This window comes from Podarcis erhardii (assembly GCF_964252035.2).
Source record: "Podarcis erhardii genome assembly, chromosome: 8".
NCBI classification, from domain to species: domain Eukaryota; kingdom Metazoa; phylum Chordata; class Lepidosauria; order Squamata; family Lacertidae; genus Podarcis; species Podarcis erhardii.
The window spans coordinates 92,081,429-92,369,786 of record NC_138499.1 but is presented as its reverse complement, the minus strand read 5'-3'; the positions used below and the strand labels follow the sequence as shown (position 1 = coordinate 92,369,786).

General features: G+C 44.5%; 4 protein-coding genes across 9 annotated transcripts; 3 read left to right on the top strand and 1 right to left on the bottom strand.

Annotated features, from left to right (window-relative positions):
- Positions 1-89,089: 89,089 nt before the first annotated feature.
- ADCY2 (adenylate cyclase 2) lies at positions 89,090-238,511 on the top strand (the record flags this gene model as incomplete). Of its 2 annotated transcripts, XM_081872615.1 has the most annotated exons (25): positions 89,090-89,332; positions 114,458-114,655; positions 150,926-151,087; positions 161,866-162,015; positions 171,093-171,241; positions 173,106-173,217; positions 175,978-176,105; positions 178,115-178,273; positions 179,429-179,561; positions 180,906-181,082; positions 181,767-181,810; positions 185,136-185,216; positions 187,789-187,858; positions 189,844-189,941; positions 197,462-197,546; positions 202,502-202,639; positions 203,559-203,681; positions 204,496-204,680; positions 209,345-209,429; positions 223,696-223,854; positions 225,904-226,050; positions 227,734-227,841; positions 229,705-229,819; positions 236,805-236,929; positions 237,734-238,511. In XM_081872615.1, 25 exons carry the CDS (start codon positions 89,090-89,092, stop codon positions 237,884-237,886), a joined length of 3,327 nt encoding a protein of 1,108 aa, XP_081728741.1. In that variant the 3' UTR covers positions 237,887-238,511. The 2 variants fall into 2 exon arrangements, with proteins under 2 accessions (XP_081728741.1, XP_081728742.1); XM_081872616.1 differs by lacking the exons at positions 89,090-89,332; positions 171,093-171,241; positions 173,106-173,217 and having other exon boundaries at positions 114,471-114,655.
- Positions 238,512-244,604: 6,093 nt separating this feature from the next.
- On the top strand, positions 244,605-247,749 carry CFAP90 (cilia and flagella associated protein 90). Its single transcript, XM_081872919.1, has 3 exons — positions 244,605-244,886; positions 246,176-246,292; positions 247,119-247,749. The coding sequence occupies exons 1-3, from the start codon at positions 244,701-244,703 to the stop codon at positions 247,296-247,298; spliced, it is 483 nt and encodes a 160-aa protein (XP_081729045.1). The 5' UTR covers positions 244,605-244,700; the 3' UTR covers positions 247,299-247,749.
- A 1,771-nt stretch (positions 247,750-249,520) lies between these two features.
- FASTKD3 (FAST kinase domains 3) lies at positions 249,521-257,238 on the bottom strand. Its single transcript, XM_081872740.1, has 7 exons — positions 257,233-257,238; positions 253,839-255,302; positions 253,348-253,433; positions 252,818-252,992; positions 251,850-251,919; positions 251,294-251,408; positions 249,521-250,061 (listed from the first exon to the last, which is right to left on the bottom strand). Exons 2-7 carry the CDS (start codon positions 255,274-255,276, stop codon positions 249,963-249,965), a joined length of 1,983 nt encoding a protein of 660 aa, XP_081728866.1. The 5' UTR covers positions 255,277-255,302; positions 257,233-257,238; the 3' UTR covers positions 249,521-249,962.
- A 115-nt stretch (positions 257,239-257,353) lies between these two features.
- Positions 257,354-285,825, top strand: MTRR (5-methyltetrahydrofolate-homocysteine methyltransferase reductase). 5 transcript variants are annotated; one of them, XM_081872727.1, is made up of 15 exons: positions 257,354-257,424; positions 258,872-259,029; positions 261,626-261,779; positions 263,438-263,555; positions 265,072-265,417; positions 265,860-265,979; positions 266,947-267,100; positions 268,652-268,740; positions 272,042-272,222; positions 273,748-273,790; positions 274,500-274,665; positions 276,091-276,209; positions 281,407-281,499; positions 281,610-281,792; positions 283,621-285,825. In XM_081872727.1, exons 2-15 carry the CDS (start codon positions 258,886-258,888, stop codon positions 283,763-283,765), a joined length of 2,055 nt encoding a protein of 684 aa, XP_081728853.1. In that variant the 5' UTR covers positions 257,354-257,424; positions 258,872-258,885; the 3' UTR covers positions 283,766-285,825. The 5 variants fall into 5 exon arrangements, with proteins under 5 accessions (XP_081728853.1, XP_081728855.1, XP_081728852.1 ...); XM_081872729.1 differs by lacking the exon at positions 257,354-257,424 and adding an exon at positions 257,643-257,663; XM_081872726.1 differs by lacking the exon at positions 257,354-257,424 and adding an exon at positions 257,645-257,779.
- Positions 285,826-288,358: the final 2,533 nt, after the last annotated feature.

Here is a 288,358-nt window from a genome sequence, read left to right as displayed (position 1 = left end):
CTGAGTGACCCCACTGTTTCTTTGTTCTTCCTTTTGCTACGAACATACCCATAAAAGCCTTTTTTGTTGCTTTTAACCTCTCTAGCAAGCCTGAGTTCATTCTGTGCTTTAGCTTTTCTGACTTTGTGTCTACACGTGCTGGCTATTAAGAGCCTCGGACATAAGATCTCCGGGTTGATGGACTGTATGGAGTGGACGGAAGTGTCTGGCAGAGTCCGAGACCGGGGAGAGGAGACGGTGGAAGAAGATTGGAAGATTTAAAGTCTATATATAGAAATATTGTAAAATTAATGAGTGACAGGAAAATGTTGGAATTAAATTTTATGGCCTTAGTAGAAATGCTATAAGGAGTTAGGCTTAAATAAGTATACTAATTTTAATGGAAATAAGATTAAAAATATGTTAAGACATTTATATGATAGAAAATGGAGAAAGGTGGAAAGGAATTGCTGAAACAATTAATGGAAGTGGAATACTAAGAGGGAGGTGAGAGGAGGTCGATGATATAAGGGAATGAAAGTTAGAATATGGAAAAGGTATGATGTATGTTTTTAAATTGTTTTTGTTTTGTCTTGTTTAGTTCATTGTGTTAGATAATGTGTTAAGGTTGTGTTTTGTATGGTTTACATATTGTATTGTATTGTTTTATTTTTTCTTGTTCTTCTTGTTCTTTTTTTCCCTCTCTTGTCTCTTTTTCCTTTTTAAAAAGTAATAAATATTATTTTTTAAAAAAAATGAATTAAAAAAAGGAAAGACACCGGGACCAGATGGATTTATGGCAAGGTATTACAAAGAGATGAAACACATCCTACTAGTACCATTGAAAGAAGTTATGAATAACATCTTAAAGAAAAAAGAAATTCCTGAAACCTGGAAAGAAGCTTTTATCACGTTTATTCCAAAACAAGACTCTGAAGCTCTGGAACCAAGTGAGGATTCCCAGGTAAGATCCTCCCTCTATTGTGTGGGCAGGTAATCCCTCCCCTACCTGGCCTGATCTCCTTGGCAACGCTTCCCCCAGGTGGGATTGGACAACTGACTGGGGTAGGTGGAGACCTCCCGGTATCCCACCTGAGGGAAGGCAAAGCCAAGCCTATGCTGATGGAGCCGCTCCAGATCCAGGGGCTGCGCACGTCCACGCAAAAGTTGCCCCCCGTTTTATGCGGGGAGCGGTCATTATCACGTTTATTCCAAAACAAGACTCTGATCTAACACAAGTTAAAAACTACAGGCCTATTTCGTTGCTAAACAATGATTACAAATTATTTGCAAGTATTTTAGCTAAGAGGATGAAAAAGTTACTATAAGAAGTTATTCATAAAGATCAAGCTGGTTTTCTACCTGGCAGACAGATGAAAGATAATATAAGAAATATAATTAATATTTTGGAATATCTGACAGCCAGAAATGAAAAACAAACTATGTTGATATTTGTGGATGCAGAAAAGGCCTTTGACAGTATATCTTGGGACTTTATGTTGAAAAAATTAGAAGCTATGGATGTAGGTCAAGAGTTCTTTAATGGTCTAAAAGCTATATATATATGGAACAAAGAGCAAAATTGTAAATAATGTGACGACAGAAGATATAAAAATAACTAAAGGTACAAGACAGGGATGTCCTCTTTCACCATTATTATTCATCTTGGTGTTGGAAATCTTTCTGAGATCTATAAGGAAAAATAAATTAATAAGAAGGGTAACAGTCGCTCATAATGAGTATAAGGTTAAAGCCTTTGCCGATGATCTGGTATTAACTGTGGAAGAACCGTCAAGAAGTGTTAAAGAGGTATTAGAGGAGATAGAACAGTTTGGTCAATTAGCAGGATTTATACTAAATAAGAAAAAAACTAAAATAATTGCCAAAAACATGGAACAAGGTTTGATAGAAACAATGCAACAACAAATAGGAATAGAAGTGGTTAAGAAGGTTAAATATTTGGGAATTTGGTTAACCCCCCAAAATATTGATCTGTTTCAAAATAATTATATGCCAATGTGGAATGGAATTAAAAGGGACCTGGAGGTGTGGGGGAGGATGAAGTTATCATTTTGGGGAAGAATCTCAACGATAAAGATGAGCGTGTTACCAAAGATGCTATTTTTATTTCAGACAATCCCGATAATCAAAGGGGCAGTAATATTTAAAGAATGGCAAAGAACTATTTCAAGGTATACCTGGCAGGGTAAGAAGGCAAGAATACAGTTTAAGTTGCTAACAGATGCGAAAGAAAGAGAAGGCTTCGCCCTGCCAGACCTGAAATTCTATTATGAAGCATCATGCCTCTGTTGGTTGAAGGAGTGGATGAGATTAGAAAATGGAGAATTGTTAGACTTGGAAGGATTTGATAACAGATTTGGTTGGCACGCATATTTATGGTGTGGTAATAAAAAAATTCATAAAGGTTTTGAAAACCACATCTTCAGAAGATCTCTTATAGAAGTTTGGGATAGGTATAAAAACCTACTAGAACCAAGGATACCACACTGGTTGTCTCCATTAGAGGTGATGAGTGTAAAGAAGATCAATATGAGGGGGAATTGGGTAACATATGGGAATCTGATTGTTAAAGAAGGAGGTAAATGGAAATTGAAACCCTATGAGAAAGTTAAAAATATGTTAATGATTGGTTGTATTATTATCAGGTTAACGAAATGTTTAAAAAAGAACTAAAAGAAAAAGGTTATGTTGAAAAAGAATCAAAATTTCAAATAGAGATATTGAATAATGACTTTAAAATTCTATCTAAGATGTATAAATTGCTGCTGGAATGGTATACCAACGATGAAGAAATTAAATCGGTTATGATACATTGGGCTAGAGATTTTGGATATAATATACAGTTATGTGAATGGATAAAACTATGGAATGAAAGGTTAAAATTCATGTCCTGTACTGCGTTAAAAGAAAATGTTATGAAAATGGTATATAGATGGTATATAACACCAGTGAAGCTAGCAAGAATATACAAAATGTGTAATAAATGTTGGAAATGTAAAGAAAAAGAAGGGACTTTTTATCATATGTGGTGGGAATGTAAGAAGGTGAAAGGTTTCTGGGAAATGATATATAATGAATTGAAAAAAATGTTGAAATATACATTTGTTAAGAAACCAGAGGCATTTTTGTTTGGAATGGTAGGAAATGAAATAAACAGAAAAGATTATAAGCTTTTTTTATACACAGTAACAGCGGCAAGAATACTTCTAGCCCAAAAATGGAAACAAGAAGAACTACCATCGATGGAAGAATGGAGAATGAAGTTAATGGAATACGCAGAACTTGATAAATTAACAGGAAGGATCCGAGGCCTACGAGACCATAGATTCACTGAAGACTGGAGTAAATTTGTAGACTATTTGAAAAGTATATGCTATGAACAAATAACGTTTGTAGGTTTGCAAGAGGCTCTGTGAAAAAAAATATATTAGAAATATTGTAAAAAAGGGAATAAGAGGGAGGAGGTTTTTAATAAAAGGCAATATTAAATTAAGAAATGTGGAAGAAGGATTAAAACGGAGGATTTGCAGAAGAGCTGAGGGAAGTCCAAAGCATGTACAGTGGTACCTTTCAAGACGAATGCCTCGCAAGACGAAAAACGCGCAAGACGAAAGAGTTTTCCATTTTTTGAGTCGTTCCGCAAGACGAATTTCCCTATGGGCTTGCTTCGCAAGACGAAACGTCTTGCGAGTTCTTGCGAGTTTGTTTCCTTTTTCTTATTTTTTTTTAATAATAATATTTATTCAAAGTTTTCAAGATTACAGAGGGAAAAAAAGAAAGAGTACATAATACGACACAAAAAGCAAGAAAAGAAAAATAAAAAAACAGAAAAAAAGAAAAATACAATCATTAAAAAAAACACCAAATTAAATCCTTTACATAGTCAATTTCCCTTTACTTATTTTCTTGACCTCCTCACACCTCCCATTTCTGTATTCAAGTTCAAATTTTTATTTCAGCAAGTCCTTTCACCTTATTTTTTTTAACTTAATAATTTATTTTAATATGTTATTATTTTACGTTCTCTCTTTCATCCATTTCCTCAGTTCATTTTTGTTTAATCTTCCCATTTAGGTAATTTAGTTTATTTTAAAAACCACTTTTACTTTATCCAATCTTAACTCTCATCCAATCTTATATATCAATATCCATACTTATTCTTAAAACATTTCCCTAAGGTCGACCAGAATTCCCTTCCACGAATTTCCCAACTCTCATGCAAACAAAAAAGAGACAAAAACAAAACAAGTTATAAATATGTACCCTTTAAATTCCCAATTTCTATTCCACCCATACCCCCTTCCCAGTTTCAGTCCCCAACATGTCCATCAGTCTCAAAAAGCAATCAGCCTGGAGATCTTACATCCGAGGCTCTTAATTCTCTCTCACATCCTCTCTGCCGGTCTTTTTGATAGTCCTTAATATTAAAAACCAAATCTCGGGGAAGCTCCAACCCAACAGGATCCACATTTCTTCCGGCCAGACCTCCATACTTAAAAGTAAGGCCTATGGGGTATTCCAGATCTTGTTTCATACTCCTTTCAAATCCAAATGTCTCCAAAGCTCCAACTTCCACTTAGATCAAATTTGTAATCCTAAGGTCTTCAAATCTCCACATAAAGAGCTCTCTCCATCTTTCACTTTCCAGTTCAGGCCAAACTTTCAACATCAACTTTTTATTTTCCCTTGTTACCATCATGAAAGGCCTTGAATTGCAGCTCTCCTTTAACATCTGTGGGGTTGCGGCTCCCCCTTCCTTTTCTTCAGGGACAACATAAGTCTCCTTCTCCAAATTCTCAAAGCTCTCAAGTTTCTCTGTTTGTCCAGTTAAATAGACTTCCTGTGTCGGATCCTTATCCTTATCCAATTCAATGATGGTGTTTACTGTTGTATCCAAAGTTGTAACACTTGTAGCCAAAACATCAATCTGACCTTGCAGCTTTCCCAAAAGAACAAATGCTCTATTCAGTTCAGCCTGGATTTTTCCTCCTCCACCCATTCTTGTAATGTCCCAAAGCTCCCTCTAGGGGAATTTTAGTTCCTTTATGTTCCTTTCAACACAATCCAAAAGTCCAGTTAATTGTAACAACCCTTCTTCTTTTTTTTTCAAGAGCAAATTGTAACAAATGTAACCGGCAGAAGCAACTGAAATAAAGTCCTCTTTTTACGTCTCGACATCTAGCTTAACAGCTGTCAAGATATTCTATACTTCACCACCAGGCTCTCGCGGACCACTCCTGGGTCCGGGGGGTGGTGGAATTTCAGCTCCCAGATTTAATTCTTTTCCTGCAGGTTCCCCTGCTTCTGAATAAAGTTTCTTATGGTGCCAAACCATGGAATTAAAGTCTTTGACAAAAAGAAAGAAAGAAAAAACTCTCCTTGACCTTAGTTGACAGGTCCTTTGCTTTAAGTTATTTACAGAGAGGGAAGGCGGACTTCCTGTTTAGACCTTCCCCGATCTTGCCGAATTAAAAAATTTTCCTTTAAAATTCCAATTTCCGTACTACTCACGGGTTGTTGTTTAAAAGTCCGAATGTTCACAAGAAGTCAGCACTCTCCGTTAACGGCTGTGCGGCTTCACTCCACGGGAGAAGCAGTCGACTCTCAGCACCGCACCGCACCGCACCGCTCACCCCGTCCCACTCCGGAGCCTTTAAAAAGGCTCCTTCGCAACTTGGGGGGCGCAAATGGTGCCCGCCGAGTCCCCACGTTCACAGGCTTCACCCGCCTGTGATTTTTAAAGGGTCCCCGCTTTGCCGTAGCGGTAGGACCCGATCCCGCGGAGCTGATACCTCTGAGATTCAGAGGGAGTCCGCCATTAATGCTGGCGCTAACCCGGAAGTCTCTGTTTCCTTTTTCTTAAAGCCACTAAGCTGCTAAGCCGTTAATAGCCACTAAGCCGTTAAGCCGCTAAGCCGTTAATAGCCGCTAAGCCGCTAAGCCGCCAATAGCCGCTAAGCCGCTAATAGCCGCTAAGCCGCTAATAGCCGTGCTTCGCAAGACAAAAAACCACAAGACGAAGAGACTCGCAGAACGGCTTAATTTCGTCTTGCGAGGCACCACTGTATTTGTGAAAAACTTTGTTATGTGTTTTTATATTTTTGTATTGTAAAATGAATAAAATATTGAGAAGGAAAACACAATAGTAAATTTGATGCACCGCAGCACAAACGTGTTTAACAAGGCAGAGACTCTGCTGGAGCGGGATGACTGCTTTGCCAAAATGCTTGCCACAGCCTGGTTATCGGACCAGAAACAGACCCGCTGGTCCTTGAACTCCTTGGTCCAGATGGACACTGCTACTACAATGGGGAAAAACTCAAGAAAGGTTAAATCGTGGGTGCTCAGGCCACCTCTGAGCGCACCAACGGCCACGGAAATAGAGCCCAAAGCCCAATTAGCCAGAAGCATCAGAATGGACCGGAAAATCAAATTGCAGATTCAAAGTATTCTGCCGCAAGGATATGCCATTGAACTCCCTCAGGAATTCCAACCACATCTGGAGGTCTGCCTTGACCTCACTGGGCAAACGCACCCGATGATGGGGTGAACGCAAGCCTGCGGAAAGCCTGGCCAAACGTGCACAAAAGGGGCTACCACTCTACAGGCGAAATTCAAGTGACCTAGGAGGGACTGAGTCTGCCTCAAAGTAACCTTTTCTCGTGGCAAAAACTGCATAATAAATTCATGCAAAGCCACCAATTTTAATTCAGGCAAAGCAGAATTCTGCGCCACAGTATCCAGCTGAATTCCGAGGTAAGACAACCTCAAGACTGGGCCTTCAGTTTTATCAGCCGCCAACGGAACACCTAACTCTACCGTTAGGTCATAAAAAGCTTGCAATAAAAGCAAGCATTCATCCAAATTGGCTGCAGAATTTAATAAAAAATCATCAAGGTAATGGGTCACACCCCTAAAACCTGTTTTAGTGTGTAAGGCCCAGTCCAAAAATGTACTGAAGGCTTCAAATGCTGCACAAGATATAGAGCAGCCCATAGGCATAGCCTTATCCACATAGTAGGCTCAATCAAACTGGAACCTAAGCAACTTAAAGTCATGTGGATGCACAGGAAGTAGGCGGAAGGCAACTTCCACATTGCACTTCGCCAAAAGAGCACCTTTCCCAAAGCTCCTAATTACTGGTAGCTTGACCGCCTGGTCAAAAGTTGCATATTTAACAGAAGACAGCTCAGCAGGGATAGCATCATTTACCGATGAACCCCAAGGGTAAGATAAATTATGAATCAGGCAAAATTCACCGGGGGCCTTTTTAGGCACCACACTCAAAGGGGAAAGGTGCAAATCAGGGTAAGGGAGGCTGTCAAATGGACCAGGATTCCTTTCTGATCTTAGGCAATTTTCAGGCAATTTTCTGACAGATTTCTGATTTTCTACTTTTGACACCCTTGGCGGGAATGCCACTAGGATACAAAAGCCCTCAGAAAATCCAAGCCACAAATATGAGGCAGCCACCGAGTCAGGGTACCTATTAAGTCACACCTTCAAGGCGGGCAACTTAATGGGAGTACGTGCCAGGGTCAATAAGACCTCACTTAACATCTCGGGCTGATTGAGGAGAGGCTTCCTTCTGTTCTTGCTGAGAGCCCCTCCTCGTCCCTCAAAAGGGCCGCTCCATACCACAAGATGTAGCAGGGTGACTTCCGGAACATTTATTGCAGGTGTGGGAATACCTACAACCCTGCCGCTGGCAAGAACCCTATTATATTCCCAGAAAATAAGACGCCTTGCTGGCTTCTTAATCTCTTGCTTGGATTTCTGATGCTCAGTGGACTTGCTCTTGAAATTAGGGGAAACGTAAGTAGTCCACACATCAAGATCCTTATGATCCCATCAAGGTGAAGGGATCTTGGCGGCACGACAATAAAAACTCTCATTGTAGCCTATGGCTGCCACCTCACTGGCCAACGTAAAGGCCTTACATACCAGAGATAGATAAATCCACAGGTGCAAGCTTCTCTTGGGATAACCTGCAGAAATAACCCCAGCAAATACTAGAAAGGCATCCAGCCACCTCTCGAAGGTCTTCTCTACTTTACTAGAGCTGGCCTTTCCCTTGCCTGAAGCAGCCTGCTTATCCTTATCTGGGCATTCGTTAGGGGGAAGGAGTTTGAAAATGTACAGATAGCATCTGTTGAGTATCCTATTCCATAGTCTAGAAGGCAGATGTACACCAGGGATAATATCCCTCACAGTATTGGTTGAAACTTTAACATCTTTGACTGGTGCGCCATCAATGCATTCCAAAGGTAGGCCATACCTAGCCCTGTGGTATTGGCTCTGCGCTGCCACCCCCACCTAGGAAGGCCCAAAGCCCCCTCACTGTGACTTCAATACAATCCAAGGGCCACATCAGATTCATCCTCAGAGGCTCAGAAGACGTACCAGTAGAAGAAGAGGAAAGATCATCTTGGTGCCTCTTAGCCCTGCGTTTGGAGCGACAACTCTTCTGCCGCTTGCCACCTGAGGAAGGGACTCTAGGCACCGGGAGATCCTTTTCTGAAGACTGGATGCTGACCACCTCCCTTGAAGGAGCCGATCGAACCTGCACAGAAACATAAGCATGCAAGGAGCTAGGCTGGGAAGAAGATCTCCCCCCCAACATGCTCCCCCCCCCAACATGAGCAAGCTGAGCCCCTGAACTCCCATGCCCTGGGGGTGCAGACTGCAGATGGGGCAGACCGGACTGGAATGCCCGCTGAATCATGGCATCCATACTCCTAGGCTGACCCCTGGGACTGGCTGGGACTGGGATCCTAGAAGGTTGGAATTGGGAGAACAAGGCGCCAGAGGAATCAAAAGCCTCACTCCCTTCACTAGTATCAGAAGGACCATGAGCCTCGAAAACCGTAGAGGAGGTGGAAGGGCCAGGCTGAGAAACAGGCTGCCTTCCAAACTGCTGAACCAATGACTCCAGTTCTGTGTTAAATCTAGCCAGCGCCACAGGATCTGATCCAATTGTACCCAATTGTACCCATAATTGTACCCAAACGATCCAGTGTCTGCTGGGGAACCACTGGAGAAGGAAAGCCTGAGACGGGCCTCTGATCACCCATTTAGAAGGGAGAGCAGGACTAGGATTCCTTTTAACAGGCATCCTGACCTTTTAATAATCCGATAGAATTGGCAGAACTACAGATAAATAAAATTGCACTGGGCAATTAAGATGGCGCTCCCGCCAAACCAAGATGGCGCTCCCGCCAAAATTCTGTTGTAGATGTCCCCCACGAAAAGAAGGTACAAAATGGCGGCCACGCTGACACGGGGGGGGGGCTCCCAGCCTGGCAAATACCCCACAGAAATATTTCCCCTGAAATAATGTGAGAAAGGGAGCCGCTCAGAGAGGGAACTCTTAGGATTTAATAAATCGGCTCCATTTCACAAGCCCCGATGCTGCAGCCACAGCCGGGGGACAGAGCGAGCTGCTGCACAGAGGTCCAGCCACTTAAAGGCAGCAGCAAGCTCAGAAAGCCCATGGGGCCAAAGCCCCATGGGGCCAAAGCCCCTTAAGGGGAAAAGGGGGAAAGGCAAGGTAAGGAGGGAATTATTGTGAGGGGTAAGCAGCTAAAGGAAAAATTGGGAAAGGATGGGAAATAACGAAAACAGATCACCAAGTGGAATCGTCAAAGGTAGATCTCTTTCTCTCTCTCTCTCTCTCTGCTCGCAGTAGACATGTTGCTGGTGTTCCGATGCACGCACCGAAAGAGGAAGCTCTGGGTCACGTGCATAGGTATATATAGGTCCCTTGATTCGTTTAGCCTGTGTCCCATTGGCCTGATTAAACCCTGCATCAAGGGACCTACCAATTGGGTGTTGTGGCTATCCAAACGTACCCACCCACAAGACAGGGTTTGGTTGCCAGGTCTCACCGCAACACGTGCCCTCTTTAAGGGAGGACCCAATAATGTACAATTTTTCTCATTGCACCTGTCACTGTGGCTTTGAGATCAGCAGTTGGGGAAAGAAACTAGGTCACTTGGCTTGTTGATGTGCTGGCCTCCTCTGCTTGCTCTGAAGCTTTTTTTCTTATCTGCTGCTGCTCCCTCTTTTGCCACTTCAGATCCTCCCCTCCCCAAAGTTCTCTACAGAGCTTCCCCTTCACTCACGGAGAAAATACCAATGTGTTAGCAAAGAGAAAAGCCCAAAGAAAGCCATAGGATAAAACAGGAGTTGCCAATGGAGGGTGGGAAAATGGTCGAACAACAGGTGAAGCAGCCCTGGATTCCATACTGCTTGAGGCAGTGCCAATAGGGGTGAGCAGATGAAGGCAATAATGGGTGAATATGAAATCTTGCTGTAGCATTCAAAATGTCATTCCTAGAAGAGGGAGTTCCATTTGTGCTCTGTGTCAGGACAGAAAATGTTTTGGTCAGTGACTGAGTGAACTGCACAACATATTTGAATACATGCACAGATCCCACAGATGCTTGAATATGGACGCTCACTCCAGCTGCAGGAACAGTCAATCTGACTCAGACGGGGAAGGGCGAACCAACAAGGCTCATATTGTTAGGATATAGTTCCGTTCCACCTTAAAAGGGACAGGCATGACTGTTGTGTGTCACATGCCTGTTTACTTCCAGCACAGTCTGCTGGGAACTTCTGTGTATATATTGTTTTTGTGTTGCTGCTGTTTTGCTGGACACGAAGGGAAGCAGACATGTTTTTTCCTTTGTTCCTGAACTATGCTGAATAAATGCTGTAAATATGCTTACACATGACTCTGTCCGCCACTTCTGTTGCGAGAAGATTTATTCATTCTGCTGATAGAGCATGCACAGCTTCTAAACATATCTGAGGCTTGTGTCGCTGTTTGATGCTGTTCCAAGTGAGACTGGTGATCACCCGGCTGCCGGCCGGTGGCTGGAGCCGGCTGGGAGCCTGCCTGATGTCTCCCAGCAGTATCCCAACAACAATGGTTTTTGGGCCCAGAATCACGGTGCCTACAGGAGAGCAAGGCTGTTGACGGCTACTACCCAGCAGAGACAGAAGCATGTGAAGCAAGGCTTTTCTGTGCTGCAGCAGAGAGTCTTTGAAGTCCGAGCCAAGCAATTAGGCTGGAAAGAAGCAAGCTATGTCTGATTTATGACGTGCTGAAGATAAGGTTGATTGTGAAGAGTCTTACATCTCACGGCTGTAGTAAAGAGCTGAAATGGAGCTTTTACAAGCCTCAGATGGGGGTCTGTGTCCAAAGTTTAATGGCCACAATTATCTGACCTGGGCAAGGTATTGCAAGGGCCAGATGAGAAAGCTTGGTGTGTGGCACATTGTTTCTTAGGATCCCCCCGCCCCTGTAACAGATGCATGGGTTGCACAAGATTCAAGAGCCATGGGAATAATTTTGCTCTCAGTAGCTCCAGAAGAGTTAATTACCCTGGCTGGCAAATCCAGCTCGTGTGAGATGTGGCAGGGGCTTCAGGCCTCTCATCTCCGACAAGACGCTGGGTTTGTGTTGCTTTACTTCAGAAAGCTGCACAAGAAGCGTTTGGGGCCAGGGGGAGACCTTAGAGCCCACATCTTGCATTTGCAGCATCTGAGACAGGAATTGATTCAGAGAGGTTTCACGATGCCAGAATCTCTGTTTGCTATATTAATACAGTGGTACCTCGGGTTACATACACTTCAGGTTACATACACTTCAGGTTACACACTCCGCTAACCCAGAAATAGTGCTTCAGGTTAAGAACTTTGCTTCAGGATGAGAACAGAAATCGGGCTCCGGCGGCGCAGCAGCAGCGGTAGGCCCCATTAGCTAAAGTGGTGCTTCAGGTTAAGAACAGTTTCAGGTTAAGAATGGACCTCCGGAACGAATTAAGTACTTAACCTGAGGTACCACTGTATTGGATTCCTTGGATGAGAGCTACCACGCTGTGGCAAGCCAGCTGGCAATTCTTCCTGTGCAGGAGCTCACTGCTTCAAAAGTTTTGGCGACCCTGCAAAACGAATATGATAGGAGGAATGCAGCTGAAGCAGCTTGTGTGCTTCAGGGGGATCAGTGTGAGACAGCATTCCAGCCTCCAGGGGGAGCCAAGGCATTGGCAGCTGGAAGTGCTGGAACTGTGGAATTCAAGCCATGTACAGCGTCTTTGTTCAAAGGCTGGAGAGAAACAAAAGAAAAAGCCTGCAGATGGCTGGAAGAAGGGGGGCAAGAAACCCAGGCCAGTGAAAAACAAGGCTTTGTTTGCTGGCACTGCTTCTCCAAAGGCCAAAGGCCGGTTTGTCATCGATTCAGGAGCTTTGAAGCAAATAGCAAAGGATCGGCACCTGTTTATTTCCTTCACGCCTCAGGATGGAGAAATCCAACAGGCTGATGGTAAGACTTTGAGAGTTGCAGGAGTCAGGACAGTGAAACTGGCAAGTCTGCACACAACCATCAGCAAAGTACTTTTTGTTCCAGATTCTGCAGACAATTTGCTCAGCATCCCACAGCTGACTGAGCAAGACTTTGAGATTTCCTTCAAGAAGGGCTTCTGCGTCATCAAGAAGAACAGAGAGGACATTTTGCATGTGAAGTTTGTAGATGTCTTGTTCTTGATGACTTATGATGACAAAGCTGTTGATGTGTCTAATGTTGAATCTTGTTGTGTTGCACAGACTAACAAAGTTCTTCATGCAGGATGTACCGTATTTTTTGCTCCATAAGGCGCACCTGACAAAAAAATGCACCTAGTTTTTAGAGGAGGAAAACAAGAAAAAAAAATTCTGAACAAAACAGGGCTGTATGATTTTTGTGGTTCATGCTGTGGCCACAGACATGTGATCTGATGGTGAGTTTGGGGTAGCCCAATGCAAAAATCCTGAGAATCCATGTGGATCCGTGCTTTGTAAGCACGTTTTTGTGCCATTGCGGCCCCAGGCAACAGTGGGTGCATGATTCTTTTGATGCAGGCTGTAGACATGGACATGCTATGTGATCTGATGGGTGAACATGGGGTGACCCAATGCAAAAATCCTGAGAATCCATGTGGATCCGTGCTTTGTAGCCACGTTTTTGTACCACTGCGGCCGCAGGCAATAGTGGGTGCATGATTTTTCTGGTGCAGGCTGTAGCCATGGACATGCTATGTGAACTGATGGTGAACCTGGGGTGACCCAATGCAAAAATCCTGACGATCCATGTGGATCCGTGCTTTGTAACCACGTTTTAAGTGGGGAGGGAAAACACTGAAGGGACAAGGAGCACGCGTGGGGGAGTGGAGAAGGAGGCAGCTAACAATGGAGAGGGGTTTATGGGGAGGGAAGGAAAAACACTGAAGGGTCAAGGAGCATGTGTGGGCTGTGTGGAGAAGGAGCTTTTCAGCTCGCTGAGCTGGGGAGGGAGAGAGGGAAAGAAAGCACGGTTGCTTTAAAGGAGCCAACCGGACAGGAGCGGCTTACACCCATGTAAGTGGCTCCTCTTCTCTCCTACTTTGCCCTTTAAAGCAAGCGGGCTCTCCTTCTCTCCCTCCTCAGGCACAAAGCCAGGTTGGTCACCAGAGGTTTTTCACAGGTGCCAGGACGGGATTACCACAAGACCTACTCACCCACCGTCAAGTATGAGAGCATCAGGCTTATGCTCAAGATTGCTCCAGAAGAGAAACTTCACGTTTCTCATCACGATGTGAACACGGCTTTTTTGTAAGGGATTTTGGGGGAGGAGCTGTACATACTTCCACCTGATGGAGTGCAGGTACAGAAGGGAATGGTCTGTAAACTACGGAAATCCCTATATGGTCTCAAGCAGAGTGCCAGGTGTTGGAACACAAAACTCACTGAGACATTGCTTTCTCTATGTTTTCACCAAGGCAAAGCTGATCCATGTGTGTTTGTCAAAGAGGAGGGGCAAAACAAACTGTATTGTTTCTGTTTTGTTGATGATCTTTTGTTTTGGAAGAATCAGGCTTTGTACCAAAGCACCCTAGCTCAGCTGAAGGAGCACTTTGACATGAAGGATCTTGGTGAGGTATCCAACTATCTTTCTCTGCAGGTGGAGAAGGACCAAGCAGGTAATTTTCTGGTACACCAAACACAGAAAATTGCTGATGTATTAACCAGGCTGAATTTGGTTGATGCAAACCCAGCAGACACACCGATGGTGACAGGTTACCAGGTAGAGAGTACTGCTGAAGCATTTTCTGACACCACACTGTACAGATGCATTCTAGGCAAGCTGAATTTCATTGCTAGATGTTTAAGACCTGACATAGCTGCAAGCACTAAACTGCTTAGCAGACATGCCAACAATTCTACTGTTTAGGGCTGGAAAGCTCTGAAGTGCATAGTTTGCTATTTAAAGGGCACTTACAGGCTGAAGTTCACAAGTCAGAAGACTGGAGGTCTTGAAATCTTTGCAGATGCTAGTTTCAGAAGTGACGCCACAGATGGTGCCAGCACTTCTGGAGTGTGCTACATGTACAACCATTGTCTGTTTGACTGGTTGTGCAAAAAGCAGACGACAGTAAGCCTAAGTTCCTGTGAAGCAGAACTCAATGCCCTGTCATTTTCACTCATGGATTGTGAATGGTTGATGCAACTGTTTCAGGACATCAAGATTTCTGTGAAATGTCCTATACAGGTGTATCAAGACAATAGATCCTGTTTGGCTTTGCTGAACTCAGAGAGTTGCAAGCAAAGAACCAAATACTTGCAGATTAAGTTACATCGTGCAAGAGAATGTATTCAGAAAGGACTCATTCAGGTGTCCTACATGCCAGGAAATGAAATTCCTGCAGATCTGTTGTCTAAGGTTGTTAACAGAGAACAACTTAAGGTTTATGTACAGAGGCTGCAATTGGGTTGAACCACAGGTACTACAGGTTACACAGAAAGGGGGAGGATGTTAGGATATAGTTCCGTTCCACCTTAAAAGGGACAGGCATGACTGTTGTATGTCACATGCCTGTTTACTTCTAGCACAGTCTCCTGGGAACTTCTGTCTATATATTGTTTTTGTGTTACTGCTGTTTTGCTGGACACGAAGGGAAGCAGACATGTTTTTTCCTTTGTTCCTGAACTATGCTGAATAAATGCTGTAAATATGCTTACACATGACTCTGTCCGCTACTTCTGTTGCAAGAAGATTTATTCACTCTGCTAATAGAGCGTGCACAGCTTCTAAACGTATCTGAGGCTTGTGTCGCTGTTTGATGCTGTTCCAAAGGAGACCGGTGATTGCCCAGCTGCCGGCCTGCCTGATGCCCCCGTCTCCCGGCAGTATCCCAACACATATTGTATTTTGTTTAGGATAAGAAATAACAGGGGAAACAGAGAGGAAGAGATTGCTTCTTGATGAGTGGTGCCTGGAATAACACTATAGAAAATTAACAGTGGGTCCACTTCCTTTTCCTGCCCAGTGAGAAGTCCAAAGACAACCCTGAACGGGTTTAGAGTGTGTGTGCATTTTATATATATATATATAGAGAGAGAGAGAGAGAGAGAGAGAGAACTAAAGAATTATGTTGTATCTTTGTAGTATCCGTTTTCTTTGCATAGAGCCAAGTAGCACATAATGTAAGCAAGCAGACTCTCCTTCAACAATCAGCAAAACGTGTCCACACGTGTCCATTTCCAGAGCCTGCCTCCCGGAAGGTTCTTTTTTTTTTTTTAATAATTTTTTATTAATTTTCTAATTTTTAACACTAAACAACAACAACACACAAACATCAACAAATACGAACACACACACAAAAATCATTTCTTAACCTCATTTTCATACGCCTCGTTTCTCGGACTTCCCCATACCTCACCCTTTTTGCATCCTTATTTTACAGTTTTTCAACAACCCTTTTTGCCAATTAAATTTAAACTCATTGTCATTCTCAATTTCACCTTAAATCATCAAACAGTTTTAGCTGCAATTCTGCATCTTCCTTCCCCTTGACATTTTATCACTCCTCTATTTTACAACAGTTCTTAAGATATAGTTTAAACTTTTTCCAATCTTCCTCCACTGTCTCTTTCTCTTGGTCGCGGATTCTGCCGGTCATTTCTGCCAGTCCCATAAAGTCAATCACTTTCGTCTGCCATTCTTCCAGTGTGGGTAATTCTTGTGTCTTCCAATACTTTGCTAGAAGAATCCTTGCTGCTGTAGTGGCGTACATAAAGAAAATCTTATCCCTCTTTGAAACCAATTGGCCAACCATGCCCAGGAGAAATGCCTCCGGTTTCTTTTGAAAAGTACATTTAAGTACCTTCTTAATTTCATTATAAATCATTTCCCAGAAGGCCTTAATCCTTGGGCAGGTCCACCAAAGGTGAAAGAAGGTACCTTCGGCTTCATTACATTTCCAACATTTATTATTGGGCAAATGGTAAATCTTCGCGAGCTTGACTGGGGTCATGTACCACCTGTAAATCATTTTCATAATATTTTCTTTTAAGGCATTACATGCCGTAAATTTAGTACCAGCAAAACGTGTTCACATGTGTCCATTTCCAGAGCCTGCCTCCCGGAAGGTTCTTCCCCTTCAGACCTTGACTCCAAACTTCCTTTCAGTTTCTCAATCGCCAAACACAAAGTGTTTTTCCTCTGCTGCCACCACCGTGCTAGCCAGAGTTAACTTCCCAAGTTCTTACAACTATTACCTCAAGATTAGAGACTGATTTTCAGCCCTGAGGATGACATCTTGCACTAATACTTACTATTGGAAATATCAGTTAGTGAATGTTAATTCTAACAAGGTAAATTAACCACATGGTGATATTTTTACTCAGTGGCGTAGCGTGGGTTATCAGCACCCGGGGCAAGGCAAGTAATTTGCGCCCCCTAACCCATGGATTTGTGCCCCCTAACCCGTGGATTTGCGCCCCCTAACCCGTGGATTTCCCTAACCCCCAGATGTTGCGCCCAGTGCGGCCGGCCCCCCCTGCACCCCCCACGCTACGCCACTGTTTTTACTACATCAATTTCATGTGGCAAAGACGTTGTTTCAGTTCTCACTTGGTAGAAGCTGACTAATGGTTAGGTTCCTCCACCCACATATGTATTCAAACAACATATTTATTATATGAAAATGATAATGGTCAAATGCACATTTTGATAATTTAATTTTGATAACCTTGTGGTGTTTTACATATAGTATCTCAGTAATCCTTGCAACAACCCTTTTAAGGTGGCAGCATGGTTATGATTGCTAGTGAATCCATGAGGTAAGTGCATTTTTAAATGAGTATTTCTGGCCCATAGCTTCAAGTCACTAAATTTGTGCTGGAAAGTAGTTTGCATATCGTACCTGCTAATTTTGGCAGCCCTGTAGATTCTAGATTTGCTTAGAATTTGCACCCCTCTTGGACCTGAATTCAGTGGCCACAAATACTAGTTTCTACAAAGGCTAACTAGAGACCCTCTGTTTCCATGCTGCAATTTGTACCAAAAATTAATGATGGGGCATCTAGCACAGGGGTCAGCAACCTTTTTCAGCTGTGGGCCGGTCCACCGTCCCTCAGACCATGGGGGGCCGGACTATATTTTTTTTGGGGGGGGATGAACAAATTCCTATGCCCCACAAATAACCCAGAGATGCATTTTAAATAAAAGGACACATTCTACTCATGTAAAAACATGCTGATTCCCGGACCGTCCACAGGTTGGATTGAGAAGGCGATTGGGCCAGCTCCAGCTCCTGGGCCTTAGGTTGCCTACCCCTGATCTAGCACATGACAGCTGGTTTCTGGGAAGCAATATAAATTTGGTTTGAGGTGTTTTAGAAATAATGAAGAACATTTAGTTTGAAATTTTTTGGTGACACACCATGCTGTATTTGCCATTCATAACCAGACCTAAAATGGTTTTATTGTATGATTGCCATCTTTGTGATGAACCAAAACAAATAATGCTAAGAGCTGAGTTAATTAAGCTGGCTTGCCAAGTGCCCAGAGTGGAATCTCTTAGCATAAAATAAATATAGCATTCTGAGTTGTCTTGGGTTTCTAAACATTTATTCTTGTTTGAAAAGCATGTGCCATTCTGTTTATAGTCAGGGTTTCTGGTCATAGGAAACAGTGTTTCTGAATGCTGGGCTGCAGGCATGCAAGACATTGCCAGACTAGAGTATTTGGTGAATTAGGGGGCAATATTGACAGAGATTTTAAGGAGCTGCTGATCTGAGATCCAAACGTTGCCTATTGTCCACCACAGCAGAGCTGTTCACTGGAAGGCAAAGTTGAGGAATTTGTCCAGACAAAGCAAGAAGTGAGAGCAAGAGTTATCATGGATGCATGCAGAGGATGGGGTAGTACCAGGAGGAGGAGCTTGAGAAAGTTTTTGCCCAGGCAGAGGATGGGCCGTCGACTGTGAGAAAGGGGGCTTGTAGGGGATGGGTCTGTAACAGTGGGATGGAGAGCGAGAGGGAGGCTTTGCAGGGGCCTGGTCTGGTGCGGGAGAGAGAGGTTTCGTGCAGGCAGAGGCAGGTGGTTGGAGAAGGAGACTTGGAGTCAGAGAGCGTGAGAGAGTAATGGATTGCTTTGAAGTAATTTCTGCACCAGGTAATTTTTAGCACCTCAATCCGCTGCCTCTGACTGTCCCGTATTTTGCCCAACCTGTCCTTTATTTGCCCAACCAAACGTGGCAGCCCTAACTATGCCTACTGTCATCCCTGACCATTGTCCAAGCTGGCTGGGACTGATGCAACCCAGTGACATTTGGAGGGCCCCCAGTTGCCTACTCCTAGGCAGGCCCAAGCCAGGCGAGGGAGAACCAGGGATCTGTCTTGGGACGGGTGGGAAGATGGAACCTGAAGTCGGCAGTACTGTACTTACGCTCTCCTCTGAGCCCTTTTGCTTTCCACTCTGCAGCTTTGAGTAATTCATGATACACAGCACTAGTGAGGTTACCAGAGGTTAAGAATGTACCAACCTGAGGTGAGCGGGAGAAATACCCTGACTTCCTCACTTTACAACCCAGCCACTTGACTTCTTTTTTTTTTTTATAAATTTTTATTGGGTTTTCAAATTTTTTAACAACAAACAACACATATGACTTCCCCCCACCCCCCCACATACATCCCACTTCCCCCATTTAATTCAGCAAGTTCTTATTCCTCTCTCTAAACTTAATCTCATTATTCTCCAACTTAGTTCATCTTATTAAACCCCATATTATTACCCTATCTTCTTATATGCAATAAATCCTTTTTTCTAAGATCAATCAAAATTTATATACCAATCTCCCCTTTTTTATATTAAAGTATAAATCAAATTTACAATATCCAAAAATCATAAAGTTTTTCAAAAATCTGTTTTCCCCCCTCCCTCCCTGCCCGGGTATCTGTCCCTTCCCAGGTAGTTATCCTCCCATAAAATTCCTAGCCAGGATTCCTCACATCTCCAGCCCTCAAGTCTATTTCAGTCTCTCTCCGGTTTTTCTGTTGATATTCCTTTTTGCTGGTTTCCAGGTCTCGAAGGGTGTCTGTTACAGTTACTTCCTCTTCTCCCAGTTCAAACCTAATTGAGAAAACTTGTTGCCAGGGTTCTACCAAAAGTCCTCCAGGTTGCAGATAATAAAGGCCAGAAAAGAGGAGGAAGTCCCAGTTATATTTCTTTACTCCTTTAATTTTCATAATTCCACAGTTTCCAAGGGCTTCCTCCTTCACTTTTCTCCTCAGTCTCATGTCTTCATACTTTGTAATCCAAAAGGTTTCTTTGTTCTCTGGCAACATAGGTTTCCACACTTTCTCTTCTCCAACTTCCTCCTTCACCCCCTCCAAAGATGTCATATTTGGTTGAGCTACAGAGTCTCTCAAGAACAAGTCTCTAGTTCCATCAGCAAGGTTGTTTGTTTTAAAAATCAAGGTCATGTATTGTTCTTGTAAGATTCCCACGAGAAAAGAGGCTCTCTCAATTTGTGCTAGTAATTTTCCTTCTGCAGCCATTGTAGTGTCACTGGTTTCCCCTAGGGGGATTGCCATTGTTCAAAGTTCTACGCCAGCAATCCTTTACCCTATTGTTTATTACTTTGTTTCAAATCACGTCTGTTTATATGTAACACCTTTAAACCAAAGAGATATATAGTAATACAGTTTTGTCCTTTGTTCAGCTGTTTGACAGCTCAGTTGACAGCTGTCAAACTCCGATTCCTTAAGGCTAGATTGGTGCAGGACGCTCCCAGGTCCAAGGGGGGGGGGGTCACAAAAGTTTCCAAAGTTCGTCTCTTCCCTCCAGCACAACTTGACAAAATAAAACTTGTTCTTAAAAGTTATTAAAGTCTCTTACCAGTTTCCATAGACATAAAATCTTTTTTCCGATCTTAGATTTTCGCTCCTTGCTTCCAATTGTCTGTATGAAAGGGGGGTGCGGACTTCCCTTTAGCACATCCCCCCGTTTGCCCGATTTACAAATAACGATTTTTTTTAAAGTCCAAGTTTTTTTAGATTTTTTTTAAAGTCCAAGTTTTCTTCTACTCACGGGGTGTTTGTATCCAATCGAATTTTCAGGTAGAAAGTTGACGCTCTCCGGTGAATGGCTTGCGGCTTCACTCCACTGAGGTAGCGGTTTTACTCTCAGCACCACGCCACCCCCCGTACCTTCTCCGCAGCCTTTAAAAAGGCTCTTCGACTGTCAGGGGGGGCGCTTAAGGTGCCCACCGAGTCACCAGGTCCACAGGTATCCGCACCTGTGGTTTCTAAGGGTCCCCGCGTCGCCGGCGCGGCAAGACCCGTCCTCAGAGGAGCCGATTCCCTCCGGAGCTCGGAGGGAATCCGCCATTACACCGATCGCGTCAACCCGGAAGTCCCCCAGCCACTTGACTTCACCCCAAAATGGATGAAATTCACCTGGTAATTTCAGAACAAACAGTGTTGTGAAATCATCCCATCCCCAACTTTCTTCCAGTGTATCAATTCACTTACAGTATTCCTCAGCGTGCTTACTTGGAGTAAGTTTTATTGAATTCATAAGGTGAGTCTTATGCAGGCCAATGACCCATCTAGATGCGCAAAGCATTTGATTAATAATAAGCAAAATTTCTTGCTCTCTGCTCTGCTCTCCCTGTCCTCCCACCCAGAGCAGCTCTGTCCTCAGCCTGCCCCTCAGAGCCTGTGCTTCATGTGGGGCTGGGCCTTAGCTGTGACAGTCTCTCCCCCATGGAGAAGCTATGGAATGGTGCCTTGCAGCCGCCAGGCTGATCAGGTCAAGTGCCAGCTCCTCCCCCCCCCCTCCAAGCTCAGGAAAATAGGGACATTTGGGGATCTAATCAGAAGCCAGGATGTTGCTTGGACTGGAAAAGGAGCTCAGTCAGATGCACGACTCGTGAGAAGTAAGACATACTGAATTCAGTGGCGCTTACTCCCAGGTAAGTGTGCAAAGGATTGCAGCCTACAAAACAGATGGCTCTTATAGATCTGTCATGGTAAACTACAATAAGTTCTTCAGCAAGTTTAATGTTGTTCTACTTACGTTTTCTAAAACATCTTATGAATATGCATATTCAGTTTCACAAGAACATCTGAATAACATTTGTGCATAGCTTTCTTTAGTAATGCTGATTGTATAGCAACAGTGTTTGCCATTTATATACAAGCACTTTGAAATCTGCATGCTAACAGGAAATTTCTGAAGGCAATTAAATGTATTTGAATGTATTAACAGGCAGAAGGTTTAAAATAAAATATGGGCTTCCCACCCCCACCCCCACAGTGCATAAATAACTTGAAAAATCATTCCTGTGGGTTGTTGGGAAGGTGAATAATTTTAACTGGGGTTTTGTTTAAGATAAATTCATGAGTGATTCTTTGTATTTCTCTTTGCTATTAAGGAAGCAAAAATCTCCAAGGACAGTTTGGGGATTTTTTGTTGGCATCTGTGTGTCTCAAGAAGCAATGGAGTGCACGTCTGGGGGTGAAGCCAAACCACTCCAGGGCGCAAGTCTAGGCAGTGTGTATGAAGCTTCTAGGAGCCACAAGTGAGAGCTCAGTACAGGGTAGGGACCAATTATTTTATTTATTTAACTAATTTATAAAGTACAGTGGTACCTCAGGTTAAGTACTTAATTTGTTCCGGAGGTCCGTACTTAACCTGAAACTGTTCTTAACCTGAAGCACCACTTCAGCTAATGGGGCCTCCCGCTGCTGCCGCACCACTGGAGCCCGATTTCTGTTCTTATCCTGAAGCAAAGTTCTTAACCTGAAGCACTATTTCTGGGTTAGCGGAGTGTGTGACCTGAAGCGTATGTAACCTGAAGCGTATGTAACCTGAAGCGTATGTAACCTGAGGTACCACTGTACTTTATAGCCTAAAGTCATCAAAATGGTGTGCCACAAGTTTTTTAAAATAAATAAATAAATACAAAATCCACAAATTCTAAATGCAATAAAACCATTCCTACAGAGAGCAATATTATAATATTTTACTAGTGTCTGCAGAATGAGCAAGAGGGAAATGATCACATTCTGTTCCATTTCCTGTAACCTGGAAAACTCATTTTAATCATTCTGCAAGTTTAGCTTGTTCAGCTCCTGCTGAAACTTAGCCCTGTAGGCAGAAATCATAATCAGAGGTCAAATGGCAGGTGAGCTGAAAGCTGGAGCTATGTGATCTTTACCATTCTATTTATAAAACAAGCCTTTAGCTCAGCTCCCTTTTTAAAGTATAAGTTACAATTATAATTTCATGATTTTGACACTGGCATCCTCAGTGTCACGCTGAGATAATCAAGTTTTCTGGAGCATTCCTATTGAGAGAATCGGTTGATTGTGCATTACAGAAACATTACAGAATGTTATTTCCATTATTTGCTGGTTTGATGGGGTGGGCCAGATGTTTAGTATAACATACAGAAGTTAGTCATGCTGCTTTGAATAGCATTGGTGGGGAGTCATATGGCTCTATTCTGACATGCTGCATTGAAAGCATATCTCCCCCGTAATTAAATCCAAGCAACTAACTGAACAGTCTACCTCTTTTGAAATTAGTACCCACATTTTAGCTGTGCATGGTTGTGGGCTAGTAAGTTTATACTTCTTGGTTTGGAAGTTAGCACAATGTGAGAGGCGGCTGAGCGTATTTACTGCTTACATGGTGCTAGTGCTGTGAAGAAAATGTCTCCTGAATTTTTCTTTTTCTTTTACCACTCTCCATCAATTAAAGGAGAAAATTATCAAAGGAGAGAGAAACATGCCAGTGAAATGCTCCTGGATGGAGTTCTGTCAGGGACTGGCTGGACACTGAGGAGGGGCCACGGGGAGAAGAGAAGGGCTTGGAAGAAGGGAGCAGAGATCTGGGAGAACCCGCACCATCCAGGAGACGAAGAGGCAGAGGCAGGAGAAGCTGCAGGATTGGCGAGTGGGAAAAGGTGCTGGAGGAGGGAGAGAGAGGTCAGGCTGGGGCAGAGCCAAGGGCTCCCATCACCCTGGAGATGCATGCCATTGTCTCTCAAGACAGACAGATGCCAACAACAGCAGAGAATGGGGCATTGAGGGAAGAGATAGCCACTCTGTTGCTTACTTCAGTGGCCACATTGATGATGGTGGCAGCCAGTGCTTTTTCTCCAGGGGGTACTCAAGGGTACGCAGTACTGGCACACCTTTTTGGTGTTGTTTAAAAGTGTGGCATTTACTGTAACAACTTCATGGTGAGTACCAGCACCTATTTTTCAGGGTGGGGGAGCACTGGCTACAGGGATTTGTGTTTTGTCCACACAAACCCTGTTTGGGTGCAGAGAAGAAAGAAGTTGTTTGAGAGCTGAGATGGTGACGGCCCTTGCACCATCAGCAATTCCTGGTCGTGTATAATAGACCTGTGTGGTGCAGCAAATTCTGGGCAAATTCTGGGCAGTGTAGACCCCCTCACCACCCCCACCCCCAGCTTACGTGAGGAAAGAACAAATGGAAGGGGCTTCTGAATACCTCAAACTGGCAGAAGAAACATTCTTTCGTCTCTGAGCATCCTTGAGGGGGTTATGAAAGAACTGGGGATTTAGGGAAGGAGAACATTTTAACCAAGCTTTGATCTTTTAGGTGCTGGATATTTTCCAAAGGGCAGCATTTTCTGTGATGATAGGGAAGTCAGCAGAGATGCCGTTTACTTCTGCCTTCTTGGGCTTGCTTTTATCTTAAGTATTATAGATTCATAGAGCTTCAAAGCACTTTGCAAATGCTCCAGTAGCTGCCAGATGTGAATGTTGGCCCTGTCTCCAGCATTTGGGGCAGAAGCAGAGGGCACTTTAATAGGCTCCTGCATCTGAGCACAGTTGCAAAGCCTCGCCTAAATGCAAGCGTGTTCAGAAGCCAGTGCAGAGGAAATTCAGTACAGAGTGTGAAAGTCATTCAGTGGCAATGCCAGCTGGCAAACACAAAGCTACTTTATAAAAAGCTCCTATTAAGGCTAAAACTCTGTAATTTCCCATGGTGTCTGTACTTACATCTGCTGGGTGACAGCAGCCATAACACACATTTCATGCTCAATTTGCTCTCACTTTCCTCTTTGAGTTATAAATATTGTTAGAAATCATCCTTGTTCTAATAAAAAATACCTCATTTCACAAGACTTTCACATTGGATGAGAGTTATTCCCACAAATGTTATCTGCACCTTTTAATATATAAGGTAAAGGTAAAGGGACCCCTGACCATTAGGTCCAGTCGTGACTGACTCTGGGGTTGCGGTGCTCATCTCGCTTTATTGGCCGAGGGAGCTGGCGTACAGCTTCTGGGTCGTGTGGCCAGCATGACTAAGCCACTTCTGATGAACCAGAGCAGCGCACGGAAACGCCGTTTACCTTCCTGCCGGAGCGGTACCTGTTTATCTACTTGCACTTTGACGTGCTTTCGAACTGCTAGGTTGGCAGGAGCAGGGACTGAGCAACGGGAGCTCACCCCACCGTGGGGATTTGAACCGCCAACCTTCTGATCAGCAAGTCCTAGGCTCTGTGGTTTAACCCACAGCACCACCCATTTTAAATATATACCTTACCAGAAATCTGAACCAAGAATAAGAGCCAAAGATAGAATAGACAATACCAATATAAATGTTGGGTCCAGCAGGGCTAACGATGTCATGCCTTTTAAAAAAATGGAATGAAATTTTGTAAATTTTCTGTGTGTTGGTTGGTGACAGCTGCAGCAGGACAGAGAAGTGCTGAGCAAATTGGCCACAGCTGCTGCCATCTTTACTACCCCAGGAGGCCTCTGAGTCCCAATGGATGCTCTCTTGGAGCTCAGGAGCATTCTCAGGTCATGTCAGGAATGGTGGGAGGAACCAGCCAGGGCAGATGGCTGGGGGTGGGATGAAGGGCCAGAGGGAGAAGATGGGGAAGAGGTTGGGTCAGAAGCTGAAGAGGGAACAAGGCTTAGTGGGCGAGGAGAGTCAGAATCCAGGGCAGACGCTGAAGCAGGAGAGTGCGAGGAAGGGGGCCAAGAGGCAGAGAGGGGCCAGGCTGGGGAAGAGTCACAGATGTCTCCCTCTCCCCTCTTCTCCCAGAACCAGAAGAGCCATGAAAAGGGCAGAGGAGAGGTTGGCTGCACATAGGTGCAATCTCTGATTGCTTGGAAAAATCCCTGGAGAGGAAGGGACTGTGGGGAGGAGGGGGCTTTTGGCAGCTGACTTTCACGGAGTAAGACCACCGAGAATGAGCTGCTGTGCTCATTTGGCCGGACTCTCAGCCAAGTCTGTGGAGATAATGCTTTAGCTAATCATGAGTTAACTCCAACTTTGAATTGTGTGATTCCTGAATGGACCCCTCCTGTGAGAGGCCAGAGAAATGGGTGCTTTGGATACTTCCCTCAGTGCTTGGTCTGACATATCTGCTTCTGCTAACCACAGCCCCGCAGGCTTAGGGTGGGGGGCAGAGGGGCTGTGGGAAGCAGCAGCGGGCATTGGCTGTCAAACAGCTCTTACTGTCAGGAAGTTCTTCCTAATGTTTAGGTGGAATCTTCTTTCTTGTAGTTTGGAGCCATTGCTCCGTGTCCGCTTAGTTCTAGATCTGCTGTGATCATGTAGAAAGTGAGATGTGTGTGTGTGTGGGGGGGTAACCTGAGAAGCAAAGCCCTGATGGAGGTGAGGTGTGCAGAACCCTCCCCTGCCCACAGCTCATTTTCCTCTCCCAAGGACTTTCTTCTCAGCCATAATAGTAATAATAATATTCTTTTACTTATACCCCGTCCATCTGGCTGGATTTCCCCAGCCACTCTGGGCGGCTTTCAACAAACTTAATAATAAAGCATCAAACATTAATAGTAACAATCTAATCCAATATAAAAAGTCACAATAACTTTAAAATAAACAACTTATATTCAATAATTTGTTGAATAATTAAACATCAGCAAATAATAATTAAACAGTTTACACTTAACAGTTACAATAAAGAATTACTAATCTATAATCAATAAAAATTATGGCACTGGAGGAGACTCTTGAGAGTCCCATGGACTGCAAGAAGATCAAACCTCTCCATTCTGAAGGAAATCAACCCTGAGTGCTCACTGGAAGGACAGATCATGAAGCTGAGGCTCCAATACTTTGGCCCTGAAAAAGACCCTGATGTTGGGAAAGATGGAGGGCACAAGGAGAGCACAAGGAGAAGGGGACGACAGAGGACGAGATGGTTGGACAGTGTTCTCGAAGCTACAAACATGAGTCTGACCAAACTGCGGGAGGCAGTGGAAGACAGGAGTGCCTGGCGTGCTCTGGTCCAGGGGGTCATGAAGAGTCGGACACAACTAAACGACTAAACAACAACAAATCAATACAAATAATGACAAATCAAAAGGCATAAAATACCACAAAATATACAAAACCATGCAATAGGATCAAACTGAGAAACAACTTATACAATTTTTTAAAAAAATATATCCCTGAACTCTTCCCAGCTGCTTTTGCTGTTCTCAAAGTCATGGTCTGAGAAAGGATGTGAGGGCTGGAGGGGGGCATGGCAGGTGGAAGAAGCCATTGCCTGCAGAAAGTCTCTCTCCCCTCGGTTCATCGGCACTCCAGCTGGATTTTTTTAGCTGGCTTGACAGTGTGTGTTGTTGGGGGGTACGCTCTGGGGGGGGGTATTCTGTGCACCACTTCTGTACCACGTTTACTTCTTAACTCAGACCCAGGCCTCTTATCTCCTGTGTAGCTTGTTCCAGATCCAGCATCTGCTGCTTTCAAATTAATTTTTCAAATCAATTTTTAGTTTTAAAACAACACACAAATCTGCAAAACCTGTTGATCGGTGGCAAAAGCGGGGTGAGTGTAAGTTCACTTTGCTTTTAAAAAAATAAGTTTATTGATGTCGTTCTTTGTGTGCATGTTCTTATTTTAATTTTATTAATATTACATTGTAACAATATGTGGCAAAACCCATTATACCTCAAAACTCTTGCTTCTCATGCAAAAGGGGGGAGGGAATAAGTGAAACAAAAAAAAAAAGAGAAAGCAAGGAAATGACATGTGAAGAGGGAAATAATGTTGAATGTTGTACTTCGTTAGCTGCCTTAAGGCTACGGGCAAAAGATGAATTTACATAGGATGTCCAAATTTCACTGCATCATTGAGGCCACCCTCAATAAAAGATACTCTGTAAGTTGTTGTTCTTTAAGTTTTGCTTCCAAATGTCCATTTGACTCCCTCCACTGAGTGGATATTCAGCATAAATTTGCCAGGCAGGCATGCAAATAGCCCTCAATGCTGATTTCATGGCTTCATTAGAATTCTTTGTTGTCATAACGGTGTTGTGTATGGCAGTACAAGCTCAGCCCATGTGCAGGAGTATTCGAATACACAAATTGGAGACCAACAAGAGAGCTTAATTACGGTAGCCCTGGAACTACAGGGAAATCACCTGGCTGGAACTCTGCCTGGGCCTCAGTCCCACCTTCAGCAGCCAGAGCAGTCTCAGACACACCACCGCGAAGCCGCTCCCCCGGGCTCCTCTTTCTTCCTTTTCCATGGTTCTCTGCAAAGGCTGATGACCCCAAACCATCAAAATGTGATTGTCTTGGAATGTGCGGCAGCCTTTTTTGTTTCCAGTTCACTCAATTCTCTGGCTTCGTTTAAAAACAAAGCAAAACAAACACAAATAAAGCACACCATTATTGGAAATGGTTTTTTTTTGGTGGGGGGATATAAAATTTGTTAAAAGGTTAAAATTGGAGTTTTAATATCACAACTGATTAATCATTTAGTTTTACAATTATTTTCCAATGAAAGCAATGGAACTTACATTAGTTATGACTACATTTTCACAGTGAGTTCACGCAACCTATGGAGTAATTTGGTCCAGATCCAACCCAAAGGATTCTTTTTCAGATATAAAGTGCTTTTTATATATGAGTAGTTTGTTTCCCCAAGTACCTATTATTGGCTACTTTGGTAGCATTCAAATTTTAGAAACGAACTCATTGTCACGTGGTTTGGTTTTTTAATTCTACTTATAGTGACTGGAATCCATAGAAGCTTATATATAAATTAAGCATGTTTAGAGCAAGCGTTGATCTGTACTGCAGAAACTATGCTTGGCATGGTCTAAGGAACACCCAAACCCAAGGCTATGTGCAGAGAGCTACACTGATGAACAGTCAGTTCTTGCAATTTGACAGAAGGTTGTTACATAAGGAACACTAGATTACTGGAATATGTGTGTACACACACACACACACACATACACATATACATGCACACACAAATGGGTATGGGATATGTTCGCATGGTATGTTAAGTTATAAATCATGACTTACCCTACATAAGTGAATCACACACACTTTGCTCCTCCTGCCACACTTCCTGGCTTAATGTATGGTCAAATCAGGAACTGTGATTTGTTTCACCCCAAACAAACCATGATCTCTAACCAAGCTTTGCTCTTCCCTTACTGATTTTGGTCTGTTTTAATGAAATCAACTATGGTCCCGGCTTCAAGGATTATAGTTTGTTTTCCTCCAGTGCAGTGCAGGGTCTCAAGAATACTTTACCTATATGGATGTGAGATGATGAGCTGAAGTTCTATTAAGAAAACTTTATTGTTGCATATATTGGGCATCTTTTCAGTTTACAGACAACTCCCCACTTACATGGAGGTTACGTTCTGGTGCCCCCCCCCCATAAATGAAAATCAAGGAAGTGGGGAGCACCCTCTAAGCACACTCTCTGCTGCTCTCTCTCCAATCCATACCAAAAATACTGTAGCCAAAAATATCCACAACTGGAATTGAAGTTCTGGGGTCAGCTGGAGACTGGAGGATGCGTAGAAAAGCTCTGGTTGCGCTACCACATGCATCAGCTGATAGGCGGGAAGGCTGAGCAGCATAACAAAGCCCTGCTGCGCCCCCACTCTCTTCCCTGCCCTCACTGATGTCCTCTTTGGGAACCGGGGAAGGTACTCTTCTCGAGCCACAAGCTGTCTCCCTCCATTTTCTGGTGTGTATTAAATTATTTAATTATTCCCTGGCACCACATGTATACACAGTCACATGCAAGCAGAGGGATGGCCGTATAATACTACTGAGATGCTTTTCTGCTGCTAGAACAGGGGTCAGCAAACTTACCACACCTCGGGCCGGTGTCTCCAGCGCCGATCACGTGGCGGGCCGGAGGGCAGGGGAGCGCATGCCCATACGCATGCACACACCCTATTTCCTGCACACTTCTGGGTCGGGGGAGCACCGGAAATAGCTTGTGCGCATGTGCACGGGCCTCCTCCGACCCGGATGTGCACTGGAAATAACGCTTGCGCAAAAGCTATTTCCGGTGCTCCTCTGACCAAGAAGTGGGCAGCCACACAGCGCAGCGCCGGTAAGAGCGCCTTATCTGGCCCACGGGCCTTAGTTTGGGGACCCCAGTGCTAGAATGTGGTCATATTTCCTGGTTAAAGGTAAAGGTAAAGGTACCCCTGCCCGTATGGGCCAGTCGTGACCGACTCTGGGGTTGCGCGCCCATCTCGCTTAAGAGGCCGGGGGCCAGCGCTGTCCAAGGACACTTCCGGGTCACGTGGCCAGCGTGACAAAGCTGCTCTGGCGAGCCTGCACCAGTGCAGCACATGGAAACGCCGTTTACCTTCCCGCTATAAAGCGGTACCTATTTATCTATTTGCACTTAAGGGTGCTTTCGAACTGCTAGGTGGGCAGGAGCTGGGACCGAACGACGGGAGCTCACCCCGCCGCGGGGATTCGAACCGCCAACCATGCGATCGGCAAGTCCTAGGCGCTGAGGTTTTACCCACAGCGCCACCCGCGTCCCACTATTTCCTGGTTACTTAATCCTATGTTGGATTAACAAGTGAAAATGCAGGTTTATTATCTCAATATGCCTCTCAATTTAGCAGACATCTTAGGCTCTGCAGTGTCCAACATTCATGGCTGGGATAAAACAGTTACTGAAAAATCCTGCCAATGAACTCCAAACAGAAGCCATTTGTCTGTTATGACTATTTTGTGCCTCAGTAGCTTCCTCTATGACCTTTTGTGTTGCAGTTAATTAAAAACTGGATTCATTCATGCCTTACCCTTCTTTGCACACAAAGAATATATTGTAATCAATTACAACAATCAATTTATCTATTTCTTTCAGCACCACACAATTTATTTTAAATCAATTAACAAATCCATTTCCCCCTGACAACAAAAAGGGTTTATTTAAAATAATCAAAAACAACAAATCAGTACAGTGGTACTTCAGGTTAAGAACAGGAAGAGATGCCAGCTGGCTTGCCACAGCGTGGCGTGGTAGCTCTCATCCAATGAATCCAATACAGTGGTACCTCAGGTTAAGTACTTAATTCGTTCTGGAGGTCCGTTCTTAACCTGAAACTGTTCTTAACCTGAAGCACCACTTTAGCTAATGGGGCCTTCCGCTGCTGCCACATAATTTCTGTTCTCATCCTGAAGCAAAGTTCTTAACCCGAGATAATATTTCTGGGCTAGTGGAGTCTGTAGTGTCTGTAACCTGAAGCGTCTGTAACCCGAGGTAACACTGTACTCCCATTTCCACAACACACACAAAAAGCGTATTAACTCTGCATTCTGTAGTGGGAGTTAGAATCATAGAATCATAGAGTTGGAAGAGACCACAAGGGCCATCGAGTCCAACCCCCTGCCAAGCAGGAAACACCATCAGAGCACTCCTGACATATGGTTGTCAAGCCTCTGCTTAAAGACCTCCAAAGAAGGAGACTCCACCACACTCCTTGGCAGCAAATTCCACTGTCAAACAGCTCTTACTGTCAGGAAGTTCTTCCTAATGTTTAGGTGGAATCTTCTTTCTTGTAGTTTGGAACCATTGCTCCGTGTCTGCTTCTCTGGAGCAGCAGAAAACAACCTTTCTCCCTCCTCTATGTGACATCCTTTTATATATTTGAACATGGCTATCATATCACCCCTTAACCTCCTCTTCTCCAGGCTAAACATGCCCAGCTCCCTCAGCCATTCCTCATAAGGCATCATTTCCAGGCCTTTGACCATTTTGGTTGCCCTGCTCTGGACACGTTCCAGGTTGTCAGTGTCCTTCTTGAACTGTGGTGCCCAGAACTGGACACAGTACTCCAGGTGAGGTCTGACCAGAGCAGAATACAGTGGCACTATTACTTCCCTTGATCTAGATGCAATACTCCTATTGATGCAGCCCAGAATTGTATTGGCTTTTTTAGCTGCCGCGTCACACTGTTGGCTCATGTCAAGTTTGTGGTCAACCAAGACTCCTAGATCCTTTTCACATGTACTGCTCTCAAGCCAGGTGTCACCCATCTTGTATTTGTGCCTCTCATTTTTTTTGCCCAAGTGCAATACTTTACATTTCTCCCTATTAAAATTCATCTTGTTTGTTTTGGCCCAGTTCTCTAATCTGTCAAGGTCGTTTTGAAGTGTGATCCTGTCCTCTGGGGTGTTAGCCACCCCTCCCAGTTTGGTGTCATCTGCAAATTTGATCAGGATGCCATTGAGTCCATCATCCAAGTCGTTGATAAAGATGTTGAATAAGACCGGGCCCAAGACAGAACCCTGTGGAACCCCACTAGTCACTCTTCTCCAGGATGAAGAGGAACCATTGATGAGCACCCTTTGGGTTCGGTCAGTCAGCCAGTTACAAATCCACTGAGTGGTAGCATAGTCAAGACCGCATTTTACCAGCTTCTTTACAAGAATATCATGGGGCACCTTGTCAAATGCCTTGCTGAAATCAAGGTAGGCTACATCCACTGCGTTCCCTTCATCTACCAGGCTTGTAATTCTGTCAAAAAACGAGATCAGGTTAGTCTGACATGACTTATTTTTCAGAAATCCATGCTGACTATTGGTGATCACAGTATTCCTTTCTAGGTGCTCACAGACTGTTTGCTTAATGATCTGCTCCAGAATCTTCCCTGGTATTAGTTAGTTGGTATCTGTCTGCCTTGGGAGACAATGGATGAGTACGCCTTTGGGAGTGAAGGTTGCAGCGCCTGCTGTGGCTGTAGAGATCAATGTAGGAGAGATGTGTATTGTTGCATATGGGAGTGGGGGCTGAGACCATATAACACTGGTCCGCACGTTTCTGAGCACAACTCAAAGTGTTGGTGCTGACCTTTAAAGCCCGAAACGTCCTTGGCCCAGCATACTTGAAGGAGCATCTCCACCCCCATGGTTCAGCCTGGACCTAGCGCCAAGGGGCTTCTGGCAGTTCCTTCCCTGTGAAAAGTAAGGTTACAAGGAACCAGGCAGAGGGCCTTCTCAGTAGTGGCGCCTGCCCTGTGGAACGCCCTCCCACCAGATGTCAAGGAAATAAACAACTATCTGACTTTTAGACGACCTCTGAAGGCAGCCTTGTTCAGGGAAGTTTTTAACGTTTGATGTTTTCTTGTGTTTTTAATATTCTGTTGGGAGCCGCCCAGAGTGGCTGGAGAAATCCAGCCAGATTGTCGGGGTATAAATAAATTATTATTATTATTATTATTATTATTATTATTATTATTATTCCTGACACAGTGCCCGTGACAATTGTAAGTTGCCCACATGCAAGCCTGGTAGACTTCCATCTTGGTATTGGAATAAGTCCTCTTGAATACAATGGAGATGTGTTGCAAATCTCTCCACTTGTAAACGGATCCAGCGCCTCAGCGAGTTCAGGCACCGGAGTCTTTATTCCTCGACTGGAGCCCACTGTGACTTTAAAATATCAGTAATATTTTATTTCTGGTAATAATAATAAAATACAAAGTCCTGGTTTGAACATGATTCTAAGTAATACAGTGGTACCTTGGTTCTCAAACGCCAAAAACCCAGAAGTAAGTGTTCCGGTTTTTGAACGCTTTTCGGAAGCCGAGTGTCTGATGTGGCTCTCAGCTATTGTTTCCGAGGCACCTGCACCAATCTTCTGCAACTTGGTTTTCATAGAATCATAGAATCATAGAGTTGGAAGAGACCACAAGGGCCATCGAGTCCAACCCCCTGCCAAGCAGGAAACACCATCAGAGCACTCCTGACATATGGTTGTCAAGCCTCTGCTTAAAGACCTCCAAAGAAGGAGACTCCACCACACTCCTTGGCAGCAAATTCCACTGTTGAACAGCTCTTACTGTCAGGAAGTTCTTCCTAATGTTTAGGTGGAATCTTCTTTCTTGTAGTTTGGAACCATTGCTCCGTGTCTGCTTCTCTGGAGCAGCAGAAAACAACCTTTCTCCCTCCTCTATGTGACAGCCTTTTATATATTTGAACATGGCTATCATATCACCCCTTAACCTCCTCTTCTCCAGGCTAAACATGCCCAGCTCCCTTAGCCGTTCCTCATAAGGCATCGTTTCCAGGCCTTTGACCATTTTGGTTGCCCTCCTCTGGACACGTTTGTCAGTGTCCTTCTTGAACTGTGGTGCCCAGAACTGGACACAGTACTCCAGGTGAGGTCTGACCAGAGCAGAATACAGTGGCACTATTACTTCCCTTGATCTAGATGCTATACTCCTATTGATGCAGCCCAGAATTGCATTGGCTTTTTTAGCTGCCGCGTCACACTGTTGGCTCATGTCAAGTTTGTGGTCAACCAAGACTCCTAGATCCTTTTCACATGTACTGCTCTCAAGCCAGCTGTCACCCATCTTGTATTTGTGCCTCTCATTTTTTTTGCCCAAGTGCAATACTTTACATTTCTGCCTGTTAAAATTCCTCTTGTTTGTTTTGGCCCAGTTCTCTAATCTGTCAAGGTCGTTTTGAAGTGTGATCCTGTCCTCTGGGGTGTTAGCCACCCCTCCCAGTTTGGTGTCATCGGCAAATTTGATCAGGATGCCCTTGAGTCCATCATCCAAGTCGTTGATAAAGATGTTGAATAAGACCGGGCCCAAGACAGAACCCTGTGGCACCCCACTAGTCACTCTTCTCCAGGATGAAGAGGAACCATTGATGAGCACCCTTTGGGTTCGGTCAGCCAGCCAGTTACAAATCCACTGAGTGGTAGCATAGTCAAGACCGCATTTTACCAGCTTCTTTACAAGAATATCATGGGGCACCTTGTCAAATGCCTTGCTGAAATCAAGGTAGGCTACATCCACTGCGTTCCCTTCATCTACCAGGCTTGTAATTCTGTCAAAAAACGAGATCAGGTTAGTCTGACATGACTTATTTTTCAGAAATCCATGCTGACTATTGGTGATCACAGCATTCCTTTCTAGGTGCTCACAGACTGTTTGCTTAATGATCTGCTCCAGAATCTTCCCTGGTATTGATGTCAGACTGACTGGGCGGTAATTATTTGGGTCCTCTCTTTTCCCCTTTTTGAAAATAGGGACAACATTTGCCCTCCTCCAGTCTGCCGGGACTTCGCCTGTTCTCCAGGAATTCTCAAAGATGAGTGCCAGTGGTTCTGAGATCACATCTGCCAGTTCTTTTAATACTCTTGGATGCAGTTCATCTGGCCCTGGAGACTTGAATACATCTAAACTAGCCAAGTATTCTTGTACTATCTCCTTAGTTATTCTGGGCTGTGTTTCCTCTGCTGAATCATTTGCTCCAAATTCTTCAGGTCGGGCATTGTTTTCTTTATCGGAGAAGACTGAGGCAAAGAAGGCATTGAGGAGTTCAGCCCTTTCTGTATCCCCTGTTTGCATTTCACCATCTTCTCCTCTGAGTGACCCCACTGTTTCTTTGTTCTTCCTTTTGCTACGAACATACCCATAAAAGCCTTTTTTGTTGCTTTTAACCTCTCTAGCAAGCCTGAGTTCATTCTGTGCTTTAGCTTTTCTGACTTTGTGTCTACACGTGCTGGCTATTTGTTTGAATTCCTCTTTGGTGGTTTCCCCCCTTTTCCATTTGTTGTACACATCCTTTTTTAATGTTAACTCAGTTAAAAGTTCTTTAGATAGCCACCCTGGCTTCTTTAGGCACCTTCCATGTTTCCGTCTCATTGGTATTGCCTGAAGTTGTGCTTTTACTATCTCCCTCTTAACAAACTCCCAGCCATCATGAACTCCCTTTCCTTTTAATTTTACTGTCCATGGGATCTCACCCAGCACTTCCCTAAGTTTTATGAAGTCGGCTTTCTTAAAGTCAAGAAATTGAGTCCTAGTATGCTTGGCTGCTCCTTTCCGCTGTATAGTAAACTTCAGAAGAGCATGATCACTCGCGCCTAATGATCCTTCCACTTCTACCCCACTAACCAGGTCATCAACATTGGTTAGGACCAGATCTAAAATGGCTGTTCCTCTTGTTGCTTCTCCCACTTTCTGGACAATGAAGTTGTCTGCAAGGCCAGTGAGGAATCTGTTTGACCTTATGCTCTTGGCTGAGTTTGACATCCTGCAAATATCCGGGTAATTGAAGTCCCCCATTACTACTATCTCCCTTCCTTTTGCATGCTTGGCTATCTGTTCCAGGAAGGCATCATCTATGTCCTCCGTTTGGCTTGGGGATCTATAGCAAACTCCCACAATGAGGTCCCTGTTATTCTTCTCTCCCTTAATTTTGACCCAAATGCTCTCACTTTGGCTTTGAGGTTCTAAATCTTGGATCTCTTCACAGGTATACACATCCCTGACATATAACGCCACTCCTCCTCCTTTCTTGTCTGGTCTGTTTCTCTGAAATAGATTGTATCCCTCCATTATTACATTCCAATCGTGGGACTTATCCCACCAGGTTTCAGTGATGCCCATTATGTCATATTTAGTTTGCTGTACCAAGAGCTCAAGCTCATCTTGTTTATTTCCCATGCTTGCGCATTAGTGTACAGACATTGAAGTCCACTAATCATTCCCCCGTGTGTCTTATTTAAGGATTTTTTCCTCCCACCACTAGGTCTGCGTGCTGTTTGCTCCATTTGGTCTATGACATTTGGATGATCATCTTCATCAATTGATAGACTCCTACCTTCAGGAGCACTGTCTCCCTCCCCCACATTAGTCTGTTTAAAGCCCTTCTGATGAGGTTTCTGAGTTTTTTTGCAAAACATTCCTCCCAACCATTGTGAGGTGCGGCCCATCGCTTGCCAGAAGTCCATCTTCAAGAAACTGCAGTCCGTGATCTAAGAATCCAAACGGTTCCTGTTTACACCATTTGCGAAGCCAGCTGTTCACTTCCACTATTTTTCCCTCTCTCCCTGGGCCACATCGTTCAACTGGGAGGACAGATGAGATTACAATTTATGCATTTAATTGCTTCAATTTCCTGCCCAGAGCCTCATAGTCTCTTCTGATCTTCTGGAGGCTATTGCTTGCAGTGTCATTGGTTCCCACATGAACCAAGAGGAAGGGGTATTTGTCAGTGGGTTTTATGATTCCTTGCAGTCGTTCAGTTACATCTTGGATCTTAGCCCCGGGGAGACAGCACACTTCCCGAGACATCTTGTCAGGCCACAGATCACTCCTTCTGTTCCCCTCAGTAGGGAATCCCCTATCACCACTACACGCCTCCTCTTAGGTTTGGTCGGAGTTGTTCCGTGAGCTGTCCGTTCCAAGGTCGCCTGCACATTCCCTGAGGACTGACTTTGCTGCTCGTCTTCATATACGACTGTAACGAGGGAGAGATCCTCAAATGGAGTCTGCTCTTCGTCTTCCATGCTAGGGGAGAGGACCTCAAAGCGATTGTGTATTTCTAAACAATCAGAGCGAACCCTGGGCCTCCTACTTCTCTGAGTCACGTTTCTCCATATATCTGGCTCCTGTGTTGGTGAACTAGCCTCCTTCTCAGGGGAGTCCCCTGTCTCCTCCTTGGTGGAGACGGTGTGCTCTGTTGCTTCCAAGAAGAGCTCCAGCTCTCTAATTCTTTGGAGCATAGCTACACGTTCCTCCAGTTGCTGGACTTTGTCTTCTAAGAGGGCAATCAACATGTAATTGCTGCAGGTAAAGCTGCCTGCAACCTTTGGCAAGATGGCAAACATTGTGCAGGAACCGCAGGCGACTGCAGCTGTTCCCTCACTCTCCATCTTGAGAACGTGTCGTTGGGGGTGGCTACAGTGATCCTCCATCATAAGAAGCGTGCAGACAGGACAAATAACTCCCCCCCAAAAAACCCCTAGGTCTCCCCCAACAAACGTTTGAGACTAGCTCCCCTAAATCTAAAGATGGATCAAACACAAAGAAACACACACACGAGAAAACCCTTTTTGCTCCTTCTTCAGCTGCTGCCCTGCAAGCTCATTTTTGTACATTTCTGAAGTCAAACTTTCAGAACAGATTAAGTTTGGCGCTTTTGTTTTTGCTATTTATTTTGCATTTTTGTTTTTGAGGCTTTTTTGGTTAATTTGTTTTTGTGACTGTGTGGAACCCAGTTCAGCTACTGATTGATTGATTGATTGATTGATTGTGTTACTGCGAAAATGGATAAAAAAAACCCCATCCAAACAATGACTATTATCAGTGCAGGGAAGAAAAAATAATTAATTTTTATTTTTATCATCCACAATATTGTCTTATTTATTTTATAGTACATTGATTATTGCTTTCATTTTATGGATCAATGGTCTTGTTAGATGGTAAAATTCATATTAAATTGCTGTTTTTGGGGTTGTTTTTAAAAGTCTGGAACGAATTAATCCACTTTGCATTACTTTCTATGGGATAGCGCCTTAGTTTTGGAACGTTTTGGTTCTGGAACGGACTTCTGGAACTGATTAAACTTTGGTACCACTGCAATATGTTTAACAAACCATAAGTTTGGGCCGGTGGGCAGGGACAAGGAGGTGCAGAGCAACGCTGCACACACTGAAAGCACTTGTCCCTGTAAGAGATCACAGTTGCATTCAGATGAATAAATTCAAATAAAGACCAGCAGAATGTGTCACAGCAGCCTCAGGGCAGGTCAGATTGCTTCTGTTCATCATTCCATTGATTTGTTGCATTTGATGTAGCTGCTCCCGAGAGAGCATTTGTTATCCTGCCATCTGTGATTTGACTGGTTCTGTATTAGAATTTCATTCAGATGCAATGGGGCTATTTGGGCCATACCTGCATGCAATTCTGCCTCCCCATCAGCCTGACAAAGACACCCTGGGTCAGGACATGACCAGCACTGCACACATCAGCGTGGGTGGCCACACACTTGAGGTGGTAGACGACATTGTCTGCCTGGGCAAGCGTATTGGTGAGGCAGCAATGGCAATGGCTCACCTCCCCAAAAGGGTCTGGGAGAATGTGATGCTCCTGGAGGTGGGGGTGCCTGGCTCACACTATACAAGCAGTAAACAGAAGAAATGTGAAACATGTTGCAACAACAACAACAACAATTTATTATTTATACCCCGCCCATCTGGCTGGGCTTCCCCAGCCACTCTGGGCGGCTTCCAAAAAAATATTAAAAAACTGTAATACATCAAACATTAAAAGCTTCCCTAAACAGGGCTGCCTTCAGATATCTTCTAAAAGTTGTTATTCTCTTTGACATCTGGTGGGAGGGCGTTCCACAGGGAGGGCGCCACTACCGAGAAGGCCTCTGCCTGGTTCCCTGTGACCTGGCTTCTCGCAGTGAGGGAACCGCCAGAAGGCCCTCGGCGCTGGACCTCAGTGTCCGGGCAGAATGATGGGGGTGGAGACGCTCCTTCAGGTATACTGGACTGAGGCCGTTTAGGGCTTTAAAGGTCAGCACCAACACTTTGAATTGTGCTCGGAAACGTACTGGGAGCCAATGTAGGTCTTTCAAGACCGGTGTTATATGGTCTCAGTGGCCGCTCCCAGTCACCAGTCTGGCTGCCATGTTCTGGATTAGTTGTAGTTTCCGGGTCACCTTCAAAGGTAGCCCCACGTAGAGCCCATTGCAGTAGTCCAAGCGGGAGATAACCAGAGCATGCACCACTCTGGTGAAGCAGTCCGCAGGCAGATAGGGTCTCAGCCTGCATACCAGATGGAGCTGGTAAACAGCTGCCCTGGACACGGATTTGACCTGTGCCTCCATGGACAGCTGTGAGTCCAAAATGACTCCCAGGCTGCGCACCTGGTCCTTCAGGGACACAGTTACCCCATTCAGGACCAGGGAATCCTCCACACCTGCCCACCTCCTGTCCCCCAAAAACAGTACTTCTGTCTTGTCAGGATTCAACCTCAATCTGTTAGCTGCCATCCATCCTCCAACCACCTCCAGACAGTCACACAGGACCTTCACTGCCTTCACTGGTTCTGATCTGAAAGAGAGGTAGAACTGGGTATCATCCGCATACTGATGAACACCCAGCCCAAACCCCCTGATGATCTCTCCCAGCGGCTGCATGTAGATGTTGAAAAGCATGGGGGAGAGGACAGAACCCTGAGGCACCCCACAAGTGAGAGCCCAAGGGTCTGAACACTCATCCCCCCACCACTTTCTGAACACAGCCCAGGAGGAAGGAGCGAAACCACCGTATAACAGTGCCCCCAGCTCCCAGCCCCTCTAGACGGTTGAAAAGGATGTTATGGTCGATGGTATCAAACGCCGCTGAGAGATCCAGCAGAACTAGGAAACAGCTCTCACCTTTGTCCCTAGCCCGCCGGAGATCATCAACCAGTGCGACCAAGCCAGTTTCAGTCCCATGATGAGGCCTGAATCCCGACTGGAAGGGATCCAAATGCTTAAGCAATCACTGCTTAGGGTAGAGATTCCCAGACTGTGGTCTGTGGATCACCAGTGGTCCATGAGTTTTAGTCAGGTGCTCTGTGGCATGCCTATGGACTTTTGTTTGACAGGAGACGGCACCTCCACCATATTAGCTATTCATATTGGTTTTTAACTGCATTTTTATTGCTTGTTTTATTTCTTATACTGCAGGTTACAGTATTTCAATTCTATGGAGCTCAGATTGTAGCACAATAAAGTGTGACTCAAAATAGATGAAATAAAAGATGCAAATAATATATAGTTAAAAATCATGCAGCATCTAGCACAGCACATTACAATTGCTACAACAGGCAGGAAAATCATTAAGCAGTACACCAAGACCCTCAACTGTTTTCAAGTGGTCCATGCAAAAAACAGTTCAAGAACCACTAGCTTAAGGGATAATAAAAAGTAATAAATATATCACGCCTCTAATATTTTCCCTCCAGTCCAGAGTTAAAGCAAACAATAGTGTTTCACTATATTATAAACGCACACTAAAACAATATAGAAAAAGTTACGTACTTAAGATTTAAAATACAGTAGAGGAGATGCTGGATATTTATTTCATTAGGACTGGGATAGACTTAGGAGCTTTGGGGAATAATGAGTAAAAAAGATTAGTATTTTCCCAACTAACAATCAAAAGAGCTACAGTATATATGTGCCTATCATTTTTGTCCATGGTCTGAGGCTCAACATCAAAAAAACGAAGATCATGGCCACTGGTCCCATCACCTCCTGGCAAATAGAAGGGGAAGAAATGGAGACAATGAGAGATTTTACTTTCTTGGGTTCCATGATCACTGCAGATGGTGACAGCAGTCACGAAATTAAAAGACGCCTGCTTCTTGGGAGAAAAGCAATGACAAACCTAGACAGTATCTTAAAAAGCAGAGACATCACCTTGCCAACAAAGGTTCGTATAGTTAAAGCTATGGTTTTCCCAGTAGTGATGTATGGAAGTGAGAGCTGGACCATAAAGAAGGCTGATCGCTTAAGAATGGATGCTTTTGAATTATGGTGCTGGAGGAGACTCTTGAGAGTCCCATGGACTGCAAGAAGATCAAACCTATTCTTCATTCTGAAGGAAATGAGCCCTGAGTGCTCACTGGAAGGACAGATCGTGAAGCTGAGGCTCCAATACTTTGGCTACCTCATGAGAAGAGAAGACTCCCTGGAAAAGACCCTGATGTTGGGAAAGATTGGGGGCACAAGGAGAAGGGGACGGCAGAGGATGAGATGGTTGGACAGTGTTCTTGAAGCTACTAGCATGAGCTTGACCAAACTGCGGGAGGCAGTGGAAGACAGGAGTGCCTGGCGTGCTCTGGTCCATGGGGTCACGAAGAGTCGGACACAACTAAATGACTATACAACAACAATGCAGTATATATACCAAGCATGTTATGGTGAGGTCTACTAGTTCCCATTGGAGGAATCTGAAGGAAAAATAATCCATGAGGAAAAGGAAGAAAACAAAAAAATAGAATGAAAAAGGAAACCCTAAGAAAGAGCTGACCTGTGTGATGCCTATCCCAAAAGGAGTGTAGGTCTCCTCTTGGCAAACAGATAAGCTTGCCCAACAAAAACACAAAAAACAGACCAATTCTCCATCTCACAACAACACTAGCATGCCTTCAGGGAAGATGGTGTTGGAGGGGAGGAATAGATCCAGGAAGGCAAGCCAACGCAAGCTAAAAATTGTAAGAGAAAGATCAGAAGAGGAAAATTCAATTCCAAAATGTTCTACCCTTTTGTGTGTTTGCCTAACATAAAACTCTTTCCTTTTCAGATCTCCAGCTACACACTGATTTGTTCTCTCTCACTACACCCCCTGGATACTTGATTTTACTCATTAACAATTAGTCCTCTGTTGATTTATGGCTTGCTCAAGCTTTCGAGTCTTCTTTAGTCCTCTTCCTATAGTTGCATCCCCTGATCTTACCAAAACTTTGCTATAGCTATTGCCCAAGCCAGGAAGACGAACCTTGAAACCATTTGGTTTCTAGCTGAGAGAGTCTGTGCTTCCTTTCTCAAATAATTGCCAAAATCAAATATGTTGTTTGAAATAAAAATGGTTGTCATGAATACCACAGCCCCTTGTGTGAATAACTGGAAAGGAGGTTCAGCACCTTCTGCCTGTCCAACAGAGCAGGAGCTTTATGGGGCGGGGGGGAGGGGCAAAGAGATCATTGACTGCTGGCTGGGGATGACTAAGCGGAGGTATCAGAGGCTTACAGAAGCAAAGCACACAGCCTTGTCACTGAGGACCAGGCACTGCCTCTGTAGATGGAAACAGAGCCACCCAGATGGGGTGCACGTATACAAGTTTGGCATTCTCGCATGATGAGAAAGTATCACAAGTAAGCACCCTTCCCACCAGACAAAATAATCTGGACTTATATTAGTTAACTTTTGACAATGTATTAATTAAAAGTGATCTGCTCTGTCTCATGACCAAAGCCATTTCCGAGCCTCGGGGAGGAGAGGGGGTTGCGGGCTGGCCCCTCCCCACATTCGCGGGGGCTGGATTTCAGCCCCCGCGAGATCTAGGGAATCCCCGGGCGTGCCTTCCCCCTGCCCGCCAATCGGCGGGCCGGGGAGGCGTGGCCTAATGGTATTTAAGGCCAGGCACGCCCCGGGTCCGCCCTCTTCATTCCTCGGCAGCCGAGAGGTTTGTATACATTTTATTGCAGGTCCCGTGCTTGGTTCGCTTACTCGGCTCTCCAGTTCTTTTGCAGGTCGGACTGCGGCTGCCGTTTTTCCTGATTGCTTCGCTCCCGCTGCCGCTCCCGCTACAGGGAACTCCAACCCGCTGTTTCCGCTTTGAGGGGACGCTACCTCGTGCCGCTTCACATCTCGGCACCAGAATCTGTTCAAGGAAGCAGGGTCACTGGGTATACGCAGCGGTTTGAGCGCATTTGTATCCTTGCTACCACCACCACCCCACTCTCCAGCTGAGGCCACTGAGGAGACACCTTTCCCGGCGCGTTGCTACATCACGCAGGGGCAGCAGCAGTTTCCCCCTCGGATTAAGGGATTTTCCTTGCCTTACAACGCTCACCCACGTGGCTTTCCTGGGATTCCCCGGAGGAGGAGCCTTCATCGCGGCAATCAGGTCGTAGTGGGGTTTTCTCTTTACGCAATATCAAGCTTCGATCGCAAGGGCTCGTGGGTCACTGTTTGGGGGGCTGCGGTTCTCTCCCTTCTGTTGCATCTCCCTGCTCACGTGTCTCCCTGTTTTGTGCATATACTACTGGCGATTGCTTCCATATTTGTGGCACGGGCTTTGGTGGTTTCTGTAGGTTTCCACGCTAGGCTAGCAAGGGGAGTTTGTGCAGCGTCGCTTAGCAATGGGATAGCTTTCGGCCGCCATTTTTATTTACCACGTGACCGTGTGGCGGCAGCCATTTTAGCTGAGGCAAGCCGCGTGGGAACTAGATCTGCCTTGTTTCCTTAATAGTCTCTGGGCAAAAAATTAAACATAGCAGCGGGGGACTGGAAGGGGCTGCCTGATACCCACGTTCAACCCACAGGCTGCAGCCTTTCATCTGGGGGCCCACCATCAGCTGCGGTAGTCCCCCTGCAGCCGCCAGTAAATACCTCACAGTGCCTGGTGCAGACGCCATTTTAGGGCAGGCAGCGCCGCGTGGGAAAACCCCCTTTCACACAGCAGCTGGTTCACAGGCATTATAGTATTAATTAAAGTGCTTTGTGCTGATTTAAGGGCTTGCCTAGGACAGAACATAGTTAGTTAAGTGCGTCTTTCTGCAGATAATTAATAGTGAACCTCTACTCATTTAAACAGTTTTCCAAATTAATTCGGAGCCAATTTAGGGGCTATCTAAAGTGAGTAATTTTGCATTAGCTAAACGGCATTGGTATTAATTGCATAAGCACAGCAAAGGCAACTCAGCCTCACCACTTCTATTCCTCACTACATTTGATAGTAAATAGAATTAAGTGTAAATCCTCTTGGCATAGCGTACTCACCTCTTATTGTTCTTTCATTGTGCTTTTAATAGTGAACCACTCTCATTTAAATAGCTTAGAATTTAATTCAGAGATAAGTTAGGGGTTATTCGGAGGCTGATTAATTGGAAGGAGATTTAATTGGCATTTGTATTGTTTGGATAGGCACTGCGAGGTCTGCCAAGTCTTACCTGTAATTCCTGGTTATAATTCATAGGAAACTGATTTAGGTAAATCCTCTTCAAATAGCTTACTCACCTCCTACTGTCCTTTCATTGGTACTCCATCACTGCGGGCCAATAATTTTGAAGTTATTCAAGTATATCGTTTGAAGGATAAATATATAAATAAATAATTTGGTTATCTTGAGAAAACATAGCTATACAATTAAATTATTCCGATAAAAGTTTATTTCAGCCATATATATAAATAAAATAAAATAAAATAAAATAAAATAAAATAATAAATAAAATAAAATAAAATAAAATAAAATAATATAATATAATATAATATAATATAATATAATATAATATAATATAATATAATATAATATAATATAATATAATATAATATAATATAATATAATATAATTAAATATAAATATAAATATAAATATAAATATAAATATAAATATAAATATAAATATAAATATAAATATATTAAAAAAAATTAGTGGAAATCACTGCAGCTGAGTGGCAATGGCTTCTGGAGGTGACCAACAGCCTTCCACCTCCGGCAATCAGTTCGCACCCGCCGCAAGTAATGGAGGCGCACACATGCCGGCCATGCCCTGTGACCCCCAAGCCTTTGCTCAGTTTTTCAGGGCATTCGAAACATTTTATAGGCAGTGCAGACCGGGGCCTTTGGCACTCCCGGCTCCAGAGCCATCACAAGACGTTATACCCGACACGCCACCGGGCAATCAAGGGCAGCCGGACATCCCGCTTGCAGCAGCAGCCAGTGCCCCGCCTGAGACTGCATCCGTTAGCCGCCCCAATACACGCGCCCAGTCCGCACTATCTAAAAAGGCTGCACAAGGTGGTAGTAAAGGTAAGGTGCCCGCAAAAGGTAGTAGCAAGGGGAAGGCGCCTGCAAAGGGTACCAGTAACATCCCCTCTTCACAAGCTCCAGGTATTCCGAGTGTTTTTCAGGATCAACAGCCTCAGCATAGCTCCACCGATGACAGCGCAGGTTCTGGGTCCGATGAGGAGCGTGGGGAACCCCAACCGCCTCAGCCAGCGGCCAATTCCAACCCAGATACTGGAGACAAGCACGGGGGTAAGAGGAAGTCCAAGAGGAAGCACACCTCAGCAAAGAAGAAAAGGAGCAAACAATCAGAGACAGAAGAGGATTCAGGTACGTCATCCTCAGATTCGGATAGTGAGGGCCCCTTGGAGGGGTACTGGGGTCTGGGGGGAAATAATCATGGGATCCCTTTGTGGGCACACGAGCGTAGGGCCAATTCCCACTGCAAGACATTCAATGGAGTGCTGGAATGGAAAGACGGGGTGCTGGTGGATGATGTAAAGGTCGCCACAAACCAGCCCACGGATTTTATATTGGGAAACCATTTATCCCAGAGGAAGAGGAATAAGATCCTCAATGGGGATTATGTAGATATCTTTACGCTCCTCCCCCCGGCAAAATTAACTGGAAAAGGCGAAAAAAGGCGCTCTTATGGTAAGAGGAGGTATAGAACGCCCAGGGCGGAGCGCACTTTTGAGAATTGGCTAGATGGCTACCAGATCTTCATGGGAGTCGTGTGCGCTGCTTATCCTCATCGCTCCATGAAATTGGTGGCGTACCTGGCTCACGTGAGGAGGGCTCGCGCGCTTGCTGGCGAAAACGCTGCACTGACCTACGATGAGAATTTTCGTAGAAATGCGTCTCTACTTCCTACCACCCGATGGGACCTTATGGATCCAAACTACTGGGGAGAGGATGTAAATCCTTACATTGAAAAGAAAACTCAGGACCTCGCAAAAGTGGGTAAGACAGAGACAAAACGGCGTCGCCACTGCTGGGAGTTCAACAGGGGCGTATGCTCACGCCCCTTTTGTAAGTACCTCCATGAATGCGAGTGTTGCTGGGGAAACCACCCTGCCTCCACGTGCTACAAGAGTAAGCAGCAGCCCTTTCGGGGGGCAGGGGGTACTTCCACAACAATGCCAGAGGTGCCCCCGGAGCCTCCCAACAGGGACCAGGTAACCGTCAATAATTTTGATCTCGGTCTGGCCTTTTCCCCAATCCGCCTTCAGCCTTTAAAAAACCTGCTGGACAAATACCCAGATCGAAAAGCTGCGCAGTATATTTGGGAGGGTTTCTCCAAAGGATTCAGAATCCCAGTATCGGTTTCCCCTAACTCTGGGGTCCCTCAGAATCAGAAATCAGTCAGGGAAAGGCCAGATGTAGCTAGGAAAAAGATAGAAAAAGAAATCAAGGCTGGGAGAGTGGCAGGTCCCTTTGTAAAGCCCCCCTTGGAGGGACTTCACCTCTCTCCATTGGGCATTGGGCCAAAAAAGGCACCTGGGGAATTTTGGATGATTCATGACCTCTCTTACCCAAGGGGAGGCTCAGTTAATGACGCAATTCCTCAGGAACTTTGCACAGCAAAATACACCTCTTTTGATCAAGCAGTTAAAATGATTCGCAGATTTGGCCATGGTGCATTTTTAGCAAAATGCGACATTGAGTCGGCTTTCCGCCTTCTTCCCGTGCATCCAGCTGACTTCCGATGGCTGGGCTTTAAATTTGAGGGTGCGTATTTCATTGACAAAGCAATGCCCATGGGCTGTTCCGTAGCTTGTGCTGCCTTCGAATCCTTTAGCACATTTTTGGATTGGGCCCTATGACTCAGAACAGGGTCGGCGGGCGTGTCACATTACCTCGATGATTTTATTTTGGCGGCAGGGTTCTTCCAGAGGCGGCGCGAAACGGTAATGGCTGCCCTCTTCTAACCGGGAGAGAGTAGCTCCGCTGAAAAGGGTCGTCCGCTATGGCGAAGCGGAGACCCACATCGGAAAACCGCAGGCGGCAGAAGCCTGCGGTCTTGGGACCCGGCGGGCGCCAGGAGCTGCCCCTAAAACGTTGAAGGAACCCTGTAAGGGGCTCTGGATCGCGGAGGGGGTAGCGGCGCTGAGGGTCGTTCCGCAATCAACGGAGCGAAGCCGCGTAGCTGTTGCCGGTGAGCGCCGACCTTTCTTCCTGAAATTTTTGTTCTGGAAACAACAACCCGTGAGTAAATAATAGACTTTGTATAACTTGGGACTTTAAAGCATTGAATTTGGCTGAAAGCAGAGTGACGAAAAACAGGAAGTCCGTCTTCCGCTGTCGTTGAACTTGAACGCAAAGAGCTGGAGGAGTGGAGGCAAAGAGAGAACTTTTAAACTAACTGATCTGAGCACCCATTGAACTTTATCTTAAGTGGAATAATAATTTCAAGTGCTGAACTTTATGAGTTTTAGCTGCATGGGGATATCTTTCTTCTCTTGGAGCTACATTTTAAGTAAAAAACCCAGGTGCTGGAGCTGCCTGAGAAATTGAGCTGTCAGTTTGCAGTTTGCAGCTTGGATACTTTGAATCTGAACTTTGAAACAATCTGAGAGAGTCTGAACTTGTTACTTTGAAGCATTTGGATTACCAGTATGCACCACTAGAAACACTGTTGCTGTTAAATACTAAATCCTAACTCTGCTGGAAAATTTTTTATTGAAGGTTCTTGGACTTTGAAATCTGACTTTATTAACTTTATTGGAATTGATCTCTTCCTCAGAAACATTTTAAACTCCCCCTAGAGGATTTGGGACTTACAGCAGTGACTTTTATTTTACTTTCCTTTTCCCGGCCCTCTGTTTGACTGTTACCATCTGGGCCGCTGCTTTCTCATGGGAACAACTCAGCTTGACCTTGACTTTTAGATAACTCTGGAATGAGTGGTGCAAGAAGGAGAGGAAGAGCTAGACAAACAACTTTGACAACTTTAACCGCAGCCTCACAGACACGTAGATCATCTGTGCCTACTTTGCCTTCTGAGGAAGAAGCTGCTTCTCTGCCATGGGCAGGGGAGGGAGAAACTGAGGAATTACAATTGGAAGATATGGCCTCAGGGGCAAGCACTGCTATTTTAGAGAAAATCTTTGAAAAATTGGAATCTCTGGACAAGAAAGTAGAATCTTTGGACAAGAAGGCCGATGAGCAAACATATAAAATCGACCAAAACACAGAATGTTTAAATAAATTAACTGGACAAGTAGCACAGAATACACAAGCAATTGGAGAATTGAAGGAGGCTGCAGGGGAAAATCGGAAATTGGCTGAAGATACCAGCCAAAAACTTGAAAATTTAGAACAAGAGGTAAGACCACTCTGCAAACAAGTAGGTGAACACCAGACCTATCTTTCTATGATCGAACTGCGGAACCGGGAGAGTAATTTAAGGATAAGGGCGATACCAGAAGTGGAAGAAGGCAACCTAGCTGAGTTTTTGACTAAAGAATTCTCCAAATTTTGGAACTTAGAGGAAAAGGATTTTAAAATTGTTTCAGCTTTCAGGCTTGGAAGACTTATAAAGAAAGAGAAGCCCAGAGACTGTTTGATAATACTGAGGTCAAAGGAGGAAAGGGACAAGATTCTGGGCCTACACTACGGAAAGTCACTGGACATTTCGGACAAAAGAATTGAGATTTACAAGGATATTCCTAAACAACTGTTGGATCTTAGATCTAACTATTTGGAGCTGACAAGATTGCTAAGGAACAACTCAATCATCTTTAGGTGGGAATTCCCCCAAGGATTATCTTTCACCTTTAGAGGGAAGAAGATTAAAATCAGAACATTGGAAGATAGAGATAAATTTCTGAACGCATACAGAGAGGACCTTCACAAAGGAACTGAGCTACCTCCAGGGCCTGAAACACCAGAGGTACCTGCACCCTTGGATCTTGAAGACCCAGTGAATAAGGTACCACCCCCCGAAAAATAACCAGATTTATTCAGGATGTCTCTGCAACTTTTGAACTGGAATATTAATGGTTGTAACATCCCGGAAAAAAGGAGAAAATTTTTTCATATATTAAAAAAAGAACAATTGGACATTATTTGCTTACAAGAAACACATGTGACTAGGCTCCATAGAAAGGTGTTAATAAACAAAAGACTTGGCCAAGAATTTATATCTTCGGACAGAGTAAAGAAGCGAGGGGTGGTGATATATGCAAAAGAGAGCCTGTCACCTACATTTTTATTCAAAGATGAACATGGAAGAATTCTAGCAATTGAGATACAACATCAAGGAGAAAAGATTCTGATACTAGGAATTTATGCACCAAATGACGGGAAATCGGAATTTTTTAAGAAGTTGCATGAGATTATGCTGGACTATCTGGACTACAACAACATCATTATGATGGGAGATATGAATGGGGTCGTATCGACTAACATGGATAAGTCACAAAACCAAAATGTTAAAAAAGACGGCAGACTACCAAAGACTTTTTTTGAAATGACAGACAATATGGACTGGATTGACATTTGAAGAACCAAGAACCCCCTGGGAAGAGAGGGAACATTCTTCTCTGAAGCCCAGCTGACTTGGACAAGAATCGACCAAATATGGATAACTAGAGGTCTGGCACCCAAGGTTAGAAAAGTGGAAATCTGCCCAAAGACCTGCTCCGACCATAATGCACTGAAGATGGACATGACACTACTGCCAACCGGTTCCTTTAGATGGAAGATGAATGACAACTTGTTTAGAGATCAGGAGATTATTAAGAAGGCCCAAAAAGCTTTGAAGGATTACTTTGAGATAAACATGAGCACTACGGTGGAAAAAAGAACTATCTGGGACGCAAGCAAAGCTGTGATGAGGGGGTTCTTGATACAACAGAACGCTGTAAAGAAAAGGATACAAAATGAAAGGAAAGACAAGACCCTGCAGAAAATCAAAGAACTGGAGAAGAAATTAAGATCAAATCCGAAGTCACAGCCGATTCTGAGAGAAATTAAACTCTACCAAGCACAATATTCTAAACTGATAAACCAGGAAATAGAGTGGAAAATTAAATTAATGAAACAAAAAACTTTTGAATCGGCGAATAAATGTGGGAAACTGCTTGCGTGGCAGCTGAAGAAGAGACAAAAATTAAATACAGTTACAAATCTAGAAATCGAAGGAAGAAATATTCAGAACCCCATGGAAATCAGAAAGTGCTTCCAGAGATATTTCAAAAAATTATATACCCAAGGGCCGCAAGACGAGGTTGAGATTAAACAATTTTTGGAAAGAAATGGACTAACAAAATTGTCACAAAAAAACAGATCAATCCTGAACAATAAAATAACACGAGAAGAGATTGAACGAGCCATTCAGAACATGCAATTGGGCAAATCTCCAGGACCAGACGGCCTGACCTCCAAGTATTATAAGACATTAAAAGACTACCTGATCCAACCAATGATGGAGGTCTGCAACGAAATTATGGAGGGGAAGAGGGCGCCGGAATCGTGGAAGGAAGCTTTTATCACATTGATACCAAAATTGGAAACTGAAAAGACACAACTTAAGAACTAGCGTCCCATCTCCCTTTTAAATGTGGATTACAAAATATTTGCAGATGTTTTGGCAAGCAGATTTAAAAGAGTTTTAAATGAGGTAATCCATAAAGACCAAGCAGGCTTTCTTCCAGGTAGACACATGTCTGCTAATACAAGGAACATTATTGACATTTTGGAACTTTTGCAAACAGATATAAACACAAAAGCAGTGCTAATTTTTATAGATGCGGAGAAGGCCTTTGATAATATTTCTTGGAAATTTATGAAGGGAAATTTAAAAGAAATGGGAGTGGGACGAGGGTTTGAGAATGGGATTGATGCTATATATTCAGAACAAAAGGCCAAATTGATAGTTAACAATGTGGTTACAGAAGAGTTCAAAATTGAAAAAGGAACACGACAAGGCTGCCCGATTTCCCCTCTGTTGTTTATTTCTGTTCTGGAGGTGCTCTTGAACATGATCAGAGGGGACCGGTTGGTGGAAGGGATTCAGGTCGGAGTGAAACAATACAAACTTAAAGCTTTTGCAGATGACCTAGTTTTGACCCTGCAGGAGCCAGAATCTAGTACGAAAAGAGTATTACAATTGATTCAGGACTTTGGTCGGGTGGCGGGATTTAAATTAAACAAACAGAAAACTAAAGTGTTGGGAAAAAATTTGACAGATACAGAGTCGGAAAGGTTTCAGAGAGAAACAGAACTAACTATGGTTAAAAAAGTAAAATACCTAGGGGTAAACATAACAGCAAAAAACCTGAGTCTATTTAAGGATAATTATGAAAAATGTTGGTCTGAAATTAAGAGAGACTTGGATAGTTGGACAAAATTGAAGCTTTCTTTGTTAGGCCGAATTGCTGCTATCAAGATGAATGTATTGCCAAAAATGTTGTTTTTGTTTCAAACATTACAGATCGTGGACAAAACGGAGTGCTTCCGGAAGTGGCAGAAAGATATATCCAGATTTGTCTGGCAGGGCAAAAAGCCCAGAATTAAGTTTAAGATATTAACAGATGCGAAAGAAAGAGGGGGCTTTGCCCTGCCAGACTTAAAGTTGTACTATGAAGCCGCAGCTTTTTGCTGGCTAAAAGACTGGCTACTTCTCGAAGACACTGACGTGTTGGACTTGGAAGGTTTTAACAATGCTTTTGGTTGGCATGCATACCTATGGTATGACAAAGTTAAGATCAATAAGGCCTTTAAGAACCATATTGTCAGGAAAGCAGTGTTTAATGTCTGGACAAAATACAAAGACTTACTGGAAAATAAAACTCCAAGGTGGCTCTCACCTCTGGAGGCTAAGGCCCTAAAAAGACCCAATATGGAGGCTAAATGGCCAAAATATTGGGAAATATTAGAAAAAGATGGAGACAATTGGAAATTGCAGAGTTTAGAGAAAATGAAGGATAAGGTGCGAGACTGGTTACATTATGCTCAGATTAAAGAAGTTTTTAAAAATGATAAAAAGTTAGGGTTCCAGGTGGAGAAATCGAAGTTAGAAACTGAATTGTTAGAACCAAAGACTAAGGTATTATCTAGAATGTATAACTTGCTGTTAAAATGGAATACACAAGACGAAATGGTTAAATCGGTTATGATAAAATGGGCACAGGACATTGGGCATAACATTATGTTTGAGGACTGGGAAAGGTTGTGGACCACTGGGCTGAACTTCACCGCATGTAATGCTCTGAAGGAAAATGTAATGAAAATGATATATAGATGGTACATGACCCCAGTTAAACTTGCCAAAATATACCATTCGTCTGATAATAAATGTTGGAAATGTAAAGAAAACGAAGGAACATTCTTTCACCTCTGGTGGACATGCCCTAAGGTGAAGGTCTTCTGGGAAATGATATATAATGAGCTGAAAAAGGTATTTAAGTATACCTTCACTAAGAAACCAGAGGCCTTCCTTCTGGGTATTGTCGGCCAGAAGGTGTTAAAGAAGGACCGAACATTCTTTATGTATGCAACAACGGCAGCAAGGATACTCATCGCAAAAAACTGGAAAACTCAAGATCTACCCACACTGGAAGAGTGGCAGATGCAACTGATGGACTATATGCAACTGGCCGAGATGACAGGCAGAATCCGTAACCTGGGAGAAGAGAAGATGGAGGAAGACTGGGAGAAATTCAAGAAGTATCTACAAAAACATTGTAATTTGGTTGAATGCTAAGAAGGATGCTAGATTATAAAAAACTGGCCACCACTAAATTAGATTTGAAATTTGATGATAAGTGAGACTAAAGAAAATATAAAATTTTTTGGAAGAAGTGCTAGATTATATTTGAATGAGTGGACATGAGATTGTAAACAAGTTGATAATTTGTTTGGAAAAAACTTTTAACGATGTAAATGGGAGCGGGAGACGTGAGGAAGTCCAAAGAAGTGATGAAATTATGTCTGTGATAGAAGTAAGACTGTTTATTATTTGTGCATTTATATTTAAAAACTTTAATAAATAATTATAAAAAAAAAAAAAATAAATTAAACAAACAGAAAACCAAGGTGTTGGGGAAAAAATTGACAGATACAGAGTCAGAACGGTTTCAGAGAGAAACAGAACTAACTGTCGTTAAAAAAGTAAAGTACCTAGGGGTAAACATAACAGCAAAAAATCTGAGTCTATTTAAGGATAATTATGAAAAATGTTGGTCTGAAATTAAGAGAGACTTGGACAGTTGGACAAAACTGAAGCTTTCTTTGTTAGGCCGAATTGCTGCTATTAAGATGAATGTATTGCCAAAAATGTTGTTTTTGTTTCAAACACTACAGATTGTGGACAAGACGGAGTGCTTCCGGAAGTGGCAGAAAGATATATCTAGATTTGTCTGGCAGGGCAAAAAGCCCAGAATTAAGTTTAAGATATTAACAGACGCGAAAGAAAGAGGGGGCTTTGCCCTGCCAGACTTAAAGTTGTACTATGAAGCCGCAGCTTTCTGCTGGCTAAAAGACTGGCTACTTCTCGAAGACACCAACGTACTGGACCTGGAAGGTTTTAACAATGCTTTTGGTTGGCATGCATACTTATGGTATGACAAGGTTAAGATCAATAAGGCCTTTAAGAACCATATTGTCAGGAAAGCAGTATTTAATGTCTGGTCAAAATACAAAGACTTATTGGAAAATAAAACTCCAAGGTGGCTTTCACCTCTGGAAGCTAAGGCCCGAAAAAGACCCAATATGGAGGCCAAATGGCCAAAATATTGGGAAATATTAGAAAAAGATGGAGACAATTGGAAATTGCAGAGTTTGGAGAAAATGAAGGACAAAGTGCGAGACTGGTTACATTATGCTCAGATTAAAGAAGTTTTTAAAAATGATAAAAAGTTAGGGTTCCAGGTGGAGAAATTGAAGTTAGAAACAGAATTGTTAGAACCAAAGACCAAGGTACTATCTAGAATGTATAACTTGCTGTTAAAATGGAACACACAAGACGAAATGGTTAAATCGGCTATGATAAAGTGGGCACAGGACATTGGGCATAACATTATGTTCGAGGACTGGGAAAGGTTATGGACCACTGGGCTGAACTTCACTGCATGTAATGCTCTGAAGGAAAATGTAATGAAAATGATATATAGATGGTACATGACCCCAGTTAAACTTGCCAAAATATACCATTCGTCTGATAATAAATGTTGGAAATGTAAAGAAAATGAAGGAACATTCTTTCACCTCTGGTGGACATGCCCTAAGGTGAAGGCCTTCTGGGAAATGATATATAATGAGCTGAAAAAGGTATTTAAGTATACCTTCACTAAGAAACCAGAGGCCTTCCTTTTGGGTATTGTCGGCCAGAAGGTGCTAAAGAAGGACCGAACATTTTTTATGTATGCAACAACGGCAGCAAGGATACTCATCGCAAAAAACTGGAAAACTCAAGATCTACCCACACTGGAAGAGTGGCAGATGCAGCTGATGGACTATATGCAACTGGCCGAGATGACTGGCAGAATCCGAGACCTGGGAGAAGAGAGGATTGAGGAAGACTGGAAGAAATTTAAGATGTATTTACAAAAACATTGTAATTTGGTTGAATGTTAAGAAGGATGCTAGATTATAAAAAATTGGCCACCACTAAATTAGATTTTGAATTTGATGATAAGTGAGATTAAAGAAAACATAAATTTTATGGAGAATTGCTAGATTATATTTAAATGAGTGGATATAAGATCGTAAACAAGTTGATAATTTGCTTGGAAAAACCTTTTAACGATGTAAATGGGAGCGGGAGACGTGAGGGAGTCCAAAGAAGTGATGAAACTATGTTGTGATAGAAGTAAGATTGTTTATTATTGGTGCATTTGTATTTAAAAACTCTAATAAATATTTATATAAAAAAAAAGATTTTATTTTGGCGGCAGATAGCAGACTGCGGTGCTCCGCCCTTCTGGAGGCTTTCACGGCCCTAGCGGGGGAATTGGGGGTACCACTGGCCGCTGACAAAACGGAGGGCCCAGCCACGTCCATTGTTTATTTGGGTATTGAGCTAGACACTGTGGCCCAGACTTCTAGGCTGCCAGCTGAAAAACTCAAGGCGCTCAAGGCTATGATTCAGCAACTGTTGCCCCTAAAGAAGATCACCCTGAGGCAAATTCAATCCCTTTTAGGCCACTTAAATTTTGCTTGTAGGGTCGTGGCACCGGGTCGTCCGTTTTGTAACCGCCTGGCCAGGTTGTCTGCAGGTCTTAAGGCACCACAGCATAGAGTGCGTCTCTCAAAAGAAGTCAAAGCTGATCTGGGGGTTTGGTTGCAATTCCTAGATAAATACAACGGGATATCCTTATGGCAGGATTCCATGGCTTTGAACACTGACTTCCAAGTTCAGTCAGATGCTGCCGGGTCGTTGGGTTTCGGGGTTTACTTTAGGGGTCAATGGTGTGCCAGAAAATGGCTGCCTGACTGGCAGGGACAGCCCATTACCTGGGACCTTACATTCTTGCAATTTTTCCCAATAGTGGTGGCGGTACATCTCTGGGCAGAACATTTCCGTAACCACAGGGTTTGTTTCAATACCGACAACCAAGCAGTGGTTGCGGTCCTCGCTAGACAGTCTGTGCGCTCCGCCAGGGTGGGAAACCTGTTACGGTCCTTCGTGCTCCTGTGCCTTGAAAATAATATATACCGTATTTTTCCCTCTATAACACGCAGATTTTTTCTCCTAAAAAGGAAGGGGAAATGTCTGTGCGTGTTATAGAGCGAATGTGTGGTCCCTGGAGCCGAAAAATCAGGCAAAAATCAAATCGCGGCGCTTCACGGAGAAGGGAAACCTGAAAAGAGGAAGTGGCTGCTTTCCTGCATTCTGCCTCAGGGTCTTACTGCCCACCCTCCTCTGTTTCGTTGCTGTGTTTGCTGAAACGGAACAAAGAGCAGGGAAAGCCCTTCCCCTCCAGGCAAGCAGAGGGGAATTCCTCTCTGTGCTCCGGTGCTGCTGGGTGAGAAGGAGAGAGAGGGGGGAAGGGAGAGAGAGAGGGGGGAGGGGGAGGGGGAGAGAGGGGGAGGGAGAGAGAGAGGGGGAGAGGGAGAGAGGGAGAGGGAGAGAGAGAGAGAGAGAGAGAGAGAGAGAGAGAGAGAGAGAGATGGCTGGCTTGGGTGGGGGAAAACATTTGCCTTTCTTTCCTCCCTCCCGTTAAATCCCTCTCCTGCATTCTTAGCCAGCTGCTTCTCTGCACACCCCTCTCATGTCCCTTCTTTGTTTTTCCTTCGCTCCCCACTTAAAATGTGATTACAAAGCATAGAGCCACATGGATCCTCAGGATCTTTGCATTGGGTCACCCCAAATTCACCATCAGATCACATAGCATGTCCATGGCTACAGCCTGCACCAAAAAAATCACGCACCCACTGTTGCCTGGGGCTGCAATGGTGCAAAAATGTGGTTACAAAGCATGGATCCACAGGGATTCTCAGGATCTTTGCATTGGGTCACCCCAAATTCACCATCAGATCACATAGCATGTCCATGGCTACAGCCTGCACCAAAAAAATCATGCACCCACTGTTGCCTGGGGCTGCAATGGTGCAAAAACGTGGTTACAAAGCATGGATCCACAGGAATTCTCAGGATTTTTGCATTGGGTCACCCCAAATTCACCATCAGATCACATGTCTGTGGCCACAGCATGAAGCCCAAAAATGATACACCCACTGTTTCATTCAGAATGTTTTTCCCCTTGCTTTCCTCCTCTAAAAACGATGTGCGTGTTATGGTCAGGTGCGTGTTATAGAGCAAAAAATACGGTACTTCTCGGCCAAATTCGTACCTGGCACTAATAATGACATCGCGGATGCTCTGTCTCGTTTTCAGATGGAGCGCTTCCGCTCATTAGCGCCGGATGCGGCGCAATCATCAATGCCTTTCCCGGAGCATCTCTGGAACTATGGGAATGTGAAGTAATCAAGGGAGTATTCGGAGCTGTGGCCCCCTCCATGATGCGATCATACAAGAAGGCTTGGGCTGATTTTCTTAAGTTTCGCGGTAGCATACCTGGCTCGAGGCCCTTTGCCACTCCTTCGACCAGGGAGGTGCTCTGCTACTTGGCTCACCTGAAGGGGTTAGGCAGGGCCCCTAAGACACTCAACATCCAGTCGGCAGGGATTTCATATTTTTGTAAAGCCTTCTTCGCAACTGACCCGTGCGCGGCTTTTATTGTACGTAAATGCCTAGAGGGATGGCGCAGACAGCACCCCCCCAGTTCGGATAGGAGGCGTCCTATAACTTATGACATTTTGTCCCAGATTCACAAAGCCTTACGATCAATATGCTGGTCAAAGTACGAAGCGCGCCTATTCTCAGCCGCTTTCTCCATAGCCTTTTTTGGCGCATTACGCATAGGGGAGGTGGTCTGTGAAGGAGTGGCCACCCAAGCCCAGAGGGGAATTTTATTAAGTGATCTCACCCTCTCCGAGACTGACCTAATCGTTCATGTTCGTAACTCTAAGACAGACCAGCGGGGAAAGGGGGCCCTTCTCCGGCTTCCAGCAGCGCAGGGCAAGGGGCCTTGTCCAGTGAGGGATACGAGGTGCTTTCTATATCTAAGACCCAAAAACCCTGGCCCCTTCCTGATCCATGCGGATGGATCCTTTTTGGCCAGGCACCAATTCACCCGGGTGTTGCGCATGGCTTTGGCGGCATGCGGTCTACCCGCAGCCGAGTTCGCAGCACACTCTTTTCGTATTGGAGCAGCCACCACCGCAGTACAGTTAGGGCTTACCACGGAGAGGATAAAGGAATTGGGGAGATGGAAATCTAATGCTTACAAAACCTATGTCAGAAATAATCTATGACTAGAATTGGTAACCCTGACCTTGGTTTCCCTGTTTGTTTGCCTTCCAGGATCTAAGAGGGTGTACATTTGGTTGGTGGGCCACAGCATAGTGCACTGGGCCAAGAACCGTGCCATGAGTACAGGGCTGGGGCACAACTTAAAATTGCCTTCAAACGTGGAGCTGGCGTGGTTAGCGCGAAGAGGGATGCGCTGGAGTGAATTTAAGCCAGCTGTGATGGCGAGAGCTGCTGCTGAGGGGCCTCCCGATGCTATTGTGATTCAGTTAGGGGAGAACGACCTCCCTTATCGGAAGGGCATTGATCTGAGATGGAACATTTTTGACGACCTGTCCGATCTGGTGACAGCATACCCAAACGTCACAATATTATGGTCCTCGTTGCTTGAAAGGAGGACATGGAGAGAGATTGTGTGAGCCCAGTTGGAGTTAATAAGGCGAGAAAAGTTTTGGAGCGAGCAGTGGAACGTAGAGTGGCGGCTCTGGGCGGGTGCATTATTGGACACCCAAGCATACAGTTCTGCAACAAGGCCCTCTACAGGCGAGATGGCGTGCATCTTTCCAATGCCGGAAATGATATATGGTTGGGAGACATCATAGCAGGGATTAGGGGATGGTTACAGGCCTGAAGGTATTGGCGGCGAGCTCCGCTCGAGTGGCGGTTAGGCATTGGCAGGGGTCTATTGTTATGCAAATGGACGGGGGGAAGGAAATGCCATCACCTTCCCCCAAGTAAAAGGGTAGTCCGGTAGAGGACTCCGGGGGCGTTGCCTTGTCCGAGACCTAGTAAGGTAAGGGCCACCGGCACGCCCACGAGTGGTGACACCTGTGGGGTCCTAGTTGGCGTACTTCAACAGGACCCCCACGGTTAGTGTTCAACCCTTCCTGGTCACCATGCCAGGTAGTTGTTAGGAGCCAATGCCTAAGGCCAATACCTTCAATTCTGTAATCAATAAAGTTGTGGCCATTTACGCCCATTAACCTTAAATAACGTGTCCTGTGTCTTCATTTCTTATGGGGGAGGGAACTTGCCACACAAAGCCATTTCCGAGCCTCGGGGAGGAGAGGGGGTTGTGGGCTGGCCCCTCCCCACATTCGCAGGGGCTGGATTTCAGCCCCCGCGAGATCTAGGGAATCCCCGGGCGTGCCTTCCCCCTGCCCGCCAATCGGCGGGCCGGGGAGGCGTGGCCTAATGGTATTTAAGGCCAGGCACGCCCCGGGTCCGCCCTCTTCATTCCTCGGCAGCTGAGAGGTTTTCCCTTCCCACCCACCCTCAGGTTAGGCAGACTTGACCTTGCTATGGACTTCGGTTGGTCGCCGAAAGGGGCCTGGTAGGAATTTTTCCAAGTTGGCAAATTTCCAGCCTTTTGGTTTTTTCGCCTACCTCATAGCAAACGTCACAACTTTCACGGTATTTGGCGGTTAGGCATTGGCAGGGGTCTATTGTTATGCAAATGGACGGGGGGGAAGGAAATGCCATCACCTTCCCCCAAGGAAAAGGGTAGTCCGGTAGAGGACTCCGGGGGCGTTGCCTTGTCCGAGACCTAGTAAGGTAAGGGCCACCGGCACGCCCACGAGCGGTGACACCCGTGGGGTCCTAGTTGGCGTACTTCAACAGGACCCCCACGGTTAGTGTTCAACCCTTCCTGGTCACCATGCCGGGTAGTTGTTAGGAGCCAATGCCTAAGGCCAATACCTTCAATTCTGTAATCAATAAAGTTGTGGCCATTTACGCCCATTAACCTTAAATAACGTGTCCTGTGTCTTCATTTCTTATGGGGGAGGGAACTTGCCACGCAACCAGGACATTCTAAGAGATGACTCACCATTCTTGAGTTTATCATAAAGGCACACACTTACGTAATTATGAGACAGCAGAAAAATACATTATTCACCTCAACCTTGAGGTGTCCAGTTGATATTTTACACCACCTCATTCACTCCATCTCCTAGAGTTTATAATTGGGTTGCTTCTTGGTTTGATATAAAAGAAACATGGGTAATTATTATTCTATATATTTTTTATTAAATTTGTATACCGCCCTTCATCCATAGATCACAGGATGGTTCACAGCATAAAATAATAGGAAAACCAAAAGATACTCAACTATATCAGTGGATTGAAGTAATAAGACTTTTAATTCCCAATATAACAATAGTTTCATCACAGTCTTAAATCAGCCACGGAGATAAATTCTCTACTTTGTCTTGCTTTTCCTTGGAATATGGTCAACCAGGTTTCTCTTGTCTAGGGGTCCATCTGGTGCAGCTATCAGAGAGAGATGCCAACTATCAAGACAGCCATCTTCAAAGGAAGGAATAGTCACTGTGTTTATCTCAAAGTTCATGTGGTAGCAAACATGGCTCATGTAGCCAGCATCTTTTCTGCTTCTACAGTCTTCAATCTAGGCATAATGACCATCATAGCTTCTCAAAACCAAACTTTGGTTCACACAATAATTGGATCTGGTCCTTCTGCACAGTGCCCCAGAAACCAAATCTGAAAGGGACGTAAATGATGGATGTACTGTGAAGGTACTTTCAAGCATGTACTAAGGAAGGTAACATGGATGTGAGATTGGAAGGCTATATCTTATCACTGCAAAAATCAGGGAGAGCCAGGGTAGCTTGCCACTCTCTAAACAGTCCCTTGATAATGCCTTTCTAGATGCAAGGTTCTTTGGCTCGTTGTGGGCTGTAGCCTATCCTCTAATTCTACAGACACGGCTGCTGTTCTTCTGCCAGTCCATTTGTCTTGGACAACTTTCCTGACATCACAAGCACGTTAGCTCTGCTTCTTTCTAACTTGCTGTTCATCTGGCAATTCTGGCTTCCTATTCCTGGCTGCCTCTTTTCTGCAGTATCTCCTTTGAGAAAGAGGATTCTAATCTTCATCATTTGGAGGGTGTGTGTGAATGACTCCACTCAAAAGATTTTTAGGGATACTCTAGCAAAGGGTCCAGAAATCATTCTGAGGTAGGAGAAAAGAGCTTGTAAGATAATTTCACAATTGAATGCTGACATTTATAGAGCATCTACAGGCTCAGTGCAAAGGATAAGAAGGAACAATGATTGAAAGAGCAGATGGCCCATCATCTAGAAAGCCTCATGCAGATTAGGGTATCAAAATAGCTTTTGCACATTGTTAAGTTGTGGGTTGACATAGCAGACGACACAGCGATTTCTCCAAGTAGCTCTTTATTTCGTAAGCTGGAATAGAACTGACTGCAAACAGCTCAGCCGGCCTGCTTTTATAGGCAGCTGGCTGTCAACATTGTAACAACAATAGCCCAGAGTTGGGGGCCTGCTGGATAGCGCGGATCTTGGATGTGGTCGGGTGAAGGCCGGAGGCATCGATAAGATAGCCCAGGAACTCTACCTGTGGAACGGCGATCTGGCACTTCTCCCTCTTTACCTTGAGCCCGGCCTCTTGGAACCTGGTCAGCACGGCACGGAGGCACTCGAACAGCTGCTGGTGTGAGTCTGCAGACACCAAGACGTCATCAAAATATGGTACCACGCCCGGAAGCCCTTGCAGGAGACGCTCCATAAGGCTTTGGAAGATGCCGGGAGCCACACTCACCCTGAACTGCAACCGGCGACAACGGAATGCCCCCCGGTGGGTGACGATCGTCTGGGCTTCAGCAGTGGCATCATCGACTGGCAGTTGTTGATAGGCTTGGGCAAGGTCCAGCTTAGCGAAGACCTTACCCTCACCCAGGGAATGCAGCAGGTGTTGGACAACAGGAACCGGATAAGCGTGCTGCTGAAGTGCCTTGTTGATCGTGCACTTGTAGTCAGCGCAGATTCTCACCGACCCATCTGGCTTGACAGGCGTGACGATGGGGGTTTCCCACTTGGCGTGGTCAACCGGCTCCAAAACTCCTTGGGCGATCAGTTTGTCCAGTTGTTCATCCACCTTAGCCTTGAGAGCAAAGGGAACCCGGCGTGGCTTTAGCTTGATGGGGGCGACGTGTGGATCAAGGCTAAAGGAGATGGGCGTACCTGTATATTGCCCCAAGGTGCCGTCAAAAACCTCGGCAAAGTCTTTGACCAGACCCTCAGTCTCTGCATTAGAGATGTAGTTGATGCCGGTGACTTCCAGGCCGAGGGCATCAAACCAGTCTAGCCCTAGGAGGCTTGGCCGCTGACCTTCGACCACCACCAACCGGAGCAGGCCCGAAAAATCCTTGAAGGCGATCAGGAACCGGCCAACGCTTACCACAGGAATGTAGTTTCCCTGGCAGTCTCTCAGGTGTACGCGGTGAGAGCCAAGTTGCCTTTTGGACACTCTGGATACCAGTCTTTTGATGGTGCTCCACGACACGATGGACAGGGCAGACCCGGTGTCGATCTCCATGTCACATGGAGCTCCTTCAATGAGCACCGTGACGTTCAGCTTGCGTCGCGTAGGCGAGTCGGTTTGGCCAATCGTGGTTCCAGACGGGCAGCGGCAGTTGGTGAGAGCGAAACAACTTCCCTTGGCAGACTGGAGTGAAGACTTGGACTTGCAAGTCAATGAAGGGGGGGTGTCAGACGGAGCCGATCGGCAGACCTTAGCGATGTGGCCCCTTCTGGAACACTTCCTACAGATGGCGTCTCTGAATCGACACTTGGCACGGGAATGGTTGCCTCCGCAGCCGGCACATTCTGGTTGGCCCTTGGACTTCTGTTGGAACTTCCTGCGCTCCCGCTTTGTCTGGTGCACGTCATCGTCTTCACTGGAGGATGCCTCATCACTGCTGGCCTCTTCGTGATGCACTGGAACTGGCTTCCTAGCAAGACGCGGGCTGCTGGACTTGCGGATCTCCTGGGCGGAGTGTTCAGCAGCTTCTGAGGCCACAGCCTCCTCAATGGCTTTCTGTAGCGTGAGGTCTGGCTTGGCGAGGAGACGCCGTTGCAGATGGATGTCCCAGACCCCGCAGACGATTCGATCCATCAGGGCATCGTCTAGGTCTCGGAACTCACAGTGCATTGCAGCCTGTCGCAGGGCGGTGGTGTAGTTGTTGATTGACTCCCCCTCTGCCTGGTTCCGGTGGTAGAACGCATGGCGGGCAGCAATCTTGGACGGCTTTGGTGCGTAGTGGTTGCGGAGCTTCTCTTGGATCGTGTCCCATGGTGTTGCCTGGACTGCTTCAGGCGCAACCAATGCTCGGGCCGTCTCAAACACCTCAGGCCCACAGAGGCTGAGAAATAGGCCCCGCTTCCGATCCTTTGATACTGCTGTCAGCTCGTTGGCTTGGAGGTAGCAGTCGAACCGAGCGAGGTAGGAGTCCCATGATTCAGAGGCTGGCGCAAACGGCGGTAGAGGCACAAGTGAAGCCATGATTCCGATGCCGGCGTGAAGGGCGATGGATGGAACACCGTGCTCTTAGCCAGAACAGTCAGCTCTGAATTGGTTCTGTCAAGTGATTTCGCTCAGTGATTTCGCTCTGTGATTCAGCTCAGTGATTCAGCTCAGTTCAGAGGCTGGCCGCATCTGGCTGTGCTCTGATGTCCATCGATCCCACCTTCGTCGCCAGTGTTAAGTTGTGGGTTGACATAGCAGACGACACAGCGATTTCTCCAAGTAGCTCTTTATTTCGTAAGCTGGAATAGAACTGACTGCAAACAGCTCAGCCGGCCTGCTTTTATAGGCAGCCGGCTGTCAACATTGTAACAACAATAGCCCAGAGTTCCCGCCTAAAATAACTGACGTGGACCTGAGTGAAAACTATTTACAGACCTGAGTGAAAACTATATACAGTATCCCCCTGCTGGCCCAGGGTGAAACTTCACTACATAACACACATCACATATTAATATAGCGCTTTCCCCATCTCCTTAAAATCTTTTCATAGTAGCGAAACTCTCTTACTAAATTAGAGAACTTCAGTAGAAGCTGGGGGCTCTTTTGGGCTGCAAAAAAACCAACCCAGTTTGACTCCAAGAAAACACAAATTCTTTCCTCAGAATCATGCAGATGGTGTGGGCTATTGGCTATTTCTATTATACAGTTTTATATATAGTTTTATTGGATCTTGTTACATTTTTGCAAAAAGTATTAATAGCAAAAAAGTCAATAGAAAATAAAGCCCAAACTATAGTAAGGAGCTGGAGAAAGGTTTTATTTGTGTGCATGTGTGTATTGAAACAAAAGGGAGATAAGGAATAGAAGGAACACACAGTTCTTTCCCTTGTTCTAGTGTGATTGTGGTGTTGCTTCAGTGTCCTTCTACTGGTTCACCAGCAAGGCATCTCTCTGAACCTCCTTCAGATGGAAAGGGAAGCATCTCATGCCTTTCTTCAACTGTGTCTAATATACACACAGTTCCTCATGGCCAAAATCAACGTCTCTTTCATCCGCTGGTCAGTTTTAGAGCATACTTAGCTTTCCAAGTAAGCAGCAACAGTCCCTTCATAGTAAACAGTGTACATCATAAACCACACCACGTTGCTTCAGGTGCATGATGTTCCGAGTTGGGAGGTGTGTAGGCTGTTTGCCTGAGCCCCTTTCTAGTTCCTGAACCCTGCAGCTCCAGAATATAGACATGGAAGCTGCTCTTGCTCTTTTATACCTCCAGCAGTACTTCCATTGATTGTGAATTTTGCTTAATCAGTGAGGAGTCAGGTTCCATTGAAATTGGAAAAGAAATTCTTTTGAAATACCCCAACTGTGAAAATTAAGTGAAAATCTTAAACATCCAATCCCATTCTGTTTGTAAGATGGTGAAATTAAATTTTGACAGATCCCTTTCCCTCTTATATGATGGGTGTAAATATTCTCTTGTCAACTGGTACTGAGAATGCTTTTGCAATTGCTTTTATCAGTTTTTTAAGAGAAGCTTCTCAAATGCCATAAAAGTATGATGTATACCATATTTTGTTTTCAATTTTCCCACTGTGTGATTTCATTGACAAAAATTGAAATAGTGGTGTGTTTGTTACTTTTTTGGCCTGTTCATAGGAAATTGTAAAACCATAGTGAAGGAGATTATCCCAAGTAGACAAATCAATAGTCAGTTTGGGTTATACAATCATTTTTTTTTAGAACTGACATTAAGGGGGATAAACTTGGAGTTATTTTTTGTGAGCTGCTGCTCCAAACTTTTAATATTGCTTTTGCTTAAGTGAGTAGAATGTGGTGATTTATGTTCTTCTTTGGTTTATAGAAAAGTAATTCCCATAGTTGTATCTTGTATAGTTCCTGCTCCCCAAGTAAAAATTTATCATGATTATCTCTGAACCACTCAAGAACTTTTGCTATTTTTGAGACTTGGGAATATATTGTATTAGGTACTCCCAACCAAAGTAGATAAATTTTACAGGGGTTTACACAAAACATTGTGGTTTATTGGTGTTAGGGGAGTGGTGGTACCTCTGGTGGGGGGCATGTTGTGCTTCTTTTGGGATACATTGTCCACCTTCGGTCCCCACCCTGCACTCAGCTCTCACCTGTGGCTCCTGGAAGCTGTCAGCATGGGGCAGCAGCCACATCCCAGGAAGAGCTTTGACTGGCTGGCTAAACTGGGTGAGGGGAGCCAACGTGTTGTGGAGTTTGGAACAAACAGGGTTAAAACTCCGTGGTGCCCTGCATCTGGGAGGGGCCGGAAGCAGGGCCCTACGTCACAGGCTTTGTCTGTGAGAGTTACTTTCAGTTCTCACTGAGAGACGGAGAGAGACGCAGCTCAACCGACAGGCTGTGTCTGTGTGCTTTTGGAAAGCACGGAGGAATGCCTTTGGAATGGCGGAGGTTTCCGATGGACTGATTTATGGCTTGTAAATAAACGCTTCTAGAGATAAGAACCGATCTGTCTTTTGGACTTGATTTATCCCTTTCTCACATGGACTCAGGACCGCTGCATTACTCTGCTAGGCCAGCTCAGAGCTTCCAGGGATACGGAGCCCAACTGGGAAGCTTGCCGGACCCAATATCCGCAAAGGTTATGGATGGTTACGTGTTTCCTGACAAGTGTGAGAAGGGAGGAGAACGCCAGCTTTGAGTTGCTGTGACCTCCTGCCAGGAAGGGCAGTGGGAGATGCTGGGGAGCGGAGCCAAGAGCCAGGAGAGACGGCTGCTTCGGACGTCCAGCTTGCTGGCAGAGTGAGTACGCTGAAAGCCCCGGGGGGAGGAGAATGGCTGCTGCTCAGGCACAGCAGGGCAAAGACAGCTACCCCGGTGAAAGGCTCAATGGCACCAACTGGGAGGCCTGGAGTGAGCACATGTACCACTGGCTGAAGGGAAAGGAGCTGTGGGAATGCACGCAAGCTGATCCAGGCCAGGCCCAGCCCAAAGCAGACGTGGCTGATGCTCTAGAGAGAGAGCAGAGGGTGCTAGCCATTTTAAAGGGCAGTGTTCATGCATGGCTGTTGCCAGAGCTCCAAGGGAAGAAGCCCTGGGTCGCGTGGCAGGCACTGAAGACAGCATGTCAGAAAGCAGTAGTAGCCACACCAGAGGGGGCTAGAAGATGCCCAAAGGGAGCAGCAAGCCCAGGAGGGTCTGAGCAACGCCCAGAAAGCCCAGAGGGGGCTAAGAGAAGCCCAGAAGAAGCTGGGGCTGTTTTGGGGAGCTGTTTTTATGCTTCAACACATTTGAGTGATGGACTGTGTCCTGGGGAAAGGCTGGGAGCTGGAGAGAGGAAAGCAGTGGCAAGCTGTTCCTTAGGCGACGTGGCACCCAGGAGTGGGGGTGCAGGCCGATCCAAGAGCTCTGAGAAAGCCAAAGTCTCCCAGAGTTGTTTGTGCTTTGAGGCGAAGTCCAACAGCAAAGGGCATTGTTCTGCTGAGGCTCTGGAATGCAAGGTCAGCCACCTGCAAGGAAGGCAGATAAGCAGCGTTTCACAGACAACAGAGCCTGGGAACAGCAGTAGCAGCCGTGCAGTAACCATGGCAACCAGGATGGACACTGACTTTGACACTTGCAGAGGCCCCGGTGGGGGTGCAAACGTTGCCATGGCAGCTTTGGAAGACAGTCAGAGAGACACTTTATCTCTAATTATAGACACGGGAGCGACTCACTGTCTTGTGCCATCTGGTGGGCTCCTGAGGAACTGCAAGACAGTTCAAACTGCACGTTGTGTCAAAATGGCGGATGGATCTAAGAGACCACTGACTGAATCTGGGTCTTTATATTGTTCTTTCTTGGATTGTTGGGTGCAAGCTTATGTTGTCCCAGAGCTTGCGCACTCTCTTTTAAGTGTAACAGCCTTAAATGATGCTGGGTTCGATGTTCACTTTTCTAACACTTGTTGCTCTTTCTACAGGGATGGAAAGAAGATCTACAGCGTTGAGAGAACAGACAGGCTCTTTCTGGTGCAGATGCCTGTTGAAAATGGGGTTGGTGGAAAAATGGGACTAGTGGAAAATGGGACTGGTGGAGAAATGGGGCTGGTGGAAAATGGGGCTAGTGGAGAGTCCATTGAAGATGCCCATGTGCAGTGTGCAAATGTCCCACCACACGATGGTTGTATTCACTTGTGGCACCGAAAATTCGGACATGCCGGGTGGTCGCTTGTGAAAAAAGCCGCAGAGAACACCATTGGTTGTAGGTTCAAGGCTTGTGACAAATACCTAGATTGTCAAGCCTGTAAGCAGTCGAAGGTCACAACATGCTCATACCCCAGATCAGAGAGGAGAACTAGCAAACCCTTTGAACTTGTGCATGCAGATTTGTCAGGACCCATGCCTACACCTTCTTTAGCTGGGTCTAAGTGGGTTCTAGTTCTGATTGATGATTTTTCGAAATTTACTTGGGTTTTTGCGCTTAAATGCAAGTCAGAAGCGGCTGCATTGATCAGGGATTGGATCACTGCGATTGAACTACAGTTCTCTACCAGGGTGATTTCCTTTCAATCTGATCGCGGGGGGGAGTTCACAGGTTCTGCGCTGCAATCGTTTTTCAGGCAGAAGGGTATCAATCATCGATTGACGGCCCCCTACTCTCCGCAACAGAACGGGGTTGCAGAGAGAAAGTTTCGCACATTACAGCAATCTGCGAATTCTATGTTGGCAGACTCGGGTTTGCCACAGCGCTTTTGGGCAGAGAGTTATCGGACAGCATGTTTTGTACAGAACAGGGTGTACAATTCCAGTGTAGGCAACACACCGTATTACTTGTTGCATCAGAAGAAGCCGAAGGTGGGGTTTCTTCATGTTTTTGGGTCTGAGGCTTTTGTTCTCATTCCAAAAGCCATGCGCAAAAAGGGTGAGCCAAGGTCTAGGAAGATGATCTTTGTGGGCTATGAGCCGGGTTCAAAGGCGTGGCGTTTCGCATACCCTACTGGCAACCAGTCTAAGCTGCTTATTAGCGGCAGTGCTGAGTTTTGCGAGCAGAATGGGTGGAAGCGTCTTCATGGGAACCCAGATGTTCTGTCAGACTCAGATGAGGAAGAGGAGGAAGGCGAGGCTGAACCTGTTGCTGATGCGCGCAGTCCACAGCAACAGGGTCCAGCGCCAGTTTCTCCGAAAGGGAGTCCCAGGACCCCTCCACAGGTCACCATCAAGTCTGAGCTAAGGAGTGCACCATCCTCACCAGCAGAACCAGCTGTGCGCCCGAAACGGCGCAGCAGGTCAGAGGGGGATGTGTCTGACACAGAGGATAGTAGGGTTGATCCAGGTGAATCAGGCGCAGTTCCAGAATTCACGCTGAGGAGGTCAGCAAGATCAACGAAGGGCAAGCCACCTGAAAGGTATGAAGCCACTAGTGTCTGGGTTGGTGTGGCTAGATGTGAACCTGAATCCTTTGAGGATGTTCAGAAGTTGCCTCAGGAAGAAGCTAGCAAATGGCATGAGGCGATGCAGAAGGAGATGAACTCAATGGAGTCTCTAGGTGTGTTTTCTCTCACGAAGTTGCCAATGGGCGAAAAAGCTGTTAGCTGCAGATGGATTTACCGTTTGAAACCCACAGAAGCAGGAGAACCACAGTATAAAGCGAGATTAGTAGCCCGAGGATTCACACAGAGGAAGGGTGTTCATTTCACAGAGGTATATTCGCCAACCTCGAGAGCGGAAACTCTGAGAACGCTTTTGGCGATAGCAGCACAGAGAGGTTGGAAGGTGAACCATTTTGATGTAGATGTCGCCTACCTGAACTCAGATCTCAAGGAGGAGTTGTACATGCTTCCTCCTCCAGGGTTTGAAGTCAGTGAACCAGGCGTTGTGTGGCGATTGCACAAATCCATCTATGGATTACGCCAATCTGCCAGGAATTGGAATATGTGCCTACATGAAGCCTTAGAGGAGCTAGGTTTTAAGAGATCTCTTGCAGACAGTTGTCTTTACATTAAAGAGTCAGGCTTGAAACAGGAAGTGATCCTTGTGTTTGTTGATGATATCTTAGTAATGGCGCAGACAGGTAAACAGGTAGAAAAGTTTGCTAGAGAGCTTGGAAAGCGGTTCAAGCTGAAGCAGCTTGGAGATGTCAAATCCTATTTGGGCGTGCAGATCACAAAAGCAAGTGATGGAAGCTTCTTGCTTTGCCAGAAAGGTAAGATTGAACAGTTGCTTGAGAAGTTCAGGATGTCTGAGTGTGCAGGTGCCAGATCACCCATGGAGGCTGGTTTTGTAAAGGAGTGTCAGCAAGTAGAACGTGTGGTGTTCGAAAACACTGAGCTCTTTCAGTCAGCTCTGGGTAGTCTGTTATATCTGTCACAGTGGAGCAGACCAGATATAGCGTTTGCTGTCAATCTGCTCAGTAGAGAGGCCTCAAGTCCTAGTGTGCAGGCCTGGAATGGTATGAAGCGGGTGCTGCGTTACCTGCAAGATACCAAAGACTTTTGTCTTAGGTTGTCAGCTCAAGGAGAAGTCAAACTGACTTGCTTTGTGGACGCAGATTGGGGTAACCTTGAAGATCGCAAATCAGTGTCAGGCCTAGTGGTGAAGTTTGGGGACTCAGTGATAGGGTGGAGGTCCCGGAAGCAAAGTCTCATAGCGCTTTCATCTACTGAAGCTGAGTTCAGTGCGCTATCAGATGCTTGCAGAGAGTTGGAGTTCTATGTGTGTTTGGTTGAGGAAATCTGTGGAGAGGTTTGTCTGCCCGTTGTGGTGCATGAAGACAATCAACCGTGCCTAAAACTGGCTGAGACAGGGCAGTTCAAGGCGAGGACCAAACATTTGGACATACGTTTTCAAAATGTGTGTCAGAGCGTTCGTGAGGGGCTAGTTGCTCTGAAATACTGTCCCTCAACCAAGAACCTCGCTGATGGTTTCACAAAACCATTAACCTTCCAGAAGCACGAGGAGTTCTGTGAGGGTTTGTGTATGGGGAAAGCATTGTTGGCTATTGTCCCCAGATGCAGGACAAGAGGGGTGTGGAGTTTGGAACAAACAGGGTTAAAACTCCGTGGTGCCCTGCATCTGGGAGGGGCCGGAAGCAGGGCCCTACGTCACAGGCTTTGTCTGTGAGAGTTACTTTCAGTTCTCACTGAGAGACGGAGAGAGACGCAGCTCAACCGACAGGCTGTGTCTGTGTGCTTTTGGAAAGCACGGAGGAATGCCTTTGGAATGGCGGAGGTTTCCGATGGACTGATTTATGGCTTGTAAATAAACGCTTCTAGAGATAAGAACCGATCTGTCTTTTGGACTTGATTTATCCCTTTCTCACATGGACTCAGGACCGCTGCATTACTCTGCTAGGCCAGCTCAGAGCTTCCAGGGATACGGAGCCCAACTGGGAAGCTTGCCGGACCCAATATCCGCAAACTGTTCTTCTTTGGTTTATAGAAAAGTAATTCCCATAGTTGTATCTTGTATAGTTCCTGCTCCCCAAGTAAAAATTTATCATGATTATCTCTGAACCACTCAAGAACTTTTGCTATTTTTGAGACTTGGGAATATATTGTATTAGGTACTCCCAACCAAAGTAGATAAATTTTACAGGGGTTTACACAAAACATTGTGGTTTATTGGTGTTAGGGGAGTGGTGGTACCTCTGGTGGGGGGCATGTTGTGCTTCTTTTGGGATACATTGTCCACCTTCGGTCCCCACCCTGCACTCAGCTCTCACCTGTGGCTCCTGGAAGCTGTCAGCATGGGGCAGCAGCCACATCCCAGGAAGAGCTTTGACTGGCTGGCTAAACTGGGTGAGGGGAGCCAACGTGTCTCAAACCCTTGGTAAGTTAGGGACTTCCACACCATGCAAAGACAGGCTCCAGCGGATTGGGCAGATGAGACGAATGCAATTTTTCTAGAAAAAGAAGTTTGTGAACTCACCATGAACACCTCCCTTGTTCTCTTATAATGGCAATGGCACCCATGTGAGAAGTGCTAGAACTGAGTTCCGGCGAGTTCCGGCTGCAAAAGCCCTGAGTGGGTTCAGTGGTCAAGAAGGCGGTTTCTGCAGGTGCTGTAGAGGGAAATGAGGGGCAGATGGGACTTGTCAGCCTGTGAGGAGAAGGACAACTCCGCTGCCTTGTGGCTACACTCAATTATGAGAAAGGCTTCAGAAATAGCTGGAGATGGCAGGAGAGCCCTGGGACAGCCGGAGGGCAGCGTATTTTATCAGGCAAGAAGAAATGCTTGCACAGAGATGGAGCAAACTGCTTAACACTACATTGAATGCCGCTCATCAAACCCACTGCTGCCACATCAGTTTTCTGGAGTGGGGCCACCCCTCCAAGATCGCAAGACATGTTTTTCCTACAAGCTTTCATGTTCACTTTCTCAGCTTTTCACTCCAAAAAGCCACAGTCTCAATCCGCACACACACCTCACCACTGTTTCTGTTCTTTTCCACACAGAGAGACTTACATAATCCCTAGCGGTGAAAGGAAAGAACAGGAAAAGCCTGCCTGCTTCACCTAACCGCTCTTCTCACATCCCAGGATTCCAGAGTGGTTTGTGCACCAAAGAACCATTCCCTGGATGTGATGGGTCCTGTAGCAAGCAATTTATTTGACAAATGATATGGCCAGGGCAGCATGGCTAGCATTCGCAACAGTGTATGAACTTATTATAGCTACCAAATTTCACCTACAGCAACATATATATTTTTTGCAGCTGGAGAGGTTATGTCCAAACAAAATAAGAAGGGAACAAAATGGGGAGAGGGTTCGGGCATGATCTGTGCAGCTAGAATGAAAGGGTGGATTCTGCCTACTCTACGTTTTGGCTCTGCATGAGGCCCAGCAGCAGCTGTGAGAGCTTCTTGCTGCCAGAATACAGAGTGGGAGCAGAAGCATGGCTCAGCCTAGCAGAAAAGCGAGCACGTACCCCGTGCCAGGGAAACTTAAAAAAATCTCCAGCTGTAATCAATCCTGCCAATCAAGCTGGATCTCTTCTTTTCCCAGGTTATTAATTAAGGCAGAACTTTCTTGGTGAGGCCTGAGCAATGGGGGAAAAAAATCTCTAAAGGGATAGGAAAAGGGCAGCAGTCATGAAGAAGAGACAAGGAGTGATTTGTGACTTTTTCAAAGCCTTGGAAGGCTCTCCTGCACAACCTCTGGAGGTTTTGCAGCTGAACTTCTGTTGCACCAGGAAGTTCTTCTGGCACAAGCCCTTTGAAATACAGGTCCAATATAAGACATGCCCAAGGATTAAGACTTTCTGGGAGATGATCTATAATGAAATGAAAAAGGTATTTAAATATACCTTTCAGAAGAAACCAGAGGCCTTTCTCCTGGGCATGGTCGGCCAATTGGTGCCAAAGAAGGACAGAACTTTTTTTATGTATGCAACAGCAGCAAGAATACTTATTGCGAAGTATTGGAAGACACAAGATTTACCCACCCGGGAAGAATGGCAGATGAAAGTGATGGACTATATGGAACTGGCGGAAATGACTGGCAGAATCCAAGACCAAGGTGAAGAGTTGGTGCAAGAAGATTGGAAAAAATTTAAAGTTTATTTACAGAAATATTGCAAAATTAAGGAATGTTAGAAGGATGTTGGAATGAAGTAATGTGGCTTTAGCAGAAATGATATAAAGGATTAGGTTAAAATTGATTTATTAATTGGTGAAAGACGAGAATTACAATATATTAAGATAAATTATTAGGATAAAAACAAAGCTGGAAAGGATTTGCTGAAACATCTAATTGAACTAGAATACAAAAAAGGGAGGTGTGAGGAGGTCAAGGAAATAAGCAAAGGAAAGAAAGCTATGTAAAGGTTTGATTTGTTCTTTTTTAATTGTTTAATTGTTTTTAATTGTTTGTGTGTATTTTTATGTCTTGTTATTTTTCTTTTTTATTTTTCTTTTTTGTAATTTTCAAAATCTGAATAAATATTATATATATATATAAAATGAAATACAGGTCCAATATAAGAACCCAGTTCAGTTGTCAGAAGAACTGTCTTGAGGTAGCATCTTAGGTTATCTCAGATAATTAACAACATCCCAGAGAATCACAGACTAATTCAATGTTGACAGCTACAGGACTATGTTAAAGTCCCTATGTTATGTACAGTATGTCTACATTTAACATGTTTTACCTGTGTTCTTCAACACTGTGTACCCAGATTATTGGAATAGAACTCCAATCTTCCCTGACAATAGGCTTAGTTGGCTGGGGTTGATGGGAGTTGTAGTTCAGGGGGACCCATGGTTGAAGAATACTGCTTTAGATATTATCTGGCACACACAGAGAAATACTTTTTTGCTGGTTCCTATTCATTCCAATGTAGCAGCCTTCAGTTGAATGGTCCCCTGCTGATACTTCCTATATGATTGTGAACTTTACTTCTACAGAGGCAACCACCACAGTGACTGCTCCATATATGTCATCTTCCACCCATGAACATATAAACTGTTTTATACTGACCCAGACCATTGGGTTGCCTAGCCCAGTGCTATTTATTTATTCATGTTTATTATTTACTGCCCTTCAGCTCCCATAAGGGTCCCATAGACAAGTTCACAACAATAACAACACTGTTGCCACTGAGAAGACCCTACCTCGTGTTACTGCTACCCTCCCCTGCATTGTCAGTGACATAAAGCAGAGCCTCTGAGGGTGACCACCACTAACAGGTTCATGGGGTACGAGGCACGTACCCTTTGAATGTCCTGATTTTCCAGTGACAGTCCTAGAATTACACAACCCATCCTGGTTTCTGATTTGATCACAGAGCATCCCTATTTCTTCTACCAGTGCTGCTGCCACCAAGCTTGGAGAGGAGGCTTGGCCGGCAGCTGTCCTGAGCGACAGCAGCTCCTGCAGCTGTGGCTGCAAGGAAGCATCCCATTGCCTCTCCATGGCTTCTCCATGGCCGCTGCTGGCAGACTCCTTGTGGCTGCTGGAGAGCGGGCGAGGAGGTGAAGAGGCTGTGCTGCCAAGGCCCCATGGGAGGTGCTGGCTCTGAGGGGCAGGCAGGGGGCAGGACTGCCCTGGATGGGAAGAAAGGGTGAACAGAGCATAGTGCAAGGGGTCTTGATTTAAAAGAGGGGGAGCTGTTGTTGGTTTGCAAGCCCCCTCCACAGAGGCTGGCCCCTCTCACTGTCCTCGGAGCTTGCATACCGGTAACCTCCTCTGGCTGACATCCAGACAGACCAGGGAGATTTTTGAAAGGCGACATTTTCCCAAGCGTGGGTAAATGCACACCCCCTCCTCCTGCTTCTTCCCTAGCAGGGAAAAGGAGACACACAGAAATGTCTATTTACATTCTTTTATTTCTGTCTACAGCACTAGAAAAAAACACGTCCTTTCAGTTCAGTTCTTCTAGCAAGTCTGACAAACTTCCTGTACATGCGCAAACGGAAGGTTTCAAATTACACTCTTCACAGAGCCCTTTCCACCCTGCGAACTTCCTGGGAAATTCTTTCCCACAGCTTGTTGACATCTTGTGATGTCAACAAGCTGGCTGTTTGCAGCTGCGATGTTCTCATATACTGACATCCTCCCCCGTATGAATCATCGTTAGCTGTGGACAAAGCTTGATCCAGAGAAGAAAACAAACAGTTGTTATACATGTAACAATCCCCTGTTGTTTCAGTTCCACCCTTGGAACTACCCGCCACTGGTTTCACCAATGTAACTCTCTGGTTGTCTGTTTTCCAAGGAATGAGTGCTTCTGCATTACCTTGGTTAGGGAATATAGTGTTACGCTTAGCAACTCCCTGTTGTCTCTGACTTAGACATACCCTTAACCTGGCTTTTGTTGTCAACAATAGTAATACATGCAACAGCTGAACTAGCAAACTCTTGAGAATACCTGGTGGGATAAGTCCCACGACTGGAATGTAATAATGGAGGGATACAATCTATTTCAGAGAAACAGACCAGACAAGAAAGGAGGAGGAGTGGCGTTATATGTCAGGGATGTGTATACCTGTGGAGAGATCCAAGATTTAGAACCTCAAAGCCAAAGTGAGAGCATTTGGGTCAAAATTAAGGGAGAGAAGAATAACAGGGACCTCATTGTGGGAGTTTACTATAGATCCCCAAGCCAAACGGAGGACATAGATGATGCCTTCCTGGAACAGATGGCCAAGCATGCAAAAGGAAGGGAGATAGTAGTAATGGGGGGACTTCAATTACCCGGATATTTGCTGGATGTCAAACTCAGCCAAGAGCATAAGGTCAAACAGATTCCTCACTGGCCTTGCAGACAACTTCATTGTCCAGAAAGTGGGAGAAGCAACAAGAGGAACAGCCATTTCAGATCTGGTCCTTTTTTTTTTTTTTTTTTAATAAATATTTATTAAGGTTTTTAAATATAAATGCACACATAATAAACAATCTTACTTCTATCACAACAATTTCATCACTTCTTTGGACTCCCTCACGTCTCCCGCTCCCATTTACATCGTTAAAATTTTTTTCCAAACAAATTATCAACTTGTTTACAATCTCATGTCCACTCATTCAAATATAATCTAGCACTTCTTCCAAAAAATTTTATATTTTCTTTAGTCTCACTTATCATCAAATTTAAATCTAGTTTAGTGGTGGCCAGTTTTTTATAATCTAGCATCCTTCTTAACATTCAGCCAAATTACAATGTTTTTGTAGATACATCTTGAATTTCTCCCAGTCTTCCTCCATCTTCTCTTCTCCCAGATCACGGATTCTGCCGGTCATCTCGGCCAGTTGCATATAGTCCATCAGCTGCATCTGCCACTCTTCCAGTGTGGGTAGATCTTGAGTTTTCCAGTTTTTTGCAATGAGAATCACTGGCCTTGCGGACAACTTCATTGTCCAGAAAGTGGAAGAAGCAACAAGAGGAACAGCCATTTTAGATCTGGTCCTAACCAATGTTGATGACCTGGTTAGTGGGGTAGAAGTGGAAGGATCATTAGGCGCGAGCGATCATGCTCTTCTGAAGTTTACTATACAGCGGAAAGGAGCAGCCAAGCATACTAGGACTCAATTTCTTGACTTTAAGAAAGCTGACTTCATAAAACTTAGGGAAGTGCTGGGTGAGATCCCATGGACAGTAATACTAAAAGGAAAGGGAGTTCATGATGGCTGGGAGTTTGTTAAGAGGGAGATAGTAAAAGCACAACTTCAGGCAATACCAATGAGATGGAAACATGGAAGGTGCCTAAAGAAGCCAGGGTGGCTATCTAAAGAACTTTTAACTGAGTTAAGATTAAAAAAGGATGTGTGCAAAAAATGGAAAAGGGGGGAAACCACCAAAGAGGAATTCAAACAAACAGCCAGCACGTGTAGACACAAAGTCAGAAAAGCTAAAGCACAGAATGAACTCAGGCTTGCTAGAGAGCTTAAAAGCAACAAAAAAGGCTTTTATGGGTATGTTCGTAGCAAAAGGAAGAACAAAGAAACAGTGGGGTCACTCAGAGGAGAAGATGGTGAAATGCAAACAGGGGACACAGAAAGGGCTGAACTCCTCAATGCCTTCTTTGCCTCAGTCTTCTCCGATAAAGAAAACAATGCCTAACCTGAAGAATTTGGAGCAAATGATTCAGCAGAGGAAACACGGACCAGAATAACTAAGGAGATAGTACAAGAATACTTGGCTAGTTTAGATGTATTCAAGTCTCCAGGGCCAGATGAACTGCATCCAAGAGTATTAAAAGAACTGGCAGATGTGATCTCAGAACCACTGGCAGTCATCTTCGAGAATTCCTGGAGAACAGGCGAAGTCCCGGCAGACTGGAGGAGGGCAAATGTTGTCCCTATTTTCAAAAAGGGGAAAAGAGAGGACCCAAATAATTACCGCCCAGTCAGTCTGACATCAATACCAGGGAAGATTCTGGAGCAGATCATTAAGCAAACAGTCTGTGAGCACCTAGAAAGGAATGCTGTGATCACCAATAGTCAGCATGGATTTCTGAAAAATAAGTCATGTCAGACTAACCTGATCTCGTTTTTTGACAGAATTACAAGCCTGGTAGATGAAGGGAACGCAGTGGATGTAACCTACCTTGATTTCAGCAAGGCATTTAACAAGGTGCCCCATGATATTCTTGTAAAGAAGCTGGTAAAATGCGGTCTTGACTATGCTACCACTCAGTGGATTTGTAACTGGCTGACTGACCGAACCCAAAGGGTGCTCATCAATGGTTCCTCTTCATCCTGGAGAAGAGTGACTAGTGGGGTGCCACAGGGTTCTGTCTTGGGCCCGGTCTTATTCAACATCTTTATCAACGACTTGGATGATGGACTCAAGGGCATCCTGATCAAATTTGCAGATGACACCAAACTGGGAGGGGTGGCTAACACCCCAGAGGACAGGATCACACTTCAAAACGACCTTGACAGATTAGAGAACTGGGCCAAAACAAACAAGAGGAATTTTAATAGGGAGAAATGTAAAGTATTGCACTTGGGCAAAAAAAATGAGAGGCACGAATACAAGATGGGTGACAGCTGGCTTGAGAGCAGTACATGTGAAAAGGATCTAGGAGTCTTGGTTGACCACAAACTTGACATGAGCCAACAGTGTGACGCGGCAGTTAAAAAAGCCAATGCAATTCTGGGCTGCATCAATAGGAGTATAGCATCTAGATCAAGGGAAGTAATAGTGCCACTGTATTCTGCTCTGGTCAGACCTCACCTGGAGTACTGTGTCCAGTTCTGGGCACCACAGTTCAAGAAGGACACTGACAAACTGGAACGTGTCCAGAGGAGGGCAACCAAAATGGTCAAAGGCCTGGAAACGATGCCTTATGAAGAACGGCTAAGGGAGCTGGGCATGTTTAGCCTGGAGAAGAGGAGGTTAAGGGGTGATATGATAGCTATGTTCAAATATATAAAAGGATGTCACATAGAGGAGGGAGAAAGGTTGTTTTCTGCTGTTCCAGAGAAGCGGACATGGAGCAATGGTTCCAAACTACAAGAAAAAAGATTCCACCTAAACATTAGGAAGAACTTCCTGACAGTAAGAGCTGTTTGACAGTGGAATTTGCTGCCAAGGAGTGTGGTGGAGTCTCCTTCTTTGGAGGTCTTTAAGCAGAGGCTTGACAACCATATGTCAGGAGTGCTCTGATGGTGTTTCCTGCTTGGCAGGGGGTTGGACTCGATGGCCCTTGTGGTCTCTTCCAACTCTATGATTCTATGATTCTATGATTCTACCTCTTGGGTGGTACACCCTTTGTTTTATGATTCTATGATTCAATGATTCTACCTCTTGGGTGGTACGCCCTCAGGCTTTACAGAGCTCCCTCTAGCTCCTTTCTCCTGACGTGGTGTGTCCTGACGAACAGCATTCTGAGCTACAGCTTTCTCTTCTGTAGCAATAGTAGTGGGGGTGCTTGATTTCCAAGCTTCACTCCCCCCATCAGCAATAGCCATTGCAGCAGTAACAGGATCATCATCAGCAACTGGAGCAACAGTCCCTTCACTTCCTTGTTGTGGCTCAAAACTCCTCCCAGCTTTTGATGAGCTCTCAAGAATTTGGCTAGCTTCATCTTGGCTCTCCCCCTTTGGTGCAACCAATTCTCGGTCATTGCTTCCCACCCCAGCTTCACAAGCTTTCCGGAGTGACTCCCAAGCGACCCTTGGTTCTTCGGCACCCTTTAGGACTGGCTCAAGATAAGCGTCCACATTTTCAGCCAAAATTCCAATCACACGCTGCTTCAATTCATCTTGAACTGCAGCCTTCTCTCCCTTTGCTTGTACAGCAACAGGCTGTGGGGGGTAGCACTAAGTCCCATAATTGCTCTCCCACTAGCAGGAATTCCATTGCAAAAGACCATTCTATCCAATTTTGGCTATTAAGTTTTTGAGAGAACAGAGCCATCTTTAAATCCCAAGCTGCAGCTTTCAGCTACAAGCTGGAAAATCCAAAATCTATGTCCTGTTTACTAGCTGCTTTGTACCTGGCAGTCAGCCCAGGTGCCTGGAATTTTCCCATCCGAGGACTTCCGGGTTAGCGCCATCGACTAATGACGGATTCCCTCTGAGCTCCGGAGGGAACCAGCTCCGCAGGATCGGGTCTTGCCGCTGCGGCGACGCGGGCACCATTTGCGCCCCCCCAAGCTGTGAAGGAGCCTTTTTAAAGGCTCCGGAACGGGGACAGGGTGCGGCGCGGTGCTGAGAGTAGACTGCTTCTTCTGCGGAGTGAAGCCGCAATGCCATTGTTGGAGAGCGCTGACTTTTCCCTTTGAACAATTGGACTCTAAAGCAACAACCCGTGAGTAGTACGGAAATTGGAACTTTAAGGAAATTTTGATGAATTAGGCACGAGCGGGGAAGGTTTAAAAAGAAAGTCCGCCCCCCCCCCTTTGTAAATAATTTAAAGCAAAGGACCTGCTAACTAAGGTCGAGAGAATCCTTTTTTTCTTTCTTGTAAAAGACTTTAATTTCACGGTTTGGTATTATAAGAAATTGTATTGGAGGATGAAGAACTATTTTGGGAGCTTAAGTTCCACCCCCCCCTGGACCCGGGAGCGTCCCGCAAGAGAGCCTGTTGACGAAGTATTGAAGAGTTTGACAGCTGTCAAGTTAGCTGTCAAAACGGAAAAAGAGAACTTTGTTTCTGTTGCCTCTGCTGGCTATATTTGTTACAATTTGTTGAAAATAAGGAAGGGTTGATACAAACTAACCTGTTTTTTGGATTTAAGCTGAAAGGAACATTAAGGAACCAAAATCCCTCTAGAAGTGGTTTAGGGACATTACAAGAATGGCTGGAGGAGGGAAAATTCAGGCTGAAATGGATAGAGCATTTGTTCTCTTGGGAAAGTTACAAGGCCAAATCGATGTTTTGGCTACAAATGTTACAACTCTGGACATAACAGTAAATAACATTGTTGAATTTGATAAGGATTTGAAACAGGAAGCCTATTCAATTGGACAAATAGAGAAACTTGAGAGCTTTGAGAACATAGAAAAGGAGACATATGTTGCCCCTGAAGAGAAGGAAGGAGGAGCTGTAATTCTGCAGATGTCAAAGGAGAGCTGTAATTTGAGGCCTGACATGATGGCAGCAAAGGAAAATAAAAACTTGATGTGGAAAGTCTGGCCTGAATTGGAGAGTGAAAAATTGAGAGATCTCCTTATGTGGAGATCTGAAGACCGAAGGATTATAAATTTGATTAAGGTGGAAGTTAGAGCTTTGGGGACATTTGGACTGGAAAGGAGTATGAAACAAGAGTTGGAATACCCCATAGGCTTTACTTTTAAGTATGGAGGTCTGGCTGGAAGAAACATGGATCCTGTTGGGCCGGAGCATCTCTGAGATTTGGGGTTCAACATTAAGGACTATCAAAAAGGCCGGCAGAGAGGAACTGAGAGAGATTTAAGAGCCTCGGACGTGAGATCTCCAGGCTAATAGTATATTGAGACTGATGGACACTTGTTGGGGACTGAAACCGGGAAAGGGGTGGGTGGAGTCTGGGAATCCAAAGGGTATATAATTATAATTTGTTTTGTTTTGCTATTCGTACGAAAATTGGGAAAGCCGTGGAAGGGAATTTTGGTCGACTTTAGGAAAAATGTTTAAGAATGAGTATTGATGTATAAGTATTGATGTTTAAGTTTGGATAAGCTAAAACTGGTCTTTAAAACGATCTAAATTAAATGAAAATAAGGTTTGTAAAAATAAACTGAGGAAATGGATGAAAGAGAAAAAATAAAATAATAACATGTTAAAATAAATTATCAAGTTAAAGTTGAGAAATAAGTAAAAAGGATTTGCTGAGCTAATAATTTGAATTGGAATACAAGAAGGGGAGGTGCGAGGAGGTCTGAGAAGCAAGGTAAAAGAAAATAAGCAATTGAAATTTTATGTGTTTGTAATTGTCTTTAAGTTTTGTACTTTTGTATTTTTGTATTTTTGTAATTTTTTGTTTATTTTTGTTTTTGTGTTGTTGTTGAAAATGCTAATAAATATTCATTAAAAAAAAAGAATTTTCCCTTCCGAGAATCTGTAAACAACAAGCCCTCACTGCAATCCAACAGCTCTTTGCAGCGTAGCTGCTTGGAAAGTCCCTTTCCAACAGTTTGTTTACAACAAACGTCGCTGAAAACCCAGCCTTGCTTTCACTTTTGAAGCTTCTTTTTCTCTCTTTGCTCTTTAAGCTAACCAGCTCATAAATTTAGCTCAAAAAGTACTCACGTCTTGTCGCTTAGCAACGGAACTTGGCAGAGGATGGCAGAACCTTATCAGTTGCTCTGGAATGCGAAGTATGTGGCTTCTCTCCGCTCTGTTTTATCCAAAACAGGAGCTTTTTTCACCGTGAACCGAAAAAGATTTCAATTTGTGTTCAGCATCCAGCCATAAATCAGCAATCGCAGAGGTCCGTGGATCGTTGCTTATCAGCAGAAAATGTCTCCCACTTGGTGCTCCAGCCGCCTTTAGTAGTGCTTCACAGTCTCAGCCATCCACCGTGCAATCACTTGTTGTAGCAACCATCGGGCTCTGCTACCATTTGTTGGTTTGCAAGCCCCCTCCACAGAGGCTGGCCCCTCTCACTGTCCTCGGAGCTTGCATACCGGTAACCTCCTCTGGCTGACATCCAGACAGACCAGGGAGATTTTTGATAGGCGACATTTTCCCAAGCGTGGGTAAATGCACACCCCCTCCTCCTGCTTCTTCCCTAGCAGGGAAAAGGAGACAGACAGAAACGTCTATTTACATTCTTTTATTTCTGTCTACAGCACTAGAGAAAAACACGTCCTTTCAGTTCAGTTCTTCTAGCAAGTCTGACAAACTTCCTGTACATGCGCAAACGGAAGGTTTCAAATTACACTCTTCACAGAGCCCTTTCCAGCCTGTGAACTTCCTGGGAAATTCTTTCCCACAGCTAGCCGCATCTTGTGATGTCAACAAGCTGGCTGTTTGCAGCTGCGATGTTCTCATATACTGACAGCTTTATGTATCCATGTCTAATCTTGCCCCCTTCTAAAATTGAATTTTTGGTGTTTTTCTTTTCTTTTTGTAAATCTACCACAGAGCTGTGGACCCCTTCTCTTACTGAATGTTAAAATCTCAAGCTGTCCGATATCTCTGATTTCACCCTTATACGGCAATCCAAGAGTACACAAAACCTTCCGGTGGGATGTGTCCCATACCATGTTTGTAGATGCAGGAATCACTCTCAAAAAACATGTGATCTCTGAAGAAGCTGTATTCTCAGACATGGGAGAGCCCTCAATATGGGTAGTGAATTGCACTTCTTCAGATATTATGTTGTGGGCCACTTTTGAATGCCTCCGTTTTGTTTTGAAGCCCTCCCTATAGGTATAAAGGCTGCAGTCACCTCCTTGCTCTACTACTTTTCTATATACAGAAAGTATGACTGTGTGTGTGTGTGTGTGTGTGTAGGCGCGCACACACACACATACACAGACTATACCTTCCAGACTCTTATCACTTCATTTCCTTGCATGTATAGCTCCAGCCTGAATGTACTTTATAGAGAGAATGTTATGACTAATACTAATTTGCATCAAGGACAAAATTGCTTTTCATTTATGAAAGAAGAAAAATGGGGAACGGGCTTAGTGAAAGCTTGCAATTTATGCTAACAGTTGAACAGCACGGGCAGTTCAGAATGGGCACAGATTTAAAACTGTACAGGCAAAAGTATTGTTATTGAGTCTGTGGGCTCTGCCTAGGTCCCTCTATTAGCAACACTTTCCATTTCAACATCTGTCAAGAGTTTCTCCTGCCCAATTTCCTGCACCTTCTATGCCACAACTAATAAAAGCATATGGATGGGGAATTCCTCTCTTTGCCGCCCCCCCCCCCACTGCTTGACATAGGTATATGGAGGAGAAATTCCATTTAAAGGTGAAATGTAAAGGTGAAATTACCTAATCCACACTTTCTGAAATAATATGGAGAGTCACACATCTTGAAATTGTTTCCTGCTTGGCAGGGGGTTGGACTCGATGGCCCTTGTGGTCTCTTCCAACTCTATGATTCTATGAAATTATGCAATGCAGTTCTTTAGCCAAGAAATGTGTAGAAAGATACATATACTTAACTGTGCATATAAACGAATATGCTATTGAAAGTAACATAAAAATGCATCACCTTTGGCAAAGCTGTTTTATAAAACTGTGTATATTAGGCAAAACTGCACACAAAAATATGCATATTGATAATAATAATAATAATAATAATAATAATAATAATAATAATAATAATTTATTATTTGTACCCCGCCCATCTGGCTGGGTTTCCCCAGCCACTCTGGGCGGCTTCCAACAGAGATGAAAAATACACTAAGAGAAGAAATACACTAAGAGATGAAAAAATACATTGAGAGAAATTTGCTGTAAAAGGCTGATAAATTTCAGGACTTTTTTCCAGTTGCACACTGATGAGGAAGTGGGGAGAACTGAAGTGAATAGTGGAAAAAAGAGAAAATGAAATCCCTGATTTGTCTTTATCTTGGGTCCCAATGTGTCTTTCTGCCTCCAGCTGTCCTCTGCTCATGGATGTTTTAAAGGGTGAACAGCTGGCTTCCCTCCTGCTGCGTTTCTGCTGCCGGCTGGGACGGAGAGGTGCTACTGACGGGGCTCACACATGCTGGTGCCTGTCTCATCCCTTCACTGAAGTGCTGCCTTGGATACTTTGATCATGGTTTACTTAAACCACATGTAGCTCACCCCCATCCCTATATTGCAGGAGGAATGGGCAAATTCAGCCTCTCTCGACACTCCCTCTTAGCTCTGCTACTGCAGATCATTGTTGCTGGAAATGCCAGAGACCAAAGATGGGAATATGTGAGGTCCCAGGTTTGCGTGTCTTTCCACTGAGCTGTAGCCCTTCCTGTAGCTGTGGTTCATGTTTCCTTTTATCCCAGAAACTTATCTCAGGAGAGACTGAAGAAGGGAGCCGCATGCTCTTCTGCCGGGAGATGTTGGTTCAATAAATGATGTCACCTAACCTATATTTTCTCTCCCTTTTCCTCCTGATTACATGCCTGGCTGGTCTGCATTTTAGCAAGCACAATAATGGGGTGACACAGTGTTTCTTGTCTCTCTTCTCCTGCTGCCTTTTATCGCTCTCTCCTTTTGTTTTCCTAATAGCTTTTTTCAATATGGAGAAATACATGATTAGAGCTCATTAGACTCACTTTTGTCTACACCTCATGGTTTGAAAGGATAAATCCTGAACTTGATCATGTGCTGATGTATTCACATGTAAGCATGATGGAAGCTTTTCTTTTCTTCACCCTTTCCTTCCACAAGACTGCATCTCTCTCGGCTGCTCTATGGAAGGAATGCTAGCTAGCCGTCAGAGTTCATTCCATGTTTGGTGCCAACAATGTAGGTGCCTAAAGGAGAAAAGTTAATGCTGCTGCAGGTAGTCCCTTAGTATTTTTTTTATTCCAGTACATGGAATAATGCCTTATATGACAGATTGCACAGAACCAAAAACTTTATTTCACACTCTCGACTTTTCTGAGTGACGGCTTTAGGGGTTAAATTTCATTCTACAAAGACCTTTCCACTATTCACATATAATACAGGGGGAACAAGCAGACCAGTGGAGCACTAGACACCCCCTCCCAGGAACAACAACGCAACACACCTTCCCAACTATCTGACGCTGTCTCCGAAAGGATTTGAGAATTCTGATTCTATTTTCTTTTCTCTGGCCAGATTAAAAACACTGGGATTTACCAGCACAAGATGTAGTAACAGTTACAAATTTGAGACAGTTTGAAAGGAATGACTTCAGACAAATTCATGGAAGAGAAAGCTGTCAATGCCTACTTGCCATTATTAATATATACAGTGGTACCTCGGGTTAAGTACTTAATTCGTTCTGGAGGTCCGTACTTAACCTGAAACAGTTCTTAACCTGAAGCACCACTTTAGCTAATGGGGCCTCCTGCTGCCGCCGCACCGCTGGAACATGATTTCTGTTCTCATCCTGAAGCAAAGTTCTTAACCCGAGGTAATATTTCTGGGTTAGTGGAGTCTGTAACCTGAAGCGTCTGTAACCCGAGGTACCACTGTATTACCTTTGGTATTGGAGTTGGTATCTGTATCTGGGAACAGAATTTGTGGATGCCAGGATCCAAGTACAGAGCAAACAGGGGCGTAGGAACGGAGGTGCAGGGAGTGCAGTCTGCCCCAGGTATCATCCTTTGGGGGGGGGGACGAAATGGCACACCAGGGGGGATGGCACTTACCACAGGGCCTGGCCTGCAGCGCGCCTGAGCCACATGTCTCTCCTGGGAGTGACGCGGTGGCTCAGGGCCCCTCGCTGCCCAAAATGGCAGCGTGGGGCTTGCGTCTGCCAAGCGGACTCAGTGGGCAGCTCACCACAGCGCCCCCATGGGTGGGTCGCCCCACCCTGGCCGCTCCAGGTGTTGGAGCAGCTAGCTACGCCCCTGAGAGCAAAGCAAGTACTCTTTGGTCAAAGAACCCCAGTAGATTTAAAATGTTTAAAAAGGCAGCAAAGTAAAATGTGGAAATATAGGCTGTAAAACCTTTAAGGCATGGGTAGGCAAACTAAGGCTCGGGGGTCGGATCCGGCCCAATCGCCTTCTAAATCTAGCCCGTGGATGGCCTGGGAATCAGCGTGTTTTTACATGAGTAGAATGTGTCCTTTTATTTAAAATGCATCTCTGGGTTATTTGTGGGGCATATGAATTCATTCATTCCCCCCCAAAAAATACAGTCTGGCCCCTCACAAGGTCTGAGGGACAGTGGACCGCACCCCTGCTGAAAAAGTTTGCTGACCCCTGCTTTAAGGCCTTTCCAGATGAGTTCCAAAATTGTCCCCTTTAAAAGTTCCTTCCAAGTTTCCTTCTTCCCCCAGCATAGGAAAAGACCACGATTGGTAAGTTAGAAAATGGTTTACTTACAAACTCTCCAAAGGTCAAATTCATGTGGTTTTCTACACGTCAAGTCATAAAAGTTGCATATGTCAGTCAGAAAAGTTGCACCCTCCGCCCACTGGAGCTAAATAGGGCAGCACTGCACCACCTGCTTGGCTGCACAATGGGGAGCCTGCCCAGGCAACGACACCATACTTTGAGGGGTGCACTCAGGTTGCCCTGTGAGCCCAGTGCTGTTTCGTGAGACTTGCAAAAATGGCACTTGGGTGGCAGAGCACCGTGAGCTGTTGCATCCTTCTCAAGGTGCCCTCCAGTGTGAGAAGGACGCAACAGCTCACAACACAGCAGGGCATTGTGAGGAATACACCCCCCCAAAACTGTGCCCCTCCCGTACTCTCACACTATGCCACCGCTATGAAGCCCTACATAGCTTTGGTCCTGGCTATCTGAAAGACTGTATTCCCTCATCCAAAACTGCCCAGGTTCTGAGATCTTCCATGGAGGCCTTTCTCCATGCACACTTGGTGGGGATGCAGGACAGAGCCTTTTCAGTGGCTACTCCCAGACTATGGAACTCTCTCTGGGGAAGCCAAACTGACTCCCTCCTTGTTGTTCTGCCCAGAGGTGAAGAACAGCAGGCTCTGGGGGACAGGTGGCTTTTATTGAAAGGGCTGGTGCCATGCTGTTTTTATTGTAATTATCTGTAAGTTTATTGTTGTTGTTTAGTCGTTTAGTCGTGTCCGACTCTTCGTGACCCCCTGGACCAGAGCACGCCAGGCACTCCTGTCTTCCACTGCCTCCCGCAGTTTGGTCAGACTCATGTTTGTAGCTTCGAGAACAGTGTCCAACCATCTCGTCCTCTGCCATCCCCTTCTCCTTGTGCCCTCAATCTTTCCCAACATCAGGGTCTTTTCCAGGGAGTCTTCTCTTCTCATGAGGTGGCCAAAGTCTTGGAGCCTCAGCTTCAGGATCTGTCTTCCAGTGAGCACTCAGGGCTGATTTCCTTCAGAATGGAGAGGTTTGATCTTCTTGCAGTCCATGGGACTCTCAAGAGTCCCCTCCAGCACCATAATTCAAAAGCATCAATTCTTAGGCGATCAGCCTTCTTTATGGTCCAGCTCTCACTTCCATGCATCACTACTGGGAAAACCATGGCTTTTACTATACGGACCTTTGTTGGCAAGGTGATGTCTCTGCTTTTTAAGATGTTGTCTAGGTTTGCCATCGCCTTTCTCCCAAGGAGCAGGCGTCTTTTAATTTCGTGACTGCTGTCACCATCTGCAGTGATCATGGAGCCCAAGAAAGTAAAATCTCTCACTGCCTCCATTTCTTCCCCTTCTATTTGCCAGGAGGTGATGGGCCCAGTGGCCATGATCTTCGGTTTTTTGATGTTGAGCTTCAGACCATATTTTGCGCTCTCCTCTTTCACCCTCATTAACAGGTTCTTTAATTCCTCCTCACTTTCTGCCATCAAGGTTGTGTCATCTGCATATCTGATGTTCTTGATATTTCTTCTGGCAATCTTAATTCCGGCTTGGGATTCATCCAGTCCAGCCTTTCGCATGATGAATTCTGCATATAATTTAAATAAGCAAGGAGACAATATACAGCCTTGTCGTACTCCTTTCCCAATTTTGAACCAATCAGTTTTTCCATATCCAGTTCTAACTGTAGCTTCTTGTCCCACATAGAGATTTCTCAGGAGACAGATGAGGTGATCAGGCACTCCCATTTCTTTAAGAACTTGCCATAGTTTGCTGTGGTCGACACAGTCAAAGGCTTTTGCGTAGTCAATGAAGCAGAAGTAGATGTCTTTCTGGAACTCTCTAGCTTTCTCCATAATCCAGTGCATGTTTGCAATTTGGTCTCTGGTTCCTCTGCCCCTTCGAAATCCAGCTTGCACTTCTGGGAGTTCTCAGTCCACATACTGCTTAAGCCTGTAAGTTTATACACAATGATAACTCTATCAGTGTTTATTTTTTATGACTGTTATTTTCAATGTTTTTAGCTGTTCTTATTTTTATCTGTAAGCTGCCGAGTTCCCAAACAAACACCCCCACCTATGCATTTCAGGTGCCACCACTGGGGCTCCAGGATGGGAGCAAGTCTTTCCTTCTGCTTTGCTGCGCGTTCACCAGGAGCCAACTCGGCAGCCTTGCTGCGCTTGCACACTCGGCTATTAGCTGTTTGCATGAGCGCTGCTAGACAGAGGACAGCAGAGCCCTTGGGACAGGCGTCTCTCAGCCGTCGGAGGAAATCTCTTGAAAGCTGCTTCCCTGGACATTGGGGAGTAAGCGCCCCTGAATCCAGCGAGGCTTCCTCCTGGTCCGGAGCCAACACGCCCCTGCGGAGGTTGCGATCCATCCCATGCAACTGTCACCCAAGCAAGTGGCACTTGGGCTGCACGCCTGTACTCATTTACTCTGGAGTAAGCCCCAGGGACTTTCTTGTGATTGTCCTGCTTGGGGCGTGGATCTAGTTGCGGGAAGCCCGGCGCCTTGCCCCACTTCCGACCCGTGCGCTCCGAGGCGCCGCCGAGGAAGCTTCGGCACTGATGGTTTCGGCGCAAGGCGACCCATTTCACGCGTCGCAGCTGAAGGAGAGCTCAGTCAGTAAAGCATGAGCCCCACGTTGGGCAAAAGATTTTTGCGTTCCGGCGGGTTGGACTAGATGTCCCCCGGGATCCCTTTCCACTCTCTCCCGTTTCTATAACACATCGAACCCGCGAAGTCCTTGTCCTGGCTGTCGGCGTCCACCGCCCAGCTGCCCTCTGCACACGCTCAGATCCCCCGTCGCCAAGTGCAGCGCCCACCCCAGAGAACCGTGGCCTTGGAAGGGTCCCCCGGGGTCATCTAGTCCACCCCCGGCCTTGGTGCCACGCGGCTTTCCCGGCGGCGGAGCGCGCGCTCCCGCGCCCAAGGCGGGGGGCGGGGGGCGGGCGGCGGAGCCGGAGCCGGAGCCCGCCTTCTCCTCGCGCGTCGCCGCCGCCACCGCCGCCGCTCGGGGACTGGCTGGGGCGCCTTCGGCCGCTCGCCTCTCCGCCGGGACGCCGCCAGCAGCCGCAGCAGCCGCAGCAGGCGAGCGCCGCCCTCCGGCTCCCGGCGCGGCATGCGGAGGCGGCCGGGGCGCTGCGCCGTCGGGGGCGGCCGGGGGGCGGCGGCGGCGGCGGCGGCGGCGGCGTCCTGAGGAGCGGCCGGCCAGATCGGCGGCGCCCGCGCGCCATGAGGAGGCACGGGGAGCCTGCGGAGCGCGGCGAGGGCTGCGGGGCCCCGGAGGGCTCCGAGGGGCCCCGCCGGCTGCGCCTGTGCTGCCGCCGCCGCCCGCGCGCCCCGGGCCGCGACTGGCTCTACGAGTCGTACTCCTGCCTGAGCCAGCAGCACCCGCTGCTCGTCTTCCTGCTGCTGATCGTGCTGGGCGCCTGCCTGGCTCTGCTGGCCGTCTTCTTCTTCTTCGCCGCCGGGCTGGTGAGTCTGGAGGGAGGGCCGAGGGGCTTCTCCCCCGCCGCCCTGGGCTGGGCTGCGGCCCCCTCAACTCTCCCAAAGAGAAGGGAAGGCTTCCAACCAACATAGGCAGAGCTTATTTTCCGATATTTTTTTAAAATCGCCTCGTTTTATTCTCACATGAATGGGCTGCATTTTAATTTGGAGCTTTATTGATTTTTCTTTTTTTAAAAAATATGACTATTCAGTTTCACACATAACGGTACACATTGTTGTAGCTTTGCGTTTCTAATGAATGGGAAGCCTCAATTCTGGACAATTTTGGTGCAAGTGGCTTACAGATTTGGCAGCTCTCAAACTTGCCGGAATACCACGATCCAGAGGTTATGGGCCGATGGAGAAATGTTTTGTAAAAAAGCATTTCATGTGATTAGAAATTCAAACGTAGCCCTGCCTGTATTGCTTTGAAACACAAGTGACATTATGATCATGTTTAATTTCTGCATTTTGCGACCTACCACAGTTGATTAGCCGGGCAGCCTGATCCCACTCAGATCCACGCCAAGGAAGTCCCACTTTATACAGTGGCATTTACTTCAAGGAAAGTTTGTGAGGGATTGTAGCCTTACTTCCATCTCAGCTTTTTCAGGTTGCTTTTTTAAAAGGATTGTTCTACTCTGCTGTAATCCTGTTGTACAGCTATTTGGAATGTTCTGGTCTGGATCTATCCCTTCTTTTCTGTACTCCAGAGCCTCTGCTGCATTTTTCCTTTTACATTTTTTATACTGGCAGATAACTTCATAACCCATTTCTGCTCAGGAGATGCAGTTAATTTCAGATAAGCCGCTGCAATTGTTACCTCATGGTGTGTCTGGCAAAGCAGAGACTCTCCTTGGCCTCCCCAACCCCGGGCACTTTCTAGCAGTTTCGTGTTTTCAAAGCAGGTTTGAATTGTGACTGCCTTCGGGTCTGTTTCAGCACAAAATTACTTTGTGCAGTCTCTTGGGCAACTTGCATGTATTCATGTAAATAGCAGAGGACACGCCTGCTTGGGAAGGCTGCTGGGTCCTTTTAGTTAAATATTCTGTTCATGGATCACAAGTGGAATAAAACTGCCAGGCCTCTAGTCCTCAACATAGCTACTTGGAAACATCCCGCAGATTTCAGCAGAGTTTCTGGCCGAGTAAGTGTGCTTAGGCTTGCAGTCCAAATTTAATACCTCTAATTCATTTGCTTGCTTTCCTTCCTGCTGACAGATTAACCTTATTGGTATTTGTTGTTCAGGTGAAGGTTTTAAAGCTACAAAAGAGCTTTAACTAACACTTAAATGTTTTCACCTCAAAACAGGAGTTGAAGGAGCCACCTCCCTCCATTTTTGATGTTTGGGCATGAGTGTCATTGCTAATGTAGCAAAAAGGACAGCACCCACAGTCAGGAGGAAGTTTGGGCAGGCTGGGGAAAACCCCAAGGTTTGCAGAAGTGAGAAAAATATTCAGGAAAATATGGTGTGGGGCGGGGGGGGGGAGAGGAGGAGGAGGAGGGAGGACTGGGGGGGCGCCATGGGACAGAATGCTGACTGATGGAGGGGGTGGGCAGGAACAGGATGGAATGGAGGATTCTAGAGAAAAGGTCTGACTGGCTGAGTGGAAGAGTGAATAAGGAGCACCGCACATGGGAACAGCTTGTTACAGGTCCCACTCGCTATCCACGTTTTTCATTTGCTTCAAACAGTTAAAAGGTAGTCTGTTGCTCACATCATTTGCTACACATGCAAGATTGACTGTAGTTAACAACCCTCTAATTTTCAGCAGAGGAAAACTTTGTGCCATTTGTCGAATTCCTTATTAGCTTGTTCCCAGGGCTCCAGTTCTTCTCCACTAAAATCAATGGGAGTTTTTGGTCTTGACTTCTGTATAGGAGCCGGATTGCACCCTCAGTCTAAAGTTCAGGGAAATAAACCGTAATCAGGTGTAGCCCACACACTCAGCCAAAATGCTCATTTTTTCCTCCTGATTGCCGCAATTAGTCAAAGAGATTTCCATTCTTGTGAAGTATTTCCATGTTCAGAATGTAATGATGTGAACCACTGTGAGCTGCAATCTTGCTTATCAATGAACGTCACACGGAAGTGCTGCACTTACACCTTATTAATTTCTCCCTGAATCGAGAGTTGGAATAAATGAGGATTTCCCTACCCATTCTCTGCGCGCACAAAGAAACTCTCACACACTCCTTTTTTGCCTATCCTTCTCCACATCCCTGGCATATTCCCCTGCTTTGGAGGAGAGTAGGCAAACCAATTGTGGAAACTAGGTGGGAGAAGACATGGCTGCCTCATCACTGACTGCCTGATTCAGTGGGGAATTTAAAGGCACAGAGCAGATTTCCAGGTTGCAACTCTCAGGGTGACTCGCTCAGGCTAGCACCTTCTGCATTGAAACCATGTGCTCTGCCACTAAGCTATGTCCTATCCTTAGGCCTTAGAACTGTTTATCATTTGGTAACTTCAAAAGTGACCTCCTGTTTTATACATTTCTATTCTGATTTATTGAACTCTGGAAGCAGATAAGTTTTGGCTGATTTAAGCATGGATGTCAGCTTTGGTTTCTATCAGTTTTTCACATTTTCCACCTTTTTGCAACAATTTGGGAATTTTGTTTTTTAAATCCCCATGAAAATTTATCTGCATTTTATTGTTATTTTTTCCTAATGAACACCTTTTGGTATGCAGTTTTGACTAATACAGTATACACATTTTTGCAAGCAATTTTCTGTAATACAATACATGCATTTATGTTTTTTTCAATCACATATATGTATTCTCATGCAATCACTCCCCCCTGATTTATGCATTTTTGTACACATTGCAAAATTTGGAGAAGTGCTAATTTCTGAAGGATGCCTTCAGTTTTGGTTCACATATTGTTTCCAGAAGTACAAGTTAAATAGTTTCTCACTAATATGCAAATAAAATCTGATTCTTCCCCATCCCACCCTCATTTTATAAAATAAGATTACTGCATACTTGATGATTTGGACAGCCCTGATTAGGGACGTTTTTAGCGTTGGATGTTTTATTGTGTTTTAAATCCCCTGTCGGAAGCCGCCCAGAGTGGCTGGGGAGGCATGGCCAGGTGGGCAGGGTATAAGTAATAAATAATAATAATAATAAATTGAATGTATGAGCGGACTCTGTTCAAAAACATTGCATTTGAAGGCATATGTAATATAAATAAAAACCACTTTACATCAGTTTGATAGCAGGACAATGTACAAAAGGCAATTATGTTCATGTAAACGTAAAATCCACAATAATATGTCAGGCATAAAATGCCATTGAAACAACATTAAATAGGCAGTGAAAACAAAATACAAGAAGACTAGGTGCTAGAGGATAATAGAAATGTGATTCTATGACACTCAGAGGTGATGTGAGAATTGTACTGTTGGTATGAAGTCTAAGATGACTCTTCACACCTCCAAAGCAGTATTTTCTGCTGCAACGAGGAGGCATTTGTAAACCGGAAGGGTGCTTGATTTTTACCATAGTGGTTAGTCAGTTGGGAATCTGAGTGCTTCACATTTGGAGCAGACTGTTATGGAGGAACTGCCTAGAAACTTCCTCTGCACCCGTCTCCCATTTTATGAAGGTTTTGCAGAGGTGTTAAATTGGAAGGTGGGGGGATGCATTCTGGTCAAGGAGGTTTCTGCTGGAGAAGTGGGTCACCTGGGTCAGGAATGGCCATGAGCCATTGGAAGTTACTTTCTGAGTTTTAATAGACCTTCAAAGTTTATAAACGTTTCTGTGGTATACAGAGCTATGTCAATTTCAGAGCAGATATAAATCAAAAACACTGAAGCCAGTGAAATAGCTAGAGGTAAGCTAGAGCAGTAGTATTTCTGTTCAGATTAGACTGGTGGTCTTCTCCCATCACCCTGCTCTAAATATTCTGTGATATGTTCAAGTCCAGTGCATAAAATAATTAGAGGGAGGGTGTTGCCTACAAAATCCAAACTTCCATTGTGGACGTCATAGAACTGAAATGCATTTAAAGAGCCTGTGTTGAAAATGCACAATCCCCTTGATCCTGATTTTGTTATGCATCTGAAACATTCTTAGGCTAGTTTAAACATTTTCCTCGCTGTAAGTGTGTCATCATGGCTGCAGCTCTGAACTGAGGGGCTCTTGAGCAGTATGGAAGCCACGGTTTGCATTGGCAGAGGCTGGGCAGGCTGAGAGAGAGGCTGTGAATCACAGAAAAATAGAATAGTGCAGGAATTGCATCCCAACCTCTGCTTAAAAACCTCCTAGAAAGCAGGGGCTGCCTCCTTCCAAGGGAGTCCTTTCCACTGTTCAACTGCTCTCACCACCAGAAAGAATGTTATAGTTTAGTTTGTCTTTGGCATTCCAGGCATGCCATAGGAAGGGGGAGAAAGCTCATTTATAATGTATTTAGGAGGCTTTATTTCCCAATGGCTAGCAGTGAAAAATGGGATCTAGAGAGGGAGAAAGAACTAGCCACTTACTGTTTTATCCATGAAGTTTGCTTTATGACATAATATTTGTCCTTGTGTTCATCTTCCATTGGCTGCTGAACCAGAACCTTTGGGTCACTGGACGTTTTATACTTCAAAGCTCCCCCCCCCTTCTAGTCTCTCTTACCCTAGATACTATCAAGGGTCAAGTATTTTATCAGGTATAATTTTCCTTTTATTGTTTACAATGTACTGTGCTGCATCTTTGCTGTGTCTGAGAATTCATAATTACTAAGCGGTAATCAGAAAGATGAAAGAGAACGGCTGATTATCTATAAATTGTAAGACTATGCAAACTACATTTTCATTCACTGACTGACCATAGGTGTTACATAGTAATAAAAGATAAAAAGTTATGATCATAATGCTAATTTTCATATCATAATTTGCAAAATTATATGCAATGTAAATCCTGCAATTACATCTGTTGCATAAATTGAAACATATTATTCAGCATTTTCATATTCCTATATAATGAGACTATTCTTCTGCGTTGCTTTTGAAATTTGCAGTAAATGGTCTACTTTAATAATATCATTCCTGATTTGTGTCTGTGAGTGCATTAATTTTTCTGAGAAATGTAACACTGGCAGTTCCAAAGGAAATAAAACATTCTTGTCTCAAAAATAAGATGCAGCTTACAAATAGCAAGGACACTCCAGCTGGCAATGGATTTGGGCATTTAGGCCTGGGTTTAAGCTCAAACCTCCTGATTAAAATCAGAACGGCTTTAATTTTAGTTGGATTGCCTCAAATAAATGTGCAGATTATAAATATCAACACAAATATCACAAAATGCTCCACAATATATAACAGGCCATTAAAAATAAATATTTATTCAATATGTCCTTCTAGAATGCCAGGTATGGTGATGCAGACTAGGTAAAGGTAAAGGGACCCCTGACCATTAGGTCCACTTGTGACCGACTTGCGGCGCTCATCTCGCTTTATTGGCCGCGGGAGCCGGCATACAGCTTCCGGTCATGTGGCCAGCATGACTAAGCCGCTTCTGGCGAACCAGAGCAGCACACGGAAACGCTGTTTACCTTCCCGCTGGAGCGGTATCTATTTATCTACTTGCACTTTCAGTACCTATTTATCTACTTGCTTTCGAACTGCTAGGTTGGCAGGAGAAGGGACTGAGCAACGGGAGCTCACCCAGTCATGGGGATTCGAACCGCCGACCTTCTGACCGCGTTAAGTATAAACTATGCGGACTAGTTTATACTTAAAAGTCTATCATAACTCTAGAGAAACAGCATTTAAAAGAGGAAGTAAGCCACTGAGTTCAGTGGGACTTACTGGTAGGTAGGTGTGTATAGGATTTCAGCCTACCTCTTAAAAATATCAGTGTGCAGCTTTGGCAAATCCAGAATGGTTTGAAAATTTACTAATCAATTTCGCTTCTAAGAATGTAACACTTTTCTATATACAGTTTCTTAAATATAACATTTCCTGAGGCAACTTTGGAAATGAACATTCAAGGTTAGGAGTGCCATGCATTCAAATGACATTCTTTTGAACCATCATATTACTTTCTCTGTGACCAAGTACCTGCATTGCCTCTTTATTACTGATTTACAGTAAAATAATAAAGTGCACACTGAGGAAATCAGGCTTCAGGTTTTTACATATTTTTTAAGTGAAAGCAAGCAGCATTTGCCTCTGAGCCTCTTCAGAAGCTCATTACAGTGGTACCTCGGGTTAAGAACCTAATTTATTCCGTAGGTCCGTTCTTAGCCTGAAACTGTTCTTAACCTGAAGCAGCACCACGTTGGCTAATGGGGCCTCCCGCTGTCACTGTGCTGCCACCGCGAAATTTCTGTTCTCATCCTGAAGCAAAGTTCTTAACCCAAGGTACTATTTCTGGGTTAGCGGAGTCTATAACCTGAAGTGTTTGTAACTCGAGGTACCACTGTACAGTACTAACAAAGAAGTGTACTTTTATTTTCTGCTTATGTATGGCCAAGGGCTACTCTGTTTATATCCCATGATTTCCTCCTGACTTTTTTTTTTAAAGAACTTGGTTGTTGTTTAGTCATTTAGTCATGTCTGCCTCTTCGTGACCCCCTGGACCAGAGCACGCCAGGCACTCCTGTCTTCCACTGCCTCCCGCAGTTTGGTCAAACTCATGCTGGTAGCTTCGAAGACACTATCCAACCATTTACAGATAGGTAGCCGTGTTGGTCTGCCATAGTCAAAACAAAACAAATTCCTTCCAGTAGCACCTTAAAGACCAACTAAGTCAGTTCTTGGTATGAGCTTTCGTGTGCATGCACACTTCAGTGTATCTGAAGAAGTGTGCATGCACACGAAAGCTCATACCAAGAACTGACTTAGTTGGTCTTTAAGGTGCTACTGGAAGGAATTTGTTTTGTTTTGACTATCCAACCATATCATCCTCTGTTGTCCCCTTCTCCTTGTGCCCTCCATCTTTCCTAACATCAGGGTCTTTTCCAGGGAGTCTTCTCTTCTCACGAGGTGGCCAAAGTCTTGGAGCCTCAGCTTCAGGATCTGTCCTTCCAGTGAGCACTCAGGGCTGATTTCCTTAAGAATGGATAGATCTTCTTGCAGTCCATGGGACTCTCAAGAGTCTCCTCCAGCACCAGAATTCAAAAGCATCCATTCTTTGGCGATCAGCCTTCTTTACGGTCCAGCTCTCACTTCCATACATCACTCTTGGGAAAACCAGAGCTTTAACTATACGGACCTTTGTTGGCAAGGTCTGTATTTAAAGAACTACTTACTATAAATAAGCAATAAAAGTCTCTTGCTTTCCATCTGGGCAGCTTGTTTATAATCTTGATTTTTTTATGAATAAATAATAATTCACTGATTTACTGATTTTCTTAATTCCCCTGTAAATTCAAGTGTACATTTCAAGGCAGTATAACAGAACCAGAGTTGCTTTTCTCCATATGTGCTTTATGTTGCTGAGAGCATAATCTGCCTTTCCATAACAATGATCAAGAAAAATATGAGGCCAGTTTAGTATATTCTCAGCAGGATGCTGGATGTGGACTTCTCAAATGGAAGTGTCCCTGTTGCAGAACAATCAGGCAAGATTTTCAGAAAGTAACTTGATCAACAATATAATGTAATAATGTCCTCCCATTAATTTTACCTCTCCACTCTCCAATATCTTTCATTTCTTGTTCTTACCAATTCTCTAAAGGATGGATGGGGTAACAATAATAATAATGTTTGTTTGTTTATACCCTGCCCATCTGGCTGGGTTCCCCCAGCTACTCTGGGTGGCTCCAAACAGAATATTAAAAACATGATAAAACATCAGACATTAAAGCTTCCCTAAACAGGGCTGCCTTCAGATGTATTCTAAAAGATAGTTGTTTATTTCCTTGACATCTGGCATTCCGCAGGGCGGGCGCCACCACCAAGAAGGCCCAAGAGGGAGCTTGGGCTGAGGCTTCTGGGCCCTTCTCAATAACTGATAGCTGCTGCTCAGTCTGATGCTGGGAGGCATTCTTTGGGTGGCTTAGGTGTTTACACATACATGACATATTCTTGGATTGCAATTCCATTATTTACAGGAGTACAACTAGAATTTTTCATGTGCTTGTCTTAACTCTAGTTGCTAAAGAATTTGCACAGATATTTTGAGTGACATGAGAAAGGCACTTTTGGCATTGGTGGTTTTCAGTAACCTGAAGAGCAGAGAAAATAAGAGTATGGAATCTTACAAATTAGGAAGAAAGAGTTTAACCGGCTAGGGCAGTAGCACTTGTGAGTCATATTCTGTACAGAGCTTGTTGTCAATCAGTTAAACATGAGTCAGCAGCATGTTTTATTAAAATATTTCAGTCCCACCTTACTTTCCCATAACAGGTTCATAAAGGTTCGTAAAGAACATAAATCTCAATAAAGCAACAGGAGAACAAAGAAACAAGCACCAAAGCAACACTAACGGTACATCAGCGCAGAAAGCAAATGAATAATGCCAGGCTCCTTCATGTTGTGGGAGCACACTGAAACAAGGGCACATTGAGACCCTGCTCTTTTTACCTGTTGCCTAAAGATGCAGAGGGAAGGGTCAGCTGGGTTTCCCAAAGGAGTTTCCTGGTGTGAGTGCCTAGCTTTCTGCCATTGGTAGGAGATGCATGGCAGCCTGTACAGTGGTACCTCAGGTTACAAACGCTTCGGGTTACAAACACTTTGGCTAACCCGGAAGTAGTACCTCGGGTTGAGAACTTTACCTCAGGTTGAGAACAGAAATCGTGCGGCGGCAGCGGGAGGCCCCATTAGCGAAAGCGCGCCTCAGGTTAAGAATGGTTTCGGGTTAAGAACGGACCTCCGGAATGAATTAAGTTTGAATTAAGAATACCACTGTATTCTCTTCATTGCAAAGTAAGGCCCCCGGCATTATTTAGTAGGCAGACTTTGTTTGGGAAGCCTTTGGGTTCAATCCCTGCTCAAGCACAAAGTTGCCTTTTTCACCTTGGGCTGCTAAGCTGCTTTGCGTGGCTGTGGTGGGAATGAAGTGGGAGAACTTGAAAGAATGGGATACAGCTGCAATAAAATGAGAAACTAACTTGATGGGGGTTATTTCAGGCGGGTTTGGAAGAGCAGAAGCAGTTGCTCACACTAAGAACAGGACAAGATGTAGGAATGTGGGCCTGTGATTTTGCAACAACTTCAGGGACCCCTTTCAGTATTGGCACCTGTGTGTGGCACACAAAATTCCAAGGCAGGTTGTAGGTGCACCTTCAGTTCCATGCTGAGCTGTGGCCATTTGTGTCCACTTGGCTAGAGTGAGAAGCACCTGCCTTATCCTGAGTTAGACCATTGCTCCATCTTGCACAACATGCTGCCCAGAAGTAGCTCTCCACAATATCCAGCCCTACCTGAATGTGTTGGGGATTAGAACCTGGTAGCTTCTGCATGTGAAACAAGTGCTCTGCCACAACAAATGCCTTTCCCAGTCTTATCCTTCTGAAAGCCTTTATTAGATTGCATCTAGCGAATGTGTTTGGGTTCAATAAGTGATTTGCATACATTTTGGTCTGTAGTAAGAGAATTAGGAGAATAAAGTAGAACTTTGCAATCATTTTCCTCTCCCCTTTCTCGGCCTCTTCTTCATCTTGTTGGAAACTGGTCAGGGAGAAGCTTCCCTGGAGAGAGAAAAACACAATTTGTAAGCCTCCCAAGTGTGACACTTTTGCGATTAGCTTTGCGTATTCCGTTTCTCTGTAATGTTGATATTAAACAAAATAGTATGAAAACACATAGTCACCCATCATTTAAAAATAATTTTTTTGTATCTGCTTGTCACCTCCTTGGTATGGAGTTGAAACTGAGCACACATATCTGAAAGGGGATGCTGACAGACAGGCAAAGGAGGGAGGCTATCTTTTGCCTCGGAAACTCAGCAGCCAGTCTGTGGGGCAATGCAGCTGCCACCCTGTCCAAAGAGGAAGGAGGATCTTCCTGCAGGATCTTGGGGGGCCTGGCACCTCACCTTTAAGAAGACTGGTCTCCATATTCTCCAGCCTCCTCCTTCCTCTCCTTCCCTCTTGTAGGGGAAACTATTGTTGATATAGCAGTGTCCCGTGCACAGCGGAATGATGAGGAATACGTGCACATACTCTAAGTTGCTTTATTTACCTTTCAAAGCTGGTAGATTACAGAAAAACATCTTGCCTCTGCCGGAGCAGAGAAAACATCCTCTCTCCTCTAAAGCACGGAGAGAACAACACACACTGAACTGCAAAGAACAGTGAAAAACAGGAAACCAGTGTACGTCACATCCAGTCTCCCTTTCCCGTGGGAAAACTCCAACAGCAACTGACTGTGGAATGTAAACATTGTCTTGTGACAAGCATTTCACTGCACAGTGAAGAGAGCAGAAACCAACATCCTCCCCCTTTCTGTGAACATCACTGGGCAGCGTGTTTGTACAATATCAGTACAAACCCAACTTCTGCACATAGGTACAGTGTTGATCCCTTGATACAATCTTGGACAATACATCAGCAGGAATTTCATTACCTGGCATATAGGACACCGTTACGAGTCCCTTCTGAATACGTTCCCTAGCATGTTGCAACTTCAATTGCAAGTGCTTCGTGCTTTGCTTACAACCTTCAGAATTCAGCAAAGCCAAACATGCTTTGTTGTCCTGGTAAACCTGGATTGGACATTTGACAGGAATTTTCATGTCTTTGCACAATTGTAACAACCATTCACAATCTTTAATAGACCCTGATTGTACATATAGCAAACTCCAGACGTACTTTTCCTGTCTGTAGTGTCACTTCCAAAACTTGCATCTGCAAATATTTCAAGACCACCAGACTTCTGATTGTTAAATCTCAGTCTGTAATGCATAGTGCCTTTCAAATACCGCGCTATGCGTTTCAGAGCTTTCCAATCCTTAACAGTAGGATTGTTGACTTGTCTGCTTAGCAAATTACAGCTAACAACAATGTCTGGTCTTGAACATCTGGCAATGAAGTTTAGCTTGCCTAGCACACTTCTGTACAGTGTAGTGTCAGAAAATGCTTCTTCAGTGTCATCTACCTGATAACCTGTTGTCATCGGTGTGTCTACAGGGTTAGCATCCATCAGGTTTAGTTTGCTTAACACATCAGCAATTTTCCGTGATTGGTGTACTAGAATGTTACCATCTTGATCTCTCTCTATTTCCAGAGATAGGTAGTTGTTTACCTCACCAAGATCTTTCATGTCAAAGTGCTCTTTCAGTTGAGCTAGGGCATTATTGTACATTGTGACATCCTTCCAAAAGAATAAAAGATCATCAACATAAAACAAACAATACAGTTTCTTTTGCCCCTCCTCTTTGACAAATACACATGGATCAGCTTTCCCTTGCTTAAAACCTAGAGAAAACAATACTTCAGTGAGTTTTGTGTGCCAACACCGTGCACTTTGTTTGAGACCATAAAGGGACTTCTTCAGAGCACAAACAAATCCCTGTTTTACCTGTATGCCATCAGGTGGAAGCATATAAAGTGATTCATCTAGAGATCCGTACAGAAAAGCTGTATTCACATCATGGTGACTAATGTGTAGATTCTCCTCTGCAGCTAGCTTGAGCATAAGCCTAATGCTCTCATACCTCACTGTGGGAGAGTAGGTCTCGTGATAGTCTTCACCTGGTACCTGTGCAAAACCTCTGGCTACCAATCTGGCTTTGTGTCTGACTATCTTGCCATTTTGATCAGTCTTCGCTTTGAAGACCCATTTGCTTCCAAGCAGTTTCATTCCTGGAACTACTGGAACAAGGTCCCATGTTTTGTTCCTTTCCAAGGAATCAAGCTCAGCCTTCATGGCATTTAACCATGGCTCAGCTTCCTTTGAATCCAAATCCTGGATTTCTTGGAAACTTGAAGGTTCAAATACCTTCTTGGAGCTTTTAACAGCTGTTACTGCTATCTTAGCAAATTCATCAGCAAATCTCTTTGGATGTCTGCCTTTTGTGGCTCTTTGTGACCTGCGAATTAGCCGTAGGTCTTCAACACTCTCCTCTTCCTTCTTGGGAGAAAAGTGACCTATTGTGAACAATGGTTCCTCCAATTCTTGATCAGAGCTTTCAGAGGGTCGCATAGAGGCTTTCGCACTCTTGAAATCCTCTGAATCACCCGATTCAGTTTCAGACTCAGAATCAGAACCTTCATCAGTGGGTGTGGGTTGCTGTGGCTGCTTTTGACTATCCTCAGTCTCATCACTGTCATCAGGATAACATTGGAAAATTCCCACATTCTCCCCCCACTTGGCATTGTACTCAACACTTCTTGTGAGCTTAATTGCCTTTGAGTCAGTCATCATTATTCTGTAAGACCCTTTCTGATAACCTAGAAAGATACCATGCAATCCACGCTTGTCTAACTTGGAGTTTTGTGGTGAGTGAACCCACATGTCAGAACCAAAAATTTTCATGTGTTTGATGTATGGCTTTTTGCCAAACATCTTCTCATAGGGGGTACAACCAATCGCTGACAATAACCTGCGATTATAACTGTAAGTGAAACATGAGAGAGCTTCGGCCCAATAACTCTCTGGAAGATTGGCATCATGCAGCAAGGTTTTTAACCCTTGAAGCAATATCTGATTTGCTCGTTCTGCAAGTCCATTCTGCCATGGCGAGCGAGGACTAGACAAATCGTGTTGAATTCCTTTCTCAGTCAGAAAAGCCTCAAACTGCTGAGAAGTGAATTCTCCCCCGCGATCACTGAAAAGAGTCTTTACCTTCTTACCATGCACATTTTCCAACCAAGCACAGAATTCCTTGAACCTAGGAAAAGCCTCTGATTTCTGCTTGAGATTGTACACATAAATATACCTGGAAAATGCATCAATGAAAACCATGAAGTACCTGTTTCCACCCAAAGAGGGCGCTAGTGGTCCAACCAAATCAGCATGAACAATTTGGTATGGTTCTGTAGCTTGCCTACTAGACACCTTACCTTTCGCAGCCATTTTCACCTTGTTTGCTGCGCATGCCTTGCACTTCATGTGGTACCTGCAGGGTTTAATAGTCATACCTTCAACCAAGGCAGGCATTTTTGATACTGCCTCAAAATTCAAATGACCAAATTTTCGGTGAAAATCGTGAATACATTCTGCATGCAAACTTTTGTTAGAACCTGCAATGCAACAAGTGTCATTCTGCACAACATCATCATAATACAAAACATACAAACGATCAACATATTCAGCATACAATACATAATCATTTTTCTTTGTGATGATGCACCTTTTGTTCTTAAAGGAAACGTCAATTTTCCGCTCATTCAGCTGTCCAATGCTGAGCAGATTATGTTTGGCATCCGGCACATAAAGCACATTCTGTATCGATAAGTCCAAACTGTGAAGAACAACAGTTCCGTAGCCTTTACTGGGGATTGTGTGGTCATCCGCCTGGTGAATCACACCTTCTTGCGGTGTAAAAGACACGAACAGTTGCTTATCGTTGCACATGTGGTGGGTCGCTGCTGAATCAACCACGAAGAAAGATCTAGACGTCTTCTGGATCTCTGCAACCTTTGGAGTGAAGCGTGAGACCATTGCCTTGTGCTGCGTTGTCCTGGACACTGGACCTTTGCCTTTGCTCTGGCCTCTTCCACGCGATGAGCTTCCACTGCGCTGCTCTGTCTTGGCCCTGGGATATTTGCATTCCCTCTTCATATGGCCTAGACGTCCACACGAGTAGCATTTCACTGCCTTTAAAGCTTTGACGCCATCTGGTGGTTCCACTGCACTATGGGATGACGTCTGTGAAGTCTCCCCCTTGCCCATGCAGCTATCACCCTGGCGATCTGCTTCATTCTGAATCACGGCAGTATCACAGGCTACTGTGAGTTGAGCATTTGGCTGATTGGCATCAAATTCCCCTCTTGCCTCAGCCAGCCTTCTGCAGCTAGCCATCATGACTCTGGCATTAGCCTTCTGCGTCATCTCTGCTGCTTTAAACCATGCTGCTTTACTGGTGCTTCAAAACCTCATTCCAAAGGCAAGTTCAAAAGTGCTTTGTCTCTGCTGCCTTAAATCATGCTGCGTCACTATTTTCTGCAGCTGCTTTAGTCCAAAAGCACTTTTAAAAATTACTTTCGATTTCCCCAGCATAGGAACTTGATCCTTTGAGCCCTTGCCTACGCCCGGCAAACGGCCTTAAAAGATCAAAGTCCAGCCATAAAGCCATTAGTTAGTAGCTGGCAGGCTGCCCGGAGCAGTAGCACATACCTCATCAATCATCTTGACGCGCAGAGCAGATACCGTTCGATCCGTCCCTCTGCCGCTGGTCCGATATCTGGAGCCCATTCTTAAGATGACTGCGTTTTTCTGGGCCCGGAACCAAATATTGTTGATATAGCAGTGTCCCATGCACAGCGGAATGATGAGGAATACGTGCACATACTCTAAGTTGCTTTATTTACCTTTCAAAGCTGGTAGATTACAGAAAAACATCTTGCCTCTGCCGGAGCAGAGAAAACATCCTCTCTCCTCTAAAGCACGGAGAGAACAACACACACTGAACTGCAAAGAACAGTGAAAACAGGAAACCAGTGTACGTCACATCCAGTCTCCCTTTCCCGTGGGAAAACTCCAACAGCAACTGACTGTGGAATGTAAACATTGTCTTGTGACAAGCATTTCGCTGCACAGTGAAGAGAGCAGAAACCAACAGAAACTTCCTCTGCCTTCTCTGTTTAGGGGCTCCCACTGCAAATAGGGGCTCCCACGTGCTTGCGGTGGCTACTAGTGAACAGTGCTGGAAAAGAGTTTTACTCCCAACTGCAACTGGCCCTGGGTTCAAAGGTTTTTCGCCTTTCTGTGGGTGGGTAGCTGCAGTTTTGTTAGATGTCTCATCTTCATTACCACAACTTGGTGAAAGTAGCATTGGGTAGGTTTCTTTGTTGGCATCCATCTGTCTTGAGAGACTATGGCAGGCGCCTCTGGGGGTTAAGTCAAACCACAGCATCAGCAGCACCAAAGTGACCTCTCTGGGGTGCAAGCCTGAGCAGTGTGTATGGGGGTTCTGGGCTGGCCAGATGACAAGAGTACACACAAGACCCCCATCTTGGTCTCACTGATGTGATCCAAAGGAAAGCAGGGCGATATGTTTGGCACCAGCTTGGCTGTAGGTGTTGCTGGAAGGAGGCGTACAAGGCACCATCCAACCATCTGAGGGACTCCACTGCGGATTTGGGTTCCTAAATACAGAATTATAGAGAAATATTTTTAATGGATATTGTTTTATTTTGCTGTGGTATAAGATGAAACCTCATGCATGTTTGTCTTCTTTTTTATAATATTCTTTGAAATCAGTACTATTTATTGCTCCCATTAAATTTATTGAATAATGCATAGATTTAGTAACACTTGATCAATTATACAGTAATTCTAATTAGGATTTTTAAAATACTTGCTTAATAGCTGGAGGGCATGGTTTCTTGGCATGATGAAACAGTAAAATAAAGGCTGTTTTTTCCTGGAAGCAGAGGTGTGCAAGTGTGCCAGTACTTAGACTTTGCCTAATACTGACAGATTATTTTAGATGTGAGGAGGCATGAACATTGTGATGGCCACTGTTTCAGAGGGGAAGTTAAAGTAAGCATACCTGTCTCCCACTGAAATCAGTGGTGCTTTAAACAGCTTCACTAACTCATTTGTATGCCATATTTCTAATACAATTGCCAAGTTGAGTAACAGCCAGCTTCATTTTTTGAAGCAGCCCAGGCTGAGTGTCTTCACGTTCAGGGGGATATCCTAGTAACTTTTTGGAAGGAATGGATAGAAGGCTTACTGTTAAGATGAGAGTGCATAGGGGTTTTAAGTTCTCTTTTTTACCACGTAGCAGTGGAGCTGATTCAGCTCCGTAAAGTGGGAACATTCCCCTGCTGGCAGGACAAGCAGAGGCTGCCTAGTAAGCAAGCCAAGTCAATATTTGTAAGAGCCTTCCCGGATCAGATGGAAGGTCTGCCTCATTCAGCCTGGTCTTTCTGAGAGTGGTCGGCCGGATGCTTTGATGCCCATAGACAGGTATGCGCTGGACAGTCTTCCCCTTCAATGGTTGCAATGGACGTGCTTATTCTGCCACATATCGCTGTCTTAAGAGTATTGCCCAAGTCAGGGTCTGCTTGTAATTGGAGCAAGGAAATATAAAACTGAGCCATTCTTGCCCCCAGTGCTTTGCATGACATCCTTTACTCAGGAGGTTGCAAAGCAAACTGAGGTGTCTTTCACTGGTCCCACAAGCTATCTGTGTATAAGATTCATAAACAAATAAATATGATGCAAAAGTATATGATCTCTCTTCAGTGTTTTCACCATGAAACATGAATTGCATGAAGTTTGGCTGAATTAGGCCGCTGTCATAGACACACATTCCTTGAAACACGCCCCATTAGTGGGATTTGCCCTTTCTAAGTAAGCAGCACAGACTTACAGTAATAAGAGTCCTAGAATTGTAGCATTGGAAGGGACATCTCAACTAAAGCATCCATGACAGATGGCCGTCCAACCTCTGCTTAACTTGCCCTGTAGAGTTCTCAAGCTCTTGTGCTCTGCCATGCTTAACCTATTCTGTTATTTAAGAGAGGATGCAGGGTCTGCTAACTTCTGAAACAGTTTTTCCCAATCCAGTGCCCTCCAGCTATTGTGCCCTACACTTCCCATCATCCCAAACTAGCACGGCCATGCTGTGTGTGTATGCTGGCGTCAGTGGCGTAGCGTGGGTTGTCAGCACCCGGGGCAAGGCAAGTAATTTGCGCCCCCTAATCCGTGGATTTGCGCCCCCTAACCCTAACCCCTCTGCACCCCCCACACTACGCCACTGGCTGGCGTATGCTGACTGGTGTTGATGGGAGTTGTAGTCTACAACATCAGGAGTAGGAAAGACTGTTCTAGAAAGTGGAAAGATCGAGGATGCTTGCTTCCTATGTGGAATCTTCATTTATTAGGTTATAAGTCTTTGTATGCAAAAATTATACTATCTGGTAAGATAATAGAAATAAACACTTACAATGCAATCCTATGTATGTCAACTCCCAGAGTATATAATTGCAGCCCTAAGCACAATGAAATAAGCATTTCGGGGGGGGGGGTTTAGTGCAAACAATATTTGGTGAATATTGGATGTTAAAGATCCCTACTTAGTTTGCAGAAATATACTGTACATTAAATTAAAGTACTTTTGAAAGCAGAGGGAGCTCAAGAAAACTACCGGTACTTGCCTCTAAATGAGCAAATAAATAAATAAAAATACGGAAGATTGGATGTGACTGTAAAAAGATTATTCTAGACAAAGAACTGTAGAGGAATTTGATTATTGAGAATCATTATATATTCATAAAAGACAGAGAGTTATATTAATAATTTCCTAAATGGATTATATTAATTCCACATTCAAGTGATGGTCAATGAATTTATGGATTAGTTTATCAGAAGAAGTGGTTAACTCAATTGAAACACTAAGGTTCTGGGTTCAGATGGTTTAAGAGCTGGTATTTTAAAAACCTCTGACAGAAACAGTGCAGGTAATACATATGGAAGAAATGGCTTAGATCAAAAGCAGTGCATCTCTTTCACCACAGCAGCTTCCAAAAAACTGACTCTAGGAGGGATCAGTGGGAAATTAGTGAACCCATATGAAACTATCAAACATTGTCTGCTTTTCTGTGATTTCCTATACACAGAAAAATCTAAGGCTGTCATCACGCAGCCCCCATGGGAGGGTTTGTAGTGCCTCATCATAATCCTGGATTTGCATGAAGTCGGGGTGGGGGAGGGAGCAAAAATGAAGGCAGGTTTTAAAATGGCAGTTTTAAACAATGGCAGAGATTTGCGCCACTGGAAAATTCCTCTCCAAAATCCCCCTCTCAGGCGTGGGATTGACCTTGGACTTTTATGAGAGGGTTATGGCAGATGGGAAAGGAAAACTAGAACCAGCACATAATACCAGGTCTGACAAAACATACCAGGCTGATACCACATATCAGCGAAGGGCCTCAACATCTGGAGCACCAGGAGGAGCAGCTGCTACGCAGACTAAACCAAAAACTGTTAGATAAAATGGCGTCTGGCACGTTTCCTTGCTGCGTCACTGGCTGTCCGTGCCGAACAAAACAACTTCAGCTCTCTTAGCTTAGTCCTAGCAGAGTTCACGCAGCGGGGAAAACTGCTGCTGTGTGTGGAAAAATAAATCAAACTGAAAGCAGGCTTTCCTCTTATCTCCAATAGTCTTTAATGAGTAGAAAAACATCGTAAATCAGCCCGGTGAATTGGCTGGCATCTTTCCGCTTTCTCCGTCAAAAGCGAAAGAAAGAAACACACACAGAGAAACACTCTCCTATGTGTACATAGCCACGCCTCAGAATGTGAGACGTCACTCAGAACTGTTTAACCCTGTAAGTTCTGATTCTCCTCACACCCCCTCTCGTCTCGCATCCTGAGGGAAACTGTGAGCATACATCTACAGGCCTCTTTGAGTTCAACTCCATTCCCATTGCCTCTTGCCCCTTCCTGGCTTCTGTCTCAGGCAACTGTTGAACTTTCTCGAAACTCTCAGGTTCGCACTGTGCGAAACCAACCCACACGCTGGTGACCTGAAACCTCTCAGGTGGTACCCCCTTCGTGGAGCGTGCGGAATGTCTGAGCACTGTCTCAGGTGCTCCCTCTGACCCACTGGGGCCAGCAAGTGTTTCACTGGTACCAGAAGGCTCCCCCTCTGACTTACTGCATCTTCGGGCCTTCTGAACTTTGCTAACGGGAGACAAAGGCTCACTCTTGGGCTCCCTTTTAACAACCTGTGGAGATGCCCATAGAATAGAATCATAGAATCATAGAATCATAGAGTTGGAAGAGACCACAAGGGCCATCGAGTCCAACCCCCTGCCAAGCAGGAAACACCATCAGAGCACTCCTGACATATGGTTGTCAAGCCTCTGCTTAAAGACCTCCAAAGAAGGAGACTCCACCACACTCCTTGGCAGCAAATTCCACTGTCGAACAGCTCTTACTGTCAGGAAGTTCTTCCTAATGTTTAGGTGGAATCTTTTTTCTTGTAGTTTGGAACCATTGCTCTGTGTCCGCTTCTCTGGACAATCCTGTTCTTGACCCTGGTCAGCGACCAGGACAATCCTGTTCTTGACCCTGCTCAGCGACCTGGTCCTCATCAACAGGTTCAGCTTCTGCCTCTCCCTCCTCCTCAGAATCAGACAGACATTCTGAGAGAACGTCAGGATTCGCATGGATCCTTGACCAACCATTCTGCTCACAGAACTCAGCATTTCTGCTAACTAGAATCCTGGACTGATCACCATCTGGGTATGCAAACCTCCACCCCTTTGTCCCAGGCTCGTACCCACAAAAGATCATTTTCCGGGACCTCGGGTCACCTTTCTTTCGTTGAACCTTTGGCACAAGCACCCACGCTTCACAACCAAACACACGGAAGAAATGCAGCTTCGGCTTCTTCTGGTGCAGCAAGAAATACGGGGTGTCACCTACCACTGAATTGTAGGACCTGTTCATCGTGAAATTGGCCGTCTTCACCGCCTCCCCCCAAAAACTCTGAGGCAAACCAGAGTCAAACAGTAAAGCGTCAACTGCTTCGGCCAGTGCCTTGCTCCTGCGCTCCGCCACACCAATCTCCTGAGGAGAGGTAGCAACCATCAACCAGTGACGTATTCCCTTCTGGCGGAAGAAACTCTGCAGAGCAGACCCAGTGACCTCTGCGCCTTGGTCACTCTGGAAACTCTGCACCTTGGTGGAAAACTGTAGTTCTACTGCCACAACCCAATCTTTGATCAGTTGCGCTGCCTCGCTTTTGCATTTCAGCGAGAAGACCCAGGCGTTCTGGGTAAAATCATCTGTCAGCGTCAGCGCAAATCTGGCCCCGCCCAGACTCTCTGGCATGGGCCCACAAAGGTCTGTGTGCACAAGCTCAAAAGGCTTTGTGGTTACCCTCTCTAATCTGGGATAACTGCACCTTTTTACTTTGCCCTTCTGCATGCCCTACAATCTAGGGATCGGTCACATGCTTTTATCTTGCAACCTACAGTGCACTGGGGCAACTTCTGGATACCTTCCCAACAGCCATGTGACATTCTCCTGTGCCACAAATGAGCACATGAATCATGAGGTGGAACGTTTGCACACTTCGCCTGTGCTTCCTCAGCGTCCCCCTTACCCTCCAGAGGTGTCTCCAGAACAAAGAGGTTGTTCTGACATGCAACACTGACCAGTTGTTTCCCACCCCTGGAAATAGATCAGACATTATTTTCAAATCAAATCTTATACCCTTCCTGTAAAAGACAAGATACAGATAAAAGACAATGCTTCATTCCAGGCACAACGTAGACCTCCAGCTCTGCCTGTAAAAAAGAAACAAACACATTTCCAACAGTGGTTAAAAGTCTCTGTGACCCATCAGCAAAAATGACTGTCTTCCCAGTTGAAACAGCCCTGCAGTTCCACATTTCACCACTAGGTGGCGCTGGCATCAGATGGTGACTGGCACCGGAGTCTATGACCCAACGCAGCACTCTCCCCTCACTGGAGTTGTCCTCTAGCGTTGCCATGGAGGCTAGATAAGAACCGTCCTCCACACTTCCTGTGTCACGTCCTCCCTGCGCATTCCCACGCTGGCCCCCTCTCCTGGACTGGCTGCCATGGAAACCTGGCTGACTGCCATGGGAAGCGACCTTGGAGACATCCTGCTCAGTCTCTCTGGCTCTCCGCGGACAGGATCGACGCAAATGGTAAACAGACTTGCAGACAAAGCATCGCCGAGTGGAAAAAAACTGAACTGGGCCTCCAGCTGGCCTGGCCCCCCCTCTGTAACCGGATGGGCTCTCTGTGCCAGCTCTGCCCCCTCTGAAACGGCGTTCCTCCTCATCACACACAGTGGAAAACTTTACAAACTTGCTTTTGGTCTTCTCTGCCCCCCCCCCCCGACTTTTTCTGCAGCTCTCCTTGAGGCTGTGACTTCAGGGACATGACCAGCAGCCCCTTCTGGGCTCTCGGCTTTCTCCCGGCCCTGGTCTCTTGCTGAGCTTTTACACAGACTCCTCAGCACCTCCCAGGCAGCCTGAGCCGACTCAACGCCCTCCAAGTGGGGCAACAGCAAAGCGTCCACGCTTGCTTTCAACATGCAGAGCTCCCTTTGCATTCTCTGCTTTCTATCCTCCAGCAAAGCAGCCTCAAAGCCTGCTGCGTCAACCTCAGCAGCAACTGGCGTGGGGGGTGCTGGCTCCTTCTGGGCTATACTCCAGAGCCCTGTGGCCAAAAACCACCCCCTCACTCTTCTAACCCAGATATCCCAGGACTGGGTTGTGAGCTTTTCAAACGGGACATCATATGACTCCTGGCCATCTGCCATCTTCTCCCCCGGGGCTCAGCTTACTCACGTAACAGCAGCTCCTCCGGCACCCGGTCCAGCAGATCAGATCCTCCCAGCGAGCTTCTCTCTGCCTCAAAACGTCAGGCAAAACTCCAACTGGCTCCAGCTCAGCTGGCTTCCCCCCCACACAGGCACAACGCAGCAACAGCTTCAAAAGCTTGGCTGACCCTCCATAACCTGTTAGATAAAATGGCGTCCGGCATGCTTCCTTGCTGCGTCACTGGCTGTCCATGCCGAACAAAACAACTTCAGCTCTCTTAGCTTAGTCCTAGCAGAGTTCACGCAGCGGGGAAAACGGTTGCTGTGTGTGGAAAAATAAATCAAACTGAAAGCAGGCTTTCCTCTTATCTCCAGTAGTCTTTAATGAGTAGAAAAACATCGTAAATCAGCCCGGTGAATTGGCTGGTATCTTTCCGCTTTCTCCGTCAAAAGCGAAAGAAAGAAACACACAGAGAGAAACACTCTCCTATGTGTACATAGCCACGCCTCAGAATGTGAGACGTCACTCAGAACTGTTTAACCTTGTAAGTTCTGATTCTCCTCACAAAAACTATGTCATCTGAAGATGTATTGGCTCAGGCACTTAGTAAAATTAATGATTCTTTGGAAAATTTAGCAAAACAGGTAGCAGAAATGAATAAACAAGTGGCTGAGACAAATAAACAGGTGGCTGAGGCATCAGCAAAAATTGACTTGAACACTACAAGTATTAATGATCTGGGAAAGAAAGTGAACTTTAATACACAGTCTATTGAAAAATTAATTGAGGAATCGGCCACGACTCGAAAAGTAGCTGAGGAAGCGAAAGGAATTGCATCTGCCGCCCAGGAGAAGATACTACCTGCATACAAGAAACTGAAGGACCACAACCTGACATTGTCCATGATAGAACTACAAGGGAAGGAGAAGAATTTGAGAATCAGAGCGGTACCTGAAAGTGAGAAGGAGAACCTGGCGGACTTTCTTACAGAGGAATTTATAGACTTTTGGCAAGAGGACTTGGGGAAGGAAGAATTTAAGATAGTGAGTGCATTTAGAATTGGGAAAAGACAGAGGAAGAACAAAGTAAGAGACTGCTTGATCACTTTTCGAACAAAAGAAGAAAGAGACAAAATCTTAAATCTGCACTACCAAAGAACCTTGGAAATTGAAGACTCATTCGTGGAGATCTTCAAGGACATCCCAAAACATATTTTGGACATAAGGACCTACTACAGAGATCTTGTTGAGGAGAAAAAGGATACCCTTCAGGTGGGAATTTCCCCAAGGCCTATCTTTTAAATACAAAGAAAGGAAAATAAGAATAAGAACGGTGAATGATAAAGACAAGTTTTTGAAAGACCACGAAGAACACCTACAGAAAGAAGCAGAATCAGGAGAAGAGCCAAAAACACTGGAAAAAGGAATTTTGGGCATAGCAAACTTATCATTTGGACTCCTCAGTCCAGAGAAAGAGACACCACCGACAGAAAAAGAACAGCTACTTGGAGCAGTTGGAGGTAAAGTGAAGTAACCCCATCATGGCTCTGCAACTTCTAAGTTGGAATTGTAATGGACTTAATTCCCCTCGGAAGAGAAAAAGTGTGTTTCATATATTAAAAAAAGAACAATTGGATTTGATTTGCCTACAAGAAACACATGTAATGAGGCTACACAGGAAATTACTTATTAATAAGAGATTGGGACAAGAGTTTATTTCATCTGACAAAGTTAAAAAAAGAGGAGTAGTGATATATGCAAAGGAGAGACTTTTACCGAAGTTAATTTTTAAAGATGAGCAAGGAAGATACCTGGCAATTGAAATTCAATTTCAAGGAGAGAAATTTTTGATAGTAGGAATTTATGCACCAAACGAGGGGAAATCTGAATTTTTTAAGAAGTTGCATGAGACTTTACTGGACCATCTAGATGATAACCTGATTCTGATGGGGGACATGAATGGAGTAGTATCTACAAACATGGACATGGCTTTCTGGGAAATGATTTATAATGAACTGAAAAAGGTATTTAAATATACCTTCCTTAAGAAACCAGAGGCCTTTCTTCTGGGCATGGTCGGCCAATTGGTGTCAAAGAAAGATAGAACTTTTTTTATGTATGCAACAACAGCAGCAAGAATACTCATCGCGAAGTATTGGAAGACACAAGATTTACCCACTCTGGAAGAATGGCAGATGAAGGTGATAGACTACATGGGACTAGCAGAAATGACCGGCAGAATCCGAGACCAGGGAAAAGAGTCGGCAGAAGAAGACTGGAAGAAATTTAAAGACTATTTGCAGAGGCATTGCAAAATTAATGGACATTAGAGGGATGTTGGACAGAAATTAAGTGGCTACCAGCTGTAATGTAAAGGTTGAGCAATAAGTTATAATAAGTTATAATAAGGATTTGCTGAGTTAAGAATTTGAACTGGAATACAAAAAGGGGAGGTGAGAGGAGGTCTGGGAAACAAGTTAATGGAAATAAGTAATGGAAACTATATTTGTTTTAACTGTTTTTTATTTTTGTATCTTTGTATTTTTGTTACTTTTTGTTACTTTTTGTATTTTTTTTCTTCTTTTTCCTTTTTTTTCTTCTTTGTACTAATTTGGAAACTCTAATAAATATTTACAAAATCAACGAGATTTGAGTGAATTTGGGGCAGAGAAGCAGGTTGTTCCGTTAAAGCTGATTTGGTGTTCTTGTGCAACAAGCACATCCCCCCCCCCCGCTACTTTTTGTGGTAAATCAAGCAATAATGGGAGAAAATGCCGGCAAGTGTGAGATAATAATTGCTTGATGTTGTATAACCTCTCTGCAAACAAACCAGGATGAGTGCTTAATAAATAGCTGACACAATTCAACCTTCCTGCAAAAATTTTTGGAAACAAAATCAGGATGATTGTTAAATAAAGAAGTTGTATAGAAATGGCCTGGGAGTAACATGTATTGAACAGCATGCAAATACAGGATTGCACTATTACGTAGCTGTCAATCTTCCCTTTTTTTGCGGGAAATTCCCGTATTCTAGCGCTGTTTCCCGCTGCTTCCCGCTGCTATCTCGGATTGTTAGATATCCTGTAGACTGTCCCCGGGACGGGTGAGGCTGCTGATCCCTTATTTTCAAGGCTGCTGATCCCTTATTTTCAAATCTGAAAGTTGACAGCTATGCACTATTAGTTGCAAACTGATATGTTTTTAATTGTTCAAGCAACCAGGAAATAATTACAAGTTTTTCTATGAATTACAAAATTGCTCCTACCTCCTCAGTGACTTAAATTGCTCTCACCAAATCAGTACACCTTGTTATTCTCCACCTCTTGATTTAATCAGAGAATAGTTTGCTCTTGAAAACTTAATTCCAGGTTTTGTAAGTCTCACACTTGATTAGGCAATTGATATGAATTGGCAAATCTGGTGGTTCGTTGATTCATAATACAGTGGTACCTTGAGTTACAAACGCCTCAGGTTACAAATTCTTCAGGTTAAAAACACCGCTGACCTGGAACACTTACCTCAAGTTGAGAACTTGTCCCAGGATGAGAATGGAAATTGTGTGCCGGTGGCACAGCGGCAACAAGAGGCCCCATTAGCGAAAGCATGCCTCTAGTTAAGAACAGTTTCAGGTTAAGAATGGACCTCCGGAACGAATTAAGTTCGTAACTAGAGGTACCACTGTAATGAAAGCAAAATGTTGGTTTCCTGTTGCATGGGTTAAGTAGTAAGCTTTCCTTTCTTCTTGTTTTCAGGAAACGGAGGACCATGTGGCCTTCTTAGTAACTGTTCCAACAGCCCTGGCAATTTTCTTCACCATATTTATCCTTGCCTGTATAGAGCCATTATTCAAGAAGTTCCTTCGTGTTTTCTCTTTGGTCGTTTGGGTGTGTCTGGTTGCCATGGGATATCTCTTCATGTGTTTTGGTGGAATAATCTGTCCATGGGACCAGGTAAGTTTTTGTATGAAATTGATTCTTGCTGGTTTTGAGAGGGCCATATTATTTTGCCAGGAATGTGAAGGAGGGGAAAAAAAGGTCACAGATTTCAAAAATTGACACTCCTTGATCCAGTTGGGAAAACATCCAGTGCAAAGGCTGCAGATCTCTACTTGAAAATCCAACATTCCCAAAGAACATTTTTAGAGAACATAGATAGAAATAATTATGTATTTTAAGTAGGGCACAATCATATGGGAAAGTCTTCTGCACAAACCCTATTGAAACAAATGGGTACTGGGCAAGGGCATGCCAGTCTGATGACTGCCCTTTAAAACATCCCATGTGATGTCTCTAACATTATAAAGAGCTAATTATTAGAATTTTGGTCAAGTGATAGAAGAATTCTCCTTTTGGGTCAGCAGATCAGCTAGCTGAGTCATAGAATAATCTGGAAGGGGGGCTGCTCACACCATAGTCTGCTTTGTTTTCTACATCCCTCTTTAATTTCAAATAGTATTTTAAAGCAAGGCAATGGCTAATATGCAGAAAGTCCTAAAGAGATGTAGAGTGGATGCATTTGACATTTTTTTCACAGGGAAATATTGTCATAAATTGATAAATCCCTTTAATTTATTCTATGGTTACCTAGAATAAACACAGCCTGTAAAGGTGTAATAGCCGTAGGTCATAGTCTTCCACTGATAACTAAGCAGGTATCAAATATAATTACGCTGTGCATTTTTCCTCCATGAATTTCTGAAAGATTGCAGAAGTATGGTAAAAGACAAAGACAAATATTAATGGTCAGCTGCAGCAATGCATTGATTTTCATTCGTTTCTTTTTCTGTTACTTTATTGTGTACGCAAATACACTCACAAACATACAGTGTTCCGTTTGTTTCAATGGGCTTTGTTTAGAGGCATTTACTGTAACTTGTATTCTTGCACAAACGCAATTGAAATGAATGGGCAGCTGGCCTTCTGACTTTGCCTGTTAAACAGAGCAGCACTTTCTGGGTGCTGCAGCTCAGGCTTCAGCTTCTGCAGCTTCAGTCAGTGACCTGAGGGACCCTGGACTGGAGGAGATTCTGTCCATCTCTAGATTTGGGCAAACCACCTTCATCCCTAACACAGGCAGAGATTTGAAGCAGGGACACAACCGGATGCTTACCGTTTACATGCCTTGTTGCTACACCAGCCATTAAGAAGACGGTTACATTACGTTGACCACAGTGGAGGGAGTTGGGGATGCGTAGCCTGGAGAAGAGGAGGCTGCGAGGAGATAGGAGAGTCATCTTCAAACATCAAAAGGACCGCCAAATGGAGGGTGGAACATGCTTGTTTTCTCCTGTTCTGGCGGCCAGGACCCGAACCCATGGCTTGAAGTTACCAAAAAGGAGATTCTGACTAAATACCAGAAAGAACTTTGTGATGGTGTGAGCTGTTTGGCAGCAAAACAGCCTCCCTTGGAAGATGGTGGACTCGCCTTCCTGGGAGGTTTTAAAGCAGAGGTTGGATGGTCATCTGCCATGGATGTTTTAGTTGAGATCCCTGCATTGCAGAGATGGGATAACCCTCAGGGTCAGCGCTACAGTTCTATGACTATGTTATGCAGTGTTTTGGGATGCATTTAAATGACGATGTGTAAAGTTTTAGGAAATCTTTATTTCAGTTGTAATTTATCTGGCTTGGTTTTTAAATTTGTAGATCTCATTGCCCTCTTCTTCATGTTATCCCTTTGTCATCACATGTTCCCCTGGTGTATGAGCACATCCTTGAGTTCCTTCTAGTCTAGTTGGTGTGAGGACAGAGTGTCCCATGTGCAGATTAGGGTCTTGCTGATGTCAGCAAGGAGGTTCAACTGCCCCAGCCTGTTTGCAGAGCTGGAGAAACCCTTCTTTGTTTTTGTTTTTTAAATTTTGTTTACATTAGTTTGTTTTTTCATTATGAAAAGCCTGAGCAAATTCATTCAGATGAGACTCTGGGAGAGTGGCAGTTTCAGGAGGCTGGGAGAGGGCTGGTCCCTTGATGCCACCCTCCTCCAGCCATGCATGGCCGACTGGGTCGTGCCCACTTCTGCTGTATTTAGGAGGGGCTTGGGTGGGCAGAGCGCCCTCTTTGCTCGCTGGTGTGGGATTTACCACCCACCCACTCAGTGGGGGAGCAGGCAAGTTGGTGCAAGGACCTTGCTATGGTTTACTTGGTCGCCATATTTGGGGCCAGGGAGGAATTTTGTCCTGCAAGCAAATGGGCTGGTTTTCAAGTTTTTGCCTCCTAATGAGAACCGTCACAACTCTGGCAGATAAGGCATTGGGCTGGATAATGCGGGTACCCTGTTAAAGTGGCCCGGGTGTGTGTGTGTGACTCTATCTGGGAGTCTTCTTGTTGACCAAAGCACCTGTGCGGGGTCGTGGCACCTGATCCATGTCGGCAGTGACTCGTCAGCACAGGATTAACCCTGCTGGGTTCCTATCAGGTAGCTTGCTGGATGCCGGATGCATGTCTGGTGCCTCAACCAAACATACTCTTACCTTTAATCACTAAAGTTGTGGCCTAATTCAACTCAGTTCCAGTCTCCTGTGTTCATTTCTTTAGTCTTCCCAGTGCTGGCCACAGACATCATGTGCCAGTGGTGGCAAATATTTTCTTTAGTGTTGAGATTTCTAAGGAGATTCAGGATTATATGGGAAATGGCACAGGTTGGAGATGGAAAGAAGCACAAGTGCTTCAACATTTGGTATCCAAAGATCTGATGGAGGCCTATCAGGTTGCTGAAATCAAGCTGTGATTCTCATTTAACTGTCAGAAGATTTTGCAGGCCAAGAAGATGGAATGCGTTGCAAAGTATCTCTGCTTGAAGTATCGTTTTTGGAATTCAGTAGAATGTCTTAAAAGTGCCTTTTAGGCAACCATCAAGGAATTTCTTGCCAGCTGCAGGAGCACGTTGCAGCCAGCCGGACAGCAGGAACCGTCTCCCTCATTGCTTTCCAATGACTCACTGAAATGAACAAACATTAGTGGATTAAAAATGAAATGTGTCCAGGTTTAAAGAAGGGAAGTCAAAACTGAAAGGGGCTCGTAAATGAGGGAAGGCAATCCCCCCCCTCAGTAAGGTGGGTTACCTGGCTAATGCAAAAACCCTCAAAGCTGAAACTAGCCAGTGATTGTACTAACTCTATCCTTAAACTTTATACATTTGAATTAAGAGGGATTAGGAAAGTCAAACATATTACCTTATGGAACTTGAGATGTCTTTCGTCTTCCAGCAAGGGTATATTTTTCTGGTTTTGTATGTGATATTATTAACAATATTTTTCTTTAATTTACATTACCTTCTCATCTTCCCAAAGGGCAAGATTACAACACATCTTCTGCTCTTTATACCTCTGTATAAACTTTGAGAAAGATTAGCATGTAGCAGACTTGCCAAGACCACCCAGACTGCTGGGTCTCCTGCGTTCAAACCCAAGCCACACCATTTGAGGTGGGGTGGGTGGTGACCCGGAAAGCAATCCTTTCAGTAATGGTACCCCATTAACGCTGTTCCTTCCCTAGAGAGGCATGCCTGCTGCGTTTTGGATGCCAGGCAAAGACCTTTTTATTCTCCCAGAACTTTTAAGTTCTGAATTTTGCTGTAAACTTCTGTCTAAATTGCTGCTCTTGTTAATTGCTTTGTGATTTAAAAATTGATTGTGTGATTCCCCCCCCCCATATGGCTTTGATTTTATTCTGTTTTGTTGTAAATCACCCCCTGGCAACCATCAGGCTGTATACATATACAAAATTAAGTGTTCATGCTTACATGTTCAAAATCAGTGATTCATGCTACAGCGATGGTGTGCAGAATAGCACAAAACCAAGTTACCTGGAAATAGCCTTGATATGCAGATATTCTTCATGTGTGGAAGTTTAGAATGTCAGTGAGAACATTAGGTTAGGACCCTTTCCCCTGACACTTGGGGGGTCACTTTTGTTTGGAGGGACATTCAGTTATAAGAACCCCCATTTGATATAGGAAATGTGGCAGCCCATACACAGATTTACCACCTCAGCGAGCATTAAGTCTGAATCATAATCCATAAGTATTATAAATCATGTATGAAATAAAACATAACATTTTTGCATTTGCACTAGTTAAAATAGTTGATTGCTTCCTTAACCCTTCAGTCATGAAGCATGTGCCCTGCCTGCTTCATTCAAACCCTTTAAGACAGCAGAAGTATGAACAAATAGTGTATATATTTAATTTGACTGAATGTTAAGAGATCAGGATGGATTGTTGAAAACAGGCGTTTATATTTATACATTAAAAGGAAGGGCAGTATAGATGAGGCAGCTGACTTTTTCGGTCTCTGGCCATTGCAGAGCCTGCAAATTCAATTTGTTAAAAGAATGGGATGGCTTGTCTTTGACAAGGAGAATTCACTTGGTGAAAGGTATAATCTGGCCTAAATTCAGAACAGTCCAGTGAAGAATGACTGGATTGCAGCAGTTTTAAATTTTTGCTTTGAGGTTCAGGGCATCTTCTGATTGTGGCCATTATAGTAACCACTTTCAATTTCTCCTTCCATTGCTTTGGGCTTTGTCAAACATTCACAAATATTGCAGTGGCGTGCGCTCCACTGATCTGTTGAAAATCTGTTGTGTCTTCGTGATGTTCTGAGGTTTCAAAAATCCCATTTTAATCAACCATTTAATTAAGGGCAAGTTATGAGCACATGTCTGTTTGTTGAGTTTCCTTCCCAAGGGAAAAAATGGTCACTGCTGAACTGAGCTGGCAGATACCCACAGAAGTCTGTAGGCGGGGGGGGGGATACTTTTGTGTTGTGTGCTGTTTGCTTCTGGGGCTGCTTCTCTATCTGTGTGTGTGCGTAAGAGAAACTCACATTGATCCTGCCATTTCTATCCTGTCTCTAATGTAAGTAAACTGTGACTGCATGGGAGGCTGGGTTGTAATACATGAGATTCTAGACTGTTTTCCAGTTAGCACATTTTCATAGAATCATAGAATCATAGAGTTGGAAGAGACCACAAGGGCCATCGAGTCCAACCCCCTGCCAAGCAGGAAACACCATCAGAGCACTCCTGACATATGGTTGTCAAGCCTCTGCTTAAAGACCTCCAAAGAAGGAGACTCCACCACACTCCTTGGCAGCAAATTCCACTGTCAAACAGCTCTTACTGTCAGGAAGTTCTTCCTAATGTTTAGGTGGAATCTTATTTCTTGTAGTTTGGAACCCTTGCTCCGTGTCCGCTTCTCTGGAGCAGCAGAAAACAACCTTTCTCCCTCCTCTATGTGACATCCTTTTATATATTTGAACATAGCTATCATATCACCCCTTAACCTCCTCTTTTCCAGGCTAAACATGCCCAGCTCCCTTAGCCGTTCTTCATAAGGCATCGTTTCCAGGCCTTTGACCATTTTGGTTGCCCTCCTCTGGACACGTTCCAGTTTGTCAGTGTCCTTCTTGAACTGTGGTGCCCAGAACTGGACACAGTACTCCAGGTGAGGTCTGACCAGAGCAGAATACAGTGGCACTATTACTTCCCTTGATCTAGATGCAATACTCCTATTGATGCAGCCCAGAATTGCATTGGCTTTTTTAGCTGCCGCGTCACACTGTTGGCTCATGTCAAGTTTGTGGTCAACCAAGACTCCTAGATCCTTTTCACATGTACTGCTCTCAAGCCAGGTGTCACCCATCTTGTATTTGTGCCTCTCATTTTTTTTGCCCAAGTGCAATACTTTACATTTCTCCCTATTAAAATTCATTTTGTTTGTTTTGGCCCAGTTCTCTAATCTGTCAAGGTCGTTTTGAAGTGTGATCCTGTCCTCTGGGGTGTTAGCCACCCCTCCCAGTTTGGTGTCATCTGCAAATTTGATCAGGATGCCCCTGAGTCCATCATCCAAGTCGTTGATAAAGATGTTGAATAAGACCGGGCCCAAGACAGAACCCTGTGGCACCCCACTAGTCACTCTTCTCCAGGATGAAGAGGAACCATTGATGAGCACCCTTTGGGTTCGGTCAGTCAGCCAGTTACAAATCCACTGAGTGGTAGCATAGTCAAGACCGCATTTTACCAGCTTCTTTACAAGAATATCATGGGGCACCTTGTCAAATGCCTTGCTGAAATCAAGGTAGGCTACATCCACTGCGTTCCCTTCATCTACCAGGCTTGTAATTCTGTCAAAAAACAAGATCAGGTTAGTCTGACATGACTTATTTTTCAGAAATCCATGCTGACTATTGGTGATCACAGCATTCCTTTCTAGGTGCTCACAGACTGTTTGCTTAATGATCTGCTCCAGAATCTTCCCTGGTATTGATGTCAGACTGACTGGGCGGTAATTATTTGGGTCCTCTCTTTTCCCCTTTTTGAAAATAGGGACAACATTTGCCCTCCTCCAGTCTGCCGGGACTTCGCCTGTTCTCCAGGAATTCTCGAAGATGACTGCCAGTGGTTCTGAGATCACATCTGCCAGTTCTTTTAATACTCTCGGATGCAGTTCATCTGGCCCTGGAGACTTGAATACATCTAAACTAGCCAAGTATTCTTGTACTATCTCCTTAGTTATTCTGGGCTGTGTTTCCTCTGCTGAATCATTTGCTCCAAATTCTTCAGGTTGGGCATTGTTTTCTTTATTGGAGAAGACTGAGGCAAAGAAGGCATTGAGGAGTTCAGCCCTTTCTGTGTCCCCTGTTTGCATTTCACCATCTTCTCCTCTGAGTGACCCCACTGTTTCTTTGTTCTTCCTTTTGCTACGAACATACCCATAAAAGCCTTTTTTGTTGCTTTTAACCTCTCTAGCAAGCCTGAGTTCATTCTGTGCTTTAGCTTTTCTGACTTTGTGTCTACACGTGCTGGCTATTTGTTTGAATTCCTCTTTGGTGGGTTTCCCCCCTTTTCCATTTTTTGTACACATCCTTTTTTAATCTTTTTTATTATTATTAATTTTTTAGGAAAGTTTTTCTTTTACAAATTATATAAACACACTCATATTCCAATTGTTACAAATTTTTGACTTCCCCCAGCTCCCCCCGCAATCCTCATACTTTTATATTTATTCCACATTTCCTTTATAATTATATTGCCAGTTTGTAAATCTTTACAGCTCTTTTCCCTTTTACAATACCCTTTCTCGTTCACAAAGCCTCTTTAAATCCAACTAGTGTTGTCTGCTCATCACAAATATTTTCCAGATAAATCGTAAACTTTCTCCAGTCCTGAGTGAACTTGTGGTCTTTCTGGTATCTGATTTTTCTTGTCAATTTATCTAGTTCAGCAAAGTCTATTAGTTTCCGCCTCCATTCTTCCAGTGTCGTTAGTTCTTCTTGTTTCCATTTATGGGCCATTAAAATTCTTGCCGCAGTCACTGCATATTGAAAAAGTTTGTAATCACGTCTGTTAATTTCTCTTCCTGTAATTCCTAACAAAAAGGCTTCTGGTTTCTTCACAAACGTATATTTAAACATATTTTTCAACTCATTATATATCATTTCCCAGAAACCCTTTACTTTCTTGCACTCCCACCACATATGGTAGAACGACCCTTCCCTTTCTTTACATTTCCAACATTTATTACATGTTTTATACATTTTTGCAAGTTTGACGGGAGTGATATACCATCTATATACCATTTTCATAATGTTTTCCTTTATCGTCATACATGCAGTGAATTTCATATTTTCCTTCCATACTTTCTCCCAATCTGCTAATTGTATACTATAACCAAAGTCCCTGGCCCAGTGTATCATAACCGATTTAACTTCTTCGTCTTTTGTTTGCCATTCCAATAACATTTTATACATTTTTGACAGTACTTTATAATCGTTATTGTCAGGGGTTCAGGGAGAGAGACGCAGAGTGAGGGGGAAGGATTCCAGACTGACGAGGAAGAGGATGACAATGACCCAAGATTGTCCATGAGTCCGTCCAGTGAATCGGAGGACTCCCAAAAGGGAGCCCCTCTGGTCAAGCCAAGGGGAGCTAGAGGGGGAAGCAGTCAGGAGCAGGGAAAGGAAGGGGGAACCCCCAGTGGGAGTTGGAGAGCGAGACCGGCTGCTCCGCTGGAACGGAGTGAGGGGGGAGGAGTGACCAGTGTGTCAGAAGGAGCAGAACAGGAAGCAGAGAGGGGAAGGAGACCAGGGCAAAACGTGCTGCCGGAAGGGGAGGAAAGTAGTATTGAGGGCAATGTAACGGTCGAAAGGAAGGTCAAGAGCAACGTAAGCGCGCCAAGTTCAAAATGGGAGGCGCGCGGAAATGAAGAGAGTCCTGGGGAGGAGCCTGGTCCCAAAGCCCGAAGGAGGGGGGAGGAGGCGGCAGAGGATTCAGCCTCGGGAGAGTCCCGAAGGGAGAGAACACAGGGGGGCAGAAAGACCCTGCGGAAAAGGAAAGAGAGAAAGAGGTGGACCAGTACAAGCCTCTTAAACTGGTGTCGAGGGGGGAGCGAGTCAGAGGGGACTTCAGCGGTCTAAGGGTAACAGACGTAGGGTCACGGACTTCGGATCTAAAGCTACTGATGTTCTTGAATAAAAGCTTTTGTACATAAGCTGGAGTGGACTTTGGTCTCTTGTGAGCTGGGACTACGGGTGACTCTGACAGTAAGTCCCCTCTCCTAGAACGCAAAATTTTTTTTTGCAAAGCTCACGAACGGTGGCAGCCATGAGTGCGGAGGAACAGCTGACAACACTGCGCAACGCAGTTACGGAACTCACCGCTGCAGTCATTGCATCTCAGAAGAAGAGTGATGAAGCGGAGAAGCGCTGCCAGGACCTGCAAATAAGGTGGGAGCGTGCTAGCAAGGAGGGGTTCCCAGGGTCCAGATCAGAGGGAATTGGACTTGGAAGGCGGGGGGGCAGTCTAGTCACCCACTTCGATGGGAACCTAAAGCACTACCCAAGCTTCAGAGCAGACGTCTTGTATGCACTGCATTTGCTTCGTAATGACTTTAAAGATGAAGAGGAGAAAGTGGGGTTTATTGTGTCTCATTTGCATGGGGAGGCAAGAGCTTGGTTGCGCAATTTGTGGCGCGAAGACGGCCCTGCCCGCCGCGATTCTGATGAATTTATTAAAGCGATGGATGCTTGTTTCCAGTCAACCGTGGATCTTGATCTTGCACGCAGGGAAATGCACGGGTTGCGGCAAGGGAGAGCCACTGTGCGTCAGTATCATTCGCGATTTTTCGCCTTACTGACTGTATTGGGCTGGGAGAAGCACTGCAAACCAGTGAGAGATTTGTTCTGGGAGGGTCTCAGCGGCCCCATAAAAGATGAACTTGCCAGGGGAGACAGACCTCAGACCCTGGAGGACGTCGTGCAGAGGGCTCTTGCAATAGGGGTACGCCACGAAGAACGTCCTTGGCACAATGAGGAGGGACGCCAGGCGCGTGCACCGGCAAGGACGCCTCCTTTTCTCCCCAGAGACTTCAGCCAGGCACATCCCTCGCCTCTGGCGCGGCAGGGGGAGGAACCGATGGAAATTGGTGGTGCTAAGGCTCAGGCAACAGCCAGAGTTCCAGCTTCCGGTGCAGTAAAGGCGAAGCCTCCTAGAGGGACCAGGAAATGTTACATCTGTGACAGTGCACTACACATGGCGAAAGAGTGTCCCCAGAGGCCCCAGAAGCACACTGCAGCCTTAGCAACAGTGGCAGCAGAAGTGATGCAAGAGGAGCAGTCTCAGGGAAACGACAGTGCCTGGCTGGAAGCAGAGCTGCTGGGGCTCAGCCAGGCGAATCTGTAGAGCAGTCCCCAGTGCCTTTGCAACGTACAGACCCTTTACCACCCAAGCCAACGGTGCAGCTCACTGCAACACTCCAGTTGCCGAACGGAACCACCCTGGAAGTCCCCATCACGATCGATTCTGGGAGCAACGCGGACTTTGTGGGGGTGCAGTTCGTCAAGCAGCATCGCATAGCGCTTCTGCCCGCGACAACGCCTCTAAACGTAGTCACGGTTGATGGCAGGAAATTGCTGGGAGGACAAGTTGTGCAACAGACGCCTCCCATGGAGATGCGGATTGGACATCATAGAGAAGTCATCAGCTTCAATGTCACCCGCCTGTCGGACACGCCTATAGTACTGGGCATGAGTTGGCTGGAGAGACACAGTCCTGCGATAGCGTGGTACCAACGGCAGATCACCTTTTGCTCATCGTACTGTGCTCAACATTGTATCCAGTCCAGCCAGGAGGAAGGGACGGAGCAGCAGCTGCAACTTGGCATGGCGCAGGCAGTTCCTCGCAAGTACGAGAGTTTCCTGGAGGTTTTCTGCGAGAAGGAAGCTGACCGGCTGCCGCCCCACAGACCTTACGATTGCGCGATCAACCTGTTGCCGGGGGCGCAGCTGCCGACTGCGAAGCTGTATTCCATGTCTGAGGACGAGATGCAAGAACTCAGGGAGTTCATAGAGCATAATTTGAAGCGTGGATTCATCCGGGAGTCCAAAGCAGTGGGGGGCAGTCCTGTGTTTTTTGTAAAGAAGAAAGACACGCCCCAGAAAAGACTCATTGTGGATTTCAGGGCCATAAATTCCTTGACCAAGCCCAAGGCCTTCCCCATGCCCAAGATTGATGACCTCCTAGCGACCGTGCGGAAGGGGAAGATCTTCACCAAGTTGGATCTGCGTGGAGCGTATAATCTCATCCGTATCCGGGAGGGCGATGAGTGGAAGACGGCCATGTTCACGCCTCTGGGCACGTATGAATACAGAGTTATGCCGTTTGGTCTCCAAAATGGATCTCACGTCTTCCAAGCCTTTATGCATCACGTGCTGGCGGGGCTCCTCTACAAGAAGTGTGTGTGTTTCCTCGACGACATCCTGATCTTTTCGGAATCGCAGGAGGCTCATGAGAGAGACGTGAAGGAGGTCCTGCAGAGACTGCGAGAACACAGGCTCTACGCCAAGTTGGAGAAATGCCAGTTTGATGTGACGGAGGTGGATTTCCTCGGCTACAAGCTGTCTGACAAGGGGCTGGCCATGGACAGCGTCAAGGTCCGCGCCGTGTTAGACTGGAAGAGCCCACGCAATCGGAAGGAGGTCCAGAGATTTGTCGGGTTCGCCAATTTCTACCGCAAATTCATCAGGGGTTTTGCAAAGGAGACAGCAGCAATCACGGACACCCTCAGTTCCAAAAAGAAGAAGTTCGCTTGGACGGAACAGGCAGAGCGCTCTTTTAGGAAGCTTAAAAGCCTCTTCGCTTCCGAGGAGCAGCTGCTGCACGTGAATCCGGGCAGACCCATGCGAGTAGAGACCGACGCCTCAGACAGAGCGGTGGGAGCCGTACTCCTGCAAGAAGATTCCCAAGGAGATTGGAGACCCTGTGCCTTTTACTCCCGAAAGCTCAGCAAGGCGGAGCAAAACTACACCATATGGGACAGAGAGCTGTTGGCCATCCACGCTGCCTTCAAAGCATGGCGACACTTCCTCATAGGTGCCAAGCACACAGTGCAGGTCCGCACAGATCACAAGAACTTAGAGTATTGGCGCACGGCGAAGCTCCAGAGCCAAAGACACATGCGCTGGGCTGAATTCTTCGCGGATTTCAACTTCAGGATAGAATACATCCCGGGAGAATCCAACGTTATAGCCGACGCGCTCTCCAGGAAACCGCAATATCTCGAGGAAGCAGCGCCAGTGGCAGCCAAGCACATTTTCGCACCGCAGGCGTGGACGTGCGCTACCATCGCAGTCGACCTGGACGCGGTGCGACGTGCGTTGCAAGTAGATCGATTTGCACAATCCAAGATGGAGGCGCTGCGCAGGGGTTCGCAGAGAGAAGATGAGTTCCAATTACGCGACGGGCTGTTAACTCACAAAGGTGCCCTCTACGTACCGGGCGAAGAGCTCCGCGCGAGGGTTCTGCAGCAGTTGCACGACGCCCCCAGTGCGGGCCACTTCGGCAAGGAGAAGACAATAGAACTGGTGGCCAGGGACTTTTGGTGGCCCCAGATGCGGGGAGAGATAGCGGATTACGTCGCCAGGTGTGACACTTGTCAGAGGTCCAAGCCAGTGCACCAGAAGCCAGCGGGGTTACTGGAACCGCTGGAGACGCCACAGCAACCGTGGGAGAGGGTGGCGCTGGACTTCGTCACTGACCTGCCCAGCTCCAGAGGCAAGACGGCGGTGCTGGTGGTGGTGGACTTGTTCACCAAGATGGCGCACTTCATTCCTTGCGCGAAGGTGGCGACGGCGGAACAGACCGCCAAACTCTTCATCGATCACGTGTTCAAGGTGCATGGGCTGCCACAATCCGTCCTGTCCGACAGGGGGCGCCAATTTGTTTCTACCTTTTGGCGGAAGCTTCTAGGTATCCTGCATGTCAAGATCAACCTAACGTCGGCAAGGCATCCGCAGACCAACGGCCAAGCAGAGAGAGTCAACGCGATCATGCAGCAGTACCTGAGATGTTACGCCAATCAGCACCCGGCGGCGTGGGTAGACTACCTGCCGATGGCGGAGTTTGCCTACAACAACACGAAGCACGCGTCGACGGGGGTGACGCCGTTCTTCGCTAACAATGGTCGTCATACCAGAACCTTCCCGGGGTTCGTAACACCGGGAGAGGGGGTGACGCAAGAGGCCGACCAGTTCGCAGCAGAGCTGCAAGAGGTGCACGAGGAGCTGCGGAGACATTTGGAGCTAGCCAAACAAGCATATAAGGTGCAGGCAGACAAAAACAGGAGAGTGGGAGAGGACATCCAGGTGGGGGACTGGGTATGGTTAGCGGCCCAAGCGATGCCAGCCAGGTCGTTGGCTAAGAAGAAGCTGGGACACAAGCAGCTAGGGCCATACCAGGTGGAGGCTAGGATTAACCCTGTAGCTTTTCGACTGGCCCTCCCCGAAGGTTCCAGAGTGCACCCGGTCTTTCATAGGTCGGTGCTCACTCCCTACAAGACCCCGCACAGGTTTCAGGAGTCTGACACAGTACCGCACGCACGCACTCAGTCACCCGAGAGGGAGGGGGCGCCCAGGGCCGAACCACTCAACGAGGTCACTGAGATCCTGGACTCGAGATGGGGGGTAGAGGGAGTAGAATACTTTCTAGCCAGAGAGGGTACCCCGGCCAGTGCCAATATTTGGGTGCCGGACTACGCTTTAGACGAACCTCTTCTGAAAGACGAGTTCCATGCACTTTTCCCGCATAGACCCATGCCAGCCGAATATTTTGATGACTGGCTCTTTACACCCACACTTTCAGACAGTACTTTCAGGGGCTTTTCTTCTGCCGAGGAGAGAACGCCAGAATCAAGCCCGCCCAGGGGATCGAGTTCGGGGGTAGACACAGAACCCTCTTACTGGTGGGACGAGCAACCAGAGGACGACTGGCGCAAGAAATGGCTGACGGGGCCTTGGCAGGCAGCACCAGACGAAGTAGCAATGGAAGAGGGAGCCGAGAACACCTTGGGTGAAGAACCCGCATTCGAACACACATACACCGAGCTGCTAGCAGAGGACATTGAAGCAAACGAACTGTATCCTGCATCTACCTCCGAGGAGATGCGGCTCCCACGACCTGCCTCCGAGGGCCGGGAGGGGGGAAGGGGGGGCTTCGAGGGGGGGATGGATGTCAGGGGTTCAGGGAGAGAGACGCAGAGTGAGGGGGAAGGATTCCAGACTGACGAGGAAGAGGATGACAATGACCCAAGATTGTCCATGAGTCCGTCCAGTGAATCGGAGGACTCCCAAAAGGGAGCCCCTCTGGTCAAGCCAAGGGGAGCTAGAGGGGGAAGCAGTCAGGAGCAGGGAAAGGAAGGGGGAACCCCCAGTGGGAGTTGGAGAGCGAGACTGGCTGCTCCGCTGGAACGGAGTGAGGGGGGAGGAGTGACCAGTGTGTCAGAAGGAGCAGAACAGGAAGCAGAGAGGGGAAGGAGATCAGGGCAAAACGTGCTGCCGGAAGGGGAGGAAAGTAGTATTGAGGGCAATGTAACGGTCGAAAGGAAGGTCAAGAGCAACGTAAGCGCGCCAAGTTCAAAATGGGAGGCGCGCGGAAATGAAGAGAGTCCTGGGGAGGAGCCTGGTCCCAAAGCCCGAAGGAGGGGGGAGGAGGCGGCAGAGGATTCAGCCTCGGGAGAGTCCCGAAGGGAGAGAACACAGGGGGGCAGAAAGACCCTGCGGAAAAGGAAAGAGAGAAAGAGGTGGACCAGTACAAGCCTCTTAAACTGGTGTCGAGGGGGGAGCGAGTCAGAGGGGACTTCAGCGGTCTAAGGGTAACAGACGTAGGGTCACGGACTTCGGATCTAAAGCTACTGATGTTCTTGAATAAAAGCTTTTGTACATAAGCTGGAGTGGACTTTGGTCTCTTGTGAGCTGGGACCACGGGTGACTCTGACAGTTATTTATTATCTCTTTTTGAAATCTAGACTCTCCATCCATCCTTTTTTAATCTTAACTCAGTTAAAAGTTCTTTAGATAGCCACCCTGGCTTCTTTAGGCACCTTCCATGTTTCCGTCTCATTGGTATTGCCTGAAGTTGTGCTTTTACTATCTCCCTCTTAACAAACTCCCAGCCATCATGAACTCCCTTTCCTTTTAATATTACTGTCCATGGGATCTCACCCAGCACTTCCCTAAGTTTTATGAAGTCGGCTTTCTTAAAGTCAAGAAACTGAGTCCTAGTATGGTTGGCTGCTCCTTTCCACTGTATAGTAAACTTCAGAAGAGCATGATCACTCGCACCTAATGATCCTTCCACTTCTAGCCCACTAACCAGGTCATCAACATTGGTTAGGACCAGATCTAAAATGGCTGTTCCTCTTGTTGCTTCTCCCACTTTCTGGACAACGAAGTTGTCTGCAAGGCCAGTGAAGAATCTGTTTGACCTTATGCTCTTGGCTGAGTTTGACATCCAGCAAATATCCAGGTAATTGAAGTCCCCCATTACTACTATCTCCCTTCCTTTTGCATGCTTGGCCATCTGTTCCAGGAAGGCATCATCTATGTCCTCCGTTTGGCTTGGGGATCTATAGTAAATTCCCACAATGAGGTCCCTGTTATTCATCTCTCCCTTAATTTTGACCCAAATGCTCTCACTTTGGCTTTGAGGTTCTAAATCTTGGATCTCTTCACAGGTATACACATCCCTGACATATAACGCCACTCCTCCTCCTTTCTTGTCTGGTCTGTTTCTCTGAAATAGATTGTAACCCTCCATTATTACATTCCAGTCGTGGGACTTATCCCACCAGGTTTTAGAGCTGAAGGTTGGTCCTATGCTTTTTAGTACACAAGTGGTTTTTTTAAAAGAGTCTTTATTTTTCACATAAACCAAAGGTGTTCTGAACGTGGAATATAAATGAATGTTTCTCCAGCTTGAAGAACTTGACTCTGCTGGAGGTTTTCATGGGGCATTAGAGACTGATATTTTTGCAAACATGTTGGAAATGATTAGATGAAATGAAATATAGTGAGTTTGTACTGGCTACTCGAAGATTCAAGGGAACTATTCTAGCTTTGAAAGGCATCTCATGGGAATTTCATTGCATTTCATAGCCCAGCATGTTTTGAAAAGATACCCGAAAGGCTATAACTCTCAAGTCTGCAGGATTTGTAGCAAACTGATATTCTACAAATGCAGCAACAGAGATAAATGTTTACAACCCATACATAACTTTTGCTCAGTCTGACAACATCTTTATGGACATAAACATCCACAAATCTCTTTTTCTCCAGTCTCTGTACATCTTCTTATATATGATGCTATTGAGTGGAGGAAGTCTTGGGGTGATATCTGATTGTGCTGCTGCATAATTGCAAGAGCTGTTGAGCTAGTGGGAAGTGTCTGCTCACAGAAGAGGAAGGGAGATGACTTTCCCTTATTTCCCCAAATCATCCAAAGCAGATTATTGGGGGGGGGTGTTAAAGGAGAAAGGGGAATTGGCAAAAATCTTATCACATCCTCTTCTGTGAACAAGGATGCCTGCTGGCCTGATGCTGTCATGATTCATCATTCAACGGTACGAGCAGTTGTAAGTACAGTGGTACCTCAGGATGCGAACGGGATCCGTTCCGGAGCCCTGTTCGCATCCTGAAGTGAATGCAACCCGCGTCCGTGCATACGCGAGTTGAGACTCGCCGCTTCTGCTCATATACATGACGTCATTTTGTCCGTCTGCGCATGCGGGGGCAGCGAAACCCAGAAGTAATGCGTTCCGTTACTTCCAGGTCGCCGCGGAGCGCAACCCGAAAGTGCTCAACCTGAAGCGTATTCAACCCGAAGTATGACTGTAGAAGGCCAGCTTCCTGCAGCTCTTCTAGTCCTACCTGACTCCTGATGTAATGGGAATCCCTTTCTGTGGATGCAAAGGGAATAGCAGCTGAGTGACTGAAGGGGAACACCTGAGGATGTTCATCGGTGTTGCTGCTGTTATGCCAAGCAAATAAGGGCCGGAAACTGCACTATATTGGGCTCAGACAGCTTGTTTAGCTATAGCTTTCCATTTTGTATTGCTGTTTAAGCAGAAGGCAACTTGGGCACATGACTGAAGTCTGCCTTGTGTTGCTTGCAATTGTTAGTGTAACTTTTATTGCGTAGCTCTTGAATTACTTTATGTCAAGCAATTTAACAATAGTAGCAATACTTTTCCAGTGGTTTTTTTTTTTAAGGGAGTACACAATTGAGGCTGCTGTCCTCGAGGAGTGAGTCATCTTTTCTAGCCTGAGGGCAATTTTCTGGGGGCCACATGTGACTGATGAGGTAGACCAGAGGCAAAAGAGAGCAGAGCAGCATGTGTCACTTTTGCTTTTCACTGTAAGCTGCACTCTACCTCCCACAAAAGTCAGTGGCTTCTCTGCGCATGCACACCAACGCACATCTTTCCATGGTCCATCCACTTACTGTAGTTCAAGGATCATGCCCAGCAGGTGAAATCACTCAAGGAGTGTGCGGATTATTCACTCCCATTTGCTCTTGCCGCTCTGTCTTCCCTATCCTGAAGCCTTCCACAAATCCAAATGTAGATTCTCGAGGTAGAGAACTGTATCTTCGTTGTTCCACATTAGCTGTGTGCATAGGCCATCAATTAACCAATCTCCCCTTTGGTAGGTTGCCCACCCTGAAACCTAAGTCCTTCTTTAATTATTTCAGAATCTCACCTACCAACTTCCCAATCAAACTTCCTTTCCAAGCCTTCTGTGCAATGGGGACGTGAGCTAAGAATGTCAAATTCAGAAATCCATGCAGATTCTGTAATGGATATATTTGCGGCTTGCTGTCTTGGGACTCTTATTAGATGGTGTAAAGGCTTTGTTTGGGGAAGTGTTTCATGAGACGGGAAATGGCAGAGCAGGAAAGGTCAGACTAACCTGATCTCGTTTTTTGACAGAATTACAAGCCTGGTAGATGAAGGGAATGCAGTGGATGTAGCCTACCTTGATTTCAGCAAGGCATTTGACAAGGTGCCCCATGATATTCTTGTAAAGAAGCTGGTAAAATGCGGACTTGACTATGCTACCACTTAGTGGATTTGTAACTGGCTGACTGACCAAACCCAAAGGGTGCTCATCAGTGGTTCCTCTTCATCCTGGAGAAGAGTGACTAGTGGGGTGCCACAGGGTTCTGTCTTGGGCCCGGTCTTATTCAACATCTTTATCAACGACTTGGATGATGGACTCAAGGGCATCCTGATCAAATTTGCAGATGACACTAAACTGGGAGGGGTGGCTAACACCCCAGAGGACAGGATCACACTTCAAAACGACCTTGACAGATTAGAGAACTGGGCCAAAACAAACAAGATGAATTTTAATAGGGAGAAATGTAAAGTATTGCACTTGGGCAAAAAAAATGAGAGGCACAAATACAAGATGGGTGACACCTGGCTTGAGAGCAGTACATGTGAAAAGGATCTAGGAGTCTTGGTTGACCACAAACTTGACATGAGCCAACAGTGTGACGCGGCAGCTAAAAAAGCCAATGCAATTCTGGGCTGCATCAATAGGAGTATTGCATCTAGATCAAGGGAAGTAATAGTGCCACTGTATTCTGCTCTGGTCAGACCTCACCTGGAGTACTGTGTCCAGTTCTGGGCACCACAGTTCAAGAAGGACACTGACAAACTGGAACGTGTCCAGAGGAGGGCAACCAAAATGGTCAAAGGCCTGGAAACGATGCCTTATGAAGAACGGCTAAGGGAGCTGGGCATGTTTAGCCTGGAAAAGAGGAGGTTAAGGGGTGATATGATAGCTATGTTCAAATATATAAAAGGATGTCACATAGAGGAGGGAGAAAGGTTGTTTTCTGCTGCTCCAGAGAAGCGGACACGGAGCAATGGTTCCAAACTACAAGAAATAAGATTCCACCTAAACATTAGGAAGAACTTCCTGACAGTAAGAGCTGTTTGACAGTGGAATTTGCTGCCAAGGAGTGTGGTGGAGTCTCCTTCTTTGGAGGTCTTTAAGCAGAGGCTTGACAACCATATTTCAGGAGTGCTCTGATGGTGTTTCCTGCTTGGCAGGGGGTTGGACTCGATGGCCCTTGTGGTCTCTTCCAACTCTATGATTCTATGATTCTAAAGGTGGGGGGAAGGGACAAGAGCAGAGTAGTTTAAAAACTGTAGTTCTATTATTGGTTTACTCCCTCTGCTTTGTGTTATCTAAGAATCCAAATATCTCTCTCAAATAAATCTCATTTAAAGTTTCAGATAGATTGTTATAAGTCACCAGGGATTTTTCATTGAAAGACCACCTTTGGAATACAGAAGTGAAAGAGAGGCTTGCTTAGTCCATTCCAACCTGATTGTGTGGCTCTTTATAGGTGTGGTGATGGGGACATGCCATGCCAACCCATATCCCTTGGATTAGGTTGTAGAAAAAAGCTGGCAAAGTCTTGTGCTGTATTCTTGGTGTCTAAAAGGCCCATAAGACCTCCCATACTAGGGGTTGTCCAGCGCTCTACCTTCTTCTGTTTGGGAGTACAGGCAGCTCTCCATTTGCATGTGTTTGGCATGTGTTCAACCACTGATACACACACACACACACACACACACACACACACACACACACACACCATTTCATTATTCCATAACATCCTTTTACGAATTCATATCAAGCTGAAATGTGAACTCACATCCCCATAAAAATCTGTTAAAATGTATGTAAGTAGCAAATGAAAAATGTTAGTACCAGAGTCAAAACACAGTGCTGAAGGTTGTATCTTTTTGTCATCACTTTTTTTAGTGATGTAAAGAACTGTTTGTAGCTGTGATTGCTTTATGTACACTTTTCCGTACACTTTTCCGTGTATAAGACTATGTTTTTTTATTCAAAAATCATTTTCAAAATTAGGGGTCGTCTTATACATGTGTAGAGCAGGTGGGCAACTCTTGGCATCCCCCCTAAAAAGCTCAACAACTGCGGGTAATCCTCCCCCCAGAAAGCGCAACAACTTCAGGGAATCTCCCCCCCTTTTTGTTAAGTTTGAGTCCCCCAAAATAGGAGCTGTGTTGTACACGGAAAAGTATGGTAGTTTTGATGAACCTTGGAGCTGCTTGTTGTTCTTCAGCTAGACTCAGTGTCTAAGAGACGCTACTCATAGCTTGTCAATCTGCTTGGAGTTGTTCTCGAAAATGAAACATAGCTTGAAGGCTGTAGCTTGCAGCAATCGCCTTCAGTTGTTTTCAATATGAGCATAATACCTTGCTTAGGATACTGCTTTGTGCCAGAAATTGCTGCTAGGTGTCATTTTCCTCTAGGTGTTGGATTAATGCACATCCTCATTAATCTGAACAGTCCGGATAAAGTTGAAAACTGAGGAGCCAAAGCTATTGCAGTTTTTGATAGCTTTTGTGGCTGTCTTAGGAGAAGACTATGAAGTCTTCAGACCACAATAAAAGTATACGAAGAAGTGGCATTTATTGACTGCTCCTCTTTATGCTTTTGTCACATAGCCAGCACATTTTGTCATGGAACCATTTTAATCTAAGCTGCTTGGAAAAATTAGTGAAGAAATAATGAAGTGGCAGGTCAAAATTTTCATTAATGCTTTTTGCTGTGACTTCTGCGCCAGGTATGGAAATCATGGTTCCAGAAGCTCAGGCCAACCCTTTTGCATAGCTAACATTAATTTTCCATAAATCTTTTTTAGGAAAAGATCTCAAGGTGGCCAGTGTGAGAGCAGCGGGGATAACCTTGAAGCAACAGGGTAACAGTGGAGTCTCACAGTCCAGAGTTGGAAGCAATTGGCTCAAGAATGAAAGTTCTGGAGCCAGTTGTCAACTGAGCCCGATGAGGCAAGCTTTTTAGGGCTAAGAGAGCTCCCTTGATAATGGATGAGGTAAAGTGTTTCCAAATCTGAAGGCAGGCAGTGAGAGAGGTCAAATTCCAGTCAGTGTCATTTGCACATGTGTTCCTTTCATAATTCCATTTGCCTCCTGTTTTCATATCAATGGGATTTTTGCTTTAAAAATTGAAACAAAAATAATAAATATTTAAATATTACATATTTTCTTATTCTAATTCCTAAATTGTCCTAAATGTACGTGTCAGGGAACTGCCATCGGAAGAGCAGGTGGTGGAAGGGCTCAAGGAGGTTAGGAGAGACTTAACCGCAGAGGAGGGAACCAGCAGGGGGAGAGAAGGAGCTCCGAGGGAAAGGGAGTCGGAGGGATGGCTCTGGGACACTTCTAGCGAAAACAGTGAGGAGGTTTCAGGACCTCCTATAGGGACACCCACACCTCGCCGGAAACTGTCACGCCGAGAGTCCAGAAGACGCGTTTCCGTTAAGGAGCTTTTATGTTGGAAGAGATTCCGCAAACGCCCACTGTCGGATTCTGCCAGCGATTGAGGGAGCCATGCTTAAGGGGCTCCGCTACAGACAGAGCTTTGCTAATCTGGGCAAACTCTGAGGGACTAAGCTTTTACGCACAAGCAGCTCATCATCCCATCACAGCAATCCGACAGGACAGAGATGCAATATGCCCTCAATCTGCAGTTTGATGACTTTCCTGATGAGGAATCGAGGGTAGCGTTTGTGATTGGGCATCTCGAAGGGGGGGGCGAAAGACTGGGTGAGGCCCCTGATGGCAGCTAATAATGACGCCCTAAAGGACTCGAGGAAGTTTTTTCGCGCCATGGATCTGATGTTTTCCAGCGAGATTGAGCAGGGAGTGGTGCGCAGACAGTTAATGGCGTGTAAACAGGGGAGCCGATCTGTCCGTGAGTACTGGACTGAGTTCACCATGTTGATCCATAAATTGGGTTGGGATTTGTCGGCGGAACCGATACAAATGCTGTTCGAAGAAGGACTATCTTCGGCAGTGAAGGACGAACTTTCCCAGGCGCCCAGGGCGGAGTCTATGGACCAGCTGACTAAATCAGCGCTGGCCATAGGAGCACGCCAGGAGGCGAGAGCTTTGGAGAAGCGGGAAGGGAAGGGGGAACGTTGGAGGGATTTTCGCATTCCAGAGATTCCTGAGCAGCATTCCCCGCCAGCAGAGCCGATGGAAATTGGAACAGCGCGCGCGCGCGCAGTTTCAAACCCCAGTGAAAGGCGGAAGAAGGAGGGAAAGAGCGCCAAGAAATGTTTTCTCTGCCAACAGCCAGGTCACTTTGCCAGAGTCTGCCCGCAAAGAAAGGAATGGCAAGGGATGGCGGGAGCTGTTGGAGGGGAGGAGGAAGGGGTTAAGGAGCAAGTAAAAGCCAACGCCTGGCTGCCACCATCGGGGCACAGCAGCCAGGCCAAAGAGCAGTGAATGTGCCCACGCCGGAACCCCCAAGACCAGCGCTTGTAATAGAGGTGTTGCTAGAGCTGCCAAACGGACACCCATTAAAGATAAAGGCGCTATTGGACTCAGGCAGCTCCTGCAATTTTATGAGTAAGGAGTTTGCAGCCGAACACCAGATACAGACTATCCCTTTGAGCAACCCGTTGCAGGTGACCACGATTGATGGGAGGGAGCTGTTGGGGGGAGAAGTTAACCAACAGACTGTCCCAATGATAATGAGGGTGGCAAGACACACCGAACTGATAGCGTTTAATGTGGCCACCTTGGGAGGAGCGCCCATTATTTTGGGGATGAGCTGGCTGGCACTGCATGATCCGCTAGTGGGATGGCACCAGAGGGTAGTTTCCTTTGGGTCAGCGCATTGCATGGCACACTGCAAGGAAGGGGAAGCCCAGGTAGGAGCCCAGGCTACGCTAGCAGGGATGGAAGTAACAGATAAAGGGAAGGTACCACGACAATACGCCGACCTGGTTAACGTCTTCAGCGAAAGAGAAGCAGATAAACTGCCCCCGCACAGACCCTTTGACTGTCAAATTAACTTACTCCCAGGAGCACAACTGCCAGTGGGCAAGCTGTATGCAATGTCAGACAGGGAGATGCAGGAGTTAAGGGAGTTCATTGACAAGAACCTCAAGCGAGGTTTCATCAGAGAGTCACGCGCGGTGGGGGGCAGCCCAGTGTTCTTTGTGGACAAAAAAAATACGGATAAACCCAGATTGGTCGTGGACTTCCGGGCCCTGAATGCAGTGTCAGAACCAGTGGCTTTCCCCATGCCCAGAATCGATGACATTTTGACCCGGGTGAGGAAAGGGAAAATTTTTACCAAGCTGGACCTAAGGGGGGGGCGTATAACCTGATACGTATGAGAAAGGGAGACGAGTGGAAAACCACTATGTTCACCCCCTTGGGGGCCTTTGAGTACCTCGTTATGCCTTTCAGTCTACAGGGGGGCTCGGCCTGTTTTCAATCGTTCATTAATCACGTCCTGGGACCATTGCTTTACAAGAACTGTGTAGCGTTTTTAGATGACGTCCTGGTGTACTCAGAGAATGAGGAGCAGCATGTGTGAGATGTAAGAGAGGTACTGAGCAGACTGCAAGAAAACCAGCTGTGGGTGAAACTGGAGAAGTGTGAGTTTCATACCAGAGAGGTGGAATTCCTGGGGTACCGGTTGTCAGACAAGGGATTGGCCATGGATCCCAGCAAGGTTCAAGCGGTACTGGAATGGAAGACACCGAAAACTAAGAAGGACGTGCAAAGGTTCCTGGGCTTCGGAAACTTCTATCGGAAGTTCATCAAGAACTTTGCCCACTTAACGGCGCCCATCACTGATTGTCTCAGCAGCAAGAAGAAATTTGTTTGGACGGAAGAGGCGCAGCGGGCGTTCGAAAGATTGAAGAAGGCGTTTGCGTCGGAAGAACAACTTTTGCACGTGGATCTACAGCAACCAATGAGAGTGGAGACTGACGCATCAGACCGAGCGGTGGGGGCGGTGCTTCTACAGCCAGGAAAAGATACGTCGGAATGGAGACCGTGTGCCTTCTTCTCGTGGAAGTTGAACAAATCCGAGAGGAACTACACCGTGTACGACCGAGAACTACTCGCCATTCATGAAGCTTTCCGGAGATGGCAACACTTGCTGATTGGAGCGCAGCACAAGGTCCAAGTGCGCACCGACCACAAAAATCTAGAATACTGGAGAACTGCCCGAGTACTGAACCAGAGACAAGTGAGATGGGCCCAGGAGTTCTCCAAATTCCATTTTGAAATTTGCTATGTGCCGGGGAAGGAGAATGTCAGAGCGGACGCTCTCTCTCGTAAACCAGAGTATTTAGAGGGAGAGGGGGCGCCAGAGGAGAGACATATCATCCCTGAGGACCACTGGGTGTGTGGGGTGGCATTGGTGGGGCAAAGAGAACTGGTAGAGGAAATCGAGAACGATGAATACGCCCAAGATAAACTCAGAGGACTCCGGGGAGGTGGAGAGAACACAGGGGGGTTTGAGGAAAGGAACGGAACGTTGTATTACAAGGGGGCACTGTACATACCGGAAGGAGAATTGAGGGGTCGGGTACTCAAACAATTGCACGACAGCCCCACAGCGGGGCACTTCGGGCAACACAAAACCATGTGGTTGGTTACCAGGAAGTTTTGGTGGCCCAAGGTGAGGGAAGACGTACGGGAATATGTTAGGGGGTGCGACCGGTGCCAGCGAGCAAAAGGGGAGAGGTTGGCACCAGCGGGGCTATTGGAACCCTTACCCACACCAGAAAGGCCATGGGAGGCAGTATCCATAGATTTTATGACGGATCTGCCAAAATCCAAAGGGAAAACAGCTGTCATGGTGGTAGTAGACCTGTTAACCAAGATGTGCCACTTTGTAGCATGCTCACATGCGGTCACGGCAGAAGAGACAGCCAAATTGTTTGTAGAACACATTTTTAGGTTGCATGGCGCCCCCTTGAGGGTGGTCTCTGACCGAGGGAAACAATTTACTTCCAGGTTCTGGAGGAAGCTCATGAGCTTGCTGCATGTAGAAGTCAATTTTTCGACTGCCCGACACCCTGAAACCAACGGGCAGGCGGAAAGAGCAAACGGTATCCTCCAACAATACTTGAGGTGTTATGTCAATGACAGAGAAAATGATTGGGTAGAAAAGTTGGCACTGGCGGAATTTGCCTACAATAATGCGGAGAATGTGTCCACAGGGATGAGTCCCTTTTTGGCAAACTATGGGTGTCATCCCAGGGCTTTTCCAGGGGAAGGAGGGGAGAGATGGAGCGTCCCGGCAGCAGAACATTTTGTAGAGGAAATGGAAGCGATCCACCGTCAGCTCCAACTTAACCTAGAAAGGGCCAAGGAAGAATACAAGAAGCAGGCAGACAGGAATAGAAGGGAAGGTGAAACCATAAGGGTGGGGGACCAGGTGTGGCTGTCGACCCAAGGGTTGCCGTTCAAAGGGGGTTGTAAGAAATTGAGACCCAAAAGATTGGGACCATTTGAGGTCATTCAACAGGTCAATCCGGTGGCGTTCAAACTCAGGTTACCTAACCACATGAAACTGCACCCAGTATTCCACAGGTCATTGTTGTCACCATACAGGGGGGGACGTGAAGGGTTGTTCACTCAGGGACCAGTCATAGAAGAAAGGGAGCGCAACAACCATGTGGCGGAAATCATTGACTCCAGGTGGAAGGGTAATCAGGTGGAGTATTTGGTAGCTTGGGAAGGGGAACCAGAGTCAGAAAACACCTGGGTAAGTGCAGAGGAAGTCAATGACGAGGTTTTGATAGAAACGTTTCATCAAAGGTTCCCAAGGAAACCTCAGTCTGTAACGAGGTTCCGGAGGGAACATTTTGGCACCACCGACGAGGAAGAGGAGTTCGAAGGGTTCCCGGAATCAGAGCTGGAAGAAGGAGTACACTCTGATGAGGAGGAGTACTGGGGGGCTAGGGACAGCAACCGGTGGAGGGAAGTGTTCGAGACTTCGGAAGATGAGGGAGGCTCTTTCAGGGGTTTTGCATCCTCACCGCCCATGGAGGAAGGGACGGGAGGGAGTGAAGGGGGCCCTGGAGGGGAGGTGGATGTCAGGGAACTGCCATCGGAAGAGCAGGTGGTGGAAGGGCTCAAGGAGGTTAGGAGAGACTTAACCGCAGAGGAGGGAACCAGCAGGGGGAGAGAAGGAGCTCCGAGGGAAAGGGAGTCGGAGGGATGGCTCTGGGACACTTCTAGCGAAAACAGTGAGGAGGTTTCAGGACCTCCTATAGGGACACCCACACCTCGCCGGAAACTGTCACGCCGAGAGTCCAGAAGACGCGTTTCCGTTAAGGAGCTTTTATGTTGGAAGAGATTCCGCAAACGCCCACTGTCGGATTCTGCCAGCGATTGAGGGAGCCATGCTTAAGGGGCTCCGCTACAGACAGAGCTTTGCTAATCTGGGCAAACTCTGAGGGACTAAGCTTTTACGCACAAGCAGCTCATCATCCCATCACAGTACGCATTCCTGTGTAGCTTGGTGCAAGCTTTGAGCTGAGAATTACATTGCAGTTTTTTGCAAAACTCCACAATCTGTAGGATATCTGTGTTCTAGTCTGCACAGTAGTCTGGGAGGTGTGTGGGTCAGGTCTGTTCATTGTGGAGGTTCTGAATTCTGCAAGCATCCCAATAAGAAGGTTGAAATATCAAAACCAGCAATGTGGGTTAGGACAAGGCAAAGCAGACAAACCAAGGAGCAGGCACAGGTCTTCCTGGCATAGTGGATCAGTCCTATTGCTCTCCATCCTGATTTAACCTGGTCTTCAGATTGTTATGGAACAGCAGGCTCTGGAGGTGGTGGAAGTGAGAGGGGGCTGGTTCCTCATGGCCACTTCACCACAGCTACAATGGCTGGCTTATTTATTTATTTATTTATTTATTTATTTATTGCTTCATTTTATGTAAGAAGATTAACAAAACATTCCAACAATGGGAAGGAAGGAAGGAAGGAAAAAGAAAAACAATTATTATTTAATTTATATAACACCAAAATGCCTAATAAGTTTTTTACAAGTAGAAAATTAATTATCAAGTGTCCACATGCAATAAAAATACGCCATAAAGAAAACCTGCCAGATATCAAAAAGAACAACAACTACCAGACTTTTAGGAGACATCTGAAGGCAGCCCTGTTTAGGGAAGCTTTTAATGTTTGATGCATTACTGTATTTTAATATTTTGTTGAATGCCGCCCAGAGTGGCTGGGGAAGCCCAGCCAGATGGGCGGGGTATAAATTATTATTATTATTATTATTATTATTATTATTATTATTACATTCAACCTCCAAGGTACAACTGTATACTGAAAGAAATTCCACTGAGGATAATCCATAAAACAAATGACTACTCCTTTATAACAAATAAAATTAAGCAGAAAAGATTGGACATACTGGACGGAGTGATTTTACCTTTAATTAGAAAGATTTTGACTTGATTTGGTACAAAAAACAAGAGACTATGGAAAAATTCAAGCAAATGGATGAGACTGAAGAAACAGAATGGGGAGCTGGGGATAGGTTAACATTCAACAGAAGCCAAAACTTTTCCTATTAGGAATAAAGGATATACAGTTAGAAAAGAACCATAGAACATTATTTCAGTATATCATCACATTGGATTTTATATGCACAAAGATGGTAAGATACATTATCTGCCTTGGAGGAATGGTGGCTAAAGTTAATGGATTTGGCTGAGATGACAAAGTGAATGTGTTTAAGTAGTGAAAAATCATTGTTGACATTTACAGAAGATTGGAAACCCGTTATAGACTTTTTGCATGAAAAAGAAAATGAACTTGTGATATCTGGATTTCAGCATTGAAGAAAATATTGGTTTTTACAAAAAGTGGAGTAGTGTTACCTTGCAGAGTGGGACAGTGTTGGGTGGCAGAGAACAGAGCAATCTGTGCCATGTGGCCTGGCTTGGGCCTTCTAAGCTATCTGTTGTTCTCCAATGCAGTGGAGGATGCTGTCACATTGCCAGTGTTGGAGTAAGAGTCAGCTACCCATCTTGTCCTTTGCCTCAGGCAGCAAAATGTCTTGGGCTGGCCCTGAGCAGGGTGGGACTGCAACTTTTTTATGTGATGGCAAAGCAACCTTTGCTTACTCTCACTGCCTCCCTGCCTTTGGAGGAGCAAAGGGCTTGAAGTCTTCATGAGATCTGGGAGGGTTTCCTTAAATTATTATTTAAACAGAAGCAGTAGCATAATACTTTTTTTTTTAGTGGTATTATTTTTTAGTGCTATGAATTTCCCTGAACTCTCCTTTAACTGGATGTTTAACAACAACAAAAAAGACAGCAGGTTAGAGGGTATTCTTTGGGACTAAGAAAAGCCAAGCTGCAGTAAGTAATAGTCTTTAAAATGGGATGGAAGAGGTAATGTTCAGACAGTGCAATCCTATGCACTTATACTTGGAATTTCAGTAGGACCTACTCCCAGTTAAGTGTGCATAGGGTTTTAGCCTTAATTAGGTTAGGTGAGCAGTAGCAAACATGGGTCGCTGCAAATTTAATAAATAAAATGTACCCCTTTTAAATGTGTTTGTGGGAGGAGGGAGTTAATTTTATTTTGTTGTTTATGTATTTTGTGTTTTTATAATGTGTTTCTATCTACGGATGGAGGGTAGCATATAAATTTAATAAACAAATAATATTTTGGACTATAAGCCCTCTCAGCCCCTGCCAGTTGGGCCAGTGGTCAGGGGTGAGGGGACCTGCAGTTCAAAACATAGGGAGGCCCCCACTTTGGCTATTTGCCTGGTTAGGGCTGAGGGTTATGGGATAAAAATATATTGGGTGGTAGCTAGGCATGCTGCACTGAAGAAACAAAGGTGGCAGCTTTATTTAGTAGCTCTACATTTCATGCAGACATCAATGAGCGCTAGTACTTCTGATTCTATTCGTGTTTACTCCACATTGAGTTCCCGTAAGAAGGCAGTGGCCCAGTAGTTCACAGAGAGCTTCAAAGCAGACCAGTTAATCTTTCCACACCAAGATGTTCTACCTGTTTCTGTGTAGCATATGAAACCAAATACATTCCTATTTCATGTGCTATTTTTGGCAGTGGCAGTACCCTGCTGCCTGGGAGAAGGGGGGAAGCAGTTGTTGTTTTGCTGGTGCTGAAAGCTGGCCCTTTTGAAGGAGGAAATCGGGTACATCTCATAATTTTTGTTTTAAAACCCAGATCTCTAACATCTGCCTAATCATTTGGGTTAATCTGACTCGCTGATGTAAAGAGCAGGCAAGTGTGTGTGTCAGTTGGGCAACAGCACCAGTGAAATAGCATTTCTGTAAAATATCTTGGTCCAGGCTGCTTTTCTTTACTGTCTGCTTGATGTATTGAAAACAGTTTAAATTTCAGAATTAAGTTATCTCAGTCTCTGAGCAACAGACAACACAATATTTTATGGCCAAAACTGTCAGTGAGAAGGGAAAGACACTTTAAAATAAATAAATTAGAGATGTACTGTATTACAGGGTCATTTTCCATCTCTTCTCATCCTCTTTTGCAATCCACTTCTTTCCACCTTAAAATATTTTGTTGTCAGTTGATATCACTTTGGGAGACCTGTAGTTTACAAACACTCCTGCATCCTTATCTTACCCTTCTAAAGCCTCTGAAAATCTTGAATAGGGAAAAGCAGCATTTGAGGGCGGGGACTAACCTGCCTCAAATGATGCAAGCAAAAATATGAAATATGAATTCAGTTGTTATTTAAGCAAGTAATGGTACAAGTTCAGCAGCAGACACAGGGCTCAGGAGTCATGGTTCAGGTATTCCAGAGCAGAGCGAGACGTTAAGAACAGGACAGAAATGACATAGATCTCCCAGCAAGTTTCCACATCCTGTCCAACAAGCTTTTATATATGAAGTGGGGTGCGCTAGCTCAGAAGACTTGCTCACCTTGCAGGAATGTTGAGATGGTGCGTGTGCATGCACGCACAAACACACATTCAGTCGGGATAGGTGGGTCTGCTCCATTCTGCGAAGGCAGTGCCCTGTTCTGGTGACAGGACTGCACTCTCCAGTTCTGGTTTCTGTTTGGTTGCCGCCTCCTCCTTTTCCGCCTCCCACTTCTGCTTCCACAAACCCTCCTTAGGCTACACTGAGGCTTTGCACTCCATAGGAAGGCTGCTGGGGGGGGGGGGGAGAGAGTGCCGGCATCCCTGCACCTCCTTCTGAAGCAGCTGGCATTGAGTCAGGGAGGGGAGATCCCTCCTCCTCCTGCATCAGAACCTGCCTCTCCAAGCACAATCCTGACAGCACTGTGATGCTGGTGATAGGAGCACGGAAAGAGCTGTTGGGGGGGGGGTGAGGAGCTCCCTGCCATTTCTGCCCATTATTTCTGCTCATACTTGCCCCAAAGTTCTTCACTTGGAGACTCCAAATAGGTCTACTGAATGGCAAATGCACATTTGGTACCCTGTGTGGGGGATGGCTTGGGTGCTGGTGGTTTGGAGTGGATAGGTAAAGAGTTAGGTGCACACACACACACACACACACACACACACACACATGCCAAACACATAGCTGTGCACCACTTCTAAATCCCTTTTCCTAGACTGCCTTCATTTAATCTGTTTGCAGGTGTATATGTATGTGTATATATGTGACATGTAATTATATCCTTTAGTGAAGTCTTGTACGCTGCACAATCTCTTGGAAAGCCACAGCATTGTTCTGATGTCTGTTTGCAGAGCTGAAATTAATTGGTGTCGAAATATTATCCGGAGAATTGGTGAATACTCCCTGGTGAATAATCAGTTGGACAGCCAATAGCATTTTCCTGTTCCTGTTTTCTCCATGGGCTCTTCCAGCCATACCTTTTATAGTTCTATTTTTCCTGTTCGTTTATAGAATTCACAGGAGTGGCAGTCATTTGTATTGCTGTTCTGGTTGATTTCTCTTATCATCCCTTTAGAATCATAGAATCATAGAGTTGGAAGAGACCACAAGGGCCATCGAGTCCAACCCCCTGCCAAGCAGGAAACACCATCAGAGCACTCCTGACATATGGTTGTCAAGCCTCTGCTTAAAGACCTCCAAAGAAGGAGACTCCACCACACTCCTTGGCAGCAAATTTTGTTGCAGCTACCATACACTTATTTGGAGGCCACGCGGCTTGATTTTCAAACTGTCTCCCATAACTTTAAAAAAATTATAAAATGTGGTATGATGCTTGCTATTGGGACAAAAATCACCATCACATTTGTCTGTAGCCCTGAAACGCATCTAGCTTTTAACCTTTTGGGTTTGGATCAAACCTGGTCAGCCATCCATTTGTATCCAAATGTGGCCAGCTGCTCTGCAACCTATCTAAAAACAGAAGCAACAAGAAGAGGAGTTCTTGCTATAAATCTTTCTGCTGTTCCCATTTCCATTAGCAGCAAAAGCAGCTGCCAAACCTCCTCAGTTCTACAATAAGATCCTTTTTTGGGGGGACTTCCGGGTTAGCGCCTCCGGTAATGGCGGAATTCCTCTGATCGGGAGGAATTTGCTTCATAGGAATCCGGGTCTGGCCGCCACGGCGAAGGCGGAGACCCACTAGAAATCACAGGCGGGTGAAGCCTGTGAACGTGGGATTCGGCTGGCACCTTTTGCGCCTCCCCTACTCGCGGGGAAACCCGGTTTCGGGGATCCGGAGTGACGTGGGGTGAGCGGCGTGGTGCTTCGAATTGACTGCTTCTTCCACGGAGTGAAGCCGCATAGCTGTTGCCGGAGAGCGCTGACTTTTTCCTGTGGACAATTTGATCTTAAAGTAACTACCCGTGAGTAGAGCGGAGAATTGGATTTTTAAACATCTTAATTTGGTGCCGAAATGGGGAGGTCTAAAACAGGAAGTCCACCTTCCCCTTTTGTAAATATATTGAAGCAATGAGGATGCAAGCTGAAGTCTTGGAAAGCCTATCTTAAAGGACTAAATTTCCATCAGTAAAAATACTAAACCCCCCTTGGTGGCAGGAGAAGAGGGGGGAAAGTTTTGGATTGAGTATACCTGCAGGAGAGAGCGAACAGAGTTAATATACCACCGCTCTGATCCTGGAAACGGGCTGCCAACAGGACTGACCGTGATTAGAACGTTCACTGACAGTTAGTCAAATAAGAGGAATACATTATTTCCATGGTCTCCGTCTGCGTTTAAAAAGGAGTAAAAGTAACAGAAAATTGAAACTAACTTTATTGTTTGAATTGAGTTTAAAAGGACTAATATAAATAGAAACTGTTTCCCTCTAGAGGAACTGTTTCCCTCTAGAGGAAGCTTTTGAAACTGTCACAAGAGTTGAGCTGGGGGGATTTCCAGCTGCAAGATAAGAACCTGTGAGATTCTGGGGACCTTGAATCGGTCAAGAATGTTGACAGAAGAGGCCTTAGTGGTTGTATTATGTAAGATAAGTGACTCGCTGGAACAGCTCCACAAAAAGGTGGATCTGGTAACTACCAAAATTGACAATTTGGGACAAAAAGTGTACACCAATATAGAAACTATTCAGAAACTGACACAGGAATCTACTTTGACATGGCAAGCTGCGGAGAAGGCTAGGGAGAAAGTTATTGCCGTTGAACCTAAGGTAACACAGTTGGAGAGAGAGAGAGTCCCAGCCTTACAGATGCAACTTGATGACCATAGGTTGATGCCTGCTATGATTGAATTTAAAGAAAATCAGATTTTGAGGATCAGAGCCCTACCTGAACTGGAGAAGGAAAGTTTGATAGATTTTCTTACACAGGAATTTGATGACTTTTGGGACCGGGACTTGGGTCAAGAAGAGATTAAAACTGTGAGGGCTCTCGGACTTGGAAGAGGAGGGAAAAAAGAGAAGAACAAAATAAGAGACTGTTGGAACTACCAGAGGAACTTAGAAGAACAACAGTCAAGAGTGGAAATTCTGAAAGATGTCCTGAAATACCTTTCGGATCTTAGATCCAACTACGGAGATTTGGTTGCCCTGTCGAGAAGGAATAAAATCATCTTTAGGTGGGAGTTTCCCCGAGATCTACTCTATAGCCTCAAAGGAAGGAAAATGAAAATAAGATCAGCGGAAGACAAAGTAAAGTTCATGTATAAATATGAAGAAGACTCGCAGAAGGGACTTGGAAAAGAGTTAAGAGCATCGGACAGAAGATCACCAAGTTGATGGACTATAGGGAATTGGCGGATATGACTGGCAGAATCTGGGACCAGGGAGAAGAGTCGGTGGAAGAAGATTGGAAAAAGTTTAAAGACTATTTATAAAAATATTGTAAAATTAATGAGTTTTAGAAAAATGTTGGAAAGGAGCTATATGGCTTTAGTAGAAATGTTACAAGGAATTAAGTACAAATAGAATATTAGAGTATTAAAGGGAAAATAAAGTTAAAATATGTTGAGACAATTATATATTAAAGGGAAAAATAAGGTTAGAATATGTTAAGATAAATTACAGGACAGAAAACAGAGGAAGATGGAAAGGAATTGCTGAAATAGTTAATTAAAGTGGAATACAAAAAGGGAGGTGCGAGGAGGTCGATGAAACAAGTAAATGAAAGTTAAGATATTGGATTTGAAGAGTTTGGATTTGATATCCCGCCTTTCACTCCCTTTTAAGGAGTCTCAAAGATATTGAACTTATTAGATGTTTTTTAAATTGTGTTTGTTTGGTTTTGTTAATTTAATGTTTGGGGGTTCGTGTTGTGTGGTTTTTGGTTTTTGTATTGTATTGTTTTGCTTTGTTTAATCCTTTGTCTTTCTTTTGCAGTTTTTAAAATGTTAATAAATATTATTTTTAAAAAATAATACAATAAGATCCTTTTTGTAAGCAGACTGCCTGTCCGGATCTTAGATTTGCCTTTATTACACACCAGGGGCCTCTATTGGAATTACAGGCAGTCCCAATTTCTTGCTTACTCCCCTGAACCTTCACTCTGAAAGAACGTACAGAGCCTCTTTGCTGAGCACTCCTCCTCCCATAACGTATTGTTCTAGCAGGTTTGAAAATAAAAATATTTACTATGTATTTAAAATTCTAAACACATTTACAGCAGTCAGCATTTTAATAAATGAACAAAAGGCAAACAAGACTTCAATAAAGCAAGCTATACATTTGCAGACAAGTGTACACTTTCCCTCATGGGCTTATGAATTGTCATTTGGCTGGTCTTCTATGCCATAAGGAGGCAGTGCCACATCCCAAGGAACAATCCCATTATCAGCTAATGTTAGTTAGTTGGGCTCTTAGTTTCACCCATGTTACACAGCCCCACTCATGAGGTGACCTATTATTGCCAGTTGGAGCAAGAATAGGGAAGCAGCACCTCCCCACACTCTGCACTGTGTGCTGGAACCCCATTTAGGCAGGTCTGTCCTTGATCTGTGTGACAGAAGAACGCACTTAGCAAATACATGTTTTCCCAGGAGACAGCAGCTGTGCAGTTTTATTACTAACCATCAAGGTGAGACTACTGGCACCTCTAAATTACCAACTAAAAGAAAGTGGATAAAATAAGTTTTATTGAAACACCTATCAAAAGAAAGAGGAAAATGAAGGGGGAAACCATGAAGGTGGGAGAAATGGAATATCATTTTTTCAGGGTATCAGTATGACCAAGACACACGGTGTGTGTGTGTGTGTGTGTGTGAGAGAGAGAGAGAGAGAGAGAGAGAGAGAGAGAGAGAGAGAGATTGCACGAATACAACTCAATTTGCAACTAACTTTACGGTAGTCCTCTAACTTCAGAGTGGAGTGCAGCAGCAGACAGGGCTCTGTGGTGAAGCACATGCCAAGGCCTGTCTCGTCCACAGTGAATTTCCAAAGGCCAAACTTCAGTGCAACTTAACCATATCACTTGAGCACAGAGAACCACCACACAGCAAAAGCAGCTTGCTTCACAGCAGATACTAGTTCCCTCATCATCATTTTCTGTCCCTGGAGATGTGGCCAAGGGATTTTAGCAATCTTGAAGAGAGTAGCTCTGGAAATTCTAAAACGGAAAATCCAGTGGGCATCATCCCAAATATTTACAACAGCATTCTCCCTCTAACCGTGATTGTTGGTTTCAACTCAACATGTTCTGGGGGACTGTTTCACTTATAAAGAGAGTAAAAGTGGGTCCAAAGTGGTAATAATTAAATGGCTGGCAGTTCTCTAATCCTCCTCAAGTTCATGCACTGGTTTCTACTCAGGCTAAAGTGTATGCTGGCATCTCCTCTGATGGCTCCTTCTCAGTTTGGAGAAGAAGACCTTAACATTGCCTAATCATCAAGCCAGTAAGTCAAGGGAGATAGGATACTACACCAGCCTGCCAGGCTATATGCCTGCTGAATTAAAATAATGCTGATTCAGATGGTGCCTCAATGTGCTCAAACGGATTTGCAAGTGGAGATGCTGGAGCAAAGAATTCTAGAGAGCAAGGTTTGCCATGGGAAATAAACTGTCCTATATCCCGACCAATGAAAGGGAGTGATCAGGCTGCTTCACGTGGCTGGTGTTGGTGCAGGGAGACGGCTCTTCTAGTTTGAGAGGGCCTAGGCCAGTAGAATGCAAACATGTACACTCTTCTCTGGAACGGAGTCCTGTTGAACCCAATGGAGTGATTTTTCTGATCATACATATATCAAATTGCACTGTAAAACACTTGAGCTTGTGGTGAGAGCTTTGCTCCATACCCGTATTACAAGCTGGACACTGATAGCCAGAAACTCTAGGCTAAATTTAGAATTTTAATCATTAGAATTTGCACAGCCTTCTAATATAGCACGGTCTGAGACAGATGGAAATAGAAATCCTATGGATTTCTGTCCAGTGCTGTTTGTGAATCACCTTTAATTCTGCAGAATGTGTTAACTCTGAATAAGTATGCCACCTGGATAATTATAGGCCATTGGCAATGTGCAAAGTGTCATTTTCTTACTCCTTCCCCCAATGGTGTGAAGGGGGCAGCATTCCAATAAACGTGTTTTTGTTTTGTTTTTCATTCTGGAACAGAAGGATGGAGTAAATATTCTACATTCTCTTTAAGACTTGATGTGGTATTAGAGAAAGTTCACATATGAAATCCCATTTTCATTAACAAATCTCCCCAAATGAAGCTGAATGCTGGGGATGAAAAGTACGGTAATTCTAACACACAGTGGCATTTCTTATTGAAAAGTATAATGTTCCCCATATCTCATAGCCACATTTTTGGGTGGCTATTCAATATTTGAAGAGGATATTGTCTTTCTTGCTGCATATTTCTTGCTTGTCAAATATTTGAGACATCAAAGCTAAATCTTCTAAACTTACAGTGACTAATTCCAGCTTTGCAAACTGGTTGCTGACGTTTTAATTTATATGCATATGATTATGGGTGCATCGTACAACATTCCGTGTTTCTAAATGTCACATACTTCTTCAACAATGTACATCCCTTTAAAACTAAAAGTAGAATGTGGGCTATTGGTGAACCACTGGAAAATTTGTGATGGACCACAAGCAGATTGGTTGCTGGGAGTTTTGCAATGAAAGTCGGACTCTGTTGACCATTGTTTGATTCAGCAAGGGATTGCTTATAGTCTTAAGTAGCAGGACCACTTACCACAGAGCCTCTTGTTCACACAGATTAGGTATTATGGCTCAACTGCAAAGAAATCCTGAATAAATTTGTAAACTTAAAGCACATCAGCAGACTATGCAGACTGCAGTAAAAACAAATCCCCAAACACATGTAAGCCAGAAAGCCTGGCAAACATACCCCTGTTTTAAAACCTGTTCCTGAATTTATGCACAACAAGATTTTTGATGCTGAGCAGTGCAGTTAGTTTTGTGTGGCTGAGAGGGCTTATGGGTCTTGAACGAAAGCCTATAGCAATTTGCTTTTGAAACAAACAGGACTTTTTAAAAAAGCTGATGGTGATAAGGCCGTGTAAGTTTATCTGTTGATCACATTAAAAAATCCTTTTAAGAAATCCTGTGCATACTTAAAATAGCTCTTTTGTAATTTTAGATAACATGTACTTGAAATATTTTTAGAATTACTTTTGACAAGTATTGTCTTTGTCTTTTCTGCACAGGTGTCATTTTTCTTATTCATCATTTTTGTGGTCTATACCATGTTGCCCTTCAACATGCAGGATGCTATAATCGCCAGCGTCTCCACCTCTGCATCACATACCATTGTGCTAAGTATCTGCCTGTCATCAACAGACATCATCAAGGAACACTTGGTTTGGCAGGTATGTTTCCAGTGATGTGGGTCATTATGTGCTGTGAATGACTTGATGATCATCCTTACCATCAAGCATAAGTGGTCTGAGATTAGAAGCATAATTGTCTCCTTGCACTGTACATTGCTTACTTACCTATTTTTCATTGGGACAGTCAGCTCCTAAACTCTGTAGAAGCTCTTTGTATGCCCTGGGGTTGCCATTTGCATGCAAGGAGATGCTGCACTGGGGCAATTGCAGTTTAATATTTCCAACTTTAAAAGGATGCAGAATGCTTAAGAATATTACATAGATGGGCCTGTGCACATTTCATAGCATTTATGTCATGCAAAACTTCTAATGGTTACCAAGGATAATATACGATCCTTTAAAAAGCACACAGATCAAGGCTTGCTACTTACGATGATACATTCCACAACACAGAGGCAAACTGGGCCTCTAGTAACAAAGCTGGATCAAAGAGAACCCCTAAGCTGTGGTCCTATTGATTTAGAGAGTGTCTGGTCCTTCTTAGAACTACTTGAATACCAGTTCCCCAAATTGGGAACTCTGCATCCATAGCACATCCATTGTTAGCTGTCTGCTTCAGTTTATTGGTCCTTGTCTAGCCCATTTACTGAATCCAGGTTTTGACTCAGCATTTCCAAAGTCTCATCTGAGTTAGTTTTATGACTTCTACTCTAAAGGCAAATAATGCAAACTATCAAGCACCATATGGATGTTGCTTTGACAGTCAGGTTCTCCCCTGATAATAATAATAATAATAATAATAATAATAATAATAATAATAATAATTTTATATACCACTAAGTTGACTGGGTTGCTCCAGCCATTCTGGGTGGCTTCCAACAAATTAAAACCTCAAACACAGTAAAACATCAAGCATTAAAAACTTCTCTGTACCTCCAGATGTCTTCTAAAGGCATAGTTTATTTCCTTGACACCTGACGGGAGGGCATTCCACAGGGTGGGCGCCACTACTGAGAAGACCCTTTGCCTGGTTTCTGTAGCCTCACTTCTCTCAGTGCCAGAAGGCCCTTGGCACTAGATCTCAGTGTCTGGGCTGGACGACAAAGAAGATGCTTCTTCAGGTATACAGGGATCAGAAACGTACTGGGAGCCAGTGTTGACTTTTTAGAACTGGTGTTATATGGTCCCTGTGGCCACTCCCAGTCATCAATCTGGCAGCCGCATTCTGGATTAGTTGTAGGTTCTGAGTTCCCTTCAAAGGTAGCCCCACATGGAGTGCATTGCAGTAGCCCAAGTGGGAGATAACCAGAGCATGTACCACTCTGACAAGACAGTGGCGGAGGCAGGGAGGGTCTCAGCTGGCATACCAGATGGAGCTGACCTGGACCAGACAGCTGCCCTGGACACAGAATTGACCTGTGCCTCCACGGACAGCTGTGAGTCCAAAGTGACTCCTAGGCTGCGCACCTGGTCCTTTATGGGCATATTTACCCCACTCAGGACCAGGGAATTCCCCACACCATCCCATTCCCTGTCCCCAGAAACAGTATGGAATTCAACCTTAGTCTGTTGACCACCATCCACCCCCACAACCACCTCCAGACACCCACACAGGATGTTCACCTCCTTCACTAGTTCCGATTTAAAAGAGAGGTAGAGCTGGGTATCATCCAAATATTGGTGAACACCTGGCCCACTGGAATGATCTCTCTCAATGGTTTCATATTGATGTTTAAAAGCAAGGGGGAGAGGATGGAGCCCTGAGGCACCCCACAAGTGAGAGCCCAGGGGTCTGACCACTCATCCCTTACCACTACTTTCTGGACACAATCCCTTACCACTACTTTCTGGAGGAAGGAGTGCAAGCACTGTATAACAGTGCCCCCAGCTCCCAGCACGTCTAGTTGGTCCAGGAGGATACAATGGGTGACAGTACTGAAAGCTGCTGAGAGATCCAGCACAGTCAGAAAACAGCTTTCACCTCTGTCCCTAGCCTGCCAGAGACCATCAACTAGTGTGACTAAGGCAGTTTCAGTCCCATGATGAGGCCTCAAACCCAACAGGAAGGGGTCCAAATAGTTTACATCCTGCAGGTGTGTCTGGTGTTGTTCCATGACCTTCTCAATCACCTTGCCCAAGAATGGAAGATTTGAGACGGAGCGATAATTGGCCATAGTGGCTGGGTCCAAAGATGGTTTTTTAAAGAAGTGGTTTGATAGCTGTTTATATACCTGAGGAGCGGACCTGAGTGAAGCCTGCAAGTTCAGTCAGCTCCACCGCTCGAGGGATGCCTGCCCCTAAGCCTTCCTGCCATTGGCCAGTTTGGTAGGCAGACTAGATTCAAGCCGATCGAGCCGTTCTAGCCGTCCAATGGCTAGAGATTCCCTGGCAGAGGCAGCCTTGTCTGGGATGCATTGGGGAAGTGTCACCTGCTGCAGCGCTGCCACATCTCGAAAGATGTGAGCAGAGCTGTGGCTTGCCCAGATGACAGCTTTTTCCACAGTCGACTTTTCGTCATCATTTTTTTTTCAACTGCAGCACAAAAGCAAAAGTGAGGAAGGAAGGACTGCCCACAATATCATCAGAGAGTGTGGAGTTTTTGCTCTTTAATTCCATGTCAAAAGTTTGCTTCTTGGGCCATCAGCAGTCAGCACGGAGCTTGTGCCAATCTCTGTGTGGACATGTTGAAATGGCATCTCTGCCACTTGAGAAACTTTGTTGGGAAGAATCTGTGCTGCCTACTAAGCACAGTACTTTTCTAAATTGCTGGGATCATATTCATTTCATTTAATTTTTGAAATGTATACATGCTACTAACCACATGACCCCCAACAAGTGAGTACATCAGTAGCTTACTGCATGTCAAACAGACAGCCAAGGCTGAATCAGTAGCTTCCTCCAATACAAAGGTGATGAAACTATGAGACAATGATGATGACAATGATTAATTGAATTTCTTAGCAGCTTTTTATGCCCAGGTCCCAGAGCAGGCTAAAATTTAGAAATATAATATTAGAACAAATTACAATGAAGAGAATAGGGTTGGTGGCATAGGTCAGGGTCAAGAGATCTTCCTTTGCATACATTGGAGCTTTTAAAAGAAATGGCCCAGGGCAGCCAGGGCCGCTTGCATTTCATAGCCTTTCAGGCCCTATTGAAAGCCGTTGTTCCTCTGCCTTACAATCTGCCAGCTAAAGATAACACTCCTCACAGCCAGTCCATGAATGCTGATGGCACAATAAATCTTGGAGTCTTTAAGGTGTCACAAGGTTCGTGGTTGTAATTGGGAACCAGTGCAGCTATTTCAGGACAGGTGTAGAACTGGATGACATTTCCTGTGGCATTTCTCACTACAAAGGGCACACAAGAGAATGGCCCCAGCCTCGGAAATGAACCTCTAAAGCTATGAGTTCACAACATCTTTCCTCACTTGCCCAAGGCTTTAAAAACTTCCGTACCTTGTGGTTTTATTCCCTGCAGGAAACCAGGCAAGCAGCTCTTTACAAGTCTGCACAAAATCACATTGGTATTTGTCAATGAATTTCAATCTAATCAAGACCCTCCCCCAAAAAGAATTAATTAAAAGCAATGTGTCTAATTTTAAAGGTTAAAATTTAGCCTTTAAGCCACTTTGAGCATTTGTCTTTAAACCTCTGCTCTGTTTTCCATGCCTCAGTAATTAGAGGGCTGTGTGTTTTTCCCAGCGTGTCTTGTTTGCTACAGATTGCAGTTTGGTGACTCTCCTTAATTTTTCCCATTTCATTTCAGGGAGGTTATATAACATTGCATCAAGGAAGTGTTGTCCTGCCACTCTGCAACACAGTTTCCTATCACTTTGTAGTTCATAAAGTCCAATTTTAGGGTGTATATATGTGTATAGGCTGTATAGGGTGTATTTATGCACACACACACACAAGTGGTCTGTGCAAGTTTCCTAACTACTGAGCAGTTTGGTAAAATACCCCTCTGTGCTCTCCTCTGTATCATTTCCATATGAGAAAGGGCTTAGGATATTCTGGAGAAGCCCTGCTCCCCTCCAGTGTCTTAATCCAGCTAGGGGCCATATTGCCATGGATGCTGACATGTGTGGTGATTTCCCAGATTTGCCTTGCAGACTGGGGGTTGCATATCATAGAATCATAGATTTGTGGAGTTGGAAGGTACCCCTGGGGTCATCTAGTCCAACCCCCTGTAATGCAGGAATCTCCGCTCAAGCATCCATGACAGATGGCCACCCGACCTCTGCTTAAAAGCTTCCAGTGAAGGAGAGATTGTGCAAAAAGCTGGAATCTTGCTGCGCTGCTGTTTTGGCAGGGTGTGTGTGCTGGATTGAAGGTCCTCTAGCCTCCCCTTTCCTGCTCATGATGCCCGTGTTCTGCCTGCCCTGTTGGAGGCAGCGGGAATTGCAAGTGGGGAGAGCGCTGTTCTCGTTTTGCTTGTGAGCTTCCCAGAGGAATCTAGTTGGCCACTTTGAGAGCAGGAGGCCCACACCTTCCTGGCCAAATCCAGCAGGACTCTTCCTGCTCCACTATGTGCTTGCAGCCCTGGCTCTCTCCATACACTGCCGCACTGAAACCTGCCTCTGTGGCACGGACAGAGATGTATCTCTGTGAGTTAAGGAGGTTGTGTTCTCTTATGACTCAGAGCACTTGGACCTTGTTTGTTTGTTTCATCTATGCCACCTTTCATCCAAGGATCACAGGGGGGTTTACAATGTAAAACGCAGAAATGCATGACATAGTAACCAACAAAAACAATAATCGCACAAGTTACAGATAGGTAGCCGTGTTGGTCTGCCATGGTCAAAACAAAATAAAAAAATTCCTTCCAGTAGCACCTTAAAGACCAACTGAGTTAGTTCTAGGTATGAGCTTTCGTGTGCATGCACACTTCTTCAGATACTTCTTCAGATTCTTCAGATATTCTTCAGATATCTGAAGAAGTGTGCATGCACACGAAAGCTCATACCTAGAACTAACTCAGTTGGTCTTTAAGGTGCTACTGGAAGGAATTTTTTTATTTTAATAATCGCACAACACATTTAAACACCTTTCACTCTGTCCAATTATGACATCCAGGCATGACCAAGAGTGCCCACTTAACAATGCTAACCTTGCACCTAGTGCAAAGACCACTGAAGACTAACTCCTCTTACCGTTTCTGTACTGGAGAACCACTGAGTCTCAGAATCTGCAAATGGTCACAGGCTGAAGGAGACAGGCACCGGGTGCTTTGGGTGAACATTTTCTTTTCCTCTGAAAAGTGTCCCCCCCAGCTGTTTTGATGGGGTGTGAATGAGGTTAAGAGTTTTTCTGAAGCTACAGAATGATCCTGAAGCAACTGCTGACCAAGGCTGCTTTGAATGTCCTGAATGAATATTTTTCACACGAAGTATGTTTGGCTCTAAACTTTTGCCACAGCCCCAACCATCAATTTCAAAGATATACAGAAGAATGGCAATGACTGTGCCTTATTTTGACTTGTTCCAAAGACTTCTGTATCTCTAGGGTGTTTGATCTATGGGTACATACTGGTATGACAGTATAGCACTGCTTTCCAAATGTGGTCAGGGAACCACATTATACCGGAGACACCCTTATCCCCTTGGCCTTCCTTTTCTCCCGCGACCGGGCGTCTCCACTCAGGAACGGTGTGGCTGGTTCCCCCCACGAACTGGCAGGGTGCGCGCTGGAGCCGTCAACGCCGATCCGAGCTGTTCACCGCGGTCGTGCCTGGTTCCCTTCTTCTCCACTCCCTCGGGGAGTGCGGAATCCCGGACGAGCCCCCAAGGAAATGAAGCCTTTTACCTTCAAAAGGTAAAAGGCTTCACAAAGAGAGGCAATGGTTGTTTTTTTAAATAATAATAATACTCTGAATCATAAATAATCTGGTAGAAGTTCATGTATTTAAAAGTTCAATGCTTAATTTGCTCTGAATTCTCCTGTATGCTAAACTATTTAATCTACTTTCCTTCTGCACTTTACAAACAAAGTGGAAAAAGATAATTTGCGAATAGAAAACCAATTAATTTTACTAAATGGCCATGTTTTATCTTTTAAGAGTTCTACATGGAGGAAAAATAATGGGCCCAATTTTTGCCTTGCTGTTAAATGGGGAAGAGCAAATTGGTGATGCATTCGGAGACAGTCTTGTCCATCACTTAGCATGATTTGAGGGTGGCCCAGCAAGTTGAGAAGCAGGAGATCATTTTCCAAGCGTTGCTTTAATGGGTGGCCTGGGAAAGTTCAGTTCACTGGTCTCCCACCGTAACAGCTTTAATTACTGGTCAACAACAAATTTGTTGTCTGCATTTTTTCAGTTGATTTAGGATGAATCTGATGCGCTGAATCCAAAAATCAAATTGGTTTTGCTCAATCAGGTCAGGTTTTGGGCTCATAGAATCATAGAGTTGGAAGAGACCACAAGGGCCATCGAGTCCAACCCCCTGCCAAGCAGGAAACACCATCAGAGCACTCCTGACATATGGTTGTCAAGCCTCTGCTTAAAGACCTCCAAAGAAGGAGACTCCACCACACTCCTTGGCAGCAAATTCCACTGTCGAACAGCTCCTACTGTCAGGAAGTTCTTCCTAATGTTTAGGTGGAATCTTCTTTCTTGTAGTTTGGATCCATTGCTCTGTGTCCGCTTCTCTGTAGCAGCAGAAAACAACCTTTCTCCCTCCTCTATGTGACATCCTTTTATATATTTGAACATGGCTATCATATCACCCCTTAACCTCCTCTTCTCCAGGCTAAACATGCCCAGCTCCCTTAGCCGTTCCTCATAAGGCATCGATCGTTTCCAGGCCTTTGACCATTTTGGTTGCCCTCCTCTGGACACGTTCCAGGTTGACAGTGTCCTTCTTGAACTGTGGTGCCCAGAACTGGACACAGTAATTCAGGTGAGGTCTGACCAGAGCAGAATACAGTGGCACTATTACTTCCCTTGATCTAGATGCTATACTCCTATTGATGCAGCCCAGAATTGCATTGGCTTTTTTAGCTGCCGCGTCACACTGTTGGCTCATGCCAAGTTTGTGGTCAACCAAGACTCCTAGATCCTTTTCACATGTACTGCTCTCAAGCCAGCTGTCACCCATCTTGTATTTGTGCCTCTCATTTTTTTTGCCCAAGTGCAATACTTTACATTTCTCCCTATTAAAATTCATCTTGTTTGTTTTGGCCCAGTTCTCTAATCTGTCAAGGTCGTTTTGAAGTGTGATCCTGTCCTCTGGGGTGTTAGCCACCCCTCCCAGTTTGGTGTCATCTGCAAATTTGATCAGGATGCCCTTGAGTCCATCATCCAAGTCGTTGATAAAGATGTTGAATAAGACCGGGCCCAAGACAGAACCCTGTGGCACCCCACTAGTCACTCTTCTCCAGGATGAGGAGGAACCATTGATGAGCACCCTTTGGGTACGGTCAGTCAGCCAGTTACAAATCCACTGAGTGGTAGCATAGTCAGGTCCGCATTTTACGAGCTTCTTTACAAGATTATCATGGGGCACCTTGTCGAATGCCTTGCTGAAATCAAGGTAGGCTACATCCACTGCGTTCCCTTCATCTACCAGGCTTGTAATTCTGTCAAAAAACGAGATCAGGTTAGTCTGACATGACTTATTTTTCAGAAATCCATGCTGACTATTGGTGATCACAGTATTCCTTTCTAGGTGCTCACAGACTGTTTGCTTAATGATCTGCTCCAGAATCTTCCCCGGTATTGATGTCAGACTGACTGGGCGGTAATTATTTGGGTCCTCTCTTTTCCCCTTTTTGAAAATAGGGACAACATTTGCCCTCCTCCAGTCTCCCGGGACTTCGCCTGTTCTCCAGGAATTCTCAAAGATGAGTGCCAGTGGTTCTGAGATCACATCTGCCAGTTCTTTTAATACTCTTGGATGCAGTTCATCTGGCCCTGGAGACTTGAATACATCTAAACTAGCCAAGTATTCTTGTACTATCTCCTTAGTTATTCTGGGCTGTTTCCTCTGCTGAATCATTTGCTCCAAATTCTTCAGGTCGGGCATTGTTTTCTTTATCGGAGAAGACTGAGGCAAAGAAGGCATTGAGGAGTTCAGCCCTTTCTGTGTCCCCTGTTTGCATTACACCATCTTCTCCTCTGAGTGACCCCACTGTTTCTTTCTTCTTCCTTTTGCTACGAACATACCCATAAAAGCCTTTTTTGTTGCTTTTAACCTCTCTAGCAAGCCTGAGTTCATTCTGTGCTTTAGCTTTTCTGACTTTGTGTCTACACGTGCTGGCTATTTGCTTGAATTCCTCTTTGGTGGTTTCCCCCCTTTTCCATTTTTTGTACACATCCTTTTTTAATCTTAACTCAGTTAAAAGTTCTTTAGATAGCCAGCCTGGCTTCTTTAGGCACCTTCCATGTTTCCGTCTCAAGAGGTCTGGAGGGTGGCAACACGAGAACAGGCCTTCTCTGCAGTGGCTCCCTGTCTGTGGAATGCTCTCACCAGGGAAGTTCACCTGGCGCCTTCATTATACACCTTTAGGCACCAGGCAAAAATGTTCCTTTTTAACCAGGCCTTTGGTTGATCTGTTTGAGATCCTATACCCTTTAAAATGTGTGTTTTTTAGAGGGGGGCAATTGGGTTGTTATTGTTTTTATTTTGATTATGCATTTGTGGTTTTATATTTTGATTTTATTCGGTGAACCTCCCTGAGACCTCTGGGTATAGGGTGGTATATAAATTCAATAAATAAATGAATAATAAAAATACACACTCCGGTTTACCCTGCATCCAGGGTGCTCCTGCTGCTGGTTTTGGAAGTGGTGCACATGCATTGTTGTTCCTACTGAAATATTCAGTTATTGAGTATATATCCTACCCTTCCTCCCAAAGTTGCCCAGAGTGACAAACACAGAGACATTTCAGAAACAAAAAACAAAACAGCTAAATAGTTAAAACATTTTAAAAAGAATTAAAAATACCTAAAAACAATTTCAGTTAAAAACTTTCTAAAAGCAGTTGCATTAAAAACATCATTAACAATATTATTTCATCCAGGACACTCAGATTTGCCTGAAATACTGTGTGTCCCCCCCCCCCACTCCAGCTTCAACCTGAATTGAGGGGAAAAAGGACCTAGATTCATTTTAAACTGATAGTATGTACACAGCCCTAATCTCAGCAGGGATCTGTTTCATTAGCTCGGAACTATTTTTTCCTCAGTTTCCAAAGAAGCGATTTCTTGCTCCTCCACCTGCAGCTGCTTGGGCCAGTCACACTTCTCTGAAGTCTTTGAAGTCTCCCAGCCCCACTCACCTCACAGAGTGTTTGTTGTGGGCGAGGAAGGGAAAGGAGAATGTCGGCCGCTTTGAGACTCCTTAAAGGGAGTGAAAGGCGGGATATCAAATCCAAACTCTTCTTCTTCTTCTTCTTCTTTTGTTACCTTCTTATTCCTCTGTGTGCTGCAGTTGTCCTTTCGTGGATGAGAGGGACTATCATTATAATTTCAGATGATATATATATATATTGGTGTTTTAAAATATGACATTAAAAACAATTTTTTAAAAATTGCAATCACAAAACTTAGTGGGTCCTAAAATGTACATCATACCTCTCAAAGGCCAAGATAAAGAACTGTATCTTGTAAATCTATTTTAATAAAAACTATTCTAAGCCTATTAATATATCTGTTATTTATCTTTATGCCCACCCAGAACTCCATACACCAGGCATGTCCGAATTCCATTTTGGGGGCCCAATCTGGCCTGCCGGTTGGTTTAATCCGATCCCTGCGGCAGTTTAATTCCTATGGTAAAATCCTCAAAAGAGCTCAAGATCTTCAATCCTCCAGATCTTCAATCCTCAACTCTCTTGTGCAGATAAATGAAGTGTGCATGCACACGAAAGCTCATACCAAGAACTGACTTAGTTGGTCTTTAAGGTGCTACTGGAAGGAATTTGTTTTGTTTTTCCAATCCTCAAGATAGCTCAAGAACTTCGGTTGGCCCTCACGCATGTTCACTTCATAAAATCTGGCTCTCTTTGAAAAAAGTTTGGGCACCCCTGCCATACCCCAAATAGGCCTCAGTGCAAAAAGCCAGTTACAAAGGGGAGATTGAGGGAAACAACTCTCTTGTGCAGATAAATGACAGGTGTACATTATCCAATGCATTGTCAGAGGGAGCACATGATGGCAGACTTAACGGTGTCAGAAGCTTCAGACTGAGCCACTTCAGGTGAAATCTCACTTGTATGTGAGATGAGGGGGTATATTTTTTTAACTTTCCTGTGCTGAAAAATAAACCTGTCTGCCTAGAAAAGGGAAGGTCATGGCAAAATACAAAATATTGTTTGATAGGTTTTGTGACAAGGACTGTGAGCAGTGCTATTTCACGAACAGCTCCCTTGTTCTCTTAGAATGGCAACGGCCCCACCTGAGAGGGGCTGGGACTGAGTTCCAACAAGTTCCAGCTGAAAAAAAGCCCAGACTGTGAGGATGCAGGAAACTATAAAATCTTCACAAATAAACCAAGTACAGTTGTACCTTGGTTTTTGAACAGCTTAGTGCTCAAACATTTTGGCTTCTGAATGCCACAACCCGGTTCCGGTTTGTGAACTATGTTTGGAAGCCGAACGTCTGACAGGGCTTCCGTGGCTTCTGATTGGCTGCAGGAGCTTCCTACAGCCAATCAGAAGCCGTGCTTTCGTTTCCGAATGTTTTGGAAGTCGAACAGACTTCTGAAACGGATTCTGTTCAACTTCCAAGGTATGTCTGTACTGTCTGACAGTGACATCAGACTGTTTCATTGCTCTTTTCTTTGTGTGTCTGTATATGTGTCTGTGTGCTTAGATCCTGGCCAATGTTATCATCTTTATCTGTGGGAACCTGGCAGGAGCATATCACAAACAATTAATGGAACTTGCTCTGCAGCAAACATATCAGGACACCTGTAACTGCATCAAGTCCCGGATCAAGCTTGAGTTTGGGAAGCGGCAGCAGGTAAAGCTCTTCTCAGGTTTTCATTTACCCTTCCATTTTGTCCAGTTCTTTGTTTTCCTTTGTTGTGTGTGTGAAAATGATTATTGATTAGGCAGGAGAGGCAAGAAGCTCTTCAGAAATCCATTTACGACTTGCAGTTTCCACCCAGGCGTAGAGATGTAATTGCTGCTGCTGTCCTTGTGCTTTTTCCCCTCCTTCACTTGTAATCCAAAATAAGTGAAGAAGAAAAAACAGTAAGAAGAGAAAGTGTGAGATAAAAGGAATAAAAGGCTGATATCATCAAAGTTCTTGTTTTGGTATGGTCTTTTGCTGTGGAACATCAATGACCATTCATCCTTTATGCTGAAGAGCAATTTCAAGGAGCATCATTCAGACTAATGGACATAGCTTGTTAATGGATGAATCTTCTCTTTAGGTGGAAGGATCATGTGATTTACCGAAGTCTTGGGGAAATGCAAGAAGATTCTGTTTTGTAATAAGAGAAAATAGAAGCTCTTATTCAGATAAATTCAGGGCTATAGAAACTTGCAACAATTCATAAAACTACAGTCAAACATTAAAAACTTCCCAGTACCACAGGAAGTACCATATTTTTCACTCTATAGGACGCACCGGACCATAGGACGCACATTGTTTTAGAGGGGGGAGAACAAGAAAAAAAAATCTCCCCCTCTCTGCCCAGCACCCCTTCAGCGGAGCGGCAGGAGGCACTGCGCAGAGAGGGGGAGAATTCCCCTCCCCTTGTTCTCCCCCTCTAAAACAAGGTGCCCTTCAAGGTGCGTTCAGCCGCCTCCAGGCGGCTACCTTGGAAGCCTGGAGAGCTAGAGGGGTCGGTGCGCACCAACCCCTCTCGCTCTCCAGGCTTCAGATTCCTTTTGACCTACTCTTTGGGGCTGGCGGGGGAAAGCCTCCCGCCAGCCCCAAAGAACAGGTCAGGGAGCAGCGGAAAGGCGCGCAGCCTTCCCGTTGCTCCGCGAGCTTCTCGTGGCTGCCGGGGAAGCCCAGGGCTATGGCTTCTATAGCCCCTCGCACCCTCTCCTGGCAATATTCCCACCTCCCGCAAAAGCACCCTTTAAGGAGCGCGCGGCTCCTGTGGGCTTTTCTACGAGGAGGGAGAAGGGAGTGACTGGCCGCGTCAGTCCCTTGTCCTTCCTGAGGAAAAGCCCGCAAGAGCGACTCGGAGCTTGTGTGCAGCTTTTGGGGGCTTATCCTGCCTGCCTCCCCCCCTGCATTCGCTCCATAGGATGCACACACATTTCCCCTTCATTTTTGGAGGGGGAAAAGTGCGTCCTATAGAGCGAAAAATACAGTACCTTATACCATTACTCTGTCTGTTTTTCCTTAGACTTTTAGCATATGCACAACCCTGGCTTTTGTGTCACGTGTTAGTGCATGTGATAGATTAATAATTTAATAATCAAAGTAGAAGCCCAAATTCATAACTTTCTGATAAATTTAAAGGCAGATTTTAAAAAGGCAATGAAAAATGTCATAATGCATTCTTAAAATCCTTACTGATAAAGATTTTTGCCTGAAAGATGAGCTAGTGAGCATTGCATCAATCCAGATGCAATTTGAAAGAGTTGCTTCCTCAAGCAGAAGAATTCGCAGGACTCTTCAGTGGTTGTCCCAGAGCAGCTTGGGTTTCCTTTGGTCTAGTTAGTATATCGGTTTTAAAATGATTAAGGGTGATAATCAGAACAGAATAGCTTGTCATATATCTCAGGGGATTGTTGCCCCCATGAGTGTCCTGCTATCCAAGCAAAATGGGACCACCTGACTTTCAAACAAACAAACAAACAAACAAACAAACAAACAAACGGCAAGGGCAAAACTTGGCTTGCTCTTAGCTTTTCCCTAATCCCTCAGATGCTGCCCACATCCTGGCTTTCTCCTGACACTTTGCTAGAATTTTGTATTTTTATGCTGTGAACTGTCCTGTGATCTTCAGATGAAGGGTGGTATACAGATTTAATAAAAGAAATTTAAAAAAGTAAAATGAGCATGTGTCTATATATCTTTTTGTCTCATTTATTGCTTTTATGACAAATATAAAATAGATGCATGCTCTGTATGTGTATATGTGTGTCTAAATATATATGTATGTAAGCTCTTTTAGCACATATATTTCAGCTACCCTATAAAATTGTTTGCCCCATTGATAAATTGTTGCAGAAAATAAACTAAGGCACTTTCAAAGCTTTCATGCCTGATTTTGACATTGACAAGTAGTTAGCATAATTAGCCTTGTTCATTTCAGGTGTTTTGCATCTTATGACTTATAAGATGTTTTGAAAGACTCTAGCAGGAGGCGGCAGAAGTATCTCAGAGAGAGCTAACTGAATGTCACTCTCAGGGAGGAGGCAGGATCCGAATAATAATAATAATAATAATAATAATAATAATAATGGGATTAGAAACTGGAGTCAGGAGCTGTGACAGGTTTAAATGAACAAGGTAACTGAGTGGTTCCACTAGATGTGTAACTGAAGCAATGCCTTTCTTTACTATGGTGAAAAGCATTTTCCAGCTTGCGAGAGAAAATGAATCCAGTAGGAAAGATCTTCATTCTAAATAAACTGGGATGGAGGAAGAAAGCTTGTTAATTGCTAGTGAAGCATTATTGTATTGAACTTGTACATCCAATTAATTCATAGTTGTAGAAGTGGCATGCTGTCCATTTCTGAGCAGCAGGAACGGAGGATTTATTAGGTATTTACTTTATTTGCCAATATTGAAGCAGAACATAACTGGAGGCCAAAACAGGCATGCCCAGTGCAGGTAGAAGATCCTTTTGGGAGTCTGTGTGCCTGTAGTTTTGTGCTAATGGGGCAGAGAGTTTTCATTAGGAAGAAGGCAAGCATGGCTGCTGTTTGAATGAAATGTATTCCTCTGAAATGTCAGAGATGTATTCCACTTGAATGTGATTTAGCTTTAACTTGACTGTATCATGTGCTTATCAGGCCTTGATCTCTGCCCTACCTGAGCATTCAAGAAGCCCCCACAGCCATTAAGAAACATTAACGTTGTTAAATGGGCTCTGAGCAGTCATTCATAGTTAGTAGGTCACTCAAACTTGCAATGCTGTAAACGTTAATGCCTACATAAAACAATGCACTAATTTCACATTTCAGGAAAAAATAGCTCCCCTGGAGTGTTAGTGTATATTGGCTTATTCTTTTTTAAATGACTTATCTTTTCACTCATACCTGGAGAGGAAAAGCTATTTCAGTCAGGTTAATGCTCAGGACATCAGAAATAGATTTTCCTTTCAGTTCTATGGTTGCAGGGGAAGGAGGAGGAGAACTAGATATGGTTAGGGGGCTGTTGGCTTAGGAGAGTCCTTTTCATTTCAGATTGCCAGTTGAGGGACCTTTCTTCTTTGTCTCAGAACTCTCTCTCTCTTTGGCTGGGAATACTGGCGTTGAGATGTAAGACATTCAGTTCGTATGGAAACATTGGACAGGTCTTTTGGGCTGTAGTTGTGTACCAAGAAGTTGAAAATGTATTGATAATATTTCCAACATCCAGAAAAAAGGTGCCAGCACTCCCCACACAAGGACATTCTGGCCCTACAACCCAGACTCCAGCCACAAAAGTGGAGGCCTGCTTGAGAGGCCAGAGATCACCTTATCTCAGAGTCCTTCTAGATTTGCGTCTTGGGGTGCCTGCAGACTCTAAGGATGGGGTGTTGCTTAGGAGTCTTTTCATTGGGGTGAAGATTTCATTTCGGAGACATTAATTTTGCTGTTATTGCCATTGGCTTTTTGTATTTTTATTTTTAGATCTCATTATGGCTTATGTTGGGGTGGTTTAATTTTGACACATACGTTCTGGTATGTTTTTATTTCTTGCTTAAGTCTGCTTTCGTTATATTTTTGCAATTGCCCAAATCTCTTCTTGCCGTACGCTGCCTTGAGCAGGGTTTTAATTGTGGAGAGATTTCACAAGAGGAGCAAAAGTCTCCAGCCAAGGAAGGCACTGCTTGGCACAGAGGCTCTTGCGGCCAGAAGCAGCAAGGTGTCCTCCTGTTCTGTACAGGCTGATCCCAGCCCTGCAGTGCTCCTGCCGACACCCCCCCCCCATGGGCACCACAATGTCCTCCCATGCCCTTTGAACCTGCCCTTGAGTCTGGGAGGAGCATCTCATGCCTTTTCAAGATGAATGGAATCTGGGCCAGAGAACACCAACACCCCATCCCAAAATAAAATAAACCCCAAAACAATAAAGTAAGACTGTGTGTGTGTAAATATCTCTCTATCTATCTCTCCATCATCATCTTCATAGTCTGCATAGTTCTTGTCCTTTGCTAGTCCAAATCTTTTAAAAGGCCAATGGCACAGGTTTAGCAGCATCTTTCAGAACTGGTGTACATAAGGAAAGGCTACCAAGCTGTCAAGAATGTCTCTCTCTTTTTCTTTTTTTACCCCTGGCCTAAAATAACCTTTGTGTGACTTTCTCAGTAAAAGTGTCTTCCCAAGCTCCTCCCCCTTTCCATCTAAGATCTTATGAATCCCCCATGCTCCTATTAAAGCCCAGGCAGATATAGGTGGCTCACCTGTAACTGAGCCGGACACCTGCACAGACCATGCTCTGGGATCTTTTAAAGCTGCTGCTTCTGCCTTGTGCCCTCAAGGAGATCGAGGGGTCGGGCCAAGTGTCTTTCTAGTCAGCTAGTTCCTCATGGACAGCCAAAGGAAAGGCCACCCCCTCAAGACAACCTGAAAAACACCAGCAAACTGTTTTGGTCTGCATTTTACAAGGCAGGGCAAGGAAGGAGCATTTTCTTGTACAAATAGGATCGGGCCCCTGCAGAGTCACTACTGCCCTAAAAGTGTCAGGGCCAAGGACTCTGTCTTCCCAGTGGGATAAGTTTAGCCTACACTCTTTTTAATTGCATTTCTGGAGCAACCTGAGTTACTACTCTGAGGAGCTTATCTTTCACTGAACATGCTCAGGATTGCACTGAAATATTTAGGTTTAAAAAACTGGTGGTAGAACTCTTTATTCTATATAACTTGATCAATATTTTTGCAGAGTAGCATAAGCAAGAAAAGGCATGTTCTTTCCCCTTGAGGAGCTTAGTGTCAATTTTGAAAGCAAGAGGGGCGAGGGGGGAGACGGAGGCAAGGATAGTGGGGACAGAATCCACAAAAACACTTAAGGTGCTTCGTTTTTGTGGTCATGAGGAGTAAAAAGGTAAACCAAAGACAGCACTTGAAAACATGGGTTTTGAGAGAAGAGAGAGGTAGCACCACGCAAACGTTCTGGGAGGGAATTCCCGGCATGAGGGGCAGTGAGGGAGAATGAGCAGAGTAGTTTGAACAAGAAGGAAACTTGTTTGACTGTGGTAGTATACCGTAGCGGACAGCTTGGTGGGGTGGAGACACTTACCTAACCTCCCAGCAGTGAGAAGGAGGGTCAAGGTGGCAGTGAGGTGAGTACAAGGCAAAGACACTAACAGAGTTCATTTGGCGCTCCTGCCAGTGCTTTTCTGCTGTTTCTGCTGCTTTGCCACTCCCCTTCCCAGTAAACAACAGTGACTTACTGGCGGGAAGGTCAGCTATAAGTGCCTCTGCCCCACCTTGCCATCTGCTACTGGTAGGAGAGATGGAGGATCAAAGCAGGAAGGGATATATCAGGATCTGGGGACAGAGAGATTATAGTGGGAATGATTAAAACCTGTGTATAAAGGAATATGTTTCACTTCTCCCTTCTGTAATGCTTTGTTAAGAGAGTCAGTACCAAGCCAACCAACTTGTTTCCCCAACTCTGTGATTTATCCAGTGATGTTAAATGAATTAGCATTGATATATGGAAATTTGTTGGCCTCCATATCAGAGCTGTCCCCTTCGCCACGGCAAGGCAGTGATCCATGGCAGTCCCATGGACTGCAAGAAGATCAAACGCATCCATTCTTAAGGAAATGAGCCCTGAGTGCTCACTGGAGGGACAGATCGTGAAGCTGAGGCTCCAATACTTTGGCCACCTCATGAGAAGAGAAGACTCCCTGGAAAAGACCCTTATGTTGGGAAAGATGGAGGGCACAAGGAGAAGGGGACGACAGAGGACAAGATGGTTGGACAGTGGACAGTGTTCTCGAAGCTACAAACATGAGTCTGACCAAACTGCGGGAGGCAGTGGAAGACAGGAGTGCCCGGCGTGCTCTGGTCCATGGGGTCACGAAGAGTCGGACACGACTAAATGACTAAACAACAACATATCAGAGCTGTGCTTTGGTTCCAAGAAAGTGGTGTGCGGGTTAAAAGATTGTGGGTTTTTTTTTTTTGTTTGTTTGTTTTGCCTAGTATGGTATGGAGAATAAATAGGCACATCAAGGTCTTGTCATGTATCTGTCGGAAATGCAGCCTGTTTTGTGTTGCCCACATTAGAGCTGACACAGAACTATTGTGCCGAAAAGAACCTCAAGGGTTGGAAAACAAAGTCAACTGAGACAGAACGACTACAGCTAACTCCCATTTTTGCTGCACCTCTCCCTGTTTTAAAGCATCATGAACCAGCAGGATGGTTTCTGAGGAAGGAAGATGCGATAGAGTATGGTGGATAGCTCTGAAAGGCTTCAGGGTGGCACATAGACACCAGGTCAATGGCTGATTTTTTACAAGGGAAAACCTGATGAGTGCTGAAAGGCCAGCACCATTGGTTGTTTCCACTGACTCCTACACAACTGAAAACAGCTTTTCTCTAGAGCAAGCATAGCTTTGACAGAGGCCTCCCAGGTGAGCTCTTCCTTATGTTCTTCCTTGTGACCAACAGCAGCTATGTGTATCTGCTGTTAGAACAGCTAGCTCCCTTCTGACACAGCTGATGACAAACTTCTGGCTTGCAGGACCTACGCTTCTGTTTTGCTGGAAACCTCGTGATCCACCGGTTGGAGCCAGGAGCAAAAGACATCCTCATTGAATTAAGGAACATGGTCTTTTGAGCAGTTGCTGACCTGTTTTGAGTGCCAGAACTGAGCTGGGCTCACAGTCCTGCTAAAAACAACAACACCCAACCCAACCACATTCTTCATCACCTCTAGTTTTCTTCATTGGTGCAGATTTGGGGGGGAGGCATTTTGTTGTTGCTATTGTTAAACAATTGGAAGTCAGAAAACCTTTCCAATCTACTTGTAGACCCGTCTTCCTTCTGTTCTGTCCCTGAAATAAGTTGCAAGAAGAGAGAAGTCAGACAAGAGGACTCTGTCGAAACTTCTTCGGTTTTTACGTTGTGTGTGGAAGAAGCTAACAGAGCCTTTGGCTCCTTCTTGACATGAATGATAAAAGCGGCCAAGGTGTGGACATCAAACCTACACCCTTGGGATCAGTAACTTTGTTGGGGGCAGGCTCTGCCACCAGATTACCTATCCATGGAGTCATTAGCAAGCGTGAGTTTTGTTATGGGAATTTACCTGATTAAATATATTCTTGATGTCCCTCACAATCTCCTTCAGTTGAAATATGAAGCTGGTCCATCTGCCTATAAGTAGATCTGTTTGTGCGTTAATGTCCAGTCTGCCTCCTGCAGGTACATTGTGCAGGGATGCCACAACTCTCTAGTTTGTGAACTGATGCACTTGTACGGTGGATTCTCAGCCTACTGTTGGTCCCTTTATCCTGTTGGTTTCCTGTCCTGATCTATGCATGCATGTTCTTCATGCGCACAGAGAGCAACTGACAAACAAGAAAGACAATTGGTGGATAATAAGGGCCAAGGAGGAAGTAAGAGGAGACCCTGCCAAAGGCATTCAGAGTCCTGGAGGCAAGTGCTTGTAGAGTCATGAGGACATGAAAAAAATTTTCTTTTGTAAGAGCTAACTTTGAGCAGATTGTGTGTATTGATGCAGGTTTGTGTGTTTCCCATTCCCCTCCCCTCCTTCTCACTGCTTTTCTACCCATTTTTAATTGTTTATTTTTTTTAAGCCCTGGAGGAGAAAGGATGCTGAAGCCATTCATGCTCCTCTTCACATAACCCCACCCCCACCTCCGGTCAGCTTTCCACAGAAGAGTTAATCTTTTGCAGCTGCATGTCATAAAGAAAAGAAAACTTGAATCATAGAATCATAGAATCATAGAGTTGGAAGAGACCACAAGGGCCATCGAGTCCAACCCCCTGCCAAGCAGGAAACACCATCAGAGCACTCCTGACATATGGTTGTCAAGCCTCTGCTTAAAGACCTCCAAAGAAGGAGACTCCACCACACTCCTTGGCAGCAAATTCCACTGTCAAACAGCTCTTACTGTCAGGAAGTTCTTCCTAATGTTTAGGTGGAATCTTATTTCTTGTAGTTTGGAACCATTGCTCCGTGTCCGCTTCTCTGGAGCAGCAGAAAACAACCTTTCTCCCTCCTCTATGTGACATCCTTTTATATATTTGAACATGGCTATCATATCACCCCTTAACCTCCTCTTCTCCAGGCTAAACATGCCCAGCTCCCTTAGCCGTTCCTCATAAGGCATCGTTTCCAGGCCTTTGACCATTTTGGTTGCCCTCCTCTGGACACGTTCCAGTTTGTCAGTGTCCTTCTTGAACTGTTGTGCCCAGAACTGGACACAGTACTCCAGGTGAGGTCTGACCAGAGCAGAATACAGTGGCACTATTACTTCCCTTGATCTAGATGCTATACTCCTATTGATGCAGCCCAGAATTGCATTGGCTTTTTTAGCTGCCGCGTCACACTGTTGGCTCATGTCAAGTTTGTGGTCAACCAAGACTCCTAGATCCTTTTCACATGTACTGCTCTCAAGCCAGGTGTCACCCATCTTGTATTTGTGCCTCTCATTTTTTTTGCCCAAGTGCAATACTTTACATTTCTCCCTGTTAAAATTCATCTTGTTTGTTTTGGCCCAGTTCTCTAATCTGTCCAGGTCGTTTTGAAGTGTGATCCTGTCCTGAAGTGGAGGTGGGGACCACAAATGATAGTGCATCGTGTGCAGTTTCCTCCCAATCCTTGAAATAAATTCCATCCCACTGTTGCTCATAGAAAATGTGTTTGTAATAACTACTTAGCAGATTTTCCTGCTTGAAGCTCAGTTGAAGCTTGGGCCATTTTGTCTTTCCTCTCTCCAACCCAGGAGCGTCTCCTGCTTTCCTTACTTCCTGCTCACATAGCCATGGAGATGAAAGCTGAGATCATCCAGAGGTTACAAGGACCCAAAGCAGGCCAGCTGGAAAATACAAACAACTTTCATAATTTATATGTCAAAAGGCACACCAATGTAAGGTATTGTTTGGAACAGACACTTGCCCATTCTCAGTGCTGAAGTCCATTAGTTACCATGACTAGCAAAATGCTTTAATCACAGCTATACATTGTTTAGATGGAGGTGGTTGCCTTGTTCTTTCCTTTTCCTTTTCTTTCATTGGAAGCAGGTGTTCAGGCACACAGATATTGCAGGTTGATTTCATAGAACTGTGACTATAGATAACCTCTGAGGACCTTGTGACATGTTTATTTTGGGAAGGCAGCTGAATTTAATTAGGCATATCAAATTTAAAAGCAATCCAGAGGCTGAAATATTATTGCTTGAACAAATGGCCTTAAATTATTTGTGGTAAATATTGAAAGCAAAAAAAAAGCGAGAACGCTTTGCACTTGATACAAGCTAACTTGTTGTATGGCTGCCATCAGCACTGATTAACACAGTCATTTGGGGGCAATTTTCAGTGTGGCAAAGCTGGAATGTGTTTCAGTCTCAAGGACGGGTAAGTGGGAGATGAGAAATGTGGTGGAAGTCATGTTGGCCTGTTTCATTCAGGCTCTGGTCCCATCCTGCACCCTTGAGGCCTTTCATGCCCTATACTGCCCTTCAGCTAAAGTCACAGAAGAGTAGGGGGCAGGTTCCATACACTGATGCCCAGAGTACGAGTTTTGGCCTGGCAGGGCTGCCTCAGACTCCGAAGGACCTGAGAGAGTCACCAGTGGATGATCTAGGAAAGGCAGATGTTACTGAGCTTTAACTGTGGCATCTCCAGAAGGGATTTTGAATTGATGTGATTTATTATACTTCTATATCCCAAAGCACCTTACAAAGAACAAATGACAGTAGCTTGACAGAACATAATAGAATGTCACAAATACAGCCTAAGTCATATGGAATAATTAACAAATCATCAGTGAAACAATTGCAATCTATAAAACATGGTTAACAAAGCACAATTAAAGCAAAAGTCATATTGTATGGTTAACAAATCAATACAACATATATAATCTATAGAACAACATTAACAACATTAACAAAATAGCAAGCAAAAATGAAAAATAAACAAAGCACTATGGGAATAGGGAATCTTTTCCCCCTCAAGGTGCTGCATTCCCCTAGGGGTAAAAGGCTGTGGGTTGCATGCCAATGATGTGTGAGGCAGAGCCCAAATAAGATGGGGCTTCCCATTTCTCCCCCACCCCCCAATGAACTGCTGCATGAGGGGCAGCGCACCCTTGCCAGGCCCTTGCAGACTCCCCTGTTTTGCCTTTTCTCCTGTCTCACCTTCCTTCTCTCCTTGCAGGCCCACCCTCCTACGTGAAATTAATACTGTAATTGGTTAAGCCCTCAACCCGTGCCTGACATAAGCAGAGTTGCAGTAGGCCTTAATGGTTGTCTTCTGGCTTCTGGTCTCACACTGTGGAGCAGTTGAAGGACCTCTGGCTGTCTCCTCTGCCTTTTCCGGTGGAAACTCTAGAACGATCTTGCCTGGTGGGTGGCTCAGTTTAGGCACCAGAAGATATTAGCAGCTCCTTTTTGCAGACTGGTAACCTGCCCTTCTCTTCAAAGAGGTCTGCTGGGAGTTCAGCTTCCGACCGCAGTGTGGCAAACTGCGGGGTGAGGCACAATCCTTTATAGGCAAGCGGTCCTGGCAGGGTCACAGCCTGAGTGGACACAGTGGAAGGGGAGTCGTCAGACCACAACAACAGGCCATCCAAAAAGGATGTATGAGCTCAGCATCCAAACATATGGTTTTGGACAAGTTGTATCTGCCCCTGGTGAGGTATTTAGTGCATTCCCTTTTCTCTTGTTTGTTTTCTCCAAGAAACTCTAGGGATAGTTTTAAGCTAAGCAAAATGGTAAAATCCCCTTTTTCACTTGTAGCATTTTATACGCTGATATTGTGGGATTCACTCGCTTGGCTAGTGATTGCTCTCCTGGAGAACTGGTGCACATGCTGAATGAGCTCTTTGGCAAGTTTGACCAAATTGCAAAAGTAAGTACCCCTGAGGGCTTCAGTAATGGCTGTTAGGTTATCATTGTCTTTGATGTTAAGATTTATAGCTGTGGTGTGAGAGTGGCATGCCAGGTTGTTGACCTGGGGTCTGCTGCGAATGCAGTTTTCACAACCACCAGGCCACCCTTACATCCTGGGCCAATGCTGAGTGCCATGGGAAATTGGGGAGCCAGCCCGTAGTTCTCAGGTTGACCCTGGGGCTTTCAGTTCCTGATCTATAATTTGCACTGTCCTTTGGTCACAAGCTAATACAAATGTGGTGGGGGGAAGGGCACAAAGAAAGAGGATAAAAACAGCATTTCTGTGAGTATCTGCTATGGGTCCCAGCCAACAAAATGGCTAGGGCAGGTTTCACAGGGGGGAGGGGGGATGCACTGGGACAACCGATTTCAGTGATCATGAGTAGGAGGAGGAGTTACGCTAAGACCAGGGCATGTCATTACTGAGGAGGCAGGTTTAGTCGTTGTTTGAGGGGTCTGGTCTTGACCAGACGGATACTGGAATCAGCAAGGGATACCCACATGACCTTAAGGTACTGCTGTACAATGCCAGGTCAATGATTCATAAGACCACTGCCATCTATGACTTGATCATGGATGGAGGACTTGACCTGGCATGTGTAACAGAGACTTGGTTGGATGAAGCAGATGAGCCTGTCCTTGCCGCTGCTTGCCCACCAGGTTTCTCTTATGCACAGCAACCCAGGTCATGTGGGCGGGGAGGGGGGGTTGCAGTGATATTTAGGAAGTCATTAGTTTGCACCAGGCGTCCTATTGGGAAGACCCAGTTCTCTGAGTGCATATTCTGGAAGTTGGGCAATAGGGGCAGTACAGGATTCCTTTTGGTGTACCGACCTCCCCGCTGCACCAAGGATTCCCTGCCCGAGCTGCTTCAGGTCGTGGCGGATGTTCTCCTGGAGACACCTAGTTTGGTTGTCCTAGGGGATTTTAACATCCATGCCAACACGACCTTACAAGGGGCTGCTCGGGACTTCGTGGAAAGCATGGCCTCCATGGGGCTGTCCCTGAATAAGTCTGGCCCAACTCATAGCCGCTGACATGCCTTGGACCTGGTCTTCACCTCTATGGATGTTGATGATCTGACACTAAGTAAAAGCGAAACTAAAGAAGTGCCATGGTCAATTTGACTTTTCCGCGACCCTTCCCTTCTGCAGGGAGGTGGGACCGATTCGGATAGTCCACCCCCACTACTTAATGGATCCAAATGGTTTCCAGAGAGTGGTAGGGGATGTTTTATCCCATGCTGATGGCCTTTCAGCTGATTCCCTGGTGGCCCGCTGGAATGTGGAGTTAACCAGGGCTATTGACTGTCTGGCTCCAAAGCACCCTCTCCGATTGCATTAGCCCGGACAGCCCCGTGATTTTCCCTGGATCTGAGGGCAATGAAACAATCGCTGAGACGGCTAGAGCGCCAGTGGCGGATAACTCATTCTGAAGCTGACTGGACACGGGCTAGAGCTCAATGTTGAGCCTACCAAGTGGCGGTAGCTACGGTGAAGAAGACTTTCTTCACCGCCTCCATTGCATCTGCAGAAAACAGCAGCAAGAGACTCTTTCAGGTGGTTTGCAATTTAGCGGAACCACCTGCTCCAGCAGGGCCCAGTATGGGCCACATGATCTCCTGCAATGCTTTTGCAAAGTTTTTTGCAGATAAAGTCGCTCTGCACCTGAGACTTGCCTGCCTGTGAGCATTGCTGAGGAAGATCAGCACTGTTGGGGAAGCTGCCTTTGGGGCAGCTTGCCCATAGCACTGATCTCACCAAGAAAACCCTGAGGAACCTCTGAGGAACTCTAGAGTTTTATGATAAATGGTTTGCAAATCACTAACATCTAATGGAACAGTATTTGCTTTTGAACGGATTAAAAATAACGCTGGTGGGCATAATTTAAAAGACTAATCATGCTGTCGTGAAGGAGCACGGCAAAGTGGCAATATAAATCTGAAGACTAAGCCTAGGAAGTGGTGTTGCTCTACCTGCAAGTGCTGGAATAGGGATGACAACAAATATCCCGTGCTCCCAACAGAGATATCTATTTTTGTACCAGTCAGGAGGAGTTTTCATTTAATTTCCTAGGTCTCTGGATACTGCATAGCTTGTGTGTGCTTCTGATTTCACATTTCAGGAAAAGTAGGTCAGTGGAAATGGGATGCACATAGCTCTCGGCAGAGCATCTCATCCTGCATGTCCAGCCCAGCTATCTTCCTCCCCATCGTTATGTGAAATACATTTGATGGCACCAAGAATATTGTGCTTCTGCAGCACTCCAGGCATGGTCTTTCTTTCTTTAGTGATCACTCGCAGCTGAGTAAGATTCTCTTCCATAAACACAGTCTTAACAGTTAGTCTGTAAGTGACTGCGGAGGCCAATTCTGGATCCACACGTCCTTCCACAGTGGGGACATTGGTTTCCAGGCGGGAGTTAATCACGGTGTGGATTTGCCACGCGTGCTTTCCTCTTAGCACATTTCTCCCTTGCGTCCTGAGTTCGAGTGTCTTCAAAGTCCATGACACCTTTGGTAAAGGCTGCTCTCCAATGGGAGTGCTTGCAGGCAACTGTTTCCCAATTGTTGGTGTTTATACTACATTTGTAAAAATTTGCCTTGAGACTTTAAACCTCTTTTGTTGACCACCAGCATTACGCTTTCCATTTTTAAGTTCGGAATAGAGTAGTTGCTGTGCTGGCCATCTCTTAACTGAACCTTCTTTCCCCCTCTCAGGAAAATGAATGCATGAGAATTAAAATTTTGGGAGATTGCTACTACTGTGTGTCCGGCCTCCCTATATCTCTCCAAAACCATGCCAAGAACTGTGTGAAAATGGGACTGGACATGTGTGAAGCCATAAAGTAGGTAGAGGCGTTTTGTAACTTGTCCTTGTCCTTACCTTGAACCTCCCCAGTAAGCCTCACACGGTTGCCTTAAATCTGAAGCTTTTGCTCTGGTTTGTGCTTCACTATGTTTAACATTTTCAGCTCCATATCAAATGAGATGATGTTGTTTCTCTCCATAGCTACAACAGTGAGGGATGGTATGGATTTGGGGGTATACCACATGAAACAGCATTGCAGCGCAGTAAGATAATACACAGAAGAGGTAAAAGGCAATCTTTCCCTCACGATGTAGTGCCCACTAGAGATGGCAAAGAATTCTGTTCAGTTTGCATTTAAAGACTAGCCTGCCAAAGTCATCCTTTCCCAAACAATGCAAGAAATGAAGTACAGACATCCTTGGGAATTTGTACTTCTCCGAATTTTGCAACCCAGTTGTCCAGCTAGGTAATGTGTGCAATAATGCATGTAGATAAAGCATCCATAAAATGTCCATGCTGGTGAACATAACATACAAAAAGCATCATTTTAGAGGGAAATGCTTTGCAAATGTGTATGTTAGGAGAAATTAACACTAAAATGCTGGGGTGTTTGCAGGAGGACTTTTTTAAAAAAAGCAAACTGATGTGGAAATGTGGAGAACTAAACTTTTGATTGCGAAAGCGAGAAACCGATTTGCCCATTTTTTTGTGTCCACTCCCTGCCCGTTATGGATCTAGATCAGTGATGGCCAAACTTGGCCCTCCAGCTGTTTTGGGACTACAATTTCCATCATCCCTAACCACTGGTCCTGTTAGCTAGGGATGATGGGAGTTGTAGTCCCAAAATATCTGGAGGGCCAAGTTTGGCCATCACTGATCTATATTATCTGACCATGTTGGAAGATCTAGATCTGCTAAGACCTTTTTAATGACAGCATCGACTTTCCCAGGTTTTCCGAAGATATTCTAAAAGTGGGCTAACTGCCCCCATCTTGGAGCAGAGGCTGGCTGATGTGCAAATTACAGGGCCCAATGTTGGAGTGTATACAATAATTTTGAGCAGCCACAAGTTTGTCTAGCATCATCAATGTAAATAGTACTTTATGGCAGAAGTAGCCAAGGTGGTGGTCTCTAGATGTTGAGAACTACAGTTCCCACCATCCTTGACCATTGGCGGAGGGCTGAGTATCTGGAGGGCACCATGTTGTCTAGGTCTAGTTTACAGAGTAACACAAAACAAGGCCCTGATCCAATAAGCTTAGAATCTAAATTTTGATGGTGGAGAAGACCATGGACAATAGCAAGGGGAATAGGGTGATCACTTGCAGCAGGAACAAGAAACCTTATATACCATAGCCTCCTAAATCACATCCTAACCACAGCTACCAGCAGTGAAGGAGAATCAGGGATTGCTTACTGACAACTAAACCCCCTTTTCATGAGTAGACCAATGACTCTGGGTCCACAGCTCTACTGTGTTGTCACTCTTTGGCCTGAACCCAAAGACTTGGGCGCCAGCACTCAAAGGCTGGAGGATGGCTCCACCTGCTCCTCTGACCATTCCAGGGGTTCCTTGTCAGGTATTAACGCAAAGGGCCCCTCAAAGAGGATCTTCGACACTGTATTGAGCTGGCCTTGACTGCTCCTCAAGGTCCTTGGCCTGTGGGGTGTTTGGTTTGTCCTCCCAAGGACTCAGCATCTGATTTCAGATCAGGCTAGGTATGACAACTGCCAGTTCATCTCAAAAAATAAAAGGCAAGTTCCAATTTTATCTAGAATCAGTTCTTTGTAAATAATACTTGTGAGCTTGAATTGAATTTGTGGCCATTTTTTTAGCTTGTTTACTTTTATATTGATGTTAACATGGCTGTGCTTTAACCAGCAAATATCTTAGTTATAAAAGTATATATATTTCTATACCACTTTTTAATTAAGACATGAACAGTAGCACATGAAAAAGTCATTGTGTGGTAATGGTAGCACCGTGTGCTTTTTTCAAAGTCCAGAAAATAACAGCTGCGATTGATAATAATTTCTCATCAATAGGAAGGTCAGAGATGCAACTGGAGTTGATATTAATATGCGAGTAGGAGTGCACTCTGGGAATGTCCTTTGTGGCGTGATTGGACTGCAGAAATGGCAGTATGATGTATGGTCACATGATGTTACACTAGCCAATCACATGGAAGCCGGAGGAGTTCCTGGGTAAGACTAGTCTCTATTTAAGATGGGTGTGGATACATTTCCCCAAATAACTTGGTGCCTACAAGGTCACCCAAAATGCCTACTGTGCAGTTAAGAGGGCCCTGTAGTCCTCAGCCAAGGGGATGGCCTTGCCTCGCCCACTGGAATGTTCTATATTTAAATAGGCCTGATTACCTTTTATAAACATTGGATGTGATCCCACCAAAGTTACCGGTAAGTCCTTTTAAGCCATGTGTTTAACTCTGCAATTGAAAGTAGTAGGCCTGCAGGTGTGGCTAGATTGTGCCCACTCCCCTATTAAAATTCATGCATTTTACCCTGTTTATTTGCTCTGATCCTGAGCAAACAGAGATTTTTCCCTTTTACTGAAATGCATTAGTCTTGGAAGGCACACAATACTGTTCAACTGCTGAGCATATAGGTTTGGCTCCCATAAGTTGATGAGAAGGCAGACCCCCTAGAAACCAAATAGAAGCTGCTCTGATCTATCTTGAGGAAGAGAAACATTTAAGTGGGTAGGGAACAGCTCCATACCTTTCAAATGTATTAGTTGAATGGAGAAGCCACTTGCCTTGGGGCTTCTTGTGTTCCTTGGATCCTTTTCACCCACAAGGGATAACTTGATTGGAACAAATGAGAATGTTAAAGACTGGCTGTTTTTCTGGAGCACAATTGAATGATGGGCCTAGTTCTCACTGAGGTGGCCATCTGGAATCAGGGTTTTACTGTTCTGTTCTACAGGTTCAAGTGACTGAATCCACTCCACATAAAAAGTCTAGAGAAGGATGGTGGAAGAGGTTCTAACGTAGTCCTTGGACATGCTCGTATTCTGTGTACAGCTGTATTTCTCTATTTTTGAATGCAGGAATCATGTGAGCTCCTGCTGAAGTTTGAAATAATACAGACAAGTTTAGGCTGGCTACGTCAGTGTGAATGAGGGCAGAGTTTGCATTTGTTTTTGTGCACAGCAATCCAGTTTCGTTGCCTGCAAATATATATATATATGTGTTCATTTACAATGTGTTGTTTAGTTCACAAGTATTTCATTTTGTATAGCTATTGGGAATATTTCCCAATAGTAAAAGAAAAGAAAAAAAGCAGTGTGACATTCTTAATGTTGTATAATGGTCATTTTAAAATAAACCATAATTTCAGCCGTGTTCACATTACTTCAGTCACCTTGGCCCACTTGAATGGCGCTTACCAAGTGGAGGATGGCGATGGAGATGCAAGGGACCCATATCTCAAGGAGCATAAGGTGAAAACCTACTTCATTATCAACCCCAAGGTTAGTAATATTTCATTTGTTTTCTCCACATTGTATCTGAAACTGCTATAAGCAGACAAGAGCCATGATTTTGCTTCTATGGCTTCTAGCACTACATTGGGCTCATTCAGACATGAAAATGAGTTTAGGCAATCATAGTTAAGTACAGTTACAGATAGGTAGCTGTGTTGGTCTGCCATGGTCAAAACAAAATAAAAAAATTCCTTCCAGTAGCACCTTAAAGACCAACTGAGTTAGTTCTAGGTATGAGCTTTCGTGTGCATGCACACATCTGAAGAAGTGTGCATGCACACGAAAGCTCATACCTAGAACTAACTCAGTTGGTCTTTAAGGTGCTACTGGAAGGAATTTTTTTATATAGTTAAGTACAACCGCAGTTTAGGGTTTGGGGCTAATCTGTGGCTGATCTAAAAGTGGAAGCTTTTGCTTTCTTCTTCTGGCACAGCCATAAGATGGGGGCGGGGGGGGGGGGAGAAAAGTGCACCAGGTGGGGGCTTACTGCTGCTTGCCTTCACAGCTCTGCTTCACAGCTGTCCAGACCTGGCTTGCCCAGTGGGGCAGAGCCACAGCGGCCGCCTCTTGGTAGGTATGTCATGCCTGCTTCCCAGAAGAGGGAGGGTCGAGATGACTGGGAGGAGGGGTGACCCATCTGAGGTGAACCCTTCCCCCCACCAAAGCCTCACTTACCTGGGTTGTTTTGCTGCAGCGGCTTCCGGCAAGATATAGCGAGATCTTGCAGAAATGTTGTGCGATCTTGCTGGAAGCCATCACTTCAGGGGACGGGGGATGTGCATGGGGGGGACCACCCACTGGATTTCACCTCCTGAGGTGGCTGCTTCAGTCTGCCTCGTGGGCGGGCTGGCGTGGACAGGGAGACAGGTGCAGCACAGGTGCAGTGGTGCGAGCCCTGCAGTGGCTCACCTCCTCCCGGCAGCCGCAGTGGCATCCCTGCTGAGAAGCTGCTGTTGTGGCTCCATCCCATCAGGTGAACCACTTCTGGATTGTGCTTTGTCAGGACAATAAGAAATGCAACACTGAGCATTTACTTACCTAGATCTTTATGTTACGTGGCTGCGTGGTATTGTCGTCTTCCTGAGGATCTTGGTTTGTTTGATTTTAAGGAACAAGTCCCTTGCCCTTATTTATCTGTCCACAACGCTAGCTATAATCTCAAAAGTCAGGAGGCGGCTAAATAAGATTTTCAGTAGTTTGTGTTTTATTGCTCTCCGCGGCTTCACCCCATGATGAGCAAAACTAGAATAAATTGGGCAAAATAGGAAACAATAGAAATCGTGCAAGCTTTATGCTATCTGTACCTCTTGGGTTTATTTATTCCCTAACCAGGAAGAAAAACGAAGTCCGCAGCATCATTTCCGACCCCGGAATACTCTAGATGGAGCTAAAATGAGAGCGTCTGTTCGTATGACCCGGTACTTGGAGTCATGGGGAGCAGCCAAGCCATTTGCTCACTTGCACCATCGGGACAGCATGATTACAGAAAATGGCAAGATCAGCACCATGGTATGAGTTTTCTGCATCGTTATATATCAGCGCTAGCAAAGTGGAGGAGAGGGAAAACTATGCCCTTCCCTCCTCTCCAGATTTCTCTCCTTCCCCCACCCCCAGACAACAATTCAGTTCTCAGATTTGAGACTGGCAACCAGCCCTGAACCAGAGCCCGTTAGCACTGTGCAGTGTAGGAAAGGGGAGATAAGGGAAATGGACAAACTCCACCAGCCTCCATAGAGTGCTACAAGACTCTGAAGCCCTGGAATCTCCTAATTCCAGGGTGGGACACTTCTGAAGACCAGCTGGGGAAATAAACTAGGGACTGGTGTTGCTTTCATGGCTGTTAGGCGGGCTTCCTCCAAGTGTCTGACTGAGAAAGAGGATCTCATGCTTAATTTAGCTGGGTGTGTTGCTGTCGTTTGGCTTGCACCACTCAGGCTACACACATTGACCAGGGACTAAGTCATATTCAGCTCAGTAGGACTTTACTTATGAGTTGACATACAAGGAATTGCACTGATGCAATTCTGGCCCATTAAAATTAATAAGGATTTTATCATATACTTCACTGAGATTTTTGAGCTGGAGAAAATGTTCTCTGACACAACATTTGCGTTACAATACAACCTTATATACTGAGAATCAAGATATTTTTTTTATAATACTATGTGGACATTTTCTCTCAATTTCTCTTAGGACATGCCTATGGGTCAGTATAATTTCCAGCGTTGTAGAGAAAGGTATGTGTTGATTTTTCAGACATTGATTCTATGAGAAAAATGCATTACAGTGGTACCTCGGGTTAAGTACTTAATTCGTTTTGGAGGTCCGTTCTTAACCTGAAACTGTTCTTAACCTGAAGCACCACTTTAGCTAATGGGGCCTCGCCGCCGCTGCACAATTTCTGTTCTCATCCTGAAGCAAAGTTCTCAACCCGAGGTACTATTTCTGGGTTAGCGGAGTCTGTAACCTGAAGCGTATGTAACCCGAGGTACTACTGTACTCTCTTTAACCAGCAATTCTAATCTATATAAGCATTCACTTTTGTTAGCTAGGGTCATTTTGAACAGCAGTTAGGATTAAGCTGAAATAATATAATTCTGCTACAATTTAACTCAGGCAAGCTGATGCTACAGTACATTTGCTCTTTTGTATTGGCCTGGATTTGTTGAAGTACTTACAGTATTGGAGGGTGACTTAAGCATTTTGTTGCTGCTGCAGTCCTGATTAGAACTGGACCCCCACCCCCCACCCCTGCAAACGCTGGCTATTCACAATAAGAGGGGAGTTCACAATAAAAGCTTTCCTTCCATTATGAATAACAAGCGTGGAAGGAAGTCTAGTTTGGGGACCTTGGTGAGGACAAAGCCCCCCTTTCCTATTCAGTGGTCTTGATCTGCCCCACCAACTCCACTATACTGTCAAGTCATATGACAGATGCCATGTCTAATTCAGCCCTGAGACTTGAAATCAGCCGACTGCTTAGTAATTGCAAGAATGCCATTTCCGGGCTGGGATAGTCTGGCCACAGGACTTCATGCCCTAGTAACCTCACAGTTAGATTTCTGTAATGCGCTCTACATAGGGCAGCCTTTGAAGGTGGTCTGGGAACTTCAGCTAGTGCAGAATGCAAGAGTTCTGTTGGATGTTACCTGGTAAAGGGACCCCTGACCATTAGGTCCAGTTGTGGATAACTCTGAGGTTTTGGCACTCATCTCGCTCTATTGGCCGAGGGAGCCTGTGTACAGCTTCCGGGTCATGTGGCCAGCATGACTAAGCGGCTTCTGGCAAACCAGAGCAGCGCATGGAAACGCCGTTTACCTTCCCGCCGGAGCGGTACAAATTGATCTACTTGCACTTTAACGTGCTTTTGAACTGCTAGGTTGGCAGGAGCAGGGACCGAGCAACGGGAGCTCACCCCGTCGCGGGGATTCGAACCACCGACCTTCTGATTGGCAAGTCCTAGGCTCTGCGGTTTAACCCACAGCGCCACCCGCGTCCCTGTTACCTGGTACACCCACATAAAACCAACCGCATGGGATCTGTTCTGACATCCTTCTCATGATGTCATTATATAAAAACCATAACTGACTTGGGACCCACTTGCTTGAGGACATGTCCCTCCCAATGCCAGCCAGCCCAGGCCTTTCCTGTGGCCTGATGGGGGGCAACGCAGGAGAAGGCTTTCTCTGCAGTGATGTCCCAACTGTGAAATTCCTTTCTCCTGGAGTCATGGATGGCCGTTATGTTATTGGGTTTCCAGTTCCAGGTAAAAACTCACTTGCTTAGCCAGGCATTTGGAGATACATGATGGTTCCAAGTCTTACTGTGGTTGTTGATTGCTCAAACTCTTATGGTCTGACTCAGTGTAGGGCAGCTTCCTGTGTTCCAATTGTTAATATCTTATTTAACTTGTTAATTTTTTATTTGACATGGTAATTGTTTAAAATATTTTTTGTGGGTCCCTCCAGGCATCGTTTATTGTCCATTCCTGAAGATTTGTGCTCATTTATGCATGATCTTACTTTCAATAATGTTTGCACCTGCAAAAGTTTTGGGGCAGACATTTTGCTCTGTTTCCAATCATTTCATGTCCCTTAGCTTCCTGCTGAAATTCTGTAACGTTTCATACAACAAGGGCTCTGGGGGATGGGTTGGTACCACTTTTGTCACACTATACTGCTTTTCCAGATGGCAATAATGTGGCTTTAGGGAGCAACTAATAAAACTGAGTTATATATGGTGCTCCACTATAAATCCAACCACTAATGTACTATTATTGTACCAATGCAGAATACACTTGCAAAAAAATTCAGTCTGGTAGGACCCCATATACCACCTTGAAATCTGGAATGGATGAAGAGCAGTCAAAGCTCAATAAATAGATAAAAATGTTTGTGACCTACTGTGATAGCTCGTGTATGCTCTTCGTAATAAGCACCTCTGCTCATTCAGAGATATTTACAGTTCTTTATTTTACATATGTACAGGCAGCACATTACAAACATGCATCTGAATCCTCCAGTTCAGATTCTGGGAGTGGTTTTTGCCGGCTTCTCCTCCAACAGAAAAGGCGAGGAAGTTTCCTGTGACGCCTCTCGCCTCTCCTCTTTAACTCTCTCCTCTCCTGGGCAGACGGAATAGGCACCGCCTCACCATCAGTACCAGAACTTCCTGTGCTTGCTGGGGCTCTGCTTCTGCATCTAAGGGCCTTTCCACCTCCTGGCTCTCTCCCCCTTCCCCATCCGTCACTTCCTGTCTACCTCCCTCTGAATGTTCCTCCTCCTCCCCGGCATTCTCTGGCAGTCCCATGACACCTACCTGCCAGGTGACTTGCATACAACCCTCTTTTGTAGTTTCAGGCAAGACAGAAAAGCAGAAGAGTTATTCTCTTAGTGAGCTACCTACCACATGTAGCTGTGAACTATGTTCAGCTTGGTGGGTGCTCTGAGTTGGGTCAGAAAGGAAGGCTCTCCTCTTAGGGCTTTTAGGCTACCTTGGGCTTGTGAAAGGAAGAATATGCCCATGCAGGCATATAGTCAGAGACTTCAGGTGGTGCAGATAAACTTGGTTCATTCATTCAGAGGCTTCATCGTGAAGAGTGAAGAGATAAAATAAGCCATTTCTTGCAAACTTCTAAATGTCACGATACCACAGAATCACATAAGGTAACTGGTCAAGTTTATAGGTAACAAAATGTGTAACTTTACCAGTCCGCTTGAGGGCAACTATATCAGACCCAGTTATTCTAAGAGAATTCCTAAATTCTAGTTTCCTGCAGTTTTGGGACGACCTGAAGTCAAACTCTTGGTTATGTTGTTCTAAAGTCATCTCAGCAACAAGTCAACTTCATATTGCAAAATGAATGGCTGGTGTTAAATGCAGGTCCAAATATGGCAAGTTGTGTAGACTCTGTTCTATATACTGCTGCAGGAAAACAGGAATACAAAGAGCTGGCTTCCTTTCTGTTCTCTGTTCTCTTTGTTCTCTCTAATCGTTGCCATGCCTTATTTGGGTATTTTCCCCAAGGCTTCTAACTCCTATTTGCCCTTTTGTCCTCCACAGAACAAAATCTCAGAAGAAGAAGTTTGAAGAAGAACTGAATGAAAGAATGATTCAAGCAATTGATGGAATAAACGCTCAAAAGTATGTTTGCACACAAGGTTGCCCTGATACTGATACCACCAGTAGCACTCTGTGCAGTGGCGTAGGTGAGGCACGGCTGCTCTCCTGGCTTCCGAAAACAGCATGTCACTGGGACTAACCAATGTGCGGAGGGGCAAGGCACCAAGACCTTGGCGCTGTGCAAGCACACAGAAACACAGAAGGGATAACAAGGGCCATCTAGTCCAACCCCCTGCAATGCCGGTAACTTGCCCAATGGGACCCTGAGAAGAATTGTCTCATGTTCTGCCAACATAATGGCAAGAGTGCCTCATTGGCTGTGCCACTCCGCACTGAGCTCCCTTCACCCTGTCCTTCCCCCACCCCTCTCTCTGGTAAGTCCAATGATTCACTGTGTTTGGAAGTCAGGAGTTCAGAGGACCAAAACACTCCATTGCTGAATTTCCTATAGATGAGGAATAAGTATTTTAGTAACCTGGGGTGTCTGGTTTATTGGAAGCAAATGAGAACTGAGCAAAGACTATGCTAAATGACTCAGAGACCTATTTAGAACACCATATGAGATGAGGCTCTTTGGTCCTCTTCATTGTTGGGGAATGTGCTATAGGTTGTGGTGGTGGTTGTGGTGGTGGTGGTTGTTTTTACTTTATTAAAAGAATTTCATTTATTAAAAACAAAGCGATGAAAGAAAAAAATGAAGAGAGAGAGAAAATTATCAAAAATGCAAGAAAAATCATTCCAACTTGGACCAGTTAATATTCTGATATTTTACCAAAGGTATCTATTGTTTGGCTCAACATAGGAATGTTAGAATGAAGCTTCAAAATAAACAAAAGAATATCATCTGCAGATAAAACCAATTTATATTCAACTGAATTGTGAACTGCCCTGTAATAGCACAAGCCGGGGGCGGGGGCAGTTCTAAGGTGAATGTAGACGCTCTTGCCTAATTCCTCGGGACAGTGGAAAAGTAGCAGACTTTTGCCATTCACTTTAACTCTAGATGTAGGTGAGTCATACAATATTTTAATCCATTTTATAAAACACAAAGGAAAACAAAATTTAGTTAGAGCTACCTCTGTACGCAGGTGGCACTGTGGTCTAAACACGCTGTGGCGGTTTGAATACCCGCGATGGGGTGAGCTCCTGTTGCTCGGTCCCTGCTCCTGCCAACCTAGCAGTTCGAAAGCATGCCAGTGCAAGTAGATAAATAGGTACCGCTCCGGCGGGAAGGTAAACGGTGTTTCCATGTGCTGCTCTGGTTCGCCAGAAACGGCTTAGTCAAGCTGTCTGCGGACAAACACCGGCTCCCTTGGCCAGTAAAGTGAGATGAGCGCCGCAACCCCAGAGTCGTCCGCGACTGGACCTAACAGTCAGGAGTTCCTTTACCTAGAATCATAGAATCATAGAATCATAGAGTTGGAAGAGACCACAAGGGCCATCGAGTCCAACCCCCTGCCAAGCAGGAAACACCATCAGAGCACTCCTGACATATGGTTGTCAAGCCTCTGCTTAAAGACCTCCAAAGAAGGAGACTCCACCACACTCCTTGGCAGCAAATTCCACTGTCGAACAGCTCTTACTGTCAGGAAGTTCTTCCTAATGTTTAGGTGGAATCTTCTTTCTTGTAATTTGGAACCATTGCTCCGTGTCCGCTTCTCTGGAGCAGCAGAAAACAACCTTTCTCCCTCCTCTATGTGACATCCTTTTATATATTTGAACATGGCTATCATATCACCCCTTAACCTCCTCTTCTCCAGGCTAAACATGCCCAGTTCCCTTAGCCGTTCTTCATAAGGCATCGTTTCCAGGCCTTTGACCATTTTGGTTGCCCTCCTCTGGACCCGTTCCAGTTTGTCAGTGTCCTTCTTGAACTGTGGTGCCCAGAACTGGACACAGTACTCCAGGGGAGGTCTGACCAGAGCAGAATACAGTGGCACTATTACTTCCCTTGATCTAGATGCTATACTCCTATTGATGCAGCCCAGAATTGCATTGGCTTTTTTAGCTGCCGCGTCACACTGTTGGCTCATGTCAAGTTTGTGGTCAACCAAGACTCCTAGATCCTTTTCACATGTACTGCTCTCAAGCCAGCTGTCACCCATCTTGTATTTGTGCCTCTCATTTTTTTGCCCAAGTGCAATACTTTACATTTCTCCCTGTTAAAATTCATCTTGTTTGTTTTGGCCCAGTTCTCTAATCTGTCAAGGTCGTTTTGATGTGTGATCCTGTCCTCTGGGGTGTTAGCCACCCCTCCCAGTTTGGTGCCATCTGCAAATTTGATCAGGATGCCCTTGAGTCCATCATCCAAGTCGTTGATAAAGATGTTGAATAAGACCGGGCCCAAGACAGAACCTTTTTGAATTAATCAGAATAGGAAAAATCTCTACACATCAGATCAATACTTTCTGCACTAAGAAACGCAAACTCCCTATATTAAAAATGGAAATTGGTTGTATTCCCTCACAGGGCTATAGTTTCTTTTCTCAGGCTTCCCTGTGCCTCTTACTTAAACTTTTCAGAAAAATATAATAAGCAAATAATTATCCAGCTTTATGTATGATATTCTGTATGTTCTTTCTTCCTCTTCTAGGCAGTGGCTTAAGTCTGAGGATATTCAAAGGATATCATTGCTCTTCTATAACAAAGCACTGGAAAAAGAAGTAAGTAACACTTAAGTAACACTTAGCATAGAAGGGACGCAGGTGGCGCTGTGGGTTAAACTACAGAGCCTAGGACTTGCCAATTAGAAGGTCGGCGGTTTGAATCCCTGGGACGGGGTGAGCTCCCATTGCTCGGTCTCTGCTCCTGCCAACCTAGCAGTTTGAAAGCACGTCAAAGTGCAAGTAGATAAATAGGTACCGCTCCGGCAGGAAGGTAAACGGCTTTTCCGTGCACTGCTCTGGTTCGCCAGAAGCGGCTTAGTCATGCTGGCCACATGACCCGGAAGCTGTATGGCGGCTCCCTTGGCCAATAAAGCGAGATGAGCTCCGCAACCCCAGAGTCGGTCACGACTTGACCTAATGGTCAGGGGTCCCTTTACCTTTAACACTTAGCATACAATATCAGGGTTCTGTGTTCATTTTGTAAAAGCAATTCATGGCACTACTTGTTTCTAGTTACATGGGGGTCCTCTTACCTGAAAAATGTGTGGCCCTGTTGGTGTCTAAGTTGAGGTAGACCGGTTTTTCTCACCGGTTCTTCTATTTAATCTCCTTCCTGACATGAAGCAAAATTGGATTCCTTCTGGTAATGTAAATGATGTGCCTGTTCTCCAGATTGCAGCCTTTCGGCTCTTCCTGCAAAGCACTGTAAATTTCATAGAAGTGGCGTCTGACTGACCAGAGAACTTGAACTTGGTTGGGTTTGAGTTCTTCCACTGCTGTGTTTTATATATGCTTATTGTCCACCAGGCCTAACAACAAATCAGAGCAGAGTCGTCCTTCCTTTCACTTTTTGCTCTGCATGTTTTCAGTGCTACCACACAATGGTTATCTCCTGCTCTGTCTTCAACATTTCTGGTTCAGTTATGTCCGCTTATTCTAAGGCTAGAAGGGGGCTGTTTGGGGATTTCTGGGTCAAGTTGGTTTTGCCCATTTTCCATTGCAGGGAGAAAGGGAAACATTCCATGATAAACATGTTATCCCAGTAGGCCTTGCCACAATCAACTGGGAAGCTCCCCACTAAAATGCAGCATAAGGGAGCATCAGGTGCAGTTCGATAGGACTTGTGCAAGAGAACTTATTGGTGGTTTGTTTCCTATAATTATAGTTAAAGGACCGACCCCTGACCATTAGGTCCAGTCATGACCGACTCTGGGGTTGCAGCGCTCATCTCGCTTTACTGGCCAAGGGAGCCGGCGTACAGCTTCCGGGTCATGTGGCCAGCATGAGTAAGCCGCTTCTGGCGAACCAGAGCAGCACACAGAAACGCTGTTTACCTTCCTGCTGGAGCGGTACCTATTGATCTACTTGCACTTTGATGTGCTTTCGAACTGCTAGGTTGGCAGGAGCAGGGACCAAGCAACGGGAGCTCACCACGTCGTGGGGATTCGAACCACCAACCTTCTGATCGGCAAGTCCTAGGCTCTGTGGTTTAACCCACAGTGCCACCCGCGTCCCTATAATTATAGTTACATATCCCAAATAGTCGCAGTTTTTGAGCCCCTTGTTTATGTAAAACATTTTTAAACAAATGGTCAAGAGAGGCACAACTGTTAGTGGCAGTGGCTCCTCTTGCTGTTTTCTTTCTGGAAAACCATTGAAGAGGTACAATATAACAATATAAAATCTGTGATGGATCAGTCCAAGAGTCCATCTAGTTTGGTGCCCCCTGACCAAAGAGATGCTTCCAGGAAGCCTATCAGCTGGGCATGAAAGCAAGACCCATTTCCCATAATTGGTCCCTCTGCCACTAGCAGGCAGAGGTGCAGGCCATGGTACATGGAGGTTCTGTTTAGCTACTATAGCTAAGAGCAGCTGATAAACCTGCTCTCCATGATTTTTTCCAGTTCTTTTCTTTAAAGTCTTTGAGTTAATGGCCAGCTCTTGAAGCATAAGCCTGTGTTCTAGTAACTGAGTTAATTTTACCAACTGTTTTAAAATTATGTTAGGTTTTTTTTTGTAATCTCTTTCTAATTTTGTTTTAGTATAGAGCAACAACGCTTCCTGCGTTCAAGTACTATGTGACCTGTGCTTGTCTTATATTCTTCTGCATTTTTCTTGTGCAGATCCTAGTACTACCCAAGTAAGTAAGAAATTTGAACAGCTCTTTGTTTATCTCAATTCATGTTGTTGTCACCCTTTTTAGTTCTGGGAAGGTTGTGCCATTATTCCCAAATGCAATAAGGGACTGGCTGATTAAATAAATAAATAAATAAATCGTGGCATGTAATTCTGCTTCTATTTCTGGCTGGTTTTGCCCTCCTACATCTTTCTGATGCATCAGTGCCCATTGGGACAGAGCTACAGAGCTGGCCTTCCAACACTGGTATTGCTGCAGCATATCTGGATGGGACTGGGATGGGACACTGTTGTGACACACAGACAAATGACTGGTGTAATGGGGTTTGGGGTTGCTTGTGCGTAAGGCGCAAACTGCTCCAAGCTGAGTAGTTTGGTTAAAACTTTCCCCTGGCTGGACAGTCAGTACTCCGTGACTGTCTCAATCACTGGCAAAATCCGTCAGTGGGTGTTTCCTGAATTTCTTCCAACATAAAAGTTCTTTGACACCAAGTCGCCGCCTAGCTTCTCTGCGCAGAAGCTTTCTGCGCAGAGTGGGCATCCCAAGAGGAGGTCCTGTGCTCTCCCCGCTGGCTTCACTGGAAGAGTCCTGGATCCTTCCCTCCGAAGCTCCCTCAGCCCCCCCTTTCTCCCTGGCGTCACGTCTATTTCCTTCCCCAGTGGAAGCTCCCCCTCTCTCCTTGCTGGTTCCCTCTCCAGCGTCATTAGGGAGCCTTACCACCACCCTTGGCTCCGATGGCAGTTCCCTGACATCCACCTCCCCCCCAGGGCCCTCCCCACCCCCGGCCCGGTTCCTGGGCGGTGAAGCGGGGAACCCCTGGAATGAACCATCCCCTTCCTCAGAAGATTCAAACATCGTTCTCCACCTGCTGCTGTCTTTTTCCGCTGGCCAATCTCCCCAATCTGAGCCCTCTTCCTCTGATACCTCTCCTCCCTCTCCCTCTGAAGGAGGATACCCCATAAACTCTTCTTCATCATCCGTGGTTCCAAATTGCTCCTCCCAAAATCTCTCCAACGGTTTCGGTTTCCTTGGGAACCTGCGGTGAAACTTCTCCCGCAGACACTCATCCCTGATCTCTCCTTCAGGGACCCACGTGTTTTCCGACTCAGGCTCCCCCTCCCAAGCTACCAAATATTCCACTTGCCTCCCCTTCCACCTTGAGTCAAGAATTTCCGCTGCCTGACCACTGAGTTCCCTCTCCTCCACCTCTGGATGAGTGGGGATCTCTCTCTCTCGCCCCGGAAACTCCCTCCCTTCCCGGTATGGTGAAAGTAAAGACCGGTGGAACACCGGATACAACTTCATGTTGGTTGGCAAGTTGAGCCTAAAAGCCACAGGATTCACCTGCTGTGTTACCTCAAAAGGTCCCAGTCGCATTGGCCGTAGTTTTTTACAACCTCCCTTGAACGGTAGTCCTTTGGTTGACAACCACACCCAGTCCCCAACCCTTATGGTCTCCCCTTCTCCGCGGTGCTTGTCTGCCTGCCTCTTGTACGCTTCCTTGGCCCTCTCCAGGTTCATCTTAAGCTGCTGGTGTAAGGCCTCCATTTCTTCCACAAATTGCTCTGCCGCAGGCACACTCCACCTCTCCTCCCCCTCCCCTGGGAAGGCCCTGGGGTGACACCCGTAATTGGCCATGAAAGGACTCATCCCCGTGGACACATGCTCCGCATTATTGTAAGCAAATTCGGCCAGCGCTAGCCTTTCCACCCAGTCGTTCTCTCTCTCGCTGACGTAGCAGCGTAGGTACTGTTGGAGTATGCTATTAGCCCTCTCTGCTTGTCCGTTGGTTTCTGGGTGACGGGCCGTCGAGAAACTCACCTCAACTTGGAGCAAGCTCATGAGCTTCCTCCAGAACCTGGAAGTGAATTGCCTTCCTCTGTCGGACAAAACCCTCAAGGGGGCTCCATGCAACCGAAAAACGTGATCTACAAACAGCCTAGCTGTTTCTTCTGCCGTGACTGCATGCGAGCAAGCAATGAAATGGCACATCTTGGTCAACAGGTCAACTACCACCATGACAGCTGTTTTCCCCCTGGACTTAGGCAAATCGGTCATAAAATCTATGGATACCACCTCCCATGGTTTCCCCGGAATGGGCAAGGGTTCTAGTAACCCCGCGGGCGCTGCTTTCTCCCCCTTAGCTCGCTGGCATCGGTCGCACCCCCGTACGTATTCCCGCACGTCTTCCCTTACTCTTGGCCACCAGAACTGCCTGGTGACAAGCAACATGGTCTTGTGTTGACCAAAATGCCCCGCCGTGGGGTTGTCATGTAGTTGTTTGAGTACCCTCCTCCTCAAATCCCCCTCTGGTATGTACAATGCTCCCCTGTAATACAATGCTCCTTCCTTTTCCTCAAAACCCCATTGACCCCATTGACGCTTCCTGGAGTTCTCTGATCTTTGTTTGGGCGTACTCGTCGTCCCTCGTCAACCCTGCTAGTTCTCGTTTCCCAACCAATACTCCCACACACACCCATCGGTCCTCGGGTATCACATGTCGTACTTCTGGCGCTCCCTCTCCTTCCAAGTACTCTGGTTTCCGGGATAGGGCATCTGCTCAGACGTTTTCCTTTCCCGGTACGTACCGAATCTCAAAAGAAAACTTGGAAAACTCCTGAGCCCACCACATCTGTCTCTGGTTGAGAACCCGTGCAGTCCTCCAGTATTCCAGGTTCTTATGGTCCGTGCACACGTGGATCTTGTGTTGAGCCCCTATCAACAAATGTCTCCAGCGTCGGAACGCTTCATAAATTGCAAGCAGTTCCCGGTCATACACCGTGTAGTTTTGTTCTGACTTGCCCAGCTTCCTCGAGAAAAAGGCGCACGGTCTCCAGTCGGATTGGTTTCCTGGCTGGAGCAGTATGGCGCCAACCGCTCTGTCTGACGCGTCTGTTTCCAGCCTCATTGGCTTCTGCAGATCCACGTGCAAGAGCTGCTCTTCCGAAGCGAACGCTCCTTTTAGTTTTTCAAAGGATTGCTGTGCCTCTGCCGTCCACATGAACTTCTTCTTGCTACTGAGACAATCGGTGATGGGTGCAGTCAAGTGCGCAAAGTTCTTGATGAACTTCCTATAGAAATTCGCAAACCCCAGGAACCTCTGCACGTCCTTCCGGTTCTTGGGGGTCTTCCATTCTAGCACCACCTGCACCTTGCTTGGGTCCATGGCTAAACCCTTGTCCGACAACCAGTAACCCAGGAACTCGACCTCTCGGGCATGGAATTGGCACTTTTCCAGTTTCACCCACAACTGGTCTCCTGCAACCTCTTCAGCACTTCTCTGACGTCTTTAACATGCTGTTCCTCGTTCTCTGAGTAGATTAGCACGTCATCTAGAAAGGCCACGCAATTCTTGTACAGCAGGGACCCCAACATGTGGTGCATGAACGATTGAAAACAGGCAGAGCCCGATTGTAATCCGAAGGGCATAACTAGGTACTCAAAAGCCCCCAGGGGGGTGAACATGGTGGTCTTCCATTCATCCCCTTCCCTTATCCTAATCAAATTGTACGCCCCTCGAAGATCCAACTTGGTAAAAATCTTTCCCTTCCTTACCCTGGTCAAAATGTCATCAATTCTGGGCATCGGGAAGGTCACCGGCTCCGATATCAAGTTTAACGCCCTATAATCACAAATTAGTCTGAGCTCTTTGGAGTCTCTCTTGTCCACTAAGAATACTGGACTGCCCCCCACCGCCCTCGATTCTCTTATGAAACCCCTCTTCAGGTTCTTGTCAATAAACTTCCGCAACTCCTGCATTTCTCTGTCCGACATGGCGTACAGCTTACCCACTGGCAGCTGAGCCCCTGGGATTAGGTTGATTTGACAGTCAAAGGACCTATGGGGGGGGCAGTCTATCCGCCTCCTTCTCACTGAAGACTTCTTCCAAATCAGCGTATTGCGGCGGGACCCTCGTCTTTTCTTCTGCCTCCATCCCTGCCACCCTGGCTACGGCCATCCTCGGGGTCTCCCCCCCCCCCCCCGTGGCAGTGTTCTAAGCAGTGAGCTGACCCAAAGGCTACTGTCCGCTGGTGCCATGCCACTACCGGATCATGCAGCGCCAGCCAGCTTATCCCCAGTATGATTGGTGGCCCGGCTAGTGTGGCCACGTGAAAGGCAATTGTCTCAGTGTGCCTGGAGACCCTCATCTTCATGGGAGGAGTCTGGTGGGTCACTTCTCCCCCCAGGAGTTCTCTCCCATCAATGGTTGTTACTTGCAAGGGGCGCTCTAAAGGCAGCAGCTGGAGCTGGTGCTCTAGTGCAAAGTCCTTGCTAAAGAAATTGCAAGAACTGCCTGAATCCAGCAGTGCCTTCACCTTAATTTGATGTCCGTTGGGAAGTTCTAGCACCACCTCTATGGCTATGGCTGCCCGGGGGGGGGGGTCTGGTTTGGGCACTCTTACTGGTTGTTTGCCTGGCTGCTGTGCCCGCTGATCGGCAGCCAAGCGCTCTCGTTTCCCTGCTCTTTATGCCCCTCCCACTCACTGCCAGCTGCCCCCACCATCCCTTGCCATGCCTTTCTCTGAGGGCAGACCCTGGCAAAATGTCCCGGCTGTTGGCAGAGAAAACACTTCCTGGTCGTTTTCCCCTCCTTTTTGCGCACCTCGCCGGAGTTTGAAACCCCCCGCGCGCGCGCACCTCCGATCTCCATTGGCTCCGCTGGCTGGGAAGGTTGCTCCGGCATTTCAGGAATGCGGTTGTCATGCCAACGCTCTGCTCTCCCTTCCCGCCTCTCTAGAGCTCGCGCCTCTTGGCTTACTCCAACCGCCAGTGCCATTTTAGTCAGCTGATCCATCGATTGCGGGAGGGGCGAGCGGGAAAGTTCGTCCTTAACCCAAGGGGCTAAGCCTTCCTCAAACAGCATCTGAATTGGTTCCGAACCCAGTTCCCACCCAAGTTTGTGGATTAGCATCGAAAACCGCGACCAGTACTCTCTAACTGATTGGCTCCCTTGTTTGCACGCCATCAGTTCTCTGCACGTCATGCTCTGCTCCACTTCACTCGAAAACATGTGGTCCATGGCGCTAAAAAACTTCCTCAGGTCTTTTAAGGCAGCATTTTCCGATGCCATTAAGGGTCTGACCCAATCCCTGGCGCCGTCTTGAAGATGCCCTATCACATAGGCCACCCTCGCCCCATCGTCCACAAAGTCATCATACTGCAGGTCCAGTGCGTACTGCACCTCCGTCTTAAAAGCATTATAGTCTCTCGGATTGCCCCCAAACTTATGCACCAGTCCCGGTACCTTCCTTGCAATGGGGGTGGGTTTCCCCTGGGCATCCTGAGTCCGCCTTTCATCTAGCCTCGCCGCTAGTAAAGCCAGCTGTTGCTCCAAATCTCTGTTTCTCTCCTCCAGAGTTGGTCCTCCCCTGGCTCCCTCTCCGGCGCCTGCTCCTCCGGTCTGCACAAGCAACGTCAAGGACTGATGGATTGCTGTAATGGGGTTTGGGTTTGCTTGTGCGTAAGGCGCAAACTGCTCCAAGCTGAGTAGTTTGGTTAAAACTTTCCCCTGGCTGGACAGTCAGTACTCCGTGACTGTCTCAATCACTGGCAGAATCCATCAGTGGGCGTTTCCTGAATTTCTTCCAACATAAAAGTTCTTTGACACCAAGTCGCCGCCTAGCTTCTCTGCGCGGAAGCTTTCTGCGCAGAGTGGGCGTCCCAAGAGGAGGTCCTGTGCTCTCCCCGCTGGCTTCACTGGAAGAGTCCTGGATCCTTCCCTCCGAAGCTCCCTCAGCCCCCCCTTTCTCCCTGGCGTCACGTCTATTTCCTTCCCCAGCGGAAGCTCCCCCTCTCTCCTTGCTGGTTCCCTCTCCAGCGTCATTAGGGAGCCTTACCACCACCCTTGGCTCCGATGGCAGTTCCCTGACAACTGGTTTCTGGGAAAGAGCCTCTGGGTGGGAGCAGTTCAAGTCATACAAAACTGCTCAAAAGCCTTGTGCAATTCAAACTGCTGTTGAATTTCATGCATTTATACATAGGAAACTTTCAGAATATTGGAATGGGAGCAGTAGAACAGTATGTACAGTACACTTGAATTTCCAAAAAAACAAACCACTTGTACCATCGATTGTCAGGAAGCAATTGACAAAAAGAAAGAAAGAAAGAAAGAAAGAAAGAAAGAAAGAAAGAAAGAAGTTAAAAAACCCACTCGTGTTTATAAGGGCTTTCTTTCTCCTGCACCTGGTAAAAGAAAAGGGAGGGCTGCCATGGATTTTTATATTCAAAAGATGTTTTAACAATGAAGCTCTTATGCAGTCCAAGCCTCTGCACTGACTGAAATCTGTTGAAAGCTTCATGAATGTACAAAAAAAAAAAAAAAAGAACACCCAACCCCACAGAGTGAAAGATACTGAAATTATCAAACTCAAGTCGAAGCTCTTGAAGATAAAAATTAGCTCCCTGCAGGAATCTGTCAATGAACATCTTTCCCATACATATATTGAAATCTTAAAAACAGGGATAGACAGAAGGTTGTTGTTGTTGTTTAGTCGTTTAGTCGTGTCCGACTCTTCGTGACCCCATGGACCAGAGCACCCCAGGCAGAAGGTGCCATTGGTTAATGACAGACTAGTTTGTAGTAGCCTACTTAATACCTCCTTGTTTCTGGGATTCTTGCAAAGAATGCTGGACTGCTTAGCTAGCTCCAATTTTGGGAGTCCCTGGGCAATACACTAGCATTGGCCTCTCAGATCTATTTTGTTCCTACCCATGTAAAAAAGAAAATGACAGCAGCCTTGAGAAGGTACATTGCGTTTCTCCAAACCCAGTACATAAGCACATCTAGTCTTAAAGCATGTTTGTTTTGGCAAAAGGGCTTCCAGGAAAGATTGCTGCCACATGGAATGAGAGGTGTTGCCTGGAAGGAGTAAACGTCCTTGCTACTCACATGTTGGATAGATCATAGTCCATGTCAGAATCCACATGGGTACTCTAATAGGAAAGTTTGCAGGAGGGGTTAGTGGTGGGCCTCCAGCATTCTGACTCCCATCTGTAGCCAAATGGAGATCGATGATAGATATAATCTTTAGCTTGCTTTTCTGGGCAAATGCCCATGCAAATCAGCTTGCAATCAAAAACAAACAAAGATGAAAAGAGCAGGAATATAAAAGTTGGTGTTATTCAGCAAGCCACTTCTTAGTTCCTCAACAAGTGCAAATATTCATTTAGATTACTTATACCTAAAACTAATCTAACCTACAATTGTTAAAAGATCCATTCCTTAGTATTCACTCTTGTTTTGAAAATTTAAAACATACCAGAATGTACCATTGGGATTTCAATACAACCAAAGTAGACCAATCAAGACTGAATTCATTCTGCCTATTCTTTAAGATACAATAATATATGATGCATTTTCTTTTTTCCTTTTAAGCAATTTTCAAAGAAGGCAGACCCACATGGCTGTTGCAGTCACATTAAGTGACTGCAAACGTGCTTGAACAATCCATCAACCAGAATTCCTTCTGTGTCTTTTATTTGTACATTGGTTTCTCTAACAGGCCTTTCTTCCTGTCTTGTAGAAAGTCTGCCCTTGGGATCTCCTTTGGAGCTGCCTTCCTTGTGCTCTCCTTCATTCTTTTTATCTGTTTTGCTGGACAGCTTTTGGTAGGTATTAAAAGAATGCCCTAGCAACACAATTCGTTCTGCATAAGCAATGAGGCCTTAACGCCCATGCAATACAGCCAAGGTTACTTTCCCTTCCTGTTAGTTGTCTGGGTGAGAAATAAACCTTTTGAGAACTTCCTTACTTGGAGTTAATTTGCTTAACACTTTTCTCAATGATGTGAAATGCAGAAGCTTTTTCATATAGGCATTGCTATGTACTGACCTTTACTGGAGATGAAAAACTGAGAGACTTGCATTGTAGCTTGTCTGACCTGTCATAGCCAATGACTTTTACTGACAAGCATGAATAATTTTTAATTAAGTCCCCCCCCCCCCAATATGTGTAACCAATCAAGAATTTAAACTAAGATACAACATCCTGAGATAAAAGGTTCTAAACCCCGCACATCTCAGGTCACAAGTGGCTCTTGAAATTGAACAGTTTACTGTGTGGGATGGAGGGGATGCTGTTTCAGGACCAAACTGCACAGTTCTGCTCTGGAGTGCAGGTTTCTACCCCCACACAAATGGACAGCACGGGGCCTCCAGTTCAGTTTGGGATTATAGCATGGAAGGGTAAGGGGACTTGTTTACAGTGCAAGTTGCAAGTAGGAGGCCCCTAATACAGCTTGAGTCTTCACTCACTACAGTAAGGGCCCATCCACACAGCTGTTTGTCCTGTGATTTCTAGCCTTTTGTATCTATTATCACAGGTCCAGTAGGGGTTTTTCTTGTCCGATTGCCTTTCCTAGGAAAACGCGCTTTTTCCTGCTGAATCAGGACAAACATTAGTCTACAGAAAACTGGAAGAAATATTTGTCCCTCTTCTAATCCTAAAATAGATCTTGAAGGGGAATAAGCATGCTTTCCTGGGAGCTGTGTTTGGGGCAATCTGCTCTTCCCTCCTTTCCTTCTCCCCCCCCCCCCCCCCCCATCACCTACAGAATAATTTCTCTGGTTGCAGTGCACTTCCAGTTTTCTCTGAGTGCTTAATTTTTTATTACTCTTCCCTGTTTAGCGCTTATAAAAACTGTGGTCAAATGATACATGTGCAAAATGTGTGTGTTCCTGCTCGTTTTTTTTTTATTTGTTGTGATGATTCCAATCACAGCTTTATTTTCTGTCTTTAAAAATAAGTGTTAATTAATAGGTATTGGAAGGGTCGCAACTCCTTTTGTATATGTCAAATGATGGTTTGATTCTCTGGTTTTCTGATTCTCTGACTCTCTGCCACGGGTGGGGGGAGCTGAAGGTGAAGACAACACGAAAAGCAGACTAGACTATTGGTTATATGAAGAATGAAGGGGAAAACACTGGGTTTGGGGGGTTTTTCCGAAGTAAAATCCAAGGCAAAAATCACAAGTGGGAACACCCAGTCCTGGACCAAATTGAAAATGGCACAAAGAGTTCTGGATTTAAGGGGAAACATGGCTGGGCCCTAAGCGTGCGTAGAAATTGTACTCAAGGCCAGAACTACACAGTTAAGGCCACATATAGTTATGCACTGAGAAAAAGAAGTCTAAAGTCTCTATGGGAACACAGAACTTGTTCTACCGGATCCTGACCCCAGGAGTTCCATTGCAGCACAACCACCACCACTGGTAACTCGGCTTATCAAAACTTTGGGTCAGCGTTCTCAGGACAATGAATCAAAATGAAGAAACTGCTTTAAGGAGATCCAGGCTCTGAATGATGCTCTTTGTTACTTATCCCAGCAAGAGGAAAATGAGATTGTCCTGCAGTTGCAGGGAATCCAGTTAACACTGACCAGATACAGTGGTACCTCGCAAGACGAATGCCTCGCAAGATGAAAAACGCGCAAGACGAAAGAGTTTTCTGTTTTTTGAGTCGTTCCGCAAGACGAATTTCCGTATGGGCTTGCTTCGCAAGACGAAACGTCTTGCGAGTTCTTGCGAGTTTGTTTCCTTTTTCTTAAAGCCGCTAAGCCGTTAATAGCCGCTAAGCCGCTAATAGCCGCTAATAGCCGCTAAGCCGCTAATAGCCGTGCTTCGCAAGACGAAAAAACCGCAAGACGAAGAGACCCGTGGAACGGATTGATTTCATCTTGCGAGACACCACTGTATAGGTATCACCGGGTGCTGACTACATTGCAGTAACATACTTTGTCTCCTGTTTCCCCCAAATGTTTCAGAAGAAGAGAGCAGCTGAAGAAGCCTGCATCTCAGCTAGGAAGAAGAACTTGACTGGGGGGTTTAGTAGGGATTTGAGACTTTGGGGCTTTGGACAAATAGGACAACGTCCCTCATTGTTAGTGGCATTATATCCTAGCCTGCTCTCAAGCATTTTACTTGCACTTTTGTGCATCTGTTTGGAGCTTGAAGCTGGCAAGTCAGTGCACCTACTTGCAAATGCAAATGGATGGATTTGTCCCTTGTGGAGTGCACTTGCACCACAAGTAGGTAAAGAGTACCCAGGAACAAATGAGAAAGAGAAAAAACAAAATCAGATCAAATGAAGCCATGATGGAGGTGCTGCAGCGGAGGCTGCTCTCAAACTGTGCTAGACAAAAAGTGCCTTAAGACAAAAGTTGTGCTCAGAATGAAAGGATGGCTTTTGATTGTTTTCTTTCTCTGAAGAGGTAATAACATTACTGCAAAGGTGCTTTGTGTTCCTCCCTCTAAGGAACATACACATTTCCTTCCTGTACAGTCATTATCATATTATTACAAAAAGGAGATATTTTAAGGGAGGCCTGGCATTTTTTATATTAATTCCAGTCTCCTTTGCAGCTGCCTGTCTTTTGCTTTCAGTAATACTTGTTATCTGTTTTGCTGAATAGCTCAGTAGGTGCTGGGAGCATGTTGCTTTTCTTAGAACCTCAATTCCAGTAATGAGGCCATAATATCTCAACATTATTGAAGACCACCTTATAAAGAAAAGTTCCTTCAGGATAATATCCTTCTTCGTAGCTTGGGTAAGGAAACAGATCGCTGAGGACTTTCTTCCCTGGAGTTAATTTACTTTTACTTACCAACCTGTGGTGATTTCTAGAGTTCACATCACTCAGTGTTGTCAAGACTGCAAGCAATTTCTTTCTCGCCCATTGTGTTTTCTGTTAAATGAAACTGTCTTACTAGCTGGACAGTTTTTCCAAAGCGACTTGGTTTTTGATGTATAGGAGAAAAAAAGCAAAAAGGGTATGTGACCTGATGTGTCCCTGATTGTTACTTAGCAGATGGATGCCAAATATCTCTTGAGCTTGAAATGTACAGATAGTTTTCAGGTCAGAGCTGTTCCTACTCCAAGTAATGCCAAATAAAAGAACAGGAGGAACCTGGAAAAAATAAAGCATTCATTCTAGTGAAAGGCACAAAGATCATTCCCCCACCCCCCTTCTTAATTCAGTACCTTTATTGAATGGTGCAGCTCTCTTCAAACATAAACCTTTTTGCTTAAAAGTAGCTTTTATCAATGCTGATAAAAGGTTCCATGAAAGTGGTTAGGTAAGTGGTGTTAGTGTAATAAAACTGGTATGTAGACATTTAGGGTATGTTGTTAACGCAGCCATGCTACCGAAGGCAGAGATTTATTTCATACGCTTTTCAATGTCTTAACAATGTGGAGCATTGTTGGGTGGAATATCAAACATTTTCAGGGATGCACCCTTGAAATAGTTCAGTGTAAGGTGTGGCAGACATCCTGAGCCAGACATCCTGGAGAGCCAGACATCCTGGAGAGTGAAATCAAATGGGCCTTAGAAAGCACTGCAAATAACAAGGCCAGTGGAAGTGGTGGTATTCCAGCTGAACTATTTAAAATTTTAAAAGGTGATGCTGTTAAGGTGCTACACTCAATATGCCAGCAAGTTTGGAAAACTCAGCAGTGGCCAGAGGACTGGAGAAGATCAGTCTACACCCCAATTCCAAAGAAGGGCAGTGCCAAAGAATGCTCCAACTACCGCACAATTGCACTCATTTCACACGCTAGCAAGGTTATGCTTAAAATTCTACAAGGCAGGCTTAAGCAGTATGTGGACCGAGAACTCCCAGAAGTGCAAGCTGGATTTAGAAGAGGCAGAGGAACCAGAGACCAAATTGCAAACATGTGCTGGATTATGGAAAAAGCGAGAGAGTTCCACAAAGAAATCTACTTCTGCTTCATTGACTATGCAAAAGCCTTTGACTGTGTCGACCACAGCAAACTATGGCAAGTTTTCACATAAGTAAAACTCAGCTACAATTAAATTGGAAAGTGGAAAGCAGTTATGGTAACTTCAATTTTAAATGTTTTTATAGAATCCGTTCACATGTATCTGAAATAAAAGTGCTCAAGACTGAGATGTTGATAGTGGGGACTTTTGTAGTACAGAAAGCTTTTAGGGTTTAATTTTTTTATGATGTCATACTCTTCCCAGGGAGTTCTGCCTGGTTAGATTTATTGTAGTCCTTACAAGGCAAATGAAATAACTTTTCATGCTGCTTGGCTTTAGGGCTCTGTGAGTTGAATGGTTTTTAATACTGTGTTTATCATTCTGCTATTAATGTTTGGTATTGTTAATGGGTTTTTAACGTGTCTGGATCCTTTCTTTAATATACTGCGAATTTTAAAATTATGCTATACTTGCTAGCTAGTCTGGAGTCTCTGCATTTGCCAAAAAATGAAATAAGAACTGTCTGATCCCCGGATCCTACATAAGACTCAGTTGATCAGTGACCTTTGCGCTTAATTCCCATTTTATCTACTGTTGTGGTTAGCCAGTCATTTCCTACCTTACAGCTCCAATATGGAAATAGTTGCAATTCAGTGCACATTTTAATCCACTCAAGAACAATTCATCAATGTGTTTGAGCAATGCTTGAGACCCTCTCCTCAGCTGCTCTCTGTGCATCGCCTGCATGTTCTTGCCGTTTAAAATTGTGAGAATTCTTGTTTGAAGCTAACGTGGAAGAAACAGATTATTCATAGAGATGCATTTTCCTGTATTCCGTGTACAGCAGTGCAACAAGAAAGTCTCGGCCTCACTGATGTGGATCTTGAAGTCCTCCGGAGTCATCGCAAACCACCCCTGGCCACGTATCCTGCTCACTTTGATAACAACAGCTATAATATTAACAATGGCTATATTCAATATGGTAAGTTGAATTGGATTTTGTTTCCATTGCTATTTTTCTATCTTTCTGACGTGTTTCTGTGATGCTTGTTACATGCAGCAGTTTCACTCGGGTTTGGGATTGACTCAACCTGCCCCCAAAGTTGCACACTCTGGTTAGCCTTGCCCCTGGTGTCCACACATACGGTGATAACATCTGCAAGGAAAGAGATGTACATGCAGAGCCTTCTCTGTGCAGATGTTTGCAGTGGGGCCAGGGCTTATCAAAGAGCCCGGTGTTGGGGCTGGCTTGTTGACAGAGCTCCACTTGTGGATTGATGCAACTTTGGGGTTAGATCACCTGAATAGAGCTAATATAAATAAAGAAATGGGGCAAAGCCAGTGTCTGAGGAAACAAAGGAGTTGAAGAAAGGAGGCGCTGAGGAAGAAATAGGCCTAGAGAAAAATCTTACAAGGGTCTATACACCATTGGCAAGAAGGAACTAGACCAGCAAGGGAGATTTGAGAACTGTGGACCATAGCCTGGGTGGCAAAGTGGGTATATGGTTGCTAGGTCAATGATCTTGACCTCAACTAGTCTGCTGTACCTTTGACAATTTCCAGAGGGGTACCGTGTCACTCTCGTTGCATAAAAACCAACAAGAGTTCTGCGGCACCTTAAAGACTATAAATTTATTATGGTATCAGCTTTTATGGACTACCACCCACCTCGTCAGATACAACAAATCTTTCTTGCTAAGCACTGTTGCACATTTCAGGTCTCCAGAACCTGAAGGCTCATAGTCCTGGGCCAAAGCAAGATAGACTGAGGTAGTTGTTGTCCCACCCCCGTGGCGGCATTAAAGGCGGTTTGAAGATGAATTATTGTCCCTTTTGCCTCTAAAGGTGGTAGGTTCATGTCTCGTTTTTCCAGATCCTAAGAGATTTCATGTTTGTTCTAGTTTTTCTTGGACGATGATGGTGTGCTTGAATTCCTCTCCATGCTAAATACATCAAATGCAAGTTCTCTGAATGCAAGCAGTCATACCCTCTCGTATATGCAAAACAACTATTTTTTCCTTCCAGTAAGTTCATATTATATTTCTTATTTCAATAAGCTTGTTCTGGTACCGTCACTAGAGCCAGAAAGACTAAGGTCCACTTTGGAGGCACCTCTTAACGTTCCCTCCATAGTTGCTACTGCTATGCAAAGGTTTCCATTCCAAGGAAATGTCACACCTTCCCAGGAGCTGTTAGACATTCTAGCAAAGGGCCTTGGGGAAAGAAGTTCTGCTGGGTTCACTGGGACAAACTCCCAAGTGAGTGTACATAGGATTGGAGTCTTTTAGTCCAGTCCTAACTACATTTGCATGAAAGTCCATGCTCCTTCAGGTTCTGCAATTAAGGAGACTAAGGAGCAGGAAACCAGCAGGCAGTGCCAGCCTTTGGTTGGTTGTAAATGTGGGGGCAGGTTGAGCGTGGTGGGGCACTGCCCTGTTGGCCTTAATGGAGCAACCTCCACTGTCCTGAACCAAGAGGGAGGGGCTATTGTGTATTGTTGTCTCCTGGTTGGGAAGCAAGTACAACAATTATGCAGGATGGACCTGGGGAATTGATTATGTGGTTCCAGCATTTTAAATGTCACCACAGTGGCATGGGATGAAACCACAGAAACCATTGTGATAATGCCCCCTCTGATCTCATGGAGCATGTGAAAATAGGCTCTTGTGCATGGAAAACTCACTTGTCATGGAGAAGACTTGGATTCTTCACCCTGACACACACACTGTATGTGTGAATTTATTTTTATTTATTTTCTACTTGAGGGCACAACCACAGATTAGTGAGAACTAGGCCTTAGCTGCAAACTAAATCCAAATATTTGCTTTCCTTTTCCAGTACTTCATCTATAGCTGCATCCTGGGCATGATTTCCTGTTCTGTTTTCCTCCGGATAAATCATGAGCTGAAAATGGCAATCATGCTGCTTGCTCTCGTGGCCTATAATGTCATTCTTCTGCACACACATGGCTCTGTGCTGGACAACTACAGCAAATCCCTCTATACAATGGCCCCTCTGAAAAGGTAGGCAAGTGAATCTGAGCCTCAGGGAAGGAGCTGCTTAGGATCAAACTAGGTGTTGTTAGAGCCACAGAGCTGCCTGCACTGCGCTACTCCTCTGGTAATGTGTAGTAGTCAAACAAACGTGGCATGACATCAACATACTTTGTGGGCTCATCCACACTCCTGATTGTCCTGTGCCTAGAAATCACAGGGCCGAGAGGTTTTCTGCTTCTCCTGTGCTTTCTATGCACGGATCCAAGCCATGATTAATGGACTTCAATGTCTGTACACTAATGCGCAAAGCATGAGAAATAAACAAGATGAGCTTGAGCTCTTGGTACAGCAAACTAAATATGACATAATAGGCATCACTGAAACCTGGTGGGATAAGTCCCACGATTGGAATGTAATAATGGAGGGATACAATCTATTTCAGAGAAACAGACCAGACAAGAAAGGAGGAGGAGTGGCGTTATATGTCAGGGATGTGTATACCTGTGAAGAGATCCAAGATTTAGAACCTCAAAGCCAAAGTGAGAGCATTTGGGTCAAAATTAAGGGAGAGAAGAATAACAGTGACCTCATTGTGGGAGTTTACTATAGATCACCAAGCCAAACGGAGGACATAGATGATGCCTTCCTGGAACAGATGGCCAAGCATGCAAACGGAAGGGGGATGGTAGTAATGGGGGACTTCAATTACCTGGATATTTGTTGGATGTCAAACTCAGCCAAGAGCATAAGGTCAAACAGATTCCTCACTGGCCTTGCAGACAACTTCATTGTCCAGAAAGTGGGAGAAGCAACAAGAGGAACAGCCATTTTAGATCTGGTCCTAACCAATGTTGATGACCTGGTTAGTGGGGTAGAAGTGGAAGGATCATTAGGCGCGAGTGATCATGCTCTTCTGAAGTTTACTATACAGCGGAAAGGAGCAGCCAAGCATACTAGGACTCAATTTCTTGACTTTAAGAAAGCCGACTTCATAAAACTTAGGGAAGTGCTGGGTGAGATCCCATGGACAGTAAAATTAAAAGGAAAGGGAGTTCATGATGGCTGGGAGTTTGTTAAGAGAGAGATAGTAAAAGCACAACTTCAGGCAATACCAATGAGACGGAAACATGGAAGGTGCCTAAAGAAGCCAGGGTGGCTATCTAAAGAACTTTTAACTGAGTTAAGATTAAAAAAGGATGTGTACAAAAAATGGAAAAGGGGGAAACCACCAAAGAGGAATTCAAACAAATAGCCAGCACGTGTAGACACAAAGTCAGAAAAGCTAAAGCACAGAATGAACTCAGGCTTGCTAGAGAGGTTAAAAGCAACAGAAAAGGCTTTTATGGGTATGTTCATAGCAAAAGGAAGAACAAAGAAACAGTGGGGTCACTCAGAGGAGAAGATGGTGAAATGCAAACAGGGGACACAGAAAGGGCTGAACTCCTCAATGCCTTCTTTGCCTCAGTCTTCTCCGATAAAGAAAACAATGCCCGACCTGAAGAATTTGGAGCAAATGATTCAGCAGAGGAAACACAGCCCAGAATAACTAAGGAGATAGTACAAGAATACTTGGCTAGTCTAGATGTATTCAAGTCTCCAGGGCCAGATGAACTGCATCCAAGAGTATTAAAAGAACTGGCAGATGTGATCTCAGTACCACTGGCAGTCATCTTTTAGAATTCCTGGAGAACAGGCGAAGTCCCGGCAGACTGGAGGAGGGCAAATGTTGTCCCTATTTTCAAAAAGGGGAAAAGAGAGGACCCAAATAATTACCGCCCAGTCAGTCTGACATCAATACCAGGGAAGATTCTGGAGCAGATCATTAAGCAAACAGTCTGTGAGCACCTAGAAAGGAATGCTGTGATCACCAATAGTCAGCATGGATTTCTGAAAAATAAGTCATGTCAGACTAACCTGATCTCGTTTTTTGACAGAATTACAAGCCTGGTAGATGAAGGGAACGCAGTGGATGTAGCCTACCTTGATTTCAGCAAGGCATTTGACAAGGTGCCCCATGATATTCTTGTAAAGAAGCTGGTAAAATGCGGACTTGATTATGCTACTACTCTGTGGATTTGTAACTGGCTGGCTGACCGAACCCAAAGGGTGCTCATCAATGGTTCCTCTTCATCCTGGAGAAGAGTGACTAGTGGGGTGCCACAGGGTTCTGTCTTATTCAACATCTTTATCAACGACTTGGATGGTGGACTCAAGGGCATCCTGATCAAATTTGCAGATGACACCAAACTGGGAGGGGTGGCTAACACCCCAGAGGACAGGATCACACTTCAAAACGACCTTGACAGATTAGAGAACTGGGCCAAAACAAACAAAATGAATTTTAATAGGGAGAAATGTAAAGTATTGCACTTGGGCAAAAAAAATGAGAGGCACAAATACAAGATGGGTGACAGCTGGCTTGAGAGCAGTACATGTGAAAAGGATCTAGGAGTCTTGGTTGACCACAAACTTGACATGAGCCAACAGTGTGACGCGGCAGTTAAAAAAGCCAATACAATTCTGGGCTGCATCAATAGGAGTATAGCATCTAGATCAAGGGAAGTAATAGTGCCACTGTATTCTGCTCTGGTCAGACCTCACCTGGAGTACTGTGTCCAGTTCTGGGCACCACAGTTCAAGAAGGACACTGACAAACTGGAACGTGTCCAGAGGAGGGCAACCAAAATGGTCAAAGGCCTGGAAACGATTCCTTATGAAGAACGGCTAAGGGAGCTGGGCATGTTTAGCCTGGAGAAGAGGAGGTTAAGGGGTGATATGATAGCCATGTTCAAATATATAAAAGGATGTCACATAGAGGAGGGAGAAAGGTTGTTTTCTGCTGCTCCAGAGAAGCGGACACGGAGGAATGGATCCAAACTACAAGAAAGAAGGTTCCACCTAAACATTAGGAAGAACTTCCTGACAGTAAGAGCTGTTCGACAGTGGAATTTGCTGCCAAGGAGGGTGGTGGAGTCTCCTTCTTTGGAGGTCTTTAAGCAGAGGCTTGACAACCATATGTCAGGAGTGCTCTGATGGTGTTTCCTGCTTGGCAGGGGGTTGGACTCGATGGCCCTTGTGGTCTCTTCCAACTCTATGATTCTATGGTTTCCCTTTTGTCCTGGAGCTTTCCCCAGGGAAACCTGCTCTTTAGCACTGATGGGGCAGGTGGGGCTTGTCAAGCTGGGAAGGGAGCCCATCTGGGAGAAGGAAAACTGATTCTATACCTCCACTGCATTGTGGGATGTCTTTGGGAAAAGAAAAGGCTAAGGAGTGAATTCTACACAAATCCAGAATGGATTTGGATTGTGCCTTGTGTGCCTCCTTCTGGGAATTCCAGCAGCCAAGCTGGTGTCAAACGTATTGCCCTGCTTTCCTTTGGACCACATCAGTGAAGCTGAGAGGTGGGTCTTGTCCTCTTGGCAACTCATGACCTCCATATACACTGTCCAGTCAGTGTAGGGAGGTCACTTCAGTACTGCTACCGGAGCAAAAAGAATGCAGGAGGCAGAAGTTACAAGGTGCCGGTTTCTGCTGCCACAGCAGGCACTGTGATCCTTCAGCGGTTTGACTTCAACCCTGGAGATGCACTCCATTGCTTCATGAGACAGATGGATCCCAACAACAGTGCTGAATTGGATCAGACATAACTCAGTGGAAAACCCAATGGATGTTTTCTCTACCGGAGCTCTAAAGAGCAGGTTTCCCCATGGGAAAGCAGGGGGACCAGCAGAAGTGTGGACAAGCCCTGTGTTAGCCTGCTGGTTATGTGGGGTGTGGAGATCCACAGTATGGCGATGTCACGTCACTCATGGGCTCAGCAGTGGCAGCTCTGTCTCCCTTTAAAACCTAGTTTGGCCCCTGCTTCCTGGAGGAGGGAGGAAAAAACAATTGCGTTCAGTTCAGCTGTTTGGTTTAGGTTTTATAAGTAGCATGACAAAATAATAATAATGCAAATATCGCCAAGCAGGGCAGGCGTTAATTTTCAGGATTGCAGAATTGACCCATTAAATATGGAAATTCTGTCTTCAGATTTGTCAGGCTAGCAAGAGATAATGTTCTCTAGCATTAGTGATTATATGTGCAGTTACTGTGGCATTATTCATAGGAAACTAATATGTTCCACAAATGAGGTATTTAATTTTCTTTACCGTGACCAAAATTTCATTCTCTCAATACAAATTTCTTCAAAGGAAATGTGATTCATAAATGAAATAAATAAATAAAAATAAAGATCATAACTCTAGTTATCTGATCTCTTTATGAAAAGGGGCATGGGAACAAATAACAGTCTGAAAGCTTTATGCGCCTGGTGCGACCCTACTAGAGCGTAAATTGTTCCTCATATCCTATATAGTTCCTCTTTACAGCAGATGTATGTGTTGTCTGGAATCTTGCTGCAATTAAACTAATGGCAAGGGGGAGATCCCAAAATACGTTGGAAACTAGTCAGTCAGAGAGAAAACTTGACTTATTTTCATTGAACCCTGCTCATGAATTTCTTATGTGGAGAAACATTTGCTCACATCAGATAGCAGCCTGAAGTGTTATAGTGCAAGAAATGCTTTACAGCTTGCATTTCATCGTATAATCTGGTCCTCCATAGCAGCAACTCAAAGGAAAGTGGACAGGCTCAGAATATGAATAGCATTTTTGTTTTCCTGCCAATTCTACTTACGCATTTGCTTTCACAGACCAGGGATACTGAAAGATCTCAAGACAATGGGCTCGGTGTCCCTCTTCATCTTCTTCATCACTCTGCTGGTACTCAGCAGGCAGGTAGGAACCTCCATCTTTTCCCACCTTTTCATACCACTTGAAAGGTTCGCTCTGCGAACAGTTTAGGAGGCTCCCACTGTTTCTCGCTTACTGCATTGTCACAGTTACCTCTCGCATTGAACAGCTGGATCGCCTTATGCTTGTTAGACAAAATGTTGTGGCATGAAACAATCACCAGAGAACCCAACTGAACATCGTATTGGTTCTGAGGTGTGAAATAATTAAATCTTCTTTGAAATTGTCATTTTTTACACCTTTAAACCCTAGAAGCTTGCCTTGAGATTTTTGCTCAGATTCCATTTGTTTGTGTACAAATTGTCTCCCCCGCCCCATTTAGATCCATAGTGGTAAGCAGCAAGGCAGGTTTATTTGTTTTATTGTTTACAGCTTCTTGATCATACAGTGTTGTTCAGAAAAATTTGTTCTGGAAACCTCTATTCATAGTATCAAGAATTTTGTTTGCATGTTGCTTTGTATTTAGTGTAGGTTGCAAGACCAAGAAAAGTTGTTTATTTATTATTACGTTTATATCCTGCCTTCCCTTCAAGGATCTCAAGGTTTTGTGAACATTTTACCCCCAGCCACAAGGTCACCAAATGAGCTTCATGTTGGAGTGGAGATTTAAAACTGGGTTTTCCTAGTCCATCCCTCTAACCACTACCCCACACTGGCACCATAAGAAATGCTGTGATGATATGCTTGTCAGTTGTTGGTGAAAGCTAGTCAGCTATAAGTACAAAGAGCAGGGCCTTTTCTGTGGTGCCCCCTCTCAATTGGTGGAACTTAATTCTAGGCTAAATGAGGCAAGCTGACGTCTTTAAACAAGCTCTATAGACACTTCTTTAGGATTGTCTTCGTGCTGTGCTGTGCATTGGGCTCTTTTTAGATCCCTGCATTGTAGGGGGTTGGACCTTGGGCTCCCTTCCAACTCTACAATTCTATGAGTCTGTGATTAAAATATAAGGTTGATTGTTGGGCTAGACTAGTTGGGCCTTGTGGCCAAGGCTCATTTTAGTCCTACATTTATTTGTCATCGGAATCAGAGTTGTTTATTGTTGTATTTTAAATCTTGTTAAACTGCTGTGTGAGATTATTGTTCTGAAAAGTAGCACGCAAACCTTTTCAATTAATACATGAATACATTCTTGTTTTTTGTAGATGAACTTTAATATAAAACAGAGTATGTTGTTACTTGTAAAACTAAACACTCAACTTTTTGAAAATGACAATTTCTATAGCATTGAGCTTCTCACATTAAAGTACAGGTTATTCATAACCTGTTGGGAGAGGTGTTTAAATATGAATTCAGGATTGTGTTTGCCCGTACCAATTTACTGATAATGACCAGTTTACTGCAGTAATTTCGGCAGTTTGGTTTTCTAAGAGGTCTATTTTTGTGTTACAACGGCTGGTGCTCTTTCACTTTATGAGCTCTGCTAGCAAGAGCTGAGAGCGACATTGTTTGTTTTGCTCAGTAAATTAGCCTAGGATAGTAATGAGGCATTGAAAGGCCACAGTTCTAATTCTCATGATAAATATGCACTTGAACAAAGCATCTCTTGGCTATATTTTGCATTATAAGGTCAGTTTGGAAAATGGTTCATCATCTGAGTTTGCCTCATGGCACTATCTGTAAATGCTTTTGAGTAGAAACTGAAGTCAGTTCCTTGATTCTCACATAGATAATAAATTCTGAGGGCTTTTATTAAAAACATAGGGCCTGCCTTAGTGACTCAGTTCTGAAGTCCACCTGGATCCAATTGAAGAGGGTGTAAATAGGACGTGCCCTGCCAAGCAACTTCCCCACCTTCTTGTTTTTACTAGAGGTCGACTTGCTCTTCACATGGAGGTTTCACTCAGCTGTCACGGCTGACAGCACTCATTGCCAAAGTGCATGCGCTGGATACTTCAGGGCTGGATTACTGCAAGGCACTCTGTGTGGGGCTTCCCTCACACTTGATCCAGAGGCTACTTTTGGTGCAGGATGCTGCAGCACAATTGCTGACGGGAGTGAGGCCCTTTCAGGATACAGCACCTGTCATAGCTGACAACTTACAGATTTGAAAATAAGGGACCAGCAGCCTCAAAAATAAGGGATCAGCAGCCAAAATAAGGGATTTTGGCTTAGTTTATACAGGAATCCATCCGGCACTCATGGAGCCATGCTGCTTTGGCTGCGACTGACTGGGTTTTGCAGGGGGTTGGACTAGATGATCCTAAGGGTCTACAACCCCCACCAAAGAAGAGGGGCAGACAAAACTGATGAACGACGTAGAGATGGCAAAGCTTACAGGCAGAATTAGAAACCAGGAAGAGGATCTCTTTAATAAAGAATGGGGCAAGTTTATAATTTAGTTGAAAAGCTATTGTAAAGAGTTACATACATTGGTAGGATTGACAGAAAACTTGTAGTAAAAATTTGAACTATGAATGGACAAATGATTTATAAAAATAGAGTTATGAAAGGGATGCAGAGGGGGAAATCACTACATTAAGATGCTGCACTGGTTGGAGGGGATGCTCAGCAGCATGTTGGGGCTGCCGTCGTCGTCCTGGCGCCAGGAGTTCCATCGGCCCTTCCCCGCCCGAGGGGGGGGGGAAGGGAGAGAGACTCTTGCCCACACCGCCTGCGAGCCTGGCATGAGGCAGTTGTGGCACAGCCGCGGCCACTGAAGCGCCACCCTTCTGTGTCCCTCCCCATCCCCTCCTCTTCCTCCTCCCTCAGTCCGCCTCCTCAGCCGCTGCCCCCTCCGGCTTCCCCGGCAGAAGTCTCACAAGAGGGGGCTGCCTGCTCACCCGCCACCACCCGTCTCCTCACGACGCGCCCCTGAGGGGGAAAAGGGAGAGGCGGAGACACGGCAGCTCGTGCGCGTGCTCTCTCTCACTCTCTCGAGGCGGAGGACCCCAAGCCGCTGCTTCCCTCCCGAGCCAGGCGAGCATGAAACCCGGGATATTTAAGGGACATCATCAATAAGGGACAGCAGCGGGAAATGGCGCTGGGATAAGGGAGTTTCCCGCCATAAAGGGACGGTTGACAGCTATGGCGCCTCTGCTCAGAGACCTGCACTGGTTGCTGATCTGCTACAAGGCTGAGTTCCTGGTGTCACTGTTAGTAGACAATGTCATGTGACAAAGACACCTGAGAGCAGAAGCAGCCAAGCAGGGGCTGGCAGGGGCTGGGACCGCACAGCCATTGGGGCCTAGTCAAGGTCTCCAGGCCGGACTGCAGACTGGGGCGTCCCTCTGGCAGGGGACTCGGCAGCCAGTTTCTCTTTGTGCTCTCTGTAAGTTTTCAGTCAGAGTCCGTCTGCCTCCGCTGTGAGCAGAGCAGTATGGAATCTCAGTCAAACTGTTTGGAACCATGTTGTTTATGAAGAAGTTTATTTTAACTCAGTAAAGCTCTTATTCTTTAAAACTCTGCATTATTAATTTACGCTGCACGTCATACAAAGCCATTAACAACTTGGGCCAGTTTACCTACGAGATCCTCTGACCCTGCCTGTGCCCTCTCAGCTGCCTCGGTCTGTGAATTTGACACTATTACAGGCGCCTTCGTAAGAAATTGGTTGTTTTGTGTGGCTGCGCCTAGACTTTGGAACTCCCTGCCTCTTGAGATCAAGCAAGCGCCTTCACTGTACTTTTTTTGGCACATGCTGATAACATTCCTGTTTAAACAAGCCCTACTCAGATGCTTAGAAAGTTGAGGTAATTCTAATCTGCTTTAGTATTTTAACTTTTGTATGTTTTAAAGCAGAACTATTACTTGATTTTACTGTTTCATCTTTTTGTAAACCGCTCTGAGGTTTTTTATAATCAAGCGGGGTATAAAGTTTATGAAATAAGTAAGTAATGTTGTCCCTTACCACATTTTGTGTCAGTGTTGTGTAGTGAAGCACTTTGATATTGCCAGTCCATCCCCTCTAGAAATATGTCACCCAAAGATTAATAAAGCAGATCTGTTTTATGTCAGCTAAAACGAGAACAAAAAAGGAGCATTGCTGTTGTTTTACTTTGCCTCTTTGCCTGATTCTCCTTAGTGCTGCCTCGGCAGGACTGCAGATTTGTTGCCTTGCCGGCTCTGTGTTTTTGCACTGCCGTGCCAATGGGGTTTAGCTGGGCCAGCAGGAACCAGCCCAAGACCGGGGGGCTGTTTAATTCCATCCAGATATTGTTCTCCTGTGGGCTGTGTCAATATTGTGCTTGTGGAATGCAATTTAATTGAAACTCTCCTTACCACTGTGGAATATTAATACTGTGATAAAGTACCTTATTAAGCTTTGAGTAGACTTTAACTCTTATTTGGTGGCTAGTGCTGAAGGTCAGATCTTGTGAATTTTTTGCCAGCCCCACAACCTCAACCTCTCCAGCCGTTGAGCTTCTGGCGTGTAACATGCTTCATAGGCAACTAGTGCTTGAATCATAGAATTGTAGGGTTGGAAGGGACTGCAAGGGTCATCTAGTCCAACCCCCTGCAGTGCAGGAATCTTTTGCCCAACGTGGACCCTGAGATGAAGAGTCTCCTGCTCTACTGACTGAGCTATCCCAGTTAGCTGCTGGATTGCACGGTGTGCACACACACATCTATTCCAGTGCAATCTTTGTTCTTTCAAAAAATGTTTTATTTAGATTATTTTAAAAATCTGTATACAATATTTTGCCATCTTTTATTATAATTTCTTTTTAAAAATATATTTTTATTGAACAGTTTTAACAGACAAATTATCAATCAATATAACCAATTACATTCCCCCCCTTTTATTCCCTCCCATTCCTTCCTCTCCCACCCTCCAGAGACTTCCCTCAGCTCCACACTCTGATTTGTTTGCACATATTATTCTCTGCATGTTAAAAAGTTATACATATTGTTACCTTATCTATCCTATGTTCTACTAATAAATTTGTGGATGTTTATTCAAAACCTGCCAAGGAATCCAAGTCTTTTTGTTGTCTTTTTAAATAGTTTGTAAAAAGTTCCCATTCTTCCTTGAAGTCGCGGTTGTCCTTCTCTCGTGGTTTATATGTTAATTTGTCCTAAAATCCCTAACAAAAATGCTTCTGGTTCTTTTACAAATGTCACTTTGAACATTTTTTTTCAGTTCATTATATTTCATCTCCCAATTTTTTTTAACTTCTCTACATTCCCACCACATATGATACAAAGTACCTTCTTTTTCCTTACATTTCCAACATATATTTGACACAGTTTTATACATTATTGCCATTTTTACTGGTGTGATATACCATCTATACATCTTTTTCATATAGTTTTCCTTCAGAAGAGAACAGTCTGTAAATTTCAAATCTACTTTCCATAATTTTCCCCAGTTCTCAAATTGTATATTATGTCCTATATCTTGCACCCATTTAATCATAACCGATTTGACCTCCTCGTCTCTCGTTTCCCATTCTAGCAGTATACTACTGTATTTTTCCTTCTATAACACGCAGATTTTTTCTCCTAAAAAGGAAGGGGAAATGTCTGTGCGTGTTATTGAGCGAATGTGTGGTCCCTGGAGCCAAATGGCGCGAGGGGAGGCAAAAAAATATCAGGCAAAAATCAAATCGCGCGTCTCCTAGAACGGAAACCTGAAAAGAGGAAGCGGCTGCTTTCCTGCATTCTGCCTCAGGGTCTTACTGCCCACCCACCTCTGTTTCCTTGCTGTGTTTGCTCAAACGGAACAAAGAGCAGGGAAAGCCCCTCCCCTCCAGGCAAGCCGAGGGGAAAACATGCAGGAGGGAGAGAGAGAGAGAGAGAGAGAGAGGGAGAGAGCTGGCTGGCTTGGGTGGGTAGGTGAGGGAAAACTTTTGCCTTCCTTTCCTCCCTCCCGTTATACCCCTCTCCTGCATTCTTAGCCAGCTGCTTCTCTGCACACCCCTCTCGTGCTCCTTGTCCCTTCTGTGTTTTTCCTTCCCTCCCCACTTAAAATGTGGTTAAAAAGCATGGATCCACATGGATCCTCAGGATCTTTGCATTGGGTCAGCCCAAATTCACCATCAGATCACATAGCATGTCCATGGCTACAGCCTGCCCCCCCAAAATCACGCACCCACTGTTGCCTGGGGCTGCAATGGTGCAAAAATGTGGTTAAAAAGCATGGATCCACATGGATCCTCAGGATCTTTGCATTGGGTCACCCCAAATTCACCATCAGATCACATAGCATGTCCATGGCTACAGCCTGCCCCCCAAAAATCACGCACCCACTGTTGCCTGGGGCTGCAATGGTGCAAAAATGTGGTTAAAAAGCATGGATCTACATGGATCCTCAGGATCTTTGCATTGGGTCAGCCCAAATTCACCATCAGATCACATAGCATGTCCATGGCTACAGCCTGCCCCCCCAAAATCACGCACCCACTGTTGCCTGGGGCTGCAATGGTGCAAAAATGTGGTTAAAAAGCATGGATCTACATGGATCCTCAGGATCTTTGCATTGGGTCAGCCCAAATTCACCATCAGATCACATAGCATGTCCATGGCTACAGCCTGCCCCCCCAAAATCACGCACCCACTGTTGCCTGGGGCTGCAATGGTGCAAAAATGTGGTTACAAAGCATGGATCCACAGGGATTCTCAGGATCTTTGCATTGGGTCAGCCCAAATTCACCATCAGATCACATAGCATGTCCATGGCTACAGCCTGCCCCCCCAAAATCACGCACCCACTGTTGCCTGGGGCTGCAATGGTGCAAAAACGTGGTTACAAAGCATGGATCCACAGGGATTCTCAGGATTTTTGCATTGGGTCACCCCAAATTCACCATCAGATCACATGTCTGTGGCCACAGCATGAAGCACAAAAATGATACATCCACTGTTTCATTCAGAATGTTTTTTCCCTTGTTTTCCTCCTCTAAAAACGATGTGCGTGTTATGGTCAGGTGCGTGTTATAGAGCGAAAAATACGGTATATTCTTTCTTCAATAACTTCGTGTCTTCTTCTATAACCTCTTTTTGGAATCTAGAGATTGTATAACTAAACCCTTTTTTGCTATCTTCCTTATAAATTTCATTTAATTGTCTGTAATGCAACCAACTCTGAAAATGGTCTTTAATTTCATCATAATCTTTTAGTTTCCATTTTCCTTCTTGATCTCTCAATAAGTCTCTGTATGTAGGCTGTTATGTACTGAAGTTCTCACCCTGGGCCAGCAGGGGGATACTGTAGATAGTTAGTTGTGCAAATGAAGGATCAAAAATGACGTTCAGTGATTCGATAGTTTTAGAAAGTTGTTACAGTAACGTGGTACTGGAGCTCTATATAAGCAGGCTGACTGAGCCCTTCAGCTCAGTTCTGTCCTGGCCTGTGAATAAACAAGAGCTGTTTGAAGAATTGCTTAACACAGGCCATTTCCCCTTTTTGCCAAGCGGTTTGAGTAATGAAGCTTCAATTGGTGATAGCCACCAAAGTATTTTTTGTTCTATTAAATCTTTATATCTCTTCCATACTCTCATTAATGATTTCCTAATGAAATGATTGTAAAATCCTTTATGTACTTTCCCTTTTCCATAGCATAAATATGCATGCCATCCATATTTGTTATCATGACCTTCTAAATCTAATGCTTCTTCCTTTTCCAGTTTTATCCAGTCCCTAATCCAAACCAAGCATGCAGCCTCATAGTACAGTTTAAGGTCTGGGAGGGCAAGGGCCTCCTCTTTCTCTTGTGTCTATAAGTAAGGTAAAGGTAAAGGGACCCCTGACCATTAGGGCCAGTCATGACCGGCTCTGGGGTTGCGGCGCTCATCTCGCTTTATTGGCCAAGGGAGCCGGCGTACAGCTTCCGGGTCATGTGGCCAGCATAAGTAAGCCGCTTCTGGTGAACCAGAGCAGTGCATGGAAACGCCGTTTACCTTCCCACCAGAGCGGTACCTGTTGATCTACTTGCACTTTGATGTGCTTTCGAACTGCTAGGTTGGCAGGAGCAGGGACCGAGCAACGGAAGCTCACCCCATCGCGGGGATTCAAATCGCCGACCTTTTGATCGGCAAGTCCTAGGCTCTGCGGTTTGACCCACAGCGTCACCTAAGTCCCTAAGTCTGTAAGTATCTTATGTTTAATGCTTGGCCTTTTGGCCCCCCAGACAAACTTAGAAATATCCTTTGGCCATCTTTTGAGACAATCATCCTTAACCATTACTGGGACTGCCTGAAAAAGGAAGAGCATCTTCGGCAACACATTCATTTTAATCACAGCAATTCTTCCTAATAGGGAGAGATTCATTCTGCTCCAAATTTCTCAATTCCTTTTTATCTCACACCATACTTTTTCGCAGTTGTCATTATACACATTTATATTCCTTTTTAAAAAAATAATCTTTATTGGTTTTTCAGTTACATACTCCACATACACATATTGTATTACATTTTACATTTATCCTTGCTCCTGAGAGCTGACTTCCTTCCTTCCTTCTTCTGGCTTTTTTGTATCGCATCTAACTTTTTCACATTGTCTTTATCCATTTTGCATATTGTTGTTCTTCCATATTTGTCCATATTTGTCCATAGTGTATTTGTACACAAATAAATCTTTCTATTTACACAATTCTTGTTGTCTATCTATATTCATTTGTGATTGCTATTAATTACATTAGTCACATTATACATTTTACTTATTATTTTTATTATCCGATGAATTTCTTTGTATTTCACGTTATGAGGATTATTTCAGTTCTATTGGTTTCATTATTTCACCTTATCTTTCCTATATACAACATATTTTTTCCCATTTTTTTTTAAATGTTTCCTCGCCCTGTTGTCTAATTTTTGCCGTTAATTTAGCTAGTTCTGTGTATTCCATTACCTTCTGTCGCCATTGTTCTACTGTTGGTAATTGCTGTTGTTTCCAAACCTGAGCTAATAATAATCTTGCCACTGTTGTTGCGTATAAAAACAGTTTCTGATCATTCTTAACAATATCTTCTCCTACCATTCCCAACAAGAATGCCTCTGGCTTTTTCAAAAACGTGTATCTAAAGATCTTCTTTAGTTCATTGTATATGTTTTCCCAGTAGGTTTTCACCTTATCACATGACCACTGCATGTGAAAGAAACTACAGTGGTGCCTCGCAAGACGAAATTAATCCGTTCCGCGAGTCTCTTCGTCTTGCGGTTTTTTCGTCTTGCGAAGCACGGCTATTAGCGGCTTAGCGGCTTAGCGGCTATTAACGGCTTAGCGGCTTTAAGAAAAAGGAAACAAACTCGCAAGAACTCGCAAGACGTTTCGTTTTGCGAAGCAAGCCCATAGGGAAATTCGTCTTGCGGAACGACTCAAAAAACGGAAAACTCTTTCGTCTTGCGCGTTTTTCGTCTTGCGAGGCATTCGTCTTGCGAGGTACCACTGTACCTTCTTTCACCCCACATTTCCAGCAATTCTTGTTTCCTGTTTTATACATCCTTGTCAGTTTAATTGGAATGAGGTACCATCTATACATCATTTTTAACAGCTTTTCTTTCAACAATGTACATGCTGTAAATTTTAGCCCAGTGTTCCATAATTTTGACCACTTCTCATACTCAGTGTTATGGCCGACATCCATTACCCATTTAATCATAACACTCTTGATTTCTTCATCTTTTGTGTACCATTCTAATAAAAACTCATAAACCTTAAGACAGTGTTTTGGTGTTATTTTGTATTACTGCAGTTTCTAATATTGATCTTGTTTGCTCAAAACCTCTTGCTTTTTTATCTTTTGAGACGATATCATTCATTTGGTGGTACTCCATCCAACTTGATAATTTATCTTTTAGTTCCTCATACGGCCTGATCTTAATTACGTTATTTTCTTCCTGCAGCATGTCTCTATACATTAACCATTCTCCTTTCTTATTTATTTTTTTCACTGAGAAGGCTTCTTGGGGTGACAGCCACCATGGTGTTTTCCTTTCAAACCACTCTTTATAACTCCTCCAAACTTCATATAGTGATCTTTTTACAATATGATTTAAAAAATCTTGGTGTACTCCGACCTTGTCCTACCAAAGGTATGCATGCCACCCGTATCTATTTCCAAACCCCTCCAGATCTAATATATCTGTGTTTTTCAGGCTGAACACATTTATATTCCTTATTGTTAACCATATCCCTAGATATTTTACTTTTTGTGGATTTCTATCTCAATGCTTTGCACCAAATCTTTTTACTCTTCTTTTAGATTTTTAAATAATAATTTAGTTTTATTTCTATTGAATTTTAATCCTGCCACTTCCCCAAATTCATTTTATTATAATTTCTTGGTCCACTCAATCTGCTGGAGCCTGTCTTCGGAAGCAGGGAAGTCTCTGACTCATTGAGGGTTTGAGACCCATCGGTTCCCCCCACCTGCTTTAGCCAACCAGTCCTAGTGCCGGGTGGGGACCAAAGGTGGACAGACTCCCCCAGGAGGAAAACAAGGTGTTCTCCAGCAGAGGTCCTCCCCTTCCCCTAACACCCCAAGGGAGACCACCACAGAAAACACTGAGACGTTTCTGCAGTTCAGGTTCTCTCCCCTCTCCATACTTTTGCACAAGAGAAGCCTTCCTCACCTGCAAAACATTGAGGTGGGAGGTGATGGGAGGGTGGAGCATACCTCTGATGAAGGAGGACTTAAACAGGAAGTATGACAAAGCTGTTTGAACGAGTGTTAGAAATAGTGTTTTCATATTTCCCAGGAGGCCGTCTTTAAAGGATTTATTAAATATAAAAGTGATAAGAGAGTAGCATCCAGTAATTTAATATGCATCACGAGTACATTGATAATGCTAGACTGATATTTCCTATATGGTGATGAATAGGTTTTTATTCTTTGGCTCTGCATAGGAATGTCATCAGCTTCAGTGTTTAAGTCATCCATTTGGCACTCCATTAATTTTTTAATAACACAGTACAGTGGTACCTCGGGTTAAGTACTTAATTCGTTCCAGAGGTCCGTACTTAACCTGAAACTGTTCTTAACCTGAAGCACCACTTTAGCTAATGGGGCCTCCTGCTTCCGCCGCGTGATTTCTGTTCTCATCCTGAAGCAAAGTTCTTAACCCAAGGTACTATTTCTGGGTTAGTGGAGTCTGTAACCTGAAGCGTATGTAACCCGAGGTGCCACTGTAATAACTGATGATCTGCAAGATAGTGAAGTGAAATGTGATGCGTGTATTTAGGGCTCAATTCTGAATTTCAGATTTAAAGACCAGGTCAACCCCCACGGCTGCTTTTAGAGGGATAAGGAAATGGCAAAGAGGGAGGGAGGGAGGGAGAAAGAACACAGTTGTGGTTTCTGCATTGAAGATTGAGACATCAGAATGAAAGTTGGTACAGGCACTTTTATTTTGTGTCTTTCAAGTGTCAACTCCTCCTTGGTCCCTGCACCTGTTCTCCAGGGAAACAGGAAAGATGTAAAACTTAATACAGTACAATATCTCTTTTGAAGACTGCAGCAAGTTTGAAGACCAGTATGACTCTCCACACCTCTTTTGAAGCAGGGGGAATTCAAAGAAGATTGTAATTTGTCTTTGGAAGGAAAGTCTTCTGAATACTGTGTCTTCCTAGTTTCTTGCAGTACAGTGCTTTAAGCACAACCTTGGCTTCCATTTTGCAAACAGAGAAAACTCTCCAAATCAGATTTCCTTCTCTCTTCCCCAATCCTTTAAATCCAGCAGAAAATGTCATTGTAAATTAATTCAGCTGCAGATTTGTGGTTCTTTAGCATTTCCTTTACTATCTTAGAACAGCCTGTATATTAAGTAGGGCTTTCCCCATATTTGCCCTGTCTGATGCTGCATTTTGGAGCTGCCCTGCTTTGAAAATCTCCCTTTTCTGAGTAAGTTAAATAGGAGCCATGAAGCAGAGCTACTATTCCCAAGGTTTTCTTCTTTTTGTTTTAATTTTCAATTCTTTGCTTCCCCCCCCACCCCCACCTTACTAGAGCTTGTTCTGTTTGAACATTGTTCATGCTGTCGCTGCAGAATTGAGGCTGGTGTAAAGGTACGCCTGGAAGGCAGGCTGCCCCATCCATTCCCAAATATATTGTTGGCCGTTGTCATTCGCTTCCCTCAGCTCCACTGCTCTAAAAAGGTGATTCGGAGGTGTCAGGGGACTGCCATCAGCTCAGAGGCTCAGAGCTCAGAGGAAGGGTAGCTGGGTTACAGGGAGCCTCCCTAGATCGTGAGAAGCAGCACTTCCTCCGCGGAGGAGGGAAGCCCCGCCTCTAGTGGGGAAGAGATGCAGGGCTCGGAGGATGCAAGAGAAAGCCAAAGAACCGTGCATGAGCAAAGCGGGGGGGGGGAGGCAGGTCCCCCTTTGGCCATGCCCTCTCTGCGCAGTAGGTTTACGCGCAGAGAGGGGAGACATCAGCTGGGGGTCAAGAGACTACTCTGCTGGGGAAAGTTTAAGGACCGCCCACTCTCAGATTCTGCTAGTGACTGAGCAAGACATGGAATTGAGACATTCTGCACTGTAAATGTTTTTGCACCAATAATAAAGCCTTTGAGAAGACCAGTGGGGATCTTGCCTGTTCGCTCTCAAGCAACCACACCGGTAGGCATGACAGGAGGTTTTGGACACCTGTGGCCTCTGAGACTTCCCATCCTCGGCTCTTATCCCAAACCACCAGGAGTGATTCGTCTGCAGACTCCAGATTAGACCCAGACATGGGCTCGCCCTCAAGTCCTTCATGACTCGCTGTTTCCACTGGGGCAAATAGAAAGGGACCATTCCACTGGGCTGGAAGCCCTCTTTCAAAAAACTGTCTTGTAACTTCTCCTGTGTAATAAATAGGATGGGTTCATTCACACCTCCGTTTGCTCTGCCACTTTCACTCGGGGAAACCCTCTCTTTGCCGCTGGATTGAAAGAAACAGCAGTTGGGTTTTCCATGGACTCCCGTTTGTTCTGATTCATCAGTAAGGAGCAGGTGCTGTGGGGCAAGCTGTGGGGCAAACGCAAAACCACTCAGCCCCCTGTTGAGAGGGTCCGGCTCCTGCCATTTTCCACCAGGCCGAGGGAGGGGCCTGACAGACTAGAAAAGGACTGCTGCTGCCAAGCAGAGAGAACTGTTTTCATTCTTTTAAACTGCTTTTCAATTGTCTTTTAAAAATATTTGAATTGTTTTTAACTTTTTAGAGGGTTTTTTGGGGGGGTTATTATTCCGCTGCTTCTGTTTATATTTTGATTATGTATTCTGTGTTTTTATATTGTAATTTTATCCTGTGTCCTGAGACCTGCAGGTGATATATTATTATTATTATTATTATTATTATTATTATTATTATTATTTAGAAAGTATGGGGCAAGTGGATAACCACTCTGACAGCTTTCTAGGCAAGGGACAAGTGGGAGTGTGGGCCGGCTATGGGGCCTCCTCTGAGTAGCACCACTTGATGGTTCAGCTGTTATCTGTTATCTGTTCACACAGTGGACCATCTCTCATCGTCCCTCTGGCCATATAAACTCAGCCCATCCTCACTCCCCATCAGATGATCACTAGTTAAGTTTGTGAAAAGTGACAAATAGTTGTTGTCATCCATCTGTCTCAGGAGACAATGAAGTGTGCCTCCAGGGGTGAAGTCAAAGTGCTAGAGTATCGCAGCACCTGCTGTGACTTCTTAGACTGGTAACTTGTAACTGCTGCCTCCTGCGTTGTTGTTTTCTGCATTAGGAGCACCAAAGTGATCTCCCTGGGGTGCAAGGCTGTGTAGTGTGTATGGGAGATCCTGGGCTGCCCAGGTGACAAGACCCCCCCTCTCGACCTTGCTTATGTGGTCCAAAGGAAAGCAGAGCAAGACGTTTGGGCACCAGCTTGGCTGCATGACACTATCCAACTAACAAATAAATTAAGTAAATAATAATGAGGATGCTGACCTGAAGGGTTTCTCTCCCTCCCTCTCTCTCTCTCTCTCTCTCTCTCTCTCTCTCTCTCACACACACACACACACACACACACACACTGTCATATTTGCTGGATCAAGCTGGGTAATAATATGCATGCACAGAATCTGCCTGTTTAACATTGGCAGATTTTGGGCTCTCAGATTTCAGCAGCGTCCTATGTGATGCTGAAGTTTGGCATCCCCTCCTGCTTCTCACGTGCTGTTCTACAGGATTGTTGCAGCTGCCTTGGTTGCACTGCCCTAAAACCGCCTCTGTCTTTGGGCCCCAGCTGGAGTGGAATGAATACCTTAACCTACTGCTTCATTGTTTTGGGGGAGGGGTGTGTTTTTCTCTCTCTCTTAAAACCATCTGATAGGACAAGATGCCTATTGTTTCTTTACTTCTGTGTCCTCTTTGTAACAGAATGAATATTACTGTAGGTTAGATTTCCTGTGGAAGAACAAGTTCAAAAAAGAGCGTGAGGAGATTGAGACCATGGAGAATTTGAACCGGCTGCTGCTGGAGAACGTGCTGCCTGCTCACGTGGCCGAACATTTCTTGGCAAGGAACCTGAAGAATGAGGTCAGTCCTCACCACCTTTAGTCTTCTTCGCTGTTCTGAAATAAAACTGACAACCTTCAGGAACACCTGCACACCTTCAGGAACAAATCTGGTCCAGTGCGCACACAGCATACTATAGACTGCCCTCTCACTGAAAGTGAGAATTGGCATACCAGCTTGCCTCCATTTCTAGTTTGTTTCCAAGAATAAAACAGGAGAGAGATAGACTGTGACAGATTATTTCTGGTGTTCACTGTGGGTTTTACACACTCCCCAGTTGCCCAGTGATAATTTCAAGGGCAAGGCTGCTGGGCTTTGCTTTCTTTTGCAGAGTGGATCACACAGGCCTTACTTTGCCTTTTATAATAACTGTTTGCTTGCAAATAACTTCAAAACACGAGAAAACAGGCAGGCAATGCAAGCCTTTGAGAAGCTGCCACAGGTCCACCCTTTCCAAAGCGATCGATGTGTCTTTGGAGTCCTCCAATTCTGTGGTTGCTTTTTGCAAGCCGGCTGCAAAAATCAGACCTCTGTCTCTCCTGAGGTCTATGTACCAACTCCAAATATTTTTTTCTAGTCCCTCAAACACACTGGAAAGGCACTGTTCCCTAGCCCCACTTGGACATAGGTTGCCCATTAAGAAAGCAGACATTGCAAACACTTTTGTAAAACAAGAAAATCTTTGATAAAAAAGGGAGGGGAGAAAGCCTATTGAGGAAACATCCCCAGCTATTTTGTCGTGAGCCATAGCAAATGATGACCTTTGCAGTGATGACCAATATGAGAGAAACATCAGTGAAGATTTTGGTGACAAACTGCGTAAAGAGACCAAACATACTCAGTCCAAATAGCACTATTTGTGTTCTAGAGTCTGTTGATATTTAACGATGTTAGGAGATTACTGCTTTCTCAATGATACCTTCTTGCATTATGTCTGCTCTGAACAAGCAGTTTTTATCTGTGAGTTACCAGTTGCTGGGGGACAACTATGGAAGAGTTTGCATTTGTGTTCTGCTTGTGGGCATCAGCATCTGGTTGGCACTTTTGAAAACAGGATGCTGGAATGGTCTTTGGCTTGATCTGGCAGCTCTCTTCTTTTGTACATTGGAGGAAATGGGCCTCTGGAACAGTATTCATTTCCATTTTTCTTGCCTAGAAGTGATGAAGAACTTTGATGATGATGATAAGTAACTTTGACTTCCTTTTGCTGTAGCATTTTTCAAGCACTTCCAACTTAATTAAAAAGATTGAGAAAACAGTGTCATGGTTGCCAGGCTTCCAAATGACAGAAATCCCTCAGTTTCACTAGAACAATGTTCTAGTCCTTTTGCACTGCGCTAGAAATGGGATCAAGTCAGGTGCAAGGCTTCAGGGCTTTTGTCACCTGCTTGGTAAACCTGTTCCTTGAATATCACTGAGCTGTTTCCAATATATCCACTGGTGTAAAATGTGTAGCCAGTTATATAGAGAGGTACTTTAACTGAATAAAACAGGTTAATTAAGGGACGCGGGTGGCGCTGTGGGTAAAACCTCAGCGCCTAGGACTTGCCGATCGCATGGTCGGCGGTTCGAATCCCCGCGGCGGGGTGCGCTCCCGTTGTTCGGTCCCAGCACCTGCCAACCTAGCAGTTCGAAAGCACCCCCAGGTGCAAGTAGATAAATAGGGACTGCTTACCAGCGGGAAGGTAAACGGCGTTCCATGTGCTGCGCTGGCTCGCCAGATGCAGCTTGTCACGCTGGCCACGTGACCCGGAAGTGTCGGCGGACAGCACTGGCTCCTGGCCTATAGAGTGAGATGAGCGCACAACCCTAGAGTCTGGCAAGACTGGCCCGTACGGGCAGGGGTACCTTTACCTTTAACTTGATGAAATTATTCATGGATGGGCATGGCTTATTATAAAGCAAAAAGTAGTAAAACATCAGCAAATTATCTTTGTACTAAATATGTGCAAGCACACCTTACACGAACTTTTCATCCATCCTTTTTCTTTCCAATCTGTACTTCATTTTATGAACGCCTTCTACTGAGAACATTTTGTGACTGGTTTCTCATTCTTCTCTCTTGAACAGGATTTATACCACCAATCATATGACTGTGTTTGCGTCATGTTTGCCTCCATTCCAGATTTCAAAGAATTTTATACAGAATCTGATGTCAACAAAGAGGGCTTAGAATGCCTCCGGCTTCTAAATGAGATCATTGCTGACTTTGATGATGTAAGTACATCATGTCTGTGTTTGGCTAAAGGACAAGCAAGAAATTATTTCATTACAGAAGAGTTTCCCACATTGTGGCCCCAATTCAAAACAGATTTAAGTGCATTTTATTCCATTTAAATCAGTTAACTTAAACACATTTAACTCTACGCTGGACTATGGCCTCCATGTTTTGTTTGTAAGCCTAAAACTTGCTTATCCTTCTAAGGCGGAAGAAGCTGTTGCCTCCATGTCTCTTGGAATTGTGTGATAGATATTTTTACACCAACCTTTGAGTCATCTCTTATAAGTATAGCCCATACAAGACCCTCCGGTGTCTCGTAAGATTATGTAGGAAGGGCTTATAAATCTGACCAGTGCCTAGGAAGACTCAAGCGAGAATCAGCAATGTTTATGGTTTGACACACAGGATAGTGACTTGTAGAGCAATTCTGTGACAGGTAAAGGAATGTAAAAATGTGATTTAATCTGTTTTAGTATTTTAACTTTTGTATATTTTAAGCTTTGGGTTGTAAACTTCCATTGATTTTACTTTTTATCTTTAGTAAACCACTTTGAGGGTTTTTCTATAATCAAATAATAAAATACAATAGAATAAATATATTTTTCTTATACTGTAAATCACTATCACTTTGAGATGCTTTGTGGGAAGCAATTCATAAAGGAAAGAAATAATAATAATAATAATAATAATAATAATAATAATAATTCTTCCTAGCCAGCACAGCCAATACTGGCAGAGGCTTGTACTGGCAGAAGCTGCACTCTGAATTTGAGAGGGCACCAGCTGCTTTAGAAATGTAGAGTTACACACCAATGCAGTCTTTATAGGCACTTCTGCATAAAATGGCATCATTTTCCATGCAGCATTTAAGGGGCACATGGATGACTTTTGTGTTCCTAAATGGCCAGTAGTGGTTTTTGATGTTTACCAGAATTCTAGGTTATGATTCATTCTAGATTCCTTTGCATTGAGATGAATGTCCTTGGCATTATTGAAATGAGTGGTGTGGAAATAATTGCATCATTAATTACATTTAAGTTCTTAATTTACATGAATAACTATGTAAATCACATTGACTAGTGGACAGGGAGATGAATTTGGTGGAGGCCAAACAGCAGCAGAGAGGAAACAGCAGAGGTTGTGACAAAGACAGGTCAGATGAGAAGTCATTGCCTTCTTGCTTCTGCTGCTCAGAAGTGCAGTTGATTCCCCTCCCCCATCACAAAAGCAGCACTCTACCTTATCAAAATGCCTAAGGCAGTTTATATAAGCCACCACTGAAGAGAACAGCACTGCAAATCCAGATGTCGCAGTAACACTGACTGCAGAAAATGAATTGCCAGAGCTCCTTTTGCAAAATGTTAAAATAGTTTCTCAGTGAAACCAAGAGTTGCATTAAGGCTCAGAATGTGTTGGGTTTCAGGGAGCTATTCTCACCTGCAGGCACCTTTTGCTGTAAACTATGATCCCCTACCCGTGTCCTATGTGAGATTGGGCCAAACTTAAATAAAAGGCTTTACTACTGTCTCAACTAGTTTGGCTGCTTCTGGATCTGCTAAATGTGCTTGCAAGATGCTCCAAACAAGTGCAGCCCGGAAGCAGCCCTGGGAAGCGTGTGTATTAACAATGCCGATGCATTATTTGGCTATCAGACACCTGAGTGCCTTATTTCTTCACAGCTATTGTCGAAACCCAAATTTAGCGGCGTTGAAAAGATCAAGACCATTGGGAGCACTTACATGGCAGCCACAGGGCTAAGTGCAATGCCCAGCCAGGAACATAGTCAGGTATGTCAAAGTTACTGTGTCCACTTTGTAGGGACCATATTTTGTCTGGGGTGCAAAAGGCCACATCTGGGAATGCAGTGAAGCTTCTAAGTCATCTCACCACCAAGCCGGTTCAAAGGCTCTGAAAAGCTGCTCCCAAAACTTGGGAGGAATATTAGGAGCATCCCAGATGAGGCTTGCCAACTTCAGCTATGCCAGTGTTCCCAGAAACATTTGCATGCGCCTGTGCAACTTTTGGCTCCTGATCTCAGGAAATACAGTTAAGACAGTTCCCCTCCAATGAAACACAACACTCAAGCACTTGGATTTTCTAACTCTGAATATGCTTTTCATTCCCTGCATAAACACCCTGCTATTACAGAACAGTGTTTTATTTCTTTATTGCTGTTACAGCATTATAGAGCAATACCTAATGTGGGTGGGTGGGTAGGCAAAATGATATTCCTGCATAATTTCCCTGGTGTTCCAATATTTGAAGAATCTCATCTACATTTTGTGAAGTGGTGCTAAACTTTACCCCCCCCCAAAAAAACATCCACACTTCAACCCCACCCTTTATTTCTTTCTCCTTCGCTTTCCACTCAGCTTCTGAGTGAGAATGGATTTATGCCTATAGAGAAAGTAGGATATTTTTGAAGAATCATGCTTCATATTCACAGAACATTAAAACAGCTCAATCCTATTCTCCTACAGTCCACGGTTGCAGCTCAGAGGGTCCTGTGCACTGGTGTACATTAAGTATGTGTGAAGACCTGGCACAAAAAAAACAGCTGGGCCCTCCCCTCTCACAAATGAACAGATATGAGCCTCTCAGGTGGGATGGCTCCCTCTATCTGTACGGTATGAAATGGGCAGTGCCACCTGGAACTGAGAGCGTGCACAGGTGACCCATTTGGCCGTTGTCTTAAGGCCCGAGACTTGAAGGGCCTATTGCATCAAGCTAGGGCTGGTCCACCCAGGAGGCAAAGCGAGGCCACCGCCTTGGGTGGCCTGACCCAGAGAGACAGGAAATCCAGTCTCCAAGGAATGTGTTGCCCATGGTGATGGCAGCAGCTCTGCCACCTCCCTGGCAGCCTCCCCCATGCCACTTGTACAGCAGCCTCTAAGCAAATAGGAGGCACTGCTGGGCCCTCCCACCCTTGTTCCCAATGAAGCTCTTTATCCTCTCCCCTCCCCACCCGCTTGTTCCCAGTGTAGATGTTCACTCACCCCTTCTTCCCTCGCAGGAGGATGCACCATTTTGTGGTTCGCCTCAGGTGCCAAAATGTCTAGGGCCAACATGGCGTCCAGCTTTAGACCCAGCACAATTCCTTATCCTCTTTCCTGCACTTCCCATCATTCAGGAGACCAGCAGGGGAGCAAAGAGGGAAAGGATCGTAGAAGGGAGGGAGTGACCTGTTCTCGCAAGGGGAGCTGCGAGTCTGTTGCTTACTGGGAACCAAAAGCAGATCTCTTACCCAGGGGCCAACAAGCACTCGGAGCCATTCCAGGACCCATTTTGACCAGGCACATTGATTTTCCACAAGGACCTGGCTGATACAAAACTGAGCTGTGCGCAGGCGTAAATAGCATACAGCCCAATCCTATGCATGTTTACTCAGAAGTAAATCACACTGAGCTCAATTTAATTAATTAAATTTTTATATTTGTTAGTTTATATCCCACTTTGATCAGGAATAAATCCAAAGTACTGTGATTCTGCTGGAACAAGTAAAAGTATATAGGGTTGTAACTCTAGAATTAAAACACTGACTTCTTGTAAGTTTTCAGTAAATTGCAAAATTTACAGAGAGCAAATCTCTATTGAGGATTCTTTGATAATTGCAGTGGCATTACAGGATATGTCTATGTGTTTACATCCAGGAGCCTGACAGACAATACATGCATATTGGGACTATGGTGGAGTTTGCATTTGCCCTGGGAGCAAAACTGGATGTCATAAACAAGCATTCCTTCAATGACTTCAAGCTACGCGTAGGTAAGCAGCATAAATATTTTGTCTTTTCTCCAAGTACAGCAATAATATCCTTTTTTAATACAGTGCTAACAGTTCAAGTTCCTCCACTTTGTTATTCCAGCATTGTGTTTGCAGAACTTCCCCCCTCATTGCTAATTTCAGCACATCACTGCATTGAATATTGTGAGGCTGTGGCCGTGATCACTAGGGTTATAACTTTTTGATTTTCAAAAAAATGGATTTTTTTCCGTTTTTAAAAATGGACTTTATTTCAAAAAAAATTAGTCCCTTTTCAGTATTTGCTTAGAAACACTGAAAAGGGACTGTTTCTTCTGAGCTGTGAAAAAAGGTCACCCCAAAATGAAAAGTGGGAATCACCATATATGCAACATTACCACTCATTGAAAATGACTTCAAGAACTTGTCAGAAATATTGAAACCTTTTTTTGAAAAAAAGCATTGTGGGTATTGGAGACTCACTGGAAGCAGGGGCCATCCATCCTCCAGATACCAAGAAGCAAGCAGTGTGCAGAAGGCGCAATCAAAGTGATGTGGGAACTTTATGACGCTTGCAGCAGAAACAAAGAAGAATTGCAACCAGGCAGAGGGCCTTCTCAGTGGAACACCCTCCCATCAGATGTCAAGGAAAGAAACAACTATCTGACTTTTAGAAGACATTTGAAGGCAGCCCTGTTTAGGGAAGTTTTTAATGTTTGATTCTATTTTTAATATTTTGTTGGGAGCCGCCCAGAGTGGCTGGGGAAACCCAGCCAGAGTGGCGGGGTATAAATGATGATGATGATGATTCTAAGCAATAAGAATTGATATACAATGAACAGAACGTTGTACAAGTATTAGAAAATTTGCAAGCTATTTTCCTGTATTATAATGCATAATTATTATTATGTATAATGGCACAATAATGACACAATACATTAGACAGTTACATATACTAAAATTGATTTACTGATTTTGGGGTAAGCTTTTTTCAAATGACAGTTCATTGCTTTGTTTTTAGGCAAAAGTTAATCTAACTAAGCTACAGCACATGAGGTTGTAAAAAAGTTATAACCCTACTAATCACACATCAAAATAAGCCATAAACAATTGTTTAGTGTGTACAAGCAAATTATGCTTTCTTTGCTCTGGGAGGGAACAAACAATGGTTCCTAGCTTAGCCTGTTGTACTCCAACAAACCATGGTCAATAGGTCAAGAGCGCATCTTGTGCTTTTGGGGAGCAAAGCAGTCCACGATTGCTGCTTCAAATTTAACACAACTTGGGGGTCACAGAACAAACAAATAACTCACTTCTCTACATTATGGCTTACCAAAATGTGTGGCGGCAGCCAGTCTCTGAAGAACAATGGCTCATAATGATTTAAATCAAGGATATACAGTGGTACCTCGGTCTACAAACAGCCCTGTTAATGAAAACTTTGGACAATGAACTCCGCAAAACTGGAAGTAGGTGTTCCGGTTAGCGAACTCTGCCCCGGAAGAACGGAAGCTGAACACTGGTGGCGGGAGGCCTCATTAGGGAAAGGGTGCCTTGGTTTAAGAACGATTTGGTTTAAGAACGGACCTCCAGAATGGATTAAGTTAGTAAACTGAGGTATCACTGTAATCTATCTATATCTGCCGGATTCCCTGATAGGGACTCAAAGTGGCTTACGGATAAAATAAAAACAGCTAAAAACAGGGTGAAGGATGTCACTAAAAAAATTAAACATTGTTAAAGAACAATTAAACATTATAAACAGAGATTCTAGAAAGCAAATATGATTGTAATTTGGCCTTTTATATATTTTTCATCAGTGTTCCTTTTTATGGCTTACCGATCAGAAGGTCGGTGGTTCGAATCCCCACGACGGGGTGAGCTCCCGTTGTTCAGTCCCAGCTCCTGCCAACCTAGCAGTTCGAAAGCATGTCAAAGTGCAAGTAGATAAATAGGTACCGCTCCGCCGGGAAGGTAAACGGCATTTCCGTGTGCTGCTCTGGTTCGCCAAAAGCGGCTTAGTCATGCTGGCCACATGACCTGGAAAAACTGTTTGCGGACAAACGCTGGCTTCCTCGGCCAGTAAAGCGAGATGAGAGCCGCAACCCCAGAGTGTTCGCGACTGGACTTAACTGTCAGGGGTCCTTTACCTTTTTTCAGTGTTTCATGACGTTGCTTTCATACTTGATCTGTTGTACACCATCTTCGTGGCTTTCAAAAAGGCAGTGCAAAAATATTAAAAGTACCGTAAATAAAATTATATTAATAGAGAAAGCTGCTGTTATCACTGTTTTCAAGTTCCTAAACTGGAAAATTAAGGCAGGCAGGGAAAGTCAAAAACAGCTTGTCAGTTTTATTTTCTTTGGGAAGTTGCCTGGAAGAATTTTTTTTTTAAAAGACCTGCTTGTACAGTTTCTCTCACTCTCTTATACTAGGACCCAGGGTCTTCCAATGAAGCTGAAAGGCAGATGATTCAGGACAGACATAGGAGGCAGTTCTTCACACAGTGCATAGTTAAAATGATGAGATTTCCTACCTCAAGACATAGAGATAGGTGCCAACTTGACACAATTTTTAAAAAGATGGTTAGATTCTTGGAGGATAAGGCTAAAGCAATGGCTGGTATTCCTGATGGTTAGATGAACGCCTTAGCATCAGAGAGAATATGCCTCTGAATGCTGATATCTGGGAAATGTGACTGGGAGAGTTCTGCTGTGCTCATGTGCTGCTCATAGGCATCTCGGTGGAAATTGTGGAAACAACTCTGGAACTAGATGGGGGGATCCAGGAGAGCTCTGCAAGTTCCTATATTGTAACATCTAAGGGAAACACTGATTTGAGTTACTTCTTTTTGTGTGTGTGAAATTAACCAGACTGCTTTGACAGCATAAATATTGTTATAAATAAGAGGAATTCAATACATATTGTGAGATTTTTTTCTTTTTTGGACACACTCTAAAAGTTTGAGCATGTAGAATCATGCTATGTAATACACTCTTCTTTAATATATTGTACTTTTTCTTGAAAGTTAGAATCATAGAATCTTAGTCCCACCCCCTGCAATGCAGGAATTTCAGCTAGAGCATCCATGAGAGATGGGCACTCTGCTTAAAAACCTCCAAGGAAGGAGAATCCATCACCTCTCGTGGGAGTCTGTTCCACTGCTGAACAGCTCTTACTGTCAGAAAGTTTTTTCGAAGGTTTAGTTGGAATCTCCTTTCTTGCAACTTGAAGCCATTGGTTCGAGTCCTACCCTCCAGAGCAGGAGAAAACAAGTTTGTTCCACCCTCCACGTGACGGCCTTTGAGATATTTGAAGATGGCTATCTTGGTCACCTCTTTTCCAGGCTAAACATACCCAGCTTCCTTCAAGCACTCCTCATAAGGCTTGGTTTCCAGACCCTTGATCATCTTGGTTGCCCTCCTCTGCTCACCTTCCAGCTTGTCAACATCCTTCTTAAATTGTGGTGCCCAAAATTGGACACAGTATTCCAAGTGTGGTCTGATCAGGGCAGAATAGAGTGGTACTATTAGTTCCCTTGATCTGGACACTAGACTACTGTTGATGCAGCCAAGAATAGTGTTAGCTTTTTTGCTGCTGCATCACACTGTTGACTCATGTTAAGCTTGTGGTCCACCAAGACCCCTAGATCCTTTTCACATGTACTGCTAGTAAGCCAATTGTCCCCCATCCTATATATGTGCATCTGGTTCTTCCTGCCTAAGTGCAGAACCTGACATTTGTCTCCACTGAAATTCATTTTGTTAGCTTGCGCCCAGTTCTCCAGTCATTTTGAATTCTGATCCTTTCTTCTGAGGCATTAGCTACCCCTCCCAAATTGGTGTCATCTGCAAATTTGATGAGCATCCCCTCAATTCCTTCATCCAAGTCATTTACAAAGACATTGACCAACAATGGGCCCAGGACAGAACCCTGCGGCACCCCACTTGTCACTTTTTTCCAAGATGACAAGGAACCATTAATGAGTACTCTTTGAGTTCGGTCAGTCAACCAGCTACAAATCCATCTCGCAGTTACCTCATCTCCACAAGAAAGCCTTACTGAAATCAAGATATACTATGTCCACAGCATTTTCTTGATCCACCAAGCTTGTAATTCCATCAAAAAAAGAAATCAGATTGTTCTGGCATGACTTATTTTTGAGAAACCCATGCTGGGTCTTATTAATCACAGCATCCTCTTCTAAATGCTCACAGACCGACTGTTGAATTATCTGTTCTAGGACCTTTCCTGGTATTGATGTCAAGCTTACCAGTTGGTAGTTACCTGGGTCTTCCTTTCCTCCCTTTTTGAAGATGGGGACAACATTTGCCCACTCTCAGGCTTTGAGGAATCAGATCCCTTCCCCAGTGGCAGTAAATAAGCAGATCAAACAAAAGTAGCGTTCTTATCAGTTAGTTTCTTTAATAATCACAGTGAGAGACAAAGGAATGCATCTCTCTCTAGAAATGGTGTTGCTCCCAGTTAAGATTTACCCCCTCCGTCCCCCTTAATCTACATCACTCCTACGTCAGTTAATCTGAGCTTGTTGCCATTGTGCTTTCTGTTCTATCACTCTCAAAGCCCGTCTAGTCTTAGGCGAAGGGGGAGTCAGGAATGCTGTCCAAGGACAATGAATCTGCCAGCTCTCTCCTGGTGTTTCCTCTTCTAGCTGTTCCTCATCCAGTATTTCCCAGCTTTTCCCCTCTGGACTGTGCTCTTCTGCAAACCACTGTTCGAAATCAATAGTGTCCTCCTGCCCTTGGGAAGGTTCAGGAGGAGGAGTGGGGGCTCCCACCATTTCTCCTCAGTCCCGCGCCTGACACCTGTCTCCAGTCTGTAGGGACCTCACCTGTTCTCCAAGAATTCTCAAGGATAATAGACAAAGACTCTGAAATTACATCTGTAAGCTCCCTTTAGTACCCTTGGATGCAGCTCATCAGACCCTGGAGATTTGAATTCATTTAAAGTAGCCTGGTGTTCCCTTACTACCTCTTTTCCTATCTTGGTAATTCCTTTTTAAAAGGAACATAAAAACGAGATAATAAATCCATTTCCAAGCAAGAGGGTGTCATATCACCTTAGAGGTGTGGGCAGAATCCCACCTAATGGAGGTTCGAGTTATTCTCTCCTGCTTGCTTGCTTTCACTCAGAAATCTTAAACCTTTTTTTTAAAATAAACAACAACAACAAACCACACAATTGTCTGTTCTACTTAACTGCATTTTTTCATTCTCTTATTTTCATTTAAATACTTATGCAGCAAATTCACATAAATTCAAATACTGCCATCTTCCCAAAATATCCAGGGTTTGTAGAATGCAACAGCAGAAAATTAAATTCCTGACTGACTGACAGAGGGGTCATTCCAGGATTTTAATATCCTTTTAGTAATGCCATTTATTTTTGAAGGCTTCAGAAGTTTTAAATGTATGCAAGAAAATGGAACCAACCTATAAATAAATATGAAATATTTCATGTTTAATGTAACAGTATTTTTCTTTCTGGGGTTCTCGCTGCCCACCCCCACCCCAGTTTGTATAATTCTAGTTTTGCTCACTGGCTGATTCTGTTCATTTTAGCTTATAGTGTCACCTAGTGGCAGAAGCAGGTTGTGGAAGAATGCTTTGAAACTAAGAGACACAGCACTGAATCGAAACAAAAAGCAGTTGGCTTTTCTGTAGATTGCCTTTTGTTCCAATTTAATGCTAAAGAGCAGATTTTCTGGGGAAAGTGGCAGGCCAAAGGCAGAACTACTATGAGCCATGCATAGAAAGCAGGAGACAAATGGAAAACTGCTTGGACCCAGCCTTTCTAGTGTGGATGAGCCCCAAGTTGCCCTCAGCCACCCACTACTTTTGGAGTACACTTGCAAACACTTTCCTTCAGAAACCTGTAATGTAGAGCTTCTAAGGGAAAACCTTTTTTTTAAGGCACAAATGATACTTTCCCTCAGAAAAAAGATGGGGCAACTTGTAAAAAGAAAGCTGTTACACTTCTAACAAATATTTTGATTTTATATACAACGCTTCCTAGTCATTCATTAGCAGAGCAGTGTTCAGTGTGTTCCAATTATATGACATATTCCTAGGATACCAAAAGTAGGTAATACAAATCAATAACAAAGCGATACTCATTTCCACAGCAAATGCTTTACAGCTCTGCCATAGAAAGATAACCATCAGCCTCATACAAATCTGTGCTGGCATCTTAACACATTCCCTAGTATTGCCTATGTTGTTCCGTCAATGCATTAATACTTCTCAATTTTCCTATTATAATTGTTCAATGCTTATTTGATGGAATTTTGCACTTCTTAAATGAACAATAAGTAAAGTAAAGGTAAAGGTACCCCTGCCCGTACGGGCCAGTCTTGCCAGACTCTAGGGTTGTGCGCTCATCTCACTCTATAGGCCGGGAGCCAGCGCTGTCCGCAGACACTTCCGGGTCACGTGGCCAGCGTGACAAGCTGCATCTGGCGAGCCAGCGCAGCACACGGAACGCCGTTTACCTTCCCGCTGGTAAGCGGTCCCTATTTATCTACTTGCACCCGGGGGTGCTTTTGAACTGCTAGGTTGGCAGGCGCTGGGACCGAACAACGGGAGCGCACCCCGCCGCGGGGATTCGAACCGCCGACCATGCGATCGGCAAGTCCTAGGGCGTCCCTTTTAAAAATGAACAATACTATTATTAAATTTAATAAATTTAATTTATTAAAGTTACTTTAATTTATTAAAGTTATTAAATTTACTATTATTAAATTTAATAAATTTAATTTATTAAATGAAGAATAATATTATTAATAAAGTAAATATTAATTTGATCTGAATCCCAGCCATAGGAATAAATTCTTCATAACTCCAGACCCCAAATTTGACAGCAAAGCCACCAGATGTGCCTATGTGTTTCAAAACATTTATGTTTCCTCCAGGGAGCTCTGCAATTTGTAGCATTTAAAAATATATATTTGGTGAGGGGGACCACCCTTAATTTGGCATCTTCATTACAGGAATTAACCATGGACCTGTAATTGCGGGTGTCATTGGAGCACAGAAGCCACAGTACGATATCTGGGGCAACACTGTAAATGTGGCCAGCAGAATGGATAGCACCGGTGTCTTAGATAAAATTCAGGTTTGGCTTCTATTTGTGTTTTTACTCAAGTGCCCCTGCACAGCAGGGGAATCTCCCCACTAAAAGTCCCTCGCAGGCAAAGATACAGGCTATGACACACATGGGGGAAGCTCATCAAGTGAAGACAGCAGCAGCACAGCTGGGGGGGGGGGACAACTTGTAGGTTAGTTGAAGGTTCATTGGTTAAAATCTGATCCAAAATCATACTTCAGCATTTTTTATTAGGTGGGTATCCAACAGGGTTGCTCAGCTGACAGGGAATCTACCATCGGCAGAATGGGGAGGAAAGCAATTTTCAGTAATTCCAACTCCATCCACTCGCCATCTCTTTTTTGAGGGGCCCATAATTCTCTGGAGCAAATTTTGGGGTGTGATGGTGGTGGCGGCTGCAGGGTGGTGATGGAGGAACTGATTCCAAGAGATGACAGCATTGTCTGTTGTTGCTGCTGCTGCTGCTGCTGCTGTTGTTTTTTCCTGTGAATTGATAGAAGTTGTAGATATGCTTGGGGATGGGTTACATTTTTATTTATATATTTCAAAGTTTTTTAGAAACTGTTCAGTTCAAGGTGCTGTTTTTATCCTGTTGTTTTTATCCTGTTTGTGGTGGATCTTCTGTGATTGTATTCACTCACCTGTCCATTAAGATTAGCAAAAACGAGGCCCTGTGTGAAGTAAAACAGTCCAATGAAGGGCTTTCCTCACTGCTATGTCACTTAGGGCAAAGAGGGGGAGGGAGGGAGGGAGGCAGCTTTGAGATTTCCTTTTCTTAAAGTATGGTGTGCTTGTCTGTCTCTTGCATTGCAGGTCACAGAAGAGACCAGTAACATTTTACAAACATTGGGCTACATTTGCACCTGCCGAGGCATAATTAACGTCAAAGGAAAAGGGGAGTTGCAGACCTATTTTGTACATACAGAAATGACAAAATCCCTCTCACAAGGGAACGTGGTGTCCTGAAACAGGCTCTCGGCTGCAGGCAGTGCCACATTTTAAAAGAAGCACTGCCCATTTTCTCTTAAGTCTCTTTCAGCCCATACCATGAACATGTGTGTAATTTTCTGGTACATAGAAATGTTGCTGTAGTCATATTTACGGTCTCCTCCCACCATTCTGTATCCAGAGACCTTAATAGTCTTAATGTTCCAGGATGGCCGAAACAAGGTATGCTCTGGGCTGGGAAGACTGAGCTTGCACTGTCAACTCTTCAGTGGAAAAGAGAAAATTTGGACAGGAGTTGGAGATATTAAAGGTCTGAGACCTTGGGGAAGACGGTTTTAAGAACGAAAAAAAAATACAAAAAAAATCTTATGGCAATAAAACTGGAGCTGCATGGAAAGTTGTGGGAAGTATAGTAGCTCCCCAATATCACCTTCTAGTCCTGAATTTGTAACCTCTTATTCTGTCCCTTCATCTACTACAACTAAGGTGTGTTCACTAGATGCCAGGGACAGGAAATGGAGCCCCTGACTAACCACCTTCTCAAAAGAACTATAGATGAGCAGGACCAGTTTTGTACAAAATGTGTCAAATGTTTTGATGCCATTGTCTTTTGTAAGTTTAACTCATTAAAACTTTATATGTACTTTTGTCTTGCAATGTGAGGTTATTGCGACTCTTGCATGAATACATACAGCACCATCAAAGTATGTGATGTTTTATAGCCTAAAAAAAGGCAGACCCAATAAGTTCACAATTTACTTCTGACAGGAAGGGAGAGGAGGCAGGGGAGAGACGGGGCAGGCAAGCCAGGGTGGATGTGAGGCCATGCAGCAATTTATACTTTACCTCTCTTATGGATGAGGAAGGAGGAGGAGGAGTTTGGATTTGATATCCCGCCTTTCACTCCCTTTAAGGAGTCTCAAAGCGGCTAACATTCTCCTTTCCCTTCCTCCCCCACAACAAACACTCTGTGAGGTGAGTGGGGCTGAGAGACTTCACAGAAGTGTGACTAGCCCAAGGTCACCCAGAAGCTGCATGTGGAGGAGCAGGGAAGCGAACCTGGTTCACCAGATTACAAGTCTACCGCTCTTAACCACTACACCACACTGGCTCTCACCACACTAGATAGCAACTTCACTTATTTCATGTGGGTTACTTTCACCCTATAGCCTCCCTAGTGCTTGTTAGAACCAGTTCACTCTTTAAAAAATAGTAATGAAAGGAAATCAGTAATTAAAATCTCCTCCACACTGGGAATAGAATCAAGCAAATCTTCTTGCAGTCCATGGGACTCTCAAGAGTCTCCTCCAACACCATAATTCTAAAGCATCAATTCTTCGGCGATCAGCCTTCTTTATGGTCCAGCTCTCACTTCTATACATCACTCCTGGGAAAACCATAGCTTTAACTATACGGACCTTTGTCGGCAAGGTGATGTCTCTGCTTTTTAAGATGGAACCTGGAATGTAAGAACCATGAACCTTGGTAAGCTGGATGTGGTCAAAAATGAGACGGCAAGAATAAATATTGACATCCTGGGCATTAGTGAACTAAAATGGACAGGAATGGGCGAATTCAGTTTGGATGACCTTCATATCTACTACTGTGGGCAAGAATCCTGTAAAAGAAATGGAGTGGCCCTCATAGTCAACAAGAGTGGTGAAAGCTGTACTGGGATGTAATCTCAAAAATGACAGAATGACCTCAAAGAAGTAGGAGGCCCAGGGTTCGCTCTGATTGTTTAGAAATACACAATCGCTTTGAGGTCCTCTCCCCTAGCATGGAAGACGAAGAGCAGACTCCATTTGAGGATCTCTCCCTCATTACAGTCGATCAGGTATATGAAGACGAGCAGCAAAGTCAGTCCTCAGGGAATGTGCAGGCGACCTTGGAACGGACAGCTCATGGAAGAACCCCGACCAGACCTAAGAAGAGGCGTGTAGTGGTGATAGGGGATTCCCTACTGAGGGGAACAGAAGCAGTGATCTGTGGCCTGACAAGATGTCTCAGGAACTGTGCTGTCTCCCCGGGGCTAAGATCCAAGATGTAACTGAACGACTGCAAGGAATCATAAAACCCACTGACAAATACCCCTTCCTCTTGGTTCATGTGGGAACCAATGACACTGCAAGCAATAGCCTCCAGAAGATCAAAAGAGACTACGAGGCTCTGGGCAGGAAATTGAAGCAATTAAATGCACAAATTGTCATCTCATCTGTCCTCCCAGTTGAACGACGTGGCCCAGGGAGAGAGGGAAAAATAGTGGAAGTGAACAGCTGGCTTCGCAAATGGTGTAAACAGGAACGGTTTGGATTCTTAGATCACGGACTGCAGTTTCTTGAAGATGGACTTCTGGCAAGCGATGGGCTGCACCTCACAATGGTTGGGAGGAATGTTTTTGCCAAAAATCTCAGAAACCTCATCAGGAGGGCTTTAAACTGACTAATGTGGGGGAGGGAGACAGTGCTCCTGAAGGTAGGAGTCTATCAATTGATGAAGATGATCATCCAAATGTCATAGACCAAATGGAGCAAACAGCACGCAGACCTAGTGGTGGGAGGAAAAAATCCTTAAATAAGAGACACGGGGGAATGATTAATGGACTTCACCATCTGTACACTAATGCGCAAAGCATGGGAAATAAACAAGATGAGCTTGAGCTCTTGGTACAGCAAACTAAATATGACATAATAGGCATCACTGAAACCTGGTGAGATAAGTCCCACGATTGGAATGTAATAATGGAGGGATACAATCTATTTCAGAGAAACAGACCAGACAAGAAAGGAGGAGGAGTGGCGTTATAGGTCAGGGATGTGTATACCTGTGAAGAGATCCAAGATTTAAAACCTCAAAGCCAAAGTGAGAGCATTTGGGTCAAAATTAAGGGAGAGAAGAATAACAGTGACCTCATTGTGGGAGTTTACTATAGATCCCCAAGCCAAACGGAGGACATAGATGATGCCTTCCTGGAACAGATGGCCAAGCATGCAAAAGGAAGGGAGATAGTAGTAATGGGGGACTTCAATTACCCGGATATTTGTTGGATGTCAAACTCAGCCAAGAGCATAAGGTCAAACAGATTCCTCACTGGCCTTGCAGACAACTTTGTTGTCCAGAAAGTGGGGGAAGCAACAAGAGGAACAGCCATTTTAGATCTGGTCCTAACCAATGTTGATGACCTGGTTAGTGGGGTAGAAGTGGAAGCATCATTAGGTGCGAGTGATCATGCTCTTCTGAAGTTTACTATACAGCGGAAAGGAGCAGCCAAGCATACTAGGACTCAATTTCTTGACTTTAAGAAAGCCGACTTCATAAAACTTAGGGAAGTGCTGGGTGAGATCCCATGGACAGTAATATTAAAAGGAAAGGGAGTTCATGATGGCTGGGAGTTTGTTAAGAGGGAGATAGTAAAAGCACAACTTCAGGCAATACCAATGAGACGGAAACATGGAAGGTGCCTAAAGAAGCCAGGGTGGCTATCTAAAGAACTTTTAACTGAGTTAAGATTAAAAAAGGATGTGTACAAAAAATGGAAAAGGGGGAAACCACCAAAGAGGAATTCAGACAAATAGCCAGCACGTGTAGACACAAAGTCAGAAAAGCTAAAGCACAGAATGAACTCAGGCTTGCTAGAGAGGTTAAAAGCAACAAAAAAGGCTTTTATGGGTATGTTCGTAGCAAAGGGAAGAACAAAGAAACAGTGGGGTCACTCAGAGGAGAAGATGGTGAAATGCAAACAGGGGACACAGAAAGGGCTGAACTCCTCAATGCCTTCTTTGCCTCAGTCTTCTCCAATAAAGAAAACAATGCCCGACCTGAAGAATTTGGAGCAAATGATTCAGCAGAGGAAACACAGCCCAGAATAACTAAGGAGATAGTACAAGAATACTTGGCTAGTTTAGATGTATTCAAGTCTCCAGGGCCAGATGAACTGCATCCAAGAGTATTAAAAGAACTGGCAGATGTGATCTCAGAACCACTGGCAGTCATCTTTGAGAATTCCTGGAGAACAGGCGAAGTCCCAGCAGACTGGAGGAGGGCAAATGTTGTCCCTATTTTCAAAAAGGGGGAAAGAGAGGACCCAAATAATTACCGCCCAGTCAGTCTGACATCAATACCAGGGAAGATTCTGGAGCAGATCATTAAGCAAACAGTCTGTGAGCACCTAGAAAGGAATACTGTGATCACCAATAGTCAGCATGGATTTCTGAAAAATAAGTCATGTCAGACTAACTTGATCTCGTTTTTTGACAGAATTACAAGCCTGGTAGATGAAGGGAACACAGTGGATGTAGCCTACCTTGATTTCAGCAAGGCATTTGACAAGGTGCCCCATGATATTCTTGTAAAGAAGCTGGTAAAATGTGGACTTGACTATGCTACCACTCAGTGGATTTGTAACTGGCTGACTGACCGAACCCAAAGGGTGCTCATCAATGGTTCCTCTTCATCCTGGAGAAGAGTGACTAGTGGGGTGCCACAGGGTTCTGTCTTGGGCCCCGTCTTATTCAACATCTTTATCAACGACTTGGATGATGGACTCAAGGGCATCCTGATCAAATTTGCAGATGACACCAAACTGGGAGGGGTGGCTAACACCCCAGAGGATAGGATCACACTTCAAAACGACCTTGACAGATTAGAGAACTGGCCCAAAACAAACAAGATGAATTTTAACAGGGAGAAATGTAAAGTATTGCACTTGGGCAAAAAAAATGAGAGGCACAAATACAAGATGGGTGACACCTGGCTTGAGAGCAGTACATGTGAAAAGGATCTAGGAGTCTTGGTTGACCACAAACTTGACATGAGCCAACAGTGTGACGCGGCAGCTAAAAAAGCCAATGCAATTCTGGGCTGCATCAATAGGAGTATAGCATCTAGATCAAGGGAAGTAATAGTGCCACTGTATTCTGCTCTGGTCAGACCTCACCTGGAGTACTGTATGTGTCCAGTTTTGGGCACCACAGTTCAAGAAGGACACTGACAAACTGGAACGTGTCCAGAGGAGGGCAACCAAAATGGTCAAAGGCCTGGAAACGATGCCTTATGGGGAACGGCTAAGGGAGCTGGGCATGTTTAGCCTGGAGAAGAGGAGGTTAAGGGGTGATATGATAGCCATGTTCAAATATATAAAAGGATGTCACATAGAGGAGGGTTGTTTTCTGCTGCTCCAGGTTGTTTTCTGCTGCTCCAGAGAAGCGGACACGGAGCAATGGATCCAAACTACAAGAAAGAAGGTTCCACCTAAACATTAGGAAGAACTTCCTGACAGTAAGAGCTGTTCGACAGTGGAATTTGCTGCCAAGGAGTGTGGTGGAGTCTCCTTGGACTCGATGGCCCTTGTGGTCTCTTCCAACTCTATGATTCTATGATTCTATGATCTCGATATGAATCCAAGGCAGACCTTTTAACATCACTGTAATCCAAGTTTATGCACCAACTACCGGTGCTGAAGAAACTGAAATTGACCAGTTCTATGCAGACTTACAACACCTTCCAGAAATGACACCAAAGAAGGATGTTCTTCTCATTATAGGAGATTGAAATGCTAAAGTAGGAGTCAAGAGATAACAGGAACTGGCAAGTTTGGCCTTGGAGTTCAAAACGAAGCAGGGCAAAGGCTAGTAGAGTTCTGTCAAGAGAACAAGCTGGTCATCACAAACACTCTTTTCCAACAACACAAGAGACGACTCTACACATGAACATCACCAGATGGGCAGCATCGAAATCAGACTGATTATATTCTCTGCAGCCAAAGATGGAGAAGCTCTATACAGTCAGCAAAAACAAGACCTGGAGCTGACTGTGGCTCAGATCATCAGCTTCTTATAGCAAAATTCCAACTTAAACTGAAGAAAGTAGGAAAAACCACTGGACCAGTAAGACACAATCAAAATCAAATCCCTTATGAATACACAATGGAAGTGAGGAACAGGTTTCAGGATTTAGATTTGGTGGACAGAGTGCCTGAAGAACTATGGATGGAGGCTCATAACATTATACAGTAGGCAGCAACAGAAACCTCCCCAATGAAAAGGAAATGCATGAAAGCAAAGTGGCTGTCCAATGAGGCCTTACAAATAGCGGGAGAGAGAAGGCAAGCAACATGCGAGGGAGATAGTGAAAGATACAGGAAATTGAATGCAGATTTCCAAAAAGTAGCAAGGAGAGACCAAAGGGCCTTCTTAAATGAGCAATGCAAAGAAATAAGAGAAAACAAGGCAGCCCAAAAGGCTGCACATGGAACTGCTGTAATGCTGTATGGTTCCGGGTGCTCTTCAATAGCAGCTGCTGCTGAGGAACATCTGAGCCTCCCAGCAGCCTCTTTGTAAGCACAAATCAATAATGTCCAGTTTCTCCGCTTATTCAATCTTTAATGCCTTCCCCATTGCTTTAGCACCTTTGGCCCCTCTTCCAGATGGATGCATCCCCACCTCCTGGAGCCTGGCCGGCCTATCCATCATTGATGTGGGTGTCTCACATTTCGGAAGCTATACAACATCATACGGAAGACCCTGTCCAGTGAATTCATTCTCAAGCCCAGCTTTAGTGATCCTTGTCAGATCCAGGAATACTTGTGGCCTTTTGCTGCAATCTCCTCTAGACAAATTGGTTTCAAGCTCCTTTGTTCACGCAGAAGCAGCTTTTCTCAGCCTTCCAGTCTCCTTTATATGTTGTCTGACATCACAGTTAACACAGACCGTCTCTTAGTAACCAAAGAACTCAGCAGACCGGGGGGGGGGGGCTGGCTGGAGAAAAAGCGGCCACTGGAGCCCTGAAGGCAGCCAGCCTGCCTCCCAGCAAAGCTTTTAGGCTTCAGTAGGGAATGCAAGAAGCCCAAAATGGGGAAGAACTGGGAGCAGAAGAGGAAGAGTTGGAGGAACTGGGAGGCATCAATGAACAACTAATAAGGAAACACCAGCTGCCACTCTCAGCACAGTCAGCCTTCAGCTATGTTCCCCCCCGACGCAAAGATCCCCCTGAACTCAGCTATTTTCACCAAGAGAGCAAGGTGCGTAGAGCAGAGGGGAAGGAGCAGTCGTGAGGAGGAAGGAATCCAGTTTTGAACTGCTGTTTCACTGAAGGAACAAAGTGGGAAGGAGGGGGTGAGAGTGAAAGGCAACTCAAAACTTTAAGCAGCTAAGCAGCTAATAGGGAGCCAGTGTGGTGTAGTGGTTGAGAGCGGTGGACTCGTAATCTGGGGAACCGGGTTTGATTCCCCGCTCTTCCACATGCAGCTGCTGGGTGACCTTGGGCCAGTCACACTTCTTTGAAGTCTCTCAGCCCCACTCACCTCACAGAGTGTTTCTTGTGGGGGAGGAAGGGAAAGGAGATTGTGAGCTGCTTTGAGATTCCTTAGGGTAGTGCTAAAGCGGGATATCAAATCCAAACTCTTATTCTTCTAGCAAATTCTCTATTAGCAGTTATATCTGTGCTACAGGTAATTTCTCAATATTTGCACACACACAACCTTCCATTGGTGCCAGCTCTGGACTGGCCCATTTGGAAAACGACTTGTCCAGTCTTCCACTTGTCCTGTGCCAAGAAAGCATGGGTCCAAGCGGTTTTCTGTTTGTCCTTCCACTTTCCCTGGGAAAACCCAACCTTTACTGCTCAATCCCTGGAACATCAATCCCTGGAAAACCTGAATGCCGTTTGTTCAGTGGTAAAGTTCAGCTTTCCCTGGGGAAAAGTGGTGGGAGAAGTGGAAGTCCGCATGAGCCCTAAGTGGTAAAATGAGGGTCCCGTGTCTGCTTTTTCTCCCTCACAAGGAATAGTCTCCCTCACAAGGAATAGTCTGTATTTGTCCTTGGAGTCATTCTGCTGGTTCTTGTTTCCTTAGACTCTTGTTTCTTCTTACTCCTTTCCTAGATCCTTCTGTTTACAGTCCCCCCTCTGGGATCTGAGCTTTTCTGTCCCTTAGGAGAGTTCTGTGTCTCAGGAGATCACTATCGAGAGGCTTCAGTGGCCTCCATCTTCACAAAAGCTCTTTAACCTATTACATGATACATTAATTGGGAAGAAGCGTGTTGTCCCGACCTGTGTGGGACAGTTGTAGCAATGCCAAAGGCAGTGCTCCAATCTATGCGCAGATCTCGGCTCCAGATCGATTTTCAGCATCAGGGCTGAATGTTAAAGCTATGTGGTGCTGCCGTCATGAAAAGCGCACGTGGGCATTGTGCTCACAGCAGACTCAACCAAACCTCATTATATCTGTCAGTTTTATTGGTATGATTCTTTGTAACCTGTGTCATCTTGTCAGTTAACGGCATGGCATTTCTTCCCCCCTTTATTTTTAAGCCAGGAATTGTTTCCCTGTACGACTGCATCTTTAAAAGACCCATGGGCTATGACGAAAAACTCCACCGCTGTGACAGAGAACACGCCAAAAGCAGAGGACTTCATATTAATGATGAGGTGACCAAATTGATGATCTCTTGACTGGGCTGCAGTTTGACGGCAATCACTATTTGCTCATCTTTCTGTTCTCCCAGTCATGAGAACTGCAGCTCCACTCCTCCTTGGCCACTGGCCATGCCGGCTGGAGCTGGTGGGAGTGGCAGTTCATCAATAGCCGGGGAGCCACAGGCTGCCACACCTGCTGCAAAGTGCTTTACAAATGCTAAACGATACGTGTAGGTTTGAGGAGGCGACAAGAACAGCTAGTGGTCACTCTGAACCCACTTCATGGACCATAGCTGTGTCAATTTTATGAATGCTCCTCTCTCCCACCAGCAACAGTAATGATACTAAAGACTACAGACAGTAAAGGACGCTGACAATGAAGTGCACCTAGAGGAGGGCAACCAGGAGCACCAAGAACACAAATGCAAACCCAAAGCACAGTCCCATGAAACACCCACCACCATTTATAGAGCCAAAGAGTTGGAAGGGCCTCCTGGGGTCATCTAGTTCAGCCCCCTGCAATGCAGAAATCTTGGCAGTTTCCCCCCATCCAAATTTAAACCAGACCAGACCCTGCTTAGCTTTGCAAATGTGCTAGCAATTTCATTGCTGCACCACTAGGAGGACACAGGCCTGTCCTTCCACCCCCACCCTGTCCCCCTCCACCCTGTTCCACCTTTGCTCTGGATGTGGATCAAAAGTAGGAAGGCACCTGACAGAATGATACCACAAGATGGGCAGGGAGAGGAGGAAAGAACATTTTGGCAGCAGCCCTGCACTAACCACCAGTTTCACCCTCTTGCCATACTCAGAAATAACACCTAACATTTCTTAACAGGAAAAAGCAAGGCCCATGGCAGTCTTGTCCTCCTCTGAATATGGGCGACGCATAGACAAGCCCGTGGAGCAGCTGGTCCGAGACCATGTGCGCATTAAACACGTTCAGGCGGAATTCTACAGGAAAAACGGAATAGCTTGCTTGATAGAAAAATCATCCAGAAACATTGAAGCAACCTAAGGCTACTTGTTGTGATTGATAGCAGGGAAGAATTAATGTGCCTGGGTTTTGTTTCTGTATTATTTCTTGTACTGTGCTACTGGGATTTTGGGGGAAATCCAATATTGCATCATATCATCTGATGAATTCTTTGCAGGGTTGCTAAATTAAGTGAGGCATGTTTTACTTGAATGTGCCTGTAACATGGCAACATTTATGCAACGAGCAGCTCACAACAGCATTATACAAGGAGCATTAGCTCATAATACAATATTCGGGGAAGAGGGCGCAGTTGCTCCCATGACAAGGGGTTTCCCGCTTTTTTCAGTGCATCCTGCTTGCTAAAGCAGCCATGTGCTTGTCTGTGAGTACTAGACTCAACCATTTCTTATGACATGCTAATAATATGCAGGTTAGAGCCTTGATTCACAAATCAATGGATGTTAGATCACAAATGAAGGTGCTGACAACATGCTTTTGCTTAATGTGTCTTTTCTCCCCTCATTCTTGGAAACAAAACCTTGTTGCATATCTCATCGTTACCATGTCTTATAGTGTTAACAGCTTAGTATAGTTATAAAGCAAAATTCTTCATCCATGCATTCAGAATGCTCAGATGATAAATCTGCAAAATAAAAAAGTTTAGGAAAAGATATGCATTTATTTGACAGTACAGTATGCACATCATGATCCACAGAGCCAAGCTTGGGCTGGAGCTGTGTCCAAGTTCAAGGGTCACCAACCTCACATTCAGAGGTGTTATGGCGCCTGCAAAGGCCTTCTTTGCTGCATCTGGGATGAACCATAATTCCCAGATTCATTTTTAAGAAAAGCTTATAGTATTTTAGAATCTGAGATATGAAGCAAAATATATAAGCAGCATTCCGCCAATTTTTTGTGAGAAACTAGCCTGCTCCAACCCCTCTCACTTACTTCCCCACTCTGGTCTGGGAAAAAATTCCATGGGTGCCCAGAGGAAAAGCTGCCTGAGTATTGAGAAGGGGAGGGGGAGCATAAGTGCCCTTTGAGAGAAGGAACACAGGCATTTGTGGTCTGTGAGAGAGAGATGTCTGTGTGGGTGGCAGACCAATGGCTGTGTGCCTGCGGTCTGTATGTGTCTGCTTTGTTGAGATTCCTACATTGCAGGGGGTAGGACTAGATGACTCTACAGTTCTATCACCTGATGGTTCTATGTGCACCTGAGTGTGAATGTAGTGTGGGCACCATGTAACTTTCTTGGTACTGGGGAATGCTCCCTGTTGCAATTAGGCAGCAACATCCTCTGTGTGTTTGTCTGAGAGAGAATCAATATTGTGCAGTCTCCAAACTCAGGATCAGTAGGACATAGCAGACTTCCCATTGTAAGCCGGAGGTTATCCAGGTGTGCGAATGATGGCAATTACTAAAGTCTCCCCAATTTTCTATTACACCACTCCTCCATGGCAGCCATTTTTTGAAGGGTGTCCATGGCACTTTCTCAGAATTCAAAATGTGCCAGGCGATCCCTGCCCTAGTGCTTGAAGAAGGGAATTATTCAAATCAAGATTTACAGCCCCAAATATCTATTTAAATCTCTATTTCCATACAGTATTATTATTGTTACAGCTCTTGGCCTGTAGCTGTAAAAAGCAGGCAGACACAACCATGGCTTGAGGTGAGAAGCAATTTGGAAGAAACTTACGAGCCACTTGGACTGGCAGTGATGTTTCTTTTAGTGCCATCACAGGTATTATTGTAACTTTAAGGGGCCAGAAGCCAAAGGGCAATGTCTGAGCGACCTGACTTTGGGGTCCAAACAAATGTGTCTGGAAGTTGTGTCTGGGATGGGTTTTCATTTAACTGCTTTAAAATGGTTCTAAGATGTTACAACAAGACGGGGAAGGACTTCTTAGAGGTGAAACTAACAAGGTTGGAGCACTTTCCCCCCTGCATAGTCCAAATGGTGTTTTTTCCTTTCCCCCCTGTATAGTCCAAATGGTGGAATTAGCCCTAGAAGGGGAGTTTCCATTAGCACCAATATAGCAGCTTCAGTGTTAGTCTTCATCAGGATTGCAGTGGGGAAGAAATAACTAACACACCTTCCTGTAATCCCTTAGTAAAACAGCCTCTCCTGCTAGCTATTAACATTAAACATCACTTTAATGTCACTGCTAGTTCAGCTCACAAATTCAGGCATCCGTGAAGAGTCAATAGCCTGAAAATAACAAATCTCTTGGCATTTCCTGTGGCAATTTGTTTTGGGCGGGGGGGGGGGGGAGTGTAACAAAATATTTTTCCCAGTTTTATTTGGGATGAATACAGTCACACTAAAAATAAATTTAGTTGTATTTTACCAGCCTTTTGGCACATTCTCTTTATGTATTGTTAGAGGACTGAGCTGTTCCACAGTGGAACGGTCTCCCTCAGGAGGTGGTGGCCTCTCCTTTCTTGAAGGTTTTTAAGCAGAGGTTGGATCTGTCATGGATGCTTTAGCTGAGAATCCGGTATTGCAGAGGGAAGGCCTAGATGACCCTTGGGGTCTCTTCCAGCTCTGCAATTCGATAACTCAATGACTGGCCCAGAAAACAAGATTCAGGTTTTTTTTAAATCACAGTAGCTTATCAAGTCCCAAATTTAAAATAATAATAATAATAATAATAAACCAATCTTCATAGATCTGTCAGCATCATTTGGATTCTATTTCAATCACCAGCTGAGCCTATAAGAGTTAGAAAAAATTTTCTTGTGCAGGTATTCCACTATATCACTTCTGGTCTTCAGTGACTCAAATTCAAAAAATGGAATCTGAAAGTTAAAAGGAAGGAAGAATGTATTACTGAAAGCATTTTACAGGAAGCAAACTCAGATAATTTTTCTTCTGTGAAATTAGAGGAATTGGTCTGTTGCTTATTTTTTCTTATGTATTGTATCCTATAGTTTTTGATATAAGAAATAAAAAGAGCAATAAAAATTTAATTAAAAATCAATCCACAGCCACTATAGCACATCACAACTGATACAACAGGCAGAAAAACCATTGAGTGGTCTGCTGAGTGATCTTCAAGTGGTTCATGGGGGGCAGGAGAAGTTTGGAAAACTACTTTTATAGATCTATTCCATCCTGGGGAAGAATTATATATACCTAGGGTAGAATTCTCCTAGCAACCCCATTCACCTGTGGGGAGTGAACCACCCAATAACAGTACCTCTGGAATGAGTTTCCATTTATTAACCCCAATCTAGTCCATTACTGTGACCATGAATTGTTTCAGGATGTCCATAGCCTTGCCTGAAGTCAGCAACAAAGAGATAAAGTTGGGTGTCACCTGTATATTGGTGACACTTGACGCCAAATCTCTGGTTGACCTCTTCCATCTGCTTCATGTAGATGTACCACAGCCTGGAGCAGAGTGTGGAACCTTGTGGGGACCCCAAGCAAAGCTGCCACAGGGTCAAGCGGTGTTCCAACAGCCCCACCCTCTGGAACTGCTCCTCCAAATAGAAGCAGGACCAGTCCTAAGCAGTGCCTTCAACAATCAGCTGTCAGACTGTTAAGAAGGATGCCATGGTCAACAGTACTGAAAGCCGCTGAGAGGTCTGAGGAATCCAGCAGAGCCACGCTCCCCTGCCCTTCTCTTTCTTGGGAAAGGTCATTTCGTTATGACTAAGGCAATTTCTCTGTGCCAAAGCCAGTTCTGAAGCCAAATCAACATGGTTAAAAAAAAACCAAAAACAAAACAAAAACCCCAGCTTCATCCAGAAGTATCCTAGCATTTGCCAGCTGCCACTCTCTTCAGCAACTTGCCCAGGAATAGGATATTAACCACTGGCCTGCAATTGTTGACATTTTCCAGGTCCAGATTAAGCATTCAATGGGGGTAGGTATCAGCTATTAAGAGCCCAAGCTTCAAGAGAGAGTCTGAGGCAGCAATATGGATTTCCAGTGCTACCTGCTGTTCACACTTTCTTGCCTGCAATTTTCCTATCTGCTTTGAACAGCAACCATTTGATTCACCCCAACTACTACAAATATTTACCTGCACAACTTCGTAACCAGCTAGCTGTAGGTGCCTTTGCTTAATGGCCTCTTTTCCAAGAAGATTGTGACTGTTGGTGCAAAATCTTCTTTGATCATCAATGCAGAGAGCTATTCTGCCAATCAAACACAAAATAAGATTAAATATTTATCACATTTGAATCAAACTTTTATGACATCCTGCATAGTTGTTGTTTTTTAGGTTATTACACGTCTTGGGTAATACAAAGACCTGACGAAACCTCCATGGTGCAATGTGGCTGCCATTTCCCTGCGGTGGGATGTCATATTGCTCTTAGCATTTGAACCACAGAATCTTGTGAAGTACCTCGACCCCAGGGGAAGATCCCACAGGAGGAGCACACCTTGCCATGGGCTAGTGCCACAGAACAAGTTCTTTGAAAGTGGTCTGTCTCTCAGTGCAATTGTTTAACTGAATGTTTCTGGAGTCCTGTGGGATGCAGCCCCAGGGAAGCAACAAGCAAAGACACAAATTGAAAGAACAGAAAATTGTACACCACTTGCACTACTCTGTTTATATTTAGCATCTTGCTTACCTTTGGTACGCCTCTTCATGTCTATTAGCTGGTAGTACAAATCCTTCATCATTGAGTTTAATCTCAATATCTGGTGCGAGGAAGGAGCAAGAAAAAAGTTACTATGTTTCTATAGCAGGGATGGTCAATAGGTAGATTGCGAGGGCTCTGTGGTAGATCGCTGCCCTGCCCCCCCCCCCGGACTCAAAAAAAGAAAAAGGAAAGGAAAAAAGGCCCAACAATTTTGACTTCCTTAAAAAATCTCTACAATTTTGGTAGATCACTGCCAGTTTTTTTAATAGTGGGAGTAGATCTCAGTCTCTTGAAAGTTGGACATGCCTCTTCTATAGCATATACTATAAATTTTGTGCCTCTTTTTGTTTGGGCAAAACCACCCAAAATACTTGAGCATTATTCTTCTTTACCATCTGGAATGTGGAAAGCATATGTGGGCCTTTCTACTTCTTATCTACACTTGATATGAATGCAAAGTATGAGATCTGTTAAAAGAAATCCATCTCTCATAATAGAAAAACATTAAGTATTAAAGGTAGCAAGAGGATAAAAGTATCGTCTACATCCTATTTCCAACTCATTTAGTCTGCATGTGAATGGAAAATGGGGGGTAGGGGGTGGATGGGTCAAAAGAGAATTTCTATGATGGTAAGGACCCCTTTTCCTTCTGCAGAATAGTATAGTATCTGGCAGTCAACCGGATACTGACACACACAACCATGGGAATTTCCCGCAATATTATGCTGAGCAAGGAGGCATTTGGCAAGTAACTCTACTATTTAGGAGAAGCAATCATGTCAGGGATCAGCTATAACTTTTTGAAGGGTTTGTTTGTTTGTTACTGCAAAGTACAGGTCTGTTGAAGATTAATGCAGCATTACTTTACACACTGAAACAGAAATTTTCATAATTATGGGACTATGACCATTAACATTTGCATTCAGCAAGACACGTATTAGCAACAGCTTCCCTACCCAGAGTATAGCAGTATGGTGTCAACACGTGAGAGGCAAAATATATCCGGGCCCCCAAGAGGTCAGTGAGGCCAGCCTTTACTCTGCTGTAGAGGTGACTGTCTACCAAGGACTCCATTGAACGATCTGGCGTGAGAAAGGACTTCACAATGTACTTGGGAAGGAGTTGGGGACCCTATTAAGACAGGAGAGGAAAATAAGCAGTTTCTTCCTGCAGGTAGAAATACTAATAAATATGCAAGCAGTTTGGTACAAAGACAGGAATGGGTTGTAAGGGAACACTTGGTGGCACAGAACAAGTTATTTGCAGTCTTTTTTTGGAAGGTCCTTATATAGGTACTCCGCTGAACTGAAAGCCCAACGGGCCACGCACGGAACACTAAGCTACCAGCAAAATTCAGTATGACTGCTGCTATTGACAGTTACTAATTAGCATCATTACTTAAGGCTGCTTATTTTATTATGCAACACTGTTGCCTATTCTGTGCAGGATCAAAACATGCACAAAAATGAATAGCATATTCTCATACCTCGTAGGAAGGACACTCCAGTGTAACTGTTAGAAATAGCTGAGTCAACTGAGAAAGAACAGACTTCTTCAAACCAGGTCCTTCAGCTGGGATAAAAGAATCAGAGGCATCAAGAAAGACGGTTACACAATTTATTTCCCTTTAAAAAGCGGGGGGGGGGGGCTAAGAAACAGCTGCTTAAAGCTATTTCCTAAACTTTCATTTCACAGGAAAGCTACTAGAGTCACCAAGGGGAGTGTAAAGTAAGATTTGCTACCAACTCTGCAGTACAACTAACAAAATACTGGGAGGCTACCCCTGAGCTCCTGCCCCACTTCAATCCTACTGCAGATGTAATTTCCCAAGGTCTCTCCAAGACCCACTCCTGTTCTCCAATGTGAATTCACAACTTCCATTACTAGCCCATGTGAGTTAACAATGTTACCAGGGGCATGTCATTTATGAGGTGACATTTCTGAACATCCACATCCCTAGACAAGCTATATACTTACCTTGCAACTGCTGCAGAAAATAGGGACTAAAGACTTTTGCCAGGAAATTCAGGGGATAGCGCTCAACTAGGGTGCATGCATGAAGAAGGCTCAAGAATACATGAGGCTGAAACTGGGCCGATCGAGTGCTGAGTATCCTTTCAAGCTTTTGGAAAAGAGAAGGAGCACACGGAGGCAAATAGTTGAGTTTCCCAAACGGAATAATCTGCTCAGCGATCTGAGCAGTGGTGAAGTTGTCAGCATTGTAGATGAAACTTTCTGCCACTGCATTGAAGATGCTTTTAGAAAGGATGCGCTTCCTGCTGCAGAACTGCATGACTTTGGAAACGGCACAGGGATGCATGGTGAAGGCGTATTTGGCAACATGTCTTTCTAGAGCTTCAGTGAAGAACTGGTCGTTGTGTCCAAAATGAATGAAAGCCTCCAGCACCTTTTCTAGCTCACTGTCAGTGAAATATGGGATGTGCCGTACTGAATGCTTGCAAAGCTTTATCACTAGAGGAACGGCTTGGGTTTGATCAAGAACCACCAGAGCATTTAACACTGTACTTGTCATTTCGGGGCTGAACTGAGGAACCCGAGTTACAGTTAAATTGCTCATTTTGTTTAATAGGGCTTGGTACTTTCCTCTCTCTCCGACACCCAGCTGCAGCATTTTGTAGACCATAGCCATTTCATCAGCCTTCCAGTCCTCCAGGTTTGTACTTTGAACTTGGTCCATAATTTGTTCCAAAATAGCACAACTTGGACCCTCTAGATTGAACAAGGATTCTCCAAGAACACACAGATTTCTAATAGTCATCTGGCCTTTATCAAGACGTTCTTGGCTCTCTGACACCAAACGAACCATCAAGGTACTCCAGGGATCTACACGTAATTTTATCAAAGCATTTAGTGAATTTACAAGACCAGATTCAGATAGGCTTGGTGATTCTTGTTCCAGCTGGAAGCAAAGTGACCTGAAGACTTCATCCTCCATCACCACTTCTGGATTATTCAGCATATTGTCCTCCAGTTGAACATCACACAACCGCTGAAGGACAGCTGCCACCATGGTGTCAGATAAACTTTCCAATGTGCTTACAAATCTGAACATGTCTTTGTATGAACAGAAACAGTTCAACTTCAAAAACACCTGTTCATCTGTCCACGTGCTGCCAGATTTTACACTGTTACCAGCTTCTCCATGGAGTTGCACCATTCCCGTAACATAGCCGGGGTGATTTCCCAGTTCCATATGGTAGTTTCTACAAGCCGTGCACTGAAAACCACAGACTGAACACACTGTTCGCAATGTTGAAGAACCATGGGGACATAACCTGAACTGCCTAATTTGCTGGCCAAAATGGTTCAAGGCTGTGCCTCGAGTTAGTAGCTGCCTACATGCTTGCATTGTAGAAATAGATGCCTGGATACATCTAAAATTCATGGAAGCCATTTCAGGTCTGCTTTGAACATTTCTCCCTGAAAGAAAAACAACAACTAAAAGTCAGTGTCACTATAGAGATATCCTGGTTAGCCTTCGAGAGCTTTTATTATTATTATTTTTTTTTTTTTAAAAAACCGCATGAAAAGAAAGGTCAAGAGATGGCACAATGAGGACTGTGTCCATCCTATAGTTCTACAGAAGGGGAGACTAATTACATAACATGGTACTGTCCACAGAATCAAGTGTCTTAATAACCTCAAATTTCCATAATCATGGAGAATCACATTTCTAGCCATTATAGATGCAAAGCTATGCTTCAAAGTGTGATGGGCAGTGGCTGTTGAAATTCCAGGAGCCTGGAGTAAGGGTTGGCTTTTCTTAGTATGGAATCTGGATTTCCGCGGCATGGAATTTACATTATTAAGCATGGAATACTAACTTCTTTACAGTGAACAAGAAGTGAATAAATAAATGCACTGAGCTGAAATTACAGGCAGACTGATGATCCACTGGCCCATGGCCTAAGTATTAATCCTTTACTGGCATACACAGGTTACAAGTATAAGTCAACGTGTAAAATTGGCATCTGTTCATGAAAGCAGATACTTTAAGATAAAACAGATAGACGTCATAAGGTTAAAAAGTGCCTCTCAAGTCTTACAGCGACATCATTTCATGGCATCTCTCAGAAATTTTGCTACAGATAGGTAGCCGTGTTGGTCTGCCATAGTCAAAACAAAGTAAAAAAATTCCTTCCAGTAGCACCTTAAAGACCAACTAAGTTAGTTCTAGGTATGAGCTTTCGTGTGCATGCACACGAAAGCTCATACCTAGAACTAACTTAGTTTAAATTTGTTTAAATTTTGCTACATTCACCATAATGTCAGTAGAAAGGAAACCTTGGATAAATCAGGGCAATTAAACCTTTCTTTCAGCATGAGATTTAAGTATCTTGCCGATTTCAGCATAAAAATGGACAGTAAAATAAAACATGTTCAATGGTTTCAACCTGTTTTATACCACAAGGACAATGCCTTTCTAAATATGGGATTTTCAAGAAGCTTCCTTGCAGAAGCAAGATGGAATGAAGTTACATCTTGCAACGGGAAAAGCTCTATGTTGGTGGTGATGTAAATATGGAGTGATCTGGCCAAAGAAAGGTCAGATCCCTAACCCCAATCAAGAGCAAGATTTATGGGCTGTAAGGCTGAGATTTTGGAATTCAATCTCTAGAAACCTGTGCTTGTTTGAAATGCTTCTGACAGTGATCTAAGCAAATGGTACCAGTATGGGCAGCCAAGCAAATCAGCGCATGCAATTGGTCCTAAAGAATTAGAATGTTAAATCCTTGTGCACTCTCAGTCCTTGGAGGACTGCTGGCCTGTGGGGCACCACTGCTTGCCATATCTTCCTTAATCACACAGATGCACATTGGTTTGCCTGCTACTGAAGGACAGCATAGAACTGGGAGAGCTGGTTAGGAGGGCAAATTTCCTTGCCCACCCCACAAGCATTTGTTAGACTTAAGAGCCTCAGTAAAAAGAAGCCATAAGACATCCAAACAAACATCAAATCAAACTTTACCACATTCTGGTACAAACATTGCAAGCTATATCTCTTGTGCTGAGCTGTGGCGAGAAGGGACTTCAGTTATGTTCTCAAGAGGACCCCCCCCCCCCCACAACACAACACCAGCTGGGTTCCACCAGAAAATGTTGCATTACATTATGACTCAGGCGAAATCTGTCTAAACTTCAGATAGACAGGTCACTTTTAGCTAAAAGCATGGGGGTTCATTAAAGGACAAACATATGTGTGTGTTTAAAACATACAGATAATTATAACAAAAACAGCAAGGCAGCAAAGAGGGAGCCAATTTGGCTTCCCTATGCAGGGAGGAGCCACCCCCGAGAAGGGGCCGGGCCTGGGGAGGCCCTCTTCTCCGGGGCTGCCAGGGAGCCTTACCCGCTTCTCCGCCGCGGCGCTTCCCCTCCACTACCCGCCTTCCGGTTGGGGCTCGGCCTAGTTTTTCGGCAACAGGAAGCGGGGGTTCAAATGCACGACCCCGGAAGTGAAAGGGCCTTCGAGCCGCCTGAGGGCGCCGGACCACAACTCCCATCACCCCCCGCGAGGGCCCGGCGCGCAAACTCAAGACCGGTAATTCAGAAGAGTGTCCTTGTTTCTGCCGGAATGCTTGGCTCCCTTGGGCGGGTCAGGCTTCGCCCTCCAGCAAGAACGGGAGGTCGCCCCGCCAGACACTCCGGCCTCGGCGCGTGCGCACTGGGCAGCCCTGCGCTGGGGGGAGTCGCGGCGGGGAGAGAGAGAGAGAGAGAGAGAGAGAGAGAGGAGCCCCGAAGCACCGCCTTCCCGTCCCTCCTCTACTTCTCCAGTCTATGGTTCTTGTGCCGAGCGCCCAATCGGGCGCCTTGTCCCGCCCCCCTTTCGCTCCGACTGGCAGCTCTCCTCTTCCGCTGCTGCTTCCCAGGCGGGCGGGCGAGCGGCGGGCGAGCAGGTCTGGGCCTGGAGAGGCGCGCGGGGGCCGGGGCCGGGGGCCGGGGGCCGGGGGCGGGGGGGGGGCGGGGGGGCCCGGAGGCCATTTGGCCGGGGCGGGAGCCGAGCCTGGTCCGGGGGCGGCGGGGCTGCCTGGGCGTCGCCTCCCCCTCCACATGGTCCTTTCCGCGTGGCTTCTTCAGGCTTTCCTAATGCGACTTCTCTTTTCTGTCGCGGGCAAGAAAATGGAACGCAGGGAAGCATTTGGCTCCGTTCACTTGTACAGAATGAGGGGGATCTGACTGCAGTCAGGAAAACAGGACCTTCTCAGTTGCTGCCCCCACTGCTGTGATTATGTTTCCCTAAGCAAGAATCAGGATGATGATCATGATGATGATAATAATAATAAAATAATAACAATAATTTATTACTTCTACCCTGCTCATTTGGCTGGGCCTTCCCAGCCGCTCTGGCCATCTTCCAACAGGTGATTAAAAACACAATAAAAGATCAAACATTTATAACTTCCCTGAAGAGGGCTGCCTTCAGATGTCTTCTGAAAGTCATATAGTTGTTTCTTTCCTTGACATCTGCTGGGAGGGCGTTCCACAGGGCGGGTGCCACCACCGAGAAGGCCCTCGGCCAGGTTCCCTGTAACTTGGCTTCTCAGTGAGGGAAATGCCAGAAGGCCCTCAGTGCTGGATCTCGGTGTCTGAGCTGAACAATGGGGTGGAGATGCTCCTTCAGGTATACAGAAATAAGGATAGAGAGGTTTTTCCTAGAGGGGTTTTCAAATTAGCCTTGAGCTCCTGGATTTCTGCTGCCCCAAGCAGTAGCCTGTACTGCCTATTTTGGTTGGGCCACCTCACTTGGGGTGGGTAAAGTATGTCCAACCTGATCCTGCACATATATTCTTGGAGGCAAGTCCCACTTTGTTCAATAATGTGTATAGAATTTTGGCCCTGAACTTGCTTTCTGAAGGGTAATATATTTGGAAGGCTGGGGGGAGAAGAGAAGCAGGAACTGCCATTTCTGGAAAGGATTACAGTCTCATTGTTCCATATGAAGTAACCCCTTTGCTTTTCTCTCTTTTTTCTTTTCCCATGTACTGTAGTTGATCTTTGAAAGATGTGCTGTAGAACAAACCGTAGGTTTTTGCTCCTTTATGCAAGCCAGAAGGGTCAGGCAAAAGCTATAGCTGAGGAAATATACCATCAGGCCAAGGACAGTGGGCTTGAAGCAGATCTTCACTGCATCAGTGAGTCAGACAAGGTAAGATTCTTTGAACACCCCGTTCAAATATACAGGAGTGGCATATTTGCAAATGACTTTCCACAACATTTCTTTGGATCATTCAGAGCTTTCCTTAGAAATCTTTCCCCTATAAGGTACATCTTGATTTTGTTCTCTTTTTGTTGAAGTCTTTGGGTAAAAAGGGTAATCAACGTAGATGGTAGTGACATGTTAAAGACTGCACCTTGTACCAGGTTGCTCACACTGCAAATTTTGTCCAAGGGAAAAGAAATTGGAGAGGGGGGCACATAAAGCGTTTAAAAATCATATTGTTAGGAAAGCATTGTTTAATGTTTGGACAAGATATAAGGACTTACTTGAAAATAAAACTCCAAGGTGGCTGTCGCCGATGGAAGCGAAGGCTCAGAAAAAGCTCAATATGGAGGCCAAATGGCCGAAATATTGGGAAATTTTGGAACAAGAGGGAGATAAATTAAAATTGCAGAGCTTTGAAAAACTAAAAAACAAAGTGCGAGATTGGCTTCATTATTATCAAATAATGGAGGCATATAATTTGGATAAGAAAATTGGCTTCCAGGTGGAAAAATCAAAATTAGAAACAGAACTGTTAGATCCCAAAACTAAGATTTTGTCAAGAATGTATAACTTGCTGTTGAAATGGAACACCCAAGATGAAATGGTGAAATCTGCTATGATTAAATGGGCTCAAGATGTTGGACACAACATTATGTTGGCTGACTGAGAACAGTTATGGACCACAGGCATGAAGTTCACGGCATGTAATGCCTTAAGAGAGAATATAATGAAAATGATATACAGGTGGTACATGACACCAGTCAAGCTTGCTAAAATATATCATTTGTCTGATAATAAATGTTGGAAATGTAAAGAGACTGAAGGAACATTCTTTCACCTTTGGTGGACGTGCCCAAAGATTAACGCTTTCTGGGAGATGATCTATAATGAAATGAAAAAGGCATTTAAATATACCTTCCTGAAGAAACCAGAGGCCTTTCTCCTGGGCATGGTCGGCCAATTGGTGCCAAAGAAGGATAGAATTTTTTTTATGTATGCTACAACAGCAACAAGGATACTTATTGCAAAGTATTGGAAGACACAAGATCTACCCACCCGGGAAGAATGGCAGATGAAGGTGGTGGATTATATGGAACTGGCGGAAATGACTGGCAGAATCCGAGACCAGGGAGAAGAGTCGGTAGAAGAAGACTGGAAGAAATTTAAAGTCTATCTACAGAAACATTGTAAAATTAAGGAATGTTAGAAGGATGCTGGAATGAAGCTATGTGGTTTTAGCAGTAATGTTATAAAGGATTAAGTAAAAATGGATTGTTAACAGGTCAGAATGTAAAGTTACAATATATTAAGATAAATTAGTAAGATAAAAACAGAAGGAAAGGATTTGTTGAAACAACTAATGAACTAGATTACAAAAAAGGGAGGTGTGAGGAGGTCAAGGAAACAAGCAAATGATAGATAAGATATGGAAAGATGGATTTGTTTTTAATTGTTTTTTATTTTTTTCTGTTTTTTTGTATTTTCTGTTTTTTTCTTTTTCTTTCTTTTTTATTCTTGTAACTTTTTGAAATACCAATAAATATTATTTTTTTAAAAAAAGAAATTGGAGAGGGGGAAAGGGAGGGTCATGGAATCATAGAAATGTAGAGTTTCAAGGGATCCCGAGGGTATAAGAAGGCAGAAATGTGAGCAAATGCACTTATGCATACTTGGGTTTCATCTTGATTACATTTGCATTTCTTCTTATGCCCCCTCATGGAAGTTATCCTGTTTTATCCTTAGGACAACCCTATGAGGTAGGTTAGGTTGAGAGAGTGATTGGTCAAAGTTACCTAGTGACGTTCATAGCTGAGCTAGGATTTGAATATAGGACTATCTTATCTAAGTTCAATACTGCAGGAAATCTACTACACTATGCTTATATATTGCATAGATTTGTTCGTGGAGAATTAGGATGCAAGAGGTTAAATTGTGGACTGAGTATATATAATTTGTGAGAGTATGTGATTTTTGATTCCAAGCTCAACTATTGCATCTAGCTTTGGATCCTTGCAACATGTAAAGTCCTACCTACTGTACAAGCTGAGGCAAGACTTGGAATTAGAACCATTATTCTGTTTCTTTCACTGGTTGTAAAACTCCGCTATTTGTGTGGGATTCAACAAATGACTCCCATCCGCAGAAGCCCTGTGCAAGGACTTCTGCTTGTGCAATACGGCCTTCCTCCCTTCTGCTGCCCCCATGCACCCCCTCCTGAAATTGGCTCAGGGGTCTGTGTCAAGAGAACTCCTGGGACAGCCCATGTGGGGAGGAGGGGGGGGATTCTTCTATCTGGAAACCAAAATGCTTGCGCAGATGGAATCATCACCTTAGTGTGATATTAAATTCCTCCCCGTAGGAGGCTCAGAGCTATCAAAATAGATTTTAAAAAGCTAATTGAAAAACCTGATGAATTGAAACATCACAATGGCTTAACCCCACATTACTGGATGTTCAGCTCTGATTGTGTGCGTCCAAATACCACCCAGTTTTGAACGTTTCTGCATTATGCTCCAACTTTGTTTCTTTCAATTTACAGTATAACTTGAATAGTGAAAAAGACCCCGTGGTTATTGTTACTTCTACTACGGGTACAGGAGAGCCACCGGACACAGCAGTCAAGTTTGTTAAGGAAATTAACGATAAATCTCTGCCGTCGGACCACTTTTCCCATTTACGATACGGATTGCTAGGTAATTTGCTTGTAAGCTGCTATTCGTATAAAGCAGGGGAGAAACCTTGTTGCAAAAAACTGCAGGCTGGATCCAATATATTTTTGATCAAATTGCTTAACTATGATCACAGTTAGTATAGCTGTGCGGCCCTCATTACGAGTATTGATGAGGCACCACACAGAATCAGGGTACAATTCAAGCCTCTCTGAAATAAGGATTTAGCTGTACTTTCTTCATTGGGAAATATGAGCTATATATTCTTAAATTTTACAATTTAACATCCTTTGTATTTTTAGACTGTGTTTTTGCTATGCTATATCTTTCCGTATTTTAAAATTATGATCCATGAAAGAACTCTGATCCAACAAATGTGATTCCAAAGTCGATGGCAAATTCATATGAATTTCAATTGTATAACCAAAGGGGATTATTTCATTTATGATAGTGAAATAAAAAATAGCACTATACTTTTTTTTTTTACTTCATGTGTGCTGTTGAATAGGAAACCAGCAAAAAAACCAGCATGACTTGGTGTCTTAACTTTACTTATTGAATTCGAACATGCTTTTCTGCTTTTAAGGTACTATCAGCCATATATAGCCAGCTATTCTGCTAATTAATTAATTTTGTCTTTTAAAATTTGGAAGTCTGAAGAATAGGATGATGACTTAAACACAGGCATCCAAAACTTAATTGTGGAAGAGGCTTTGCCTATTGCACTTTGGCGATTGTGAATATTGCCCATAATTCATTGACTTTTTCACTGATAATTCTGGTGCCTGGCTACTTACCTTTATCAATGAGTAATTTTTTAAATTATTTTTTTTGTAATAGCGGTTGATTCCCAACCAGACTGCAGGGCGGTAATGGTTTTCTCTAGATAGCTGTTTGGAGGGATGGGTAGGAGCAGCAGCCTAAGCCTCCAGGTTGCTAAAATGGCGCATGCCCCCACTTTCTGCTTTTGTGGCCCCCTTTCTTTCTCCTTTCTGTTTCTCCTGCTGCACAGAGGAAGTGGCTGTTCCTAGAGCAGGTCTGTGTGCTTCGCAGTTACTTCCAGATAGCCTGAGAGCACTATGACACCATGTGGGGCCGCTGCCCAGCAATTGTGCCACACATCATCCGTTTCCAGCATCACCTGGGGTAGGCAGGGAGGGGTGAAGAGTGAGAATGAGAACCATTCTCTCTGTTCCAGTCCTTATGCCAAACATTTCAAGCTGCGTAGAAGAGAAGTGCTTCTTTCTGAGTTAGTATCTTAGGGCCAGTCCAAATTGGACTGATGGTGGCGGCGGCGGCAGCATCAAGGAGGTGCCAGTTCCCAGTTCAGAAGAAACTTACATTCTTGTTCTCCTCTTCTGAACCGCCTCAGTGGTTTAGAGACTGGGACGGGTGAGAGAGTCAGCTTTGGAAAATTCCACCCTGCCTTACCAAAGCTTGGGGGGGGGGGACACAGTTGGACTCTGCATGGAAGAAACCATTGTCTACTTGGCACCATCCATGTCTGCACAAGGAGGCCTGTGTTGGCAATCCTAGGAACTTGTGCTTATTGTTTTGTAGTTTGTCTTACTGCTGCATTAAAGCTAGAGGGCAGAGTTTGATTTATTCTGAAACACCTTCTCCAGGGAATTGATCTGATGCAGGTTTTCTTGGTTTGCCTTTTCCCTTACTTTTATTTGCAGGCCTGGGAGACTCAGAATACACATTTTTCTGCAATGGTGGGAAGATAATAGACAAACGATTTCAGGAACTTGGAGCACAACGCTTTTATGAGGTTGGACTCGCTGATGATGCTGTCGGGTAAGAAACCTAAATTTCTCTGATGAGGTTTTGGTTAAGTCGCCTTGTGTGGCATTTGTTCCAATCCCCACCCCCACCCCAGCTATTTATAGCCCCATCTGAACACCAATTTAGAAACTGAGGAGGAGCAAAATAGGAGAGATCTGCCAGTGAAATAATTTACTTTTCCTCAAATTAAGCACAAGGGTGGAATGATTCTCCACTGCTCCTAAAAATTCCATCTCTATCCTAGATGAAGATTGCTCATGCATCATGCTTCCTTCATTCCCCCAGGAAATGTTCCCAGAAGCAGACAGTGTGTCAGCAGTAGCCATGGGCAATTGTGACGGTTCAAGTTAAGAGCATAGCTTGCTTAGTCTCAGCTGAAATGACCCCACTGAGTCTTTTTGCCCACTGGTTCTGCAGAGCTACTGGGCAGAAACATTCCCAAACTCCTGCCTTCACTGCTGCCTTGCCCTCCTGCTCCAGATCTCTTCTTGGAAAGAGCCTCTTGTGACTTGATCTCCCAGAAGAAGTAAGAGGAGTTGAAATTGATAGACATGGTTGAGTTTGTCCTTCTTTGCCTCATTAAGTACTGCTATTGTTTTCGTTTTTTGCAAATGCAGTGCAAAGAGCAGCACAGCACATCCCAGGAAGTAAATATCTCACTGGGGCTCTCGTGATTATATCAGCTGATAGAGGGCTCTGGTGTGCTGCTTTTAATAATGGCTTTTAAAGTGGGAGAAAGCCAATAGCCTGCACACGTAGCCAGAAGAGCGAACTTGGTTATTCAACACATCATTATTTAATAAAGTTTAACCTTAATAGTCTTTTCAAATTCATGTATCAGTGGCATTTAACACCCTACAGGATAAGCAAAATTTACAAAACTCTACTATAAGATGCTGGAGATCCAGAGCAATTTGAGCAAGAAACTTCATACACGTTTCCTGACCACATGTCATTATAAAGAAAAATTCTGGAACAACATATGAAGAAAACCCAAAATGATTCTTTTGTTCGCAGTCCAGACAGAAATAGAAAAGGTGGACATACAGTTAGTCACATATCTTCTGATAGGTGCAAGGCTGTGCCTTAGTCATCTCTGGAGAAACAAAAATCCACCTCCTGTATCAGAATAAAAGGAAAATATGGGAAAAGCCTTATTATTTAGATTAACATACCAAATAAGAGCTAGCATCAGAACAGTAAATAAGAAAACATTTTTTTTAAAGATGGGCACTTCTTCTAAGTTTCTGGAATAAGAAAATTAAATATAATACCACACATTGTAACTTTTCCCCACTACTATAAAGCCTGTTAAAATATGTTAAAGTCCTGTCTAGTGAGATATGTGTGCAATGTCTCAGTTCTTGCTTTTTCTTTTGTAAACCGCTCTTTTAAAAAGCCAACATAAACCTTTGAAATAACTTGTAAACTGTGTTTAAATAATCTGCAGGTGCTGTTTGGGTGCTGACATTTATCCTGATCTTTTCATACATACTTTTTAAAATTCACTTTTTTTGCTTGGTTTCAGTTTGGAACTGGTGGTTGACCCTTGGATTGCTGGACTTTGGCCTGCCCTCCACCAAGAATTTGCATCCAGAAAGAAAGAAAGAAACCACACTGAACAACCTCCATCTCTTTGTGCTGATGCAGTTTGTAACTCGTGCATAAACTCCAGAGTAGAGCGTTTGAAGCTAGAAGTTTCGGGTGTGAACAATGATCTCCTAGCAAAAGCAGTTACTAAGTCAGAACTTCCCCTTCAAGGCTCTCAGCCTTCACTTTTCCACTCGGTTCCTCCACTTTCACAGTTGGCTCTTAATGTTCCTGCTTTGCCACCAGAATACCTAGAAGTGCACTTTCAAGAAAGCTCTGAGCAGGTAGGTCTCCCACAGGGACACAATTTCCAGATGTAAAACTCCGATCTTCTGTAAGTTTGCATTTGGGAACTAAAGATGCAACATGATTTTAAAGTTACTTATTTGTGAAGAAGGGAAATGATTTTATTATTACGTTTATATCCATTTTTTTCCTTCAAGGAACGCACATTGGTGCATGTGGTTCTCCTTCCCCCCATGTTATCCTCACAAGTGGGGAGAGGAAGATAAGAGATGATTGTTTTTACTGGGAAAGACCACAATGGCTTTCTTCTAAAGTTGGAAAGTTAAACATGTTCTCAGCTCTTTCATTGAAATGATAGGCCTTGATGTGCTGGGAGGCAGGGCAGGATCATGTATATATTTTACTGTTATTTCATATAATGGTGTACAAATATTTATGTGCTTATTCCTTTGATCTAAATTTACGTCAGCTTGTTTTTAGGATCCCAGCCTGTGTTGCGTTTCAGAGAGCTCCGTTTTCCAGGTTCCTGTCATCAAGGCTGTTCAACTTACTAGGGATGATGCAATTAAAAGAACTTTGCTGCTAGAACTTGATATTTCTGTAAGTTGAATTAGTTTGGGTTTTTTTGATTAACTTGACAGAAATGATAATGATGATAAACCTACAGTACAAGACAACCCTTTTGAAGTCCACTGTCCCAATTTTAACACTAAACAAGTTTTAAAATATGATTTTACAAGGGGAATCTGCATTAAATGTTGCAATGTGAAGTGCTCCTCTTTTGTGTTCCAACCAGGCAGCTGTTCCCTTTTCCAAGACATTCCATTCCCTCTTCCCAGGTTTCTGGGTATCACCAGATATATCCAGTCCATCATTTCATGTCCACTGAGACTTCTCAGTCCACCATGAGTTGGTTTGGGCTGCTCCTGCATTAAGTTCCTCCCTCCCAAATTCCGTAAAACTTTGGGATTACCTGCCAGTGCCTCCTTTTGATGTGTCAGTGGTGCCATTTGGACTACCTAAGGATCCAGACATGGCCCTCAATTTGGTAAACAGAAGTGTATCAGTACATGCTGCAGTAGATGTTCAGGTTAGTATAATGAAACACTTCCTTCACGGGAGTTTATAGTTGCCAATGAGCTGCAAAGGTCTTGGAGGACAAGAAGGAGCACACATCCATTGCTTTGACAAGTGTATATTTTCACAAATTGTGGCATTAAAAGAGGGGATTGTATCTGGCTAATATGTGGAGAAGACCACTGATTTCAATAAGTCTAAAGATTCCTGACTGACTTATTTCCTTGTATTTATAGCACACCTTATGGTGTCCATGTAGTTCCGAGGCAGTTTCCACTCAGACCCAAACCTGCTTAGCTTTAGCAAGGTGGTGTGCTCATGCACCGTCAGCCCATACCTTGGGATCAAGTCTGTTGGAATCATGAGTTTCCTTGGATAGCTGAGATAGAATAACCCACAACGTTTGCATGCAATGTAATAGAGGGAAGGAAATGGTGTATGGCACGTGTCTTTTCAGTTTCACATGGACCAACTTGTATTTTAAATACAGAAAACCACATTTAGCTACCAGCCTGGAGATGCCTTTAATGTCATTTGCCCTAATTATACCAGTGAGGTGGAAGAGCTTCTTCATATCTTGGGACTGTCAGAGAAGAAAGATTACTTTGTTTGCTTGAAGGTTAAGGCAGGCACTAAAAAAAGAGGTAGGTTTTATGCATTTACCATGATATTGCATGTGATAATGCCCTTCAGAGAAGAGAAGAGAAGAGAAGAGAAGAGAAAACTCATTTTGTGTAACTGCCCCTTCATTTTGGGATCTCAGGAGTTCTGTGCAAATTGCATTCCAAGTTAAAATACCTGAGGCACTTGTTAGTCTTGTCCCCAAACTTGTGCCATCTGTCTCTTAGAGCCTTGTGACATATGAGCAGGACTTCAAAGCTGAAATAATTTTAATCTTTACAGCTTCTAAATCATTGCCCTTTCTCTTCTCTTTTCTGAGATTTTGCATATGTGATCCTTTGAGCAAGTAGCAGAGTATCTAAAAATGTACTCCAGTTTGATTTTGAAAACTCCCAAAGTTACAGGCAGCAGATGTACTAGCTGGATATCCTATTTGATGTCAGTGGGAAAACATAAACAAAAATAGACATAGATGGGTTTTAAGGCATTTCAATTTCCATTAGATTTTTAAACTGAAACGTTTGGGGGCATTTTGTTCTTTCTATTCATTTTAAAACTAATGCACACCCCTAGTTCATATGCCACCAGCATATGTGTGAAGTTGGGGAGCGTTGTCTCAATGTACACCCCTTCCTTAGTCCTGAATATTTTCAAATACAAGCCTAATTTATCACAATGGAACTTACATAAATGTAGTAAGTGTAACACCTTACTACTATTTTGTTTGCCCATTTACCTAGTTTGTGGAGATTCTTTTGGAGTTTTTATTGGTCTCATTGGGATTTCGCCACAATGAATAATCTGGTGTCCCACTGCAAATTTGGCCACTGCTCTGTCTGCCTCTGCATTCTGATAACTTCTGTACAAGTTAAATACAGTGGTACCTCGCAAGACGAATGCCTCGTAAGACGAAAAACTCGCAAAACGAAAGAGTTTTTCGTTTTTTGAATTGCTTCGCAAGACGGATTTCCCTATGGGCTTGCTTCGCAAGACGAAAACGTCTTGCAAGTTTGTTTCCTTTGTCTTGCAAGTTTGTTTCCTTTTTCTTAAAACTGTGCATTCACTTCGAGGAGCAACACGCGGTGTGGTAGCCTTTTTTGAGGTTTTTGAAGACTTTGGTGATTTTTGAAGCTTTTCCAAAGTCCGTGCTTCGCAAAACGAAAAAATCACAAGACGAAAAAACTCGCGGAACGAATTAATTTCGTCTTGCGAGGCACCACTGTAGTCCTGGTTTAAATGATTACAGAATTTGTGGAGAGCTTGTTGTTTACTTCCCTGCTTTGTGACAGTCAGTCTACTTTTGCTTACTTAAAAAAAATTACTGATTCTTAAGGACCTGTCCTCTTATTCCATGACTGCTAGGTAACAGTCAGCTTCTTGATGTAAATGTTAAGGAATCCTTGATAAGGTTTGAAGGAAACCTAGGATTCCCTGGAATATAATTTGAAAGCTGCCACTCTACATGAGTGAGTCTTCTAGGAGGTAGCTTTTACAACTCACAAGTAATCATAAAGAAGAGTGGAACTGTTTCTCGATATGTTCCCAATTTAAATTTATTTTTTCTTCTTAAACAGGAGCAGCTGTGCCACTGTATATACCTGAAAAGAGTACTTTGAAATTTATTCTGACGTGGTGTCTGGAAATAAGAGCAGTTCTCAAAAAGGTGACTTTTTACTTTTTCAAATAACTTTATTATATCCATTCTTGGTACTCTCTAAGGCCTAGACTGGTTGGGTGGTTCAAGCCTACATTGGAGAAGTTTGGAACTTGGAACCATGGGCATCAGGTAGCTGACTTCCCTGAGGTCAAGAGGAAGACATTCTCAGTTGCTCCGTTTTTAACTGTTAGTCTCTGAGCAGTGCAGAATCTTTGCAATAAGCTCTCAGAAAGTAGTTTGTCCCTTGAAGCCGTCAGCCGATTTGTGAGCTGTTGCGATGCCATGGAATGTTCATGGGGTGGAGGAGGCCGGATTCTGATCATACTGAAGCCAAAGAATGAGGCTTCCCTTGGCCAAGAGCCTCCCATGCTTAGAGCAGCTCCCATTTCCAGCTACTGCCAGACGCATCAGCAGAGAATCCCTTTCAGGTTCTCTCTCTGCACTGCCACTTGCTCGCTCACTCGCCCTTGGGTTGCTGCACCAGGCCTCTTTTTCTGGACCTGGAGCAGCAGAGAGGATTAGGAAATTTGCTGCTCACGACAACTGCCTTGTTCCTCTCTGCTGCTCTGAGTCCAAGAAGAAGTCAAGTGCTGCTAGTGAGAGGGCAAATGAAGAAATAAGTGCTGAGAGGCGCTGCCTTTGCAGGGCTCAAAGTTGTGGAAGAATAGTTAACAAATACATGTTTGAACAAGCAGGCTGTATTGATATCTGTGCTATCAACGCTCTTCCACTAACTAAAATAATCAGTAACTGGATACCAGCAACGATGAGCAGCCAGCCAGATGAAAGGCTTTGTAACTTGAATACAGTGGACCCTCTGGATATGAATGTAATTTGTTCCAAGGGGTCCGTATGTACCCCAAAAAATCCACAAGAAGAGGTGCCGCTTCTGTGCAAGCACGCAACGCGATAGAGCGCATTTGCGCATTCGTGCGCAGCGAAACCCGGAAGAATACACTTCCAGGTTTGCCACATTCACAACCCGAAAGTTACGCTACCTGAAGGTAACGTAACCCGAGGTTCCACTGTACATCTTCCCTTGGTGCTAGATTAAACATGTTTGTGGGTTAATTTTGGTGGGCCTTTCCCACTAGACCACTAGATGTCATCAGTAAACCACATGTAGCAGCCTCTATGAACTGCTGTACCTTCTACACACACATTTAAAGGCTTGGAGACTGATTTCCCATGAGCAGAACTTCAGTTGCGTGGTCCTCCTGCTGAGCTGCTCTGGAGACAGTGTTGCGGAATGTCTCCCTGCCCTTGCCCCCTTCCGAGCTGCTCTGGAGATTGCAGAGCAGAGGGTGAATTGTCTAAAGTCACTGCCTCTTTTCAGCAGGAACCTCTGCCTGATTTCAGGAGACCTTCCGTTCACAGAAGTCACATTTGACTCAACCCTGGGCGTTCATAATCATAGAATCATAGAGTTGGAAGAGACCACAAGGGCCATCGAGTCCAACCCCCTGCCAAGCAGGAAACACCATCAGAGCACTCCTGACATATGGTTGTCAAGCCTCTGCTTAAAGACCTCCAAAGAAGGAGACTCCACCACACTCCTTGGCAGCAAATTCCACTGTCAAACAGCTCTTACTGTCAGGAAGTTCTTCCTAATGTTTAGGTGGAATCTTCTTTCTTGTAGTTTGGAACCATTGCTCCGTGTCCGCTTCTCTGGAGCAGCAGAAAACAACCTTTCTCCCTCCTCTATGTGACATCCTTTTATATATTTGAACATGGCTATCATATCACCCCTTAACCTCCTCTTCTATAAATTACAGAGTTATAGGTCAGAGTGCTACCCAAAGCACTCATCCTGTGTATATGTTACTCAGCATGGTGACTTACATACTTTATGCAGTTTGCTTCTGTCAGCTGTTATTGTGGTGCTTCAGTGCGCAAACTGCTTGGGTAAGTCACTCAGTCAGCCTAAAAGATATGTAATTGGCCTCTCCTGGTTGCCTGTGCCAAGCAAAAGCTGCCTAGGTGACTAGACAGGAAAGCTTTACCCAGCTTGATCCTTCTCCTTGAGCCGTCTCCTTTTAGACCAAGAATGACAGACGCACTGGGCCAGAAGGCTAATAGGAAGCTCTGTGGGCGAGTACCCTTTGCAAACTGATTTTCAAGACTTGCCTCAACAGTTTTATTACAAAGGATATCATGAGATAACGCCATGTGTGCAACCCTGAGCTCCTTGGAGGAAAGCCATGTATCTTTTTCTTAAAGCATTTTATTAAAAATATTGTAACAATGCAAAATACCTTTTTTCAGATAACAAAACAAAAATTGGGACCATAAAAATATGCTACGTGTTACAATGGACAGAAGAGTAAGGCAGTGACAGTGGTACATTTCATCAGCCATTCATCCAGACCTATCCAAAATCATCCAGATCTCTGTCCATGCTGTCTGGATATCTGAAATAGAGCTATGGCATGTGCCACAAAATGAGTCTGAAGCCTGTTAGTTTTCTGGTTGCTTTCAGTTGGCAGGTCAGCTTTTCAGCCAAAGCAAGCATCCAGACCTGTGCACACCAAGTTTTGGGTAACCCATTCCCTCCAAACCTTCAAGCACCTAGCAATCTCAAGTCTTGCCATCCATAAGGTCTTTATCTTGCCCTTACAAACACCCAAGAAAGCTGAAACTACTATTGTCTGCAAGAACACTCTACACCAGATGTTTTGCATTGTAAAATATGACCGGCATATGTTAAATTTTGTCCCCCATGCTGCACCCCCTCCAACATTCTGGAGTGGTGGAGCCCCTAATAAAGGAGCAAATTAATGGGAGGGGTGTGAGGTACCACCTGTGGACCAATTTCCTCATACTAGGATTGGGACCTGTATCTCCGTATTTCCCACCCACAACCTGGAGCATGGCTCTCCTGGTACAGCAGTCCCCAGGCATGTTCCCGTAACATCCTCAACCACCTGGTTTACTAGGAGCCGATTCACAGAGGGTGGTCTGTACCTGTTCTGCCTTCAAAGGCATATTATTAGCAAAGAGATGCCTAGGATGGTACAGCCTGACAGCCTCCCTTCCTCTCAGCTGAAGTCACTTCCTGCCTGACTAAAGGCTGGGTGTGCTAAGAGTGGGAGCAGAGATGACCATAGTTGGGAGAATTTTTTACCACTAGGTCCAAACAACGAAAGGACATTTTAGCAAGAGGTTATTGATGTTTGTGAGGTTCTGCAGAGCCCCTGCCTTACAGGAATCCTTAGGAACACTCTTTATCACAGATGTGACAGAGGATGCGGAACATAAGTTGAGAATAATCAAACCAAATTAAAAACAGACTCTTCTCTTCCGCTAGGCATTTTTGCGCTCTCTGGTAGAATACACCACTGATGCTGGAGAAAAAAGGAGACTGCAAGAGCTGTGTAGCAAACAAGGATCCTCTGACTACAATGCTTTCATAAGGGATGTGGGTGTGTGCTTGTTGGACTTACTCCATGCTTTTCCAGCTTGCAAGCCTCCCCTAAGTCTTCTCCTTGGTGAGTAGTTGCATGGAATAGACACAGCAAGAAAAGGAAGATATTGTGACCATTGTAGCAAATGGATGTCTTGGAAATAAGGTTCACTGATTGCAGGAAAATTATAAGTCTGGGCAGAGTTACCAGAAATGCAAAGTAAGATTTTCTCTTGCAGCTACCGTATTTTTTGCCCTATAGGATGCACTTTTTCCCCTCCAAAAATGAAGGGGAAATGTGTGTGCGTCCTGTGGGGCGAATGCAGGCTTTCGCTGAAGCCTGGAGAGCGAGAGGGGTCGGTGCGCACTGACCCCTCTCGCTCTCCAGGCTTCAGGAAGCTATCAGCAAGCCGTGGGAGAGCTGCGCAACTTCGCGCAGCTCTCCCACGGCTTGTGGAGAGCTGCCTGCACCCCAAAGCCTGGGGGCGCACAGAGCTCAGTGCCCCCCAGGCTTCGGGCTTCGCGCAGCTCTCCGCAAGCCGTGGGAGGGCTCCGCGAAGTCGCGCAGCTCTCCCACAGCTTGTGGAGAGCTGCCTGTTCTGGGGTCGGGGGAAGCTTGGGCTTCCCCCGCCCCAGCCCCGCGCCTGGGGGGGGATATTTTTTTTCTTTATTTCCCCCCCCCCCCAAAAAAAAAAACTAGGTGCGCCCTATGGGCCAGTGCGCCCTATGGGCCGAAAAATACGGTATCTCCATCCTGGCAGCAGCTAAGAGAAAACAGTCTAGAATTCAGGGTAGAACCCCAGGGCCAGGGTCAAATCACTGGAACCAATTGTGATATTGCATTTTTAATAAAATCAAAAGGTTGACACCTGTTTTCTGAAACTTGTACATATGGGTGTGTCTTTTTTAAAATGTTACAGGTAAATAAAGGAAAAATAATTTCTGAAGTTGCTCCGATTCTTAGGAGCAGTGGAAGATGTAGAAATACATACTAGTGAAGCTTATTTTCCTGCTGAGACCATACAGGAAACGTGTGTGATTAGAATAATAGAATCATGGAGGTGGAAGGGACCCCAAGGGTCATTTAGGCCAGCCCCCTGCAATGCAGGAATCTTTTGCCCAAGGTGGGGCTTAAGCCCACAACCCTGAGATTAAGAGTCTCATGCTCTACCAACTGAGCTATCCCAGATGTATTTCATTTGAAAACATTAAATGTAAGATCCATGCATTGCTGTATTTTAGAATTGCACATGTGTGAGCAAGTGCTCCTGACTTACAGCCCTTTGCCCCACACCTGTGGCCAGAAAGCTGTGAACTAGAAACTAGAAATCTTAACCTCGGCCATATATTCAGTAGTTCAGCTTTGGCTAACCATCTTTCTCTGCCTCCCTTCTCCCCACTCCTTCCAAATTATTGAGATAATAGTACTGGAATATCTGGCAAGGTTGTTTATAAAAATTACCGAGATAACGTATGTCGAGCTCTTTGGAATGCTTTAAAGCATTATGTAAATGCCTGTCATTTAGTATTGGAAGTGTCTTGATGCTGTAGGTAGGTGAGAGTAGAAGGAAGGGTGAAATCTTGCATTCATTCACTTCTGTTCTTTTCAGAACATCTTCCTAAATTGCAAGCCAGACCCTACTCGGCTGCAAGGTAATGCAATATCTAAGTTTAATTTTAATTATAAACTGGGTGTCTGTCTTTCTTTCTTTCTTTCTTTGGACCTCATCCTCCTATGATGGAGAAGGCTCCTAAGGTGCTAAACCGGGCTTCTTCAACCTTGGCCCTCCAGATGTTTTGAGACTACAATTCCCATCATCCCTGACTGCTGGTCCTGCTAGCTAGGGATCATGGGAATTGTAGGCCAAAAACATCTGGAGGGCCGAGGTTGAGGAAGCTTGTGCTAAACTGAAAATGTTTTCAATAAATAACACATTGATCCCAGGCATCTGGAGGCATTTCCCGTATGCCTCTACTTCACTAACTCTCATTGCTTCATTACTGAACAACTAGATGACTCACAGCTGAATGCATGAAGGAACTTTTTGGAACCTGTTGTTTCTGAGACATTACAGAAATTCTGTGTGTGGTGCTTATTCTGTGATGGCTCATTGGTGCACGCAAGTAACAATGTGATGTTACAACAAGATCCTCAGTAAAAATCATTTTAAAGGTCTTGTATAACCATTATCAGGAGAGAAAATCATTTACTTATTTTTTTTTCCAGATGGGGTTTTTCATACCCATTTGCGGCGTGGGGGGTGAGATGCAATATCTGCTCACCTGACCTTTCCTACACTGAGATAGTTGTTTCCTTTAACTGTCCCAAGTGTTTGATTTCCTTTTAATTGTTTCATTGCAGCTCCAGTTTATTTCAGTCTGGAAAGATGAGTTTCATCTTTAATGTTCTGGAGTTTCCCACCCATCTAGGTGAACTGCGAAGAGGGGTGTGCACCGGGTGGCTGCTTCAGCTGGTTTCCCCAATCCTTCAGTCAAGTACAAAAGCAGAGGAGCTCCTAATTCCAAAGGTATCAGAAGACAGCTAAGTTCTTGGGCATTTCTTATGGTACAGACAGAGCTTGTGTGTTCCTAAAATAAAGGCCATCTTTTCCACTTTGTTATGATTTGGGGGCTTGGAAGCGGCAGCAGTAACATCAGCAGTAACTGATGTTGCAACTATTTTAGGAAATGGAATGGGTTTTTCTTTTCTTTAGATGAATCCAGTTAATAGGATTTTCCAGTACCTGCATCTCTAACTGTGGGGCCTGGGGCTTGCAGTTGCATCCCACTTTGGAAGTAAAGGAGGGTTGCATAAGAAGTGAAAGAACCAGGAAAGGACATGTGGAAGATGGATGTATATGGTTAAAAATGAAAAGTAGGTTTTGCATGGCAAGTTTTAGTTCCAGACTTGAAACTGCTGAAGTCAGTATTGTTCTAAGACAGACTGAATGGTTCAAGGAGGAATGAACGTTCTAGGTTTCCTGCTGGAGTTGATGATTGCTTTTCCACCCCTCTGCACCTGACGTGTGGTTTAAAAAACACAAAAAGCTCCTTACGACTTAGTTGACAGGATGGTCCAAGATGGAGCAGCTAAGCTGCTCCTGGGGGAGACAGCTCACTCTTGCATATTTGGGTCATCTAAATTGAGAAAAAATGGGCAATTAATAAAAGAGTGCATGTTTTCTGCAAGTGTTCTGTTGAAGTCTGTCTGGGAGTTATAAGGATTCTGGCATTCATTTGAAAAATGAAAAACTTGGTTACAGGGATTGGTTTGTGGCAGTATAAGGCACTTCGTAGCCAAAAGAGAAATGGCAGCTACTCCAGCTAGTTACTTCATGGCACCCAAATATTTGCTGCTAGCAACAGCAAGTGCCTTGGGTTGTGTGTCACAACACAGGACTTAATGTGCCTTACAGGTGGAGAAAGAGTGTTTTACATGAAAATCTGTGAAATACCCTGTTTCCCTGAAAGTAAGACATCCCCCCAAAATAAGACCTACTTCCAGTTTTGCCTCTCGCTGTAATATAAGGCCTCCCCCAAATATAAGGCCACCCCAATAATAAGGCCACCCCGGAATATAAGGCCCCCAAAGCTACCGTAAGGCGTTGTACCATATACAGGTAATAAATTTCCTCTTTTTTTTTGTTCAACAATAAATGTGTACCGTATTCGTCTTCATGGAAAAATAAGACATCCCATGGAAATAAGACCTAGCGCATCTTTGGGAACAAAAATTAATATAAGACACTGTCTTATTTTGGGGGGAACAGGGTAGCTGTGCTGATTTTATCTCATGGCGTATCTAATTCTTATGAAAATGTGGAAGACCTTTGTTTTAGTGGGTGTTGTGGCAGTGCATTTTTTAATACAAATCTTTGAAGAAGGGTATAGTTTATAAATGTATCTGCTAGTTCTCCTCATCTACATTTTAATGATACTGAACTGCATTGTAGATTTCCATATCTTCTCGTCCAGCAAACATTTTTCACTTACCAGAGGATCCATCAATTCCGTTTATTATGGTTGGTCCAGGAACTGGAATTGCACCATTTATTGGTTTCCTGCAACATAGGTAAGCCCATGATTTATATTTTTAAAAAACCTCTCCTCCCTGCCAGCTTGTAATGTTTAGGAAAGTAATTCACAGCACCTGGAGATGCCCGTGGCAGAGGACAGGGGGGAACAGAGTGAAAAATACTAGTGGGAAGCAGACAGATTCAGCCACCACAAAGGCACAGAGTCCTTCATCCCCTGAGGCAGGGAAAGTTATCTGGTGTCTTGCATAATGTACAGAAATGGATCTTCACCCACGCACATGGTGTGGGCTGAGGCTGGGCAGCTGACACCCTCGTCATGTCCTTCCTGGTGACAACATCCCACATGGTTATGACATGTGCATGAATACTGTAACTGCATGATTCTCCTCTCTCTCTCTCTCTCTCTCTCTCTCACACACACACACACACACACACACACCCCTCTACCTCCAGAGAAGGGGCTCCCCATCTGATGGTCTCTGTGTGTGTTTGTGAGTAGAAGGGACTCTAACTTTGTGTTGCCCCAAGGGAGATCACAGTTAAGTTGGTGGGTTTTGTTTTGTTTTTTATAGTGTGACCATTCCAATTCAATGTCAAAAAAGAAGAAGAAAGGGCAACCATTATTTATTTATTTTCCACATTTTACTTACCACTGAATTACATTAATCATTTAAGGATTTTTTTCATACTGAAGGGATGTGACTATAAAAGAAGGGGGTTGTTGTTTTGCTTTTTTGTTTTACTTGTTTACATCCTGTATTTTATTCTGTGGACCATCCTGAGATCTTATGAGGAAGGGCGATATATAAATCTAATGAATTAAATAAATAATGAGGAGTCTGTTAGATTGGACCATGAAGTGAATCAGTCTCCAGTGTTATTCTCTATGGGATGTTGCAGGCCTCTGGTAATGTTCTGCTGCCTTCAATTAATATCTCTTAGTTTTATGAATTGCTTTCTTTTTTAAAAAAGGTAGTCAATGCCACCTTATCTGACATGCGCCAGGTCATGGAATGAAGACTTGATGGGAATGTTGTACACTTTAAGCTATACATTATGACCACAGATGTATGGAAGGGCTGAAATGCAGGATTGCACATTCCAACGCTGTTTTGATTTTATCTGTTGTGTTTTCATTTAGCTCAGTAATTCTGAGCAATGCATTAAGGCTAACAGATTGTTGTTTTCCACACACCAAACACGTTTTCTTGTAGGGTGTGTAGATTTATATTTTTCCCCCCGCACATCAACCAGGCTTGAAGATCATTGTTGTTGAAGTTAAGCTGTGCATGTACCAAATGTCCTGCACATTTGATTCTCATCTTTGTAGTTCTGTGTTTTCCAAATTCACATTTGATTTAACATGATTTTAAAGTGTCAACTTGCTGCCTTGGTTTTTGTAATTTAGGGTAGAGAAGTAGGGAAAATAATCTAGAGACGTATCTGTATGTGGAGCATGAAATTGAATTGTTGCAAAGCCAAATGATTTCTTTTTTAAACTGGGTAATAAATTCTTGGTAAAGCGTTACATGGGACAGCCAGAAGCTGTCTTCCAGAATGAAGGGGAAACATATTTGCTATCATTACTGCTAATAATGAGAACTCGTGATGTTTAACAAGCTGCTGTGACTAATTTATTCCATATTATTTCAATGGCTTGAGTATTTTATTGAAAGGCAGCTTGTAGCAGCTGTGAATTAAAGTGGGCTGAAACTTTGATGTAGTTACAATAGAAAGTTTTTGAGAGTTATGATGCCACTGTGAGCCCACTGTTGGTGCTTAGCGGGTATCACGTAGTGCAAATGGAGAATATGATAACCTAAAGGGAGGGAGTTTGCATTCACCAGGCATTTAAATAGTCACAGAAACCTTGGGCAATTTTTAATGAAAAGTTAGGGCATAAATTAATTTTATTTATTTTCATCATTTATTAAAGAATTATATACTGCCCTTCATCATAAGATCTCAGAGGGTTCAGAGAGTAAAATACAGGATAAAAACATGAAAATAAGTAAAATGAAACAACAAAACAATAAACCCCCTTCCCACAGACACATTTAAAAGACTGCAGAATATTAATCAGCCCAAGGTCTGGTTGAAGAGGAACATTTTCACCTGGCACCTAAAAATATACAATGAAGGTGCCTGGCGAGCCTCCCTGGGGAGAGCCTCCCCCAAATGGGGAATCACTACAGAGAAGGCCCTGTTCGTGTGTTGCCCCCCTCCGGACCTCTCTAGGAGGAGGCACACAAAGAATGGCCTCGGAGGATGAATGCAGAGTCCAATGCGGTTCATATGGGGAGAGGTGCCCCCCCAATTCATTTTTAACTTTAATTCAGCAGGAGCTGCATATATGATGTATACCAGTGCCCCACATTCTGCTAGATCTCCTTCCCTCATAGATGCCCACTCAAGGGCTTCAGACTTGATGAATGAACTCAGAATGAACTCAGGCTTGCTAGAGAGGTTAAAAGCAACAAAAAAGGCTTTTATGGGTATGTTCGTAGCAAAAGGAAGAACAAAGAAACAGTGGGGTCACTCAGAGGAGAAGATGATGGTGAAATGCAAACGGGACACAGAAAGGGCTGAACTAAAATGTTTTTTTTTTAATGTTTTAAACAGCTGTTTTTAACTGTCTTTTTACTGATAATTTCATTGTTTCATTCATTTTGTAAACCGCTTTGAGGGTGTGTGTTTTTTTACAATCAAGCAGTATATAAATTTTATGAACTAAATAAATAAGCGTTCTCTAAAGGTTGGAACTAGCTTCATTGTTCGTGGCAGCCATTCAGCTGCTTTCAAGGAAGTTTGGAAGCTGCCTTGTGTTCATTCAGACTGGCTGGCTGGCCAGGGTCAGCGTCTCAGGAAGGTCCTTCATTCCCCCCCCCTTTTTTTTTCTTTTTTGGCAGTATTTTTATTAAGTTTACTTATCATTACAGTTATTCGATTCATTATTCAAAACATCATAAGATACATAAAGAAAAACCAGAATAATTCAACATCTTTGAAAATGACTTCCCTTCACCTCATTGTGGGTCCTTACTTCTTCTTTTTCTTTTTAACTGTGTCCTTTTTCAAATTCAATTCATTGATCTCACATAACGTAAATTATCTGTCTGTTAACTAATTTGCGAAAATTAATCAAAGCATATTAGAGATTTTAGTTACAGATAGGTAGCAGTGTTGGTCTGCCATGGTCAAAACAAAATAAAAAAATTCCTTCCAGTAGCACCTTAAAGACCAACTGAGTTAGTTCTAGGTATGAGCTTTCGTGTGCATGCACACTTCTTCAGATACCACATATTCAGATATTAGAGATTTTGTTTGGGAACAGTGTTTTTCTAAGTGTACTCTGTAAAACTTCCACTCAGTTTTATATTTTTGGTTTGTTTGATTCCTGATTGCCTCTGTCATCTTTGCTAGTTCTAAGTATTCACATAATTTATTTTGCCATTCTTCCTTGGTTGGAATTTTCTCTCCATTCCAATTTTTGGCAATCAACATTCTTGCTGCTGTTGTTGTGTACAGGAAAACCCTCTTATCATTTGGAATATCATCTGTCAAAATGCCTATAAAAGGCTTCTGGTTTTTTCGCATTTGTTTGTTTAAACATTTTTTTTTAGTTTTTTATGTTGCAGTTCTGTGCCATTTAAGGCTTCATAGGTCAAAACCAGCACTTTGAATGATGCCTGGGAATTAATTGGCAGCCATTGCAATTGGGCCAGGATCAGTGTAATATTCTCAGACCACCTTGTCCCAATGATAAATGCAACAGATTAAATAATAAGGATGAAAAGAAAGGTGTTTCGGGCCTCATGTCTACTTCAGAAATCTTCTTTATTTAAATTGATTTAAAGAAATGAGGACATCATTTCTAATCATTACTGAGTTCTCTTATTCCAGCCTGCAAGAGGATCTATGAATAGGTTTTTTAATGGTCATTCTGATTCTTCATGTCACTGCAGTGTGCCCTCAAGTAACATGTGTAAAAGATTTTGCTGTGAACTGCCGTTAGAAAAGGCACATGGCTCCCTCTTTGACTGGCTTCATCCATATCCCTGCAAGCAGCACAATCGTTGTTATCATGAGGCCTAGAAACTTATGAGGCCAAGGGAGGAGGTTCACATTTTGCAGCAGTGGGCACACTCTGGTCCAGAGTCCTTTGTGCTGCTATATATGCATGTTTATACCCTGCATGGGGCCTCCATGTTTACTTTAATGGAGGTGACATCTAGATATCTACAGCTCAGCCCATTGCACACTGAATGACTTCATCTAGTGATGTGAGTGAGGAATTTTGTATGCATCTTGGATCCACTGCCCATAAGATGCCACTGAATTGAGTGGTTAGGCTCTCTCCCTCCTCCTTCCTTCCTTAGTGTTTATCGCCCTGTGTTGCACTATTGTAGCACAGAATATTGAATTAAGGATCTTTTCAAACAGCCGTGATCAGGAGCAAACCTACTCATAACCGTGCTCACAGATTCAAGTAACAGAGGAAGTGGAAACTAGATTTGAAGTGTGCCCTTAGTGCAGATAATTAAAAAAAAACCAGGGCTGTATGTGCACACTCCCCATGACAAGAAAGGTAGATTGGCTAGATCATGGGTAGGCAACCTAAGGCCCGGGGGCTGGATCCGGCCCAATCACCTTCTCAATCCAGCCCACGGATGAATCAGCGTGTTTTTACATGAATAGAATGTGTCCTTTTATTTTAAATGCATCTCTGGGTTATTTTTGGGGCATAGGAATTCGTTCATTTCTCCCCCCCAAAATAATAATAATAATAATAATAATAATAATAATAATAATAAATAGTCTGACAGTGTCTGAGGGACAGTGGACCGGCCCCCTGCTGAAAAAGTTTGCTGACCCCTGCTAGATGTTACGGACAGTGTTTGGTGAAATCTCAGACCTGATAATAGGGCTTTGTAGGATTTCAGATAGTCAAGAGTGTTGAAGATAAACTTCTTGGCCCATCCCATGACAAGCAGAGCCAGAATGAATGATGCGAAATAAATGTAAACCAGCATAACGAGTGCAGGCTTCCATCAACTGGGGCCATCTTGAGGCTTGGCCTCCAGCTTCCATCAGCCCCAGCCGGTTGGAGAGAGCTGTAATACAGGATGCAGAACTTGGGTTTGTTTTGTGCTGCTGCTGCTGCTGCTGCTGTTTTTAAGTATAGGGCATGCACAGTCTTAAGTTACAGTTTTTTTCAAAATTCTTTTTCAGACAGAAGCTCCAAGAAGATCACAAAGACTGGACATTTGGAGAGACATGGTTGTTTTTTGGCTGTCGCCACCAGGTCAAAGATTACCTGTTCCAGTAAGTTGTTGCCTTGTGCTCTCTTTCCTCTCAGCCCCTTGCCCCCTAAGCTGCTGTGCAAGGGAATTATGTCTTTACCCTTGCAGTGATTCTTAACTTTTATCTTTCAGAGAGGAGCTCAGGTGCTTTGCTGAAAGTGGCACATTAACTCACCTAAAGGTTTCTTTCTCAAGAGATGCCCCAGCTGCAGTAGAAGCTGCCACTCCTAAATACGTTCAAGATAACCTTCGGCTTTACTGCAAAGAGGTTAGCAGGATTCTGCTGCAGGAAAAAGGGTATTTTTACGTGTGCGGGTGAGTCATGCCGAATTTTATGAAACTTGGATTTGCAAGAACTTGTAGAAACGTTAACTGCTTTTAGATTAGCAAGAGCTGGGAGCAAAAGATGAGAAAACAAAATTAATGGGAGCCCAGGTGTGGTGGTGGGTTTGTTTGTCTTTTCCTGAAGAGAATACTCCCTTTAGGCACAGTTTCATAACATCGCTGCTTGTGAGAAGATGAGGATTGCAGAAAGAGCTGCCCAGAGAGCTTAAGAAGCTGAAAAGTGAACTGGAAGGGAGGGCAGCAAGCTTTGTATGGGGCTTGTTGAGACAGGGTGCAAGTTAAGGCAACAAGGGCGTTAGAGAGAAATAAGAAGGCCATGTTAAATGCCCTAAATGCCCTGCTGACACAAGCATAGTCTCCACTCATCTGGCTCTAACAGAAGGACTGATTGGTGTCATTTTTACATGGACATGATCTCACCCAGTGGAGCTGCTCTTAAGTTGCATATGCTAACCTAAACTTCATGGTTATTACCATCTCGGTGGTTAGCCCGTTATGTCCCATTAATTTCAGTACAGTGGTACCTTGGGTTACGTACGCTTCAGGTTACATATGCTTCAGGTTACAGACTCCGCTAACCCAGAAATAGTACCTCGGGTTAAGAACTTTGCTTCAGGATGAGAAGAAAAATCCCGTGGTGGCAGCAGGAGGCCCCATTAGCTAAAGCGGTGCTTCAGGTTAAGAACAGTTTCAGGTTAAGAACAGACCTCCAGAACGAATTAAGTACTTAACCCGAGGTACCACTGTAGCGGGAATCTGAGAATGTGCATAAACTCACCTATCAGTAGAATTTAGAAGTGTTTGAACTTTGGCTGGACCGTGCCTTGTGTCTATAAAATGCATAAACCTTATTTGAGGGATCTTTGAGAAGGTTGGGTAGGCTGTTAACCTAAAGGAAAATGCAGTGGTTCAAGATTGTGGAATTCAAGGCTGTAAGAGGTGCATTCAGTTAGCATTATCAGAGTTTGTACTGAGCCATGACCTCTAATCTCATCAAAGCTTCCACCCCTCCAGTATCCTTGAGTGTAGAAATGTCAAAGTCAGCAGTTTGTGGCGTAGGGCGAGAAAACATCCTTCAAGTGCCAAATGCTTTGCAGCATCTAATCTTCCTGCAGGTCAATAGCTATTTAGCAACTTAACCTCAAACATCTCAAGAGCCCTATTCTATCCAACTGCCCCTCTTTTAGTTTAGATGCTTGGCAGATGAAATAATGCCTAAACATTGGTCAGATGTTCTAAGTATTTATTTAGTACAAATGTAGTTAATTGAGAGACTTGTTTGAATCCTAAAGCCCTATGGGCATAATCCACTGGGGGGTTCTCCTGCACAAGCTGTATGGGGGGGGGGATTGGAAATGTGCAAAAGCATAGCAGTACATTTGAACAACTCCCATTCATTCCAGTGGGGCAGGAGAACCTCCCAGTCTAGCATGTAGCTTAGATGTTACCAAGTTAAATTCTAAACCTTTGTTATACTCCAAATTCTGGGGGAAACAGAATTTGTATTTCTACATACACAGTCTAGCAGGACTGCAGAGCAAAAACCTCTGCCTTTTCAGGTGTGCAGTTAGAAAGGGGTAGTCAACTTCAATGGCGTGATTGACTTTATACAATATGTCAGATAATACATGGCCAGTTGACCAGTCAATTGATTTTAAATGTGACCAGTTCTTTTACGTGTGCGCGCACACACATATTGTACGCTTCTCTTTCTGATTATGGTCTGAAAGTGACACCACCTCCATCAACGATACTGGTTTGTCTGCTTGACTGATGATGATTTTCCCCATTTTTTCAGAGATGCAAAGAATATGGCTAAAGATGTGAACGATGCTTTAGTAGATATCTTAACTTCTGAGAGAGGAGTTGATAAACTGGAAGCACTGAAGATGCTTGCTCTGTTAAGAGAAGAAAAGAGATATTTGCAAGACATCTGGGCCTAGGAACTAGCCACTCTCTGCTTAGTCCATTTGGCATTGATGATCTATGGATAACCTTTTTATGCATATGCTGGTTGGTGGTGACACAAGTCCTCAATATCAATACCTAATTGATATTATCCTACTTAGCCTGCACAGTTGGAATCACTCATTTCAGAGAAATTTTGCACAATGAAAGGAACTCTTCAAATATGCCATCTGTCAGTGCCTTTTAATTTGTAGGTATTTTCTCAGCAAAAGTTGTCAGATGGCGTTTATTTTCTGGCTTGGAGCACCAGATGAAGTAAATATTTAAAGCAATCCTACATATTCTGGTCTTTCTCTTCTGCTGATCTGGAGATGCATTCAAAAATAAGGTAGTTTGTGCAGCCTCTGCCACTTCTGCTTGGGCAATAGGGTTTTCTTATTGACTGCCTCATCAGAGATCATCCACCCAACTTTTGCACCTTAGGATGGAGGTGGAAATTGTACAGGAACCCAGTCTTTTAAATAAGGAAACTATTTATAGTTTATTTATTAGCCTTTTAAAGTGTTGATAGTATCAATTTCAAATGATTAATAGGACGATCATGAAATATCCTTACAGAAAAGAGAATAGGACTGCAGCCTTCACATGACTACATAGAAGTTAGAAACAAGATAGACTGGTTTTAGATCACTATGAGAAAAGATACTTAAACCACTAATTTAAATTGTGTTTCTTGCTTTGTAATTAATGAATTACCTGATGAGTGGATATGGATTGATTGCTACAAGAAAACAGACCAGTTTACAGTTAAAGGGTTTACAGTTATACGTTGCTTTACGAGGAATGTCCTGTGAATTCAAGCGTTGCAGCTTGCCAGGCAGACTAATCCCTCTCCCCCCCCCCTGCATGCTAGGTGGAGATTCTTCCAATCGCCCTCCACAAAGCCAATTGTATTGGGGCAGGGGGAGAATGGAGGAAGCTCCATTGTGCAAGCAAAAGGACTTGCTAGGTGAATCCTGCCCAGTCTTCCTATTACCCAGGAGCGTCATCCAATACCTCTGCACAATTCAATCTGAGACAGGGGAAAACATCGGTTAATGGGCTGCTTTTTGGCCTGACGTTCAGATGGTGGAATCCCCAGCAAGATCATTGGCTTGACGATGAGGTCCACAGTCCAGTTTATTAGCTGTAATGAGTTATGGCCAAATGCCCAGGAATTCCAGAGCCAAGGTTAGTAATTGATTACTATTACTGGGCAAAGGAGAAGAAAAGTAAATTTTACATTTAGTTAAGTCACATATTTATAATTTTTTGTAATAATGCACGAGCTGTTTAACACTTGTTTCAGAAGTCAAATATTTCTCCCCATATTTTTTTCTTGCAACCTTCAATCAACCTTTGCTTCAATGTCTTTGACAGAAGGTTGTGAATTTTTTAAGAGCTAAATGGACATCTGTCCTAAGTTTAGATTTCATTTCAAAATTATTTTCACTATAGCACCTGGATGGGCTGTCAGGATCCTGGAGGAAAGCTGCAAGTTCAACAATGGACTTGCTTTTGGGCGCAAATAATTATTCCAGTACACTAATTTTCACCTCTGAAGTTGCATCCACGGGTCATGTCCAGTGCTGGTGGTTCCACTTGCTCAGCAGAACCAAATTGTTCCATGTGCGTAGAACAAAGAGGCAGTGAAGCATTCCACAGTGACACTAGAATTTGGGGACATCACTAATGGTTGAACACTGGAAGGTTTAGGACAGTAAAAGAAAGTATTTCTTCACATAGTGCATAGTTAAACTCTGGCAATCGTTGCCACAAAAAGCAGCAATAGCCCCCAACTTAGATGGCTTTGAAAGAGAACTTTGGGGCTGCGAAGATGGGAACATGACTCATGTAACGTTGGATACAATGCATGGCTATGGTTTTAAATGCAAACAGTATAATTCCAATTGTTTTGATGGAAATTAGAGCATATGGATGATAATTATTTTAAATTGTTGGGACTTAAATGTGTTGAAATTGGATTGAAACATGCCCAGTGTTCGTGAGAAAGTGCAAACTGATTTTATTTTCAATATATATTTTAAAACTAAAATGGTTCAGAGTTTTTCTTTGGTTCTTTGAACCATTTGACTGGGTTACAAGGTTGTCCTTAGACCAGGAAGCAAACAAACAAAGCAGATTCTTCTTTTAACACCTGCTTGAAATCCACACATAACGTTCTTTGTGGCAGAACATTTTGATGTTAAAAGCAAAGGAGCAGTGCAAAAACTGGCAACTCCCTTGGATCTACCTTGATACTTCCTATAATTATTTCAAATGTGAGTAACTTCTGAAGATATTAAGAGAACAGCTCAGTCACCCCTGCAAAGAATTCTGTAGTTTCATTTCACTTTTAGCATTGCTCTTAAAATGTTGCTGACACTCAGTTTAGGTGGTTTATGGATCTCTTAATGCTAATGCTGATGGATTTCTGATGACCTCTAGTTTTTATAGATGCTGATTACTGCATCTGTTAAGAACTCATAGAATTTTAAAAATGGAAGTGCTGTTGTGGGTTTTTTGGGCTTTCACTGGGTGGTCAGTTTGTTTCCAGCTGCCACATGTTCCTTCTGTAGTTTATTGCCGTAGGTTTTCATCTTCCACCTTTGCTACTTACCAGGGTAGCACTCAGTGGAGCTATCACCATTCAAAGAATGATTTGAAAAAATGAAGCAGTGAACTCCCCAGCCCCACCCCAAGTTTAAAATGTGGAAGTTAACACACGCCACCCACATGTTTTCACCGGGTACCTTCCCAAGGAGAGTGTTCCATAACACTGGAATGTAGTGTAGCGTTCCTTCTCCCCGTGTTAGAGAAATGTGACTTAAGAGAGAGAGGACTTAAAGACTTAGGATAACTTTGTTAATAATCTGTTTATTTACAAATGTACAAGTTGACTGTGATGGAGGCACAGCAGTCCACAAAGGCAGTGTCACTTCCAAAGCAACCACAGGCTCCCCAGCCAGCCAGCTCTAAACAATCAAGACCTGCTAGGCTCTCTCCAGCGTCTCTTGTAGTTCCAGGCAAAGCAGCCTCCATCCTTGCACCATCCTGGGCATTGCTTTCACTGTGCATGCTGTGTGCACAAGGCCAAGACAAATGTTTTAGGGGGGATTTTTAATTGGTAGTTTTATATATACACACAGACACCTGCTCCAGGAAGGAGACAGTTGTCCTTTTCGTGACAATTGAGCTGTTCACATACTGCTCAGCTGGCTTCAAACGTCCTAGGCAAGAGGTTGTGGGAGAGACTCACCTTGCCCCCATGCTGGTTTTATCATAGAAAACATTCCAATAGAAACAACAGGAATTAAATGCTTATCTGCACACCTAGCAGCTATGTGCCAATGGGGAAGAGCACACTGGGCTGTACAAAACTCGATGGTGCATTGATACCGAAAGGCTTCCTAATGGCAACACAATCCATGTCATTAATCACAAAGAGCCTCAAATTTCAGTGAAGTATCAAAAATATGATACTGAGTTCAATGCAACAGTGTACACACTCTGAAATCAATAAGCTTAAGCTCGTTGTGCCCATTGACTGCTGTGGGGTCTCCTCTGAGGAGGGCTTAGTTGGAGTCACCTTATAGCAGGGGTGCAAATTTCCAAGGGCCTAGTTGGCCCAAAATTCCAGGTGGTGACAGAGAAGGAAACAACAGGCCCTCCTTTCCCCCCATGCAGAATGAAGGAACAGGAGTGAAACTTGACAGGTCAACTGTGCCGGCTGCTACTAAGTTCTACTTGGGTTTCCATGGCAATTTAGCAGCAGCAAATGAGCTGTTGTGTGTCCACCCTTTCACACTGCCCTGTGCCAGTCTATGAGAAGGGGCTCTTGGGAAGGAGGGTGGCAAGAGGAACATGCTTTGTGGCTTCTGCAGGTGGTGGGTGGGTTGAGAGCTGACTTCTAAACACAAAACAACCCTAAGCATGGGTGTAAAACATGAGTATTCCTTGATGGAGAGAAGGGAGGATGCAGTGTGAAGAAGAAGCATGAGATGGAAGGAACAGGAAACAAGGGCGGGGAGAACTGATGAGCAGAGGAAGGTGAGGCAAGCGGAGGAAGCACTGCATTTTCAGGTAGGAGAGAGCTTCGGCCTTGTTTTTTCATCCAACAAATTTGAGGCATGTCTGTTACTTCTTAAGGCCAGTTCTATGCCCAAAGACTTGTGGACAGTATCCAGCAAGAACAGCGTGTCCCAGGTTAGACAATGGAAGAATTCTGTTGGCTGAAGGAAAGTTTTGTCAATTCATGGATCTGGGGTGCAGAAAGAGGCAGGCAACCCCTTTTGCCACAGCAGAAATGGGCTTCCAAATCCCACTGCTCTATTGACACAGTTGCATCACCACAGGAAGCACAATCCAAGCAAGAGGGAGGAGTTTAAATACACTGAAATCCATGGCTGAAGGCACAGCTAACTCTAACAGGTATGACATTTCCTGTTCACTTAAAGTAAACCATGGTTAAAAGTTCAAAAATTCCCATTAACCCTGGGCAGGAATGTAAAATAGGAAAGATAGGAATAGAGCCTGAAAAACTCAACCAGTCTTGCTAAAAGAATTGAAAATGTTAGTGGCCTCAGATC

Excerpts from the sequence above, each read along its gene's own strand:
- CFAP90 (XM_081872919.1), top strand. The coding sequence starts at position 244,701 with ATGCAAGAAGCCCAAAATGGGGAAGAACTGGGAGCAGAAGAGGAAGAG. Across the intron at positions 244,887-246,175 it reads ATTTTCACCAAGAGAGCAAG|CCAGGAATTGTTTCCCTGTA; the intron begins GTGCGTAGAGCA and ends TTTATTTTTAAG. Across the intron at positions 246,293-247,118 it reads GACTTCATATTAATGATGAG|GAAAAAGCAAGGCCCATGGC; the intron begins GTGACCAAATTG and ends ATTTCTTAACAG.
- FASTKD3 (XM_081872740.1), bottom strand. The coding sequence starts at position 255,276 with ATGGCTTCCATGAATTTTAGATGTATCCAGGCATCTATTTCTACAATG. Across the intron at positions 252,993-253,347 it reads TGGAGTGTCCTTCCTACGAG|GGTCCCCAACTCCTTCCCAA; the intron begins GTATGAGAATAT and ends CTGTCTTAATAG. Across the intron at positions 251,920-252,817 it reads ACCATACTGCTATACTCTGG|ATATTGAGATTAAACTCAAT; the intron begins GTAGGGAAGCTG and ends TCCTCGCACCAG.
- MTRR (XM_081872727.1), top strand. The coding sequence starts at position 258,886 with ATGTGCTGTAGAACAAACCGTAGGTTTTTGCTCCTTTATGCAAGCCAG. Across the intron at positions 265,980-266,946 it reads TGCTAGAACTTGATATTTCT|AAAACCACATTTAGCTACCA; the intron begins GTAAGTTGAATT and ends TTTTAAATACAG. Across the intron at positions 273,791-274,499 it reads AGACCCTACTCGGCTGCAAG|CTCCAGTTTATTTCAGTCTG; the intron begins GTAATGCAATAT and ends GTTTCATTGCAG.